At 34.7% G+C, this 279,770-nt stretch overlaps 17 protein-coding genes, 1 long non-coding RNA gene and 4 pseudogenes across 25 annotated transcripts; 11 read left to right on the forward strand and 11 right to left on the reverse strand.

Moving 5' to 3' along the window:
- Positions 1-1,388: 1,388 nt before the first annotated feature.
- Positions 1,389-3,131, reverse strand: LOC145562118 (uncharacterized). 2 transcript variants are annotated; one of them, XM_081622300.1, is made up of 2 exons: positions 2,973-3,131; positions 1,389-2,260 (listed from the first exon to the last, which is right to left on the reverse strand). In XM_081622300.1, the coding sequence occupies exons 1-2, from the start codon at positions 2,995-2,997 to the stop codon at positions 1,575-1,577; spliced, it is 711 nt and encodes a 236-aa protein (XP_081478426.1). In that variant the 5' UTR covers positions 2,998-3,131; the 3' UTR covers positions 1,389-1,574. The 2 variants fall into 2 exon arrangements, with proteins under 2 accessions (XP_081478426.1, XP_081478425.1); XM_081622299.1 differs by having other exon boundaries at positions 1,389-2,349; positions 2,973-3,130.
- A 1,885-nt stretch (positions 3,132-5,016) lies between these two features.
- LOC145563352 (protein GRIP-like) lies at positions 5,017-17,079 on the forward strand. Of its 2 annotated transcripts, none has more exons than XM_081623797.1 (22): positions 5,017-5,157; positions 6,249-6,731; positions 6,974-7,089; positions 7,955-8,124; positions 8,693-8,786; positions 9,347-9,433; positions 9,570-9,650; positions 11,315-11,440; positions 12,125-12,233; positions 12,352-12,431; positions 13,145-13,273; positions 13,472-13,572; positions 13,972-14,105; positions 14,177-14,274; positions 14,354-14,467; positions 14,583-14,610; positions 14,699-14,751; positions 15,185-15,256; positions 15,333-15,380; positions 15,920-16,025; positions 16,151-16,209; positions 16,739-17,079. In XM_081623797.1, the coding sequence occupies exons 2-22, from the start codon at positions 6,260-6,262 to the stop codon at positions 16,841-16,843; spliced, it is 2,382 nt and encodes a 793-aa protein (XP_081479923.1). In that variant the 5' UTR covers positions 5,017-5,157; positions 6,249-6,259; the 3' UTR covers positions 16,844-17,079. The 2 variants fall into 2 exon arrangements, with proteins under 2 accessions (XP_081479923.1, XP_081479924.1); XM_081623798.1 differs by having other exon boundaries at positions 5,031-5,157; positions 6,256-6,731.
- A 541-nt stretch (positions 17,080-17,620) lies between these two features.
- Positions 17,621-23,063, reverse strand: LOC145564693 (formiminotransferase cyclodeaminase-like protein pseudogene; annotated as a pseudogene). Its single transcript, XR_014094884.1, has 4 exons — positions 22,911-23,063; positions 21,914-22,464; positions 19,269-19,661; positions 17,621-18,370 (listed from the first exon to the last, which is right to left on the reverse strand). The product of XR_014094884.1 is annotated as a formiminotransferase cyclodeaminase-like protein pseudogene (transcript).
- A 1,504-nt stretch (positions 23,064-24,567) lies between these two features.
- Positions 24,568-26,249, reverse strand: LOC145562120 (phosphoserine aminotransferase, chloroplastic). The gene has a single exon (XM_081622301.1). It carries the CDS (start codon positions 26,162-26,164, stop codon positions 24,881-24,883), a length of 1,284 nt encoding a protein of 427 aa, XP_081478427.1. The 5' UTR covers positions 26,165-26,249; the 3' UTR covers positions 24,568-24,880.
- Positions 26,250-27,576: 1,327 nt separating this feature from the next.
- Positions 27,577-30,856, reverse strand: LOC145563355 (G2/mitotic-specific cyclin-2-like). The gene is made up of 9 exons (XM_081623799.1): positions 30,423-30,856; positions 30,207-30,324; positions 30,018-30,074; positions 29,726-29,897; positions 29,484-29,609; positions 28,947-29,036; positions 28,593-28,814; positions 28,220-28,497; positions 27,577-27,998 (listed from the first exon to the last, which is right to left on the reverse strand). The coding sequence occupies exons 1-9, from the start codon at positions 30,460-30,462 to the stop codon at positions 27,860-27,862; spliced, it is 1,242 nt and encodes a 413-aa protein (XP_081479925.1). The 5' UTR covers positions 30,463-30,856; the 3' UTR covers positions 27,577-27,859.
- A 2,053-nt stretch (positions 30,857-32,909) lies between these two features.
- On the reverse strand, positions 32,910-45,717 carry LOC145563356 (uncharacterized). Its single transcript, XM_081623800.1, has 15 exons — positions 45,450-45,717; positions 45,229-45,310; positions 44,294-44,404; positions 43,404-43,501; positions 43,232-43,315; positions 42,978-43,114; positions 39,956-40,028; positions 39,824-39,869; positions 39,629-39,738; positions 39,054-39,161; positions 38,924-38,974; positions 36,674-36,735; positions 35,070-35,382; positions 33,658-34,674; positions 32,910-33,395 (listed from the first exon to the last, which is right to left on the reverse strand). Exons 1-14 carry the CDS (start codon positions 45,510-45,512, stop codon positions 33,721-33,723), a joined length of 2,292 nt encoding a protein of 763 aa, XP_081479926.1. The 5' UTR covers positions 45,513-45,717; the 3' UTR covers positions 32,910-33,395; positions 33,658-33,720.
- Positions 45,718-53,716: 7,999 nt separating this feature from the next.
- On the forward strand, positions 53,717-58,166 carry LOC145563357 (protein transport protein SEC23 G-like). Its single transcript, XM_081623802.1, has 2 exons — positions 53,717-54,678; positions 56,478-58,166. The coding sequence occupies exons 1-2, from the start codon at positions 54,019-54,021 to the stop codon at positions 58,134-58,136; spliced, it is 2,319 nt and encodes a 772-aa protein (XP_081479928.1). The 5' UTR covers positions 53,717-54,018; the 3' UTR covers positions 58,137-58,166.
- Positions 58,167-60,989: 2,823 nt separating this feature from the next.
- Positions 60,990-67,947, forward strand: LOC145563358 (protein ANTHESIS PROMOTING FACTOR 1-like). 2 transcript variants are annotated; one of them, XM_081623804.1, is made up of 11 exons: positions 60,990-61,169; positions 61,295-61,368; positions 61,758-61,858; positions 62,774-62,874; positions 62,963-63,029; positions 63,110-63,209; positions 63,334-63,429; positions 63,518-63,655; positions 63,908-63,992; positions 66,274-66,323; positions 67,236-67,947. In XM_081623804.1, the coding sequence occupies exons 1-11, from the start codon at positions 61,163-61,165 to the stop codon at positions 67,377-67,379; spliced, it is 963 nt and encodes a 320-aa protein (XP_081479930.1). In that variant the 5' UTR covers positions 60,990-61,162; the 3' UTR covers positions 67,380-67,947. The 2 variants fall into 2 exon arrangements, with proteins under 2 accessions (XP_081479930.1, XP_081479929.1); XM_081623803.1 differs by having other exon boundaries at positions 60,992-61,169; positions 63,316-63,429; positions 67,236-67,946.
- Positions 67,948-75,179: 7,232 nt separating this feature from the next.
- On the reverse strand, positions 75,180-76,825 carry LOC145564694 (protein WUSCHEL-like; annotated as a pseudogene).
- Positions 76,826-120,388: 43,563 nt separating this feature from the next.
- LOC145563359 (WEB family protein At2g17940-like) lies at positions 120,389-121,938 on the reverse strand. The gene is made up of 2 exons (XM_081623805.1): positions 121,739-121,938; positions 120,389-121,035 (listed from the first exon to the last, which is right to left on the reverse strand). The coding sequence occupies exons 1-2, from the start codon at positions 121,880-121,882 to the stop codon at positions 120,487-120,489; spliced, it is 693 nt and encodes a 230-aa protein (XP_081479931.1). The 5' UTR covers positions 121,883-121,938; the 3' UTR covers positions 120,389-120,486.
- A 2,647-nt stretch (positions 121,939-124,585) lies between these two features.
- On the forward strand, positions 124,586-128,358 carry LOC145563360 (AP-2 complex subunit sigma). The gene is made up of 6 exons (XM_081623806.1): positions 124,586-124,761; positions 124,845-124,943; positions 125,041-125,091; positions 127,074-127,247; positions 127,825-127,884; positions 128,122-128,358. The coding sequence occupies exons 1-6, from the start codon at positions 124,759-124,761 to the stop codon at positions 128,161-128,163; spliced, it is 429 nt and encodes a 142-aa protein (XP_081479932.1). The 5' UTR covers positions 124,586-124,758; the 3' UTR covers positions 128,164-128,358.
- Positions 128,359-131,269: 2,911 nt separating this feature from the next.
- Positions 131,270-166,825, forward strand: LOC145562121 (uncharacterized). 2 transcript variants are annotated; one of them, XM_081622302.1, is made up of 35 exons: positions 131,270-131,667; positions 132,161-132,933; positions 135,077-135,202; positions 135,302-135,387; positions 135,575-135,683; positions 136,813-136,932; positions 137,021-137,083; positions 138,267-138,326; positions 139,664-139,732; positions 140,161-140,242; positions 140,377-140,429; positions 140,522-140,602; positions 140,687-141,916; positions 142,389-143,387; positions 143,455-143,790; positions 145,611-145,869; positions 145,963-146,185; positions 146,274-146,664; positions 147,792-147,941; positions 148,142-148,363; positions 148,485-148,706; positions 149,168-149,821; positions 150,834-151,094; positions 151,199-151,546; positions 151,698-152,107; positions 152,176-152,596; positions 154,009-155,307; positions 161,374-161,634; positions 161,717-162,007; positions 162,113-162,589; positions 163,303-163,734; positions 163,923-164,201; positions 164,412-164,963; positions 165,687-165,893; positions 166,452-166,825. In XM_081622302.1, exons 1-35 carry the CDS (start codon positions 131,610-131,612, stop codon positions 166,569-166,571), a joined length of 11,724 nt encoding a protein of 3,907 aa, XP_081478428.1. In that variant the 5' UTR covers positions 131,270-131,609; the 3' UTR covers positions 166,572-166,825. The 2 variants fall into 2 exon arrangements, with proteins under 2 accessions (XP_081478428.1, XP_081478430.1); XM_081622304.1 differs by having other exon boundaries at positions 136,813-136,908.
- A 1,122-nt stretch (positions 166,826-167,947) lies between these two features.
- On the forward strand, positions 167,948-169,708 carry LOC145563361 (pentatricopeptide repeat-containing protein At3g42630 pseudogene; annotated as a pseudogene).
- Positions 169,709-185,764: 16,056 nt separating this feature from the next.
- On the reverse strand, positions 185,765-186,259 carry LOC145564696 (uncharacterized). The gene has a single exon (XM_081624928.1). It carries the CDS (start codon positions 186,257-186,259, stop codon positions 185,765-185,767), a length of 495 nt encoding a protein of 164 aa, XP_081481054.1.
- A 544-nt stretch (positions 186,260-186,803) lies between these two features.
- Positions 186,804-189,057, reverse strand: LOC145563362 (uncharacterized). Its single transcript, XM_081623807.1, has 3 exons — positions 188,804-189,057; positions 188,163-188,617; positions 186,804-187,658 (listed from the first exon to the last, which is right to left on the reverse strand). The coding sequence occupies exons 1-3, from the start codon at positions 188,898-188,900 to the stop codon at positions 187,116-187,118; spliced, it is 1,095 nt and encodes a 364-aa protein (XP_081479933.1). The 5' UTR covers positions 188,901-189,057; the 3' UTR covers positions 186,804-187,115.
- Positions 189,058-190,552: 1,495 nt separating this feature from the next.
- LOC145564697 (cytosolic sulfotransferase 5 pseudogene) lies at positions 190,553-193,327 on the forward strand (annotated as a pseudogene).
- Positions 193,328-196,021: 2,694 nt separating this feature from the next.
- Positions 196,022-200,058, forward strand: LOC145563363 (naringenin,2-oxoglutarate 3-dioxygenase-like). Its single transcript, XM_081623808.1, has 3 exons — positions 196,022-196,529; positions 198,507-198,935; positions 199,547-200,058. The coding sequence occupies exons 1-3, from the start codon at positions 196,155-196,157 to the stop codon at positions 199,853-199,855; spliced, it is 1,113 nt and encodes a 370-aa protein (XP_081479934.1). The 5' UTR covers positions 196,022-196,154; the 3' UTR covers positions 199,856-200,058.
- Positions 200,059-219,621: 19,563 nt separating this feature from the next.
- On the forward strand, positions 219,622-225,197 carry LOC145562122 (calcium-dependent protein kinase 28-like). Of its 3 annotated transcripts, none has more exons than XM_081622305.1 (12): positions 219,622-220,444; positions 221,097-221,227; positions 221,413-221,454; positions 221,591-221,702; positions 221,789-221,867; positions 222,124-222,293; positions 222,651-222,777; positions 222,962-223,077; positions 223,168-223,275; positions 223,392-223,454; positions 223,581-223,754; positions 224,570-225,197. In XM_081622305.1, exons 1-12 carry the CDS (start codon positions 220,028-220,030, stop codon positions 224,732-224,734), a joined length of 1,704 nt encoding a protein of 567 aa, XP_081478431.1. In that variant the 5' UTR covers positions 219,622-220,027; the 3' UTR covers positions 224,735-225,197. The 3 variants fall into 3 exon arrangements, with proteins under 3 accessions (XP_081478431.1, XP_081478432.1, XP_081478433.1); XM_081622306.1 differs by having other exon boundaries at positions 220,300-220,439; XM_081622307.1 differs by lacking the exon at positions 219,622-220,444 and adding an exon at positions 220,896-221,024.
- Positions 225,198-225,896: 699 nt separating this feature from the next.
- LOC145562123 (transcription factor bHLH121-like) lies at positions 225,897-230,560 on the reverse strand. The gene is made up of 5 exons (XM_081622308.1): positions 230,201-230,560; positions 229,488-229,609; positions 226,969-227,096; positions 226,432-226,890; positions 225,897-226,351 (listed from the first exon to the last, which is right to left on the reverse strand). The coding sequence occupies exons 1-5, from the start codon at positions 230,269-230,271 to the stop codon at positions 226,205-226,207; spliced, it is 927 nt and encodes a 308-aa protein (XP_081478434.1). The 5' UTR covers positions 230,272-230,560; the 3' UTR covers positions 225,897-226,204.
- A 19,945-nt stretch (positions 230,561-250,505) lies between these two features.
- On the reverse strand, positions 250,506-258,130 carry LOC145562124 (uncharacterized). The gene is made up of 4 exons (XR_014094283.1): positions 257,919-258,130; positions 256,016-256,119; positions 253,840-253,912; positions 250,506-250,910 (listed from the first exon to the last, which is right to left on the reverse strand). It is a non-coding gene; the product is annotated as an uncharacterized LOC145562124 (long non-coding RNA).
- A 618-nt stretch (positions 258,131-258,748) lies between these two features.
- On the forward strand, positions 258,749-264,831 carry LOC145563365 (DNA-(apurinic or apyrimidinic site) endonuclease 2-like). Its single transcript, XM_081623809.1, has 10 exons — positions 258,749-259,153; positions 259,248-259,359; positions 259,810-260,031; positions 260,261-260,346; positions 261,011-261,126; positions 261,277-261,357; positions 261,470-261,670; positions 262,494-262,645; positions 263,513-264,180; positions 264,484-264,831. Exons 1-10 carry the CDS (start codon positions 259,043-259,045, stop codon positions 264,556-264,558), a joined length of 1,824 nt encoding a protein of 607 aa, XP_081479935.1. The 5' UTR covers positions 258,749-259,042; the 3' UTR covers positions 264,559-264,831.
- Positions 264,832-265,587: 756 nt separating this feature from the next.
- Positions 265,588-266,040, forward strand: LOC145564698 (chaperone protein dnaJ 11, chloroplastic-like). Its single transcript, XM_081624929.1, has one exon. It carries the CDS (start codon positions 265,588-265,590, stop codon positions 266,038-266,040), a length of 453 nt encoding a protein of 150 aa, XP_081481055.1.
- The last annotated feature ends 13,730 nt before the right edge of the window (positions 266,041-279,770 follow it).

The following is a 279,770-nucleotide window of genomic DNA, read 5'->3' on the forward strand; positions in this document are numbered from 1 at the left end:
CTAGTTGAAAAGTTAATGAAAGTCAAAACGGTAACTTGATAGTTATGAGATATTTATAAAGTTTAGCTGTGGCAATTAGCAAGTAATTAACTCCATAGATCTAGGCTAAAACTAGGTTATACTATTATGCTTACATTAAGTAATCTAAACATGTATTAAAATTAAAATTAAAATTAAAATTATTTCTATAAAGCAACAATTATTTGACGTTGGATTAAAGTGTATACTCACATTAATTAAAGTCCAAAAGGCCATATTTTAAAGAGAGGATAATCACAACCACAAGACGAACATAAAAAGCCAAAGATAAGCAAACAGTAAGGTGCTTTACAATTTAAAAATGCTGTCTTGCTTTGCCTGCCCACCCGAGAGGATTAGTCTGGATTAGACAAATATCTTTGATTCTTTGGTATATGCAATTTATGAAAACACTGTACTGTTCGGATTGGTTCGCCTCTTATAATAGTGTAATCTTTAGATTACCATATCCGATACTAGTAGCTGTGAACATGATCGCCATAAAACTCGATCGAATCCAATAGAATAAATTCGAGCCACCAGAACTCGATCTACATGGACGTGACCATTACTTAATATACATATACCGTACAACACGGAGCAAAGATAGCAGACAGGACCAATGGTTGACTGGTTGATTTTTCGCTAAATTTAATACAGTTACATGACTTCCAAAGTAATGATGAAAATGAGATATGGGGACGGGTTGATAGAATATCCACACTTACTGGTTTTATTAAATCTAAAAAACGTCACAAGGTCGTAAAAAGTCTACACAACGTCTCAAACATTTTCTACAATTCTACGCAAAACATCCAATACAAGGATCATGCTTAGAAAAAGAGAGGTTTGAAAATTGATCCACCTAAGAGCTACCATGATAACAAATACCTTTAAAAATCATATAGACAAACCCAGTTCAACAACTGATTTCAAAGTCGCTACTTTAAGATCTAAACCCAAGCTTACTTCATTGAGCTAGGAACTGTCTGGTAAATAAATATACAACTTTACAAGTCAACCCTAGCAATAACACGAGCACCATGAAGAAGTATTACACAGTAATCGTGTTCATTATTATCTCCACTTTGTAACATACAGAGTGTTTATGCAAATTATCCAATGATCCAAGCATATATTATACTCCAAATATGCATCACACAACCGATAACCATACATGTATGGCACCACCATGTTTTCATATTAAGAATACCCAATACAACAATGACAATTGATATAGCAAGAGACAGCCATCCATGTACCTGTATAGCTTGTACAGAGAGTACAAGTACGTTTGCAGCTGTAGTGAAATGCTTACAAATAAATTTCCAAGGAAAGATGCCGCCAGTAAAATTTAACGAGACAGGCCATAAACACAAATCCATAAGTTTTGAACCCTTGTATTATGATGCAGAAAACCTAGAGTAAGTGACAATTTGAAGGTCTACACTAACAAACTGGCAAAGTACAATTCTATAAGTGATGATAAAACCAAAACAGTAAACTCAATCTAGCAACTGAAAAAGCAACTGAAACTCGTAACTACAGTATACTCCTCATTGCCTTGATCTTGACTCAGCTCGCCTTGCTTCTTCAGGTGTTGCGGGAAAAAGCTCTACATATCGTGAACCAATTGTCATCTTATCCTTACACATGGCACTCTTAGCCTCATCAGAGGATGAAAACTCAACATATGCCTCCCCAGTAGCCTTCCCATCTGCTCGGCTTGCTATGTGGATTTTATTCTCTGCCACCTTAAAATCCCCAAAGAATTTCAGTATGTCTGCCTTGGTTACAGAGAAAGGAAGACCACGCATCCTAAGGATCTCAGTGTACTCCAATTGGTCCTTGTCCACAGACCTCCTGGATCGACCTGGTGGAGAGTTTGGGCGGTCATTGTCATAGATTCCTTCGTACTTCACTTCTCCAGCAACAGCATTGTAATAGTCCTGCTTCTTACATCTGAAAACTTCCACATATCTACGACCCATGTTCTGTCGATCTCTGTTCAGGGCAAGGTCAGCCTGAACTGCTGAGGCAAGCACCACAAATGCCTCCCCCGTGAATCTCCCATTCTTGTTGACCAACAAGACATCAACAATGTCCAGGGCAGCAAAGAACTTAAGGATGTCAATATCAGTGCAGTTGTAAGGAAGACCTCTGAGGCGCACCACCGGAAATCCAGAAGGCTGAAAGTTGCTTCCATAGTTGTAAGGCGGGTATCCTGCTTGACCGCTTCCCACTGCGAAGTAGGGATTTGATTCCATCATTCGTTGTCTCTTTGAGCCGACCTCGTACCCGTCCGAAACCCCCCCGCTTCCCAACATTGCCCTTTTCATACCCAACAAAGAAAAAAAAATCCCCCACTTAACCTGTTAATATAACCAAACCCAACCCAGAATTTCCTAGGAGTAATGCCTAAAGTCTGAATCCCATAAATAATTAAAAACGCAATTAAAAATAAACAATCTACCCTCTTCAAGAACACAAAAATTCAACTTAAACATGAAATCACCGAACCAAACAATGCCAATCAACAATTTAATAAATTAAAAAAAATTAAAAAAAAAAACCTAAAATATTTTTACGGAATTAGTAATCTAATTCAAATTCAAATTCTTTTTACAAATACGACTCCATATGTTCTTGGATTATGGTGTAATTCGCAATTTCGTATGAAGGGTCAATGATCCAAAAAAGAAATTAATCAACAAATATTCCAGACAAATAGCTTCATATAATTAAGTTGATAGATTTCACGTAAATTAACATAACTGCGAAGCCAAATCAATCAAATTCGACACGAATAAAACCCTAAATCATCAAATTCAACATGAACAAAACCCTAAATCATCAAACCTTAACCAATAAATCATATCATATAATAATAATAATAATAATAATAAAATTAAAAAAAAACGAAGCAGAAAAAAAGGGGGAAATTGAGAGCATACCCTCTAGAAGCGTAGCCAGAGCCATAACCCGAACCGTAGCCTGAGCCGTACATCGTTTTCGCAAACGTTTTCTGGGTCACCCAAACAAGGAAGGAGAGAGAATTGAAGAGAGAAAACCCTAACGAAGCGACTGGTTGTTTCTTTGGTTTCTAATCTTGTTGGTTTGTACGGGCCACCAGGGTTAGCCTTTGCTGTTTTATAATTAGCCCGTCAGATCTCTTCGGTTGATTTTTTTTTTTCCCCCTTTTTAACGTCAAAACTAGAGTAGTAGAGTTGGACATCGTGTCGTGTCGGACCATATTTCGCAGTGTTTAATGGTGGATCGTGTCGTGCCGTGCTGTGTCTGCATTATGATAGGTCATGTTGTGCCGGGTCACCAATTGGCACACCCCAACCTATGGCAAGTGGGCCGTGTCAGGCCGGGCACCGATCAGCCCATAATTTTTTTTTAAAAAAAAATCAATATATAATATAACAAACTTACTGTGACAATAAAACATATTAAGTAATTGTGTTAAATTTTGTACCAAATGGAGTATTACTCGTGTCGTGCCACGTCCCGAATCGTAGTGCCACACGCGGGTTGGTGTCATGCTTGTGCCGACATTTTCAAATCGTGTTCACAACACGGCCCACGACCCACTCCTTGGTCTTCGTGCCATTGGCGAGCTCGTGCCGTGCCAAACCAATCTCGTGCTGGGTCCGTATCACCCGCTGGCCAGCACGGCCCATGCCCAGCTCTTGTCAATACAATGGAGTCCAGTATTATGCGATTATCTAGAGGATACCGAAAATTCAGTTCGGGTCGGACCAGATCTTAACATTAGATTTCATCTCAAACCCAAAAAAAAATAAAAAGTATTAGGCTTTTTCGGATTGAGTTTGAGTTTAAGTTTTGAACTAAGGGTGTGTTTAATTTTCCTGAACTTATCTAAATTTAGCTTAACTTATCAGAACTTATTTTAGCTATAATTTATACTTAGATAACCCTTATCATAACTTATTTTTCATGTGCTAAAATTATTTGAATTTATTTTTCCGAAATTGAATTTATTAGATCTAAATAAGTGAAAATAAGGTAAACAGAACTGTCCCTAAGTCTTAAACCATTTAGATACAAGCATACATTAAGGTGTTGTTTGGTTGATAAGTGAAGTATATGAAGTTGAAATTTTTAAGAATAGAAGTTCTTTTGTGGTTTTTGGTTGACAAATTAAGGAAGCATAAATTCTTATAAAATTCCACTTTCTACAAATTGGAACAGCTTATTACAATTAGTAACTCAAACAATATTTAGCATTTCCTAGGAAATTCAATTACATGGGTATATAAATTTTCAAAATTCAACAAAACAAGTTTTAAAAGGTTTTTTAAGCAAAAAGAGTTGTTTGCCCCATTTTAAAAAGGTATTTGAAATGTTAAGTAAATAGCCGAGTCGAAAGAGTTTTTTGGTTGTTTAAACATTGCAAACAAGTAAACAACTACTCATAATAGCTAACATTAGTCAATTAGTTATAAAACACTTTACGTAAACAACTAATTACAACTAGTTAATATGTAATGTAAATAACTACCCGCTAATAAAATATCAAAATACTTAACAACTAATTGTCAAAATAGACCAAAATAAAAATTTACCTGAATTATACATCAAGCTAGACATTTGGGAGTAAAGGAAAGGATAAGGGAATCTCTATCCCCAACAATCCTGATTCAAACCTTAAACCCTTTAGAATTTAAAATTTAAAGTAAGAATCTTACCAAGTGAGTTACTCTCTCCGTTTTTAAATACTTATTTCATTTTTCTTTTTCGGCCGTTTTTAAATATTTGCTTCATTTTCCTTTTTCAGCCGCTTTTAAATGCTTTTAAATACTAGTTTCACTTTACTTTTTAAGCCTTTTGACCGTACTAATTCAATCATGAACAAAGTATTTTTATTTTATTTATTTTTTTTTCCTCGAAACGCGTAGACAAAAAATATTGAATGAGCATTAATGGAGTGACTTATTCTGTTATTCACACAAACTGTTACAGAGTAAAAAAATAAATAAATAAAAATAATAAATAGTTAAAAAAGTAGAATTTGTCTTCATTTTGAAGCGCGAAGAAATAATAGGAGTTCATCAGTGCGAGATCCACTCAAACTTACTGTCATCTCTTTCTCGATCTCTCTGCTTTTCCAAGGTAAGTCTTAATTTCCTTTTCTTTTAGTTGATTACTTTCTTCTTAATCAATGCTATCATTCAGCTTGCTTTAATTCGATTTGATTATGCGGTTTATTGATGATCCCTTCAATTCGGTGATTTCGATTCTTATAAAGTTGTTAGATTGATTTCGAAGGTTGATTGTTGAGTAATTATGTGCTAATTTTGCCAAAATCAAGCCAATTTTGTTGGCTAAGGTTTCAATTTGTTGCTGCATTTATGCAATTTTCAAATTAGGGTTTTTAATTACTATTTGGTGGATGATAGATTAGTTTGATGATTTGAAATTAGTTATATAGTGTGATTATATATTACAGATTAGTTTGAGGACTTTGATTTTGTCGCAATTTAACTGTGGGATAAGCTATGATCTGAGATATTAGCTCGAGGAAGATGTACTGTATAACAGTTTGAGGAGCTCATTATGCTTCAATTAAAAAGAAAAAAAAAGAGGAGAACCTTTACTCAGGTGCTGATATGATCTTAAGTATTCGAGATCAGGCGTGGAATTATCGGGTTTTCAATTAGCTTGGTTACATGACCTACATCTTCAAGTGAGCGGATTTGGTTAGGGAAGGGGAAGGGATGGGACTATGGGAGGGAGGAGAAGAGAGCATTTTTGGATTTTGTTATTTCACCGCAATAGTTCTGTCATCTGTGTAATACGTAGTTACTACGAGCATTTTCTCTTGTTTATTTTCTCTTAGTATTATCATTATCTGTTGATGTGTGGTATGTATTGGTATCTGGTGCTATTACACGTTGATTATATCATCTTTGTATGAAATTAATTACATTGTTAGAATGCTAGTTTGATTAACTCTATGAGAAAATATGTTTCCAAGTAAAGATGTACTGCATATATTTCTATCCTATAATGTTGGCAGTGGAATAAGGAAACTGTCAAATGTGTCCTGTAAGGTTGGTATTGTAATCAGTTTAGATGCTGGTGTATAGGTAGAAACTAGTAAGTGTTGTGAATTTAGCTCTATGCTTTCTTCGCTGTACCAACTCTCAAGGGGAGTCTTTTGTTAAAGTATTAGATATTGACTATGAGATTGGGTATTTCAGAAAATAGGTCAATGTTGAACCAGGAAGGTGATGTCAATGGAATGATAGAAACTACAGCAGAGGATGATTTAAAACTGGTTAAACAATTGACCGAAATGAATTCTGATGGATGTCATCCCAGGGAGAATGGGGTCTGTGATCCGGATGACTCTGGCTCTATTAGTACTCATGATCAGCTGGTCCAAATGGTTGTTGAGCTCAAGTTTCAAAATGAGTATTTTAAGTCTCAGATCAAGGGATTGCACATGCAAAATTTAGGCATAGAACTAAATGGATCTTCCCAGCAAAATCAAAAGGCTGAACAAGATAATGCAGCATCAGATAATGTAAAAGCATTACAGGAAAAGATAGAGTTGTTGGATAAGGAACTGCAGGAAGAAAAACAGACTCGGAGTGCTGCAGAAGAGGCACTGAAGCACCTGAGAGAATCATATTCAGAGGCAGATGCTAGAGCCCAAGAGTTCTCAGTTAAGCTTGTTGAAGGTCAATTATTGAGTTATTCCTTTCCTTTCCTTTTTATGAAATTTATGCATTTCTGTGTGACATAGAAGTTGGAACTGCCCTTCATGTTTTAAAAAAAGAGGTATGACTTTAGATGTGGACTTTCTTATAGAGCACAGAAGTCCAAGACAGTATGTCATAGCATGGCAACTATTTAATATTTGAAGATAAATTGTCAGATGTGGAAACTATATTAAATTGTTTTTGACTGTTTCTGTTTGTAGCTCAACAAAAGATGGAACAAGAAATCAAAGACCGAGATGATAAATATGCTGAGCTTGATTCCAAGCTTAGCAGGCTTCACAAAAGAGCAAAGCAGCGCATTCAAGATGTGCAGAAGGTTAGTTTTTTTCTTTTAAATATACTTATAATCAAGGATATGTACCGTATATTCTCAGCAGAGTACTTAACTTTCTTCTCTGAATAGTTAAGAAATAAATTTACTTTAAGGGTACTAAGAGAGTAAGAGGGTATTACTAAGATTTTAAATATTGGATGTGGTTGGCTGTTTGAAATCGTGATATTGGTTGTGAAACCACTTTTATGGGCCATGTGGATAGTCAGCAAGTTTGTTAAAACTTAATTTATTTTTTAAACTTCATAGATATCTTCTTCCACAATGTTGATTTCTTAATTTTTATATGTTTACATCCTTTTTCTGTCTATATTAAGCTGGGAAAAAGAAGTCGATTATTCCATGGTAGCTCATTATGTCGATTGTAAAGATGAGGATCAAGATTAAGATATTAGGGACAAGATTGATGATTTCACAAGCTTGTACAAACCACAAACAATCATCGAGTAAAAATCTGGAGGTTTGTGGGGATCTAGGTGTGGACAACCTTACCCCTATGCCCCTATTGCTCAGAGACCATTGAATAGATTTTAGGGAAAATGCAGATAAAGATTACTAGACCACCAATCATTTAATTTGGTCTTATTTAAAACATTCTGTCTTAGAGCTGAACTTGGAATAAAAAAAGGGACAAAGCTTAAATGGGCTTTTTTCCTTATAGCAGTAGAAGCATGGGGAGTAGGTCCTTTTAATTTGTTTTTGACGGGTGGATGCAGCTTTTTTTTTTTTTTTTTTTTTATTTTTATTTTTATTGACAATAGCAGCAATAAGTTTCTTGGCGTTTCTTTTCTTCTTCAGGAGTCTGACATTATACTTGTTTATGTTTTTTTTTTTTTTTTTTTAAATTTAGGAAAAGGATGATTTAGAAGCACAGTTCCGTGATGCAAATGAAAGAGCTGAACAAGTGTCATCTCAACTTTTAGCACTGCAGCAAGAGCTGGAGCGCACCCGACAACAAGCTAAAGAAGCATTAAAAGCAATTGATGGGGAAAGGCAGCAATTAAGAAGTGTGAACAATAAGTAAGATCTTTCTTTCAAAAAAATAAATTAATAAAACAATAAGTGAGATCTATCTCAAAAATTTTGGGCTAACTATATTATAAAATTCTAGATATATATATGATATATTCTGTGAACCTGACCTTTGAAATCCTGTGAAGAAGTATCTGCTATTAGCCTCTGTTTCTTTTTATTCAGGCATCATATTACCCATTTAGAAATTCCATATGTAAAAGTATAAAACCTAAACCTTAATTTTATAATTTCACGAATGCCTTTCATGTACAAGTTAATGAGGTGGAGGTGTAACTTATAATTAAATCTCATATGGAAGCTTTTTCTTTGAAGAATTTCCTTGGTTTTTCATCTGGTGTGGTCTGGTGAAGGGTAAGAAAACATAGAGTTGGACCTCCAAATACCTCAGTAGATTGTTGCTCTACATAGATGTTTATATCCAAGGAAACAAAATGGGTTATCTGAAATGGGATGGGCTTAATTGTCTTCCCCACTTTATTTGTTTGCTGTGAAACGATTACTATATTATCTTTGCTTGTATAAAATTATTGAATTGACAAGTTACTACATGCAGGCTTCGAGATAACATTGAAGAGCTCCGTCATTCATTGGAACCCAAGGAACATGCTCTTGAGGCACTGCAACAGTCACTTTTGGAGAAGGAACAGGTATATCCGTATATGTTTAAATTTCTCAGGTTGACCAGTTCTTAGCTTCACTTGTACAGAGATGCATGTTTGTTGAAATGCAAATCAGTGTATCTCTGTGCCCTAATAATATGCCCAATGATTTAGAGCTCAATTGCTTAGATGTTAGCTTGATCATCTGTAACTCCATTTTCTGCAGCCTTATCGTCAATGCATGATTTCTATGCACGAATCTCAACATAGTTGGGTCCATTCTCAGGTCAATTGTAGGATTAACATTTAACAGTAGGGTTCTCAATCCTGTTATGAACTTATGACTTGCTCACTGATTTGGTGTATGTTTGTAATATTTTTAGTAGTCATCTTTCTATCAATAAACTGTAGTAAATACTTGTGTACTTGAACCCCAGCAATAGCATGGAGAATAAATTGGCGTGTAACTGTTGCTAGCGGTTTTTGCTTGTAGTCTTGTATGATGGTCAAGCTGACAATTCCACATCGTTCCTCCTAGCTTTTTGGTTGATAAGGTTGAAAATCTTTGAAGCATCTGCTAATTTATTTATTGAATTGCACTCTTGTAGATGTTGGAAAACATGAAAGTATTATTACAAGCTGCTGAGGAAAAACGGCAAGCTTCCATGGCTGAGCTCTCATCCAAAAATCAAAAGGTGAATCTAGTGTGGAATTGCTTTGATATGTCACACTTACTTTAGGCCATATCGATGTTTCTTAGAATTTCCTTACTTTATAATATCTATATTTTAGTGCTACTCAGATATTTGTCGTTGATCTGATTCTATTTAGCATGTAGAAAGTTTGGAAATGCAACTTGCTGAAGCAACATCTGATCTTAAGAAGGCTGCAGAAACTGTCTCTAGTTTACAGGTAAAATTTTGTTTAAAATGAGCTCCTAATTATTACTTGTCTATGTTCTTGTGGAAAGTTCAAAGGTTGAGAATCCATTTGGCACTCCCTAGAATGATAAATATGAATATTTGCCATTACTTATTGGTTTTCCTGTTTACTAACCCAATTTTTACCGAACTGTAAAGGACTATATGTATTGGCTGATATGGAGCTGATACACCAGGGCTTTAAAATCTCAGATGCAACCGCAATAGCATTAATGATCTAACTTTTGCAGGCTTTGCTCTCAATATAACAGTTGGAGTAGGGTAAAAAACCTTAAAAAATGTGGTGAGCCTAGTGACATAAGAAGATAATTTATAGTCTGGAATTTCTGGATAAAACTAATTCAAGTCCAACACAGGTGTAAGGGAGATTGATATGGACAAAATGACCTTTTTAACTTGATCATCCCACAACTAGGGTTGAAATGTCTAAAAGGCGGGTGGTGGCCTTCCCCCTCTCTTTCCCAACCCTTCACAACGTCCTATGTTGATGATTAGTTAGTGGAACAGCAATGTCCTACGGAATATATTGATCGATCAGTCAGTCAATCAAAGCCTTAATCCATAAGTGGGGTCGGCTACATGAACCTAAAGTGATTATTCCGTATAGTCATCCACAAAAAAACTTCCTTCCTCATCCCTTATGATCAAATACCTTATTCTCATGCAAATCCATATGCTTCATATCCTTCCTAACTCCTTCCGACCAAGTCATTTTCGGTCTCTCTCTACCTCAATCAACCTCTTTATGATCCCACTCTTCCACTCTTCGTAACGGTGCACCCTTGGGTCTCTGTCTTACATGCCTGAACCAATGCAAGCGATTTTCCACCCTTGGGTCTCCGTCTTACATGCCCGAACCAATGCAGGCGATTTTCTTTTAGTTTGTCTGCAATGCCTGCGACACCCATTTTCTTGCGAATAACTTCTATGGAGTATATTGATATATATAGAAAACAATAATACATAAAGTTTGTTCCCTATTATCAGTTTATCACATCATCAAATACTCTTTGTTCCATATTTCATCCTTTCCCATATGGCTATTCGATTTCTGCCCTTCCACCCCCCCTCTAGTTGAGATCATTTAGTTCTCAGTTCCTGGCACTAGTGACCAATTTCGGGGTTTACGCTTTAATTGTACATGTCAAAATACTAAACTATAAAGGTAAAGACTTTTCCTCTCTGTTTTTGAAATTAGTAAAATACTAAAATCTTTTATGTAGGCAGAGATTTTTTAAATTGTCAATTTTGGAATACTAATACTAAGAAGTTATGGTTTGATTACAAGTCTATATTGCTGAAACATAAGTTAAACTGCAATTGATAAAACTAATATTTTATAAAAATCGTGCGATTGAATTTCATTGTAAAAACTTTTAAAGTTGTATTTTTGTCCCCCCCCCCCCCCCCTCTTCCCAAAAAAAGAAAGTAAAAAATAAAAAAAAATCCTTCAAATATTCAAGTTCCACCAATATAGATGCATAACTTGACACTTCAGTGAAATAAGCTTCTGTAATACATGACTTTTTTCCACAATTGGGATTGCATGTGTGATTTAAAAATCCTTTGAAATGAAGGAAGAGTTTTAAGCCATGTATTTGTTGTTGTTGTAATGTCTGGCAATTAACTTTCCAGGCAGTTGTTGCTGAAAAGGAATCAAGAATAGCTGAAATGGACACTACTACTTCTGGCGAAGCAGCTAGACTGAAAGCTGTCATTGAGTCTGTTAAAGGAGAACTTGTTCATCAAAAGCACGAACATGTATGTATTTCTTGTAAATTTTAAGTTGTACACCATCTATTGTATGCCTTTAGGCTCAATTACGCCAGTGAATGATTGGTATACACGCTGTAAATTAAGAAGCTGCTGTACAGGTCGAATTATCTTATGTTTAGTCTGTTGGTAGAATCTTGGTTAGTGATTGACAACTCAATGATCATGTTCAGGTACCGCATTAGGTTTCTCTTATTTGATTTGTCTTGCAATGTAATTTGTTGGCATGATCTTTTTCGTGGTAGAGTACATATACCTCTTGCTTCCTGTTATGTTTCCCTGCTTTTGTAAAAATGGTGTACCTCATGATATCTTTTGACACTCTTTTTCTGTAAAGATTTTTTGGACCCTGTAAAGTGGTTTCTCCACTCTCCTTGTTGGTTTTGCATTGTTGTGTTGCGTTTAAGCTATGCACTTAATGTTATTAGTTGTCGAAGAGTTTCACTGAAGTTTTTTTTTTTTTTTTTTTTTTTTTTTTTTTTTTTTTTTTGAGAAATAGTTTCACTGTAGTTTGTAAAGCTTTTGTGTAAGATATTGCATTCTGGGATAATAATTATCTAGAGCTGTTTCAAGAGATTTCTTAAATTTCCAATTTTTTTTCCTTTGATTCTTGCACTGTCTCTAAGACTTTTTTAATGCTGCCCTCCAATTGGATTGTCGTTATGAATTCAGGAGAAAGAGAAAGAGAGCTGGGAAGCAACCTGTGAAGCCCTCAAAGCGAAGTTAGAGACAGCTGAGAGCAGCCGCGTGCGAGCAGAAATTGTGACTGCTAAAATTAAAAGTAAAAATTAATCAATAAAAGCACACTTCTTACTGCATGACACCTCCCATTACAATCCTTTAAAGAAAAGCTTGACCGCTTGAGTTCCTGAAGCATCCCTGTTTTTCTGTTTTTCAAGGTCAGCTTGAATTGCAGTTGTCTGAACAAGCTCAGTTGCTCAATGATAAAAATGCAGAACTGGCAGCCTCCAGGGAACAGGTACCAACTACCACTATTTATCTTTTACATGCCATAGCAAGGCTGGCGTGTTTCGCTTTTTGTCTATAATTGCTGCATGCTTTGGCTCTCTTTTAACTGTTGAGTTATAAAGAACCTTATATTCACCTTTAAAAATGGAGTCATATGAATTCTATGATCATGGGCGAATCACCTTTGTATTTGTACTTTAGCTAAGATTCAATATTCTCCTGTTGTTCTGGAATCTGGATTTGTAAGGTTGGATGGTCTTTTCTAATTTTTCATTTGAAATAAGGACATTTTTTAGAATTACATGGTTTAGATGTATATAATCTCTTTTGAACTTTAGTTGTGATGTTAGATTTTGGACCGCAATAATTCATTTGTAATGTATGATTAGGCGTATGGTTACCTGTTGAAGTTTCTTGTCTTAAAGTACAAAAAAGCTGTTTTTCCCCTGTCCGCTTAGCTAATCTGCATTTGATTTTGAAGCTTGGATCATAGTTGTACATTTAATACAACATTACAATTTGTGTTGTCATTACCACCTGCTCCATTGTTCCATTTAATTTTTTTTTGAACGCTAGTTCCATTTAATTATTCATGGTTGATTGTAATATTTTTAAATTTGTAGTCTCCCTCTTTTTGACTGATGTCTTGATGCTTTTACATTATAAATTTGCATTTGCAATCTATTTAAGTGTTTTAATCGCATGTTTATCATGTCTTTGTAGATTAGTCGACTAGAAGCTGAATTTTCATCCTACAAACTCCGTGCTCACTCCCTTCTTCAGAAGAAGGATGCAGAGCTAGCAGCAGCCAATGACAATGAGCAAATCAAAGCTCTAGAGGAAGCATTGAAAGTACATAATCTTATCAGAATATCAATTTCCTTTATCGTCCTCTTCATTTGACTCCCTTGCACTCCTTCCTTTCTAGTTTATTATGAACGGTGGTACTGTTGGATCGTTGTGTACTACAAATAGGGTCGTGTACCTTGTTTCTTAATGTGAAATACTTTGAATATTTTTCAGTAACCTGTGTTGTCCTTTGTCGTACAGGAAGCTGAGAACGAAATATCACTGGTCTCTACAGAAAGGGATAACGTTGTCATTGAGCTTCAAGCTGCTTTGGCTAAATATGACAAGGAACTTTCAGCAAGGTACTAATTTTTGTTATTATTGTTGTTGTCGTCATGTTGTGACTAAGCTCTCTTTATTGATTACTTTTGTTTATGATAATATATGCCTTCTGAGTTATTTTGTTGTGAAGTTTAGTGGTCTATTTCAAATACTAAAAAGGTACTAAAGTTAATCTAAAGAGTATACACAATATAAATATCAAGAGTAGGAAACTGAAGATATCTTTTCCAATTGAATGGATCAGACTATGGTGAGCAAAGACTTAGATGGCTGTTAGCTAGATATTAAATATTAGTATTGGTTATCATGATATATCTTTTTTTGGAATCGGCAACATATGCCAGGACCATAAAGTTTTCATTTAATCAAATACTCCTTTAATGGCTATTGCTTTATGTCTTTATGTGTCTACATTTCAGGGATGCTGCTCTTAAGAATGCTGAGCAGCAGACAAAGAACTTAGAATCAAAACTTGATTCTCAGGCTTTACAGTTTCAATTAGAGAAAGATGCTTGGGAGTTGAACCTACGGAATTTGGAAGAAACATGGCGGGGTAAGTTTTTAGTGCTTGCTCCCACTGTAAATTTATCAATGTAAGATTACATTTAACTTACAAAATTACAGGAAAGTATGAAGCCATGAAAGCGGAAAACGAGGCATCCAGCGTGCCAGACATGCAAAAAGAAATCGAAGAGCTCAGACGTGAATATAGAAAATTGAAAGTATGTTTTGTTGCTGGTTGTCTTGTCATTGAATGATTTACTGCATACTTCACTGGATAATTGTACTCCCTGTTTGTAGGAAGAGCATGATTCATTTCGTGATCTTGCTGATAAAATGCTTGAGGATAAAGACAAAGAGATTTCAAGGCTTTTGAACAACAATAATAAACTGCAACAGTCTTTGGAACACAAAGTATGTACTGATTAAGTTTACTCGCTGCTGTTATTTGGGCTTGGATTATAACTGCAACCCGTTACCCATTATTTGTAGTTGATTATACTTTATTCAAATTGTTTATTCTTTTCAGGAAGGTGGTGGTGATACTCAAGGGAAAGGTACGCACATAAAGTTAATAAGTTATCACTTATTATCAAAAGATGCAATTTTTCAGCATGATTGCTTATTTTTCATATATTGTATCAGCTTCACATAAACAAGATACCTTGAGCACTTCCTCTGCAGAGCAGCAAATTCTGGTATTCTTTTATACATTCCTTCTCTTTTCCTGCTATATTATGAATTATATCTGCTTTAGAAGCAAATAATCAGTTTATAATAACTTAAACATCCTGATAAGTGTTTGTGGATAACTGAGGTTTTCAATTTTCAATAGATGATAATCACTTACATTAGCTCTGTTTTAGATGCATACACGATTTTACGTGCATACTTTTGTCAGTGTTTTAATATTAGTGTCATCTTCTGACTTTTTCGTCTTTAGCTTGGTTCCTTGTATGTTAAACATTACTAAATGGAAGTAGAAGAGCGCTTTAGTGATAATTTCAATGTATGCGTGTTGCTTTTTCTACTTTCCTACAGGCTGCAGTTATGTTGAATTGAAAATTTTGTTGCGTTTGTGTAGAGTGGTTAGGAAATTTATTTTGCTAATTCTCTGTTTTCTCTCACAAGATGTTGGCAAGGCAGCAAGCCCAAAGAGAAGAAGAGTTATCTCAGTCTCAGCGCCACATCCTAGCTCTTCAAGTGGGTAAAGTTCCATCATGAACAAATTAAATTTAAAATACCACTTGTTCTGATTCTCTTTTTTCTTCTATACTAGGAGGAAATTGAGGAGCTTGAGCGTGAAAATCGGCTTCACAACCAACAGGTAGGTGCCTTGATCAACTTGATCCCCTTAGCGGCTGGACTTGCCTCCCAGTGATTTAATGAGACTAGTGCAGCTCTCTTTGTGGGGTGAGGAGGAGGGAGTTTAATCAGTTTTATTGATGTTCAACAAACTATCGAGTACATTGCGATTAGTAATTTACATTTTTTCCCCTTATTAACGTATTTGGTTCGTATGATTTCTTATTGATGGATTAGATTCTGATCCAAAACAGTAAAACCATCTGTAGCTCTTAATTGTTCATGGATGGTTAATTCCTAGCTCATTTACATTTATCTTGTTTAAGTTTCTCAACGACCACATGGGTGGATTCATCACTCTTCTGTGTTCATTACATCTTTGATACTGTTTTTTCTTCCTAAATTGAAGTTCAGCTGTTTGTGTGTAATCTATTATCTATAATATGACACTTTTGACCCAATTACTCAGAAACTTCTTTCTAGCTGGTATTAGGCTCTGATGTAGTTTGAGACAATTGCTTTTCAGTGAAAACCTGAATCCCTAATAACTTGTGCTTGCAGGTTGACATGTTGAAGGAGGAACTACGAAGTATGAATAGAGCGCGAAAGAGGGAAGGGGTGGATATGACCTACCTTAAAAATGTTGTCTTGAAGCTTCTTGAAACTGGTAAATGCTTAAGGTGTAGTTTAGATATTGAAACATCTAGGGTTCTATTTCACGGCAGGCTTGAATTATTAATTGGTACCGATGAGGTAATTATAGCATAACCTTGTTACATTTCTCTTGCATAGGTGAGGTGGAAGCATTACTACCAGTAATTGCAATGCTTCTGCAATTCAGTCCTGATGAGGTAATTACATCTATTTACCTAGTTAAATAAATTCTATCTTGAAAAGTGTGTTTTTGCTGCCTTGACTCGTAAGAAAGGTGAAGGTGATTTTTGCTGCTTGTTTGCTTTTTAAATGTTTGAATCCATCGGTCTGTCCTAACGTCCCTATGTTTGTTTATGACTTTATGTACTATGTATATTGTAATGTATATGCATGTACATGCATATTTTATTTGGCCATGTTGAGTTATATTTAAGTTGTGATGTATATAAGGCGCAACTTGTAACAGATTATAAAATCTTAATGGTCACTTGTTTTAAGCTTGCAGCAGTCATTGTTTTTCTTCTTTTCTCTTTCTGCAGTCCGCTTCTTTTTCGTGTTAAAGTCTTTCATATTGTTGATGCTTTTGACAATTTGATCATTAGGCTATGTTCTGCCCTTTGTATATCTGCATCTTTGATATGATGCTCTGCAGAAAGAAAAATATTTGGATTGAAAACTATGTAGAAGTCTCTTTTTTTACTTTTTTCTGCTCTATACTGCTTGTAGGTCCAGAAGTGTCAACAAGTTTATCGCAGTTATGCGGAAGCATCACCTAGCTCGGAAAATGATGTACCAAGTCGCTCACTTTTCTCTAGATTCTCATTTGTCTGACTAGCTGATTTTTTAATCCAAAGAGACTTCTGGCCGTGAACTTCACTTATAGAGAATCTATTAAGCAGGACACTGAGCTGCAAATTTTTGTATTTTTTAAATTTTATTATGTACATCGTCTTTCTGTAACATCGAACTTCTTAATCATTATTGCCATTGCATATGGAAACTTGCTGTAAAAAAGAACAACTGATTTTTATACATCATATTCAAAGGGAATGGAGAATAGATCACTAGAGGATAACTTTTCTTTGCAAGATAATTTCTTCTCCTCTTATAGTTACTGTAAAAAAATTGCTTGTATTTGGGATTTATAACTTATAAGCCTTTGTTCAGTTCACTTCATTTTTTATTCAGGAACATACAAGTATTACTTAATTTTTGTGGGAATCAGGCCAAATCAAAAAGAATTGTTTTGTTTATTAATAGGAAAAAAAAAAAAATCAGATCAGATACTGGAGTAACGATTAGAACAAAAGAAAAATGCATACAACTCAGTCGATCAGAGTCCACTCTTACTGCAAGCTAGTTAAAAGAGCAATGAACCTTGACATCTTTAATTTGCATGCCTAAGAAAAAAGAGGATGTGAAAAACTCATGTTATAATGCTTTCCAAAGAGCTCGTGTTTTGCACGCCAAAGACTCACGAGGATGTAAAAAACTCAGAACACTAATTCTGCTATACAACCACTCGGAACAATCTGAAGATTAAAGACACCAAAATTGAGTCCAAACCACAAGAAAAAGTATATTTAGCAGGAGACAATCTGTCACAGCCAACATTAACTAACAAATAATTATTGATTAAGAGCACTATTCACCCAAGTTAGTTACATAGCATCGTGGCTGTAACACAATTAGCAGACTCAAATCACAACAAAAACAAAGGAAAGATTTGACTGCTATTGTAATATGTTGTATTATAATTGGAAGTTGTTTTTCTCAAGAGTATGATGCATCAAAGAAATCTGGCACCTTTACAGAGATAATCCTATTAACAAGTTAGTAATGGTCAAACAGATGTGTCTCCAGAATCCAAGAAAGCATTGATGATTTGCTCTTGTGAAAAGTCGGTAAAGTAACCCTTTCCGGCAACCATACCTTCTTCCTGTGCAAGGCGCTCAACTTCAATTTGAACTTGATCTCCTCCAACCTTGTTTGGTTCCAATAGATTGCAAGCAACCTCAATGACTTCCTCTCCATGAGAAAGTGCCATAGCTTGAACTGATGGAAGTCCACCTCCTCTTTCACTAACGAGTTTGGCAATTCTACGAACAGCTGATAGATTGGTGGAAAAGATTGGGACGTTGTAGTTATCTACCCATCTTGTACTCCCTATAACAACAACGCCCTTTGATAGGACAGCTTGATTTGGCCCTTCATCTGGAGGCAAAGGTAAAGTCTCTGAGCTCAGCCTTCCTGCCCAGATATTTCCATTAATGTTAGGCCTAAAGTAGCCAAGTTCTCTTCTTACTGAATCAAGAGTTTGTCCTTTTTCATGTGCTGCTCCATATAAAAAGGTAGGAACTGCAGCTTTCAAATAAAAATTGCATAAGAGAGATATAATAGCCCAGATAAGCTTTAACCAAATAATAGTCCTCTACTTGTGGGGAAGAAACTGCTAGCTGTATATTAAAGCTCAAAATTGCAAAATCTTGGTGAGTGCCAGTTTTGACACCAAAGGCAGCCTTAAGCATTAGTTACTGTCAGTCGCACAAATAACAGAGCAACACTAAATTCATAGGAGTCTCTTTTAATATGCAAAGAACGTGCATAAATTCAGATTTCACATATTTATAGAGCTTCCATTCAGGATGAATTATATCAAGGATGAATCGGCATGTACAAGGTTCTTGAAAATCATCACGGTTATACTAAAAGAAGAGGCTTGAGTGGCACCCATCTCTTAATTGATCACCCAAAAAATTTATGATCCATAACCATGTTCTCTAGATTCTAGAAAGAATACTCCCTCTGTCCCCTTTCCATAGCTTCAATTCCCACTTTGAGATGTCCTAAGTTGTCCGCTTTTTCCACAGCATCATCCCTACCCAAATGTTTCTTTGAGAAATTCATAGCACTTTAGTGCTGGACAATTAGACAAAAAATGAGGAGCAAGGATGATGATAGAATACACAGCTTATGAGGTATGAAAATAGAACGAAAATCTGAAACAATACCTTAGACTCCCAACTTTCTATAAACAAAAAGCATAACTAAATAATAGTGAGGCCCCACCATGAAATCTCTTTAAGCTGATTATAAATAGGACGAACAAAAACAGCTGTTATACAACATTATGACGTGAAAATTATGACAATCTTAACATCAAAACTCACAATTGGTTCTGTTTTCTACTCAAAACATTAAAGTGAATCCTCCAAATTTTAGTTCTAGGTTATAAAGCTAGATGAAGTAAACAAACCTTTAAGCTTGGTGCCAACATCTTTGGCCAAGGACCTTGCAATATTAGCTGTCTGCTCCAAAGAAGTACTGGCCAATGGGTGAAAACAGATGTGATCAACAACTCCCAGACGAGGATGGCTTCCACTGTGCATATTAAAGTCAATTGCTTTCAAAGCAGTGCTAACCATTGCAAAAGCAGCTTCTTTTAGAGGGCAAAGACCTAATGACGACTTTGGAGGTAGCTTAGAGACAAGAGTGTAGCCAACTCTGTTATAAGTTTCATCTTCAAATTTATTGACAACTTTAGTATCATGCACAAGCTTGGCTACTCGTTCAATAGACTCAAGGGCAGCTTTGTTGCGGCTTTCAGATATGTATAGTTTGCAACAAGCCAGTATCATATTTTTCATTTACTTCTTTCCCACTTCTTCCCAATCTACAGGAAAGATAGAATACCAATGTTAGCTTTGCAACTACTATATAAAGATCCTGATCAAATTCTAGAAAGGACCACAAACTCAGGATCTATCTTTATCAACATATTTCATCTCACGCAGCCTCTGGCTTAAAAATAACAGCATCAACAACCGAGTTTTTCTGCTAAATCAAAGTAAATCTTTGAATTGTTAAAAATCGATCAAATAGATGGTATCCACACAATTTTTACGCTAGCATTGAACTCTAGCATAGTAGCATGAGATGTCAAATATTCAGGACACCTCTGCTATCCCAAGCAAAAGAAAGGCAAATAGATAAGATGTGCAGTCAACAACCAAAAGTAGTCGTGAATAGATGAGCCAAGATGATGGAATGTTTTTTAACCTTTAAAGATATATCCAGTGCAACATACATATCCTGCATCAAGCTAAATGATCAAGCATAAGCAAGAAAAAAGTGACTCCACATCCTATGACTCATAGAAATGACATTGCTGATTGCCCAGGTGTAATTATCTCATTCAATTGACCACCCAGAGGTTAAATTTCAAAACACAGGAAAGATTTGAACTCATCTTCACCAAAAGCAGTTAAAATTCAATTAAAAATAAACCAACTAACATGAAAAGCTTTGATTTTACCAATCCAAATACCAATAGAGAATGGTGAATATATTTAGAGACAAAGTCTGCATACAAAAGTTCTCATGTATAGATTCATTGAATTGAACTTTCTTACACATTTATGAGTATTCTTCTCTATGTGCTTCTAAATAAGTACTTCGTATCAACCTAAGATAAGCACCTTCTACAATTTCAAAGCAATCAATCAATCAATCAATCAATCAAAGCCTTAATCCCAAAAGTGGGGTCGGCTAACATGAACCAAATTTGATTATTCCGTGTAGTCATCAACATAAATCTTTCTCCTCCATCCCTTACGATCCAAAACTTCATCCTCACGTAAATCCATGCACTTCATATCCTTCCTCACTCCTTCCAACCAAGTCATCTTTGGTCTCCCTCTTCCTCGTTTAATCCCTCCATGGTCCCACTCTTCCACTCTTCGCACCGGTGCACCCTCGGGTCTCCGTCTTACATGTCCAAACCAACGCAGCCGATTTTCCCTTAATTTATCTACAATGCCCGCCACACCTACTTTCTTGCGAATAACCTCATTTCTGATTCTATCTCTTAAAGTGTTTCCACACATCCACCTTAACATGCGCATTTCCGTAACCTCCATCTTTTTAATATGCTCTTTCTTAGAAGCCCAACATTCTGTACCATAGAGCAACACTGGTCTTATGGCAGTCCTGTAGAATTTTCCCTTCAACTTTAAGGGAATGCTGCGGTCGCATAACACTCCCGTGGCCGCTCTCCATTTAAGCCACCCTGACTTAATCCTGTGGGTCACGTCTTGATCAATGTCACCATTCTTCTGGATGATCGACCCTAGGTACTTAAAACATTCACTCATGGTCAAATCCTTTCCATCCAAACTCACCACTTCATTGCTTGTCCCCCTCTGAGTGCCAAAACGACATACCAAATATTCAGTCTTACTCCGACTTAGCTTAAACCCTCTAGATTCCAACCTTTGCCTCCATTGCTCCAACTTGACATTAACCCCATCCTTAGTCTCATCCACCAAAACGATATCATCTGCGAACAGCATACACCATGGAACCTCATCTTGAATTGGTCTAGTTAATTCATCTAGAACCGTTGCAAAAAGAAAAGGGCTTAATGCAGACCCTTGATGCAATCCGATTGTAATAGGGAAATCTTTTGTCAACCCTCCGCATGTCCTCACATTTGTTGACACATCCCGATACATATCCTTAACTAGGTCTACATACCTTCGTGGGATACCTTTCTTCAACATTGCCCACCAAAGTATCTCTCTTGGCACCTTGTCATATGCCTTCTCTAAATCAATAAAGACCATATGAAGATCTTTCTTCTTTACCCTATAAAACTCCATCATTTGTCTTATCAAATGGATTGCCTCCATAGTAGATCTCCCAGGCATTACAATTTCAAAGCAATACAAAAATATATTTAATTTTCCTAAGATAACATAGTCATGGCCCTAATGCTACAAGGGTAACAGTAAGACAGCCATCATAAACAAAAACAAAACTGATAAGAAAATCTTAACTCCATACCGCATCTACTGTAACCGTCAACCAAGAATACCTTGCTCATGCCCAAAACTCAATAATCATGAGAATCGGACATTTTAGGGTATCCCTTGTATTCCAATTTAACTCCTAAAGAAGCACAAGTAGCCCTAAACTTCAACCTAAGCTCTTTTAAAATGTCATCTTTGCTCTCATCTTCATGATCCATAAATGGGTACTTCTCAAGCAACTCCTGAATTTGATGGATACTCTTCTTTACCCGAGAAGAGAAGAAGTTGGGTTCAACTCGAATCACAGAGGTCCAAACATCAACAAGACCACGGTAAAACCCGAGCTCTTCACCAGACTCAAACCCATGCTTTAGACCCACTTCATAGCCCTCTTGCTTGCCCAAGGTAAGACCATCCCTATACCCATCTTTGTAGCCTTCTTCGATGTGAGATTCTTCCAAGTTTATAGAGGAACCAAAAATATCTTCATCATTTAGGTTGTCATTGCTCCGAATTTCAGGTTTTGGAGGTTCGGTTTGTGGGGAATCGATACAAGAATCAAATATATCCATGGGATTTATGAGAAGAATAGAAATTAGTGAGAGATAAAAGAAGGGTACCTGTTAGATCGAGGATTTAAATCTGCACAACAAAGATAATCACATAATAATTAATACACAGTTACACTCTAGACAATTTAACCAAATTAACAAGGAAATTGCAAAACTTTGAGTAATTAATTGATTAAAAATTATCTATTATGATGCAGAATACCATGAATAATGCTAACTATAAAAGCCATGAATTCATAGCTATATTCAATTGATGATGCTAATTACTTATAATAACAGGCTAACAATCAAGGGTTTTGCAACACAATAACAATCAAATTTGACTCAATTATCAAATTAAATTCTTCTCAATTAAGAATATGAATAGCAAAATTCTAGCAATTTAGTATTTAAAATAAACCAATAATGGTTTTACCAGAGAAGAGAAGAGAAAGATCAATATATTTCAAGCATAAAATAAATTATTTCCAAAAATGACATCAAAATTTCATTTTTTTAAAAAAGTTAAAATCTAACCTGGAAATCAGCGGAATTTCAGATCACAGTCTTACTTTATCGTTTAAGTGTCGTCCGATAAACCCTAGGTTGTTGAAGTGATTAAGAAAATAAGAGCGAAACTCAGAAGCTGCTTTCTATGGAGGAGGGAACGCTAAGAACTAAGAAGCCGCTTCAATTCAGTGTACAAGAGAAATAAATAAAGTGGAAAAAAAAAAAGCTGACGTGGCATTAAGGAGGGCAAAATCGTAAAATACAGTTCAATCGATGCAGTGCCAAGTTTTTATTTTTTTTTCAATGAACCAAAAAGGAAATTAATCCTCAAAGTTTCTGTAAAAACAACAATAAATACAATGAAAAGACGGAAATGACTCTCTAAGAGCGTGTTTGGTATTATTTTTTGTTTTCAATTTTCTATTTTTTTGAAAACAAAAAACCAAAAACAGGAAACAAGAAAAAAGAGTTTCCACTTTTTTGTTGTCTGTTTTTAAAATTACCATGACTTTAACAAGTTTAACTAATTTTTTATTCATTATATGACATATATCACATTAGTTTGAAAAATAAAAAACCAAAAAACAGAAAATCACAGCGATGCCAAATGAACCTAAGTTTCTTTCTAAGTTTCTTTAAAATGTTTAGACATTTGAAGAAGGGGGAAAAGCAGTGGTCTTTAGTTAACAACTTTTAAAAAGCAAATCTGATTTGTATCTCTTTAATCCTAAGCCAAACATTATGAGCATCAACTCTTGTTTAAGACACTTATGACTAATGAGCACCAAATCGGAAATTCGGAATCGATCACCAAATTAATTTTAGTAACTTACTTTGCCATCAGCTGTTGTAATGACCAAAACTCATCTAACATAATTTGATGGATCAACCTTGAATATGATACCAAGATTGTAATGACCAAAACTCATCTAACATAATTTGATGGATCAATCCTGAATATGATACCAAGAATGTACTACTGTAGTTGGTTTATAAAATGGTTTGCACTTTGCAGTTTCAACTAATTTTTGCTCCTTTGTACGGAGTACTTGTGAAGAGCTTAGGAAACACTGTAAATGAATGTTGCTGTAAATCTGTAATTCCAAAGTAGTCCGTAATTCTCCTGCTAAATTCACAGTATTATTATTCTAAACGAGGCGTTAACGACCACAGACCAGTCAGTCCATCAGCATGGCAGACAAGACAGGGTTAAAAATGAACATGATTAACAACTTTCTGATTTTCCATTTCTCTTTTATATACTTATACAAATATTCCTCTAAAAAATACAAAAAGTTCTACTACTACAGTATTTTAGGCAAGGTTTTCAATTCTTAGATGTCATTGGCACTCGATGTTAAGCTTTGCCTCCAAACCACCACCCTCCTGACAAAATAATTTCAAACACACACAAAGGTCACAAGCATTATACAAAAAGCTAAGGTGCATTGAAGCGATTAGGATACTTCTGTGCTTTTTTGTCCATCAATGATCAATATATGCCTCATCAAAGCAAGGAGCCTTAGTACACTTCGGTGCACCTCTCCTATGCCTCTAGGCAAATAAAAGAGCTTGACCCCTATCGCCTCGAGCCTTCTTATCAATGGTCAGAACTAACAACAACTGATCACAGTAAACTTAAGCATAACATAAAAATTAGGAATGAGCAGAACACTTCCCAGCATTAATAGTAATAGTAATTCTCATTAAGTTGTGCATATTTCATAGACTGCATACAATGTGATACTCCTATTATCTAATGAGCTGCATAGCAGTAAAACACTTATTCATCCACTAAAAGGCTCTTGTAATTTGGCCATACAATACTCAAAAACAAAACTTGTTTCTACCCCTACTAATATACTCCATGATTATGAAGTAACAAGCAACAAACATAACAAACCAGGTAAAAAAAATAAACTGAGAGAAACAAACACTCAGATATTCTGCTGCAAGAAAGTGCTAAAATTAGACCAAACCATTCCAAAAAAAAAAATCTAAGCATGTTTAACTTGGAATTCCTTCATAAAAGCAACCAACTTTTGAACACCAGCCAAAGGCATAGCATTATAGATTGAAGCTCTCATCCCTCCAACAGACCTATGACCCTTAAGAGCCACCATCTTCTCCTTAGCAGCCTCCTTAATAAACTCGGCTTCGAGCTCCGATTTTTCAAGAGTAAAGGGTACATTCATCAATGACCTCACTGATTTCTCAACTGGGCACTTGTAAAACCCATTGCTCTCGTCAATTGTATCATACAGCACCTGTGCCTTAGCCTTGTTCTTCTTCTCAACCTCAACTAACCCACCTTGGTTCAACAAATCCTCAAAAACCAACCCACACATATAAATTCCATAACAAGGGGGTGTATTATACAATGACTTATTATCAGCATGAATCTTATAATCCAACATAATTGGGGTAATTTTCTGGGCATTTCCAATCAAATCATTCCTAACAATAACAATTGTGACCCCAGATGGACCAACATTTTTCTGAGCACCAGCATAAATAAGCCCAAATTTGGTAACATCAACAGGTTTAGAGCAAAAATTAGAAGACATATCAGCAACCAAAAACCCATTTGGATTAGCAGGAACAGGGTAATCTTTAAACTCAACACCATAAATAGTTTCATTGGCGCAAATATGCAAATACCTTGCGTGCGAGTTTTGCTCAAACTCAGAACCATCAAAATTAGGGATTCTTGTATAATTATCAGATTTCCCAGACCAAATGGTGGATGATTTAGCATACTTGACGGCTTCTTTAGCAGCTTTATCTCCCCAAGACCCAGTAACAAGGTAATCAACAGCATCATCAGAGTTGCAGAGATTCAAAGGAATGGCGGAGAATTGGGTTGAAGCACCACCTTGAAGAAAGAGAACGGTGTAATCAGACGGAATATTCAAAAGGGTACGTAGATCTGACTCTGCTTTTTCGATAATGGAGGTGAATTCCTTCCCACGATGGCTCATCTCCATAACACTCATGCCGGAACCTCGCCAGTTAAGGAGCTCTGATTGCGCTTTTTGGAGGACATTTTCAGGGAGGACGGCGGGGCCGGCGGCGAAGTTGAAGACGCGGTCTTCGGATCGGTGGTTCGCCGGAGATTTGGTGGTGGGTGTGGTGGTTGTTGCGGCGGTGCAAGTGATCTTGGAAATGGGGGTTCGGATCTTGAAATTGAAGGGGAGGAAATGGGTTTGTTGGTGGGTTTTTTGTGGGGTGAAAGGGGTTTTGAGGAAAAGGGTTGTTTGTGTGTTGGAGGTGGCTGCCATTGTTATGGTATCGGAGGTGTTGCAGAGAGAAAGAGGAGAGAGAAAGTGAGGAAAGTTGGTGGGAGAAAGGATCTAAAGAGGGAGGCAAAAGTGTGGGAAAGTATGGGCTTTATGCGTAGGTAAAAGGGGAGGCTGCGCTTGTGTTGGTGTGAAGCTCACCTTTGCTTGGGTTAAAAGTTAAAGCTTGTAATTAGAGTAAGTAATCCCCACCTAATCACCCCACTAATGATCCAATGAGTCCATTTTTGGTATTATTTTAATACTTTTTCCGTTTTATTAATATTTTTTGGTGTTTAAAGAGCTATAAGGGTGGGTGATGAGAATGAAACCCGAGTTGTTAAGAGGGAACCCCGACCTGACTCAAATAGCCCGAAATCGACCCAATTTGACCCATGTATCATATCTTGTAATGATCGATCCGAAATCTAACCCGAACTCGACTCGCTAACCCAGATTGATAAGTCTAGAATAGGATCATATATATATGTATGTACCATATCGTATCTGAATCAATGTTAGCTCATGTGATGTGGATGGAAATAAAGAGAAATCACGTGCTTCTAAAAGATAACGTAAATAAGAAGGAAGTATTTAAAAGAACAATAAATGAACAGATGTATTAGGGTTATATTCATAATCTGCTTAAAAACAATACATCGCAAGAGTATGAAACATTTATGAGTATGATACGCAAATTTAACTTAGCATTGATTCAAATACGGAGTCACTTTTATAACAAGTCCAAATTTTACTAGGAAACGATAGAGATCATTTATGTATCAAATCGAATATTCATCTTAAATACTTTCTTTGTTTCAAAAATATGTATCACACAATTATGATTGCAATACTACTCTCACATCAAGATTGAAGTATCGTGTCGGAGTATGAACAATATATAACAATATATGCTATCTATGTATCAATTCAAATATTTATTTAAACATTCAAAACAATTAATACAACACTAATCACATCACGATTGAAGTACGTGTAGGAGTGTGAACTTGTGTTCATATTTTCAAGCCATATTTCACATACGAAGTATTTAATTTAGGTAAATGTTGTTATTAATGTTGTTGATCGAAGTAAAGCAAATTTGTTTGGTATAGTCCTCAAGATAGACAATATTCAAATCACTTCATGGTCTTCATCAATATGGTCCTTTCTATTATTATACTAACTTAATTACATGCCATGAGGTGGGACATTCTTCACCAAATATATTTATATGAACTTGTCAGAAATCTCAGAATATATAGAGTGTTAACTTTTATCAGAAAATGCATACTTTTTCCTCAATAACTTTTTTAACAGAATTGAAGAAATGCTTTGGGTTATATAAGATTTGAATTTTAAGGTAAAAGAAACTTTTTCTACTTTTTATTTAATAGTGTAACTTGAGCTAGTATTATCACAATTGAGAAAGAAAAACAATGAAGAATGATACAAAATATTTAACAGAATATAAGCAATTCAAAAAATTGAATATGAAATACAATGTGGATGTTTTGCAAGAAACATAAACAAAGGGTGGTAAATATTGTCAATATCAATATCCTAAAAGCCAATCAAGATTATTAGGTACACCCCTCAAATAGAGATTAAATGGGTAGTTTTCAAATGTCATTTTGTTGTAATTACCAAATTTCTTGTATAGTCAGTAAACTATACAGTAATCCTTTCTCATTAGACTCAATTGTTGAGGAGAAAGGTTGCTGGGTTAAATTTTGCTGCATAACCGAACTTTGAAGTTGAATATTTCCTATGTACCCCACTTAACTTTCCTGTTCCTGCCTTTTGATGGAAATTGACCATAAGCTTTGAGCATTCCCTGCAATCCCATTAAGTTAAATTAGAATCGTTGCGAAAATTACAAATTTAAATTATTAATGGTATGGTTTTTTTTATGTTACTCGAACTCAAATACTCGTGTTTCACACATGTATCTCCAAAAGTCAAGACTTGGCTCCTGAGACTTGGCTCCTGGGGTGAGATGAAGAGTCCGAGTAACATAGTAATAGGTAAACGCGGATGTGAAAAGAAAGGACTTACTGGAGCTGGGCTTCAGTGTAGTTTGTGTAAAACTCACAGGTCTTGCTCCACTGTTTAAAGCCATACAAACTGCACAGTGCTGTATACACTGCAGCAGCAGCTAACAGTGAAGGTGGAAATTTGATCATTTCATACTCCACCAAAGAAAGCTCAATCAGATAAAAGCACAACAGCTCAAGCTTCTTGTCAGATTCAGCAGCTTTCAGATATCTTCTTAGAAAAACATATGGGGTTGGCAAAGACATGTTAAATTGCAATGTGTTGAGCATTATTTTCTCCTGCAAAACAAAAATAAATAAATTTACAGTTAATCTACTTGCTTTGTTTCAGCAAATTCGATTAAAATTCGGGTTTTTGAGGGTAATTTATATACCATCTCAAGAAGATCTTCTCTAGTATAAGCTTTGTCAGAAATAAAGATCAAATCTTCAACAACAGGTACAGAAACTTCTTCATATTTGCAGGCTAACAGCATTGCAATTAAACCCACTAATTGCAGCTTCTTTCTCACCATTGTATGTTTAGCTAGGAATCTGTCTATTAGATGTACTGTGAGAAATAAGGTCTCATCCCTAAGTTCAAATTTGTAATGTACCTGTGTATGAATTCAAAATTTTGATTAGAAAACTATACAATAAGTCAATATATAATTGCAAATTCATTTAATGTGTTACTTTATATTATATACATTGTCTTAGGAAGGGTAAATTTTATGAATAATTTTTACCTCAACAAGCCAGTCAATCAGTATAGCCCTCATCTTTTCATTAATATCAAATTGTTGTGACATGTAATCTGGTGATACACAGCTGCATGCCTGCAAGGTTATGACCAAGGTTAATTAGCGTTTAGCAGTTCATTAATTTCAATATAGACCACGTAACATGGATATGTGTTCAAGTGTGAAACCCGGCTTATTTTTGAAAAGTTTCCATACGCTCAAGATCCGACACGAATACATATTAAATTACATATGTTACTTTTTAAATTCTATGACTATATGCATAAATAAGTAATCAATATAAATTTCCTCAAAAAAAAAAAAAGTAATCAATATAAAAACCTTCCATACATTATTCACCAATGTCGGATTGTTAATAATCCAACACGGGTATTTTTAAATTCTATGACAAGTAAAAATTGAATTTTCCACACACTGCCCATCCACGTCGGATTGTTGATAATCTAAGATGGGTACTTGTGAAATTCCATACATTACTATGACAATTTTATGATACAACAATCAAAATTGATGAAAATTTACCTCCATTTTCTTATAATAAAGGTAAAGATCATCAATATAGTCAGTAACAGCAAGAGGGTTTTTTGAATCACGGCCATCAATGTCCAAGATTGGATCTTCAAAGATGTCTTCCATCTCAACCTCTTCCTGTAATTTATTAAAGTTCACAGTAAACAAAATTATTTTTTTTTTTCACATAATTAACCAAAATTGTACCATAATTAACCAAATTGTACCAAAATTAATATTAAATTAATGTATACCATCTCAGTAATCTGATTTTGTGCTGCAGATTCAGGCTTTTCCAATGACATTGGCACAGGCACATCTGTAATTGTCTTACACTCCACATCTATTATTTTAACATCTTCAATAACTTCACTTGAATTTTGAACTTTGATTTCTTGTTTATTATTAATTTCAGCAGCAAATTTCCTGAAAAAACATATCTAAAATCATCAGAAAAATTCAAGATTTTTATTTTTTTTATTCATTTTTTTTTGTATCATATCACATTAAAATAAAATTTGAAATTAAAAAACAAATAAATAATACCTTGTGACTGGTCTTTGTACAGGATTGGGGATGTTTTCGTCAAAAATTACACATTTTCTGCAAATAAAACAAGATTAACAAAAATTAACACGAGATTTTAACGAATAATTCAAAACCCATAATTTTTTTAACATTTTTTTTTTTTTTTTTTTGCAAAATTTGACTGAGGAGAGAGAAAATGAGAATTACTGTGAATTGGGTCTTTTGTTAACAACGCAAGGATAAGGCTGAGATCCAACCAAATTCTGATTAATCACACTTAATGCTCTTCTTGTTCTTTTAGCTTCATGCCCAAATTTTCTGGGACCTAATACAAATTCAGCAAAAATTCAAAACCCCACTTCATTAAACAATTAATTTCATCTATTTAATCAATCAAAACGAAAAAAAATCAAACAAAATTACCTTGGAAATTGGGAATACTTTGATTTTCATCGTTAATCATCTTTGCTAATTATAATCTCAAGATCTAATTAATCTCAATCAAATAACAAAGAATAAATCAAACCCCAGAAAAATCAACAAAACCCCCAGAAAAATTAAAAAAAAAAACCCCAGAAAAAATCTTAACTACTTCTCTTGATATGAACAAAAATGAACAAAAAATCTGAGGTATAATTAGTTCATTTACTAATTATACTCTCTTTCTCTCTCTCACTCACTTTCTCTCTCCTCTCTCTTTCTCTCTTCTGTTTCTCTCTCTTACTCAGTCATTCAAGAGCTCAGGTAAATAAAGAAGAAGAAAACAGAAAAAGGAAAGAAATGAAATCGTTGCCTTAAAACGGAAACAACGGAAAAATTGTCTGGAAAATACACGAACCTAAATTTTCAAATACAACGGCTAGTGAAAATATATGGCCGTTGGATGAACTAAACCACGCCCTTCTTTTTTTCTTTGATATGAGCTAGCCTCAGCCAACGGTCACATAAATTGGCTGGCATGTGACACATACATTGCACCCACGTGACCCGACCCGGCCCGAATAAGCATACTTAATTGGAAAATATTGATATTGTATTAGTGTAATGTATACAATATGATTGGGTTTTTGATTTTTGATTTTGATTTTATTATTTTATTTTATTCCTTTTTGGTAAGATGACATACGCTTTTCCTAGTGCAAGAGTCATACGCTCCTATGCACTTTGTTAAAAAAAATAAATAAAAAAAAATTTGTTATGTTTTTGGGTTTGAGAAAAAAAAATGACAATCATAAAGATTTGGAAAGTATAAAAGGTAATATATCTCATTGATATGGATTATGTGTGAAATTATTGGAGCTTGATTTTTAGAAAGTTATTTTTAGAGAATCTGTTTTGATTTAGATTAGGATGTATGTGGTGAGTCATTAATTTTATTTGTACATTTATTTGATGGAATTGGATTAGCTTGTAATTAATTGAGTTAATGGTATTAAAGGCAATGACAACAGATTGAAAGCTTTGATGTTAAGCTAGACACGTCTAGAAAAGACATATGAATTTGATCCTAAATAGATGGTCAAAATACATATAAGAATCACGTGGTTGCCAAAAAATATTTATAGACACATATGTGTGTACAAAGTTTTACCAGTTTCGAATTGCATGCTTTAACCGACATGTGAAATACCTTAAATGTTCTATTGACGGCGCTAGTTGATTTGATTGCATTAATGAGTCATTACAACTCTTAACATTTATTAAAGTTGTCATTGGATTTCATTGCTCGTAATTAAATGTATTTACTTGTAAAAAACATTTACGGTTTGAAAACGGCTACGAAATATAAGGAATTCATAGTAATGATATTACATTGTATTAATTTCACTTAAAAATATCTAATACCATGTATCTAAGCTAACTAACAAACATTTATGGTTTCTTCAAAAAAAAAAAACAAACATTTATGGATTAATTTTTATTTCTTTCCTTTGTCTTTGTAAATTATTTTTTCAAACTTTAAAATTAAAGGGATGTATTCCATATATGTAAATACTTTTTAAATTGCATTCTTCATACGATATGTGAAACTATTGGTTACACTAAGGTTTTTTTTTTTTTTTTTTTTTTTTTTTTTTTTTTTTTGAAAAGCGATTACACTAGTTGATTTACTTGCATTAAGAAGTTATTACAATTGTGGTTATTTAATAAAGTTGGCATTTTTCCTAAAAAAGAAAATAATAATAAAGTCGGCATTAGATTTCATTATTAATAATTAAATGCAAAATTTAAAGACGGTTTCTTAATAAAAGGGAATTAATATTTGTAATAATAGGAATATTAACTAAATAAAATGTTGATCATAAGTCACTTTATTAACATGACTCCACAAGGTACGATTTTACAAAATCCAAATAAAAAATTGTAATATATGGTTTGCCAGAATGTCAGCCTACATCAAACTGCATATGATCCAAATTCCAAACTGCATCACATAAAATTATCCCAAGCTTTTAAAAATATAAAACTTTAAGACCCACTTGAAACTTTTCTGCCAATGTCCTTCATTGAAACATTTTACCAACAAAAAATAATAACATTATTACCATGACAAATTTGAGAGTTCAACTCTTTAGTACAAGTCACCAAACCATCAAATTTAACAAAATACATGATAATTAAAAAAAATTCTACATCTCAAATAGTTTTGCTGGTAAAGTTTAAAAATCAAATTTGTTTTTCACCATCACCCTTCATGAGTCACTATAGACAATATATGCACAAAAAGTTTTTCTTCAGAACAATTATGATTTAATGAAAGATCCACATTGAACCTTTATTCAACTAATTATATATATCAAATCATTATTGTAGCATATAATAGTGATAAGACAGAAAAGAGCCATTCTAAAATCACAAAAACTCAGAATTTATTATTCGTGGACAATTGAACTACTTAGTTGTATAAAATCAAATTATTTGAAAACATACAGTGACCTTGGTAGACAGTTTCCACACAATTTTAGACCTTAGTAGATAAGGTAGTATGCTTTTTAAATTAACTAGTTTGAGAAAGGGAGTTGACAATATTTGAAAATTATGTAAAAGCACTAAAGTGAAAAGCAACAATAACGTATCTTTATAATTTTCCACAAACTAATTTTCATATGTGCCTAATGGTTTATATTGCACCATAAACTTGGTACATGTTCCATCTATGTCAAGGCACCGAGATGATTTTAAGCTGATGCACTATTCACCTATTGCCGTTGCTTGATTCCGTTAACTCTAACTCATTTCCTACCAAAACTAAACTAATTTACACATTTTGTGTCTGAATAATAACTAATAGAGCAGCTTGATTTCTATTTCCCCTTCGCGTAGCAACAGGCTGAAGACACAGACTGAACTAGAAATTGGAATTGCAAGGTAGCCTTCCTCAAAGCCTGCATTGTCCTGCACCAACAGTAAACAAATTTACAGGAAATTACTAGAATGATTCCATAGAAACATTACGGAAAAAGAAGAAGGTATAAAATGGCATCTCAGTAAAAGAGAGAAACTCCTGAATCTACGAAGGGGCACCAATATTACACAACCCTGTCCCACTTTCCAGAGTAACTCTAAATTTATAACAGTAATATATAATCTCCCCTACACACACACACACAAACACACACACACACACGGGTGAGAGAATAGAAAAAGGTATACAAACCTGTGTTGTGATATAAACTCTTGAGCTCTGAAGCGTTGGTGATCGATCATAGAGCATGTCAACTCATTTAAATATGCTCGACAGTTTCGGTATTCTCTTTTTCTTGTTAGACCCATTTTGACATTGCTTTCCTGCGGCTGGCTGCTTTTTTGGTTTACGGTAAGGCTTGCTAGGATCCTCATTTCCTTCGAAAAGGTTAGAGAGATTTAATACATTCAACACGTTGACAGAAGCCTGAGTTTTGTGCTGTTTTAATATACTGGATGCATCTTCTAGCACATCCAGCATCTCTTCAGGAACCTCAGCACCCTGTTGTTTCTCTGTTGTGGGAAAAGTCTCTAGAACATGAAGTATCTCGTTTGGATCCAGTGTTTGGAGCTGTTTTGCCATCGTGGGTACTTTTTTTAGCGTGACAGGGATCTCCTTTGGAAACTCGGCTTCTTTGTGCTGTCTCATTTCCAGCTTAGAATCTTGCTGTGGCATCTCTTTCGGCAGTGAAAGAAAATTGTTGACATCTTTCACCACCTCTTTCTTATGCTGCTGCTTTCTTTTTGCTATACTTTGGCAGCTTAAAATTTCCCCCAACTGTTTATTAACAAGCTCCTGTGGAGCATCTGTGCTCATGCTCTGCTTCAGTTTCTTGGTACTTTGTTGGTGCAGTTGATCATCAGGACCATCTGTATTACGTTTTGACTTGCCCTTGCAAATTTGTGTCTCATGTTTAGGATCCTTTGAATTTGGCCTCCCAAACTCCATTTGCTCAACTTTTACTTTAGATTTACGGAAGCCATCTTTCTTCTCTGAAAGGAGCTTGGTCCTAGACTTGGTAATCCCACCCCTCATTGTATCCATAATAACTTTGCCAAGAACAAATCTGGTCTCTGCTATGTCCCCCTTCCCAAGCAATTCGTAATCAATGCCATAACAATGCTTTTTCTTCTTCAGATACTTAATGTTGCCCTCCAGCACGTCAAAAATTGCAGTAGCTGCTTTACCAGCATTCTTTGATATAAATACCTACAGACTCACAATGAACAGGAGATTTTAAAAAATGCCTCAGAAAATTTCTGAAGAACTGCAGAATGGGAGCATACTGTATTTTACTTTCTCTGTTCTTTTCTAGTTGACACGATTTGACATTTGGCATTGACTACCTTTTGTGACTTATAGTTATGATGAAACATAGTCATGTAGGATCTTGATAGAATACTTTCCTATTCATCAATGTATACTTTCATAATTTCAAATTTAAATAATTATACTTTTTCATAATTAGAGACATCAATCGTTGAACTTGTGCATTGGCAAACAGGATAAAAGAAATGTGTCAACTTAAAAGGGAACAGAGGAAGTATGTAGTGTGTAAGAGTGGCAAACGCAAGCTAGTGCAACAGAGGTTCTTAATTTCATACCGCAGCAGGACATGGAGATGATGGGTAGCGAGCCATGATTTTACGAAGAATTTTGGAATCAGTCAAAGCACCTATAGAGTCAAGCACAATTGAAGCAAATTCAGAAACTCTCTCCGCAAGTTCCTCTTCTGCCACATCATCAAAGGAATTAATGATCTCTGGCGTAAAATTAACATGCCCTTCAGAAAGTTCTCTGGCAGCTTTTACACCTTCGTCCCACGTGCCATGGTACAGAAGAGATGAGAAGGTCCAAACTACAAAAGCTTCTTGAGGATTATTGACCAATGCAAGGTGGAAAACCAGCAAGCTTACCCTGTTGCACACAAAAGAGGCTTGCATTTCAACTCACATAAAGATTTAACCCTTTCGGTCAACAATTATACTTCCAGCTTTCAGCTGTATTGATAAGAATTCACTTTATTAAATTTATGTTCATATCAGCACAAGAAAGCTAGCCGTGTCCTCTCTTCTCCTTCCCTCTTTGTAGTTTTTCACTCTTTCCTCTCTCACTCCCACAGGCCCGACGCACTCCCTCACCCCTTCTTTTTATGTCAATGTTTATACTTTGAGCTACGGTAATGCGCATGTTAAGATGGATGTACTGGAACACTTTGAGAATAGAATCGGAAATGAAGTTATTCGCAAGAAAGTGGATGTTGCAAGCATTGTAGACAAACTAAGGGAAAATCATCTTTGGTGGTTTGGGCATGTAAGACGGAGACCGCAGGGTGCAGCGATACGAAGAGTAGAAGAGTGGGATCATGGAGAGCTTAAACAAGGTAGAGGGAGACCAAAAATGCCTTGGTAGGAAAGAGTTAGGAAGGATATGAAGCAAATGGATTTGCATGAGAACGCGGTATTTGATTGTAAGGGATGGAGGAGGAAGATATTTAGGGATGACTATATGGAATAATCACTTTTGGTTCATGTAGCCGACCACACTTATGGGTTTAAGGCTTTGATTGATTGAATTATACTTCCAGCTTACTGTAGTATTAACACAGTTTACTACATTTAAGATTTAGCTTCATATCAGCAAAGGTTAGCCATGCCAGCCCTCACTTCTCCTTCCCTCTTTCCTCCTCAATCCCACAAGCTACAGGCACACTCCCTCGTCTCTCTCTCTCTCTGTGCAATTTAAAAACACCTTACTGCCTGACCCAATCACCATATCTTGTCTTATTGTCTTAATTTAGCCCATTGCGCCACAGAGGCACAGACCCTTACAAAAGCACTTCGCTAAAAAGAGATTACTGTGCAACCTAATCAACTAAATAACAAACACCAGCAAAAAGCAATTTATATTGAATAATTCCATCTAAAAACAATATCAAGATAAAACTACCAGACTAGCAGGAAGAGCCAGAGACGAGTAAGCAGTCCAGTCACTCTCCTGTGTATATTATTTAATTTCTCCAGCAGTGCCAGGTACAAAACAGTTATCGCACATGACAAAAGAACAAAGAGAAAATTTTCCTGTTTAGCACCTAGCAGCAAAGGACATGTTCCAAATTTATCCAACTACTTCATAAGAGCCAAAATTTCACAAAGATAATTAACCAGTGGTGTATAGGAGCCTAGCATAGAAAGAGATACTTTCTCACCAAAGGACAGAATCACAGGGTTGGTCACATGAAATCACGTCATCCAGATTAGAGAACAATTTCTGCACAGGAAAAAGTATGTCAAATAAGAAAGAATCGCAAAACATAAATAAAAATCTACAGAATTCAAATCACCAAAGTTTCATTTCAAAGACTAAAATAAGGTCAAATACACAACCATATGGTGAGTATAATAAATAAGAGAAGAAAATTAAGAGAGAGACAATATAAGTGTAGGTTCTCCACAAATGATTTAAAGAGGAAAGAGGAGACAAAATAAATCAATATCTGTTCAAAAAACCTCTTCTAAGATCGTAGCCGTCAGAATTTATCCTTGATTTTATACAATCTAACTCGAGTTTAAGTTTGAGTCAAGGGCATTAATTTCTTGGCACCAGGATAAACAAGCTTAACGTCCATCCTGTCAACAAGGTCAGCTGCAGTGCTGCACATTCATTGCTGAAAGAAAAGCTATGATACTGCTGGACAAATAAATCTGGTGTAGGTGAAATTTCATCCCTTTTGCACAACTTAGTTCATAAATTTCCCAATTCTCAACCGTGCTACAGAGAAACTAATTTGATCATATTGTGGATTTATTTTAGGAATCTTTTAGGTACCTATGGGTTTGTTTGCTATTATGAGTATAATCGGTTGCCTAATTCATGTACAATTAGGTTTCATGTAGAGCTTATCTTCTCAGAGCTATATCTATTGTAATGCTTCCAGAGATTAATGCAAGGTCAATTGACATATTTTCCCTACAACTTATCAGCTCAACTAGAGAATACCAAGTCCTCATCAAAGATATCAACATCTTGCTACTGATGGTGTAGTCAACAGCACTACCAATAACTCTAAGCCTCTACAAGAACAATCCTTCATCAGCAATTTTTGCACCTCAATATGTCAGCCTCGGCCTCAATATTTGACTCCATCCATAAAAGTTTGAACTTGCAGCAACCATACTATATCATCATCATATTTCATTAGCAAAGGGAAAACCTCTTCCACTGACCTCTCCAGCATTTCTCAGCCTAACAGAATCCTCAACAGCGGGTGCTTCCATATTAGAAATAAATAATCTGAGTCATGCTTCTTAATGATGATTTAACCATGTTCTTTGTCAGAGATGGGTACCTATTACAATTGCAGAAACTCAAGCTCTCTGTGTTGAATTTTTCATTTGGAGCTTCCTAAGGCCAAAGAAATTAAGTTACACGATAGGTGTAACAAGCAGTTTCTGGAATTCAAGCTAATTGTCCAGCTATTCGAACTTTTGGGAAAAAGTTGTTGTTATTGTTGTTTTTGTTACTCTCTCCGTTTCCTATTAACCGCAACACTTTCTTTTTCATCTATTATATATTAATTTCAATAATTCCTTATTTGGTAAGGATCCAATAATATATTACAAGTATTAATTTTCACTCCCACTAACCCCACCTTACACAAATATTTTATCATCTCTCCTACTAACACTTAAATATATATATCCACTAACTATAATTTATATTTTAAAATCCCCCCTTCGGTCCCCACCCTATAATTTTTCTAAAACTTTGTGCCCTCCCTACTATTGCAATTATTACAAAACAGAGGGAGCATTGCTTTCAAATTCACATATCAGGGGAAAAAAACCTTATTGTACTTATTACTTAATTTTTCAGATTACAGACTAAGCTAAATAGATTACAGGCTGCGTGTACATTTTCTTAAAAACTAACATTATGCTTTAAAATGATTGTACAACCTAGGATAACTTATTTGTTGCTTAAGATGGAGTAGTATAAAGAACAACGAGCATAAAATTACTCCCTCTGTTTTAAAATACTTGCTCCACTTTTCATTAGCGGCCGTTTTTAAATACTTGCTCCATTTCCTTATTTAGAAAGTTTTTACAATATTTAATTCATTTCTCTCACCTAGTGGACCTAACATAAATTATATTTTATTAATTTCATACTCTCTCTCCTCCAATTCTCTCAACTATTTTTTCTTTTAACAATTACCCCACTACCTCCATATTTTATTACTTTTCTCCAATTTCTTCTAAAACTCCGCACATGGAGAAATGAAGCAAGTATTTAAAAACGGAGGGAGTAGCATAGATGTATTGTATGCATGATGTAATCAAATGTACAATGATGTTGGACTATCAAGTGATGCTCATTGTACCTAGCACTAATTACAAACCAGAAAAGAAGAGCAATAAATGTAAAGCCCATATTTCTTGCTCGATTTTATACATACCATCAACATAACAGGAGTTTGTCCAGCAGATTGATCAACAAGGTAAGCAGCCTGGAAAACATGCAAATAATCAGTCATATTCACTCTGACAATATAAGCACCGCACACAAGTAAGTTTTTATCTACTTACATGAAATGGAAGGAAAATCTCAAGAAGTTTAAACTTCTGAAGAAGGAGGAAGGAAGACTGAGAAGCACCATATGACAGCATATAATTCATCTCCATCATTAACCTGGCCTATGAAATCAAAGAGTCAGTAACAGTAAATGCAGACAAGTTAAAAAATGGTCCCAAAAAAGAAATCACCGAAAGAAAGTTTAGGAGATACTTTCTATCAGATTAAAATCACCATGGATTTTAACAATGAACAATCTTCTTAATTAAAATTCTTTTTATTCAAAAAAAGTATTAACAATTCCTTTGCTATGAAAGGTGTTTTGCAGGAAGAGAAGTACATTGATGATTAGATGCCATTAAAAATTTAAACAACCCCTGTGTCGACACAAAAAAGGGCAAAAATTTGATACCGCAACTTTAATCTCACAACAATCTACTTAAGATGGAAGGTGAGAATACAAAAATCCCATATTAGAATTATTTTGGCAAAAAGTCACTTTACTAATTACTATAATGCTTTTAAAGGCAAAAATTTGAAAGAATATGCCAATGACCCAATGTACAGGGCCAAATTCCTTTATCAATACCTTATCCAGCGTTTTAACAGAAAGATAGAGGTTTTGTATAGCTTTCTCTGTCTCTTTTGTAAACGAGAAACCTAAACGAGCAGCAATTCTTAGTCCCCGCAATATTCTTGCTGCACAACAAAATGTGAACTCATATTCAATGATTGTTGTTATGTTTCAATAATACATCAGTTTACTAAGTATTGAGTAAATTACCACAATCTGCTTGGAATGATGATTGAGCAGGGGCTAGAGTCCGTAGCTGAGATGATATATTCAGGAAAAGCATTAAGAACACAGAACATGACAAATGAAGATGACAACTTCAAAAAATACAATATAAAGTACCTTCATGGACAACAAATCTGTCATTCCATTGGTATAATCATAAATTTTTTGCGCAAATGGATCATAGAACAAACTGCAAACGATCACAAGAAAGATAAGTTGAGGAGTTTAATTATATCTAAACATCCATGCAGAAGTATAGACACTTAAACAGCGTAGATTTATTCAAACAATAACAAAAAAATCAGAATCTCGCAAGTCATATACAAAACAAATTTAATAGAACCCAAAGTGAGAAGAAGAAACTATGTTACCTAGGCTTGAGTAAGGGTGCCAGCAGTGTTTGAAACGCACGTCTAGACACTGGAGCCTAAGACACTTAGAAAGGCCTGACAAGGCATTTCGATGAGGCGCAATGAGACAGACTAAGGCGCAAACAGATGTGCTAAAGTGGGCAAAAGGACACATTGAGGCAAGGCACCATGGCTGCTTTAATTTATTTTTATTTTTTTTTCCGCAACCTGATCAGAGCCTTAGATTTTTAGAATTGACCTCACTACATTGAAGTATTGAACGACATGCCTTGCGCCTTCACTTTGCACTTAGGATCTAAGACCCTACTGCCTTAGTGCACCTTGAGCCTTTTCAAACACTACATGTCATACATGGGAACATATCTTGTGTCCAACTTGCCTTAATCCAAGATTTTGGCATTGTGACCAGACTGCAAGAAAGGGGTAAAAAAAAGAGAGATCTGTACTCTACTTAAGGGGTATTTTATTGAATATATTGCGAATTTCCCGAATCTATTCTTAGGGGTATTTTGATTAGGTTACATCACTTTACACTAGCATTCCAGATTTATTGAAATACTCGACTATTTTCTTATTCTCACAGTAGTCTCTCTCTCTCTCTCTCTCTCCCCCCCCCCCCCCTCCTTTCCCCACTCTCTCTCTCTCTCTCTCTCTCTCTCTCTCTCTCTCTCTCTCTCTCTCTTCTCTCTCTCTCTCTCTCTCTCTTTCCCCACTCTCTCTCTCTCTCTCTCTCTCTCTCTTAAGCATTCAATCTATTATGAATGATGCTTAATTGTTTAGTGGCACAGCACTTAACCCTTGACTTCTTAATTCATTGCTTGGGCTGCTTGGGTTTAACATCTACAAGTGGAATAATTAGTCCATATAATGGATTCCTTTTCAGTACACCACCCACTAATTTTTTTTCACTTGGAGGATAATACCTATAATTATGTAGTAGATCTGTGATACACTTCATATATTATACTATTACAGCATTAATGGACAATATCCCTCTTCAATGTCGGAAAGAAAATACCCAACAAGGAAGTAGATTTCAGAAGCTTGTAAAGAAGAACTAGAAATGACTCCTGGTGCTGGAGGCTCACAAGGTTGATTGCTGATGACTTGACGCAACAAGAACAAAATAAAACCAGTGCACAGCCTATCAGTGGCATGTCAACGATTTTTTTATTTTTAAGGTATGCACAATTATTAAGACAAGTGTGTATTGTTTTCATATAATATTTACAAGTTAATTGGAACGTAAAAGGAAAATTTGAATCTAAAGTAAAATTTAAAAACAAAAAACTTATACTCCCTCCGTTTTAAAATACTTGCTCCACTTTCCTTTTACGGCCGTTTTTAAATACTTTCTCCATTTCCTTATTTGGAAAGCTTTTACAGTATTAAATTAATTTCTCTCACCTAGTGGCCCCACCATGATCATATTTAATTAATTTCATATTATCTCTTCTCCAATTCTCTCCACTACTTTTGCTTTTTACAAATTTTTTATTCTTTCACCTACCCCACTACCTCCATATTTTATTAATTTCTCCTAAAACTCCGCGTATGGAGAAATGGAGCAAGTATTTAAAAACAGAGGGAGTACTAAACTAGTTTTAAAATTTTTTGTTTTTTTATTTGAAATAAAAAGAAAAGTTGATGAATTGAAATACAAAAAATAAAATCGGGAGGAGAAGAACCCGTTAATAGCTAATAACAGGACAAAAGAGATAAAAAAAAATTAAAAAAGATAAAAGAAAAAGGTGGCATGAATCGAACACTAGATCAGGTGAGCTTAGATGACACTTTGCATTAAGTGCATGTGCCATCAAGCCAAATTGGTTTTTATGATATAAATCTAAGATTACACACACACAAAGCATAGGGTATGCAAATAGTGTGCATTAGATCCAACCCTACAGCCTATAATTACTGATTTCCAAAAGGGTGAAGAGCCAGAAAAAAAATTGATGTGAATAAGTCAATGATCTTAAGAAAAAACTTTTGAAGAATCTGTTACTCCACTATTGAGAATTCAGATCCTGGTGATCTCAGCAATTTGGTGCCCACAACTTTCTTCCATCTTGTTTGTCCAAATAATCTCTACCCAGGGCTTAACTCTTTCCATTCCACATAATGGTTATCTCAATTATTTTGCTTTGGATGCCTGATTGTCATCAAGCTAACATTCAATCTTCTTTTCTTAGAGTTTGTAGTCAAGTATTTTTTTTTTTTTTTTTAGAGAGGATGATGAAGGGAAAGAAAGACAAAAACATGAATTGTCATTTTTTTTGTATTGTAATCTAATTAAAATAGTTTGCACATTCACATATTCTTCAGCGACACTGAGTTATTAGATTTATGTTCAGGACATCTGACTGTAGAATTAATGAATCATAGATACCCTGAAGGAACTTTATCCCAGATTTGAGCACATATACAAGGGCAAGGTACATTCAGCAAAAATGCTCTTTCATAGCTCTTTGATACCTTTGGAGAAAAAAAGTTCAAATTGTGATAGACTTGTATATATTTTATTGGAAACTCAAAATAATACTTGTATGACATCAGTGCAGGCAGAACCTTCTTATGGTTATTAAAATGTAATTGATGCACTTATGCAGAGCCTGTGTCAAGTTAAACTATTTTAAATTACACGCTATCAACAGTTTTCAACACTTAAGCATCAGAGGAAGCTCAAAGGTAACTTGTCTTGACATGGATTTATCTGGATGTCCCAGAAAGTCAACGTAACATTGAGAAAAAGAAATGAATACTACCTATTGATGGTAAAATCTCGGTGCAAGGAATTTCTCCAACGCATGAGATCCTTTTCATCATAACCTTTCGGCATCTCAGGCAGATGAGCTTCTTCTTTCTCTCTGTCATGGTTTGTCACTGTTTCAAAACTAGATACCTGGAGACCAAAACCATGCAACGAGATATTACAGACAGCCAGACAGGACCATTAACACTCAAGTGGCTATTTTAAAACACAAACATCCTCTGGAAGGCGAGAAGTGATATTACAAACCTCAACTTCAGAACCTCTGACATGAACCTTACATATTGGAAACCTTCGGCCCACTATAAAAGCACGATGAAATTTTTTCTTGATCTGCAAGAAAAGGCAAATGGAGAAAATTACTAATAAATTCTTCATGAATGAATCGCAAGTATGAGGTTAAGACTAAACATCACATCACCTCTCGGAGACTTGCTGATGTGACCACATCAAAATCTTTGGGGATTTTGTTCAGTAGTAAATCTCTAACACATCCACCAACAAAGTAAGCATCATGACCTGCAGATTAACTAATCAGAAGATGACTTATCAATAAAGATCAACTGTAGTGGCTGGTAGGGAAAACTTTGATATTTTCAAATAAATTCAGGCCTAAATCCCATAATATAGGCATGGATTTGCAAAAAAGACAACTGCTGAAAAGTTAATAACAACTTTCCATGACATTGCTACAGCATGAATCGATGTCAACCTTAGAACAATGAAACTAATAAGCACCATAGTTACAGTAAATCAAAGAACAAAAAGTGAAATAAAATAATATAATAAAGCTTGGAAGATGCTAAGATACGCTAGAAATACAAGGTTCACATTTCCTATAAACCAAACTGCTCAATATCATTGACAAAATACTAGCTTCAAGCACCCAATCCAAGCACCTAAACACAATGCAAGACTCAGCTCAAGCAACCTAAGAGAGAGTCTATCTTGTGTAGTATGTGTACTGAAAGAAAAGGGGTAAAAAAAAAAAAAAAAAAAGAGGTGGTGATCAATGAAAAGCCAATAGCTAAAAGAAAGAATGATGAGTACAGTATAGCACAACAAACCAGCCATGAGGAAAAATCAAAATGCGGCACAGAGAGAGAAATTGAAGATTTCTAAGTGATTACCTAGGATGTCAAATTCCATTTGTTACCAATCCTTCCATATTAAATCAGTATGATAGTAAGTAACAAGTTAACAACTCATACAAGCATGAATACAAACCTTCTAACTACTAATACCGCCTTATCTAGTTTAGTCCATTTAAGACCAACAAACAGATTTTGAACAAGCAATCAAGAGAGTAACCTTCACTTTGTAGAATCTTAACAACAGTCTTTGATCCATATGGTATCATCGACAATGTTAATCCTAGTTCCCTTGCATCCATCTTTTTCCATTTTGAAGTGTCAGCAACATCTGTAACCATGGTGATCGCATAAAAAATTAATTCATTGATTAGCTTTGTTACATGTGTCAATCATATTTTACATATGGAAGTACAATCCATTACCAACGAAAGTAAAGCCACAATCCTCTCATGTCTTGTTATGACGGATTGACGGATACAAAAAGATTAGCAAAGAACAAACAAGAACACACAGGTTTACATGGTTCACTAACAATGGATTACCTACGTCCATGGGCAGGTGAAAGTAAGTTTTATTAATCTTGAGAATTGGCCAACTTGTTGATCATGGGGTCATTTGTAGGGAGCAAACAAATTCAAGGCATACTCTAACATGTTTGTTCCATTTCTTATATAAAATACGAAAGATATGAGTTCCGGCAAATGGACATCGAAGGATACCCATCCCCCAAACACACACAAGAAGAAACACCAAATCACAGGCTGCATATATATAATAAAGAAAACATGAGCTAGAGACGTTAGGAAAATGGGGGCAACAATAGATGGATATAAATCGATGTAGACGAAAAGCAATCTCACAAATCATTGTTATGGACAGATAAAATCCTCCCCACTTGAATACTATTATCATTCACCGTTGCTTCTTAGAAGATAGATACAGCACATCAAAATCTAGCTAACTCAGGGGACAATGAAAACCAAAATCATAACCAACACACCCATCAAAATAAAATCAAAGGGTCTTAATTCTAGATTACTAGGAAGTGGAATAACCTATAATTTAAGCAAAAATGATTCATCTATTAAGCTTGAGAAATAAACATATACACAATTTCAAATGCTGAAAGATAGAGCTAAACTCATAAATTACCAGAGGCAACCATTTCTTTAGGACCCAACTCTTCAAAAAACTCAGCTTCTGAACCCTTTTCAAGGACAGTGTGACAAAACCTCTGAAACAAAAAGTAAACAAAAATTACAAGCTTGAAAAATTCAACACCCTGAAAGTGTTCGACGAAATGCCTCAAAGAACATAAAAAAAAAAATAAAAAAAAAAGGTAGAAATAAAGAGGAGGAGAGAGAAAGAGTAACCAGTTGCGGAAGAAGGCATTTGAGTCTGCAAAAGGAGGGTTTTAATTTGAGAGATGTCGCCATAATAATGCAAGACTCATTTGTGCAGAAGTGCCATTTGAAGAGAGGAACAAGGAGGTGAAAAACCCGCGCTTAAGAAGAAAGAGACCGAGTATGTTGGCTACAACGTTGCTGCTAACTCTTGCCTTTTGAAGCAAGTTTAGTTTATTAGGTCTCGGTAAGAGAAAAATGTGAAGCTTAAAGCAACAATGATACACTCCCCTCTGCATAAAAAAAAAAACAATGATACACTCCCCTACGAGTATTTTCTAGATAAATAAAAATATGGAGTATGTTAAGAGTTAATTAATTTAGTCAAGGTGTGAATGTCCACACTCCAATTTCTTCATTACATTTAATGTAGTAGCCAACCCTAATTGCCACCCTCTAAGGTTATAGCCCACAATGTAATAGTGGTTTTTACTACTATAAATAGCCATGTAATTTCACTTGTATGACACACAAAAATATTACCAAGAGTAATACATAAAAGTAGTAATACTTCTCTTATTACCTTCTTCTCTTAATCCTCTAATTTCTATATATTTCATAACACGTTATCAGCACCATCTTCAATCAGGTATACTTATACCGATTATCCAATTTTTACAAAGATTCAATTTCTTTCACAAAATATATTTTGAGGAGTATGCTCTATAGTTGCCCATATGGGATCCTCTATACCAGAAACTCACAATATATTTCTCCACAAAATTACTCCACATAATTAGCCATGTTGATTAAAAATGAGGATATCAATACATACCTTATTTATGATACTTAGTTTGGTAACTCTCATGCATGGTTATAGAAAGTAATATATAATTACTTTTGCATGTGGAAATATTTGTTGTATGCATGTTAATAGAGTAAATTTCATGGTCACACAAATCATGTTTATACTTACTTACTTGTGCATAATTACTAAAATGAAAAAAAAAAAATGATGCAGCCTTTATATTTATTTAATTTTTAGATTACACACTTTTATGTTTCTTTCAGTTTTCGAACCCTTGACCTCACGAATAGATTAGGGTTCTCGGACCACTACGGCTTGCATCCCAGTGTGATACTTATTTACGTTTGTAAATATTAATAGTTTGATTACGATTATTTTACCAGTCTACTAGAACATTGTATGATATTTTTACAGTAGTGTAAAGCTGAAACGGATAATTTACCCCCCTATAAAAGGCGGATTACACCCCCTTATTTCACCATACAAACCTTATCCCCCCCTTAAACTTTACCCAAATTATCTCCTCTTCTTCTTCCTCCATCTACACCGGTCACACACCATGTTCCCCGTCGACAACCAACAACCACCACACCCCTTTACCTTTGAAGAAGATTTAAGGAAATTAAAACTATATTTAGTTTTAATTATGGCCCTAGTAGTTTTATTAATGGCAATGATGATTTTCATCATTTTACATAAGTAGCGCTCGGTTTTTCGACAAAGGGAATTCATGCATGTAATCTCCGTAGTACTTCAAGTTTTTTTGTCTTCTAGGTAGATTATAAGTGCATTTTGTTATAATAAATGTTTCTTTTGTCTTATCATTAATGTATGTCATTAATATTATTATTATTATTATTATTATTATTATTATTATTATTGTTGTTGTTGTTGTCGTTGTCGGTGATGTAGTAATAGTAGTAGTATTTATTGTTATTGTTATTATTATCATTGTTATTGTTATTATTGTTGTTGTCGTTACTAACGTAATTATCATGTTTAATTTTAGCTTAACTTTATGTACATCATAATAATAACCCAAGGGGGAGAAGCAAATATGTTTTAAATGGATTATTATTATGATTATAATTTGATTACTTTAATTATCACTTGCTTAATTGGCTTAATAATAATTACCTATTTGATTGTAGTTAAAATGGGAGACTTGATGAAAAGACAATTTGACGTATTAGACTTGTCCGGACATAATTATATTGAATGGACAGTTGATGCCCAAATGAATTTGAAGGCTCAGGGATTGGAACATACAATCAAAGAAATTACCATCCCAGGAAACGAAAAAAATGCCCCTGCTCAAGTTAAAGTTCCAACTGATCAAGAGAAAGCAAAAGTTATAGTTCTCTTAAGGCATCATTTACATAACAGTTTAAAAACTGAGTATTTAATGGTGGAAAATCCCAAAGAACTATGGGATAGCCTGAAAGGAAGATATGACCACCATAAAAGGGTACTCCTTCCTTCAGCACAGTTTGAGTGGACAAACCTGAGATTTCAGGACTTTAAATCTGTCAGTGATTATAATTCATCACTATATAAAATCGTATCAATATTGAGATATTGTGAGTGCAAATGATAGAGAAAACACTCTCTACATTCCATGCTAACAACATTGTATTGCAACAACAATACCGTGAAAGAGGCTTTGCAAAATATTCTGAGCTTATTTCTACATTATTGGTTGCTGAAAAGAATAATGATCTTCTGTTGAAGAATCACAACCTAAGACCAACTGGGTCTCAAGCATTCAATGAAACAAATGCTGTAGAAAGCTCGAATCCACCCGAGACAAATGTTGCTCATAGAGGTGGACGTGGAAAATATAATAACCGTGGCAGAGGTCGTGGAAATTTCCGCGGACGTGGCCGTGGACGTGGTTATGGCTGTGGTAGAGGCCAATTTCCCCCTAGAAACAACACTCAAAGGGGGCATCAACAAGGAAACAAAAATCAAGCCACCACAAAAGGAAAAGACACATGTTATAGATGTGGCATGACTGGACATTGGGGACGTACTTGTCGTACGGCCAAACATCTGGTAGAACTATACCAGGCTTCCATTAAAGGGAAAGAAAAACATGCCGAAACAAATTATGTTAATGAAGAAAATGTCCCTGGAATTAGCCTTGATGTGTCTGATTTCCACATAGACAATGGTGAAGCTGGTGGTGAATATATCTTTGGAGAGAATAATCATGTTTAGATAATTCATCAATTACTATGATATGTATTATGTTTTCATTATGTACTTTTCTTATATGTTTTTTTTCATGTTCAAATTATGTACTCTTAATTTTTCATCATTAATAAAGTAAGTCCAGTTTAATTATCTTAAACTAATCTTGTACTTATTATCTTATGAAGATATGGATCTGCCCGAAGTTGGTTCCAAATTTCAATGCCTTTTGGACAGTGGAACAACACACACTATTCTGAAGGATAGAAAATATTTTTTAAAGTTAAAATTATTTCAAGCAAATGTTAATACCATTTCTGGTCAGCCAAGCTAATAGAAGGTTCTGGAAAAGCTTGCATAATACTCCCAAATGGAACAAAATTAATCATTAATGACGCTTTATATTCGAGTAAATCTCGAAGAAATCTTATAAGTTTTAAAGATGTGCGTCAAAATGGTTTTCATTTAGAAACAATGATAGTGGATCAAAAGGAATATTTATGCCTCACGGCAGAAAAACATGGCAAGAAACATGTGTATGAGAAATTGCCAGCATATTCTTCAGGGTTATATCATATAGATATACGACCAGTTGAAATAAATTCGATATCTAACCAGAAGTTAGATAATAAGAATCTGCTAAATTTATGGCATGATCGTTTGGGTCATCCTGGTACAGGAATGATGCACAAGATTATAGCAAATTCAGTAGGACATTCAATTAGGAATGTTAAAATCCCTCGATCAAATGAATTAACATGCTCTGCATGTTCACTTGGCAAATTAATAATAAGGCCATCTATGAACAAAATTGCTACTGAATCTCCAACATTTTTAGAGAGGATTCAAGGAGACATTTGTGGACCAATTAATCCTGCATGTGGACCATTCCGATATTTTATGGTATTAATTGATGCCTCAACTCGATGGTCACATGTAAGTCTCTTATCCAGTAGAAATGTTGCTTTTGCAAAACTCCTTGCTCAAATTATTAAACTAAGAGCACAATTTCTAGACCATACAATAAAAAGAATAAGGCTTGACAATGCTGGGGAATTTACATCCCAAACATTTAATGATTATTGTATGTCGATTGGAATTGTTGTAGAACATCCAGTAGCTCATGTTCATACACAAAATGGACTCGCTGAGTCATTAATTAAGAGACTACAATTGATTGCAAGGCCATTATTGATGAGATCAAAATTGCCTTCATCTGCTTGGAGTCATGCCATAATACATGCGGCAACTCTAATTAGATTGAGACCAACTGCTTATCATAAGTTCTCACCACTACAATTAGTTTTTGGTCGAGAACCTAATGTCTCACATCTAAAAATTTTTGGTTGTGCGGTGTATGTTCCTATTGCTCCACCCCAACGAACAAAGATGGGTCCACAAAGAAGTCTGGGAATTTATGTTGGGTTTGAATCACCCTCCATAATTAAATATCTTGAACCAATGACCGATGATTTATTTACGGCCAGATTTGCCGACTGTCATTTCAATGAGACAATATTCCCAGCCTTAGGGGGAGAGAAAGTGGACCCACGAAAGAAAGAAATAGAAATGATTTGGAATGCAACACAATTGTCAATGTTTGATCCACGAACAAATATGTGTGAACAAGAAGTTCAGAAAATTGTTCATTTACAAAGCATTGCAAATCAGCTGCCTGATGCATTTATAGATGCAAAGAAAGTGACAAAATCACATATACCAGCTGAAAATGCCCCTGCACGAATTGAAATTCCTTCTGGTGATAAGATCATTGAAAATGAATCTCTAGCACGCCGAAAGCGTGGAAGACCACTTGGTTCAAAAGACTCTAAACCAAGAAAATTAAAAAGACCTGATGAGATCGACAATATTCCCCTTACAGAAGGTCAAGAAAGACAAAGTACAGATAAGAATAGAGAAAAAGATGATAATCCGAAAGGGGATGAACAAGATGACCATAACATCGATAACAATGAAACTTCAATAAATTTTGTTTCTACCAGGAATTATTGGAATAGAAATGATGTTATCGTAAATGAAATATTTGCATATTCCATTGCAATTGAAATGGCATCTGACGAAAATGATAGTGAACCAAGAACAGTGGAAGAATGTCGTTGCAGGCATGATTGGCCAAAATGGAAAGAGGCAATGCAGACAGAGTTAAAGTCACTCGAAAAACGAGAAGTGTTTGGAAAAATAACCCTTACACCAGAAGGTGTAAAGCCAGTTGGATACAAGTGGGTATTTGTGAGAAAACGAAATGAGAAAAATGAAATTGTAAGATACAAGGCAAGACTTGTAGCCCAAGGTTTTTCTCAAATTCCAGGGATTGATTATGAGGAGACATATTCTCCCATAGTTGATGCAACTACGTTAAGATTTCTGGTAAGCTTGACAGTCTCAGAAGGACTAAAGATGCGATTAATGGATGTAGTAACCGCATATTTATATGGGTCACTCGATACAGATATTTATATGAAAGTCCCAGATGGACTAAAATTACCAGAAAACCACAAGCCTAGATATTTACTTTCCATAAAATTAAAAAGGTCACTTTATGGATAGAAACAGTCTGGGAGGATGTGGTATAATCGTCTTAGTGAATACCTTATGAAAGAAGGGTTCAAGAATAATCAAATCAGTCCTTGTGTTTTCATTAAGAGATCACAATTAGGGTTTGCAATTGTTGCAGTTTATGTTGATGACTTGAATATCATTGGAACCCCAAATGAACTTGAAAGAACTGCAAAATACTTGGTGAAAGAATTTGAGATGAAAGACCTTGGACAAACTAAATTTTGCCTTGGATTGCAAATTGAGCACTTAAATAATGGTATTTTCGTCCATCAGTCTAACTACACCGAAAGAGTGTTAAAACGTTTTTTTCATGGACAAAGCGACCCCAACAAACACCCCAATGATTGTTCGGTCTTTGACTATGAAATATGATCCATTTAGACCTCGAGAGGAAAACGAGGATGTCCTTGGTCCTGAAGTACCATATCTAAGTGCAATTGGGGCTCTAATGTATCTAGCTAACAATACTAGACCAGACATAGCTTTTTCTGTGAATTTGTTAGCCAGGTTTAGCAACGCACCAACGAAGAGACACTGGAAAGGAGTAAGACACTTACTACGATATCTACGAGGAACAAAAGATCTTGGTTTGTTTTATCAATCAAGGCAAGATGCCACCCTCATCGGATATGCAGATGCTGGATATCTATCAGACCCACAAAACGCCAAGTCACAAACTGGATATCTGTTCACCTATGGTGGAACTGCAATTTCTTGGAAATCAACAAAGCAAACCTTAACTGCGACATCATCAAATCATGCTGAGTTGATTGCCCTTTATGAAGCAGGACGTGAGTGTGTATGGCTAAGGTCAATGATCGGCAATATCCAAGAAGAATGTGGAATGAAAGAAGTAACTGAAAGTCCAACCATCATTTACGAAGACAATACTGCATGTATCGCACAAGTAACTGAAGGATATATTAAAAGTGATAGGACTAAACATATATCCCCAAAACTGTTCGTTACACACGATTTGCAAAAGGAAGGGAAGATAAATGTCCAACAGATCCAATCATCTGATAATCTTGCAGACTTGTTTACAAAGTCCCTACCTTCAAAGAGTGTTGAGCGGTTGGTCCACAAGATTGGGATGCGTCGTCTTCATAAACTATGTTAAAATCAGGGGGAGCATTATATGCACTGCACTCTTTTTCCCTTCGATCAGGTTTTTATCCCAATGGGTTTTTCCTGACAAGGTTTTTAATGAGGCAGTACACTAAAGCATATAGTAATATATTGTTGTACTCTTTTCCCTTAGCTATGGCTTTATCCTAAAGGGTTTTACTTAGCAAGGTTTTAACGAGACAACATATACCCTATTTTGTATGGACATTCAAGGGGGAGTGTTAAGAGTTAATTAATTTAGTCAAGGTGTGAATGTCCACACTCCAATTTCTTCATTACATTTAATGTAGTAGCCAACCCTAATTGCCACCCTCTAAGGTTATAGCCCACAATGTAATAGTGGTTTTTACTACTATAAATAGCCATGTAATTTCACTTGTATGACACACAAAAATATTACCAAGAGTAATACATAAAAGTAGTAATACTTCTCTTATTACCTTCTTCTCTTAATCCTCTAATTTCTATATATTTCATAACAGAGTATTCATTTTGAATTAAAGTATTTGAACGAGCATTTTTATATTTGATAAGAATAAAGAAATATTATATCGTGAACTTCAGATAATGATGCGCATTATGTTTTCGAATTAACATATACTTATGTAATAGTTAGAGATTATAAAATAATGATTTTTCAGTAAACTTTGAACTAAATACATGTTTGATAAACCTATTTACGACACGAGAATAGCAATTTCTTATAAAACATGTTTACTTTGAAAGTTTTTAAATCGGTGCATATTCCAACAATATTGAGGGAAAATCAGAGGAAATACAAGTTGATCTTTTTTATCAATTAAGTTTGTTGATTTATGGTTGAATTGTAAAGTAAAGCAACGGTTGTCCATTGACAACTCATGAACCTGCTAAATCGTCTCATAGGATGAGTTTGATCATTCCCCTTTCTTCTCGATGAAAACATGCATACTTCTCCTTTCTTTCTAACGAAACCCAAGCGCCTCCATCAACTTCCTCCGTCTTCCCGTTAGTGAAGTAACAATTCTTACGATGTCCCCCTTCCTCTCCGAAACCCATCACAGCACCGATCAAATCAATCATCTCGTTTTTTCACTGAAACCTGTTATTGTTAATCTCTTTGCTAACTTGTCGATCGACCACAAAACACATCCTAAAAAGTGAACATGGTCACCCATATCGTTTAGGGTTACCATGCCCTGAATTTCACCATTTTCACAAGGTTTTCATTTAATTTGACGGTGAAGCCATCAAAAATGGTGGGGTTATTGGTGGAAACGTAGATTGAAGGTGGGTGAAGATCGAGAAGGATCGAGAAAGATTCAATAGCGTCAGTGGAATATCCAACTCAACACATTACTCCAGCAACGTATCAAACATGAACAACACAAATCTGATGTGTATGATTTCACCGTTCCTTATATTTTACGAACTTGTCGTTAGATAAAAAAAATTCGTTTATCAATTTGTTAGAATTAGGTATATACACCCAGCTACAGTGTACACACATAGTCATTTGCTCATTCAATCAACAAATGAGTAAAAATCAAATATACGATATACGTGAGTGTAAATAATAGGCTCTCTTGGCTCTTAAAATCAACCAAAATTAATACTCTGTACTCCATATTTGAATTTGCGGCCTTGCGGGGCACTCTAATTTCCAAAATTGCTCACCTACGCATCCGCAGATTCCGCACTGGCGCACTACTCAGCTCTCACTCAAATCCACCCATTCTCCGACGAAATTCCCATTTTCTCTCTCCTCCCTCCACCGATGCCGGCGGCATACTCAACAACGGCATATTCAAGCTGGAGGTCTTGGAAATCACTCTCACCACCATCCAAAATTGATTTCCCAATTCGCAAAACCCCAATAAAGTAAAAACAAAATTAGGGCAAAAAAAATCAATGGATTTCCTAGAATTAGAAGGAATTGAAGGTTTACGATGGTCGTGGAATTCATGGCCGACTTCGAAATCCGAAGCAACTTCTCTCGTAATCCCACTTTCAATTATGTGTACACCATTAGCTTTAATGGAGTCTTCTGAGCTTCCTGTATTAGAATATGAACCCTTGATTTGTATCAAATGTGGGGCAATTTTGAACCCTTATGCTCGGGTTGATTATCAATCGAAGATTTGGCATTGCCCTTTTTGTCATAATAGAAATGGGTTTCCTAAATCGTATGCTGGGATTGGTGAAAACAATCTTCCTGCTGAACTTTTTCCTACTTATAGTGCGGTTGAATACCAGTATCAGTTTAGTAATTTAGGGGGTGGAAATGGGTTGTCTTCTTCCTCTTCATCTAGCTCGATTCCGTCGATGTTGGCCGGGGTGGTTGATTCGAAACCCGGACCGGCTTTCGTGTTTGTGGTGGATCTTTGTACGCCGCAGGATGAGCTTAGGGCGCTTAAGAAGGAGTTGTTGCATGTGATCTCTTTATTGCCGGAGAATACATTGGTGGGATTGGTTACTTTTGATTCAATGGTTAGAGTTCATGATTTGGGTTTTGCTGATTGTAATAGGGTTGTGCTCTTTCAAGGTAGCAGGGATCTCACCTCAACTCAGGTAATTTTATTTTAATTTGTTGCTTTAAATTTCACTAAATTTTCATTCACTCTTATTTGGTGCCAAGTTAGCATTGATTGGTAAACTAATTAATTGTTCTATTTAAATTAACTATGTGAATTACTTGTTTATTGGATCATGGTGAAACCGTGAAAGTTGGTGACTTGCAATTTTGTTTTGTTTTCCTCTTATTGGTCTAGAGTGATGCCTGGACTTTTTTTTTCAATGGTACCTAAAAGATTATGACTTGGCTAGAGTTTTATTAGAATGATAATCTCCACGATGGCTTCTGAATAAGTTAAATATGGTTGTATCACTTGTATGGCATTGTCAATAGGTCTGCTGCAGTTTTCAAATTACCGTTGTTAACATAAAGAGTTGGATTTGGAAACTGTAGTTTAGAATTGGGAAAGCTTTAATAGCTGTGCACTTTACTCGTATCAGTCGTATGGCTTATTTTGTATGACCGTATGAGGTTATAAATCAAGAGAATGGTAGGTGTTTGTGTGTAATTTGGCATGGAGTATCCCATGTGAATGTCAACTGCAATGTATCTCTACCTACAAACCTGTACTTTCCTTCATACATTTCCTTGAAGTGGTAGTGAGTGTTATACACATGTTAAGAAGAAAACCACATGCTTATAAAGGAGATGAGTTACTTTGGACATATATATGTGACATTCTCTGCGAAATATTACAGAAAAACCATTATGATTAATGCAAGAGTTTGAAGAATTCATACCACATTGGTGATGACCTCTATCAAGGTTCCATCTTTTGCAAGATGGGGGTTAGGATCTAAAGGTTTCCCCTGCAGCTGCTAAGAGGTGTCATTGATTATAGTGGTACTGGCCTCATTTGATATCTTGACTTCTCCACTAGGAATAATTGCAGGACACTTCTATGAGGAAATTTGACCTATTTCACTGTAATAAAAATCTTGAAATTTTGCTCAATATGAAAACTTTTGACTTGTTAGAAAGTATCAAAGTTCTTACCTCAGAGTTTTCCTAGAGAATAGTGAGTAGAATGTAGCTCTGTAGGGTTTTGAGACAACTCTTTTGCAGTAATTTCAATTATAAACAATGATATACCTTTTCATGCGTGCCTTGGCGATTAGATTAGATCAATATGTTTAATTATCGATTAGCAAAAATTATATATATAAGAAAATTATATTTTTAAAATGTACATTAGGGAGAGAGGGAGAGGGAGAGAGAGCGAGAGCTTTCCATAATTCTAGCTATCTAGTTTTAAGATGACTAGATCGTGTCGTGCATAATTCTAGCTGTCTAGTTTAAAGATGATTAGATCGTGTCGTGCGGACGAAGTAGAGAGGCTACACTTGGAAAATTCATTTTTGTTCTTAATTGAATTGACAAGGAGGAATGCATCAAGAGGATATCATTTTTTATGATTGAGATCAATATGTGTATGAGATCCATACACCATTTTGTTGTTTCCACAATAGTTTCATCAAAACCCTACAAGCTTTTGCATTGTAGAGCTTAAGAGAATATGCTATAGCTTCCTCGTCTAGGATTGTAGCAGTGTGAAAAATGGTCTTTATGTGTATTTCTGGTCACCTGATGATAGATAATGTAGAATCTACTGCTTATGTTCTATTATTTTCAATTTAAGCTTCAGAATCTGGTAGTCCAGTGGCCTATGGGAGAACGGCGTCAAATGAAAGTTGCATTATGTTCCTCCCATCTGAATTCATGTTGGTGAAGACGGAATAAGTTATCTAATAATTTCATTTCTAAGATTATTTCTTATGTTATGTATCACCCTCAGATTCAACAACTACTTCAATTTCCAACCGTGAAACAACCTTACCTTGGGAAGACCACAGTTGTCCAAAAGCAAGGCTTTCTGTTAGCAGTGTCAGACTGTGAATTTGTTGTCACAACAGCAATTGAAGAGATATGCTCTTCAGGAATTGTTGCTCGTGGCCATCGCTCCCTGAGGGCTACTGGAACTGCAATATCTGTTGCAGTCGGACTTATAGAAGGATGTACAGTGAAAACAGGTTCCAGGGTCATGGTCTTTACATCTGGGCCTGCAACTATTGGCCCTGGCATTGTGGTGGAGTCTGATTGTAGCTATTCAATAAGAAATCACCAAGAGCTGATAAATGGTCATGCACCCTTTTTCGAAAAGTCTTGCAGTTTTTATAAGAAAATCACCCAGCGATTATGTGATGCTTCCGTAGTTCTTGATTTGTTTGCTTGTTCTTTGGATCAAGTGGGAGCAGCAGAATTAAAAGCCCCAGTTGAAAGGTCGGGTGGATTTATGATGCTCGGAGAAGTATTTGACTCAGAGCATTTTAAGAAATGTTTACGTCATCTATTTAAATGTGACAACAATGGGAACCTGAAGATGTGTTTGGATGCATCTATAGAAGTGGTGACAACTAATGATGTAAAGATTTGTGGTGCCCTAGGTCCATGTGTATCTCTTCGGAAGAGGAATAGTCTAGTGAGTGACAATGAGATTGGGGAAGCTTCTACTACTGCATGGAAGTTGTGCTCTCTGACAAACAAGACATGCATTGCGTTTTTCTTTGAAGTTAATGACAGTCAGAAAGTTGAACCTGGTTCTGCATTTTTTATTCAGTTTATTACCCGTTACCGATATGGAGCAACTGGGATCCGGAGAAGAGTGACAACTGTAGCAAGAAGGTGGGTGGGGAAGAATTCGCCGGAGATTTCTGCTGGATTTGATCAAGAAGCTGCAGCTGCTGTCATGGGCAGGCTTGCAATTGACAGAGCAGAGAGGCATTTTGTTAGAGATGTCATCAGGTGGCTGGATGATAATTTAATACGATTTGCTTCCCAGTTTGGAGACTACATTCAAGAAGACCCATCTTCATTTCACCTTTCATCGAACTTCTCTCTCTATCCTCAATTTATGTATTATCTAAGAAGATCCCAGTTTATCAATGTATTTAACAGCTCTCCAGATGAGACCACTTTCTTTACGTTGATGTTGAATCGTGAAGGAGTGGTTGGTTCTATGATCATGATTCAACCAACGCTTTTCCAATATTCATTTGAGGGCCCACCTATTCCGGTCCTCTTAGATATTTGCTCAGTGTCTCCTGATGTAATTTTGCTTTTTGATTCATACTTCTATGTGGTCATTCACTATGGCTCAAAGGTTGCACAGTGGCGGAAGCTTGGTTATCACAAGGACCCTAATCATGAGAATTTCAGAAAGTTGTTGGAAGCACCTGAACTGGATGTAGACCAACTTATTGCCGAACGAATGCCAGTTCCTAAAGTCATCAGATGTGACCAGCACAGCAGTCAGGCTAGGTTTCTTCTCGCCAAGTTGAACCCATCTGTAACCCATAATTCAAAGTATGCTGACGGCTCGGAAATCATATTCACCGATGATGTGAGTTTGCAAGTTTTCATGGATCACTTACAAGAATTGGCGGTGCGAGGATGATAACTTCATAATCATTCCAGTTTTTTTTGTTTTTCTTTTTTTTTTTTTTTTGGGGGGGGGGGGGGTATGAATCTGCCTTTTCTTAATGAAAAAAAGAAAAAAATAAAAAAATCATCAGATATAGTGTTTTTAAGAGAGGTAAATTTCCTCTTCTTTATATTTAACCATTAGGAAAGGAGAGGACATTTGCTCTTTCCTTCTTGTGTATGCAGTGAATTGATTGTTAATTTACACATTCAAATATACCATACCAACTCATTTTGTAAAAAGCCTTCAGGTATTCAGGTATTGCATTCAGAAGGCGTGAATAGAATATTATGGTTTCCAACCCTTATATTCACTAGTCTTTCTTTTTGGGTTCAGGTACAGAAACTATATCAGCTCAAAATAGGAAAAATGCTTAGGACTGACATTTTTTCCCTTTTTTGGGGGCACACCACGAGGATTGGCATCTATTTGGGTATGAGGGTATTTTCATTTTTCCCCATTTGCCATTTTCACTTCTTTTTATCCAGAGTTCTGGATGCAGCCATTGTCAGTCTATGAATTGTGGATGAACCTGATGCGGCTGCCCTGGGATTGTATAACTCATTGGGTTAAAGTAGTTCTTTTGTGCTTAGATATATTGATGTAGATTCACCCAACTCAGTTGCTAAAGGAACTTACATGCTGAAATTTAGAACATCACAGGGCCAAGCCCTCACATCTGGTTCTTCTGAGAGTATTTTCTCTATATATGCTTGTTGTATCTTCCAGGTTATGGCTTTTAGCATAATAAGCATTATAGTTTAAAATGATAAGAAGACACTTTTTTTCTCCTTTTTTTCTCCTTTTTTTTTTTTTTTTTTTTTTTTTTTGATAAAAGGGAGAATTTCTGTGGCACTGCAAATGTGTATAACTTAGTTGTTATTGAATGCTGCAACGCGTATATAGTAAATGTAGGAGGACCTGTGTGTGGGGGGTGGGAGGGTGAACTGAGAAAAAGAAAGTTGGTGGGTGGTTATGGGTTCCAATGTTATTGAAAAAGTGAAACATGGCTGTAGGATGGAGGGAGTATTAGGCACTCAGCTTTGGTATCTGATTCTTACAGTCCTACTAGATTACTAGTCGAATTATTGCACTTACTCTTGGAATCTTGGCCGTTTTATTTTGCAAGGGACAGGGAAAGTAATTGCATTGGCACCTCAGTTTCAGTTCTCATGTCTGTATCAAGTGGCTCAAAAGAAGACTATGCACCTGCTCATGTCAAAATGCAATTTAAGCTGTATATTCGTACTAATTAATGTACTAGCTCTCGTCTTGCATCATCTGGTGAAGTGGTGATACTCTGAGTTCATAAAAGCTTGTTCATCATGATTAATCTGAGATGGATCTTGTAATTACCCAACAAAATTTTTTCTCCTAATAATTAGTGTGTTTTTGCCTTTCTGGTTCACCCTTCTGATTTACTCAATTTGTTCCAGTTTTTGGAGAGAACATCAGGCTTATGTTTTTCCCCCCCTTCCTGATAAGTGGTTACGTGTTTACTTTGTTTTTAGGATGCTATTGGACATTGAATTGATTGATTTGTTGATATGGAGTATATATTTGCTAATATATTTGCCTTCTTTGTTTAATGTATGAAAGTCATCCAAAAACAAAATTTTGAAGCAGATGAAAATGTTTTTTAAAACTAAAAAAAAAAAACCATCATCTAGAGCCCCACCGTGCAACATGGTGAGCTAGAGTATTACCTGCACGCTTAGCATGCATTTATTTGCTTAGGTCCTTTCCCGCAAAATATCTTAACTTTGGCGGAAATTAACATCCTTTAATGATATTCCGCAGGTGTTTCCTAAAAAAAAAAAAAAAAAAAAAAAAAAAAAACCCTTATATTTTAACACCAAGAAAAGGTTTAAAAATTAGATTTTAGTCAACTTTATATATTTAAAAAAATATATGGATGAGGTGGTTTGAATAGTTAACCTCTTAGGGAAAATATTATTGTTTAATCATCCAGACTAATGTCAATTATGCTCTAAACTTGCGTATAAATTAATATTGGACTATAGTAGTAATAAAGACATGTAATACATACAAGCTATTATGGCCTTGTGTTGGTACATAGAATTTTGGAGAGCTTTTAGCCTTGTTTAGCGGTAGCGTTTAGCGTTTGGATCAAGTCAAAACACTAATAGGAAAAAATAAGTGTTTGCTAAGATAGCGTTTCATGTAGCGGATAGGCGTAGAGGTAGCGTTTAGGTAACTTTTGTCAAACTTTAATAATATTAGCGTTTGAAAGGTAGCAGGTAGCTTTTGACAAATTTTGTTTACTTTATAAATATTATGCATGTATTTTTACTTTATTAACATTTCAACCGTTAATTTTACTAAGCACTCCCACTATTGACTGCTACATTGACAACTAACCTCTATCCACTACTAATTGACAGCTACTCACTACTCTATCAGCTATCCCGCTACTTAACCGCTAAAAACTATCTGCTATCGCTAATTTTGCCAAACAGATTGTGCCTATTAGTGGTTTGACTATTTAAAAAAGTTAATTTATGTGTTGGGTAAATAGCTTAATAAAAGAGCATTTTGGTCACAACAAGCTATTTTACAAAAAGCTTATTACTAGAGCTTTTTGAACAATTAGCTTTTTGGCTATTTAAATACACTAAAATAGCTAAGGATTAACAAGTATTTATCAAACACTTTAACATCAAGCAGCTAAATACCAAATACTAAGAAACAAGGTTTATATCATTATATGTCTTCAAAAATTGTGAAAAATTGAGAATATCTATTGAGTCGTGTCATCATCGTATGTAATGAAGAACTAGTGTATAATTAAGAGAGAGAGCGACAAACGCAAATACAAATGGTAATCGAGTCGGATGCCGAGCTCCCGCCAAACATGCACACAAGTGACAAGTCTTATAATCCCCAAAATCAGTTGACGACTTTCATTAGGGTTTTGCTGGATTCTCAGTACTAACCCTCACCATTCATCTTCACACAATTCTCTCATTTCCCTAATTATGGCTGGTATTTCTTCTTAATCCCTAATTTTATTTTCAATTTCAATTAATGTTTGCTTCGTCCTCTTTTTTTTTTTCGAATTGAACTATCATTTTTTGCTTAAATTGCTGCAATTTTGATATTATTTGCAGAAGATAAAGTGTCGTTGGATTTGACGGAAGAAACTCTTCAGAGCATGGAAGTCGGCATGGCGTTTCGCGATTATGTAATGTTTCTCTTTCACTCCGATTAAATTTTTAAGAAATTTTGTTATGATGATTTAGTTGTATGGATTGGTGAATTTGAAGAACTTTGAATGATTTGTCGTTGCAATTGAGGAACTGTAATTTATGAGATTAATTAATGTTGTAATTAATATATATCCCCTTTAAAAAAAAAATTAATATATATACTAGTCATGCAAACACTATTGAGCAAGGATTATTGCTGATTGTCTGTGTATAAGATCGCCTTTCGTAGTTTCTGCTAATTCTAGCATATTGAGTGCTTGGCGGTTGGTAATGGCATATTTTAACTGAATTGGTAGTGCATTTGATGTTTCATGGACAACCTATGGAGAGATTTTGAAAATTGTAGCATTTGTCGCTGTTGCAGAGTGGAAGAATCAGTTCAATGGACTTCCATAGGACCTCAAGTTACTTGGTCACTGCTAGTGATGATGAATCAATCCGCTTGTATGATGTCGCCAATGCCACGTAGGTGTTTTGATTCTGAAACACGAAGTATTTTACGTACGCAATTTATGCTTGCCAAATAAGGATGTAACTTTTTTTTAGGGTTTACAATTATCATTTCCTATTTATTCTGCATTACATTGACTCTAAGTGTCTCTTTCTGTTGTTTATATATAATATTAAAAACACTGCATCTTTTAGGATATTATAGCTGGTTTATCCCAAATCCCCAAATGTAACGATTTATATGGTTTTACTTTTCCACAATGATTTCGACTTGTGAAAATCAGTTTGGACGATTAATGATTTTTTAAACTTTCATATTGTGTGATGCAGCAACTTCCATAGAGATCAACATATTCCGAACCTGCCTTTTATTATGAGAGTGACTTTGTTTCGAGAGTGAAGATTAAGCAACGTTCTGTGTTTAGTTTCCTAATCATCAGCAGTGCTTTGTAATTATCTATAACTTTGAAGTAATGTCTGCTAATAAATCACAGCAAATAACAACCTCGTTGACTTGATAGAAGGCGAAAGGATAACAAAGGATTATCTGTTGCTTCCGAACGCTTTGTATAGTTGGTTCCTTAAGGGAAAAGTATCCAGAAAGAACCTTCCAAAAATAGAAACAAATAGTGAATTCATTCCAAACATACCTCCTAACAGTGTCTACCATGATACAGTCTGGCTTCTACACCATGGTCTGTCATTACTTGTGAAATTTTTGAATTAAGCTTTATGACTTCATTGTAAGAGAGATGAGTGGTGGCTGATTGAATTAGGCAATTGTTTATGTTTATATTTAGTTTTTAAATCATCCTGCAGTTTTCTTTAATTATATGGAACTTTTTGTTTACTTTTTTCTGTTGTCATGTATAAACTCGCTATTTCATTCTGATATACAGAGATTATTAAAAACTTTGCTTTTGTTTTCAGATGTTTGAAAACCATCAATAGCAAGAAGTATGGAGTTGAACTTGTGTGCTTTACTTCTCATCCTACAACAGTGATCTACTCGTCAAAGAATGGCTGGGATGGTAATTTAGCTTGACTCTAGATCACGTAAATGGTAAATCGGTAAATGTATATATTTAAGATTTATAATCAGATATAATTTGTCTGCAGAGTCACTGCGGCTTCTCTCCTTGAACGACAACAAATATTTGCGATATTTCAAAGGTCATCATGATAGGTATTAGTTCCTTGGGTCATCCATATATGTGACTGATTTTACTTTTCATGATTCATGTTGCCTGACTATACTCCTTTCAGGGTCGTATCCCTAAGCTTGTGTGCTCGCAATGAATTCTTTATATCAGGTTCTCTGGACCGGACTGTTCTGCTATGGGACCAACGGGCTGAGAAATGTCAGGTATGATTGTTGCCTGTCTGGCCCTTGTCTACATTAGGTATTGTTTCCCGTGCTTGTCTACTGAATGATACCAAAAGGATTATTATCTTTTTTTATTTTATTTTAGGGTCTTCTACGTGTCCAGGGAAGGCCTGCAACAGCTTATGATGATCAAGGATTAGTCTTTTCGATTGCTTCTGGAGGATATATAAGATTGTTTGACACTCGCAAATATGAAAAAGTTTGTGCTTCATGTCGTCGATTTGCTTATCTAAGAAGATGTGGGTTCCTTAGAAGGTGTGTTTGATGGCTGATTTCTTGTTATTCAGGGCCCTTTTGAAATATATTCTGTTGGGGGAGACTTCTCTGATGCCAATGTAGTCAAATTCAGCAATGATGGGAGACTTATGCTTTTAACAACAACCAATGGATTTATTCATGTGCTTGATTCATTCCGTGGTACCCTTGTAAGTTCCTTACCCCCAACTATTGTTTTTTAAGTAAAATAAAAATATACATGTCTATTAATCAGCTGTAATAAAAAATTAAAACACATGTAGGACAAGTTGTCCTCTAAACAGAAACCAAGATTACATCTTAACCCAGTTTTTATTACCTTCTCAATTGAGTATGATTATAATGTAAATATAGGGTGTTACTCTGAAAATCTTTTTTTTTCCTAACTTTTTTTTTCCTGTGTTTTTTGATGTTATATCCAGTTATGCTCATTTAATGTAAAACCAGTATCCACCAATTCGACTTTGGAGGCCTCATTTAGCCCCGAGGGAATGTTTGTCATATCAGGTAATACACATAGTTTTTTCTCTATTAGTTCCTTGGATGGCTTGATTGGCTATTTTAACTAGCCACCTTTACTCTTGTGATTGGCCCTTTGATTTATTATTGGGCACCCTCTTTTTTTGTGGAATTATGTGCATGTATCTGTGTGGGGTATAAACTTCTTTGAAGTCTGTCAAGCCATCCTTATGACTGTAAGAGAGAGAATTAGCTTTTTTATTTTCTTTTTTAAGATGTAGATTGTGAGCGTGTTTTGGGTAGGGTTAGGGTGACTTTGCTGCTCCATAGTCCATATGACTAATGGACTATGCTCAATGACCCAGCCTTTCATGAGATCATCATCTTTGACCCACCAAATGTGTCCCATACTCCCATGGGCAGTGGCTATAAATTGCCTAGGCACCTAGATATTGTGTCACTGTTTCTTGATTAACTATTATGCTTCAGCTCCAAGGTGTCAATCACACACGAGGGCGAGGGCTAAGATGGATTAAGCGGCGAGGTTGAGAATGTGGGGGATGAAGGTCATTGCCATTCCTGAATTGATTTCATTCTGATTCCAAATATGAATTTTTTATCCAAATGACCTCTGAGTTTACATTTCAAGTTTGTCTGAATTTTGCTTACCTAAACCCCTTTGACACCAGAGCATCAAGGCCCTAATATTCCTTGTCTTTGCTTGTCGACCAGAGATGTCATCTGTTAAAATTATACATCATGGTCGAAAACCTTGGGCCTGAAATTGAGCTAGTAAGTTTATCCAATAATGCTGAAATAGAAATGAACACGAAGTAAACCATGACGCAACTCAGCATATATATTGGGGAATTCTTGGTATACTTTTGACCATCTGATATAGACATTTGGCACTGTTTTAGCATGTAAACTTTTCCAAAGTACTTTGGTATCCCTAATCCAGGTCAAATGTTTTCCCATTCTTGTCCTTTTTGATTGCTACTCTTAACTTCCTCCATATTAATGCCCAAACCAAAAGCGATGTTTATCTAAGAATAGAGGAGCTGACCTTTCCCAAACAAATGCGTTCTTCTTCAATCTATTGAGAGGGCTGTCAAAGTACCCTTTACAGGCTTCACCTAGCTCTGATGTTGCATAATTGGCAAGCACTTTCTCAGCAGCCTTCATTCTTTATATACTTCAGGCGGTTTAACACTGCAAGTCCTTGCTTTCCCTTCCCCCTAGTCTGAGCTAACTTAGACTTTTGTCCCATTATGGGCTTCCAGTCTTTGATAATCTTTCAAATGCTCTGGGCCTGGACTTCGCCATCAATTTACCCTAGTCTATATTTATATCCAACTTTTATTGTATTTGCTAGCTTTTTCTGCATGTTGCTTTTTTCAATTATGCTTATTCTTTGATTTACCATGCACTTTTTTCCCTTTCTTACAATTTTCCGAGCTCTACTTTATTGCATATTTATATGGGTTGGTTCACTCTTGTTAGCATAATCCCTCTATTGATACCGTCTTTGGAAATTTGCATACCTGTTATGGCTGTAAATTCCTTCCCCTAATCGTTTTACAACTGTGGCTACATATCTTTTGTCTGTCACCTTGAACACTCTTTCCATCTTGTGTTACCAACTAGTTATGTTGGATAGTCAAACAATCATTTGACCAATCTTTCATAAATTTAATTTGTTTCCCTGTTTTGCTGAGTGTATGTGTACCTCTGTTTCCTTGCATCATTTGATATTGTTTCTCAGAAAATTTAGAACACGATAGTGCAGAATTTTTGTGATCATAACATCACTTTCTTGGAATGTCCATGCCTTGGCAACTGAACTGTTTATATCGAGAATAAATCAAACTTAAATTGATTCTTAGATTGTTATACTTAAATGTTTCTCGGTTTCTCTCTCTATCTCACCACTCCCTCAAGTCCCTCCCAGACTCCCAAAGCACTCAAATGGAGGGAGCAATTTTCTTGGTAGGATATACATTGTCAATGTGATTATGTAGGAGTGAGAAAGTTGGACAAATTTTAAAGGCTCAATGAATCTACAGATCTGGATGAATTTATGTTAGAAGTGGTTGTGCACAAAGTTGTGTAACTTGTGTTTCATACCTATGATTTTAGTCCCTACTCCTTCCATTAGTGGGAATGTGGGATCCTTACTGGCCTTTTGTTTGCTTACTTGCTTTTGATGTGTTATAGTTGTAGTACATGCTGCTTTCTGTTTGGAAAGGATTCAGCCTTTGTTCAGTTTGTTTATGCTTCTCTTCTTTTAAGTAATTTCCAATTTGGTTTATTCCACTTTCTTCTGCAGGATCAGGGGATGGCAGTGTATATGCATGGAGTGTCCGCAGTGGCAAAGAGGTATGGAGTATTAAATGGTTCTTGTTTTAGTTTTCTTACCTGATTGAAGGTATTATCTTGTATTTCTGGATAATAAAATTTGAGGAAAAGATGTCACACTGGCTGTTTGGCTTCTTTGTTCTTCCTTGGCATTTTGACTTTTTAGAATCCCTTGTATTTGGATACCTAAGTTTGCATGAGCTAGAAATTAGGTGGTGGGGGGAACTGTTGATTTGGTAATCGTCATAATGGAAGGACATCTATCAAGGCTTTATCTTAAGAAGTGTATATAGTATGCAGTCTTGGAAGATCTAGGATTTTTTTCCCTTGATTTATGTTGGAAATCAAAATACCACTACCATTGGATGTAACCCACCCTTGCATTTAGCATTGTGCATTGTATATAAGCGGAAGTAATAAAACATGTTTTTCAGTGTAAAATTTCCATCATGCCCAAACTTAATGTTTCTGTTTTATTTTGTTCAGAATATGTGTTGAAGCAACTTTAGAGAAATTGAAAATCTTCAGCAGTTGTCAACAGCATTAGAATTCTGTTACACCTTGCTTAAACTGTTCAATTCTGACCTCATTTTCCCTTATTTTTAAAATCAAGGAAGGGGGTTGATTGATTGGTGCTTGGTGTGAATTGATTTGTTCTGTAACCTTTTGTGGCATCGGACAATGTTCATGTATCAATTCCATGAACTTTGCTGAAGCCTACAATGTAGTGATCAAGGTGTTAGATCCTATTGGTCACTTGTCCATAGTATTAAATTTATATGCAAGCTAAACATTAGGATCCTTCTGGTTATTTGTCCATTATATTATAGTTTTCCAAGTCATACATGCATGTCTAAACTCTTGATTTCTCATATCATCCACTGTTTATTAGAATTTGTGATTAGTAATGTTTTACGAATAATTTCTGTGTAGGTGGCAAGTTGGATGAGTACCGAAAAGGAACCTCCTGTAATAAAATGGGCTCCAGGAAATGTCATGTTTGCCACTGGATCCTCTGAGCTATCTTTTTGGGTTCCTGATTTATCTAAACTGGGAACTTATGCTGGAAGAAAATAGCAATGAGACTAATCATGGAGGAATTATTGCGGGAAGAAAATAGCCATGAGACTACCCATCAGATGGTCAAAGTTAAGGATTTATGCTTATTAGACATGCAGCTTGTCTAGTCAACTAGAAATGCAGCTTGCACCATTAATCACCATTTATGATGGAATCTTTCCTTGTCGTGAGTCTGCTTCAACAACTTATGTCCACAGCTCATGAATAAGACAAGTCAGAGTTATTATGGATTTGAACCTTCTTGAGGAGAAGTGGTGATACTTTGGCTGCATGCTGCTGAACACGTTACTGCAGGAAGAAATGGTCATTCATCCAGGTACTAACGTTGAGAACTCTGTATCATAATCTTATCTGTCGAAGAGCTCTATGTAACATTATAAATATACTCTTTTTTGATGAACTGAATATTCATGATTTAGCTCATTAATTTTCACCCCTAAATTGTAACATATTTATATGTACTTTATAATCTCCCACGCATTGGAGCTTTCTGTAACATTGTGTGTAACTTGGACCTTATATTGACTGTTTGGAGGTGTTGTAACTTGATAAATTCGCACATGCATTCCCTTGCTTAAAATCATCATCCATATTCACAAATTGGCACTTGTAGACTTTAAGTATGGAACTTTGAACTTGTATTAATAAAATGTTAGTTCTCATCTAGGAGTTCTGTTTTTGTCTTGTTTTACTCTTCAAGGATAGGTAGATAGATATTTTTATGGGTGGTCCGCCCCAAATAATATGGACATAGATTATTTGACATGTATATGGCCATCCAAGTTGCTGGCCTCCAGAAAGTGCCACCACTAATTTTTTTGGGTAGGTAGTGAAGTTGGCATGGCCGGGAACCCTGTCAGTTTAAGCCCAAGAGCCCAATTCCCTCTCCATCTTTCCAACTCCTTAGTGAATAGTGAATACTGAACTCTGCGAAGGTGGTGTACCCTCCTCCATCCCTGATTTTCAAGGAACCTCTTAAAAAAGGATTCAGATAAAGAAAGAAGAGCAAGGTGCAGCTCGGGCAAAACGAATAATATGGGAAAGCTTACGTTACATAGTCCTGATGCACATGCACATAGTCTGAAAGTACAAAAATAACTTATGTAATGCACACAACAGAGCATGTACAATGTACAACTTACACAATGATGGTTGTGTGCATTTTTAGGGGGGTTATATTAGTACATAAAACTTGAGAAGAGTGAATTCAAAAACCAACCATTCAAAAATTACAAAGTGAAACCCTAAAATAGGCAAATGTTACAAGTTGCAGTAGTAAGCTTATGGAAGCAAAGCTTTCATGAAAAAAGGCGTGATGCATGTCACGCTTCATTTTGCTAGTTTAAGGACATTACGTACTTACCCTCTGAAAAAGTAGCCAAGATTTCCTTTGGATCTACAACTAAATTCCCCTACTAAGGGGATTATTGTCTTTTTAGTTACCCTTATTCTCTCTCTTCTTTCTCTCTCCTCTCTCTCTAACAGTAAGTGCCCTAAAAGACATTAGGGGTCACTCCTTGTAACAAAAGCTGGAAATTTTGTCAAACCAAATCAAGGAAAGGCATCCATCCAAAATCTTCTTGATTGGGACCCCACCACCATCATCATCTTTTTCCTATCTATCTCCTTTCAATGTTATTACATGGTGACCCCATTTGCTTTTCACTATTGGAAGTACGTAATTGTGTTGAACAGTTTTGGGTTTGTTGAATAATCCTATTCTTTATTTATATGCGTAATTGAGCTTGAATGATTTGGCTTAGGTGTATGTATATTTGTATTTAACTTCCTAGACTCACAAACAAATACTTCGTAATTGAGTACGTGTTACGTAGTGGTTGGTGTCGTGGTCGGAATTTAATAGTGGTGACAAGTGAAGTATTATGTGAAGATAAGTTGATAGATTTCATTCACTACAGTCTAAAGTTGTGGATATTTCGCAAACAAATATCTGAGGAAGTTTAACCTTATTTAAGGTAGACCTAAGATCAAATATCGTAAAGATATTGATACTAATGTCTAAATTAAGAAAATCTTTGCTAGAGTCATTTTACAAGTTGAGTATTTCTGTAAAAGTTTTGTAATTGCTCCGTTTGAGCGTAGTCGTGTTGAGGAATGCCCGTAACATCACCCATATACTTCATTCCACTTCAATTCAACACCAATGGGTAAATTTCACTGTTAAGTAACCTTAGAAGTACAGAGAATTTTGATATGGGGCTAATAATAATAATTGTAGCTAAGAAATTCGAGGATACTTTAGTGGATAGGGGAAATCTCTAGCAGTTGGAATGGTAAAAAAATTGATGGGACAGACAGACAGACTAATAATATGCGGCAATTTCTAAGAGAAAAAAAGGTTCACAAACTTCAAAACCCACAAATTTAGTTACCTTTTTATCTAATGAATAACGGCTGAAATAATGTTTGTAGTTGTATGTGTTCTTCCCTTTCATCATTGGAGGGGAATTTCTCGAGGTTCTTTGTTTCTCTTTCTCTCTCCTTTTTTGAAAGAATTATTAGGACAAGTAGGACTGGATTTTGTAAATGTGCAGGCAAATATCATATCAAATTGTACCCACTTTGATACCCACAAAATAAAATAAAATGAGGGAGTATAAATAATTATTCCATTTACAAATAATTCACACTATGAATCTAATTGTATGAGTATCTAGGGTTCACTTCCCACCAATTCACCTTTTTGTGGGGTGCTATCTTTCATCTCTAGCCTCTATTCCACGTGCACATATCTTTATCTTATCTTGTTTTTATATTTCTGTATGTATATGAGTATATGTGAGCCAAATTTGATGTTTTTCTTTTACATTATGTGTAAGGTATAGAATCCTTAGATGTTGGGGTTGAATCTCACCAAGTGAGAATACTTGGAGGTAGGAACGGATCCCCTTATTCCATCCCATTATTTCAAAGTATCTTACTTACTCACAATTTAAAATATTGTGATGGTTGAGATCTAGTTTGGGTCATTTTCTTAATCTTAATAAAAATATAAAAAAAAAAAAAATATGTGAGGTACTTAGGTGAGGTACTTAGGTGATCTCTTAGCTCGTGTGATGGGTCTTCTAATATCCTATTTTACTTAATACTACGTAATAACTTCAAAAATTTTACAAAGCACGGAATATATTTTTATGTGCAAATGTGTACCCTAATGCATTAGAAAATATTATCATAGTTCAAAGATAAAGTTAGGCTTTGTTTTGTTTGTTCAATTAAGGAAAGGAACTGCAGATAAAATAAAGTAAAATAAATTATGAGAAGTTAAGTTTAGAGGGAAAATAAAAAAAGATTGTTCAAGTTCAATAATACTAGTTTATAAGGGAGTTTGAAAGATGTTTAATTAGTATCAAAATAATGTTTCAAGTATTAAAAACTATAATTTCAGATTATGTATTTATATTAAATTCTAATATTTTAATGAGTTTAAAGTTAGGGTTTTAAAATTATTAAAGACTTGATTTTTAGGGTTCTTATACAAATTGATTTGGGGCTTTTTTATATCTAATGATTCTATTGATTAATTGGACATGAAAGTATGTTTTAATAAAGTTTATAAGGGAGTTTTAATCAAGTAATATTGCTGGAATTTTATTTAAAGTAGTAGAATTATGATTTTAATAAAAGGCTTTAATTACCCATTGAAAGAGAGACTAATTATGGGTTTTAAAATAATTTTCAGATTATTATAAGTTGTTTAAAATGAGTTTAAGTTGCTGGAAATTGTGTATACTAGGGTAATTAATATAGGGCTATTGTCCCTTTATGTAGGAGACTTGGTTTGGGAAGTGTTGTAGTGTACTCAGCTATTTTAAGAGCTTATTTGAGGTACGTACGCGTACTCGGAAATTTATTAAGCGTGTAGAAACATGCTAGGATTTATTTAAGTGATTTCAAGTTAGTGTCATGCTAGGAATTGGTTGGAATACTTGAATTGAAATGAGATTGGTGATATGAATTGGATTGATTGAATTGAGAATGGTTTGGTGAATTATTTGTGAAGCATGATTGGTTGAAATAAATTATTTATTGGATTGGTGATTGGAAATAGTTAATTTGACATGTTGTATATGAACCACACTTTTATTATTGGCATGATAATGAGCATGTTTAATTAAACTAAATGTTTAATTTGGTTTGGAATATTGAAAAAGAATTTTATTATGGTTCATATAATCTTTATTGATGCTATAAGCATGAGGAAGGAGCTATTTAAGTGTCTTTGTACACGAGAAATAAATTATATTTTGATGCCTTAGTGCACTTAAGGTGTTTCTAACACCGAGAGATAGGAATTGTGGCGCATTATGCATTCAAGGTGTCTTTGACACCAACATTAAATATTATATGGTAACTAATTATTCAAGAATTAAATTAGTATGTTAAATTGTTTGAATAATTATAATGATTGATTGTGTTATGGTTTGAGAGTCATCACCAAGTCTAAAAATATGTAAAACAACGTAAAGTGAAAAAGGTTACGCACCAAAACTCTTGAAACGTATATACCTTGAGTATGAACATATTGGGGGGGGGGGGTATGAAATCACTTAAATAAATCCTTATTTCATATAAGTTATGTTTAATCGTTTGAACTATTATAATGATTGATTGTGTTATGGTTTGAGAGTCAACACCAAGTCTAAAACTATGTAAAACAACGTAAAGTGAAAGAGATTACGTACCAAAACTTTTGGAACGTATATACTTTGAGTATGAACATATGGGGGAAATTATGGGGTTTTATATTTAAGTGTCTTTGTACACGAGGAATAAATTATGAGAAGTTAAGTTTAAAGGGAAAATAAAAAAAGATTGTTCAAGTTCAATAATAAAAATTAAAGTAGGCTCTAAAAAGTTTAAATAAGTTCGGTATGGAAAAAAAATGTTCTTTTTAATTATATTTACTACATCCGTTACATATTATTTGCAACAATTTGACATAAAATAGAGAGGAAAAATGTCTAATTGTTGCAAATAATATGTAACGGAGGTAGTATATATAAAAGTAGAAGTTAAATGAATGATACACACCTTAAAATCTGGATATTGTGACATGTTTACATTAGTATGTATATGCATGCAAGTGTGATTAATGATGTTGATTTACATCCTTAAGGATAGATTATTTTGTTCCAAAATCATCAACAACTCCCTATCTCCCAACATAGGTGATCTGTTTTTAAAAGTTTAATTAAAAATAATGAAAGCTACCCACCTCTTATTAGATCCAAAAATTGATGGAATCTTAAGGTACTACTGTATTAAGAAATGTTAAATCTTAATTTTTGTGTAATAGGGTTAGTTGTAAGCAAGAATATGGCCCCTTTTAAATTAAGGTGTTTTTTCATGTTAATAAACTAAACTTTTTCCTCAATAAATTTAAATGGATCTTGCTAATGAGTGGCCCAGGACATTAGATAAGGTATAATTATATTGGTTGAAATAATATTAAATTAGGAATGCATGATAAAATTATGCGTCGTTCAGTGTAATTAAAGTTAATTTTACTCTAATATTTTCACTTTTTAATTTTCTTATCTAATGTCCCGAGAGCGCTCATTAGCTTTTGCCAATTTAAATATAAATATGACCCCTTTTAAATTGAAGTGTTTTCATGTTAATAAGATAAACTTTTCCCTAAACATATTTAAATAACATATACAAAAACAATTGACTGGCCATATGAATAACAACGTGGAGCTAAATCAAATACGGAGTATCATGTATTGGTAGTCTAGTCTGCTTTTGGTGATTTGATTTGAATCTATCTACATGAATTTAGTGTGTTTGCAGTTTTTTATTTTAAATTTTATATTATAAATGCTGTTTTGGCTGGTCTGATCATGTCAAGCGAGATGATATCCGAGTTCACCTTCTTACTCGTCTAGTCCCTACAAACCTGGAATTATATACACATGCATGTTGGGACTTGCTGGGAGCATTGCTTCTTCCCTAATTATTATGTTGATGAGTATCTTTTGTCACTATAATCCTGGATCTTCATGAAGAGGGAATTACGTCTTTGTGTTATGAGAAAATACAAGTTTATCTTCATGATAAACAAAAAAATATTTATCTTGTGATAAAAATGTCATGCTGATTGGAATATTTAATAGATTTATTTATAAAAATGTCATTAGATAAACGATTTTTGTTTATGTTGAGTATTAACTAGGGCTCCCTCGTGTTATATGATTTGAAAATTGATCATGTGACCATCTAATTTTCTTGCTCCGTATAGTATTTTTTTATATACGGAGTAATATTTTGTTATACATGTGACTATATGTGTCTATGTGACTACATGTTATCCTTTAGTGATACATGGAATTTTACCTCTTAGTATTGTTCTCCTTGTGCGTGGTATATGACATTTAAGTGATAAAAATTTAAATAGTACGTAACACTTTTATTGGTCGTTCAAATCCAAAGATTATGATATCTAGGGCATTAATCCATTTTTCAATACCAACTTTTTTGAGAATTTTTGAGTTGTGAGTGATTTTTTGATGAACTAGCTTAAGTAAGCAACATTATTTTATGAGTTATTTCTAAAGTTTAACTAAATTCACAATGTTTACAAAATTTGACATTTTGTGCCCCAAACATCATGTTTTGTTTTCTAACACGTTAGTATACAAATTTGGACTTCCCTTACAACATCATAAAGAAAACACGAAAAGGTTTCATACCCTTAATAGCCCTTGCATTAAATTAGGTTGAGTCATCACTTGAGTGTCTTAACATTCTATTGATTAAACACAGAATAATTTGCACCATCTATCTGAAAAAATATGCACATATTTAGTTAAACTAACTTTAGTCAGGAACATCAAGAATAAGGTTGGTATTAAAAAAAAAAAAAATTATTGTACAGCTAGATGTATATACTGATTACGCCAAAATATAATTTAAAATATCGTGAGTGGATATATTTTATCATACAGCAGCTAATGAATCTCCTTGTATTAAAATATATATTGTGTAACTTTACAAGTATTAGTTTATTATCTTGCATTTATTGTATGAAGAAGACATATAACAACAAATATTCATATATCTTGTTATTAATTAGACAGTGAGAGAGTTGTTTTTGTTTTATTTATTTGATTGTTGAGGCAGAAGGATTTGTAGGGCTAGTCCTGTTGTGTATGCTTGAGGTTCTGAAACAGACTTAACAACAGGTCATGTGTACTTCTTGTTGCACTGTTCTAGTCAGATACCAAGAGATAGAGACACTCACATACACAGACCCATCACTCACTTATTCCTAATGTCCTTTCTTCTTTGATTTAATATATTAACATACTAACTCCGTTAATTATTATGTGCGAGCTAGTAAATTAGATTACCATAAGATCATAACTCCATTAATTATTTATGTGCGAGGTAGTAAATTAGATTACCACTATGTAATATACTCACTTGGATTATGATTAGAAATTTAAGTACATCCTAATTACGCGGCAGCGTGTCGCTTAATCATTAGTTATAAGAATACTAGGGTCTTGTTTGAAAGGGCAACATTACAAGGAAACGTACACCCTCATAATTAAAGACCACTACCTAGCTAAACTACTCTTAGCTTACTAATATATGACAATGATATAGTGATTATGATAATTAGCATCAGACTAACTAATTAACTGACTAACTAAAACTTACAATAATAATAACTAATTAAGATTAGACAGTTAAAGACCTACAAGTCTACAACGAACACTCTATTTAGAGTAGTCATAATACTACTAATTAGATATTTAATACTACTAATTAGATATTTGGTGAATAATAGCCATAACCGTAGGAGTTGAGGCTAAGCTCAAGGGAGGTATTGCCACCGCTACCATTCGACCATCGGTATCCACCGGTGTAATACCCACCGTCTGATGGAGGCTTAATGGTGTAGAAGCCGTGGTTGTGGTCGTGATCGTGATCAAGCTCTTCATTGTGCATAGGGAAGAGAGGAAGGGTCTCTATCTCTGGTGTTTCTGTCCCATAATGATCTTGGTCAATGTAAGGATCTTCGTCGATGGTTGATATCTTGTCCAGTAAATTTGCGTAAGATGCTGGTGCATATGGATTGTAATTAGCTCCAACTGCAGTCCACTGGTTCACATGATTTCCTCCATTAAAAATACCTCCTGATATTGAACAGTCCTGAAAATAATATTTTCCAGTCAAAAAATTTATATATAGTGATCAGAAAAAAAAATATATAGAGCATAGTACTATTCTATTAAGCTATAGTCTAGTATCCAATTTAGGTTATTAATTTTCAGTATCAACACAAAACAAGCCAACATTACATGTCTTATACTATAATTAACATTATTGTACTAGTACCCTTTTTCAATTTTCCTCCATTTTATTCATATCTATTATGATTAAAATCCCGGTATAATTCAAAAGATTAGACTGAAAGAATATGATCATACTTGTTAGCTGATCGAAAGAACTGTTAAGATTTCGGTTTAGATTTTGCAGGATGAATATGGACCAAAGCTTAAAGTACTTTAAAATACTTGTACTTATATGCACATATAGTATAAGAAATTGAAGTAGCTAATAATTAATTAATACTTGTAGTATTAACAAGGAGGTTTAGGGCAAATTAAAAGAGGTTATAAGTGTACTTACCCTAAACTTATTCTCCATGTTAACAGCTCCATACCCAAAACCCCCCATCAATTGTCCTCCACCAGGAATCACATGTCCATTTGATGAGCTCGAACATGTAACCCCTGCAACAATATTTCACAAAACACCCAAATATATCAACTAAACTATTTTTCACACAAAAATAAATTAACTACAAAATTACAAAAACAGCAACAAAAATGCTTCAAAATGAACATTATACATCTAGTTAAAACATTTTCTTACAAATTTACACACCTTCAAAAAAAAAAAAAAAAAAAATTGTAAAAATATTTACCAGGATTATTAATGGTGCAAGGGTACTTATTAGCATGAAGAGTAATATCCTGATGATCTTGTTTCCAAGTAAGACCGCCATTTCTGACGAAATTATTATTTCTACCAACATTATTACTATTATTAGTAGTAATAGTATTATTAGTAGGGTTATTAGTAGTAGGGGAGGTAGGAGTAAGCCTCTTCTTCTGTCTCTCCCTAGCCTTATGATTCTGAAACCAATAGAAGACGTTCTTGCCTTCGATCTTGCCATACCGCCTTAGCCGAGCACAAATGCTCTGAATCTGATCAGCAGTTGGAGACCGAACTCCGTTGATGTAGTAAAGCTCCTTAAGAAGCTTAATTTGCTCTGTTGTTGGTGTCCATCTTGTGCTACTTTGCCTACAAAGGTAGTTGTTGCTTGTATTAGTAGTGTTATTATTACTCATTTTTCCACAGTTTAAGTTCATGTTCATCTCATCTTGTTGTTGTTGTGATTCCATTTTATGAATGTTTGGAAATAATTTCGGAAGAGTTTTAACAAGAATTTATTAGTTATTTTTATTGTTTGGAGTAGAGGGTTTTATTTTAGAGAGAAGTTTATGTTAGAGAGAGAGGGAGTTGTAGAAAAAAGGAAGGGACAAAAGAGGTTTGTAGAAAGACTGAGGGATCAGAGGATATATATTGCTTGGGTGAAAAGTTATGGAGAAGTTTGATTTTAAGAAAGAGAGAGAAAATGAATGAATGAATGTGTTGTATAAAGTTTATTTTTCTATTTTTAAATAGCAAGTCACCCGATAATACAAAGAGGTTTCGACTAATCCGGATTTAAGTTGAATTAGACTTACCCACTGCAGCTGACGGCGGATTGAGGCTTAAACTATGATTAAAATTAGGGAAAATCGATCTCTCCCAACAAAAGTTGTGGTATTTCTAGTTTGACCTAAGACAACCTTCGATTAAAATGAACCAACTGATTTACCAATTTACCGGATGATTCTAACAATTGTTTATTTTATTCTCTATTATATTTTAGATTTTTTTTTTTTTTTTTTTGAGTTTTTTTTTCACTAGGGTTATACTCCCATTTTTATTTTTATTTTTATTTTTTACCATGTTCAAGAAACTCAGTACCTGTTTTTTTAAAAAAAAAAAAATTAAAAAACAAAAATTAAAAGGTGGTATGAGTTACTCAGAGTTAGGGTGCATTTTTCAATAGTAATCATTGCAGTTTCAATAAAGTGAGTGCAAATAATTCTAAGTGTAATTAAATACTTATAAATATTTATATATTATTATATTCTGAGTGAAATTAAAAGTTAATGATACCGTCTACTGTTACTAATGATATTCATGTAAATGTGAGTTCATGATATGTTGATGATGATGTCTTAAAAGGTTGTTTAATTATTTGGACAAATCAGAAAAATGAAAGTAAATAGAATTTGGAATTTCTGATGTTTTGATGACATTATTAAAAGCTTTGTGAGGAGTAAAGTGAGTGCCATTTATTGCATGTTCTCAAATGTACTTTCAGGATTTTAATGAAAGATGCACTTCAACATGGAGTATTTTTATTTGAATCCCATGATGTTTGTTTTCTGGTTTGTTTGATGTAAACTTGGTCGTGGGAAGTCTCAAAGATTATTTCAAGCATTTTTTATTTTTTACAAAAAATTGGCTTAGGTTTAATGGCCTGATTTTTACTTTTAATCTCTTTCTCAAACCGTAAAGAAAGTTGGTGTTTGTTTAGTAGTTGGGAGTTTTCATTGTTAAATATTTGAAACTTCGGATGGGCTTCATTGAGAAGTGAAAAATCCGACATGTGATTGACCCATTATTCCCATATAATCTCATATTGTGTACGTATTTCAAAGTATCAAATCGAGTCATGATTGGGTATCCATGTAATTTATGTAGTTGTGCTAAATTATGTCATATATGTGCATTGTCAATTTGGTTTTGTGTGGCATAAATATACAAGTACTCAACAGTCAGTACTCCTTGATACAATGCAACCTGTAATAAAAATCGACCCTCAACCAATTCATATTTAATTAGTTATGCTTTATTCGTTGTACAATTTCCGTATGACTTATAGTTGTGATTCTATAGTATAATTTATACTTTTGTAAGTAGTCTGTCTGTACTTCATTCAATAATTACCTCTTTATCATTGTCACATACATTCTTACAATTATTTATTACACAATTAAGGTAAAAGTCAGGACTAATATATAAGCTTTAATTATGAAGTTTAGAAATTTAAAGGTACAGAGAACACATCTTTTATGTGATTCATTAGACCTTTTAACGTATTCCTCTCTTTAATTTTTATGAGAAAGATTAATTATATGCCTGCTGAGAAAATAACTCACGTAAACTTGTGTTACATTTTTTTGAAATGAGCATAAAATAAGTACATGGAGTACATGAAAAGGTATGGGTCCTGCTAATCTCCGTAAAGGTTTCTATTCTCCACTCCTTTTAGAGAGGGCTTTTCGACCAATTAAAAATGGATATAACAAATACTATAGATATGCAATTATGCATGATTTTATTTTTATTTTCCTTTTTTGTTGGTAGGGTTGAGAAGAGTTCACAAATGTTCAATACTTGTATGTAATGTTTATGGTTGCAAGAGATCGATCAAATTCATCATTCATTCATGATTGTTGTGATTAATTTTGACAAGAGTTCAAAGTTGTGTATCATTATAGTTGAACAAATAAATATATTAAGAGGTATACTGGACTACTCAAGTGTTGAATGAAGAGCACAACCTATATTACCCCTTTTAATCCCCTCTCCTATCACACATGTCTCTCATGAAAATTGAGCTCGAGCTTCTAAAGGAACCTATCATCCTTTCACCGTCTGTTATCGTATGACTTATTTAGGGCATGTTCACATTTACTTAATTTCAGTTCAGTTCAGGTCCAATCAGTTCAGTTCAGTTCAGCTCCTAATTTCCCTCTCTCATAAAATATTCATTTCAGCTCAGTTCAGTTTAGTTAAGCTCCAATCAATTCAGTTTAGTTCAGCTTCAATCAGTTCAATTCAGTTCAATTTAGTAAATATGAACAGGCTCTTGATCTTATCAGATTTATTCGCTTGATGGAACTTTTGTGTGTTTGAATTTAATTTTACAAACTTAAAATTATTTGGACTAGTGTAATACCCTATATATATTTCTTTGCTTTAAAATCTATTTGATTTCTTGAATAAAACATAGATAATTATAAAACATTATTACCACTCGTGATAACATTTAGGAATAAAATTGAAACTCTACGGAAAAACCAAATTTAAGATTTACATATTAATTAAGATTTACATATTGGAAACAATTTTATAATAAGACCCATAAAAACACATTCAACCTTAATTTCTATCAAAATATAATTAACTAAATTAAGTAATTTTAAAAGTATGTACGTTGAATAAAAATCTTGTGAATGCCATTTATTATAATTGGTTATATATAGGGATGATACACAATATAATTGATCAAATTCCTTTCACATATTACTGCCTTTTGTGGCTCTCTTTACACACACACAAAAAAAAAAAAAAAAAAAGTTAAATAAATAAATAAAAAAAAATTAATCCTTCCAAATTCACACAACCCTATGATACTCCAGCCATGTACTTCAACTAAACTCGGCCTTAGAGGATTGCCCATACATCAATAAAGCAAGAGCGATGCTAGATCATAAAAGGGTTGTTAGTAAGGACGATGATGAATCTTCAAAGGGTTATTAAGGAGTATAGTAGGTTTATAGGTTATAACCATGTAACCAACATATAACAAACAACACACTAATACATACTCGGTTTATCAACAAAGCTGAGTACATACATATTGTTAGCACTGTCAAAACGGTTTGACAGTTCGGTTTCGGTTCGGTTTGAAATCGGTTCGGTATTTAATCGGGTCGGTTTGGAATCGGTTTAATTGTCTCACGGGTCGGTTTTGGTTCGGTTTAAATAGTTATCGGTTCGATTCGGTTTCGGTTTATTCTTAAGCGGTTTTAATTCGGTTCGGGTTGTAAACAGTCCGGGTGGTAAACGGTTCGGTTCAGACGGGGTTGCGGTTTGTTAACGGTGCGGTGTAAACGGTTTTTATCCCGGTTCAAACAGTTTCGAGTTGGAAACGGTTTCGGGTCAGAAACAGTTCGGTTCTTTTTTGGTTCAGTTTATAACTGGTTCGGTTCTTCGATGGTTTAACCACGTTTACGTTATTTATATCGGTTCCATTTCAAGTTTATTACATTACGGTTTGGGTTGGTTTTCGGTTTCAAAAAATAAATTGTGTTATCGAGTTGTTTGGATTCGGGCAGTTAAATGGTTTTGGTTTGAAATTTGATAGTACTTGCTAACCTTTTGCGTTCACAAGTTTTATACAAAGTCGCGAATCATTTCATATTTAGGCATCATATTATAAACAAATTCTCATTGATTTTATAAATACATATTATGTTCTGTTTCAAGTTTAGTCATACTGATCTTACTAGTTATATTCCCGTAAAAAAAAAAGTTTGTAAACGGTTTGATTTAATTATATTCCCGTCAAAAAAAAATCCATTTAATTATATAAAAAAGTTTGTAAATGGTTCGATTTAGAAGCGATTTAGTTCATAAACGGTTCGGTTTATAACCAGTTCAGTTTACAATCAATTCGGTTTTTAAATGGTTCGGTGTAAACGGATGGCAGTTTGCTAACAGTTCGGTGTAAGCGGTTTCTTTGACAATTTAAACGGTTTCGGGTTGGAACTGGTTTCGGGTTAGATACGGTTCGGTTCTTTTTCGGTTCGGTTTTCTTTCAATTCGGTTTATATTTGGTTCGGTTTGTTAACGGATTCGGTTTTTATACGGTTTAACACTATTCGGGTCGATTCGGTTTCAGATTTACTAAAATACGGTTCGGATCGGTTTTCGGTTTCAAAAAAATCGGTTTTTAATCGGTTCGGTTCTCATTTGGGTCGATCGGTTTCGGACAGTTAAACGTTTTCGGTTTGAAATTTGACAGCACTACATATTGTAGAGTAATTAAACATTGACATACGTGCAGCATTTTGAAGATAAAAAAGAAAGACACATAAAAAAGTTACTTTGTGTAGGTAATGTATGAATCAACTTTAAAGTATATAAATCGCTTAGTTTAAATTGAATTCTCATTTAGATTGAACAAAACAAATTATTTTAATTTAATTTTTGAAGCTTCTCTCCTTAAATGTTTGGCTATAATAAATCAAGTAGATCTGAATCATAAAGTTAAAATGAAGAAAAGAGATAAGAGGATCTGAAGATGAATAATTGTAGAACAAAAATGCCTATTTTCAGGATATCAGAGCTACCCACCATTCAGTCTATACAGTAGACTCATATTAGTAATTTGCCTATTTTTGTTACCATTTTTTTTATTTATAGCTTCCATTATTCAAGTCGGCTACTAGAGGGTGGTCCAGCCACTCAAGTTATTAACTTGCATGACTAAACCCTGCCCAAGTTCCAATATTAATTCATCATATATTATGCATTTACAATTTGCATTATGTACATACGAAAAATTGACAATGACTCTACTCAGATCACACTTTTTGTCAATACATAAAATTTTAATTACACTGAAGTAATCCGTAAGGGTAGGTTTATATATACACCCTTCGTGTTTTTTTAAGTGTTATACTTATCAAATTCGGCTGTATTTTAATAAGTGTTACACTTTTTTTTTTGGCAAAAAACTACATTTAAATATTATATCTCTCTCCTCTCATGGTCCCCACCCAAATCCACTACTACTTTTTTTATTATATCTCTCTTCTCACATTCATTACTTTTCAATAAACTGTTAATTCCATTATCTTTCTTTTATAATTTTTTAATACTCTAACTACCCCATTTACCTCTTATTTTATTTAAGTCAATTAAATTGCATAAAACTATGTGCCAGTCAAAGTGTAACACTTAAAAAAACACGGAGGGAGTATGGTAAATGAGTCATTTAGACCGAATCTGGTTCACATTTTTAAATTTGTATTTTAATCGGGTAATAGTCATACTCGAAAGTCCATTGTTCATTAATTTTTCTTGAAGATTGACGTACTTTATATTAGATCATTTTCTTATGATGTGGTCAATTTCTGTATGATTATGAGTAAAATTCATTGTCAAATAATTTTGGTTTACTTCAATATTATTTGATCACCTTATTGAATTGCATGTTGCATTGAGTCTTGGATTTCATATACCTATGTACTTATATGAAATAAGGGTTTGTTCACATTTACTGAATTGAGTTGAGCTGAACTAAATTGAGTTGAGCTGAACTGAACTGTGAACTAATTGGAGCTGAAATGACCTGAATAGAGCTAAAATGAATATTTTATGAGAGAAAAAAACTAAGAGTTAAAGTGAAGTAAAATGATTAGAGTTTAAATGAATTGAACTAAAATCAAACTAAAGTGAACAAGCCATAAGTTTATCACCATGAACCTTGAGTTCCATATTTCACCGTTATAGTAGTATAAATTTTGGTTTGTATGTTGTCGTTTATAAGGTTTTTTTTTATTTTTATTTTTTTTTTATGTGAAGAATATAAAATAGATTTATAGGGTTATATGTGTTGGGCCTACCATAGGCCCACACTAGAGATTGATTCTAGTGAATTTATATCTAGAGCGCAAACTGCAATGTACTGTATCAGAGAAGATTAGCCCAATTCTTGTATAGTTGTATGGTATCACAAATTCACAATCACCTTCTAACTTGTCTCTTGAATTTGTTGTCTAGTCGAATATTCAACTTATATACCAATTTTGGAATTTGGATCTATACTAAACCACATCAAGGTAAGAGACATACACAACACAATTTAAGTCATGATATTCTATCTTCAAATCAATTGTAATTAATCTATTAGTTTAGTCACTTTATACACTTCAGATAAAAAGTACGAAGTAATACTTTTACTTACTCATACGACTACACACATAACACATGTAAAATTCTCATCATAATTATACTAGAATTAAAATATTTGAAAAATTAGTAAAAATTAAAACAAAAAACCTTAATTGAAGGTCGGTCCAACCAACCATTAAAAAGTGGTAAATTGAGAGATATTGTTATTTGATGAGAATAAAAAGAAGATGAATCAAAGTAGTCCTAATAATAATTACTAGTGAGAAAAAAAGGGAAGTGTAACAGAGGGAAAGCGGCTGGCTCAGCCACCCTCTTGATGATTTATGACTAATGAGGTAAGCACAAAATTAAAGCAATTCATCTCATTATTTGGTATTTAGAAATTTATGCACTTTCCAAATCCAAAATCCTTTGCTAGCAAATCAAAATCTTTTAACTTGATCATGTGACAATCAGTGTGATAGATCGATTTGAGAGGTGCTAACACAATTATTTTCTATCTTACTCCCTTCCTTATCGTTTTAGGACAGGTGGATTTTTATCTTGGAAAATGAACTTATCATGAATCCATCTACTTGTGAACCAAGACTTGCTTCATATGGGGCATCTAGCAAAGTAATTTTTTAAGGCAAAGAGAATACACAAAGTCTTATATACTACCTCTGTTTTATATTATTTGTAATGATTTAACATAAATTAGAGAGGAAAAATCTCTAATCGTTGCAAATAATATGTAACGGAGGTAGTAGTTATATGTGGCTAGCCCCACGGTGTGGTAACTTCACATAATCACATATCAGGCAATTGATTAAGTAATTGGGAGTTATGGTGATGAGCAAATGAGGTTACCTAAACTTATGTAAGTTACTTAAATGAGAAAAAGGGCGTTACTTTCTTTATAAGTGAAATTATTCTTTTATTTTTACAACAAAAAAATAGGGGTTACTCGAATGAATAAATGAGGATACTTATTTTTAAATTACTTGATTTCACTCGTATAACAAATTGGGATTACTTTTATGGACAAAATGGGGTTACTCTTATGAAAAAATAAAGTTACTCATACATGTAAATGAAGATTACTCTTATAAACCAATGTGGCCACACCAAATTGCTAACCGCTAGCCACATACAAGACTTACCCAAGATAATAACCCAACTTTGGTTTAGTTGGCCTTGTGATTTTTTTGAATTAGACGGTTTGAAGTAAGGGTAATTGAAATAAGAAGAACGCACCCATAAAAACACACTTTAAGACGTAGGTTATAATACAAGCCTTATCAATGAGGTCAAGTCTTATTTGATAGGTGTTCCATATTTGATAGGATTCATAGGAAGCTAGCTAATATGTACATGCTCCCATATTAAATTTATACTCAACACATCAATATCAATTAAGCAAAATTTAGTTTAGTGGTATATAAGAGATTCAAAGAGTATTCTATTCACCTGATTTTCACTTATTTGAACTTATCTTACCTTATCTCAACTTACCTAAACTTATCTAAACTAATTATACCTTTTCAAAACTTATTTTAGTTGTAATTTGTACTTGGATAACCCTTATTAATATTTGTATTTCTTGAACTGAAATTATTACACCTGAAATTAAGTGAAAACAAGGTGAATAGAACAGGCCCTTAATTTGAGTCATGCAGTGAATATTGACTTACTATTCGCTCACTTAGTAAGTATCTTACCTCATATTCTAGAGGTTTAAAATTCGAATCCTACAAGTTGGAGCCATGAAGGTGCTTGTGAGTAAGAAATTTATTACCCTCTTCTCTCAAGTGCTTTTATTTTATTTTATTTTATTTTATTTTTTTTATTTTTTACTGGCTCCTCTCAAATGCTTGACCAGCAAATATTGAACCAGAACATAAGGATTCATATAATTTTTGTTATTAGTAAAGTCATTAAATTGGGATTTGAATTATCGAGATTTTTTTAATTTTTTAATTTTTTTTACAGATAAGATACACGGGAAGCCCCCTCCTATCATAGGTGGGGGGATGAGGTTCCAACCAGGGGGGGCATCTGCTAGATCTATATTTAATCTAGTTTGTACTAATTTTTTTGCATCTCATTATAATATTCTTTAATTCACAAAAAATAACATTAAATTCGGTAAATATGATTTGTAAAGTACTAGTAGAGTTACAAAGTTTATAAAATAATCGTGTGATAATTTTCCAAAAATTATCTTGATAGAATCATACTTCAAGAGTTCAAGGTAATACGTAGTTTATGTAAAACTTGTAGTACAAAGTAGATAAAAATATATTCCCTTTATTTTTAAATACTTGCTTCACTTTTCATTTTCGGCCGTTTTTAAATACATGCTCTATTTCCTTATTTGAAAAGCTTTTATAATATTTAAGTAATTTCTCTCGCCTAGTGGACTCAACATAAATGATATTTTATTAATATCATATTCTTTCTCCTCTAATTCTCTCCACTACTTTCGCTTTATACAATTTTTTATTCTTCCATCCATCTCACTGCCTCTATATTTTATTATTTTCTCCAATTTCTCTTAAAACTATGCGCATGGTGAAATGGAGCAAATATTTAAAAAACAGAGGGAATAAATAATACAATAAGATAAATAAACAAAGTTAAAACAGACAGAATGGAGATAAAAAAGGAGTACGTACTGGTAATGTAAATGCAATGAAAGTGAAAGCAAAGGAAAAGAGTGATGATGGTAGTGTCATAATCAAAGAAATTACACAAATCTCTGAAAAGTTGGAGAAGTGCAAAGCTAGGGTATGTAGGGTGATATATGAGAGAGAAACACCGTCAGAATTTTTAGGGCTTAAAGGAAGTATCATATAGTCCTCAGGTTGAATTCAACACAACCTTCCAATTTACCCCCCTCTAATTTACTACGTACACTACTCCTATTTTAATTTTCTACTCTTTAGTAGTACAACTATATTTGTACAACAAACTAATTCATCAATAACCCCGACCCAACACGCCCCTACTTGAAAAAGTGCGTCTTTAAACATCTTAAAAACGTACTTGTTGTATGTTTTGTGTCAAAGTTTGAACCTAGCTAACTCGAAAAACTTAGTTTGACTAGAAAAATATGACTCAATTTAGCAAATTTGGACATATATGTTTGAACTATAATTTTTAATTAGGTCTTTGTAAATCGGTCTTGTGGAGATACATCATATACGAAAAATATTTAATATTTTAAGTTATGATACCTTTACTACCTATCCATTTACTGTAATATTATTACTCCATATAACATGTGTTTAATTTATTATTCTTCAAGTGTCGTGATTTTAGTTGTTACGGTACGGTTGTGTTCCATGTCTTTATGATATAAATTACCATTAATATTTATAGTTCATGAATTTGCTAGATACTCCATGTAAAAATATCACATTTTATTAGAAAATATACATTGAAATATATCTAATATAGTATCCCAATGATTTCAATTACATTGAAATTATAATGAACCCATGGAGTATCAACTGTTACAGATTATAACCTTATGATCATGATTCAATATACACTAATCTAAATCCCAATCTCAAGTTTAATCTATGTTATATATATTACATGATTTTATTTCAAAACAAATTAAAAAATAATAATAATAATTTTATTTTATGGGTTTTGGGGTATTGCCCGGGCCAAAATTTAGTGTATGATTAGACCGTTATAAAACAACTTAATTACTTCGTATTATTTATTATTTGAGAAATGTGCATGCATACAATGGAGATTAGAGGGTGCATTATTATTTAGGTTAAATGATATGCATGCATACAATTGATTCAGATTACTAGCCACTAATGCGTTAAGGGGATACTCAGTATTTGAATCATTTTTAAGTTGTTCTTTCCATTAAATCAATTTAGAGATCTATTCATGCATGAATACAACAACAATAACAAAGTCTTAGTCCCAATATAATTTGAGGTCGGCTAATGGCCATAAGAAATCGTCCAATGTAGAAAAAAAGGACATAATAAGATAATCAAACCAGCACAACAAATCAAACCTACAATTCTTCAGCGAGCTTCACTTTATCTTGGTTGTTTTTGTTAATGAACACAAAATTAACTTCTAATTAAATAATTTCTTGCCATTAATTAGTGTATATTTAAAAGATATATACGTTCTACTAAGTTCCTAGATTTACTAATTATATATGGAGTATAGAGTCAGATACTCATATTAAATAGCTAGACATCTGATCTAACAGGTTTGAGGAGCTGAGTTTAGGGTTTGTCATTAGATACGTATGTCTCCAACAACGTAGTCAAATGAAGATATATGCTTAAATAAATGAAGGTTGAGGTTTGATCAAGATCCTCCTTATCATATAAAAAAAAAAAAAAAAAAAAAAAAAAAAGGGATATGTGCTTAAACATTATTCTTTATTGTTGATTTTAAATTAATACTCTTGTTTCTTTTTGTTTATTCCATTTTGATTTTTATGGTCAACTTTTTAAAAACTTTGACTATAAAAAACTAACTATTATAACCACATTATGTCAAATCTTGTTAGATTAGATTTGAAATGTATTCTTAATTATAATATCAACTTTTTATATTATATCTACTCACACATAATAAATAGTACAAATTAATTTGTGGTAAAAAATGTGTATTGGAGCTAAACCATGAAAATCAAAATGTTCTCCGTAACAAATAAAAGAAACAGAGGGAGTAGTTTAGGAAGTATATAAATATTGAATTAGGAGGATTGGATGAAATAATAATCCTTGTTAATCAATTTACAAGTTCATTATTAGGGACTAAGCTAAGGGTATATGTACACTATATATATATATATATATATATATATATATATATATATATATATATATATGTTCCATATATTCTTGTTTAACGTTGATGACTTTGAGGCACTGGCATTGTTAAAATAGAAATATATGTATCTTTGAATTTTTTCCATTTACATATCTTGTTCTTAGATATGGTCTTGTGTGTGATGATGGGATTCCTTTTATCTGGATAACTGGTACATTTACTTAGATCCCCTCCCTCAAATTTGAACGTATCAACGTAAGTAAACAACAAAATTTTACTTCATGCAAAATCCTGCAAAAATTTGGACGTTCAATTGTACAAGAAGTACATTTACAACTCATCAATCACCATAATAATATATAAGGCTCACTTTATATATTCCACTTATTTCACAAAAATACTACTGTAGTAAGTTTAGATAAGAGTTAATAAGAGATACCTAAGTATAATTTAAGGTCTACTCGGAATAAACTAAGCTATGTGCATTTAGGTAAATTCCGCTAAGATCAAATAAGTAAATAAGTTATGTGAATAAAAATCTCAGCCTAGAGTATGTAATTTTAATAATTTTTCATTTCAAGTTAAGCCGGCGTTGTTCGTTTATGCTATGTAGTATTATATTTCCGAGAGAGGGAACAGACAATCACTCGTTGTATTTGTTGAAACCCATTGTAGCCCACTTATGAGTGTCCCATATTGGAGAAAGAGGAAAGATGGTTTCACTTTATAAAGTAGAGGAGTACCTCCTACTATTGCCAATTGGTTTTAGTATGGAAGCTCCAAAACCTTGTTTGTGGACCAAACTCTCCTTCTCCTTGTTCGGGTTGCCCAGGCCCATTTCACATTGTTTTGAAATTTAACAGTATTTATCTTCCATGTATCAAGAAAAGATTATATAATAAATTAGCGTAAAAATTAAAGTTTTACACAATATCAGAGTAGCTAGTCTAATATTAAGATTTCTACCTTTCAAAAATGTAGCATGTATGTATAAGCTAAGACTTGGAAATCCTCAGCTCGTTCATTAAGCATTATTGCGTGGGATCAAACATTCAAACACTACTTATACTAACAAAAAGACCTGAAATTTGATATTGTACGTACAATTCAAAATTACTCCCTCCGTTCCTTACTGTTTGTTACGTTTGAAATCTTTTCGTGAGGTCAGAGAGCGTAACACTCAATAGGGGAACTGGGGAAGTAATAATCTAATGCTCGTGATTGTTGCATTCAATGTAGGATAATACGAGTATTGAATAAACTTTTTTATTGAAGCAAAATCATATGAAAGAATCAGGGATATCTGGAAGAGAATACTGATAGTAGGCAACTAGGCACCGGGAAAGCCCAGGTTCTGTTTTCATGGGCTGAACTCTTTCATCAAGAGAAAGGTCCATATGTGTAAGTTTAAAGATGTATCAGCCCAATGAAAAAGGATACACTTACGATGAGCTGAAGCCTGTTGTTGTTTTTACTTCCGTTTCATATTTTTTGCAACTTTGGAATATTGTATATCTCACAAATAATACCCTAAAGTTGTTAAAAATATGAAACAGAGGTAGTATTTCGATTCTTTTTAGGCTTCGTTTGTGGAAAATCAATTTCCCTTCATCTTTCTATTTTCTTTTGTTTGTTTTGATAAGTGATGGAAATCAATTTTTCTAAAGGTGAAAAATTGCACTTTAGAAAAGAAAAACCGGTTTCCTTTGGAAAATAAGGTAAGTCACATTTTCCTCTTCACTCATTACTTTTCCTTTTACTCTCCTTCAATCTTTCCTTTCCTTTTACTTCATTTTTCCTTTTCTCCTTAAGTTTTCCTCTAATTAAACAAAGGTAATTTTTTTTTTTTTTTAAAAAAAAAAAATTATATCTTCCACTGAATATTGTTTTCCTTCAAAGAAAATGGAGTCTAAGGCTTTAACACATTTTGACTCTAGCACGATATCACTAACAATATACTTCCTCCATTCCAAATTAGATGATACGCTCTAACTTTTCACACTACTTATAAACTTTGCTTTGACTACCATTTGTGATTTAAAAATATAATAAAACCTTGTTATTTGGAATCTTGTTAAATTCGTTTCAATGCATTCTTAATTAAAATTCATGTTTTAGCAAATTTTACAAGAGTATAATTAAGGAAACTTTCGATTGAAATTTTGCATTTGACAACATAATAAAAGAAATGTGTCATCTACTTTGGAACATGATGAAGTAAGTTAGTGTGACTTCCTTTTGTTAATTATCCTTAAGGAAAAAAAAAAAAAAAAAAAAAAGGTAGTCACTTGGGGCCATTAGATCTGTTTCAATGTAATCTTTATAATTTTTACTAATTGATAATAGAAGATAATGATGTATGAAATTATGTATGGGCGATTGTGTCTAAAAAGGCATCTCAATTAAAAAGAAATAGATAAACTATGACATAAAAATTAAAAAAAATAAAAAATAAAAAATAAATAAAAATAAAAACTTCGATCATTATTTCACAAATATTTTTCATTTCTATTACTTCATTCGTCACATTTTATCACTAATACATACTTCGTATATAAGATTGAAGCAAAGCTCTCAACCTTTTAATCGAAGATTCGACCTTTATCTTAATTTTTACTTCTAAAAAACTGAAACAATATATATAATATAATATAATATGATATTACACCAATAGACTTTCTCAATGATAATAATTCCACATCATCCCTAATGCCAAGAATTAATATTTTTACATATAAAGCATTTAGAGATGGAGAATTGTAGATCAAAGGAGTCCAAAAACATAAAAGTAAAAAATAAAAATAAAATAATACCCCATTAATGTTGTAAATAAATTTACATAACTGGTAGGGGAATAACCACATCCACGTCACTAACGGTAGATCCATGTGTATTCACATGATCATCATCTCCACCGTCGATTTCATCATGTAATCTTTTACGATCGGACGGTGAGGATGAAGCTGATTTCTTCTTGATAAACTCTATACAATCCGCTAATGCTTCATTATGGTACGGATCATATAAGTAACATGATCTACGTACACTTTCATGACCATGATTATTATTACTACTACTACTATTATTACGACGATAATCATGATTATTAGTAGATAATCTAGATGATGATGATAATGTTGCTGAAGAAGAAGAATTATTGTTGTTAGCTTTGGAGAGGGCGGTAGCCATGATTAACCTAAACACGGCCTCTCGGAATCTATCTAGCAATGAGGGTGACCCCGGTGGTGAAACCCGGCCATTCGTGGCGGTTGATGATGTAGGAGAGGTGGAGGAAGTGGTGGTAGGTTTTGTGTTTAAGGGAAAACATAGATATTGAGTCTTCATAGTATAGTTTAGTATATGTTGAATAATATGTGTAATAATGTGTACTTTGGGTTGTAAGTATATGCTAATATGTAAAGGAAATAAGGAATCAAAAGGTATTATTTTGGTTTGTTATATAATGAAACTTATAATATGATATATTATCATATGGGAAGGGAATATAAGAGACAGCTCTTCTTTTGTATAGGTAGAGTTGTTTAATTTGTGACTTATAATGAGGAGGTTTGACTTAACTGTAGAGTATATTTATTGAAATCTGATTATTTGTGTGATTGGCTTCATGTCATTACGAAATTAAGTGTATTTAAATTATACATTCATGTCATCACATGTGATAATTAACAATTTGTAAGCTTTTACTTATTAAGAATTAATCACAATTTATTGTTGATGAGACTTTGACAGAAAACTGTCGTAAGAAATGATTGCGTTATATATTGAGTGCTTGGATTTTTTAAGATGCAAAACATTTTATGTTTAGATTGCGATAATTGTTTAGATTTATTGTACTATGGAAAGGGAAACGTTAATTTTTTATGTACCTCAAATTACAACAGTATCGTTACAAAGTTTAGGGGACCGGAGTGGGCTGCACAAATTAAAAGATCTATGATGGAGAAATTGACTTTCTAAAGTTATTGATATGTTTAGGTATTAAAATATTATGTTAAAATTATCATCACTTTAATTCCCATGTACAGAATCGTGAAAATTGATTATCTAATTAATCATTCCATTTAGATGTTCTAGTACTATAATCATTAATCAAATAATAAATTTTCATCTAACACACTAACTAGTAATAAACTCTATTGAAACAAAGATTCCTGAAAAACAATACTCCGTATTTTCTATGTTCAAACAAATAACGACTTTCTATATCCAATATAATCAATTATAATTAAAAAAAATAAATGAAGTATATGCATGCATGAGATTCAACCAACTCTACCTTCTTTCAATTTTTACCCCGTATAATTATGGCCACCACCTTGAATATGAAATAACCGTATCGTCGGCAAGAAAAGCTGGAACTTTTAATCTGGTCACAAGAAATTCAAATGAAAGACACCGCCCTATTTGATTGTCTTCTACCCAAGTGTGAGTTTGTGACCACATTGATACGTAATAAAGCCCGCAAATTAAAAAGTTCGATCTTGAGGGTTAGGTTGCACTAAAACAGGTACGAGATCCGACACGCACACAAAACGGATACGCAATATTAGGTGACCATTGCATATCGCATAAAGAAACACCTAAATACCTAATGCATATCAAAGGCTATTCAAAGGTGATTAAATTAAGCTAAGCCGAGGTTAGTTAGCTGAAAGAAAAGGTCATTCACATGAGTGAAGATAGTAAACAAGTTGACTGATTATGTAAATCACGTGTTTACATGTGCAACTCCCCTCCATTTATGTATTTTCATGCCTACGCATTCATTGTTATTCAATTAAATTCAACCGAACCTTTATTTTCGACCGTTTAATATTTTTAATTAATTACTTGATAATATTGTGCCTCCAAGAGACAAGATGGACAGGAGAAGGAGCTCGAGGCTTGGTTTTGGGGTATAAGGTATGGTATGTTGGGCAAGAAACGAGCCACAGAACAAGGAATGGTGGAGCTAGGAACGGAGTTGGTGTGGTTCTCGATGAGAGGTTGGCAAAAGAGGTGATCGAGGTCTATCGGAAGAACGATAGGTTGATAAGGCTGAAGTTGCTATGTGGCAAGGAGATTGTGAATGTTATCAGTGCTTATGCTCCCCAAGTGGGTTTAGATGCAGAAGAGAAACGACAATTTTGGGAGGACCTAGACGAGGTGGTGCAGGGTGTCCACCACTCAGAGAAGTTATATATTGGAGGGGATCTAAATGGGCACGTTGGGGCGAGCCGAGATGGCTATGAGAGTGTCCATGGAGGCTTTGGGTATGGGCAGAGGGACGCCGGTGGTGAAGCTATTATGGATTTTGCCCAATCATATGATTTAATTTTGGCTAATACTTGGTTTAAGAAGAGGGATTCACACTTGATAACTTTTCGGAATGGAGCAAATGCAACTCAAATAGACTTCCTGCTCACAAGGAGCATAGATAGACAAAGTTGCATAAACTGTAAGGTTATCCCAGGGGAGAGTGTGGTCACCCAACACCGGCTATTGGTAATGACTATTCGTCTGAAAGAGAAGGCGAAGAAAAAAGTTAGACAAGAAGAACCAAGGATAAGATGGTGGACCCTAAGGGATGCAAAAGCTAAGGTTTTTACAGAAAAGGTAATTGAAGAAGCGGATTGGGATGGAGAGGTGGATCCGGACATGACTTGGTTACGAATGAAGAACTGTTTCCTAAGAGTGGCCAAAGAGGTCTTAGGGGAAGTAAGGGGAAGAACTTCGGTACAGAGAGATACTTCGTGGTGGAATGAAGAGGTGAAAGCAGTAATTAAGCAAAAAAGGGAATGCTATCAAGCCTTAGGAAAATGTAGGAGTGATGAAACCTTTGCAGCGTATAAGGAGGCTAAGAGCAAGGCAAAGGCAGCTGTTCGCCAAGCAAAAGAAAAGGCATATCAGGAGGTTTATGAAAAGCTTGATTCCAAGGAGGGAGAAAGGATCATTTATAAGATGGCAAAGAGAAGACAAGAGGCAAGGAAGGATATTGGCATGGTGAAGTGTGTCAAAGATAAGAACCAAATGGTCCTAGTGCAAGAGGAGGGCATCAAGGACAGGTGGAAGGGGTACTTCGATGAATTATTTAATGGAAGTAATGGAGTTGTGATAGGAGATACCTCTATGAGTGATGAAGAAATCAACATGGAGTATGTGCGAAGGATTAGGAGAGTAGAGGTGGAGATTGCACTGAGGAAGATGAAACCTAAGAAGGCGGTTGGCCCTGATGGGGTACCGATAGAGGTGTGGAGGTGTTTGGGTAAGATTGGTATTGATTGGTTAACAAACCTTTTCAACAAGATATGGACGGCTACAAGGATCCCACAAGATTGGAGGAAGAGCACCTTGGTCCCGGTTTATAAAAACAAAGGAGACGCTCAAGATTGTTCTAACTATCGAGGAATTAAGCTTATGAGCCATACTATGAAGTTGTGGGAAAGGGTGATTGAACAAAGGTTGAGGGCATGCACAAGCATTTCAGATAACCAATTTGGTTTTATGCCTGGGAGATCTACTATGGAGGCAATCCATTTGATAAGACAAATGATGGAGTTTTATAGGGTAAAGAAGAAAGATCTTCATATGGTCTTTATTGATTTAGAGAAGGCATATGACAAGGTGCCAAGAGAGATACTTTGGTGGGCAATGTTGAAGAAAGGTATCCCACGAAGGTATGTAGACCTAGTTAAGGATATGTATCGGGATGTGTCAACAAATGTGAGGACATGCGGAGGGTTGACAAAAGATTTCCCTATTACAATCGGATTGCATCAAGGGTCTGCATTAAGCCCTTTTCTTTTTGCAACGGTTCTAGATGAATTAACTAGACCAATTCAAGATGAGGTTCCATGGTGTATGCTGTTCGCAGATGATATCGTTTTGGTGGATGAGACTAAGGATGGGGTTAATGTCAAGTTGGAGCAATGGAGGCAAAGGTTGGAATCTAGAGGGTTTAAGCTAAGTCGGAGTAAGACTGAATATTTGGTATGTCGTTTTGGCACTCAGAGGGGGACAAGCAATGAAGTGGTGAGTTTGGATGGAAAGGATTTGACCATGAGTGAATGTTTTAAGTACCTAGGGTCGATCATCCAGAAGAATGGTGACATTGATCAAGACGTGACCCACAGGATTAAGTCAGGGTGGCTTAAATGGAGAGCGGCCACGGGAGTGTTATGCGACCGCAGCATTCCCTTAAAGTTGAAGGGAAAATTCTACAGGACTGCCATAAGACCAGTGTTGCTCTATGGTACAGAATGTTGGGCTTCTAAGAAAGAGCATATTAAAAAGATGGAGGTTACGGAAATGCGCATGTTAAGGTGGATGTGTGGAAACACTTTAAGAGATAGAATCAGAAATGAGGTTATTCGCAAGAAAGTAGGTGTGGCGGACATTGTAGATAAATTAAGGGAAAATCGTCTGCGTTGGTTTGGACATGTAAGACGGAGACCCGAGGGTGCACCGGTGCGAAGAGTGGAAGAGTGGGACCATGGAGGGATTAAACGAGGAAGAGGGAGACCAAAGATGACTTGGTTGGAAGGAGTGAGGAAGGATATGAAGTGCATGGATTTACGTGAGGATGAAGTTTTGGATCGTAAGGGATGGAGGAGAAAGATTTATGTTGATGACTACACGGAATAATCAAATTTGGTTCATGTTAGCCGACCCCACTTTTGGGATTAAGGCTTTGATTGATTGATTGATTGACTTGATAATTGATCGGAGAGAAGAGACAATATGATTTATTAAATTAATTCCTAAGCTTTAATTTAGCTAGTTATCATATGTCAGAGGACAAACAAATTAAATCATTTACTTGATCGTCAATTATTGGTTAAAGTATTAATAATAATATGAATTTAAGCATGTCAGCATATTATTGGTAATTATAATAATAATAATATAAAAAAAAAAAAAAAAAAAAAACCAGACCCCACCCCAATGTATGGTTCGTGCAGGCGAATGCACGATCCACATGGTGCATCCCTTCAAAAAAAAAAAAAAAAAGCGGAAAGAACATTGTATAGAAATGTAAAGAACATTTAGTTTAAGTGAAAAGAACATATTATAGAATTGTAAAGAACATTGTAGAACATTCAGTTAAAGTGAAAAATTGTAAAGAACATAACATGTTGTTAAATCATGTTATTTATCTTCATGTTCTTTGATAGTCAGTATAATGTACTTTATTAGTGACATAATGTTAATTGTTTATTTTGAAATATTCTTTAAATTTTATCTTTAAATTATGGTGATTGAATAAAAATAACGTTCATTACATTATATTATCATTAGAGGTGTGCAAAATTTCGGGTCGGGTCAGGCCGGGCCTTAACATGATATCACGTGCCCAAACCCGAAAAATGTAGCGGGCTTTTTTCGGGCCGGATTTGGATTTTTAACTAAAAATGCATTTTTAGGCTTGTCCAAACCCGCCCTATTTTTGGGTCGGGCTGAAGTTGATCACCTCTAATTATCATGTTCTTTATTAATATTACGGATGTTCTTTACATATATATAAATTAAAGAACATAAAGTTGATGTTTTTTTTTACAAGATAGTTATATGTTATTTACAAAACAACTATATAGTCATTACAATATAGCTATATGTGATGTTCTTTATGAAATAACTATATGTTCTTTACAAAACAACTGTATGTTCTTTACTGAATAACGAGATGTTCATTCCGCCTTTTATTAAAAGAAAACAGATGCACGGAGCATCATGCATCCGCCTCCATGGAAAAAATTTCAACCCCACCCCCCTTCCCTAGCAAGCACCCCACCCCCAACGGAACCCCCCTTCGGGAACCCCCTTCCCAGACCCCCATGCCGCCGACGAACGTCGATCAGGTGGCCCCCACCTTCAAAACCCTCCCCCTCCCCTCCATTGCCCCTCGAAATGGCCCCACTCTACTCCCAAAATTGCCACCCTCGAAACGTCCCCCCTCCCTTCCCCCACCTCTAAAATCGACCCACGTTTTTAGCCTTACTTGTATTTTCAGAATTTAATATACCAACAACAATAGGCACATCTTTATAGCTTAAACCTAATTTCTTTATCACTTGGCTATTCTCATACTATTCTTGAGCTTTGTTGTTAGTAACAACCTCTCTAACCAGCGCCGAAAGCTTGCCCAAGTTGTGTATCAATTTTTTGTCTTTCATTTAACACATTCTCCACATTTTCTTCAAAGGTAGAAAATATAAAATCTTCTACTTCCTTATTAAATCGAACCCCTTCCATATTGTGGATAATGACCACAAAAAAAAAAAATTAAAAAAAATTAAAAAAATTAAAAAAAAATTAAAAAAATAAAAAAAAAACTTGTGAAACTGATCCAAATCCAAATTTTTCTTCTGATCATTTTTCTTCTTATCCAAATTTTTCTTTTCTACCTGTAAAAAGTAATGTAACTGGATTAGTGCATTTCAGGTCCTACCTTAACAGGCTGTGAAAAATCATAGCTGATTTTTGGGGTGGGAAACCAATTTTTATCCTCTCTTATCTTGCATGAGCTATAATACAAATCATCCATTTTGATTTCCCACATAACTTCAATTGTTTCCCTTATAAAGTAACATAGAATTATTTATCCTGATTTTGGTTTGACAAAGACGGTATGCCTTGAACCGATTCTACCCCCAATTTTGTTCTAATATCACGAACAAAATCACGAAATCTCTTACCTAGCCCTTTGGCTGAGCAATTGACATTGAAATTAACTTCGAGTATGCTCCTTCAATAAATAATACCGATTTTTCACCATATACCCCTGTGTTTTTTATTTACACCATATACTCATGAAAATTTTTGAATTCACTATATATCCCTGAGTTATAACAATAATTCACAATATACCTCTTACAAAAACAAGATGAGTGGAATAATTTGATTAATTATATATGGAAATCACCTTAGATCTCTTCAATTCCCCCATCCTCGAAACCACTTTTCTCCTTTATCTAATCCCTGAAACTACTCCAAATCTCCGTAGCCATATCCGTATGAATGATTTTGGGATAAGAAAAGGAAATTTGGGGTGGTTTTGGGGGGTGTGGAAAAGAAATTTAGGTGATTTCGGAGGTAGGGAAATGTATTTAAGGTGATTTTGGGTTATAATTAACCCTAATGATTTGAAAAGTTACAAATCATTAGTCATTAAGGGTACATGGTATATTTTTGTGAAAACTCGAGGGTATATAATAATGAATTTTAAAAAGTTCATGAGTATATGGTGAATAAAAAAAACTCAGGGGTATATGGTGAAAAACCCGTAAATAATAATTGATAGTTTGGATTATTAAAAACAAATTAGTGAAAGTTGGGATTATTAATATGAGTATTCTAATATTTACTCCGTATCAACATAAGTAATTATATATATGTAAAAAATGTAAAATTTAATACTTTTTGTAATATATAATTTATTAAGTATTAAAATTTATCGACTTTTTCGTATATATATTCACGTTGTTTCCGAAATATGAATTATAATTCATTACAAATATATAGGGCTGGCAAAAACCGACCCAACCCGACACGAACCCGACCTGAAAATAGTGGGTTAGGGTTGAGGTTTTCGACCCGAAAACTTAAATGGGTCGACACAAACCCGACACGAAATTTAAATGGGTTAGGTTAAGGTTGAAAATCTAAACCCGAAAATGACCCACATAACCCGAAAACAAAATCGGGTCATTATCAGGTCGGGTCAACTCGAACCCGACCTGATAACCCGAACACATTTAATTTTTTTTTTTGGGATGAAGGTACAAATCCAATCTAAAAGAGAAAGAACCTGCCCTAATAATAGGCCTCTACTTCATTCTACTCGTATTTATGTGCGCTTTCTGACTAACATGCAATCAATAGGTTTACATAAACCTGTACCCTTAAAGAAACTTTCAGCCCAACCTAAATTTGAATATAGCCCCCTTATAAAACCAAAAACCCTAAAATCAACACTTCCTCACAGCCATTTTTCTACCCTTTTATTTCTCTCTCTTAAATTTTCTCTCTCTTCAATCCCTAAAATCCTCTCCATTGTTGTTCAAACCCTAAAATCCTCCCAAATCCTTGATTTATTTTCATCATTCTACACCTCCTGCTATTGTACGCCACACTACGCCTCTTTTCAACCTCTTCTCGTCAACCTAAGGTATTTTTCATGCTAATTTTTCATTTTAAGTTATGTTGTATTGTAGTTATACGGTTGTTGCCTTATTTTTGCTAATTTTTGTTGTTAATATTTGTGGTAAAATGATTTTTATACGAATTTATCATGCTAATTTCTAGTATATCATACGAATTTATCATGCTAGCTAATTTCTGTTAATTTTTGTTATACATGTTTGTAATACCCTGTATTTTTATGTACTTTTTATAAAGTATTTAAGTATTAATAAAATGTATTGTTAAGGGCTCAAGTATTTTTATTAAATATTTTAAAGGGTTAAAGTATTTTAAGTATAAGGTTTTATAAAAGTAAAATATATTTTGGACCAAACGTTTATTAATTATTGGGCAATGTAAATTATTCCTACATACTCTTATTGGAATAACCCATTCCAAAACCCATAACTTAAGCCCTATACCATAACTTAAGCCCACATTTTTATAAGCCCAAATTTAACCCTACACTCCCTAATCTATAAATAAACCATGAATCCCCAAAAATTTCCCACACAAAAAGGTTAGTCTTATTTTCTTTCTCCTTTATTTTATTAATTTGTGGTTTTGATTTTATTGTTTGAAATTAATTTAATTAGTATCAAATTGTATTTTGATGATTAAACTTTATAATTTCAGATTTTATAAATGTCATAATTTTCAGATTTTGTAAATTTTATAACCTAGGGTTTTTAATTATTGAAAATCATGATTTTAGGGTTTTTATGAACAATTGATTTAGTGCTTTTATAGTAATGATGTTTTGAAATTTTGGTGATTATAACTAATGATTAGATTAACTTAATTCCAGATTATTTTGAACACGTAAATTCGTGTTTTAATTTTTAGATTTCCGTTCCTTAATATTAATCCCGTTTTAATCCCGATCAGGTTCTGAACTCATCCGATTTTGATAAAAAAAAGTAGTGTTTTCCATGTGGAAACAACGTTTTAAGAAAGACTCACTACCTTTGGTAGTGAGCACCACCCTCTCGTAGCCAAATTCAGCCTCTAAATATGATTTTCGGGCAGTTTTTTATTTTTAACGAAGTTTTTTTTATGCTTCTAAACCTATAAAATAATTATGGTGAGTATTTTGTGATTGAAAAAGCTTTGAACTTTATATTCTAACTTTAAAAATAATTTTCAGATTTCATACCTTTTATTTTGAAGCCTCTAATTGCATTGAATTGATATATTTTTGGGTTTTTAACACACTAACTTGCTATATAATGACTATTTCAAGTAATTATGCTTATGGGGTTATTTTATATACTTAAAACAAATTTCTAGATTTATTTACCCACTTTAAAGTTGCTGTAATTTGATATAAAACACTATATTTTCATAAATCTAACATATAAACTTGAAGTTGGGATGTTATATTACTAACCTTGATTTTGGGGACAATTTAAAGGCTTTATTTTGATGATTTAAGAGGTTTTAAAGTAGTTTAGTATTGCTATAATTTTAATTGCTTTGGTATTGATTTATTTCTAATTGTTTGGTTTAGGAGAGGACTTTGTAGAAGGCGACTTCTAGTTTTAAAGTGGCCAATCGAATTGTTTACTCAAGGTACGTACAAGTTGTTTTGGGGTTTTTTGTACGTACCCGAATGGAGGGCGTGTACGTCCCTCGGGAGACAGATCCGCAATGCAACACTCGAACGGCCCGGACACCTGCAAAACAATGGGCCCCGGGGGGGCCGGAGGTCCGCCTCCGACGATCAAGTCAGTGATCGAAATAATGTATTTTAGAGAGAGAAAGTAGAGAGAAGGGAGATTAATTGTGGGGGGCATTGCCCTTGGAGAGAGAATTGGATCCCTTGAAACTGATGTAAAGATCAGTATTTATAGAGCATTGGGATATGTGCCTCTTAGGTTATTTAACCTAAGTAGATTGGCTTCCCATCATTTTACGGTTTCTAGGGTTGTGGGCTTAGAGCCCATTTTCACCCTTCTATCATTGAGTGACACGTGTCATGCTCTAATTGGCTCATTGAGCGCTGAGCTTGCGGACAGGTGTCGAGGTGGCATTGGTCCACATATAGGGGGTATTTTTACCCCAAACATTAGCCCCTCGAAAGGGGTAATTTCTCTTTTAAGAGGAGTTACTCCTTTCGAAATCAAGGCTTTATTATCCGCTTGTTCAAAAGCTCTATGGGCGGCATATGTCTAGTTCAACAAAAGAGAGATTTGATTAACTTGGAAAATTTGATACCTTAAAGGGTATGATATTTTCTAAGTTAATCAATCATAATAATGATTGCCGCCTGAACTAGACAGATGACGACTTTTATTTCTTTTAGCCCCACTATGGTGGTGATATGACCTTTGGGTGACTTAGAATATTTTTGAGACGTTTGACATCCCATAAGGCAGGAGGCGAATGGCCGCCTGGGGGCAGGAGGCAAATGGCCGCCTGACTCTTCATAGGGTAGGAAGCGAATGCCGCTTGGGGGCAGGAGGCAAATGGCCGCCTGACTCTTCATAGGGCAGGAGGCGAATGGCCGCCTGGGGGCAGGAGGCAAATGGCCGCCTGACTCTTCATAGGGTAGGAAGCGAATGCCGCCTGGGGGCAGGAGGCAAATGGCCGCCTGACTTTTCATAGGGTAGGAAGCGAATGCCGCCTGGGGGCAGGAGGCAAATGGCCACCTGACTTTTCATAGGGCAGGAGGCAAATGCCGCCTGGGGTGTTTGTAATCCAATTATACTTTCAATATCCTTTTACCCCATTAGGAGGACTTGTATAATTTCAGAAGGTAATCTAAGTTAGAACTTCAGTCGGTCACCGGCTGATGTCTTTTGGACATCCGGTTCTCGAAGACTTGGTCGTTCTTTAGATTACCCAGGTCAGGCGGCTATGAGTTAACCAATGAGGTCTTTCAATTTTTGCCGCCTGCATGCGTACGTAAAGCAAACGATAGAGTGCTTTCTGCGACGATTGCACCCGGAGGGGTGTCGCCAGACGTCATATTTCACATTGGAGCAGGCGAATTTACAAAAATGTATAACCATCCGGCCATTGGCCTCATGTCTTTTTCAAGACGGTTATATAGCCATTGTACAACTCTTTTTGCCCCAATCGGGAGAGTCCGTGCAATTTGGAATGAAAAGCCTAAGTAAGAACTTCGGTCGGTCACCGACTGATGTCTTAGGACATCTGGTGTTCCGAAAACTTGGTCGTTCTTTTAGACTGTTCTGGTCAGACAGCTATGAGTTGACCAATTTGGTCGTTCAATTGTGGCCGTCTGCATAGGTACGTAGAGCAAGCAAGTTGGCTTCTCTCTGCGACGATTGCACCCGGAGGGGTGTCGCCGGACGCCTTTGTCCGTGTTGGGACAGGCGAATTTGTGAAAAAGCAGCCATCCGGCCATTGGCCTCTGGTCTAGGTTGAGACCGGCTGTATAGCCACTAAGCGGTTTTGTGCTTAGCTTAATTATCTGGCCATTGGCCGCATGTCACTTGGACGTTGAATTTGCTACTAAGTTTCAAACTTAGTTTATTATCCGGCCATTGGCCTCACGTCACTTGGACGTTAATTTAGCTACTAAGTTTCAAACTTAGTTTATTATCCGGCCATTGGCCTCACGCCACTTGGACGTTAATTTAGCTACTAAGTTTCAAACTTAGTTCATTATCCGGCCATTGGCCTCACGTCACTTGGACGTTAATTTAGCTACTAAGTTTCAAACTTAGTTTATTATTGGAGTTTGGACGGTCCGTCAGATTATATTAAAATTCAATCAATGAATCAATAAAAATTATAACAATAATAATGAAGACTATCATTACTATCTTAATGCATTAATATTATTGGAGGGAATAAAATCATATTATATGGTTACCTCCAATATTCAAATGCTTGGTGCTGCTTTGAATTGCTTTGAAAGCTTAAGAATCGGATTCGGAGATATCGCAAGCTCCTTATTGTAGTACCATGCGGCATTTGTCATTTCATGCCGCTTGCCTTGAACTTAATTTGCCGCCTGTGCTAGCTTATACACGCTTGAACTCAAGTTCTCGAAGGTTGGTCGGCTTTGAGATGTCAAGCGACTGAGCTTGAAGAATGATTTTGATCACTGATTACACAGGCGGTTATTTTGCATAATAATGATGAACATAGTAGCCCCTGCTCACATAAGAGAACGCATCCAAATTGGCTTTAGAGCCGTTTGAGTGCAGCCGGGCTTAATTGAGACAAGAAGCAGCCCACGGCCGAGATGGATAGATGAGCAGAGCAGCCCCTACATTCGGTAGGTGCGGCTGCTCTCTCAAGGTGAGCTTCTTTGCATCAGATTGGAGGTCGAGCGGCTCCATGATTACCGACTGAGTGAGCTCAACCAATGAGATATGGAGTTGAAGTTCGCTGCTAGAACAATCTTGAAAGCCAAGCTCTTGAACTCAAGTAAATAATTAGAGATCGCTTGCTCACTACTTAAACGGCATACATATAGCCACAGCCGCATACATCGAGTAATTTGTAATGCCAACAACTTAAACAAAGCAGCCCCTACAGCACATACAGCCGGCCTTGATTGAGGAACAAAGCAGCCATGGCAGCCGGCTTTGAGCTTGAACAAAGTAGCCATGGCAGCCGGCTTTGTTGAGGCAAGAAACAACCCCACAACCGGGCTTAATCAAGGCAGGCAGCAGCCCCTATGGCTGGGTTAGTTCATAAGCGAAGGTGCCCTGCCGCCGGACTGAATTAATGAGAAAAGATGCCCTGCAGCTGGGTTTAATTGGAGAGCTAAGCTGCTCCTATAGCCGGGATTAGTCGATGAACATGGGTGCCCATACAACCGGTCTTGAGGATGCACAAAGTAGCTCATCATCAATGCCGTCTAGGCACAGCCGGCTTTGAAGCCGTTTGTCTGCCTCAAGAAAACTCCAAGCATGCTATTGAGTGAGTTGTATTTATTCTCATCATGTAACAGCAAGTTTTTTTTTTTTTTTTTTTTTGAAATCATAATAATGATTTGCAATTTTGCATGGTAGCTCAACTGACTTCACACAAATGATCTGCAGTGATACGGTATTAAATACCACAATAAGCAACTCACATTAGTGAGGTTCTTCGATGCTGATACAATCGGTATTGAGGACCGTCTCACTACCTTGCTCACCCTCAAATTCTTGAGAAAACATGAACATAGACAGCCCCTACATCCAGCTTTATTGACGAGGAAAGTTGCCCATACAGCCGCACTTAATTGATGAGCAAGGATGCCCTTACAGCCGGCTTATGTGACGAGCAAAGCTGCCACTACAGTCGGGGCAAATTGGCGAGGGAAGCTGCCCCTTGCTTGATTCATGAGTTGATGAGAAAGAGCTCTTCAAATGGTGACAAGTGGGCATGAGATGTCAAAAAAATTTTGAGCTCGAGAAATGGGTTTGCTCTGATCACACATGCGGCTTTCTATGCCGTCTGACCCTTGCTTAGGTGGGCTTATGCTTGAACAAGTTTACAATCGAGCTCTTGCTAGCTCACCTCACAGCCGGCTTTGAGGATGAGCAAAGCATCTCCTACAGCCGGAGTTGAGGTTTGAACAAAAAACTATGCCGCCTGTCAAGTATATGATGGCAGCCGGCTGGACATAATCAAGCTCATCATCAACTCATCATCATACTCAGTGTTGCTGCCTATATAAATTTGTTGTTTAAGAATTCCCGCAAGCTTTTTGCCGAATGTATATCAGTGTCACTTATGAGTAACAAAGGACAAACTCACTATAATAATAGTGGAGTACATACGGCTGCTATGTAAGTTGCTTGGTATTATTATTTTTTTTTTTTTGAAATCATAATAATGATCTGCAATTTATCTACCATTGCAAGCTTACATGACAGCCGTTTGAGGCCAAGTAAACACCAAACGCTTCTTGCCACTTGAACAAAGCAACTCCGGCAGCCGACTTTTGATTAAAGAACAGAGCAACCATCACAGCCGGGTTTAATTGAGTACTACCCAGGCGGTATGGAGTGCAAAATTTACAAATGGGTTGAGTACGACCCAGACGGCTTGGAGTAAATGCGAGCTCAAAGAGCCAATGCTGCAGCCGGAATAGATTGGTTACAATCCAATGTTACAACCGCCACGCATCCGAAGAACAAAGCACCCATACGGCTGGGCTTGAGTATGAACCAAGCAGCCGCGCACCCGGCTTAATTTCCAAGCAATGATGCTCCATGCCGCCTTTATTAGGCTTGGTTGCCGTATGGGTGTCAACATGCGTGTACATGCCGGCTGACTCGTTAAGGCAAGAAAAAGAAATGGGGCAGCTCTATCATAATAATGATGAATAGTATAGCAGCAGCCGGCTTTGAGGTTTGAAGAAATCAACCATGGCAGCCGGCTTTCAATTAAAGAACAGAGCAGCCATGGCAGCCGCTCAATTGAGGCAAGCAACAGACCCTACGGCTGGGCTTGATTGAAGCACGAAACAGCCCTTACGGCTGGGCTTGGGAATGAACAAAGCAGTCGTTAGTTTGTTATGACATGGTCATCCGGCAATCAATGGCCGGCTGACCTGATTGACGATCATTTTTGCTGCGTTGATCAAGTGTCATCCGCCGCATTAATAATCATTTATACATACGGTAAGGCTTTATCCCATATACAAGCGGGTCTCGTGAATTATTGAAAATGCCGCTTGTATATGTCATCACAAGAAAGAAGCTTGGCCGCTTGGGTATGATAACACAAGAATTAAGCTAGGCCGCCTAGGTAGCTCAACGGCTGATCCTAGAAGCTGTATGTCAACCATACACTTGATATCTTGATGCTCAACCTGGTTGCCGGCTTGCCATATGTATCGATAGCATGTAGCATTGGGTGTACTGAACAATGTTGAATGAATATGTCGCATGACACTCATAGGCAGCTTTGAATGATACACGACCAGGGAGCTTACTTTCAACACATGGTGAATATTCAAGCTCTCATGAAAATATGTATCATAACTTTGCCGCCTATGCTATTCTCTTGAGTCAATGCAAGAGTGGAAAATGGAGTTTAATAAATCAAACTTGCTAGCTGTCAAAAGCTTTGGAATATGGAAATGAATTTTACTTGCCGCATGTAAATGCCGCATGTAGCCCACTAATTACAAGAGTTTTCTCTTGAAAAGCAATTGTATAATATTATAAAAATAATATTACAATTGGTGATGTTGATAGTATCAAACTATCAATCAAAGATATCATGTGGCCACCTGTCTGAGCATCAATGCCGGCTGGGTGGCCTGAGCCTGCGGCCGACTTATTAAATGAGTCGGATTGAAAGTGGAGTTGGCCAATTTAGCCGTCTCTCCCCTAATAAAGTTTAGATTAAACGACATTGCCCTTTAACCTTCAAATATGCATAACTTAGTCTGACAGGCCTTTTTAGCCGCCTGACTCTCGACATTCAGCCTCATGATGCCTGCTGCCTCCCAAAGGAGGCTCCCCTCTTGAGTTGGTGATCCACAACCGTTGTGCCATTACAGATGTGTCTCCCCACAGACGGCGCCAAATGTTTTGGGGTTTTTTGTACGTACCCGAATGGAGGGCGTGTACGTCCCTCGGGAGACAGATCCGCAATGCAACACTCGAACGGCCCGGACACCTGCAAAACAACGGACCCCGGGGGGGCCGGAGGTCCGCCTCCGACGATCAAGTCAGTGATCGAAATAATGTATTTTAGAGAGAGAAAGTAGAGAGAAGGGAGAGTAATTGTGGGGGGCATTGCCCTTGGAGAGAGAATTGGATCCCTTGAAACTGATGTAAAGATCAATATTTATAGAGCATTGGGATATGTGCCTCTTAGGTTATTTAACCTAAGTAGATTGGCTTCCCATCATTTTACGGTTTCTAGGGTTGTGGGCTTAGAGCCCATTTTCACCCTTCTATCATTGAGTGACACGTGTCATGCTCTAATTGGCTCATTGAGCGCTGAGCTTGCGGACAGGTGTCGAGGTGGCATTGGTCCACATATAGGGGGTATTTTTGCAAACGTTGCTCTCTCTGTTTTTACTCTGGCACCTACAGTCTCAACGAGGGTGTCAAGGATGGAAGCTCAGCTACAGGCGCTGGAAAAGCGATTGGATGCTCAGGCTCTAGCTTCTAACCAGAGGATGGAGGACCTGTCTGCAGCTTCGAATCGAAAGTTTGAAGATCTATTGCATATGTTGCAATCCATGAAAGAACAGCTGACAAACTCTCGTTCACCTCGTTCAGAAGAGCGATTCACTCAGCCTAAATTGGGGTATATTCCTAAACTCGAGTTTCCTAAGTTTGATGGTTCTAATCCTCGTGTTTGGATTAAGAAATGTTGCAAGTATTTTACTCTCTATAAGATTCCAGATGATCAAAAGGTTGATCTAGCATCTCTTAACATGGTTGATAAGGCTGAAAATTGGATTTCCAGTTATTTAGCTACTCGTTCTGCTGTAGATTGGAATGACTTTGTTATTGATGTGAATAGTCGTTTTAAGGATGATGTTGGTGTTAATGTGGTAGAGGAGTTTAATAAACTTCAACAAACTGGTAGTATTGAAGCATATATTGATGAATTTGAGAATTTAAAAGCTATTATGATGCAGAATAGCTTTGTGTTACCTGAGAAATATCTGCTTGAAAGTTTTGTTGGTGGTTTAAACCCTGGGGTTAGGCCATTTGTTCGAGCTTTTAAGGACGAAACCTTGCTTGTAGGTGCATGTTTAAGGACGGATCGAGAACTTAGTATTATGTATAAGATTGATTGGGTTAAATTGTCTGGTTATACATTGTGAATTTCAAATGATGTGCACTAGTTTATAATGCAAGTATTATGTGTGCTTTAATTATGCAAGGTGCGCTTAAAGGCAAAGGTATGTGATTGGTGTAAAGATCAAATTATTACTCATTCATGATTATGTAAACAGGATGAGTAAAGGAGAGATTCAAGTCTTGTAAGATGAGGTTAAGGTTTTGGGGTGCCTTATGCACTCAAGGTGTTTATACACCGAGGTAGTAATGGAATAATTAATAAATGTTGTTTATCACTAATAAATCAAGAATCTTTGAGAATTTGCCATGTTTGATTGAATTGTTTGGGATGTTTGTATTGAAATGTATATGAGTCATCACCAAGTCTAAACCTGTAAATCACGTAAAGTGTAAGATGGATGAGCAATAAAACTCTGGAATGGTGCACATCTGGAGTAATGACAATCAGGGGTTGGGGTACATGGGGTATTAGCCGTGTACTTTTATCGAGGCCGTCTGATCTACGAGTCTCCTCTTTCAAATATTATTTTTCTAAAACTAGGAGTTAGGTGAGATCTCATACTAAATACGGTCACGGAGTCGCGTCCGTGGTCGTTGGATGTTTATTGATGTTTCCGAAAGGAGGCATGGGGTTTTTCTCTGATGTTCCAAATGGGACATGGGTTGGACAACCTTGTCTATTGCTAAATCCAATGAACTAATTAAATGAGTCAGTCAGTATCCATTAGTGAGGTCTTAATAAATTTAATTGCCGAGTCATGAATTGAGTCTATATTTAATGATGCTTGTGCTTGATTATTAGTAGCATGTTAGGTATTTTCTTAATTTGATTTCGCAGCTTGTATGTACTCAGCTTTGCTGACTGCGTGCTTTTGTGTGTGTCTTTCTTTGGTCATGGCCTTCGCCTTTCAATGACCCTGTGACGATCCACTTTTTACACTTGTAATATTGGGGAGCAGAATAACCACAGGTTCTTACACATGCAGCATTCATCAGGGTTGTGGGATCTTGAGTAGAGAATTGGTTGTTTGCATTTTATTTCTTTGGCAAGTTTGAATTTATTTTAATTCGATTTTATTTGACACTAATTCCTTTGGGTTTGAATTTATTTGAACACTGAATTTAATCACTTACTACTTTTATTGGGTTTTAAATAAGGGCCTTAATGGTTCCAACTTGTAATACTTATTTTGATTTAATTCCTTTGTTTTGAGGTTTATTTAAAACTGTTTTGGTTTTCCGCTGCTAATTTCTGAGATAGCCTTAACGTTTGAACACGTGGCGGTAGCACGCCAGTAATTCTCTTGAAATTGTTTAGGTTATATACGGTTTCTCACAGGTTTTTAAAAGAGAATTATTGGGGTGTTACAATGTTTTTATACGGCTTTACATGTTTTTATGTGGTTTTATTTTCTGATAATGTTGTTTTTATGAGAAGCTGTTTACTTGTTTGATATTTAGTGATATGCATGTTTGTGAACAAATCACTCATGTTTTGGTTTTAATTAGTTGTGTTATTTTGTAATTGCAGCAAGTAGCGGCCACTCAAATCCATTTCATTCAAAGAGGAGAAGATTAATTTCACTATGAAGGATATGGGCAAAACAAAGAGTATTATAGATTGTATTTAAAAATCAGTGTAGATTTTGAATCCAATTTGTAATTCGTTAATTAGACTTAGTTTGTAATCTGTTAAGTAGATTTATAGACTATTTTGTTTGAGATTGAAATTGTTGTTTTGTTTAAGAAATTTAAAATGCAATTGAATGAACAAAATCAGGTTGGACAGGTTGACCCAACCCGAATTTAGCAACCTGATTTATACCCAAAAAAAGTTTTGGGTCAAATCAGGTCATTTTTAGGTTGACCCGAACCCGAGAATATCAGGTTTCAGGTTGAGTTTTTCAACCCGAAAACGTAAATGGATCAGGTTCGGGTTGGGGGTCAGCTGACCCGAACACGAACTCGACCCGACCTGATATATATATATATATATATATATATATATATATATATATATATATATATATATATATATATATATATATATATATATATATATATATATATATATATATATATATATATATATACTAAAGTAATCACCAAAGGGGACACTTGGCATAATTTTGTGAAAAATTTTCCCTCCAAAATGCTATTTATTTATTTTTTTAAAAAAAAAACAAAGAAATCTATTAATAATTAAAATTCTTTTATTAAATTTTATTTATGCAACACATAATTAAGAATTTAAAAGATAGACATTGATAAATTCAAATTTGAAAAAAAAAGGTAAAATTGTTACATAAGTCATTTAATTTCAATTAAATCTATATAGTTTCAATCGAGTATAATTATTAATAAATCTTATTTTATAAATCTGTGCATTGCACGAGGCCAAAAACTAGTAAGGGAAAAAAGTGAGCCCAAAATACAAACCAATTAAATGCTGCCAACAATGGTTGTATGTGGGTGGCCCACATACAACCATTGTATGCGTAGCATTTTCCCTTTTTTCCCCCTTAACATGGAGCATTGTTATCTTCAACTTAAAACAATAGTATTTCAGTGCACTAGCTAAATATTTAACATGTGGCAATTTTAACTGGTTTACCCATTGAAAATAAGCTAGGGACTGTTAAGAAGCCCCTCTCCTCTAAAGTTAAGACCACCATGAATTAATCGAGAGTTAGAACCTATTATAGAAAAATGTTCATTGTTACAATTGGTGGCGTCAATTTTACCTTTGCTTTTTAGGTGGTAAAATAATATATATATATATATATATATATATATATATATATATATATATATATATATATATATATATATATATATATATATATATATATGAGAAGTTCCTTAAAATGCGAAGGATGAGAAGGATTTTATGTGCATAATAATTTCATTGAATGTGCATATTTTTTGAATAAAATGTGCAAAAAAAATCTGACCAAAATTGAATGTGCATTTTTTTTGCGCATAATGTGCATAAATTCTCGTTTTACCAACAATTGCAAAAAAAGTATCAAGTCCAAGATCAAATATGCACATTTAGTTCAAAATTAATGCACATTTCATCTTTCTCATTCTTCTCATTATAAGATCCTTCTCATTGGATCTCAACCCTATATATATTATATATATTATTATAAATATCAATAACTATATACTAAAAGACACACCAGCAATGACACGTGTCATTTTCTGGTGTGTCCTTAGTATGTTATTTTTTCTAAAAAATAAATTAGAATAATTTATTTAAGGAAGTTATTCAAAAAAGGTTCGTATTTGTCAACCATATAAATTATTAATGATATTTACCTTTAATTTCCTATACTGACACACAATTAGCAATGGAATAATAAGGAAATAAGTAATATTTTATAAGAGGATGTAATTTTGGTAGAATATTTTGTATGAATATAATCTAAATTAAATATCAATAAACATTTTACAAATTTTCCATGTATACATTTTTATTTTTTCTAAAAAATAAATTAGAATAATTTATTTAAGGAAGTTGTTCAAAAAAAGGTTCGTATTTGTCAACCATATAAATTATCAATGATATTTACCTTTAATTTCCTATACTGATACACAATTAGCAATAGAATAATAAGAAAATAAATAATATTTTTTAAGAGGATGTAATTTTGATAGAATATTTTGTATGAATATAATCTAAATTAAATATCAATAAACATTTTACAAATTTTCCATGTATACATTTTTATTTTTATTTTTTAGAAATCACTATACTATATGAATGGAGATATATATCAAAAATATAATCCAGTTATGTAAATGGACTACTCTCTTATTGTTCAAATTGTTTATTTTTTTAAAAGTTTGGGATAGTACTATTTTTTCTCTCTTCATTTTAGTAACCGAATAGTAATGTATGTAATGAATCAATCCGTCTACATCAACTAATTTCTTATGGACTATTTCTATAAAGTAGAAATTAATTAAGATTATATATTTTTTTCTCTTTTTCATAAAACATAATTTAGAGGGATAATTAACCTTATATTTATCTTATTATTTGAACAAGATTATTATTTGCCTCTTTAATTGAGCGTTTCCAATAGCAATTATAAGCAAATTTTAATTTTTATTATATAAATTAAAATTTATTTAAAGAAAATATGGAGTAATTAAAATAACCGTGCATGGCACGGGACCTAACCTAGTATATATATATATATATATATATATATATATATATATATATATATATATATATATATATATATACACGAAATTAAGTATAAATGCATAATAGCCTTTATCTACTTTTCCGCATATATGTTCACGTAACTTGTTAATTTATAAATAATTTTCAAATAGTTTGTTTATGTTATTTGAAATCACTTATAAAAAATGATACATTCGACATTGTCCCTGCTCTTGCATTTTGGGCCTTTTTTGCTCTTGCTTTTTGGGCCTTTTTTGTGTTTTCACAATTTAAAATACCAATGACAGCCCACACATCTTTATACCTTATACCTAATTTCTTTATCACATCGTTATTCTCAAATTGTTCTTCAGTTTTGATGTTAGTAACAACATCTCTGACCAGTGCTAATATCTGGCCCCACTTGTGTATCAATTCTTTTTGTCTTTCATTTAAGACAACCTCCACATTCTCTTCAAAGGTAGAAGATATAAAATCTTGGGAAATTCTCTTTGGTAAACTCCAACTTTTCCATTTTCTAAGTGGTAAACATTCTTAAATTTTATTATCAATGGTAAACCTAAATTGTTGATTACCATTGATAAGTGTTATTTCCTTAACTATAGTTAGTTTTTTATATTTTTTAATTATATTGAAATTAAAAAAAATAAAAAATAAAAAACAATCCCTCCCCCAACCCACTGCCCAGCCCCTCCCCCAACCCAGCCCCCACCCGGCGGCCGGAAAACGCCGACCTCCCCTAGTGCCGACGACCACTACCTCCTCCACCTACGACACCTCCACTCTCACTGTCGGAATTGGCCCCCCTCCCGCAAAACTCCACTCCTAACGCCAAAAAGCACCCCATACTGGGCCACTCCAACCCCAAAAACCGCCCACTCTCCCTCGAAAATAAACAACCACCACCGCAAGACCCAAACCCGATTCCCCTACACCACGACCCTCTCCCTGTCGGAATCGGCCTTCCTCCCCTGACCCCCACCCCGATTCGACCCCTATCCCCTTCGCCTCCCCGAAACTAGCCCCCTAAACCACCTAAAAACTCAAACCCGATTTATGGGTTTGGTTTAAAAACCCTAAACGGGTTGGGTTTTTTTTGGTGTTTTTGGGTTGGGTTTATTGTTTCTTGGGTGGAGAACAGATGTTGAGGGAGGTCAGCGTTTCCAGGCGCACCGATGAAGGTTGGGCGGCCGGTACGCCGGCGTGAGTGGGTGCAGGGGAGGGAGAAGTGCGCCGTTGCGTGGGTGGGTGGGTGGGTGGGTGATTTTTTTTTAAAAAAAAATATTTCTAAGATAAATGTAAAAAAAAAAAAAAAAAAAAAAAAAAAAAAAAAAAAAAAAACTAGCTTACTATAGTTAAATGTTTAGTTAAATTAACCATTAATGTTATAATTGATTTTAATAAAAAGGTTAAGTTTACCATTGATAATAAAATTTAAGAATGTTTACCACTTAGAAAATGGAAAAGTTGGAGTTCACTAAAGAGAATTTCCCTAAAATCTTCTAATTCCTTAAACCGAACCCCTTCTATAATGTGGATAATCACCGCTTGAAAAAACTTACGAAAGTGGTTCAAAATTTTCTTCTCTCTTTAAAATATAATACAACTGGATTATCAAATTCTCCAATGTTTCAGGCCCTACAACAACAGGCCATGAGAAATCATAATTGATGAATGGAGTAGAAAACCAATTTTTATCATCCTTTAGCTTGCATGAGGTACAATACAAATTATCCATTCGAATTTTCCACATAACTTCAATGGTTTCCCCATCATTTTCTGTAATCAAAGTAGCACAGATGTATTCATCTTGATTTTCATTTGACAAAGCTGGTACGCCTTGAAACAATTCCACCCCTAATTTTATTCTAAAATCCCGAACAAAATCACGATCTATATTCTCTATTCCTTTGACCGAGGAACTAATAACATTGAAATTAACTATGCTCCTGCAAAACTGATTAGATTATAATAATTAACCATTATAATATAAAGAGTAATCTATATATATCTTAGGTTTAATACGTTTATACTCGCTCTCCCAACGTGATTCCTTAAAAAAGTTACAATATGGATCAGTATATAGAAGATTAGAAGTATTAACTAATGAAGAAATATGTTAATATAAAACAATACGAGTACTCCGTACCATCTAAACGTAACTTAGTACCAATGGAGTTTATAAAATCATATATGACTAGCTATTATAGGTTTAGAATTTTATGTTGTACTTTTTCTGTTCCTTAATATTTGACATAATTGATATATCTCATTAATTATAAAAATAAGGTACTATAAGTAGATCAAGATTAGATAATAATCTATTTCAAATCATGATTATCTATTTCAAAAAAAGATTAGACAATAATCTTGTAGTTGCTTTAGAATTTCTTGTCATGCGCCTAGCTTTCTTGTGGAGTTCCACGTTCACCCAAAAAAATTCAAATACCAATTAAATATAGTAAGTAAGAACATTATGTACTTTTAACCAACTTCAAACTAACAAATAAATAAGGGTAGAGTGCTTGCCAATCCAAAAATTTTAAAATTACGTAATATTATTACTTTAAAATTCATATTTAGTCATTAAAGCCTACATAATCCTTCGTTCCTTTAATTTTGATTTAAAAAATAAAAGAAACACATAAAAAATAATTTTTAAAACCTTAAAATTAAAAAAAAAAAAAAAAGAAAAAAAACCCCAACCCAACCCACCCCCTCCATTGCCCAGCCCTCTACTTCACCGAAAAACACCAGCCTCCCCTTCCCTTCCCCATTTCCGACACCCAATTACCTTTCTCCTTCCCTAAAACCACCTTCTCAACACCCTAACCAACTGGAATTGCCTTTATGTAGTGGGGAAGGGCACAAATTCATAGAAGATAAAGAGAGAGGGGTCGAAATTTGCTAAGGGAAAGGGAGAGGGCTGATATCGGGAAAAAAGAAGGGAGGGGCTGAAATCTAGAAAGGGGAATGGAGGGGACGTTGGAAAGGGGTCGGGAAGGGGAGGAGGGGTGCTGGAAACGGGGTTAGGAAGGGGAGGAGGATGCCACAAGGGGTCGGGAAGGGGAGGAGGATGCCAGAAAGGGGTCGGGATGGGGAGGTGGGTGTCGGAAAAGGGGTCGAGAAAGGAAGGGGGTGCCGAAAATAGGGCCGGGAAGGAAGGGGGTGCCGGAAAAGAGGTCGGGAAAGGAAGGGGGTACCGAAAATGGGGTCAGGAAGGAAGGGGTGCCTAAAAAAGGGTCAAGAAGGGGAGGGGTGCCGGAAACTAAGAAAGGGGCCGGGGAGATGGTGGTTTCGGGTGGGGGGTGGTGGATGCCGGTGCAAGAGGGTGGGCAGAAGGGATGTGAATGTGGGAAGAGGGGTTTATTTATTTATTTATTAGTTTTTTTTTTAATTTTTAGGTTTTTTTTTAGTTTTTTTTTTTTAAAATCAAAAATGAAAAAAAATAAACTAACAAATCATATTAGGACACGTGTCCTAGGGTTACCTATAAAACAGGTGACCAGTTTTTTGTTTCATTTTTGGCAAATGCATATGAAAGGTGGTGTTATTTTGGAATAATCAAAAGGTTGTGCTATAATTGGAAGACCGCCCAAAGGTGGTATTATTTTGGGCAAATTTTCCAAACTAAAGTTAAAGTTAACTAAACTTGTATAAACCAATGTGTATGTCAAACTATGTCAACAAATTAAGGATAGGATAGGGTATATATCATGGGTTCTAAATAATTAATAGATCCTATATTTTTTTTTTTTAATAATTATAATGTCTAACACATCAATAGCCTTTACATACATCATTATCAAAAAAAAAAAAAAAAAAACCCCTTGATGTCTATGCAGCTATTTTTTGTAAGTTTATAAATATAATTATTTGCCTATATATATTTGTTAAATTAATGTTATAGTTCGTTAAATAATTTTATAAAATCCGTGCATTGCACGGGACTTTAACTAGTTTATAGTATTTTATTTTCGTTTTTAAACATTTAGCAATGATATTCATGTATAGTATTTGCTAATTGTTATTTATAGTATTTTATTTTCACTTTTATCTGACTTAAGGAGTATATAGAATTATGAAATGATATGAGTATTATACAATGGTTTTATTTTTATTTTTAATTTGAAATAATATTCTATAGCTACAAAATTAATAACGTTTAATTATTTTATATTAGTGTGTACCATGATTAAAGTTTAGAAATTTAACTTCAATTCGGCCCTCCAAAAAAAAATTGTCGAGATCCGCCACTAGTTACAAAGTAGTTATTATTATTTTAAAAAAATAAATATAAAAGGTGGTAACACCCAAGCTAATGTCGGCTATAATGTGTATAGGTATACGTGAATCCAGTAAAGTCAGAAACCCACAAAATCAAAAGAAATATCACTAGAAAAACAACCAATCTGGTGTAAAGAAAATCCTTCGAGGTCATCACTGTAATGGCGAATCAATTTGTTTGCGTTAACATTAATGATGGTATATTTCCTTTCTTCAATTTTTAATTGATCTTCTCTCTCTGTTTTTTTTTTTTTTTTTTTTGACAACAATTGATCTTCTCTCTAATAATACATTTCTTCAATTTAAAATTCTTTTGAAACCCAGTAAAGTCATAAACCACATATCAAAAGCAAATCATCACTAGAAAAAAAAAAAAAAAAAAAGCAAGCTAGTATAAAGAAAATCCTTCGAGCTTACTGTAATGGAGATTCAATCGGTTAGCATTAAATTGATGGTATACTTCATTTCTTCAAATACTCAATTTCTCTTTAATAATGTATATCATCCTACATTTCTTCGATTTAATTTTCTTCTAATCATCTATTTTCTGTTTAATGCTTTATTTCTTTAATTTTTCTTATGCATAAATTGTTTATTCATTTTCTTCAAAAAATGGTTTAGAAAATGCTGGAAGAATGTGGGTGAAGGTGGCCTGGAGTCATGGGCGGATTTAGGGGGGGTTCAAGGGGGTTCATTGAACCCACAGATTTTTTGTAAAAAAATTATAAGTTTTAATTTTTTTTTCTAAAAAAAAAAACAAAAAAAAAAAAACAGGGTTAAAACAGTTTTTGTGAGGTAAATAATCTCTTGAGTAAGTTTGGCGCATTGGTTAGAGCTGAAAGTTAGAGCAGTGAGATGCTTATAAGTCCTAGGTTCGATTCTTACTATCCCCATTTTTAGTTTTTTTTTATTTTTTTTTTATTTTTTTTTCCAGATTTCACACAAAATAACATTAAAAAAAATGTTTATTGGGGACTTGGGATTTTTGTTTCATGTGAAGTATAATTTTTTGTAATAGAATTATACTTTAAAAGTAGTAGATTTATAAAAGTAGTAATGTTGTAACTAGTATAGACTTTAAAATTGAAAATAACAATTATTATATTGTTTATTTTGTGTATTATTATAGATTGTAGAGCTTTTGTTACCAACTTACCATGAGTTTAGAGTCTTTTTGGTTGTTTTCAAAAAAAAAAAAAAAAAAGTCTTTTTGGAAACGTGCCGAGAATTTGCAAAAGTCCACTACTAGTTCTTCACCTAGTTCAAGGAATCCTCCGATAGAAGAAGAAATTTTGTCTCCTATTGATGATGCGGATATTGAGTCGCAAAATTTGAACTTATGTATTGAATATTTAACTAATATATTATCATCGGTTTTTTTTTAGATTTCGAACCCACGGTTCAAAATTCCTGGATACGCCACTGCCTGGAGTAGAAAGGCTCAGGAGTATTATGAAGAATCTCAGAATTAGAGAGAGAAATCGGTAGAGAAATGAGTAGAGAGTAGAGAAATTTGTGCTAGTTATGGGTATTACACCCTTTATATACAACAAGTCCTTGCGCTGTGATTGCTGTTGCTTCGTGTAAACTGTCTGATACATGAGGAATATTGTAATTAACAAATAGTTAATTTCGTTTTAATTTTACAAATTCTTGCTTTGGTTTTGGCGGGAAAAGTTGTTAGGAGTTTTTTGTCCTTTTGTAGTTTGTTACAGTTTTGTTAAGGGAGTATTTGGGAAGCTGTAATGAGCCTAGCTGGCTACTTAAGCCGTTGTAATTGCTGCCTCACACATTAATGATGATTACAACAATTTCCCTCTCTTCTTTCTCTCTCTAAACTTCTTCTTCTTCCTCCCTCTATTCTCTCTATTCTGTTCTGTTCTCTTCACCATTCTCACAAATTGGAAGCTAAATTCCAGCATATCACTGTCCTTACGATGTGATTGCTGCTGCTGAATTGGAGGGAAATTAATGTTTGTTTATGAAAAAAATTATATTGAAAGACTTTTGTCAGTTAATTTATGTATTTTTAATTAATTTGTGTCTCGACAATAACTTTAATTCATACTAGTGATACCACTAAATTATAAAACGAAACTGTTTCAAAAAAAATAATCCTATATATAGAGTGAAAGGGGGTTTTGGATGATAAATTTCACTTTCCCAAAATACCCTTCTCAATTTTTTATTTTTTTTTTAAAAAAAAGCTACAATTCTTTTTTTTTTTTTTAAAAAAAAAAAAAAAAAAAAACTATCTAAACAAAAAAAACTACCACCTAAAAAAAACTACCATCTGAAGGGAAAAAAAAAACAAATCCTTCCATCTGAAAAGAAAAAACAGAGAATCGAGCCTGATATATTCACACACACGAATTTTTGTGTGTCGCTTAGCTTGTAATAATAAAACGAACTTGAATATGAACAACATAGTTAAACTGGCACTACCATCCACTCTTTTCCGAGCTACGACATACATGATCCATGCAGTTTTCTTTTATTTATTTATTAATAATGTACCTATATGCTATCTATTGAACATATTCGAGCATGCATAGTATATCACATAAGAAAGAGTAAGCATGTATAACCTCTTTGAGTTGCTTGGCATAAATCTCCCCGATTAGCACCCTCTCCCCAAACAACGCGATTGCTTCTTTAGCTGATCGGAAAGGCGGCCGTGTATCAATGATTGCTCTTCCCTTGACCAACGCGCCCCTGTGCTCGCTCTCCATCCTGACCTCTATGTCAATTGATGTATAAGTGTACAACTTATGTTATTTAACAATTATAGTAGTCAACTACAACTTTAATTTGGAAATTAATGAAGATGAAAACAAATGAAGTCTTTTTTATACCAATGATATTAATTGGTAAAAAGACAAATGAGAAGTTAAGTTGATAATGCTATATTAACTAAACTTTGTTAATAGAAATGATTAATATTTTATCATTCAAATGAAATAAGAGTTAGTTATTGGTATAATTAAGAGAATATTTTATCATCAAATCAAATAAGAGTTGTCCAAAAAATCATATGAAATAAGAATGTGAAAAGTGGATTAAATAAAAACAAGTTAATTTTACGGATTTAAATAAAGCATTCAAATAAATCAAGGCGGATATTATTTACAACGTGATGCCTTTGGTCTCAAAATTTACCTGAACCAACTAACCAAACCTAAATGTAAATACTTCATTTTTGGGTTCAAGATTATTTTACTTAATTATCAATTAATCTTTTACTTCGTATTTATTACAATTGACTGGTTCTTTAAAAAGTAAATTTTTTTTTTATTATTATTATCCTTTTGAATTATTTCTTGAAATTTATAGACCGTGTACAACATACGTCAGCTTACATACTTTTCATATCGTGTTGTGCTCGTATTAGATCAACTTATTTTCGTACCTTATCTTAATGACCCTCGTGCCTGCCTAGTCATGCCCACCTTTAGTCCGTCCCATGGTTACAAACTTACCATTGCAACTTTCTCCATTTTTCTATTTTCATGCCTATGCTTTTTACAAAAAAATTTAAAAAATTTAAAAAAAAAAAAAAAATCAACTCATTTAGACCATTTAGCTTTTCTGCTTTGATACTTCAATACTCCATAATTGATTGAAGAAGAGAGAATATAATTTATCGATATCAAAAAGAAATACTCTTTAGAAATTGGAACATAGAATAATGAAGTAATGTCCAATCATATTGGTATATGGTGTATAGCACGATTGGTTTAAAAAAAAAAAAAAAAAAAAAAATTAAAGTAGCACGAAGTAATAAACAAAATTTGGAAAACCAAAATGGATATAGCAATCAAAGATATATATGGAGCTAGTACGTATGCGTTACACTGTACTATTTTTCTTCATCCTTCAATCTTGATTGAATTTACAATTATTCATTCCATTGCGTGCCTAAATCAACTATTACGTTGATAGTGTAATTTTAACTAATAATGCAAAATCTAAACATAGACTGAGATAGCTCGGTAATACAAATTCATTACTAGCTAGCTCTTCAAACTTTAGGAGAACGTTCGAGATCACCTTCATCACTCGTTTTCTTCCTAGAAAACAGCCATCCCATAATTGCAACACCCGGCTTTTTCTTTCCATCCTTCCTAAAAGAAGAAGATCTTCCCAACTTGCTTGTTCTTTCATCATTTTGCTTGATTTCTCTAGTTAAAGAAGGTGGACTTGCAAACGTTACAAACTTTTTCTTTTGAAATAATTCTTGTTGATGATCATAACTAATACCGCGACTATTATTATCAAAATGATTATTTTTAGCATTAATCTCAACAAATTTAAGCTCTTCAATCTCCGGATTGATTGCTTTTGTATGATGATGATGATGATGATCTTTCACGACTTCTTTTGCAGCTTTCAAAGTATGGAGCTCTCTCTTTGTTTCTTCAAGTTGTTGTTTAAGTGATTTTAGGCAATTTGCCATGTAATTGCCTTCTTCTCTTGCTTTTTGTAGACTTTGCTTTGTTTCTTCTAATTCAGCCGATACAATCTCTACCTTTTCTTTCTCCAAATCTTCCTTCTTGGGCACTTGTTGTATCTACATTTAAGCATGTATCAAGTTGGAATTGAAACATATTAGCATGTAATGTTATACATACTAATTCTATACATCCTAATAAACATTTAACATTATTGATTGTCACGTATATAATATGTACTATATACTATGATTTAAGATATTTGGAAAAAATTGTTACATTTTCTAAAATAGTATAGAGTTTTGATTTTCTAATAATGTCATAATTCAATATAAATGACGGAAGCAAAAAAAAAAAAAAAAAAAAAAAAAAAAAAAAAAAAGTGCACAACTATTATATATACTCCTAATTTTTAGGTTTTCGTATAAATTCGTTACAATTTATTCTTAATTATACCATACAAGGGCGGAAGAACGTGACCAATAATTCCAATTGGAGGGAGTTGAATGTTTGTTTATGTATGTAATATATAAATTATTTTGAAAGATTGTTGAATTACTTTTGTCAATTAATTTATGTATTTTTAATCAATTATGTCTTGAACAACTTTAACTCATACCAGTAATACCTCTAAATAATAAAACGAAAGAGAATATGAACAACATAGTTAAACTGGCATTACCACCCATTCTTCCCTGGCTACATAGATTAACTATGCAAATTTTTTATAATTAATCTACCTATACATATGCTAAGCTTGCACAAATTCGAGCATATATGCATGCATATTATATCTCACAGGAAAGAGTAAGGATGTATAACCTCTTTGAGTTGCTTGGCATAAATCTCCCCAACTAGCACCCTCTCCCCAAACAATGCGACTGCTTCTTTAACTGATCGAAAAGGCGGCCGTGTATCAATGATCGCTCTTCCCTTGACCACCACGCTCCCATGCTCGCTCTCCATCTTGACCTCTATGTCAATTGATATTAGTGTACAACTTGTGTTATGTATGTATCAGTTGGTAGTCAACTAAAACTTTCATTTGGAAATTAATGAAGATGAAAACAAATGGAGTCTTTTTTATACCAATGATATTAATTGGTAAAAAGACAAAAGAGAAGTTAAGTTGATAATGCCATATTAACTATGCTTTGTTAATAGAAATGATTAATATAGTAGTGGTTCATAAAATGGGGTGAGAGTAGATTTAGTAGTAGTGGCTTCTGCTTCATTTCTTGGCTTCCACTTCACTAGACTCTTGTTATTTGGGTTGTGGTTGTAGAGTAGTATCGTAATTAGTTAGAGAAGGATTCCTCTTATTGCTCTTAAACCTTAGCAATTGGGGTGAAAAGTGGACATGGTTTACCTAATTAATAAGATTTAGATAGCTTTTGGGCCCGCCTTTGATTTGGACTTTGCTCCTTTCACAACTGATTTGTTAGTATTTTGTCTCATGTAGAGTTTGTGTACAATTTTGACATTACTATGGAAGTGTAAATACTGAATATTTATACTAGTCCAAGTCTTTTCACCAAATTTATAGATGGAAAGCATGCAACTATACACGGCACTGGGCTAGTGGGCTGACCTAGCTCTAAGCACAGCACGGTAAAGCCACGAAACGTTACTGTGTGGCTAGACGAGTTCTGGGCTGCTTTATTTGAGAGAGCATGGCATAACCCGGCACAACATGGTAAAGCATGCTAGGATTAGAAAATTTTGGATCAGGCACGCTAGCCTAGCATGACCTTTTGAAAATTTCGACATTGCGATGTTTTCATGGGCTAAGTTTAACTAACTCCAAAGTTCATAAGCTCAATACGAGGCACAACCTACTACTAATTTTACATGCAACCTACAACTCTACCAATAAAATCATACATAGGTAGATATTGAAGACAACTATTGACTCTTTTGCTACCCATCATTTCTTTGGCTCTTTGGAGAAAGAATTAATTTGAAATTTACGTCAAATACTTATTGTGGATTGTGGAATTAGGGATACTTTAATAAACAAATTACCTGTTATATTATATACTAATTTTGTGCCCCGTGCGATGCCCGGATTGTTTATTGAATTTTAAGATAAATTTTTAATCTATATATCAAATTTTAAAATATATCATTGATACAAAATTAGTTAGGAATTGATGTGCTTTTGTGACGATTAGTAGACATGTAATGACTAATAATAATGTTGGTGGAAATGTTCGATTTACTACATTAAAAAAATTAAAAATTAGCAAAAAATAAATTAAATAAAACAAATGTTCAAAGCCCGTTGGGTTGACCCAAACCCAAAACTTTGGGTAAGGGTTGAACATTTCTTGACTCGTAATGTGAAGTGACCCAATCCGAGATGACTCATGCCCGACCCTAATTGTTAGGTCAACGTAGTAAAAAAATTCTATTAGATTGTGAAATATATTATTTTAAACGATTAGTATATATTATAAATGTATGTTTTACGCTTTGAACTACTTCCTTAGCTCCAAAAAATATTATGATATAAAAAATAAATTTATATGATAATTTTTTAGAATTATAATCTAATAATTTTTTTGAATAAAATTATAATTCTATTTGTACATCTGAAATATTGGTATTTTATCAAAAATAAAACTCTAAACTAACAATTTTATCCTAAAATTCTATCCAAATAGAATTCTAAACTAACTTTTTTTATCTAATGAAGTCTATTTAAATCTATCCAACGTGGCGCAACACTTGGCAAAAAGTTGGAATGCCAAGTGTCGCTACCTCGTGACCTGTCTAAAAGTTTAGCCTTTTTTGCCCCGTGCGATGCCCGGGTTGTTTATTAAATTTTAAGATAAATTTTTAATCTATATATCAAATTATAAAATATATCATTGATACAAAATTAGTTAGGAATTGAGGTGGTTTTGTGACAATTTGTTATCTAATAGACATGTAATGACTAATAATAATATTGGTGGAAATGTTCGATTTAATACATTAAATAAAATTAAAAATTAGAAATAAATAAAACAAATGTTCAAAGCCCGTTGGATTGACCCAAACCCAAAACTTTGGGCAAGGGTTGAACATTTCTTGACTCGTAACCTAAAGTGACCCAATCCGACATGACTTATGACCCGACCCTAATTGACAGGTCTACATAGTAATAAAATTTTATTAGGTTGTGAAGTATATCATTTTAACCGATTAGCATATATTATAAATGGATGTTTTACGCTTTGAACTAATTCCTTTGCTCTAAAATATATTATTATATAAAAAATAAAGGTATATGATAACTTTTTAGAATTATAATCTAATAATTTTTTTGAATAAAATTATAATAAATATTGGTATTTTATCGAAAATAAAACTCTAAACTAACAATTTTATCCAAAAAGAATTCTAAACTAACTTTTTTATTTTACGAAGTTTATTTAAATTTATCCAACGTGGCGCGACACTTGACGAAAAGTTGAAACGCCAAGTGTCGCTACCTCCTCACTTGGCTAAAAGTTTAGCTTCATATATTAGTTATATGATATAATATGATATACCAAACATGCTTGATGAACTTCATGAAAAGTTGGAGGTCACAAGCTAGAACCCCACCAATTTCAAAATTTATCGACTAATTATGACAGGGTCATAACACATTTGAGTTGACGGTAATAATAATTGCACCCCGCACCTCAATTACCCGTTTACCCCCATCACTAATTCTCGTCGCCGGCGCCTATTTCTTCCTTAATTTCCCGGCATTACACAATTCAAAGTTGAACAAAACTTAGAAAGTCCACCTCTTCTCTCTCACCTACCGTTTTCTTCCGATCTCCCAACAACAAACAAGAAAAAAAAAAATGGTAATGAAATTTTTGCTTATTAATCAGCTCGATCTTAATTTTCTGTATTTCTTTGCCCTAATTTTTCTGGAAAAAAATGGCAGATCCGATTCATTTTGTTACAGAACAGACAAGGAAAGACGCGTTTAGCAAAGTACTATGTTCCTCTCGAAGATTCCGAGAAGCATAAAGTTGAATACGAGGTTTGCTTCACTTGTCATCTCTACTTGTTTGATTTTTTATTTGATTTGGGGTTGAATTTGATTTAAATTGGGTTATTTTTGTATGATTTATGTTCAGGTTCATCGATTGGTTGTAAATAGAGACCCAAAATTCACCAATTTTGTTGAGGTTTGTCTCCTTTGTGTTTTCCCCCTTTTCAAGGTTTATTTTTGGAGGATTGTTATTTGTGAATTTGTGATTGTAATGCCGTGATTTTAACTTGTATGAGCATTCTATTGTGATATGATTTGTTTAGTATAGTTTGTGAAATGCGAAATTGGGTATGAATTTTCTTGATGTTTTGAGTGAATAATCAATTATGGATGTAAAATTAGCGAAAATTGTTATGCTTTGAAAAGTATAATTTGCCATTGTCCAAATTTTGGTGTTTTTTAGGTTAGTTGTGGGAGTTTCATGATTTATTGAGTTGAACCTTAGTATAGTTGTGAAAATGTGCCAAATAAAGAAAGAGTGGAAGAGCGAAAAATACTTACAGCTCATTTGGATACAAATTTAGGAAGGAAGGGGTAGGGAAGTGAGGGAGGAAGAAATTTAACTCCCTTGTTTGGATAAAGGAGAAAGTTCAGAAGGGAATATAGTCTCCACCACCATAAACATATGAATTGAAATTGTTCTTTGGTAGCAGAAAATTCAATCTGCAAAATTGAGATGGATCGGAGATAGATTTGGGAGTGTGATATCATAAATAGATGAATAAATAACGATGAAGAATCAGAAATAAAAAATTCCAGAAATCAAATCTCCAGAAAGCCTATTGTTTCAGAAATCAAAAGTTTGCTGTTGCGGGGCGGGGTGGAGGAGAGGGTATGGTTGTGTATTGAGGTCGTATCTTTGACTCGAATATGATAAGACTTTGTAGCCTACTGTTTACTCCTAAGTTATGGATGGCAAGCTAAATTATGGTTTTTTGGTGCTGAATTGTTTAGGAAAGTAAACTTGGTCGAATCTCTAGTTCTTGTGAGTTTTGACTACATCCTATATTTCTTCTGCAACGGAAGTGAGGCTAGTTCTGAAATGCTTTAATCTGTCTTTGTGGGGAGGGAGCAAGATGTTAAGAGTTGATTTTATTTAAAAATGATGGTTGGAGAATTAGGTAGTGTTAGTTAAACCCATTTTTTCAGTGTATTCACACTACTGGAGTCCTTATAAAAGGCAATCCCTTAACTTTCTAGCTTATTGCTTCATAGCAAGAAAAGTGACATACCACAATTAATCTCGCAAATATTGCTTGATGTTAGGTGAGTTGGATCATCATTGCATAGCCTTGGCAATGTGCCGTTATGTCTTGCAAAGTTTTGTAGGGTAAGTGTTTCTAGAGATTATGTATTTTTGACTGATCCAGATAGTATCCACATGACATGGTCCACCTAGGCTGTACACAAAGATTGGGACTTTGGCACTACCTTGACAGTTGACAGCACATGAGAAGTGACATTTGTATTGCAATGCAGAACATCAAAGCAATGCGAAATTTGTATTTAGTGTGTTTGGAAGCCAATTAAAAGCATATCAGCCAAGGGGGTGTTTCTCAGATGTTCTATCCTTCATTCATGATGTAAAGACACCCCAAAAGCATTTTTTTTCCTCTCCATCATCTTACGTGAAACACAACCCTTCTTTACATCTAGAGAGAGGTTGGAGTGTAGGGATCACCATCAAAGTGTTAAGTATGGGGAATTTTTCAAAGCAGGGCCAATCACTTCATCAAGAATATCAGTTGTAATTCCTTGGTTTTGTAGATAAAGTCATGCATGAGCTTTGTTAATGACAGAATTACTAGAGTTTTGGCCTTTGGGCATGAAACTTGTCTGACCCTTTTTTTAGTTGTTAATTGGCACTCCTTTGGTGTCCTTGCTATTCTTTGTTATACAAAATGAAATTGTCTTCCCCTCTACACTCTTGCTAGTTATGGGCTAGAAATAATTGGATTGTGGTATCCCTGCTAATTTTCTAAATATTACTCACCTTAGTCTACACATTTGGTTGCCTCATTCTTCATTTCATTTAAGCTTTCAGGTTAATTCACGAGATTGTTATACTAGTCATAACATGCACATTGGCATTTTGACTTATTGTTACTATATTCTCAGTTTCGCACGCACAAGGTTATCTACAGGCGTTATGCTGGGTTATTTTTCTCCATGTGTGTTGACATCACTGATAATGAGTTAGCATACCTGGAGTGCATTCATCTCTTTGTGGAGATACTGGACCACTTTTTCAGCAATGTTTGTGAGCTGGATTTAGTCTTCAATTTTCACAAGGTCTGTGTTATATTTGTCAATATCTTTTTCTGTCATGTTTCATCTTAATTAAAAAGTTTTATTTATTCCATCTTTATCACTAAAGTTTATGGGAAGCAAATTTTCTGCTTTTGCGATTGTTCATGCCTTGAATGATTAGGTATCATACCAAAATTGTATGTTTGTGTTCTCCAATAAGGTGATGGTACATGATTTTATATGCTCTGATATCCAATTGACTTGAGAATTTATCTATGTGAAGATTGTGAACCTTATTGTTGCTTACAACTTGTTGAGTTGTTGGCACTAATCAATTTTAGGGGCTTCTGCTTCTTGGCAAGCCTCTGGTCTGTCTCTTCTTAGTTCAGAAAATTCGTATTACTACTATCATTTATCTGATCAAGTATTCAACCTCTGGTGTTTATTTGAGCACATGGCCAGTGCACATTAGTAAAGTACCTTCCATCCATAGTCCCATGTAAATTGAGTATATCTTAAATTACACAGCTCTATAATCTGATATAGTTCTCTAGGTTTTGTACTTGTGTTTGTTCAGTGATGTGTGATTTTTTAATTACCTCTTTTAATTTATGTATAGGTTTACCTGATTCTTGATGAGTTTATCCTTGCTGGAGAGCTTCAGGAAACGAGTAAGAAGGTGAGTGTCTTACCCTTACTGCTTCATTTTCTTGTTCATTTTTTTTTGGCTTCTTAGCTGAGGCCTCTATCTGACTATCTGTTTCCCTTCCGTCTAACACCTTACAATACATTTTATCACTTCATGTATCGAGTCTTTTAACTCACGATTTTGCTTTGCCCAAAGCTTGCTGAATGAATAATGGTAGCTTGAATCTCCTCTTCTGAAAGTTTAAAAATTCAAACTGTTATATTGCAGGCTATCATTGAGAGGATGGGTGAATTGGAGAAACTCGAGTGATTTGATTTTGTTGTAGACGAATAGCCTGCAAGCTGCTCGTTATGGATTGATGATTGAATTAAACTGAGCTTTCACATGTCCTTGTTTGGGGAACAGATATATTCGGCCTGTGTATAATACATCTTGTGATCACAATCCATTTTTTTACAGTTAACTTGATGCTTGGCAATTTTCTGTATTAATTGTGTGTTAGTATCTTTTGCCTCCATATGAATATACAGTATATGGCTTACTCCTCTCTCTCTCTCTCTCTCTCTCTCTCTCTCTCTCTCTCTCTCTCTCTCTCTCTCTCTGTGGCAAGTCGATTCTCATCTCTTACCCAGGAGGCAGGGAGTTTAGGATGTGGTAACAACTACCAAGAGGACTTGTGTGAGGTTACTAGCTCTCAAATTAAGCAAGGCCATGTGTGCATGTAAAAATTAGATACAACAATTGGAGACTTGGAGTACATCAGTTGAAGGGAAGTTATTACTCACTTTGTTTTTTGAGTGTTACTTCTATTTTGGCAACTTACTCTTGTAATTTCAATCATGTTTTGGTTGAAGTGTTACACTTAAAAAAAGCGGAAGGAGTATCTTTTTCTTTACCTTGTAATTTCAATGATTTTTAGGGAAAAATGAACTAGCTAGTCAAATCAACTAATACAACCAATTAGTCAAATTTTTTTTACAACCCACTATTTCAATCAACTACAAGCTATTACCAAGCATGTCCATTGTGAAAGTACCAAGCATGACCTATTACTCACCTGTGGAGGCCATTAATGGAAGAAAAAATTGGAGGGAGAAATACTTAACAAATCTTTTGGTTCATTTCCAATGAATGTGATGGTTTTAAAAATAAAAAATAAATAAAGTTGCTTCAAAGTTGCTTCTTAATTTAAGAAAACGAATCTAAGGAATACTAACGAATTAATAATTGCATTATAATTGATCAGGGATGAATAACATTTAGATGCTCTTGCATTGGAATTAATCTATGCTTTATTTTACTACAAATAAATATTAATAATCATGTTTATGGTAGTTAAGAAAAAATGAGTAGCTATATACTTTGTGAAAAAGTATGTCTTTTACCTAAGGTACAATATTTAATCTAGATGAAGCAAAAACCGAGTTAGGTCCTTTCACATCACAAATTTTCAACTACATGTTCGTTTATTTGAAAGAGACCCATTTTAGAACTTTTTTTAAAAAAATATAATTTTCCTTAGGCTAACCTTGTATTTTTTGAGTAAAGGGTGAACTATGGCTCCACGATCCACATAATTGTAATATTTGTTTTAATAATTTACTCTTTAAGATAATTTTCAATTATTTGCTATGATCATGTATATAAATTGTAGACACATAATTTTAAAAAATTAAGTTCAACAAAAATAATTTCAATTCAATAAGTTTTTAAATCACTAAAAGTTAATAATTATAAAGAACAAATATAATAAACCTTATTTCTCTTTTCTCTTCTAAACTCTTGCATCCTTTGTTAATTTTAAAGGGACTTCCATCGGATTTCACTGGTAGAAAGCCCTAATCTTTCTTTTAAGCTTTTTATTTCTTAGGTTATAATAATGTCTCCCTCGAAAGACAAGATTTTTTCGATCTCTTTTGAAAGGCAAGGTTTTTCGATCTTTTTCGAAAGACAAGGTTTTATTTTTGTTTAATTTGGTTTTGAAGTTGTATGGGGCTACTAATCTACTATTGATTATTGCTCGGATTCGAGTTACGAAACAAGCACAATAATTTTTTTTTTCTCACAAAATTACGAAGCGGCGATGGATCTAGGGGTGTTCATAAATCGGTCCGGACCACCTCGGACCGAACCCGGACCGGATCGAATTAATCGGTCCGATATTCGGGTCTTGAAATTCATTTTTCCGATCTCCGGTCCGGTCCAAAACCCTATAAAAATTGGTCTTGGACCGGACCGATTTTTTTATTAAAAATATGCGTGAAACCTTAAATAATGGTTAAAATTATCCTTAATAAACTTAGAAAACTTTAACTTTATAAGTTTTTTTGTAATAAACATACAAAAAAAGACGTAAAAATGACATTAAAATATTATTTTTCCTTTACTTTTTTCGTGTTTTCCATAACTTTTATTAAAAATTTAGTATTGTTTTTAAAAAAATTCTTAAATCGGTCCAAAGCGGCCCGGTCCGAGTTTTGGACCGATTCTTTCGGTCCGGTCCGGGTTTGGTCCTAGCTTAATCGGTCCGGTCTTCGGTTCTTAAAATTATATTTTTTGGTCTTTAGTTCAATCCGGGTCGGTCCGTTCTTGGACCGATGGACAGCCCTAGATGGATCTAGTCAATCTACTTAAAAAGTTGTATGAAATAACGAATCGAATAGGTGCCGAATTGTTATATATATTTATTTAGATTCTTAGCTCTTCCCCGTTCAATTCTTGTTTGATTTTGTTAAATTCGTTTCCATTATCGTTATTTGTTGCTGTATGGCTTTATTTAATGAAATTTGATGTATGACAACCTCTCCATTGTTTTTAAGCTATTGAAAACTTCTATCTTCTTGACTGAGCTTGATTCTATAATAGAGGATATTTTCTCCGTTACTTCTTGCTTTGATCTTGTTATTTGGTCTTATGTAAAAAGGGTCGGCAACCATGTTGCGCATCACCTAGCTAAGTTAATTCCGTTTGGAGTAGAACAAGTATGGGTTAACCATTGTCCGTGTGAGGTTAGTCCTTATGTTTTGTCGGATTCTCTTTTTATTAATTAATTGAATGCTCCGTTTGTTTTCAAAAAATAAAAAATAAAAATAGAGAATTAAAAAATAAGTTTTGATAGATAAAATAATCTAAATTCAAACCAATCTAATTTAATTTCCTCTTTTTTTTTTCTTTTTTTTTTAATACGAAAATCTAATATAATTTCTTCAACAAAAATCAAATGAATAAAATAAGCCTTTATTCGTTTTATTGTTGGTTTTAACATTTAAATAATTACTCACTCATAATAAAATCCAATAATCCTGTTAAAAAAAAAAAAAAAAAACCAATAAAAATGAAGGACTATAAAAGAAATCGAACTGTCAGTCCCTGAAAACTCTTCTCCAACTCAACTCCCGAGTTTGGGACATCAAAACCTCGTTTCAGAAAAACAAACAAATTATACGAGGAGAGAGAAACTGAGTGTGATTTCTACAACCAAAAACTCCTTAAATTAAACTAATTATCAGTTTTTCAATCTTCTTGACCTAATTTTCCCCTCAAATTCAACAAAAAAAATCATCTTGAAAGCAGAGAAATTTGTCTCAGAAATCAAAATTCACAAATTCGGCGTTTCAAACGCAGTCTTATTTGTGCTGGGTTTATCCTAGGGTCACTCTGAAGTCAAATTGATTCAGAGTGTTAAACCCTAGAAATATTTCATCAGATTTTTCTGAGAATTTTTTTAGGGTTTTTCCCTAAATTATTTTCCCGCCATGAGTCCAATTCAGAATTTCGAGCAGCATTCTAATCTTCTCATCGACCATGACCTTCGTAATTTCTCTAATCTTCTCATTTTGTTTTTAATTGCTTTTGATTGTGGTATAATTTGCTTGCTTAGTTGATTTTGTTTTCGTGTTTTGATGTGCATTTTTTTTTTAATTTTATTTTTTTTATCATAATAATGTCAGTTGAAGCTATGGGAGTATTTGATTGAATTATGTACTCGTTTTTCTTATGTGCCATTTCTGTTTGGGATGTTTCGTGTGCCGGGGTAGCGGTATGAGATCGAACTGATTAAAGAGCTGTATATCACTGTAATTCTAGAGCTCATTTTTGCTATGATATTGATTTGGTTATAATTTGTTCCAAGCATTACTTTGTGCCTCGTCCCCGCCCCTCGAATGTAGGGCTGTGGTATTGAATTGATAGGAGTCTATATTTTTATTGTACATTTACATTTTGTTTGTGTTATGATACATTTTTTATGTTATTCGAAAGAGACCAACTTGATTTGTTCTCCTTTTGTTTTTTGGGATCATGATAGCAATACAAACAAGACTACAGATGGCGATGGAGGTACGGGATAGTCTAGAGATAGCACACACGGCTGAGTACTTGAATTTCTTAAAATATTACTTTCGGGCGTTCTCGGTGATTCTTCTTCAGATAACAAAGCCACAGTTCACTGATAACCCTGAACATAAGCTCCGTAACATTGTGGTTGAGATTTTAAACCGTTTGCCGCATAGTGAAGTTCTTCGACCCTTTGTTCAGGACCTGTTAAAGGTTGCAATGCAAGTGCTCACTACTGACAATGAAGAAAATGGATTGATCTGTATTCGAATTATTTTTGACTTGCTTAGGAATTTCCGGCCTACACTTGAGGCTGAAGTACAGCCGTTTCTCGACTTTGTGTGTAAAATATACCATAATTTTAGTTTGACAGTGAGCCATTTCTTTGATAATGGGGGTGCAATGGTAGCCGTTCCCCCTATTGGCACGCCTGGAGGTGGAGATGATATTAAGCCAATGGATACGTCTGATCAGTTGACTCCTTCCAGCAGCAGCGGGCTTAGTGGTGCTGCTACTGGTTATCATGGATCTGGCCAGCTAAATCCCAGTACAAGGTCATTTAAAATTGTTACTGAGAGTCCGTTGGTGGTCATGTTTTTGTTCCAATTATATAGTCGGCTTGTTCAGACTAATATCCCTAATTTGTTGCCACTTATGGTGGGGGCTATCTCTGTTCCTGGTCCCGAGAAGGTGCCTCCCCATTTAAAGACTCAGTTTATCGAATTAAAGGGCGCACAAGTTAAGGTAAGCTTTCCATATTTGTTGCCCTTGAAAAGCTTGATGGTAGAGTTTTCCTTGCCACTCTCAGCTGTTTGACATTTGATGATTGTTGATCCCCTTTTTAACTCGGGGTGAAGTTGATTTTTAAGATGCAGTAAATGGAATATTATTGATGGTGATAGATGGTTTATTTTCACGCAATTGCTTGTTTTTTTTTGGAACTAGGTTATGGTACTTTGGAGCCATGATATTTCTGTGCGAATAGTCACATTTTGAAAGCAGTTTAACTGAATTAATAGTTCGTGTAACTTACTCGTTAGAGTAGTATTTCGTAACATTAATTATTAGTTAGTGGTAATTACACTAGATGAGGCACTAACAACTGCACGTATCATCAAATTGGGCTGTATTTCTGCTAAAATTTACTCCTCATTAAATATCATATTAATTTTCACTTTTGTTCTGTGTAAAATTTTGTGATGTAAGCGATAGAATCAGAAAGAGAACAATTTGCTTAGGACGTTCCTTTCAGGGTTATGAAATGTCTGCTTAGAAAAGCATGAAATGCATGTAGTGCAAAAGGCTACTAGGTAGTGTTGATGACTAATAAGGAATACTATGAAAAAGATATCCCTTACGACAAAAGGCAGAGTAAAATGATCAAGCCCACAGGATGACAGAACACCTTATCAATGCGATCTATAAATCAAAACAAAAACCTTAAGCTAACACTATGACGTGACAGAACACCTTATCAATAAGCATTTATGTTATTATTTACATCATCCAGAAAAAGGAGAACTTAACACTATGACATGACAAAGCTGTTTCCTCAAGAAACAGTCAAGTCCCTTACAGTCTTACATCCTCATTGACCATTTTTTAAATTCATAAATTCCTTTACAGTCTTACAGTCAAAGCTGACTTGTAAATCTGCGTTTCATTTCTTAAATTCTTTAAAGCCTAGATCATTTTTTAGCAAGAGATGTTTAGAAATTGAAACCTCTCATTTCACCATGATTAAAAAGATATGCTAGAAGTAATGTCTCTCCTACAACTCAAGAAGTACTTAATTAAACAAGAATAGGAATAAAACTTTGAACTTTACATTTCATGCAAATCAATGTAATGAGTTTTCCCTTGATATGACACTTTTGACAAATCCCTAAAACATTATCAAGACAGCAATTGTGATTGCAATCTGTATCCCTAAATGGATCCTAGACTGGAACTATTTTCTATCAAGGGCCATCTCTTCAATATTAGCTAGAACAATGCGTACTAATCAACATCTTTCTTGAATATGTCTTCATTTCCTGTAATCTATTGTAGAGATCTTCTCTCATTGCCTTACCAGAGCATGGATGCTGCAATGTACATAGAAATATTCCTGTCTATGCATATCTTTTCATTACAGCCTTCAACTATCACTGGTAGATTATCAGCTAAATTTTGAAAATAATGTAAAACTATTTTTTGCTATCGAAATAAGCATTTTTTTTCATAAAAAAATGTTTAATACTGTTAGTATTGGGATTGTTTTGAGAAGATACCTCCAATGTTGGAATGTTATTTGCTAATTTAAAGTTGGGATTATGTTTCTAAGACTAGCAAAAGTTAGGTTAATTCCTTTGTACTCCCTCTGTTCTTTTTTGTTCTACTCACTAGTCACTTTCCATTTTAGTCCCTATTTTTTTTATTTTTATTTTATGTTCTTCTCATTTTGCTTTATTCTATTTATGTCATTTTTCTTTTATCATCCTACTCCTTCAACCCCACAATAATTACACCTTTTTGTACTCTCTCCCTCTCTCTCTCTCTCTCTCACTTTATTCACTTTTTTCTTACACAAACCCACCTTTTTACATTTTCTCTCTTACTTTATCATACACCCACTCACATTCTTAACAATTTCTTAGATTGTTTATCTACAAAGTGAGTGGACATAAAAAAACTGAGGTATATCTTTTCAAAAAATGATGGAACATAAGGAAATTTCTAGTAGTAATCTCTATCTGTTAGCAAGAAATGAATTCATGAAGCATTGTGTGAGACTGAGTGGATAGTTTGTAAATGTTGCCCCTATTTAATTCTTGGCAAATATTTAATTGCATTATATGGTATGGATTATTCAGATAGATGGTAATGTCTTTTTCCATGGCCGCAGACTGTTTCTTTTTTGACATACCTCCTGAAGAGTTTTGCTGACTATATCAGGCAGTATGAGGAGAGCATTTGTAAAAGTATTGTTAACTTGCTCGTTACCTGTTCTGACTCTGTCTCCATTCGGAAGGTGTGTGCTCTTAACTTTATATTGTCATTTGTAATTCGATGCTTTGTTTCCCTTATTTAATCTTTTCAAGTTGAATGTAATTGTGCATTGCTAACGCAGGAATTGCTGGTAGCCCTGAAACATGTTCTTGGAACAGATTTTAAGAGGGGTCTATTTCCTTTGATTGACACATTGTTGGAAGAGAGGTATTATTTGAACCAAGTATTTTACGGCTTTACTTTCTAATACAGTTGGTTATTTCATTGACATCATTTTATGTAATTTTTGTACTTAAAACATACAGAAGGTGTTGTGCACCCACATAAGACCATTGCTTAGCTATTTTTTTTCCTATTTATATAATTAGTCTGTCTTCTGTTTGTGCTTTCTTAGGGTTCTTGTTGGGACTGGACGGGCCTGCTATGAAACATTGAGGCCACTGGCTTATAGCTTACTAGCAGAGATAGTACATCACGTTCGAGGAGATCTCTCCCTGCCACAGGTCTCTGTTTTCGAGCTGAATTGATGCCATATTTGTCTTTTTGTTGAGTTGAGTTGATATATGTTTATTGTTTGTGCGTTTGACTATTATTGAAGTTGCTGCTCTTTCCTGCTGGAAGGGAAGTATCTTACTGCAGTATTTAGTTTGATTCTTTGCATGTTTTGCAGTCCTGCGCTTGTAGTTTCTGTCGTTATGGCCGTGGGCGGTTTGTGGGCAGTTTTATGGTTGATGCAACTTTGGTTGCTATAAGTGATACTTTTCCATGTCATCAATGTCCTTTTTATAACTGAATTGATAGTAAAGCCAGGGGAATACACACTGTGCCCTAGCTAATAGAGGGGGATTAAAAAGTAACTGGTTAACAGTGTTAAATCTGCTATTTGTTCATTTCTTCTCTGTGAGGTTTTCTTAAATTAGACATTTTAGATGTTTTAAAACCAGTAATAGACGGGTTTTCTAAAAAAGTCATATGCAATTTCTCCTAATGGAGCTGACCACAGAAGGAAAAACTTTGCAACAGCAGGATCTACTTCACAAAGCCATGGACACTACCTTTGCAAGAGTGCTGCCCTTGATTGCTCACCTTTCCTTTTAATCCTTTAGGCTATTTCCAAGAGGATTGCGAGTGAGGCTTATAAAATTTTAGTGTATGAAGTTACTACAACATAATATAAAATGACTAAATTTCAAGAGTTGTCCTCACCAGTTGACACCAAGAGTGAGAAATTGCTAGTGATTTGGAGAGAATAGAAGCATGGGACTTTGGGGCCTTCATTGATGGAGGTTTATGGTGAATTGTGATACTTGTTTATGCTCCTCGCCTCATCCACATTAACATCTCCCAATGCCTCTAAAGAGCCACTCTCCATATCAGGTTAATCTAAGTAATCTATGCTCAGTATGCTGCAATGTCTAAGTTAGAGGTGACTAGATAGTGTTTACTTTTGTTAGCTTTGTTTTGTTCATATTTCTGTATGTTTATTAAATTTCATGAAGTCAGCATGTACACACTTTCCTCCCTCACGCACACGCATGCACACAAAATGAAGAGAAAATTAAGGTGAAGGTAGTATGATATTTATATCTTTCGCAAATTTTGGTTGTTGACATTAGTGTGGTTTCCATGCAGCTTTCACGTATCATATACTTATTCTCGAGCAACATGCATGATGCCTCGCTAACATTGAGTATTCACACCACATGTGCTCGCCTGATGCTGAATCTGGTGTGTGTGATATCTCATGTTAAGGTTACTCGAGCTAGGTGTTAAATGATTTGTGTATTTTCTTTGTCAAGACATGTGGTTTATCTCATATTTTCGTTCTTGTGGATTTTAGGTTGAACCAATTTACGAAAAGGGGGTCGATCAAACGTCAATGGATGAAGCACGGATTTTGCTGGTTTGTATTTGTAATTTTGGATTAATTTATTGGTTTGCTTTACATAATTTAATTTGAACTCTTTATTTGATTCTTTGCCATGTTGTTGCCTCTTCCTCCTTTTGTTCGTTAGATTGGTATCAACCGGTGGCATATCCAAGAATTCAGAAGTGTGGGTTCGAAATCATTAAGAAATAAGATATAGGTCCTCCGTTTGTTTTAATTGCAACATTGGTGATTTCATAAGTTATATTAATTTTGTAAGAATTATAAATAGTTGATATCATAAGAGTATTTTTCGAGACGAATCTAACAAGATCCCACTTGAGTATATATATATCTTTTCCAACGTATGAATCACAAAAAGCGATCAGCGGAGTGTATATATGTGTAAATATTGTAAAATTACATACGTTGCAATTAAAAATGAACATAGGAAGTATAAATTGAATTTTGATAGATACTTTTGAATTCCGGACTATTATGGATCTACAAAAGCATTTGGATTTTCATATGCTTTGGAGAGGAAAGTTGGGAGAAAAAAATAATTAGGGTAAAGGGGTTTGGTGTTTTGAGTCTTAGAATGAGTTTTTGTGGGATATTGGGAATTTAGAGAAGTAATTAAAGCAAAAGGGAAAAAAAAACAATTGGAGTTTTATATACTTTGGAGAAGAAAGTTAGAGAGAAAATAGTTAGGGTTAAGGGGTCTGATATTTTGAGTCTTTGAATGAGTTTGTTGGGGGGAGTTTTGAGAAGAAATTGAAGCTAAAGGAAAAAAAATTTAAAAGGCTAAAATATAAAAAGAATGTTCCTGGGAATCGAACCCACAAACTTGAAGCCCAAGCGTACAATTATTAACTCCATCCTACCACTGGGCTATGCTATTTTCCCTATTCTACTTATGCAGACAAATTTTTTTTATCCGTTTTTTTTTTGTTTTTTTTTTTTTTTAAATTTATTTTTTCATAAAATCAGTGGGTTCAACGAACCCATTGAAACCCACCGTGGATCCACCACTAGAATCTATCAGCAACTAGTGAATTCCTTGTGTCTTGGTGGTTCAATTTCGTAGCTTTATTACTTATGAGGGTCATCTTGTTGCTGTATATGCTGTGAATTAATGTTGGAATTTTAAGTTAAATTTGCTTATACATTTCACAAGTTCACACCAGCTTTCGGGGAATATGTTATATGGTCTTTTCAGGTCCGGATATTGGATTCTTTTGTTGGGAAGTTTAGTACTTTCAAGCACACAATTCCCCAGGTAAATAATGCTGTTAACCTTCTGTATTCTTATAATTTGTGAATACAATTGTGGTTTATTGTTTGTCTTGGTACCTGTATGTGCCTGCCTGCTGTAACACATTGTACTTTAGATGATCTACATAAAATAGAAATTGTTAAATATTGTACATAGCTAGTGGACTTTAAAGGCTTCCCTTTCCTTTTCTTCTGTCTCGTTGGCTAATAACAGAGGTGCTGAAATGAAATAATACTTCCTAGATTTTTTTTTTTTTAAAATAATTTTTAAAGAGGTGTGGTGTTGGACGAGGGTGTTTATGGATTAGTGAATGCTTGTTTACTCTAATATCTTTTCTCTGGAGTGTGCAGGTGGATGAAATTAATTCTGTTTTTCCTCATTTTATGCTTAGTTGAGTTGCCATTTTTGGGGAGTTGGGAAATATGAGTTAAATTGGTTGGTAACGTGTTTGCTATTATTGACACCATATCTTCCCTTCTAGGACACATTATCTCATGCCACATTGTGCAATGGACTAAATAAATTTGCACTTGTACTCTGGTAGTGGTTTATGTTGCTAAACTTTCGCTTAAGATTTTTTGCTCAAAGCTATATTCTAAGTTCCTTTGCATTGAGTATTGAGGCAATACACTAGGTTTAAGTTTCTTTGTTGGCCTTTGTATCCTATATTATTTTTTCTCTTTTTTTGCGGGGAAAGGGTGGTGCGGTAATATATTGTGATGATGTACTTGATTATTTGAAGAATTTTGTTAACTATTAAACCTTGGAAGTATTGAGAGATGTTATACATTGTCCATGCCTCCTTAATTTGGTACTCTTATCAGATGTTGCTGGGGTCTGGTGATGTATGCATGCTTGTAATTAGCAAAGGTTACTAGAGAAAGTGTACTGAAGGGTGTTATTATAATTTCTCTGTTGGCTAAGTTCTGGTGGTAAGGTTGGGCCAGAGTAAAAGTATGTAGATTATGTATACGATTTATTTATAGGTCTATTATGGATAGTTTGATTCACAACAAAAGTATAATGTTTGTCAAACTTGTGGTGTCAGAAATCCGTTTTCTCAGATTTCAACAGACTCTATGATTATTGAGATGAGCAGAATTTCTAAACTAAATCTTTTGAAGTTATTGCTATAAGTGTGACATCTGTTGTAAGATCTAGAAATCAACTGATTGCCAGCTGGGAAGTGGAGACTATATTTGTAATGAATTCGTGATCAACCTCCTCTTAGCTTATAGTTCTTCTGCCCTTGTTAAATTTTTATTTGCATATTTGGTAAATCTAAATATTTTTAATGCCCTTTTTAACTTTATTGGTTCTTTGATATTCATGGGTTATAGCTGCTCGAGGAGGGTGAGGAAGGAAAAGATCGAGCTTCATTGAGGTCAAGGTTGGAGCTTCCAGTTCAGGTTATTTCTGACATAAATAACTTTTAGTTTGATTAAGGTTTATTGACTTATCTATTGGAATGAAATGATTTTTGTACTCTTCACTCTTACATAAATCATTTGGTACTCACTGGAACCTGTGTTATCTATTACACCTAAAAAACTATGGTAATTCAGGAAATTAAATTGTGTTAGGTTGGTCAGTTGTACTCCATTCACAAAATCATCTTTGCTGATGAGATAAAAGTCTGAGCTAACCTCCTTTAGGTTGTTGATCACTGCACAATGCTGCTAGTCCTGCTCTTACATCAGCTCATGGGGTTTAAAATTTTGTCTCAACTCAAAACATTTTTAGGATTGATTTATTAGCTGAGTTGTTATCTTTACCAAGTTGTTGAAAGGGGGTTGGCTCTTCTTCTGACCAGTCCTAGCATTTAATCTGGCTGCAGGCTGTATTAAACTTGCAAGTGCCGACTGAACATGCCAAGGAAGTCAATGATTGTCGACATCTGGTCAAGACCTTAATTATGGGTAATCTGTCATTTCAATATCAATCAATCAATCAAAACCTTAATCCCATAAGCCGTAATCTGTCATTTTTATGTTGTCTGTTTTATTGTCGATTCCCTAGTTGTTCTAAGAAGAGCTCATTTCTGTGTGTGCAGGAATGAAGACTATTTTTTGGACAATAACTCATGTTCATACTCCTCATATGCAGGTTTTTTGATTTCTCGAAAACAATGTAAAGTCGTGTAATGTCTCCACCTGCATCTGATGGATTGTTACTTGTTTTCTGATATTAATTTTCAGGCTTCAGCTGTTCATGGGGCGCATCAGCAAATGTTGCCAACAAATGGTTTGCCTGCATTCAAAGGCTTGAGGGAAGATGAGGTATTAATATGAAGTTTTGAGTTAGTGTATTGATTGAGATCAATTTGTTTTGATGATTTGTTTTTTCTTCTTTTCTTTTGGTAGGTGTGGAAAGCCTGTGGTGTTCTAAAAAGTGGTGTGCATTGCCTGGTAATTTTTAAGGATACTGATGATGAAAAGGAAATGCTTGGGCACTTTTCCCAAACTTTAGCTATTTTGGAACCTCGAGATCTGATGGATATGTTCTCACTTTGCTTGCCTGAGCTTTTTGAATGCATGACCTCGAACAATCAGCTAGTTCATATATTTTCTACGTTGCTGCAAACACCCAAGGTTTTCCGTCCATTTTCAGATGTTCTGATCAATTTTCTTGTTAGCAGTAAGCTTGATGTTCTGAAACAACCAGATTCCCCCGCTGCAAAATTAGTTTTGCACCTCTTTCATTTATTGTTTGCAGCTGTTGCAAAATATCCTTCAGAGTCAGAACGTATACTATTGCCTCATGTTCCTGTTATTATTGAAGTGTGCATGAAAAACACCACTGAAGTTGAGAGGCCTATTGGCTATCTACAGCTGCTTCGAACAATGTTTCGTGCACTTGCTGGTGGAAAATTTGAACTTATATTGCGAGACTTGATTCCCTTACTACAACCTTGTCTGAATATGTTACTTGCCATGCTCGAGGGACCTGCTGGAGAGGACATGAGGGAACTCCTTTTGGAATTGTGCTTAACTTTGCCTGCACGTTTAAGTTCTTTGTTGCCGTTCCTTCCCCGTCTTATGAAGCCATTGGTTTTATGCTTAAAAGCAAGCGATGAACTTGTTAGTTTGGGGTTGAGGACTCTAGAATTCTGGATAGACAGCTTAAATCCTGACTTTCTTGAGCCCAGTATGGCAAATGTTATGTCGGAAGTAATCTTGGCGTTGTGGTCTCATTTAAGACCTGCGCCATACCCTTGGGGTGGAAAGTGTTTGCAACTTCTTGGGAAGTTAGGTGGACGTAATAGACGTTTCCTGAAAGAGCCACTGGCACTGGAATGCAAGGAAAATCCAGAGCATGGAATTCGTGTGATTCTTACCTTTGAGCCAGGAACTCCATTCTTGGTGCCTTTAGATCGCTGCATAAACCTTGCTATAGCTACTGTCATGCAAAAAAATGGACAAGTAGAATCGTTCTATAGAAAGCAGGCCTTAAAGTTTCTTCATGTGTGCCTATCTGCTCAGCTGAATTTGCCTGGAAACATTTCTGATGAGGGTTTTACCCTGGACAAGCTGTCAAAAATGTTATCGTCCGGAGATTTGTCCTGGCGAAGATGTGAAACTTCAGATGTCAAGGTTAGTTTTCTTTGTTAAGCTCATATTGCTTACAATCATCATTTATTTGCAAAACCAGCTCAGTGTCAGAAATTAGGATTTTATCTTCTTATTCCACTTTTTATTTTTATTTCACAATTGATGTTCACTTGTCTCTGCATTCCCCTTGCCATTTTGAGATATTTTTGTTTAAACATACCCCCCCCCCTCCCTCTTTCTCAAAGACCTTATCTAAATACTGTTATCCGTTTTTTTTAAGGCATAAAGAACTTTTGCAAGTGTTGAATGTGCAAATTTTGTGTACCTCAACCTCATTGACTGTATGAAGTCCTAGGAACAGTTTTATTTCATTATGTTGTATATTTAGGGGGATGGGAATGGGGGTGAGAAAGTTGGTAGTTGCTACCCTTAGTCTATCTTCTTTGGATAGGATATCAGTTTTTTTCTTTTTAAAATTATTATTATTATATTTTTAAATGAATTTTCATTTCAGGCAGAGTACGGTGTAAAGACAAAGACTCAGCTTATGGCTGAGAAATCTGTTTTCAAGAGTCTTTTAATGACTGTCATCTCATCCAGTGCTGAACCAGATCTTCTTGACTCAGAGGATGATTTTGTAGTTAATATCTGTCGTCATTTTGCTCTGATGTTTCACGTTGATTATTCCTCTACCAACACTTCTACAACCTCTACAGTTGGGGGTCCTATGCTTTCCTCAAATACAAATATAGGTTCTAGGCCTAGAGGAAGTACAGGATCGAACCTTAGAGAGCTGGATCCCTTAATATTTTTAGATGCTTTGGTTGATGTGTTAGCGGATGAAAACAGGCTGCAAGCGAAGGCTGCTCTGAATGCATTAAACACATTTTCTGAATCCCTTCTGTTCCTGGCTCGTTCAAGGCACAATGATGTGCTAATGTCAAGAGGAGGTCCTGCAACACCTATGATTGTCTCTAGCCCATCAATGAATCCTGTGTATTCTCCACCACCTAGTGTTCGTGTCCCTATTTTTGAGCAACTTTTGCCCCGTCTATTGCATTTATGTTATGGAGTTACATGGCAAGCTCAAATGGGAGGTGTTGCAGGACTGGGGGCCTTGGTGGGGAAGGTCACTGTTGAGACTCTTTGTCACTTTCAAGTTAAAATCGTCCGAGGTTTGATATATGTCTTGAAAAGGCTTCCAATATATGCAAATAAGGAGCAGGAAGAAACAAGTCAGGTTTTAATGCAGGTGCTGCGTGTGGTGAACAATGTTGATGAAGCAAACAGTGAATCCCGGAGGCAGAGTTTTCATGGTGTTGTTGAATATCTTGCGTCAGAGCTTTTTAATGCAAATGCATCAATAAATGTGAGGAAAACTGTGCAGTCATGTTTAGCCTTGCTTGCTAGTCGGACGGGTAGTGAGGTGTCTGAATTGCTTGAGCCTTTGTATCAACCTTTACTTCAGCCCCTTATCATGCGTCCTCTTCGTTCAAAGACGGTTGATCAACAGGTAAACTTGGCCTGTCTATTTTATCCTTGAAGTGGTTTTATTTATAATCCCTTCTTGTTGCATGCAGGTGGGAACAGTTACTGCATTAAATTTCTGTTTGGCCTTAAGGCCGCCTCTCCTGAAGTTGACCCCAGAATTGGTTAGTTTCCTGCAAGAAGCTTTGCATATTGCAGAGGCTGATGAGACTGTGTGGGTTGTGAAGTTTATGAATCCCAAAGTTGCTACATCTTTGAATAAGCTTCGCACAGCTTGCATTGAGTTACTTTGCACTGCAATGGCCTGGGCAGATTTCAAGACAGCAAATCATGCTGAATTGCGTTCAAAGATCATATCCATGTTCTTCAAGTCCCTGACATGTCGTACGCCAGAAATTGTTGCTGTTGCCAAGGAAGGCCTGAGACAGGTACTTGTGCTCTTTAGTAGTCCGATCATGATTCTGTGATGTCTGGTTTGATACTGTGAATGAGTGATCGAGTTACATTGGATTAGGTGGACTTGTTTCTAACATTGATGTAGATTACTAGAATATAGTTTTTTTTTTCTTTTCTATATTCTGTGTATGACATTGTGACTGCCACATGGTGATATTTCCGTCTCTGACCTTTTTTTTGATAGAGATATAAGATATCGGAAAATCTATGTGATATATTTTCCAATAATATTGTTTATCTCATATCTCTAATAGAGTCATGAAACATGTGTGGATTTGTGTTTTTGTTATACATGACCCATATTTGTTCTATATTGAATTTGTTAATTTGGTTGTGCGCTGTTAAAAATTTTGTGAAGCTTTCTCTCTGTAACCATTGAAAATACTGATTTGGTCAATGTGAATATTAAATGTTACTCTTCTGCTAATTTCATTGCCAAGATGTTGTGTTTGTTTGCATAACCTGACTGTCAAGAAAACACGCCTCTAATAGAACCAGTCAAAAGTAAAGACACTTTTGCCCACATATATAGGAGCGTGCAAGGAATCAGCCCAAGCCTGATATCTGTTTCACTTATGCTAGAGGGCTCAAGAGTTAATCAGAGAATGTTGAGTTGGAAGGCTTTTAGAAATCAGTTTTGGGGAAGAGGGTAAAATAGTAATCTATGGATAAGTTGTTACTAGTTTGTTATTTTGATTCTCTGTATTAGCTGTGCTCAACTTTGTTAGCTTGCTTAATTTTGGGTATTAATAGGAGTTTGGGTTAAGGGGAACACATCAAGAAATTAATTGAGAAGTTGTTTTGGAGAGCTCCTTCCTCTCAATTGAAGGCTCTGTATTATCGAATACTCTGTTTGATATTACAACTGTCCCCTTTCTCTCTGTACTTAGCTTACTAACTTGCTGTCCTCATACTAAGTCCCAGCAGAGCGCTGGAAATGTAATAACAAGTTGTATATTGATTTATTGTTAGAAACGGTTAATATTCTGTATAATTAATTAATTCTACTGTAGAAAGCATGAAAACATTTTGGGACTTCTTAGAAGAAATAATGGAAAACATTACACCTCTATTTTTACGAATAAGAAGGAATTATTTCATTTTTGTTTATTAATATAGGCGAATACCAAATTTTGTATGAAAGAATGGCCTTTAATTCAATGATTTATTTAAATTAATCTACATTAATATAACATCATTGTATACAATTGTATAGTCTACTCTATTTTTATTTGCAAGGTTACTGTAAAGAGAGTTTTTGATTCTTCTTCGTTTTATTCTCCAATTTAAATGGTAGCACCCGAGAGTAATCATAGAATTATATCTGTAGTCTATACTATTTGCCTTATAAGGGTCAATTGTAGGATGACATCAATATATCTAAAATAGCCAAAACTAAAATTTGAGTTCATTCATCTTCAGTTAGCTATTTATAGTTAGGTTTTCCTCTTAAGTGATATAATTTGTGTGAATCAGTGTTTAAATTTAGATTCACCTGAATCAAGTCAGCATTTTCTTTTGTTTATATGATGACAAAATAACTGAGTTGAATTCTGTGTCTTGATTTTTTTATTTTTTCAGAGCAATGTTTTTATTAGTAAATGTGTTCATAGTATGTATGGTCAAAAGTAGAATAAGATTAAAGTCTCCGTTGAAAGGGGTTAGGCTACCCTACGTTATCGGATGCTAGCCATGGTGGGGGTCTGTTTATATGCTTAGGTGTAATATCACATTGTTTGTTAATTTTGCCTCTTCCTCATTTCCTTTTTCTTTTTTTATTTTCATTATTTAGGTTATTCAGCAACAGAGGATGCCCAAAGAACTTCTCCAGACTAGCCTCAGACCCATCTTAGTTAACTTGGCATATACCAAAAATCTCAGTATGCCTTTGTTGCAAGGTCTTGCCCGCCTGCTTGAACTTTTATCTACCTGGTTTAATGTTACCCTTGGTGGTAAACTGTTGGAGCATCTTAAGAAATGGCTAGAGCCTGAAAAACTTGCTCAGAGCCAGAAATCATGGAAGGCTGGTGAAGAACCAAAGATTGCTGCAGGTAATTGAAAGATTGTCTACTTCAGAGTATAATTTTCCTGATTGTTCACCTTTTTTATTTTAAATTATGATTTAATATCTCTGTTTATTGCAGCTATTATCGAGCTGTTTCACCTTCTCCCCAGCGCTGCAGGAAAGTTCCTTGATGAACTTGTAACTCTAATTATTGACTTGGAAGGGGCTCTCCCACCTGGACAATTCTACAGCGAGATTAATAGTCCGTACCGTCTTCCACTTACAAAGTTTTTAAATCGCTATCCAACAGCTTCTGTTGAATACTTCCTTGCTCGATTGAGTCAGCCACAATATTTTAGACGGTAAATTTATTACACGCTCACTTTGCATGCTGATCTGTTGCTGGCTTTTTATCTTGAATGATAAATCATTGCTGGTTTTTGTATTTAGGTTTATGTATATAATAAGGTCTGATGCTGGACAGCCCCTAAGAGAGGAACTTGCAAAGTCACCTCAGAAAATAATAGCAAGTGCATTTCCCGAGTTTCTGCCCAAATCCGAGCAACCAACTGTTTCAGGATCTACTGCTACACCTTCCACTCAGCCGGGTGATGAAGCCCATGCTGCTCCTCTTTCTGAAAGCTCTAGTGTACCTTCAGCTTGCACTGGTGGTTCACCAGATGCATTCTTTCAAGGACTTGCTTTGATCAAAACTCTGGTCAAATTGATGCCCACTTGGCTGCAGAACAACCGTAATTTGTTTGATGCTCTTGTATTAGTTTGGAAGTCACCTGCAAGAGTTGCGCGTTTGAATAAAGAGCAGGAGTTGAATCTTGTTCAAGTAAGTTTTTTTTCTCTTTTTTTTTGGGTGGGGGTGGGGCGGGGGGGGGGGGGGGGGGTGGTGGTGGTGGTAATGTGTAGGACTGTAGATGAGGGGTTTTGTGTATTTATCAATTTGTGGTGTTATTATGTTGAAGTCTTTTTAATTTTCATGTGCTATGGACTCGGCACCTCAACTGCTCAATGAAACAGTAACTTACAAGGAACAACACACAATAAAGAGGAAAGCTTGGGATTTCTTTGATTGATGAAAATAAGAATTGATTACAAGATACTAAGGCTAAGATAAAGGTGGAGTCTTGGAGTAAACTACGGCTACTACTAGCTACTACTACTCTACTGTTAACATCCAAATTCTCATGCCACATTCTATTTGCTGCCCTTTTATACCCAACTTTCCCCCAAAATACAAGGACCCTAATATCAATAAAGATTTGTCATTCCTGGCTGCGGTTTGTCCTGCTCTCATTGTGCTGCTTTCTTGGCTTGTTGTTTGCGCCTCCATTCGTACACTTGCACAGGTTGCTTAGGTGGGTCGACCTGATTCATAGCATCATGCCTCTATCTTTAATCATGTGTGGATGAAAGAAGAATAGGCTTAAAATTTTTGTGGCAGCTGCATTCTTCATGGAGCTGCTTACACCAATGCTACTCCATTCATCTTATCTATGCAAGTTTTGTGGGGTGTGCTAGCATTTTATACTCTTTATGTTTGGCTGAACTTCTCGTCTTCTCAATTTGCATGGTTAGGAGTTTAGGCCATGGGAGCATCTGTCTCATTTTGTCATTATTCTGATAACTTGATGTTGCTAGCATAAGTTTTATAAGTTTACGGGATCGTTATTCTCAGAGCTGGATACAGCTAGTGTGCTTAGCAGAGTTACTGGTTTACTAGTTTGTGGTTTCTACTTTCTAGGATACATTATGCTAGTTGATGATTGTTTTCTCTGAGTGTATGTGCCTGGAGTTTGATGATTGTTTGCTTCAGTATTCTTTCTTTAGTTGTTGTAGTCCTTTAGGTATCTGTACGGAAAGTATTTTGGGACAAGAACAGCTGTTTATATTCTTTTGGCCGCTGAATTGCTTTAGAATTATTTTGTAACAAGGCGTTCTGGAATGCATGTGCAGGTCAAAGAAAGCAAATGGCTTGTGAAATGCTTTTTGAATTATTTGCGGCATGACAAGACTGAAGTGAATGTGCTATTTGATATTCTTTCCATATTTTTATATCACTCACGGATTGATTATACTTTCTTGAAGGAATTTTATATCATTGAGGTAAGTTTACTCTGTTAAAGGGTGTCTTATTTTTATGAAGTGTTGCGTCCTTGTCTTTTTATCCTGGAACGTGAACAAAATTTTAGTCTATTAGATGCTCCTACTTCTCTTTTCATCTGTTTTGTACTGTCTAAAGAAATTGATTTATCTTATTCCCTATTTTCTTTTCATCCTTTGCTAATTTTTAAGCTGTTGTCCAGGTTGCAGAGGGATATTCACCTGACTTGAAGAAAACACTTCTGTTACACTTTTTGGACATTTTCCAGTCAAAACAACTGAGTCATGAACACGTAGTGGTGATAATGCAAATGCTTATTTTGCCGATGTTAGCTCATGCCTTCCAGAATGGTCAAAGTTGGGAGGTTGTTGATCCAAGCATTATTAAAACAATCGTTGATAAACTTCTTGATCCTCCTGAAGAGGTGATAGTCTGTTCCTGGCTGGTTCCTAATGATGACTGTTGCATTGTTATGTAAGCAGTATTGTGTAACAGTTAAGAAGTTAATTTCTTTAATGAATAGTCTATATTGGGATCTTGTACAGGTTTCTGCTGAATATGATGAACCATTACGCATAGAGCTTTTGCAGCTTGCCACACTGCTTCTGAAATATCTTCAAGGCGACCTTGTTCAGCATAGAAAAGAGCTTATTAAGTTCGGTTGGAATCATCTTAAACGTGAAGACAGTGCTAGTAAACAGTGGGCATTTGTCAATGTTTGTCACTTCTTAGAAGCTTATCAGGCCCCAGAGAAAATCATACTCCAGGTACACTAAAGTGATAATACTTTTGTTAGAGTTTTTAATACTTCCTCCGTTTTTTTTAGTTGCTACACTTTCCTATTTTGGAAATTTTTAATTAGTTGCAACACTTTCTATATTTGACATTCTTGTATCTCTATCTCTCTCCTACCCACATGGGTCCATCTTATTTTTCTCTCTAGCTCTCCTCTTTAAAAAATGTCTAGGAGACCATGAAATTAAAAGTGTAGAAACTAAAAAAAAACGGAGGAAGTAGTAGTGCAGTATTATTTTATTCTTTGCCAGAATTCTGTCTTATTACAAGTTCATGCATGAGGGGGATTTCTTTGTAGGATCTTTTATTGTAATTATTTATTTATTTTGTGGATACCCGAGTACAGTAGGTCTTTGCTGAAAATCTAGACCCGAATTTTTCTATCTTTTTGTAGGTCTTTAAATGCCTTTTTTTTGCCTGTGCTTTAAATCAGGTGTTTGTTGCTCTTCTGAGAACTTGCCAACCAGAGCATAAGATGTTGGTGAAGCAAGCATTGGATATATTGATGCCAGCATTACCACGAAGATTACCTCCTGGAGATAATCGTATGCCAATTTGGATACGATATACTAAGAAAATCCTCGTTGAAGAAGGCCACTCAATTCCTAATTTGATTCACATTTTCCAGCTCATTGTCCGTCATTCAGATCTTTTTTATGCCTGCAGAGCACAGTTTGTACCTCAAATGGTAAATTCTCTTAGTCGACTAGGTTTGCCTTACACAACGACTGCAGAGAATCGACGTCTTGCTATTGAATTGGCTGGGTTAGTTGTGAATTGGGAGAGACAAAGGCAAAGTGAAATGAAGGCTGTGGCTGGGACTGATACTTCAACCCAAAATTCTGATGTTTTAAGTTCTGCTATGGCTGGTGTCGACTCCAAACGTTCCACAGAGGGATCAGCAGTTCCTGAGGATCCGAGTAAGCGTGTAAAGATTGAACCTGGAATCCAATCCTTTTCTGTTACATCTCCGCCAGGAGCTGCTTCCATTCCTAACATTGGAACCCCGGGGTCTGCTACTCAGGCAGATGAGGAGTTCAAGCCAAATGCTGCAATGGAAGAAATGATAATTAATTTTTTGATTAGGGTAAACCTTCTGTGACATGGCCTTACTGATGATTCCATGCATTATCTAATTCTTGTCACTCTCTATCTATGATTTGACTTCTTTGGGTACCTCATCGTGCTTGCTTCTCCAGTCCTATTTTATTTGTCATGATTACTCTTTTATACCATGCTTTGACACTTTTATTGGTTCTTATAATACTAATGTTAGCGATAATTGCTGATAGGTTACACTTTCAATCGGTTATAATTTATAATGATTTAGTAAAAACTTATATGTTATTCTTGTACGAAATTATTTGAACGGAGGCAAAAGTAAATATTAGAAAAAGATGGAAGTGTGCTCACATTTGGATTGCCATTCAATTTCCCCACTTTGACAAGGAAGGACCAATGAGGACGGAAGGATTTTTTGTTTTCTTAATTGGATGCTAGGATTAGCAAATTTAATATGGAATTCAGTAGTGTTTTTCATTTTTTTCTTTTTCTTTTTTTTTTTGGTGATCTAGGAAACTTGAATGCAGATAATATGAAGTGTATGGTAAGTTCATGTCTGATCTTCTCCTATAAATTTATCATTGTTGGTGCCTTTTGGTGGGATGTTCTTCATACTACTCTCTTTCTTTTTGGAATTTGCATTATATGTAAAGTATGTTGTGGAATCTTTTTCCTAATGTGAATTTGGTTGGAGCTTTCATATTGATTCTTGACTGTGTTTGCTGACCTTGAATCTAGTGATGTGGTGTTAAGGTATCATATTTGAGAAAAGTACCAATGCAATGGATAATTGGATATGTATTTGTGTCTTAGTTAATTTTCTCGAACTACCTTCTCCAAGAAGCACCTTACTCAAAAGGAAAACTGTGAATTTTCTATTTAGTTTATTACTCTAGTTCTATTGCCTATTGTAATACACTACATTCGTGAATCTCATGATTATACAATGTTTTGGATCACAAAAGTTAGGGAATTATTCTTCTCACATGTTATCCTCAGTTGTCATACCATTGTCTTCTTGTTATTTTATGAACCAGGTGGCCCTGGTGATAGAGCCCAAAGACAGGGAAGCAAGTTTAATGTACAAACAGGCTCTAGATCTACTCTCACAAGCTTTGGAAGTTTGGCCACATGCTAATGTGAAATTTAATTATCTTGAGAAGTTGCTCAGCAGTATTCAGCCATCTCAATCAAAAGATCCTTCCACTGCTCTTGCTCAGGGCTTGGATGTTATGAACAAAGTTTTGGAAAAGCAGGCACAATTATTCATAAAAAACAACATTAGCCAAATATCTCAAGTAATATAGTTGTTACACCCTTTTTCTCTTTATTATAGGTTCGTTGTAATTATCACTTCGTAACTTTATTCTTTTTGTTGATATATTGCTTCAATTTGCTGCAGATTCTTGAACCATGTTTTAAATACAAGATGTTAGATGCCGGGAGGTCATTGTGCTCGTTGCTGAAGATTGTTTTTCTCACATTTCCCATGGATTCAACCAGCACTCCGTCTGAAGTGAAGATATTGTACCAGAAAGTTCAAGAATTGATAGAGAAACAAATTGCAGCTGTCACTGCTCCTCAGACATCTGGAGATGATACAGTGGCCAGTTCTATCAGCTTTGTGCTTTTGGTCATTAAGACTTTGATGGAGGTGCAAAAGAACCTAGTTGATCCTTCCTTGTTGGTCCGAATACTTCAGCGCCTGGCACGTGATTTGGGATCACTTGCAGGTACTCAAGCTAGACAGGTATCTATTTTATCCTATAACCTCCTCCCCTCTGAACATATCTTTTCTCTCTCACTCATTTTTGCAGTACTTTTGATGTCCTATTGACTATTGATTACTTGGCCATACTCCATATAAGCATTCATGCTGGTTATATGTTTTTTCAATATAGGGTCAAAGACTGGATCCAGATTCAGTTACCTCATCTCGTCATGGTGCTGATGTAGGAGCTGTCATCTCTAATATAAAATTGGTCTTGAAACTTATTGGTGAACGAGTCATGCTTGTGCCAGATTTTAAAAGATCTATTACACAAATTCTGAATGCTCTTCTCTCAGAGAAGGTTACTGATGCAAGTGTTCTACTTTGTATATTGGATGTGATAAAAGGGTGGATCGAGGATGACTTCAGTAAACCAACTGTGTCTGGCACAATGACTAGTTTTCTTAACCCAAAAGATACGGTATCTTTTCTTCAGAAGCTTTCCCAAGTTGACAAACAGAATTTTTCCCCAAGTCAACTTGAAGAATGGGACCAGAAGTACCTGGAGCTTCTTTATGGAATCTGTGCCGATTCAAATAGGTAAGTATTTACCATCAGTTTTCGCCTGGTAATTGCAATATATCTATTAACGATGTCATCCTTTGCAGATATCCTCTTCCCTTGCGGCAAGAAGTATTTCAGAAAGTAGAAAGGCAGTACATGCTTGGTTTGAGGGCAAAGGATCCTGAAACTAGAAAGAAGTATTTTTTGCTTTATCATGAATCTCTTGGAAAAACATTATTTGCTAGGTTGCATTACATCATTCAAATTCAGGACTGGGATGCTTTAAGTGATGTCTTTTGGCTTAAACAAGGCCTTGATCTTCTTCTTGCCCTGTTGGTAGAGGATCAGTCCATTACACTTGCTCCTAACACTGCGAGATTGCAGCCTCTTGTTACTTCAAATAATAGTCCTGAAGGTTCTGCAATGCAGCACCAGGTTTCTGAAGTTCCAGATCCTGTTCCACTGACGTTTGAAGGGCTTGTTAACAAGCATGCTCATTTTCTGAATAAGACTAGCAGACTTCAGGTCGGTCGCCCCCTCTCCTACCAACTCTGTAGTATGTTTGCTGGAAGCTTATTTTTCTATTAAACTCGACATCCTTTAGCTTATATACTTACAGGTGGAACCTTGATATTGGAACTTGGGTTATTGTTTCGCCATTTCCTGTTTAGCTTTATGCCTACAAATTAGTTCTGTTTTTACACTTTATTGTGGCTATTAATCTTGATGCTTATCTGATGGGTTTCTGTGACACTGTGCCTGTGTGGCTATTAATTTTTACTAGGTTACTCATTGGCCTATATTCATTCACCTCTTTTGTCCTTTTTGACGTTTAAGCCTTGAACTGGCTATAGAGGAAGCCTTAGCCCCTTTTTCTGTCACCACTGAAGTCACTCAAGTCATGCTTTGCCTCTTCATTGCAATATCTTCTCCCACCTTATTAGCCTTCCACTGAAGGATTGAGGCCTTACCTGTTACCTGGGCTGGAAAGCCCTCCGATCACTAAACAATTTAAGTGCTGGCCTACCAGCTGACATCCCTTTTTTCATTTCTTGTTCTCTCTCCAGCTTTCTTGGTGTTTTTGTCTCTTTGATTCTGATTCTTCTGCCTCAAGCAGCACTTCATGTGATTGGCATACTAAACAATTACTCTTGTTTCCTTTGGTACGTCTATTGATATTATATGAAAATATAAGACAAAAGCTAAGCTTGATTTCCACCTTATTTGGCCTAGTGAGGTCTTGAGAGGCGTACTATTATTCCTAATTAGTCAAAGACTGTTAGGAAATAGGTCTCTGACAGATTCTACATTTTTTATTTCCAAAAATTTGAAAATTAATCAATAGAGGAAACATCAAAGTGGAAAATTAATGGCCAAGAAAAAATAGCAAATACTACCTCTGTTCCCCTAATATTGCAACAATAACAATTTTAGGAAGTTTCACAAATATTGCAACATTCCATATTTGCACATGCTCTCTTTCTCTCTCTCTCTTCACATGGGCCCCTATCTTTATTTTTTTACTATATCTCTCATCTTTTATTCCGTGTCCCCCCCCCCCCCCCCCCCTTCTCTCTCTCTTGTTGCAATGTTAGGGGAACGCAGGAAGTATAACAATAGCCAAAGTAACAGTAAAAACAATAATAGTTAGCAGTAGAAGCAATAGTATCAGCAGAATCATTATAGGGGGTGGGGGGGAAATTGCTGAGATACAGCCATTTAGGATAATAATGAAAAGGTAGCAATGTAAATTTACAAGAGCAAAATCCATGTGGATCTGTGCATGCACCCTGCTGGTCTTTTTCTGTGTACCTTTACTCAAGATTTACAAGAAAATCTGTCTATGAAACTGAGTTTGCTACTGCTTCGTAAACCAGAATATGGTAGTTATTTATGCTATTAGGGCAAAGTTAATTCAAATCTATGTTCTCTTGCAGGTGGCTGATCTTCTTGTGCCACTGAAAGAACTTGCTCACACAGATGCAAATGTTGCATATCATTTGTGGGTGTTGGTATTTCCTATAGTCTGGGTGAGCTTAAACAAAGACGAACAGGTTGCTCTGGCTAAGCCTATGATTGCTCTCTTATCAAAGGATTGTCACAAGAAACAACAAACACATAGGCCAAATGTTGTGCAAGCTCTCTTGGAAGGACTTCAGCTTAGCCATCCACAACCTCGGATGCCTAGTGAACTTATTAAATATATTGGAAAGACGTACAATGCTTGGCATATTGCATTGGCCCTGCTAGAAAGTCATGTCATGTTGTTCATGAATGATACCAAGTGTTCTGAATGTCTTGCTGAGCTATATCGTCTGCTTAACGAAGAGGACATGAGGTGTGGGTTGTGGAAGAAGCGGTCTGTTACAGCTGAAACTAGAGCTGGGCTCTCACTTGTGCAACATGGCTACTGGCAGCGTGCTCAAAGCCTGTTTTATCAGGCCATGGTCAAGGCAACTCAAGGGACCTATAATAACACTGTTCCCAAGGCTGAGATGTGCCTATGGGAGGAGCAATGGCTTTATTGTGCTGGCCAACTTAGTCAATGGGAGGCCCTGGCAGATTTTGGGAAGTCCATTGAAAATTATGACATCTTACTCGATAGTCTATGGAAAGTTCCTGATTGGGCTTATATGAAAGATCATGTTATCCCTAATGCTCAAGTAGAAGAAACACCGAAGCTCAGAGTGATTCAGGCCTACTTTGCACTCCATGACAAAAATGTTAACGGTGTCGGAGATGCGGAAAATATTGTTGGGAAAGGTGTTGACCTTGCTTTAGAACAGTGGTGGCAATTGCCGGAAATGTCTGTCCATGCTAGGATAACCCTTCTGCAGCAATTTCAGCAGCTAGTTGAGGTTCAGGAATCTGCTAGAATTCTTGTAGACATTGCAAATGGAAACAAACATGCTGGGAACTCTTCTGGTGGTGGACATGGGGGAATTTATGCAGATCTAAAAGATATTCTTGAGACTTGGAGATTGAGGACACCGAATGAATGGGATAACATGACAGTTTGGTATGATTTGTTGCAATGGAGAAATGAAATATACAATGCTGTCATAGATGCTTTTAAAGATTTTGGTTCAACCAATCCTCAACTTCATCACCTTGGCTATCGTGACAAAGCATGGAATGTCAATAAGCTTGCTCATATTTCTCGTAAACAAGGGCTTTATGATGTGTGTGTCACCATACTTGAAAAAATGTATGGCCACTCTACTATGGAGGTGCAGGTATGTGAAGTCATAATTGCTTTTGATGGCTTTATGACTATTATTGATGGTGACCTTAATCTTTGAAGTCACCCCCCCCCCCCCCTCTCTTCTTGCTTTCTCTTTTCGCCACTTTATTTTGCTCAAATATTCTGTCCACGTTATCTTTTTGCCTATTATTGATTATGCAACGGTAAGCGTGTTTAAATAGAGGTTGGGGAAGGATTTGTGTTGTATTAAAGCTAAAAGCTTGCAAACGATAACATGGCTTTAGGCCATTACTCTCCAAGGGTTTTTCTTACAAATTTCTGAATGAATCTCCTCTCTCTCTGAGCTATTCTATTTATACTACTTGAGGTACAAGGGATTAGCCTATTGCCTTGATTGTTAACAACTACTACAATTTGTCTTATAGCTAATAATAATTACTAGAATAATCTGCCAAATCCTTCAAGCCGTTACTGCTGTGCTCCTTGCATTGTGCCCTGCTGTTGCCCAATCTGTCCTTTCTGTCCTTTTCTCCTGCTGTAAGTTAGGATGTGTGGTGGCGTAGGTGAGTGTGTTGCAATACTCCCCCCCAAAAGCGCCACTTTGTCCTCAAGGTGGAAAGCAGGGAACTGAGCTTTCATGGCCTCGGCATCCTCCCAAGTGGCCTCAAATTCAGGCAAACCTTGCCACTTAATCAACACATCCAAACCATCCCTTCTCCCTAGCTTTGGTCTGCTGTCCAACACAGCTTCAGGTTCCACCACTAACTCCAATTCTGGAGTAATTTGCTCTGGAATTGTTGGCGAACTCACATCATTTCCCAAGGCTTGCTCTAATTGTGACACATGAAATACGGGGTGCAGCTTACATGTCTCAGGCAAAAGGAGTTTGTAGGCTACCTTCCCGACCTTTTGCGTGATCTCAAAGGGCCCATAAAAACGCGCAGCCAACTTCTCGAATGGCCTCCTTGCCAAAGAACGCTGTCGGTATGGCTGGAGTTTAAGAAACACCATATCACCCACCTTGAATTCCACATCCCTCCTGTGAACATCGGCATTTGCCTTCATAATTTGCTGAGCTCGAGTCAAGTGTAACTTCAACTCATCTAACATCACATCTCTCTCTTGGAGAGCCTCCTCAACTGACTGCACAGTTGTTTGCCCCATCCCCACGCGAATTAGCTTAGGAGGGTCTCTCCCATACACGACCTTGAAGGGGGTCATATGAGTAGATGAGTGAGGAGAGGTGTTATACGAATATTCGGCCCATCCTAACCATTTGGCCCACGCCTTTGGTTGATCCCCGGCGAAACAGCGGAGATAAGTCTCAAGCCGCTTGTTCACCACCTCGGATTGACCATCCGTTTGAGGATGATACGAGGTGCTCCGCTTTAACCCCGTCCCTTGCAGCCGAAACAATTCCTTCCAAAAGGTACTGACAAAAATCCTATCTCGATCTGTCACTATACTCTCCGGCACTCCGTGCAACCGAACAACCTCCCTCATAAATACCTCCGCCACACCTACCGCCGTGAACGGATGTTTCAACCCCAAGAAGTGAGCATACTTCGATAGGCGGTCAACCACCACTAAGATGGTGTCTATCCCCTTAGATTTTGGGAGACCCTCAATGAAATCCATTGTTATGTCACTCCACACCATCTCCGACACCGGTAATGGTTGTAGCAACCCCGCCGGAGACCGCTGAGAGAGCTTGTTCCTTTGACATACCCCACACCGCCGCACATACTCAGCCACCTCCTTGCGCATCCCAGCCCAACACCCAATCAGCCGCCATGCGAATGTAGGTCTTCGTCTCACCCTCATGTCCTCCCTCCGGCGAGTCGTGGTACGCCTTCAAAAGAACCTCCTTTAAGGCAGAGTGTGTGGGTAGTACTACTCTGCCCTTATAGAGGAGGCGATTGTCTTCCACCGAATATCCCTTAACTTGCTCCCTTGCTGCCAATTCCCCTTTTAATTTCTGTATAAACCCGTCACGAGCACTCTCCTCCTCCAAAACTGCCCAATCCACCCCTTGCGTGGCCACCAATGCCCCTAATTTCACCGCCTTCTCCTCTTCTCCCCTCCTCGAAAGCGCGTCAGCCACGCGGTTCGCAACCCCTGGTTTGTATTGGAGTTCAAAATCAAATCCAATCAGTTTTCTAACCCATTTCTGGTATTCCGATCCCACTTCCCGCTGTTGCATTATAAACCTGAGGCTTTGCTGATCGCTTCGCACCACAAACTTCCGGCCGAGCAGGTAGTGTCGCCATTTTTGTACGGCCAAACACACAGCCATTAACTCCTTTTCATACACCGATTTACTCCTTCCAAGTGGGCCTAATACCTTGCTGAAAAAAGCGACAGGCCTCATCTCCTGCATTAAAACCGCACCTAGGCCGAATCCCGAGGCATCGGACTCCACCACGAACACCTTGTGGAAGTCGGGCATCACTAACACTGGTGCCGTCGTCATTGCCAACTTAAGTTGAGTGAAGGCGTGATCTGCTTGAGAGGACCACCCAAAGTTATCCTTTCTTAATTGGTCTGTAAGAGGATGGGCCATATTTGCATAATTTCTTATGAACTTTCTATAATAGCCCGTTAGGCCCAGAAATCCCCTTAAATCCCTTAAACATCTTGGAGTGGGCCAATTCACCATGGCTTGAATCTTCTCTTGGTACATAGCAACCCCATCATGAGAGATCATATGGCCTAAATAAGCCACTTCATACTTCCCAAACTCACACTTTTTCAAATTGGCAAACAATTCATGGGCCTTGAGTGTAGCTAGGACCTCACGTAAATGCTCAATATGTTCCTCTTTGCTTGCACTATAGATGAGAATGTCATCGAAAAATACAAGTACGAATTTCCTCAAGAAGGGCCGGAAAACATCATTCATCAAGGCTTGAAAGGTGGCCGGAGCGTTGGTTAAGCCGAATGGCATAACCAAAAACTCGTAGTGACCCTCATGGGTACGAAAAGCCGTTTTATGGGTGTCCTCCGGCCTCACCAAAATTTGGTGATATCCGGCTTTCAAATCGAGCTTGCTAAAAATTTTAGCACCATGAAGCTCGTCTAGTAGCTCATCAATCACGGGAATGGGGTATTTATCGGGCACCGTCTCTTTGTTTAAGGCTCGATAATCAACACAAAATCGCCACGATCCATCCTTTTTCTTTACTAAAAGAACGGGGCTAGAAAATGGGCTTGAGGATGGTCGGATGATCCCGGCCTCTAGCATCTCCTTTATGAGTCTCTCTATCTCATCTTTTTGGAATTGAGGATACCGGTAGGGGCGCACACTCACCGGATTGCTCCCATCCTTGAGTAAGATAGAATGTTCGTGCCCTCTAAATGGTGGCAGCCCTTGGGGCTCCTCAAAGACCCCACTAAACTCTCTTAGGACCCCACGAATGAAATCAGGGACCTTACTGCTCATATTCTCCTCACTTCCCTTGCTCATATTCACCTCACTTCCCTCAATTTGGTTCAACTCCACCAAGAGTCCACCCCCATGCTTTCGGATCGTTTTCATCATGGCCTTAAGGGTCACCCCTGTGCGAGCTAGCGTCGGATCCCCTTTGATAGTCACCGTTTTCCCTTCCTCCTTGAATCTCATCACTTGAAGCTTCCAATTTGTAATCACCTCACCTAATTTCTCTAGCCATTGCACCCCCAATATGATATCGGTGTTGCCCAATTAAAGAGGTAAAAATTCTTCTACTATTTCTAACTCCTCGTTCACCCTCAACCGAACTCCCTTACATAGTCCACGACCCTTCACCGCCTCCCCATTTCCTAATGTGACCCCAAACGAGTGATTTCCCTCCACCGATAAGGCCAACGCCTCCACTAAGGTAGTTGATATAAAGTTATGCGTAGCTCCCGGATCAATCATCACCACTACCTCCTTTCCGCGGATTTTCCCGATTAGTTTCATGGTTCTTGGGTTAGTCAACCCGACAATGGAGCACATGGATACATTAACGGGCATCACCTCCTCTTCCTCTACCGGAGTTTCTAGCGCTTGGAACTCCCCCTCCTCGTCACACTCATCCTCCTCTTCCACCAACAAAACACTTAGCCCCTTGGCGGAGCAAACATGTGTGGGCCCTGTCCATCTTCCGTCACACCTAAAACAGAGCCCCTTCTCTCTCTTCTCTTGTATTTCTTTCTCAGTTAGCTTCCTCACCATGCCATTGAATCTCGTGGTGCTTGGGTTGTTTCTAGATGGGTAAGTTTGGGAGGGTTGGTTAACTGAAGCAACAGAAGTTTGTGAAGTTTGGGTTGGGGTTGGTTGGTAGTTTGGGTTTGTGTTTGGGCTGATGGGTGGGTTATTCCGGATTGGGCTGGAGTTAACAGATCTGGAATATGAAGATTGGGCTGGACCGCTTCCTAGTATTGTAGAAGCGGGGCTCCGATTGAAATACGAGTAGGGTCCGGGTTTGGTGAATGCCCCACCCGTTTTCTTGAGGCTACTGACCCGATTCCTCTCTTCGACCCGTATTGCGAGATCCATGGCATCTTCTAAGGTGAGTGGGTTTAGCATTCGGATCTCCGCCCTAATCTCCTCCTTCAACCCGTTAATAAACTGCCCTTTCATTATACTTTTTGGAACATCAACTAAAGGCGATGCTTTTTCGATGAAAACTCTTCGATACTCCACCACCGTCGTGGTTTGCACCACGGCGAGCCATTGTTCGTGCAAACTCCCCGAATTAACCGGCCGAAATTGACTCAAGATTCGATTTTTCAATTCCTCCCAGCCCACCAATGGACGGCGGCGGCTTTCCCACTGGTACCAACTCAAAGCGTCACCCTCCATGGCTACAACGGCGGCCTGCAACTTCTCCGTCTCCGAGAGCTTGTAAAACTGGAAGTATTGTTCGCTCCTTAAAATCCACCCATCTGGATCAGACCCCTCGAATAACGGCATATCCAACTTCCGAAACCTCCGGCTGCCGTTTCCTCCTTGCTGCTCGTTGTTGAAGTGTCGGAATCCACCCCTGGAACCAGGGTCCCAGTTGCCGATTCGAATGCCGCCCTCACCTGGCTGATTCACTTCTCCCTCGACGTTCGTTTGATTTTGCAATCCCAACATCATCACTCTCATTTCCTCAAAGAACTTATCTTGGTCCTGCTTTAGCGTCTTCTGTATGGAGTTTTCCCCATCACCGATCTTCTCGAGAATCTCCTCAACTCGCTCCTCCAGCGCGGCGACCCTCTCTGGAGTCACTGAAAGCGGCGTCGGAGGCATGCTGCTCTGATACCAATTGCAACGGTAAGCGTGTTTAAATAGAGGTTGGGGAAGGATTTGTGTTGTATTAAAGCTAAAAGCTTGCAAACGATAACATGGCTTTAGGCCATTACTCTCCAAGGGTTTTTCTTACAAATTTCTGAATGAATCTCCTCTCTCTCTGAGCTATTCTATTTATACTACTTGAGGTACAAGGGATTAGCCTATTGCCTTGATTGTTAACAACTACTACAATTTGTCTTATAGCTAATAATAATTACTAGAATAATCTGCCAAATCCTTCAAGCCGTTACTGCTGTGCTCCTTGCATTGTGCCCTGCTGTTGCCCAATCTGTCCTTTCTGTCCTTTTCTCCTGCTGTAAGTTAGGATGTGTGGTGGCGTAGGTGAGTGTGTTGCAGATTACTGGTAAACCTAATGAAGGATCTTTACTGTACAAAATATGTTGGACACTATATTTAAATTTAGTAAAAAAACTCTCGACTCGACTCATTGAAGCATTGCCCAGGGATGATATTTGCCATATATATATTTAAACTCATGACTCATGATTTTGAGTCAGGAAGCATTGCCCAGGGATGATACTTGGCCTAAATATATCCAAACTCATTTAATGACCTTCTTAAGTAGTCTTTCATTTGGGTTTTTGGGGATCATGGGAGGAGAGAGCCCCCATGACTCCTCCACATATAATCAATGTAGATAATCTTGAAGGCATTGTGACTCTTATAATTCCTGTGTATTTAAGTTTATCCTTGATATGGATCTGTACATCGCAATATTAGATAGGAGAGATGCTGTCATCTTACCGACTTGCCTTTTTTTATGTATGCCTACAGGAGGCCTTTGTTAAAATCAGAGAACAAGCAAAAGCTTATCTTGAAATGAAGGGAGAAGTAACCAGTGGGTTGAATCTGATCAATAGCACCAATCTTGAATATTTTCCAGTCAAGCACAAAGCAGAAATTTTTCGTCTGAAGGGAGACTTCTTATTAAAGCTAAATGACTGTGAAACTGCTAATCGAGAGTATTCGAATGCCATCAGTCTTTTCAAAAACCTGCCAAAAGGATGGATTAGTTGGGGAAATTATTGTGACATGGTATGATATTTATTTTTGGCTTCTAATATCTATATTTTATACATTGTTGCTTATTGTGTACAATTTTCTGCTCTTTATTTAGGCATATAAAGAAACACATGATGAAATTTGGCTGGAGTATGCTGTTAGTTGTTTTCTTCAAGGTATCAAATTTGGTATTCCCAACTCAAGAAGCTATCTAGCTCGTGTTCTTTACCTTCTCAGTTTTGATACTCCTAATGAACCTGCTGGAAGAGCATTTGACAAATATCTGGATCAAATACCTCATTGGGTATGGCTTTCCTGGATTCCTCAATTGCTGCTTTCATTGCAGCGAACAGAAGCCCCCCACTGCAAGCTTGTCCTCCTGAAAATTGCCACAGTATATCCACAGGCAAGTTTCTGCGCCCCTTTTAGATATAAAAGAAACATAAATAATAAAGATGGAAAGGTCAAGAAGTTCTCCATGGTTGTGTAACTATTTTTCTATAAATTTCAGGCTTTGTACTATTGGCTGCGCACATATTTACTTGAGCGCCGTGATGCTGCTAATAAATCCGAAATGGGGAGATTGGCTATGGCTCAGAACAGAATGCAGCAGAACCCTTCTGCTGGTGGTCCTAATTCACTTGGTTTGAGTGATGGGGCTACAAGAATGCAAAACCACGGTGTTATATCATCAGAGAATCAGGTTCATCAGGTGTCTCAATCTGGTAGTGGTATCAACTCTCATGATGGTGGAATTATAAGCGGTCAGGAGTCAGAGAGATCTGCTGCTGGGGAAGGAGGCACTGTATCCGGTAGTGAATCACATCTGCCACACAATTCGTCAAACATCAATGATGGTGGTCAGAATGCACTAAGACGTAGTGGTGCTATGAGTTTGATGGCTTCTGCTGCCAGTGCTTTTGATGCTGCAAAGGATATAATGGAGGCTCTTAGGAGCAAGCATACTAATCTTGCCAGCGAACTTGAGGTGCATAATTTTATGCTTTTATTATGTTTCTGTACACTAATCACTAATCTGACATAACATGTGCTGCACTCAAATTACCTCTCTATTAAGGTTGTTAGCTTGCAACTGTTTTCTGATTACTTTTCATTGTTTTCAGTACTCGTACTGTAATATTCTCTATTATTACTTTGAGTTATATGTATTACTCATCTCCTTTATTTTTATTCATCAACACTCATAGATGAACTTTATGTCATTGTGTGGTATTTTGCCCATAATTCATGTTTTCGGGCTCTACCTATGATATAAAATTATCTCATGTAATGCTGTACACCATCCCATTGTATATTCCATGACTTAATTCATGTGCTGTGATGAAGTTTGGAACAAAAAAGTCGTGTATATAAATGGTGTGGATGAGTGTGAAATTAGTAGAGAGAGGGATGAGATATTTTCATTTCATGAGTGATGATGTTCATAGGGTGCATATGAGTGAGGACAAAATTTGCTGATCTTGTGTTGGTCTATGAACACAGCTGTTGGTCCTAGATGCATATTTTGTGACAATCGGCTCTACCCCAATCCTTACACTGTCCCTGCCTGCATCATGGTTTAATATAATGATGTGTTTTTCTTGCTTCCAAGCTCCTTTTTAATGTGTACCTGGCGTTTGACGTATAAGTTTTTCAAGGTTTCTAATTTTGTTTTTGTTTCGTATACGATACATTTGGCAGATTTTGCTCACGGAGATTGGATCAAGGTTTGTCACTTTGCCAGAGGAGAGACTTCTAGCAGTAGTTAATGCTCTGCTTCATCGGTGTTATAAATATCCTACTGCAACTACTGCAGAGGTTCCTCAGTCTCTTAGGAAGGAGCTTTCTGGTGTCTGTAGGGCTTGCTTCTCAGCTGATGCTGTGAACAAGCATGTGGAATTTGTGCGAGAGTACAAGCAAGATTTTGAACGTGATCTTGATCCAGATAACGCTACTACCTTCCCAGGAACACTTTCTGAACTCACTGAGAGATTGAAGCATTGGAAAAATGTTTTGCAAAGCAACGTTGAAGACAGATTTCCTGCTGTGCTGAAGCTTGAAGAGGAAAGCAGGGTTTTACGTGATTTCCATGTTGTTGATGTTGAGGTTCCTGGGCAGTATTTTACTGATCAGGTATGAACAATACTCATAAGAATTACACGGCATGACCAAGCCAAGAATCAACTTTTTTCTATATCGATTTCACTGTGCCAGTAATTTTTTTTGTCATAGTTTCCTCCACTGCTTTTTTTCTTCCTTAATTTGTGCGTTGCTGTTTTTTTTTTCTTAATTTGTCAACTGATTCCTTTCCATAATCGTAGGAAATTGCACCTGATCATACAGTAAAGTTAGATCGGGTTGGCCCCGATATTCCAATAGTACGAAGGCATGGTAGTAGTTTTCGTCGCTTGACGCTAATTGGATCAGATGGTTCACAGCGTCATTTTATTGTCCAAACATCCCTTACTCCAAATGCTAGGAGTGATGAACGCATGCTTCAACTGTTCCGTGTGATGAATCGCATGTTCGATAAGCACAAGGAGTCTAGAAGGCGGCATATCTGCATCCATACCCCAATCATAATACCTGTTTGGTCCCAGGTGATTTATCCTCACCAGTTTATTTTTTCTTATCTTATAGGAGTAGAGGTACTAATAAGTTGCTTTTGATTAAATCCTTAAGATACATTCTCTTGAAAGCTGCAAATGGCTGGCCCCTTAATTTATAGCATTGGCTTGTTAGGGATTTGTTCCTGAAATTTGTTGCTTCCATCATCCACCCTTACTTTAGTATTGATTGCTTTGGATCAGGTTCGCATGGTAGAAGATGATTTGATGTACAGTACATTACTTGAGGTTTATGAGAACCATTGTGCAAGGAATGACCGTGAAGCTGATCTTCCCATTACCATTTTTAAGGAGCAGCTTAACCCGGCTATGGCTGGTCAAATATCACCAGAAGCTATTGTTGATCTCCGCCTCCATGCTTATAATGAAGTTACAAGGAGTCGTGTGCCTGATAACATATTGTCACAATTTATATACAAGACTTTGCTAAATGGAAACCATATGTGGGCTTTTAAAAAACAATTCGCGACCCAGTTGGCTCTCTCGTGTTTCATTTCATACATGCTGCAAATTGGGGGGCGTTCCCCTAATAAAATTCTATTTGCTAAGAACACGGGCAAGATTTTTCAGACAGATTTCCACCCAGCATATGATGCTAATGGGATGGTTGAATTTAATGAGCCTGTGCCATTCCGTCTCACTAGAAATATGCAGGCTTTCTTTTCTCATTTTGGTGTGGAGGGACTCATCATCTCTGCTATGTGTGCTGCATCTCAAGCTGTTACAACGCCAAAGGTAAGAAACCTACTCATCTGTTTATATTATCACCAGGGAACTATGAATATGCATTACATTTGTTTCACTGTCTTGTTTGTGTTTATTGTAATAATGAAGTGATGTACCTTTTTTTTTTTTTTTGAAAGAACTTAAGTGATGTACTTTGATACAAAGGCGTATAAATCTTTTTTAAGTTTTGGGTGTTTAAAAAAATGATTCTGGGTTTGTGGTTGGGCGTGCGGGGGTTGGGGGTGGGGGGGTTCAGCAGGATGAGTGTGCCAAAACATTCAGCAAGAGGTAAGACATCCTTCCCAAATGTGCAATGGAAATTCAACCCAGATGGGTGGAAAACCTACCTAGGACCTTATCTCTAGAGGGAAGATAGTGGCTTTTTATGCGTTCATTAAAGGCATTATATCTTACACTTTAATTGTTTTTTTTTTTTTTTTTTTTTTTTTTGACGCACACTTCAATTGTTATTAAAGGCTAAGGGTCCAGCTATTTCTTAACATATTGATGACATGTTTACTTATATTTAGTTATGGGGGTCTGTCCATTAATTGAATAGATAAATGCCGCAACAATTATGGAATAATAAAGAATTCAATAGTATAGCTAATGTTCAAAATAGCTCCATCTTTGAAGTTTAGAAATTAGCAGGATTACATGGGAGATATTGTGTGCTATTATTATGCTATGGTAGATTTGATGCCTTTACTCAAAATTATGTGTAATATGCAGCAAAACCAGCATATGTGGCATCACTTGGCTATGTTTTTCCGTGATGAGCTGCTGTCATGGTCTTGGAGAAGACCACTTGGAATGCCTTTGGCTCCCGTTCCTGGTGGTGGTCTAAGTCCAGCAGATTTCAAGCACAAGGTGACAACAAATGTCGAGCATGTTATTGGTCGTATCAATGTAATAGCTCCCCAGAGTTTGACTGATGAGGTAATGGGACAGGTTTTCATCCCTTTTTTAGAAGTTTTTTCAACATATACAAGAAGATACTGGACTGATATAGACATATAGTTGAATGATAGATTATTTGCATGAGCATTTAATCTTTGTTGATATGATGGATCGGTAGTGATTATAAAGATGAGTTTGAAGCTAGGTAACATTCCTAGGAGAGTAGGTGTGTAACATGCCATACTTTCAGACATATGTTTTGCATATATATGCTCCATCCATCCCATAAGGTATGCTAGTGTTTTCCCATGTAGAAAGAAAAAAAGGAGGCGAAAGAGCTCATTGCATATGCAAAAGCTTTCAGATTGAGGATATTAAGATATGAAGATAGAATGTATTCCCTTTTCTTTTGTACTAGTATATTCTTGGATGTAAGCTTGTTCTCCCTACAACTTCCCTTACTGTACTGGTGGTCATGGCTGAATCTTTTGACCTGGAGTCTCCATGATGTGGATCTCCTTAATTCCTTATGCTTGTTGGGAAATCCCTCATTCCTTTGGTTAAGTTACTAAAGTGTTCTTTTGTGTTGGATTGCAGGACGAGAATGCCATGGACCCCCCGCAGTCTGTTCAAAGGGGTGTGGCAGAGCTCGTTGAAGCTGCATTGAGCCCTCGAAATTTGTGCATGATGGACCCAACTTGGCATCCATGGTTTTAATCTTTGCACAATGTACAGTTTTGCTAAAATCTTGATCATGTTTGATATAGGCTTCTGCCAATTGTATATATAATGTACATATGTAGTTCTATAGTTGAAATAGGTGATGGGGAAGGCGAGTACTTGCAGAATTGCATGTTTAAATTATTCATCCGTCTGTAGTTGTCCCCTTATGTTTTATTTTGATTTATGAACAATGGAATTTATACACTCATTTTGAGCTTAATTATATCTACCTTGTAGTGCTCGTTTAAGTCCGTACAAATATGGTAAAGCTGGAACTCTCTTCAAATCTCTCTCTTTTTTTTTTTTTTTTTTTTGTTTTTTTGACAAAGAGAACTTCATAAATAAATTACAAATTACAACCTAAGATAACTAAACAAAGAAACTAAAACCAACCAAACACACCTAGCTAAACACACAAACACTAAGAAAAACCTTGTGTATTGTGTGGTAGATCTGATACACCCAAACCAACCCACATACGGGGTATTGCCACTTACCAGTAGAAGAAACCCGAAGTCAATGAGAAGGACCAGAAAAGCCTTGCAACATACCAAATACCATGAAGCCTGGACAACCAAAAGATTTTTACCAAAAGAGGAAGGATGATTCTCCCGCTGGGGCTTACTCTCAGTCTCAAGGAAAAGCTTTTATGACTGGGCGGACATATCGAATAGTCGGAGAGAAGGAATAGACCTAGGTATCTGGACCAAGAGTTGCCATTAGCCCATTACTGAAGAACTCTCTTCAAATCTCGTTCATTTTGTTGATTTATTGCTCACTTCATATGTTAAAATAAAAATTAGGCCATTATTTGAAGTATGCCAATCATGCTTTTTTTTTTTTTTTTTTTTTTTTTTAAAGTAAATCCAACTCATAAAAACATGCATACATCTACGAAAGAAATTGAATTTACAAGTTTTTCGGGAAAAAAAAATAAAAATTGAATTTACAAATTTATAACCATTTCTTTGTTGCCCTACTATGCCGAAACCTCTCACAGGTTCTCCCGGTTCAAGTTAGAGGACTAGGTATTTTGGGTGAGGTGAAAGGTAAGGGAATACCCACCCCAAAATGCCTCTAGTGGGATTTGATTCCGCAAGCTCAAGGTTGTGACCAAGCTATACTTGGTAAAAACGGAAGATCAAAAATACAGTTCATCAATTTGTTGTTGGCTTGTTGCTATAAGGACGATTTTTGTTTAATTCATCTGAATATCTAATTGAAATTGAACAATTGATAACCTTTGCCATTCTTTGCCAATGAACAAACAATACTCCCATCCATACTAAACCCAAAATACTTTACTAATCCCATATTCCCATCATCTAATGGGGGAAATCACTACAAAAATATAATGCTATTAACGAAAATAAATAAAATTGAAAATTTTCGAATAAATTTGACAATTATCCCTCTTTTCCTTTAACATGAACCACATATCACTCACCACTATTCCCTCTTCACCACCTTCTTTCTTGCATACCACCATAGTTAGTGGTTTATAAATTACTCATTTCTTGTATACATTTTTTTTTTTATATCAATCAGAAAAATGGGAGTTTGCCATTTATCCCCTGATTCTATCTTACCATGGAAATTGCTTCAAAATTCTACCAAACAAACTCATTCATATAACAAACTAATACCCACTTCACCATTAACAAAGATGATTAATCAACACAATCAAACTAAAATCTTGAGCATCAATCATTCTTCATCTTCTTGTTCCCAGATAACTACAACTAATTCTGGGTATTATTCAAATTCTACTGATTTTGATTCTATTTTGTTATTTTGTGCTGAAAATGGTTATGTTGAAGAAGCTCAGATATTATGGGATGAAACCCTAAACAGTTCTTTTACTCCTAGTTTTCATTTAGTTTCATCTATTATTACTGCTTATGCAAAAACTGGCCATTTTGATCTTATTTCTGAGATTTTGACTCAAATTAGGAATAGAAGCTTTAGCTGGTTGCCACAGGTTTATGCTCTTGCAATCAAATGTTTTGGGGCCGGGGGGCGGCTTGATTGTATGGAACAGACATTGAATGATATGGTTTCAATGGGTTTTCGAGTCGATTCTGTAACTGGAAATGCTTATGTAGTTTATTACAGTATGTTTGGTTCGTTGGCAGAAATGGAATTTGCATATGGTAGGTGTAAGAAGTCTAGAATTCTCCTAGAAGAAGAAGGAATTCGCGGTGTTTCAATGGCGTATATTAAGGGGAATAAGTATTATGCACTAGGGGAGTTCTTAAGGGATGTGGGTTTAGGCAGGAAGAATGTAGGAAATCTTTTGTGGAACCTTTTGTTGCTTTCTTATGCTGCTAGATTTAAGATGAAGAGTTTGCAAAGGGAATTTTTGGCAATGTTAGAAGCAGGATTTCGGCCTGATCTTACAACGTTTAACATCAGGGCATTGGCCTTTTCGAAGATGAATTTGTTTTGGGATCTTCATTTAAGCCTTGATCATATGAGGCATGAAAATGTTGTTCCTGATCTTGTGACTTATGGTTGTTTGGTTGATGCTTATATGGATAAACGGATGGGAAGGAACTTGGATTTCGCTTTGAAGAAGATGATCAACTTGGATGACTTTCCATCTGTTGCAACTGAATCCTTTGTGTTCGAGGCGATGGGAAAGGGTGAATTTCATATGAACTCAGAAGCCTTTATGGAGTTCAATAGGGATAAAAGATGGACTTACAGGAAGCTTATTGGAGTACATCTGAAGAAACAACATCGGAGTAACCAAATCTTCTGGAGTTACTGATTGCACATGTAATCTCTGTTGCCAAAAATTAACTAGTATTATCATCGTTTGTTTGGTAACTATAGCTTGCATAGTTGTATGTATACTGTTTGTGTATAAAACTTAACTTACCAAATGAACAACTATGATCTTCTTATAACATTTATACTGATTTACACCAAATCTTCTGGAATTACTGATTGTATATAACTAATGTTGCCAAATCGACTAGTATTATCATCTTTCGATCAGTAAGTTCAGCTGATATATAGTTGTTGTAAGAACCAGACTAAACCAGTATTATCATATTTTATTCAGAAACTTCAGCTTGTATAGTTGTATGTAATGAACTAGTATTATCATCATCTTTTGTTCGGTAAATTCAGCTTGTATAGCTTGTATGTAATGAACCAGTATTTCTGTAAGGCTCGATAGTCAATACTAAACTACTGTTTTTTTTGCCATTTATGGTATAAGCACAGGGGGAACCAACTAGGTGGAATGATACACTGCTTGCATTAGCAGGGACAAAAAATTCAAGAGAGCAGAGGTTAGTTGCTGCTGCCGCATCCTCCTCAGCACAATCAGGAATGACAAAATGCATCTTGAGACCCATTGGCCACAGCCATATCAATTGCATATTTTGCTAGTTTATGAGCCACCATATTGCTTTCTCATTTCGATGGAACAGTGACTAGCAGAGCAATTGTGCAGGTCATGTTACAGTCACAAAAGAGATGAGTGATGCAAAGTTGTGTGCTTTGAGTGCATGGCTTATAGATTCAGGTGCTAGTGATCACTTTACAGAGAGCAAAGAAATTATGAGCAATGTTAGAACTCAAAGAAGTTAGGTTTACTTGATGGAAGTGTTAAAACTGTTAATGGAGTGGGAAATGTCAATGATTTTAAGCATAACTTACCAATCAGTAAGTCAACTTATTGAGAGTAGAAATTTGAGGCTGTTGTTTGATAATTGGTAAATTTTTTGTTAAACTCAGTAATTAATTTTCCAAAAGACAACACAACCATCATATTACATTAATATTACTCAATTTTTCTTGAGAATTAAACCCCCGGCTTCTTGAAGAGAATACAAAATACAAACTTCCAATACAATCACTCATAATTAAAAATTAGGATTATTGAAACAAAACTAAGCGAGGAAATATGATCATATCTCAATAAGCCGAGGAACTACGATTTTATGTGGCGATCTATTCTCCCAATTCAACATCAGCTGTTGGGGACTCTTTACAGAATCTTCTTGGGGACCACAGGTACACCACAACTATAGCAGCCAACGCGAGAACAACCAGCGAGACCAAAATGGTGTTTCGTGTTTTAATACTAACTCGAAATTTAGTGCTGTTTGAAGAACTCACATCCACATCCAACCCATTAGGAGCCTGTGATTCCTCCGTTTTTGCGATGCAGGTTGGGGGCCTTCCAGCAATCCAAGCTTTCTCTCCTTCAAATCAAAGCGAATACTGTATTAATTTGGAATCAATCAAGAAAAAAGTTGTATAGTGCAGATTGCAGAACAAATGAAAAAAATAAACCCCCAAATTCTCAAAATTCCAAATCAACTCAAAATCTAATATATATATATATATATATATATATATATATATATAATAATAATAATAATAAATTTTAGTGGTAGCCAATTAAATACGAGATTATTAATTTCTTTTTGAATTAAATAATTTAAATGATACGTAAGCAAAATTGGCGAATGAGATTTTCTAGTTTAAATTAATTAGGTATAAAATATTATCTTTTGAAATCAGTAATTTTATCTAAATATATAACAAATTTAGCATATATATATATATATATGTATTCTAAAAAAAAATTATAACAAACCGTGCATCGCACGGGTTTCATCTAGCTATTAGAAAATACAAGTTAATATCCTATATAAACAAAAGTTGTTAATATAGGGGTATAATAGTCATTTTCATTAGTTATTTATGGACAAGACAGTAAATTCAGCAACATTATTAGAGCTTCAAGCCTTTAACCATGGAGGTCTGCTTCAACAATGGAGTTCAATGTCCGCTTCTTCACCAGCACTACAATCGCCGCTTATCACAATGAACCACTGAAAGAATCATGATATGAGCAATTTAATAGTTAAATGGTCTTTACCTTCTTCAATTTTTTTCAAACCCCACCGAATTGAAGCTTTCTTCAACCTCTAATATATGCTCCATTGTTAAAGCCCAGGTACCCTTGAGAATACCTACCATTCCCTTAATTTGTGTATTTTTTCTTAGGGTTTTCTTTAAATTTGATGGCGAAGTCACCGTCGGGCATCGTGTCGGCGTTCATGGAAGAAGGGGTTGTTGGTGGTGTTGATAGAGGAAAAAGAAGTAAGGGTATTGTGCCATTTTTTAAAAGAAATTTGTCTAAATTAACTAATTTTTAAAACATATATGAAAACTAAAGTTTGGTATCACTTGATGTTTTTTTATTTCATAAAATAAATAATTCCAGATCGAAATTGAAAAGTCAGAAAGTGGAGGTGATATTGGCAGGCTGAGTCGAAATTTTTGTGACCAAACCTGCTCAAAATAGTCGAATCGTGCGGGTTTTTAGAGCTTGGCCTAAAAAATCAACTAAATATGCATAAAAACTCATTTTCAAATCTGTCCAAAAAAATAAATTTTCAGGCTGGGCTGGGCTAACTTTGATCACCCCTATCAGAAAGTATAAATATTAAAAAAAAAAAAAGTTGATTTTATTTACCAACTAGGTTTGGTGTCGGTTATTTTCATTATTATTATCGATTTAATGTTATAATTAATTGATATAATATAATATATAAACTATCTAAATTTGTCATGGACAAAAATAAAGTATTTGACATAATAAGAATGCAATATCATGCTTAATTGACATTATTATGTTTCAACCATATAAGAAAATCTATATTAGGCTATTTGCAGAATATAGAAAGATAAAGATTAAAATTTATTATAGGAATAAAAATGTATAAAATAAAATAAATTCCTAAAAAACCATAGAAAGAAGAATTAACAAAAGGGAGACGATTTGATAAGTTTTGACAAAATATCATATGCTTATATACTTATCAGTGATTATATTGTAATGTCTTGTTTTTAGTCATTAACTTTTGTCTATGTCAATTGTATCCTTGAAATAGATATTATGTTTGCCACACAAAAACTTATAGTAGAAAATTGCATTTTTAAAAAATATTTTACAAAGATTATATTTTGTGATTATATTTTCCATATTAGTTAATTGAATATCAATATTCTCTCAAAAAAAAAAAAAAATTGAATATCAATATTTAAAAAAAAAAAGGTAAATATCATTTCTATTTATATAGTAATTAAATTTTACAAATAATTTCGTTTACTGAACTTTCTATTAAATTATTTTTTAAAACAAAATACTAAGGACACACCAGAAATTGACATACGTCATTAGTGGTGTGTCTTTTAGTATATAGTTATGAAGTTATGATGATTGATGATTTGACATTTTTAGATAAAATTATAATTTTACCCTCCCTAATTGCTTTTCGCCAAATTATCATAACAAATGCTACGCTACGTATTAACTTTATCACGTAAATCAGATTACATCAAACACACAAATTCAAGCACAATTTGTGCAAAAATAAAAAATAACAATTACAAATATATGTATTGAAGTTGTTCTGCAAGTGATTATTAGCCAGTTTCACATTGTTATCCATATTATTTTCAAAATAGTTTTACCAACATTTTTCATTCTAACTCCCGCAAGTTCGTTTCAACCAAAACTCTAATTTACTTGTGATTATCCAGATATTATTCACAAGAGTGCTCCCAAAATGGATAGCCATACTTGTGCCATACCTTTGTTGCATTGAGCAGAGCTTTGAGGGATAGCCGACGTAGGGCTTTGAGTGAACATCAAGAACCTCGGTTCAACAGAATCAATACCAGGCTCTGGTTCAGTCCAAGTAGTTAAAGCAGCAGTTGGCTGCATTGCGATGAATGCTAGTGCAGCAAATCCAGCAATAGCACATAACAAAAGTTTGTTAACCTTTTTCTTGGAGATTGATGACAAGGCTACGAAAATAATGTTAATTTTACGGGTCAAGAATTTGGCTTTAAAGCAGAGGTTTTTGGTTCTTTGAGTTTATTTATTTATTTAATTTAATTTTTTTTTTTTGGTTCTTTGAGTTGAGAAAATGATGATTTGGTACGCTGAAGAAGTATAAATAGGAGCCACCACTTGATTGGACACGCTTTCATTAGGAATGCTCCAATACATTTTACATTTTATGAAAGCAAAGTCGAAAATCGAATGAGGTTCTGTTTAATGTTGTTACTCTCAAAATGCTTTTGGCACATTGAAGATCCACCTTAGCAACTAGAGACTCTTATGCTTCAAACTTTCAAGGAACTTTCAAATATTGTTTACTTTTTCTAGTTCATAGTCGATCTACACCGTACCATATGCTTTTTGACACATACCGTACCATATGCTTCTCGCAAGTGGAATCTGAAAGCTCGCCTTATCAAATCGTTTAACATTTAAAATACGAGATATGGTCGAAAAATATGGAAAATAGTTTTAATTGACGCTATGGTAAACCATTATTTAATTTCTCTCTACTTTTTGTGTCAATTCATACTTTTTTTTTTGTAAAGCAGTTTCAATCACCAATAATTTTTTTTTAAGGGCAACAATCACCAATATCTAACTCTTTTTTAAGTTTTTGTTTTTCAATCACCACGTTATTTTTTGGGACAAGATGGTGAAAACACTCTTGAATATGATAAACTTGTAAGAAATAATACCAGAGTATGGAATATTGGAGTGGAATTCTTAATAGTTGGCTTATTAATTATTACTTATTAGCAATATATAACTTGCCTATAACTTGCCTTTTTTTTCCAATAGAAGATTGATGAAGTTTTCAAATTTTAAAAGAAAAATAATAATTGTAGCACAATTTAAATTTGTAAGTAGTTACAAATAATCAATCATGAAAATTTAATTTTCTTTTTTAACTGTTGATAAAAAGAATATGCAATCGATTTCTTCTATAAAAAAAAGTTATAATTATTATTAACCAAATATAATTATTATTAACCAATGAATAATATTCCGAGATAACAAACAAAACTCAACTATCAATACATAAATTAACCAGATTACAACTTTCGCTACTTATTATAATTTTAATCTAGCAGTATTAAATTACATCTCTGAAATCTTGAATTAACCATTTATAAATTAATTCCACCTATTGAAACTAACCTTAATATTAATTCTCATCTGTCGTATCTCAAATCAATATTGTGTAACTCATACAATTTAACATGCGCAAATCTAATTGAATAGCATTATAGCAATCAATAGGAAATTACCTAAAACATTAACAAGCAAAAATAATAAATCATCCCTTCATATTATTCATGAATCCCCAAATCCCTAGATATAAAAACTACTCTTGTATAGTTAAAACTAAACAAAACGAAAATTAAACATAACAATAATAATAAAACTAAAGTAAAACAATAAAAGAAACAAATTAAAAATTTAGAGCTTGTTTGGCAATAGTTTTTGTTTTCAGTTTTTTGTTTTTTTTTAAAACAAAAAACCAAAAACAAGAAACAAAAAAAAGGAGTTTTCACTTTTTTGTTGTCAGTTTTCAAAATTATCAGTTTAACTAATTTTGATTCATTACATGACATATATCATACTATTTTGAAAAACAAAAAACCAAAAACAGAATACCACAACGATGTCCAACGAACCCTTAACTATTAACTAATGAAAACTAAATTAAAGATAATAAAAGAAAACTAAAACTAAGTTACTAAGCTAACTACCCTCGCAGCTGTAACGTACTTCCCCTTCTATATTGGAAAAGTCAATTGCTTTTCAATACAAAACCCAATTACAACAGAACTAATACTTAGTATAAACTATAGTACCGTTCAAAACAATCTTTAAAAAAAAAAAGAAAAAAAAAAAAAAAAAAAAAAAAAAGCAAATAAAACTAAACTAGATAAAAGAATTTGGATGCAACATTAAACCAACACAACCCTAGTGCAAATTTTACCCTACACCACTAGGTACTGCTTCCTACACCCCCTTATATACGTTGTCGTATTATAAACCATCCAACATCTCCAGATTATCTCCTTTCCTTGTATTCATCTTTCTCTCTCCTCTCTCCTCTCCCCTTTTCGTTCGCCGTTGGTAACTGATTATTCTCATAAATACTTCCGCCGCAAGCTTCGTCAATGTTAATAGCAGTCTCTTAATTAGCAACAACAATTATAAGTGTGTAAGCATAATCTACAACAAAGATTATTATGAGCAAATTCAATCAATTATTTATACTTTATATAAAATTAGTTTTATATTGAGAACTGAGAGAATTTTACAGGTTATAAAGTATTTATCCTTTTTTCCCAATATTTGATTTTGTATTTTTGCTATTATGTATATTAATTTATTGATTGATGATTGCGCTGAAATTTGGTGAAAGTATTGGATAAATTTTGAGTAATGGATTGACTAGAAGTCTAGAAGTATCGTGCATTTAATATTATTCAAATTGAAGAGATATACAGAAGTTTTGATCCTTTTATGTTATTCAGCTTTGAATATTAATGTTCGTTTTTATATGTGTAAATATTCGTGTTTGTATCAATAGATATTCATTTTTGTTTATAAAAAGTATTTTATTCAAATTTATGTTTTTAACTTTTTATAGGTTTTTTTCTAGATGTTTTTTGTTTCATTAATTTTAAATGAATATGTATGTTATGAAATAGAGTTATGTATGTCCATTATGTTTTTGTAACTCCCTAATTTTATTAGTTTCCTTTATAACCCCCTTAGACCTTTACTTAATTCCTTTGTAACCCCCTTTTGTCTTTACTTCTTTAATCCTTCATATAATGGTGACTTTACATTCTCTTTAAGAAGTTACTACTTACTACTCACATGTATATATATATGTATGGGCATGACCTAATAAAGAATAGATACGACAATGAAGATTACTCTTTATATCCTTCTTTTATTCTTCCTTTAATTTCATGTATTTTATAACAATGTATTATTTTTAATACTTTTTTGTGTGTGTAAGTGTTCACTATTACATAATGGAATAAACTTCATTAAAAATAACTACTTCATGATATAATGGTGATTAATATGAAAATGAACTTTTAAGTATATGTAAGTATATGTTCATTTTAAAATTAATGCATTTACTTGTTAAAAATGAAATGATCATGAATAAGAATTGAAAATGGACATTTATTAATATTTTAATGAACATTTATATATAATAAAAATTAATTTATCTTTTGAAATTAATAAGCATACAACATGTATACTATGTAAAGAGGGGGTTTAATATATGTTCGTAACTTGTGACCATGGAAATGAACATATTTACCTTTAAAAATGTACATATTTGCGTTTTAAAATGAACATAAGGCGTATATCACATACCAATAGAGAAAACCCGAAGTGAATGAGAAGGCTAGAAAGCCTTGCAACATACCAAATACCATGAAGCTTGGAAAACCGAAAAATTCTTACCAAAACCTTTATCTAGACTAAGAGTTGCCATTACTGAAGAACTCTCTTCAAATCTAGTTCATTTTGTTGATTTATTGGCTTATTGCTCACTTCATATGTTAAAATAACAATTAGGCCATTATCTGAAGGATGCCAATCATGTTTATTTTTTTTTAAAAAAATAATTCAATTCATTAAAAACATGCATATATATATGAAAGAAAATGAATTTACAAGTTTTTTTTTTAAAAAAAATAAAAAATAAACAAATAAATTGAATTTATATATATATATATATATATATATATATATATATATATATATATATATATATCATTTTTTCTTTTTTTGGTTGTCCTACCATGTTGGAACCTCTCATTGGTCCTCTCAGCCCGAGTTAGAGGGCTAGGTACTTTAGGTGGGGGAAGAAAGGTAAGGGAATACCCACCCCCAAAGTGCCACTAGTGGAATTTGATCCCACAATCTTAAGTTTGGATTGTGACCAAGCTATGCTTGATCAAAACGAAAGATCAATTTGAAAATACAATATATCAAATATTGTAGGAATCTTACACACATTACAGGAATTTACATCTTTTTGAAAATACGGTATATCAATTTGTTGTTGCTATAAGGACGATTTTCGTTTAATTCATTTGAATATCTAATTGAAATTGAACAATTGATAACCTTTGCCATTCTTTGCCAATGAACAAACAATACTCCACCCATACTAAACCCAAAATACTTGACTAATCCCGTCATCTAATCACGGGGGAAATCACTACAAAAAATAGATGGAATAGTGAAATTTTTTCTGTGGAGGCGGATGCACCATGCTTGGTGCATCCGGTTTTCTTTAAAAAAAAGGCGGAATGAACATTTAGTTGTTCAATAAAGAACATATAGTTGTTTTGTAAAGAACATATAGCTATTTTATAAAGAACATCAAGTTTTATATGTTTTTTTTGTAAATCTAAAGAACATTTGTAATATTAGTAAAGAACCTTATTCATATAGTAAATGTACATTTGGTATAAATGATCATGTATGTATATAAAAAAAGTACATTTTACTGTATTATAATGTACATTGTATTATATTCTAATGAACATATATGTTATAATGTTGGTTACATGTTTAATGTACATTGTATTATTTGCATCATGTAAGTATATGAAAAAAGAACATTTTACTGTATTTTAATGTACATTGTATTATTTGAATCTATAACTTTTTCTAAAATTGTCTATTTGCTTGCTTTCTTCTTTCAAAATGTATTAATCGGTCGATCTTCTTCAAGAACTTCATTTTATTTCTCATTGCAACAACAAAATAACATCAAAATCGCAATTAATTCCCAATAAAATCAAATATTACAATTTTCAATCAAATTTATAAAAAACAAACACTCAAACTCAAAATAAACAAGTATGAATGTCAAATAAACAAGTATGAATGTCGAATTTGGTCTTACCTTTCTTTTTATTTGTCACCTTGAACAATTTTGGACTCAAAATTTCGAATTTCTTAAAATTTTGCTTGAGGTTTGAGGAATTTAAATGGGTTAAAGTTTTGTTTGGAGAGTGAAAGTGAACTTTTGGTAAAAAAAAAATTAAAATACAAAATACCAAATACAAATAACAAACTTCCAATACAAATACACAATCACTCATAACTAAAAATTCAACTTAAAATTATTGAAGCAAAACTAAGCGAGGAAATATGATAATATCTCAATGAGCCGAGGAAGTAGTATTTTATGTGGCGATCTATCCTCCGATTGAAAGGCTAATACTTTGAAGCATTCTTCAGGCATCCTCCCAATTCAATATCACCTGGGGAGTCTTCACAGGATCTTCTAGGGGAGCACAGGTACACCACAACTATAGCAGCCAACGCGAGTACAATCAGGGCGCCCGAGTCCATGAAACTGGTCTCAATTAAAACCTTTCTTTCTCGATTTTCTTGTTTGCAATTTTTCATAAAATCACAACCAAACTACGTAAAGGTACTACATTAAACACAAATTCAAGCTCAATGTTTGCAAAAATAAAAAATATAACATTTATAAATATATGTATTGAAGTTGTTCAACAAGTGATTATTAGCAAGTTTGACATTGTTTATCCATATTTTTCAAAATAGTTATACACTTATACCAAAAATTTTAATTCAACTCCCACAAGTTTCAACCAAAATTCTAATTTATTTGTGATTATCCATGTTTTTCCCAAAATACTTAAATTAGCGACCAACTGACCTTCCAACAGCTACATCAACAGTTCTTAAAAACAAAAAAAAAAAAAAAAAAAAAAAAAGGAAAATGTCCATACCTTCAATATTTGTAATAAAACATTTGGATTCAGGGACGGTTTGAGAGATAGCCGAAGTAGGATTTTGAGTGAACATCAAGAACCTCGGTTCAACAGAATCAACACCAGGCTCTGGTTCAGACGAAGTAGTCAAAGCAGCTGTTTGTTGCATTGAGATCATTGCTAGTACAATGGTACATAAGAAAAGTTTATTAAGCATTTCTTTGGAGATTGACAAAAGTAGGAAAGTCATTGAACTTATGCAAGAAAATGGACTGAGAAATATGATTATACAAGTATGGCTTCAAGCAGAGGATGTTGGTTTCTTATGTGAGTTAAGAAGAGGAGATTTATAAGATTTGATGCTAGGAAAAAGATGGTAAGGAATAGTTAAAAAAGGAATCGTCCAAGTGATATCATCTTTCTTTCTTTCTTTCTTTCTTTCATGCTTACAAAGCGTGTATCATCAAGGAAAAGTTCATTCTTTTTTTGTTTGGAAAAATATGAGGGTCTGTTCACATTTACTGAACTGAACTGAACTGAACTGATTGGAGTTGAACTGAATCGAACTGATTAGAGCTGAACTGAACTGAGCTGAAATGAATATTTTATGAGAGAGAGAAATTTAGGAGCTGAATTAAACTAAACTGATTGGAGCTGAAGTGAACTAAACTGAACTAAAATTAAGTAAATGTGAATAGGCCCTGAGTATGGCTTTAAAGCAAAGGTTTTTTTGTTTTGTTTTGTGATTTGGTTGATTAATTTTTTAAGACTTAAAAAGTTTTTTTACTAGGAAAAGTATTGGCGCATAGTGCCAATGAAACAAATAAGATGGCAGTTTTGTAAATAATGGGAACATGAGAAAAATCAGTAAAATTTGATGGAAAAAAGTATCACTACATGCATAATGGTACATTAAATGTACCACTGTACAATTATAAGAGAGTTCAATGGCAAAAGCGAAAAGACTAGCAAAGGCGATTCGTTGCAATGTTGCATCTAGGGTTCTGGCTTTAAATCAAGAAAGTTCGAGTTTCAATGAGAATGCTAGTTCTTACTGTTCATATGTTATGATATGAATATACCACACCAATTCCTTATATATGGATGATGAGATTCTATTGATACAGAGCCAATTCCAATAGACTTATTGGAGGGTCCCATTGGCATGCATCTAATAGGAATTGAACTTACGAATTCGCCAATTATGAGTTGGGCGCTTTAACCATTCAGCCGTGGATGCTTAGCGGCCCGGATCCTCGTACATGGTGAATAACCAAATTCTAACTGAAATGAAATCTTTAGGATTAAAGCAACTTACCGATCCAAAAACTTCGTAGTTTGGTAGAACTTTTTTTTTCTTTGCACTTTAGGATCCTCGTATATGCAATGTCAGTCACAAATTCAGAAAATATAATCTAATTAAACCATATTACAAATCAATAATATAAATTAACTTCAACAGTTTCTTCTAGAACATCAATTAAATCCATAACGAATCAATGAAAATACAAAAAATTAAGGAGGTAGAAAATGTCAAAAGATGAAGACATTCACTTTGCTTAAAATGTTTGAACTTATACATAAAACCTTAAATAATGATTAAGGCCGGGCGTGTGTTCTACCACTACAAGAAAAATGTCTTTTCGTAGCGATTATTTCGTAGCGATTTTATATTCGCTACAATATGCAAACATGTTTGTGAAATAATTAAGGAACTCGTATCATTTTACAATCGCCATGGTTTTCCCATATAAAATCGATACGAAAAACATAATAATACATATCCACACTATTTTTACACATTTATATAATTTTGAGAAATCGTATCATTTACAATCGCCACTAAATCCCAAAAATCGATACGAAAAGCCTTTTCAACACTAGATATATAAATATTGTTTGAAATAGAATACATAAAATATGTCATAGCTTATTGGTGAAACATTTACTATAAGAGTTTGAGGTTGCATGTTCGATTCTTATAAAGATCATATGCATGCTTTTTCTTTTTTTTTTTGAAGAAAATGAGTTCAACATTTATAGCGATTGTAATCGCTACAATAATCACCACGATTGGACGTAGTTTTCCGTATCGATTATTGAGGCCAACCCCAGCGATATTGAAAACCACTACTAAAGGCTAAGGCAACGGGGGATATTGTATCGAATGACTATTCGTTGGGAAAGCTTTTTGTTGCAATTACAATCGATACTAAAGGTTAAAATAATCGCTACGAAAAGGTTATTTTCTTGTAGTGTATACTCACCTGATTTTTACTTATAAGAACCTATTCTTCCTCCGTTTTCTTGTACTTACAACACAACCTTTAGACACGCGGTTTTAGGAGGTGATTGGTGATGATAAACGATTTTTTTTAAAAATATAAAATATAATTTTAAGACTAGATTAGAGAAGGGTTATGTATCATGTGTAAAATTATGTTAATTAATTTAGTCGTTTACATTATGTAACCTCGACCTTTAAGTGTGTACCACAAGGCGGTGTTGCAAGTATGTAGAATTGGGTGAATGAGGGATAGCTGGTTAGAGCTCCCCTCCTTGTTCCAGGAGATCTTGGTATTTCTCATCACCTAAAATTTAGAAACAGAGAGTACTTTTTTTTTTTTTTAACATTAAACAGGAAAATGGAAATTTGCCATTTATCCCCTGATTTTATCTTACCATGGAATTTGATTCAAAATTCTACCAAACAAACTCGTTCATATAACAAACTAATATGCACTTCACGTCATTACCATTAACAAAGATGATTAATAAACACAATCAAACTAAACTCTTGGGCATCAATCATTCTTCTTATTCTTCTTCTTGGATAACTACAACTAATTCTGAGTATTACTTTAATTCTACTGCTTTGGATTCTATTTTGTCATTTTGTGCTAAAAATGGTTATGTTAAAGAAGCTCAGATGTTATGAGATGGAACCCTAAATAGTTCTTTTACTCCTTATTGAAATATGCCTTGAATCTGGGCATAGGAGCAGCGATTTAGAGCTCGTGAGGTAGCTCAATCACTTCTTAGAAAACAACCAACAACAATAAATTAATACTTAACCAAATTTCCAGCAATATATAATTAGATTAAAACTCCTTAAAACTTCCTTTAAAACATGTTTTTATGCATAATTAATCAATAGAAATTGAATAGGAACAAAAGCCCCAAATTAATTGATTATTAGAACCCTAAAATCCCAATTTAAATAAATTAAAACCCTAGGTTTATAATTTATAAAATCTGAAAATTATAACAACAATTATAATCTGAAATTATTAGTTTAAAACATCAAAACATGATTTTGATACTAAAAATATAATCTTTATACTACAAAAATCAAAACCCAAAACAATTAAACAATTTTAGACAAAATAAAAAGAAGACAAAGGAGAGAGAGAGTGGAGGAGCAGCCACGGTGGGCCGCTGCTGCTGGAGGGTCGCCGGCGACTGGGCGGCGGCGGTAAGGTGGCGCCGGTGGTGGCAGCGGGCAGCCACAAGGAGGAGGAAAAAGAAAGAAAGAAAAAGGAAAAAGAAAAGAAAAATAAAGGAAAAAAATGAAGAAATAAAATAAAGAGAGAAAGAAAATAAGACTAACCTTTTATGTGGGGAAAATTTTGGGGATGTATGGGGTATTTATACGAGATAGAGTAGTAGGGTAAGTAGGAATATTGGGTTTCATAAAAACAATGGGCCAAAAGAATGAAAGGGACTAGGCTTTATTTGTATTGACATAAGCTAATGATGGTTCATAAAAACCATAATGTAATAAAATAATTTTCCACCCAAAATAATTTGAAACTTTTTAAAATAAAATCCGGAAAAATACAAATAAATATTATTAATAAAATAAATTTTCATTTATAAAATATTTAAAAATACGTGGGATTACAGAGACAATTTGGTTTAACTGGGTCGAGCGAGAGCTCGGTTGCGCGCAAGTCTTGAAGTCGCGTGCGATAGGCGCACGCAAGTGATGCAGTTATTAGTTGCGCGCAGAGAGAGGTAATGAGCATGTCTAATTCGTTTCTTGCCTATTTTCGGGATACATCTATATATACCCGTCAGGGTTACTCCTAGCCGAATAAGTTGAGTGGTTATTCAGAAATCTGAGAGTCTTTTGTGTATTTCTCATCTATGAGATCTGAGAGAGATAACATTAGAAATCTAAGAGACAATCAATCTGTTTCTGTGATTGGTTTCAAATCTGTTCTGAATCTGTAATCTGTATTCCCCAAGATCAATAAAACTATTACTCTCGCCTGCCCGTGGACGTAGCCAACACATTGTTGGTGAACCACGTAAATCTGTGTATGTTTTTCTTGTTAATTTTACATTCAATATCTATTTTTTCTCACATCCGTTATAACACTCCTAGTTTTCATTTAGTTTCATCTATTATTATTTCTTATGCAAAAACTGGTCATTTTAATCTTACCCCTAAGATTTTAACTCAAATTAGGAATAGAAGCTTTAGCCGGTTGCCACAGGTTGATGCAACAGACGTTGAATGATATGATTTCAATGGGTTTTCGAGTCGATTCTGTAACTGGAAATGCTTAAGTAGTTTATTACAGTATGTTTGGTTCTTTGGCAGAAATGGATTTTGCATATGGTAGGTTTAAGAAGTCTAGAAGTCTCCTAGAAGAAGAAGGAATTTGTGGTGCTTTTGGGGAGTTCTTAAGGGATGTGGGTTTAGGTAGGAAGAATGTTGGAATCATTGTGGAACCTTTTGTTGCTTTCTTATGCTGCAAGATTTTCAGCCTGGCCTTATGAAGTTTAACATTAAGGCTTTGGCCAACAGATGTAGTATGGGCCCTTTGCATACCCTGCGTGAAATATTCCACTTGAAAGTAGCGGTGATGAGATTTGAACCCAAGGAACCTGTAATTGCGGGTTAGAAAACATACGCCATGCTTGCTTGAATACAAGGGCTTTGTTGAGGCTATTTATGTTCCTAAGCCCAACACCTCCATCGTACTTGTGTTTTTCCAGAGTAGTAGTTTTCCTCTAGTAAATCGGTCTTCTTCCCATAGATGATGCCCACAAGAATTTGAGCATCAGTGAGGAGATTTTCTTTAAGATTGATTTTGGCATGAGGTAAGCACTTAGAAGGTGGTTGGTCATGGCTACGAGAATGCCATTTATAAGGACTAGTTTCCCAACTTGAGAGAAGTTGAGAAATTTCCAGGAGGAGAGCTTACTTGTGATTTTTTCCACAAGGCCATTGAACGTAGCTGCTGACCTCCCATCTACATCCATGGGGCAACCTAGATATAAGTGCCCATTTGATCCTTATCCTTCACATGACCAAGGGTCTTCCTGAGTATCTTCTTGAATTTATTTGGCATATTTTCTAGAAGATTCGTCAGATCCCCCTGAGATTGCACAAAATTGGTCAAGGCTTTCTTTCATTACCCTGAAATTCTCAATGTTTGCCTTAAGGAAGAACAGTGCATAATCTGCGAAGAAAAGATGTGACAAATAGGGCCTCGACCTTGATACTTTGTTACCGCTTAAAATAGAAGATCGTTGCTGATGATTGAGTTTCCTTGACAAAACATCCATACATAGTATGAAAAGATAGGGTGAGAGAGGGTCGCCTTGTCTGAGACCTGCTTTTGGAATAATCTTCTTTGAGGGTTGTCCATTGATAAGAATACTATAAGTAACCGTGGTAATGCACTGCATTATTCAGTTTATCCAAACTTCCGGGAACTTCATTTTGATGAGGACGTTTTTGACAAGAGCCCAACTTATATTTTTCATATGCTTTATTAAGATCGACCTTAGAAATGCTCTCGAACTTCCCAGACTTTTTTCTAATCTTGTGTAGGCATCTCGTGACCTAGCAGACAACTGTCATTTATTGATCTCCCCGGCACAAACGCATTTTGGTTATCACCAACCAGGTCACCTATGATGCCCCTGAGTCTCTTCACAAGACACTTCGATATGATTTTATATGAAGTGTTGCATAGGCTGATTGGTCTGAATTTCGAGACCAGTTCTGAATTATTCACCTTGGGAATGAGGGCTAGGAATGTTTCATTCATCTCCTTGAGTAAGAATCCCTCTCTGAAAAAAGCAGAACAAGAGTTGAAGACATCGTTGCCAACTGTTTTCCAGTTTTGATGGAAAAAAAGAGGGAGGGACTCCATCAAGTCCCAGCGATTTGTGCCCTTTCATGCTAAAGGCCGCTTGCTTGACTTCAGTTTTTGAGAATTGTTTCATGAGCCAAGCATTGTGTTCATCTGTCGGACTTGGAAAGGTGATCTTCCATTCCTCCCAAACATTATTATTCCACTACCTGCATTAAAAAGCTCATAAAAAAAAGTCAGTAAATAATGAGTGTATATTGCTGTCCTCAGTGATCCAATTTCCCTCTCCATCCTTAATCCTTTATTACTTTTATCTCATTTCTCGATTATCTGGTGGTCGCACATTTATAAAAAAAAGTAGTATTAAGTTCGGAGAGGCTGTCCCATTTGGTCCTTGCCCTTTGCTTCCAATAATTCTGCTTGATTACGGTTTCAGCAAGGATATCCATGAGTTGCTTCAGCCATGGAGGAGATATTCTGATTTTCAGCAATTTCATCGTTTATAGCCCTCCAATCAATATGGTTTTTCTGCTTAAAGTTGAGGCACCAGTGTTTGCAGAGATGAAGGGAGGCTTGGAGTTTTCGTTGGAGAGAAAACATAGCAGAACCATTCTGGGGTTTCTTCCATTTTATATCAATCTCATCTTTGATTTCTTTAAAATTGAGGCACCAAGCTTCTATTTTATAGGGTCTTTTTCTCTTGGTGGCTATTTGAGAAGTGGATATGATGATGGGGCTGTGATTAGAGATTAGGATAGGGAGATTGAGCGTGAAAGCATTCGGAAATAGGGTTCTCCAACTATCATTACCATAGGACCTGTCCAAGGTTTCAAGAATAGTAGCATTGTTATCCCTATTGTTTGTCCAAGTATATCTCATCCCTTGGGAAGGGAGATCTGAGAGTCCACAATCAAGTTTCCAATTCATAAAAGGAATAGCTCCAGGGATTGTTTTATTGCCTCCCAGTTTCTGGCTCGAGTTTTCGGTTTGATTGAAATCCCCTGCTACCAGGATATTTCCCGGGTGAGCCCAGATAATAGCTCTCAAGTGAAGCCAAACAGATTTCCTTTAATATTCTTATAATATATGTTTACTGTTTGTGTATATAAAACTTAACTTACCAAATCAACAACTATAATCTTTTTATAATCTTTTACACCAAATCTTCTGATATTACTGATTGTATTATCATCTTTTGATCAGTAACTTCTGCTACATAGTTATATGTGAACCAGTATAATCAATCATCTTTCGTTCAATAACTTCAGCTTGTATATTAGTATATATCAACATATGAACTACCGGTTGTGTATAAACTCTCTTACCAAATCAACATGTACATTGTTCTATAAACAATATACATACTGTAATGGGTCTTGAAATAGCATGTATACTATTTTACAAACAATAACATGTATACTGTTTTATGCAGAATATCAGTTTCATTAAACAAATCTGCTGTGCAAAATAACAATTCAGAAAGTTTCCCACAATCAATCATAATATAATACAGAATGATTAATTCATATCAATCCACATTATTTTTTGTTTTCCAACTCCTAGAAAATGTTTCATAGCCAAACCCAAAATCAGAGCATTCATCCAGAAAGTTAGCCACTTTCTCAGAAACATGTAAAAAACTAAACAATCCACTTCTCAAATAGCCACCAAGAGAAAAAGACCCTATAAAATAGAAGCTTGGTGCCTCAATTTTAAAGAAATCAAAGATGAGATTGATATAAAATGGAAGAAACCCCAGAATGGTTCTGCTATGTTTTCTCAATCATTCTTCATCCAGAAAACGGACATGCTTCCCTTTTGGAGTTGGCAATCCCTTCAAACGAGGCGCTTCAGTCGAATCAAACTCTTCAAATTCCTCAACCAATTCATCATCACTGTTATAAACAAATCTTTTGTGTTTTCCCATGAATTTTGGCCCCTTTTTCTCTCCTTCCATATTCATATTGTTTATCCCATCACACAATTCATCAAGAAAAGGCACATCATTCTCTGCTTCTCCTTCTTCCTCATCATAATACTCATCATTCGCAGCAACTTCATCAACATCTTGATTCACTTCATCCTCGTCTTCATCGTCACCTTGAGTACTTGCATTCACTTGGATAGACCAAACTGAAGCAGCATCATCATCAAATGAATCCAGTTTGTCTTGGCTTGCTTCACTCTTTACTTGGTAAGTGACCACAGATGAACAGTCTGATTTATCAGAAAATTCCAGAAACAATGCCCTTGATATCATCACATCTTTCTCACAGTCTGTTACATTCTCTTCTTGCTTCTTCTCATCAATTTTCCCACTCACCACCTAAAATCATATAAAATTCAGATTAAAGACCAGAATTTTAAGCAAACCCATTAAAACAAACCAATCTAAATGAACTAATCAAAATATAAATAAATAAATAAACAAATCAAGTAATTTCCATCAGAAATTGACAAGAACCCATATACAACGAAAAAAATTACAAATTACAAACCCCAATACAAGAAATAACAATAGAATCTGATATACATTGAAATTGACAAGAAAACATATTCAAATCCACATTAAACCCCCAGAAAAGTTCAATTTTTTAATTTTATTTTATTTTATTTGCAAACCCAAACAAACCTATTTAATTAATTAATCAATATCAGAACAAAATGAGCATGTAAACCCCATCAAAATTTGGCAAGAACCCAATGAAAAATAATCAATGTCACATTTAAACAGATTTTTTTTTTCCTTCAATATTAAAATCTCCAAAACAAGAATAAACAATAAAATCATTACAACAAATTGACAATAAGAACAAGAAAATGAACATACCAGAGACAATTTGAGTTGATCTTCAATTGGGGGTTCAGAAACAGAGCTCAACAAATCAATTTCCTCAAAAGCAGAGAAATTCAGAACTTGTGGAGTATTCACCGGAGTCGGAGCAACAAGTCCTGCCGGAGAATTAAAGATAGATTTAAACCCGGCATTGCGAACCGGACCGCAGTTTTCGAGACAAAACTTAGATATCTCAGCTTCTTCTTCAACCTTTTGCAACAGATTCTTGACTTGACCTCTGAGCAGAGCTTCCCCTGAACCAGGAGTTTTCTTGCAAGCATTGCTCCTCCTCTGTTTTGAGAAAGATGAAACTGGGGTCCCATTTAAGCCTCCACTTGCTAATCCAACTATTGGGGAATCATTTGTTATATCAATCAAAACAGATCGATCTTGTTTCTTAGTTCTTTGCCTTGATTTTGAGATACTCTTTTCAGATTCTTCAATTTTCTCTGAAAATGCTCGAGATTTCACAAAATTAGTCAAATCGAAATGAATTTACCAAAATTAGAGAAACCCAGAAGATGAATAAATAAAATTAATTGAATTTGTAAAATTGATCAATTGAAAAGGGTTTAATCGCGAAAAAACAAGAACCCAGAAATTAATCGAACCCAGAAAAATTAAACAGAAATTACTTGATGTTTTGTTGTTGTTGTTGCTGGTTGCACTATTTGCTAAAGCAATAGCTTGAGACCTTGTGATTCTCCTGTTTGATGATGAAGGGGTCTCCATTGAATTGGGGGAATAAGAGAATTAAGGTTTTGCAGAAAGTTGAGATTATTGATCGAATTTCAATCGGATTAAAGAGAGAGAAAAGAGAAGAGCGTTGAAGATTGAGAGAAGATGAAGACAAATGAAGAAGAGCCGAAATGAGGAGGTTTTAAAGTGGGGAATTTGACCGTTGGTGTGATAATCTGGATTCAGGATAGAACTAGCCGTTAGGGTTTATGATGATATCATACCTTAATTATTTTGTTATTGTAATATTGGAGTTCATTGGTTGTTGTTGGGCTCCTCTTAAAAAAACCTATGCTTAGTGGCCCAGTTGGAAAGTGGGCCTTTTTATTGATCATTTTTTTTTTCTTTTGCTAATAAATTTTGTTTAATTACTCAATGTGCCTTACTTACACAAATGATCCATTGAAAAATGTTGCAAAATTAAAGCTCATACTTTGTTAGTGAACCAAGTAGTGAATGACCACCCGAGATGTTATAGGGGTTTATGGAAAACATCTCTACCTCTTTTTTTTTTCGAGTCTGAAAAGGTTCGAAATTGTTCAAAAATGAAGGCCATTTCATGCTTTTGGACTCAATTTCGGGGGTTTTGAGACTTTGTGTCGAAAAATCTCGAGTTTATAAGGGATGCATCTCAAGGTGATACAATGTTGTTTGAAATCATATATGACCACATGTCAGGCATATAAAGGCACATTAATTAAGGGAAGTGTGTACGAAAACAACCAAATTGGCTGGTTAGAGGCAAAGTGGATGATTCCAACCACCCAAATGGTCTCACAAGGTGTCATGGAGTCCATGGGAAGAATCTAAATCACTTTTATTTACAAGTCTAAAATTTCAAAAAAAAAAAAAAAAACATCCGAAATTGAAGGCATTAATACATGAAATCGAACCAATTTTTGAGGTTTCAGGACTCAATGTCGAAAAATCTCACAATAGTATGGGGTGCATATCTGGGTCATGTAATATTATTTGGAACTATAAATGACCACTAGTCTGTGATATAAAATCTAATAGTGGCCTTGGGTAAATGAAGAGGAGGCGAGGCATAAGTTGTAAACGAGTAAATTAAGTGTTTAAAGGCAAAATTGACAGTTTCATCCATCCAAATGAACTCGAGTGTTGAAGGTTTATGAGAAGTGCCCGGCTTTTCTCATTCTCTTTCAAATTCAATGTTTTGTTTTGACGGAGATTCGTCAAATCAAAACTTTGTCCGACCAATAAGATCTTTATTTATCAACATATATAAATGATAATAAAAAAAAATAATGATTTTCAGAATCCATAAATTGAAACGATTTCAATAGATACTCGTATGATAATATTCAATGTTATGACTTCGCATATAAAATATAAGTACTGGCCAAAATACTGCAAAAGTCAATTAGAGGTATTTATTTTATAACGCAAGGACTATAAAGTTAAAAATAGCTATTCGGATTTGGATTTGGCCAAAGTCCATTTTATTATACTATTACCTAAATGGATCTTGCTAACGAGCGTTCCAGGACGTTAGATAAAAATGCATGACAAAATTACGCGTCGTTTGGTGTAATTAATGTTAGTTTAATACCTCGGGGGCGCTCATTAGCTTTAGCCTTCATAAATTATGATATTTCAAAGAGGCATGACCTCAGGAGCATACAATGCCACAAACGGTACTAGGTATAATATTAGTTTTGTAGCATTTCTATTATTTTTATTTTTTCCTCATTAGAATTTATAGGTCAAGATGATTTTCTTTTTTTATTAATATAATTATTAGTGAATTGATGTATTTATTGACGATCCTTGGTATCACAACAGATCAACTATTATAGTAAATTAAACCGCAAGATCGCATCTCTCAATTAGAAATCTTGTCAATTTGACATCAAGAGGATAGATATGGCCAAACAATCTTCAATGAATAATGAAAACACAACACCTAACCAAACAAATCAAAGTGAAGAAACAATTTTAGTCGATAAAGAAGAAGTTGAACAACTTAAACAATGCCTTCCTAAGGCAAATTGTATGGGTAGTAACAAGGATCTTTTACCAAAATAGCTAATTTGACAAAATTATTTACCAAAATGGCTAATTATAAAATTTAATTCCCAAACTAGCTAATTTATTAATTTGGAAGGAATTAATTTATCTATTTATTATTTTTCTTTGAACCGGTTTGGTTCAATTCCCTTTATTGATTTTTTTTCATTTGTTTTTTTTTTTTTAATTTTCTTAAAGAATTTTTTTTAAATAAAAGGAAATGTTGACTTTTACCACAAAAAAAAATCAAAAAATTGTTTTTTACCACCAAAACTTCTAAAACTTTTATTTTACCACCAAAAAAAATTCTAAAAATTGTTTTTTACCATCTAACGTCAAGAAAACTGTTAAATCTAACGGTTTTTAAAAAATTTCTTCGAATTTTGTGCGCAAAACATGTTCTTCATAGATTTAGGGGGGCATTTTGGCCCTTCGGATACAATTTGAGGTCAGAATTGACAAAAAAATGATCGAAAATGCCTCATTTTGCGTGTTCACGCAAATCGAGATATTTTTAAACATGCAAAACGAGGTATTTTCAATTATTTTTTGTCACTTCTCACCTCAAATTGGATCCAAATGGCCAAAATGCCCCCAAAACCCCTTAAGAGCATGTGTTTGACACGAAAATTGAAGATTTTAAAAAATTTCGTTAGGTTTTTGACGACAGGTGGTAAAAAACAGTTTTATAAGTTTTGGTGGTAAAAAAAACTTTTTTGATTTTTTTTTGGTGGTAAAAGTCAAAATTTCCTTAATAAAATAAATAAATAAAAAATTTATTAGCCATATATTTAGCTTATTAAAAAAAAAATTTGATTTTTAAAGCGGATTAGTATTAAAGGTCGGATTATTAAAAAATAATCGAAAGGTGGGATTATTTTGGGCGGATGAAGCAAAGGTCGGATTATTCTGGGCAATTTTTCCTATATCTTATTCTAATGCACCTTTTTCTTCCTTTAAGTGCATTAGAAACTTTGGGCCTTTAGACCTTAATTTATTTCTATCTTTATGTGTTAAAAAAAGTTTTTTTTTTTTTTTTTTTTTTTTTTTTTTTTTTTTTTACTTGAAGTTTGGATCAATTTTTGAGTGATTGTTTATTTTGTGTAACTTTTTTAAAAATTGAGGATTGTTGCAAATATACTATGTTGAATGTTATTGTTCAAATTAATGGGATATTTTAAACTAATTAGAAATTCCCAAAGAAAAACAAAGAACCAATTTTTTTTTTAAAAAAAAAAAAACTAATTTTTTTAAAAATAAAACCAGAAAAAGAAAATAAAAAAAAATCCATGAAGTGAACCAAACCAGTTCAAAGGAATATAAGAAATGGATAAATTCCTTCCAACTTAATAAATTAGCTGATTTGAGAATTAAAATTTATAATTAGCCGTTTTGGTAAATACTTTTGTAAAATTACCATTTTGGTAAAAGATCCTAGTAACAAGGTCCAACTAACTCATACAAATTCAAGGTTTTTGGTATCATCTTTCTATATTCTCGAATATTCTCACTTGCCAAAGACACTTCCTAGCTCAAGAAGTCAAGATACCGATCTTGTAGTGGCTAGCTTTCCTAAAACCGGCACCACTTGGTTAAAATCTCTACTCTATTCGATTGTCAATCGAAATGTTCACCCTCTTAGCCAAAGTCCTTTGCTTTCTCACAATCCACATGAACTTGTATATGATTTAGAAACCGGTGTTTATGGTAGTATTAGTACAAAGCTTCCACGCCCTCATCAACTTAACCAACTCCCTTCACCGCGACTTCTCCATTCTCACATGCCTTACGCGTCCCTTCCTAGATCTTTGAAGGCTTCTACTCGTAAGATCTTGTATATAAGCCGAAACCCCTTAGACACCCTTGTGTCACATTGGCATTTTTATCCAAATATATTAAAGAGAGTAACCAAAGATGAAAATTTCCAACCCCCTAGCATTGAAGATTACTTTGAGGACTTTTGCCAAGGTAATGTTTTATATGGACCATTTTTTGAGCACGTACTTGGATACTGGAAGCAGAGTTTAGAACAACCTAATAGGGTGTTGTTTTTGAAATACGAGGATTTGAAGGAGAATCTTAATTTTTATTTGAAGAAGTTGGCTGAATTTGTTGGTATGCCATTTTCTCACCAAGAGGAAAGCGAAGGTGTAATTAAAGATATAATAGAGATGTGTAGTATTCACAATCTTAAAAAACTCGAGGTTAACAAGAGTGGTTCACTTGATAAATTTATGGAAAACAAGATGTTGTTTAGGGACGGGGTAGTTGGAGGGTGGACTCGTTATCTCACCGATTCCATGGCGGGAAGAATGAAGAAATTGATAGAACAAAAACTTGAAGGTTTTGGATTGTCCTTTAAATTGCATCCTTGATAAATCAATACTATGTACATATTATACGTGTAATGTACACTATGAAGTTTAATTTGGTGTAATTTATTTTATTTTGAATTATGTTGGTTTTGAACCTTTTTATCCACCGTATGTATTTCATTATTATATGTAACATTTGCTTTAATTATACCACTATTAGTCTACTACATTGTATTAACTAAGCATGTTTGGTGGAAATGATGAGAAAGTTGATCGATCACCTTGTGACTTTACTGATTTAAGGTCATATATTCGAGCCCTATCATCTACATATGCTTGAGGGCAGTATCATTCCCTTACAAATCATCAACTTTTCATAATATTAACATAACATAGTTAAAGAATTCAAGGAGACGTAGAGACCACAAACTCTAGTCAAATTTGATTACGTGTCGGGGGACCTATCCAATTATTCCTACTTGCTAGCTAGGGCCTAGGTAGTCCTCTAATCCTAGGCAAGATAAATCTAGTAGCTCTGGCGTGTTGTTTGAGCATCATACAGACGAACCAAGGTATGTTGATCAGATCAATTTGTGTGAAATTTTAATTTTAAAGGTATATAATACCATTGAAGTCTTAATGGTACTATCAGATATCATATTAGTATAATTGAAATGTACTTGGTCCATAAAAATGTTATAATACCATTATACTATCTAATAATACTATTTTTTTCATCGTGAGAGGAGATCTAACCACTCGAACTACCTCCCACTCTCATTAAAGGCGCATACGGAGTATTATTAGCTACCTCCCAAAATCTTTATTATCTCATTAAAAGTTCATACGGAATACTCGTATTATTTACAAAAATTGTCATAATATTTGTTTCTTGGTACAACACAAGTATGTACCAAATCCAATACTTGGCGAGATAAATCTTCCACTACTCTTATTTCCAGTAATTAAGGGTCTGTTCTCATTGACTAAACTCAGTTGAACTGAACTGAACTGAACTTATTAGAGCTGAACTGAACTGAACTGAATATTTTATAAGAGAAAGAAATTAGGAACTGAACTAAACTGAAGTTATTAGACCTGAACTAAAGTAAACTGAACTGAAAATAATCGTATGAGAACAGCCCCTAAGTGTCCTTTACTACTTCCCCAAGGATATCTCTTTCGAGATTCCATTTTCAATCATTAACTAGATAATCTCAAACATGCAATGAAAAAAGGCAAATGGCATGAAAAATGATATGAAAAGTAGAACTTCCTAAAATTAAGAAATTTTAGTATGTTTTGTTTACAAAAACACAAGAAGAAAAGTTCGATTACCATACAATGAATTGAAGTTGCCTATCCACCCTATTAAACACTACTCTGTAATCTGTACTCCATTCTAATTCTCATGTTTAACCAAACCAAATAACATTATTCTATTTTAGAACATGTATATGTGCAAAATACCTTCTTTGTAAGATATTTTATTTTTTATGCTCGACAAACTATCTATTTATTAACCTATACTAAAAACAAATTCTTCCATAACACTTGTCATTACCTTGTAAATTTAATTTAATTTTTTATTTTTATATTTTTTTTTTTGCAAAATCTTTTAGTAAATTATTTATACCTTATGTATTTTCTTTCTCGTTTGACAATTATCAAATAAAATATTTCTGATATCTTTTACTATACTTTATATTTTGTGATATTATTGTTAAATATATTTAACAACCGTGCATTGCACTGGATTTTAACCTAGTCATTGAAATAAGATGATTAATTGTACTTCCTCTATCTTCATTTTTTTACCTTATTTGACTTTTTACGGTTTTTAAAACACGTATTAAAACGTTTATATCTCTATATCTATACACGTAATAATAATAAAAAGTTGATATTAATAAATATACAATGAGACGAATCAAACAAAACTTCACATGACTATATTATATCGTGTAGAATAACAAAAATTCAAGATCAAAGTTTTCAAAATTTAACCTAATTTTTGGCATTAAAGCAAAAAAAAAAAGGGATGAAAGGAGTAATTGCTACTACGAGTACAATTAAATGAAGTTCTGGAGTGTTATTGGGAAGGGGGGGACAATCAATGATACGATGGTAGTAGGTAAGTGTAACGGAAGGAGCAAAAACGGCCAAGTAGGCTTTAGTAGGTACACATTTGACGCTGAGATTCTCACATGAATATCATCGATTGAAAGATAGGCAGCCAGCACTGTACAGTAGAATTTATGTACACTTTGACAAAGATAAAACAATTCTTGTTTAAAGGTCAACAAATTTATACCGTCAACGTTCCATATAATTGTATTCTTCAAAAAAAAAAAGTTCAATATAATTGTAAATTTTTACTCGTAAGATATAGATAGTGGTGTATTTTTAAAACAAATATTGTAATTGCATAAATTATTATGGAATATTTTTAAAATCATGTACAGCAGTACAAGTCAAAGTGTTACATTTAACAATTTTTTTTTTTTTTTTTTTTTTGACGACAGACATTTAACAATCTCGTTTACTCTATCTATCTCTCTAGTCAATAATCGTGTGCACCCATATACTTAATTATTTTAAATAATTATAAAATTAGATTTGTAACATTTTTTTTTTAAGTCAAGAGAGTTACAAACAAAAAAAAATAAGCGGGTAGTTGGAGTTGAAGCACGAGGCCTAGGTGGTACCGTCAACTTGGGATAGGTAGTTACGTTTCTCCCCTAATATATAGTAGCACAACTATACTACTTATATATGTATTATATAAACTCACACACCAAAAAAACAAAGAGCTCATAATTCAATTTCAATTCAATAATTCTAGTACAAAAATTCTGTTCAATACAATCTTAGTGTATTAAATCATTTAATCACTACAAAAATGGGAGAAAGGCCTAAAACTTTGACAGCATTAGAAGGAGAGAAAACTCTAAACCCAAGCTTCGTACGAGACGAAGATGAGCGTCCTAAGGTGGCGTACAACGTTTTTAGCCACGATATTCCCGTCATTTCTCTCGCCGGCATCGATTCCGATAGCGGAGACGAATACAAGAGAGCCTCTATCTGTCGCAAAATTGTCGAAGCGTTCGAAGAATGGGGTATATTTCAAATTGTGGATCATGGTATTCAAGGTGATCTTATTGCGGATATGACTCGTTTGGCTAGAGAATTCTTTGCCCTTCCTCCTGAAGAGAAGCTTCGGTTTGATATGTCCGGTGGTAAAAAAGGTGGATTTATTGTTTCTAGTCATCTTCAGGTAATTCACTTACTTTTCCTAATTTTTTTTTTTAATCTTAAGATTATGACACCTAAGCGAGTATCGGAGTCTTTTGACTAATGTTAAAAATATAGTCTCGTGGGTACTTATTGGAATCATAATAGATTAGTAGTTTACGATTGTTATGATTTATACTTACTGATCCTCTGTAACTTAAAATTTGTATCGACATATGTGATCAAGAAAAATAAATTACTTACGGAGGGAGTAAGAAAACTGAAGTTGTAAAATTATTTTTTTTGATAGTCAACTAAGTTATGCGTATGTATATTAATTTTATTTTCAAGTCATCTAACAACTGGAGTACTATTTTGCATTTGATTATTTTGTAAGAGTAACAAGACCAATTGCGTAAAGACTTTAATTAATTAAATAACACATCTATTTTTTTATTTTTTTTTTTGGACGAACACATCTATTGATAACTAACAAGATTAAATCCAAATAATGATTTATAATAATCCTCCAATTAGTAAGCATTGATTAGTTGTGCTAAAAGCCAATACTTTCCTGTCACATTACTTTAAAAAGTACATATTTGTGACGAAATTATGATTGTGTGCCAACTTGAGGTTGTGTGGTTACTGGTTAAGGCCTTAGGGGTGATTCTCATAAATCACGCCCAAAAAATCAAATCTTGTCTACATTATTACTTTTAGCGACTAATATGCTAATTATTGTTTAATAAAAAATACTTAAGCTGGTTGAATCTTAGATTGAAATGGTCAATAAATTTTCTCAAAATTTGAAGTTTCAACAAGTGCTAGCTAATACCAGGACTTTGACAGATGAATTAAAATTTCTTTGTCAATTTTGGATGTCCTTTTCAAAGAAATATGATGATCTCTATGATTTTCCACAAGGTAAAAAACCCAAATTCTTTTTTTTTTTTGGGAAAGCCATGTGTTTCAGGATCCAATGTACTACTAGTGCAGTGATTTTTACTAGTAGTGAGCTCTATGAAATTTCTTTGTCAAATTTGGGAATCCGTTATGATTTTTTTTAATGTCAATCATTATATTTTACTCCCTCCGTCCCTAAATTACATTCCTCCTTTCTATTTTTGGTATTCCAAAATTACATTCCTCCTTTCTATCGTTGGTAAGTTTTTTTTAGTAAATTAACTCTCTTATTCTGTTTTATATTTAATGCTTTCTCACTCATTCTTACCTAATCTCACTAATAATCCTTGTGTCAAATTACAATGAATATGATTGGTTAAAAATTTTCAATTAGGAGCATGTGATTGGTCCTTTTTTTTTGCAAAGGATTGATGACATGTAATGAGTAATAACTATTCTATCTTTGTACTTCCCATAGCATTATCTAATCATTGTTATTTGTCTTACTCCTTCCTCCTTAATTCCCGTGTAAATTACCAAAGAGGAATGTAATTTAGGGACGGAGGGAGTACCAAGTTTGAATTGAGGTATGTGATTGATACTTGATAATTTTGAGAGGTTTAGGCTTTGGGTGTCAGTTGGTTAGGTTTGGCTTTGATTTTGAGTCTAATCAAATTGAATTCGGGTTTGTTTTGGTTTCTCTCAGTAACTTCATGTTAGGTTATTGGGTCAAGTCCTAGATTACTAGCACTGATTTAGGCTGTGGTGTTGGTTAAATAAAAAGAGGGAGAAGGTGAGGGTTGGCAATGGAAGGAAAATTCATGGTTGTGGGCGCGTTAAGTGGAAGTTAATGTGGACTAGTGGTGCTAATGATAAGAGTTATAGTGTAGAGTGTTGTTGTGAGTCTTATGACCAAAGGTAGGCATTGTGCCATGGTGTCGAATTTGGTAAGTTTAGTACTAAATATATACTTAACTTGCTTGTATAGAGGTCAACACTAAAAAATGATGATAAGCAAACTAGTAAATGAAAAATTGATTTCCAATTTCAATTATCAATGTAGCAAAGCTAGATACCCATACTCAAAACTCATACATGATTGTTTAAACTGCAGGGAGAGGCAGTACAAGACTGGAGGGAAATGGTAGCTTACTTCTCATACCCTATCAAGAGTAGAGACTACTCGAGATGGCCTGACAAGCCCGAAGGGTGGAGGAATGTGACAGAACAGTACAGTGAGAAGTTGATGGGTTTAGCCTGCAAGCTCCTTGGGGTGTTATCGGAGGCCATGGGTCTTGAGGCTGAGGCCCTCACTAAGGCCTGCGTCGATATGGACCAGAAAATTGTGGTGAATTACTACCCCAAGTGCCCTCAGCCTGACCTTACTCTTGGGCTCAAACGCCACACTGATCCTGGTACCATCACCCTCCTCCTCCAAGATGATGTAGGTGGTCTGCAGGCTACTCGTGATGGTGGTAAGACTTGGATCACTGTTGAGCCGATTCCTGGTGCCTTTGTGGTCAACCTTGGTGACCATGGTCATGTAAGTAATATCAACTCTGCCTATTTTTATGTTAGTGTTTTCCATTCACCTTTTCATTAGTTGCTTTCTATTATTACCGGTAGTAGGGGGATCATTTTTTCGACTGTTAGATGTGTAGGATTCATGAGGTAAGACACAATTGAATTTTGAAAGGCAGATGAAGTCTACAACATACTTCTTATAGATTGACAAGTTGGAATGTTAGACCCCTGTTAGGTTGGCATGTAATTTCTAGGTTATCAGTAGTGATCATCAATTCATCATGTGTTTCCACCATTTTCCTTCTCGTCTCAAGGTAGCTACAATCAATAAATTATTACTCTCTTCATCCTAAATTTTGCGTGTACTAGTTAAGGATGTGCAGAAAAAGTTATCACTTCCTCTGGATTTTATAGTGATTTATGATTGAATTACCTATATGCTACCCCTTAAATCAAGTGAGAGATTTAAAATGTTGAATCATGGTTATATTATGTGTTGTTCGATCTTGATTCTTGAGCAGGTAAGTTGTTACAATATTGCTGCAAGCTAAGTACAGGAAACATGAGTATTCTTAGTCTTACTATGATTACACCTTATATTGTGTTTTTTTTTTGTTTTGGATTATGAAGTATTTGAGCAATGGGAGATTCAAGAATGCAGACCACCAGGCTGTGGTGAACTCAGACCGTAGCAGGTTGTCAATAGCAACTTTCCAAAATCCAGCCCCAGAGGCGATAGTCTACCCATTGGCTATAAGAGAAGGAGAAAAGCCGATTCTAGAAGAGCCCATCACTTTTGCAGAGATGTACAGGAAGAAGATGGGCAAGGATCTTGAGCTTGCACGCCTTAAGAAGCTTGCTAAGGAGCAGCAGTCAAAGGTAGAAGAGCTAGAGAAAACCAAGTTCGAGTCCAAACCAATTGAAGAGATCCTTGCTTAATAAACTCAGCCTGAGGTTGTGGTAGTGAAAATTATATATCTGCAAATTTGTGTTTCTTGATTTAGTATAAATGTTATGTGTATCCTAGTTTTGGTTATTAGTCATTAGTCGGGTGATTAATGGTGAGAATAAAATTGTAACGTACTCAACAACTTTTAATCATATTTATATGTAGACACTGGATCTTTCTTTTGTCTTGATTATGTTACCTTGGCAGCCAATTTACACGATCATTATACCTCTTAGTTCATAATTCAGATGTTATCGAGCTCACAAGATCACTTTACTTGCGAAAATGTCATTCATTTGTGTCATGTTGACTCTTGATACCATGTTAGGGAACCATCTCAACCAAAAGCTTAAAGTACTGATTGAGCCGTTGAGGCCCAGGAATATGTTTACAAGTTCTTAACAATTTGATACAATTACAAGTTCTTAACAATTTGATACAAATACAAGAAATTTAGTATGATTTCATCTTACATAGTGCACGCTAATTACTTTTCCTGAATTTAGGAAAGTCTTTGAGCAATGGAAGATTCAAGACTGCAGACCACCAAGTTATAGTAAACTTGGATAGCAGCAGGCATTCTATAGAAACATTATAGAATCCTGCTCTAGAGATGACGATTATATACTCATTGGCTATACGAGAAGGAGAAAAGACTATTTTATAACGCTAAAGACTTAACCATTGAGTCATGTTATCGTTTACCAAAATATATTTCATTACAGATATTATAGCAAAGAAAAATTAAAAGTGAGATTCAATTATGAATTTATACAAAGTGCGGAGTACTTGTATACAAGTATAAGAACATATTTTTTTTAAATTTTTTTTTTCTTTTTCATATAATAATCTGGTGCAGTGTTTGGGCCCAAAATCTAGCTTTTAATCAGGTCTATATTTTTTGGATTTCTTGAGGGTTTTGATCATCTTTGAATGGCAGCCCAATTAACATGTTATCAGCCCAACGATTCCATTCACTATCAAGCTCGCAGTATCAATTTTTTTAAAAACAATTGTTAGGCCTTATAGCTCAAACATATATAAATACAACAATTCTGTCGAAATTTATTCATTTAAGAGATTGTTCAATTCATTCCTTTACTACCAAGAAATTATACTTATTAACTAGTTTTTGGCCCGGGCGATACCCCGGGTTATATATATATATATAAACTATAATAAAATAAAGTGAAATGGATTGATGGTTTCATTAAAAAATAAACATTTGTTAATTTTTGCAAATATTATTGAACATCAAAATTTATTTAATTATATGCGATAACCTAAATGTTTTATCGTAAGAGCAACTTCAATGGTAAGCTAATTGTTAAATTAGCTTGTCATGTCACATGTGATTTCAAGCTAACTTTCTTTATAGCTATTTTGTGCCTCAATGGTTAGATACTAGCTTGCTAATTAAATAAGCTTGATTTTCTCAATTAGCCATAGAAATTTAATTATTTTTATATATTAATCTCCAATAATTTTGGAAACTTTTTTGTCAAGCAAATTAGCTTAGACAAGCTAATTTGCTTGGCCAAACTAATTGTATTTTTTAGCTCCAATGGTCAAGCTAGTAGTTAGAGACTTTTGAAAATTGCAAGCAAGTCTCTAGCTACAACCATTGGAGTTGCTCTAAGGACCTGTTCTTTTCAGCTTAATTTCAGTTCACTTCAGTTCCTAATTTCTTTCTCTCATAAACAATTCAATTCAGGCCCTTCCTCCATTTCTATTTACTTGACCCATGGCCTTAGGCACAATATTTAAGGAGAGGAGAGAGAAATTGTAATTTTGTGTCCCTTGTTGCACATGATTTACCTTATTACCTTCAAAAGTTGCCCCCATATGCACTTTTTGAGCATAATTTAGATAAAATAGAAACAGATGAAGTATATTAGTTTTTTTTTTAATTTGTTAACGGATTTTTATTCTTCAGTTGTCATAAACAAAAATTCCTTAATTAAACATACATTGTGATTAAAAGAAAAAACCAAAATTTTGTTATACTTTTTTGGGTTACATATTTTAAATGAGTAACTGAAAGAAATACATATTTTAAATGAGTATTGCTGTTAAAAAATACACATATAAGACAATTAAAATTTTAGAATTAATGAATATGAATAACTCATTTTTAAATAACTTTATTACCATAAGATGTGTTAATATTAATGTTAACAAATTAGAATTTTTTTGAGAGGAAACATTAATATCAATAATAACATGACATGGCACCACATGACGAAATTAACGACACGTGGCAAGATTTCAATTCTTGCCATTGAGTTTTAATAATATATATATTGATTGATATTGATATATTGATATTGATATGACATATAGATTAATAAGTCTTGGTAGTTTTACTTTTGAAATCTGTTTTCATAAAATTATGTTTCCTCTCGAGCTCTTGGATGTAATTTTAGTACTTTAAACCCTATGTTTTCTAATAATTAGGGGGCGTGATAGAGTATATAAACTATTCCATAATCATAAGTTACAGGCATCAGCTTAGATTGATTTATATACTCTATCAATTTTATTGCATTTGTGTGGGATTAGTTTGAGAGCGAAAACATAAAAGAAAAAGAGTTGGTTCACCTTATTACCTAGCTAACCTCTAAAGTACATGTTGTAAGCTATATACAAACGAGTGAATGGTAGAAGAAGTTCATTATTAAGGAATTATCAAACATAAGGAGTTGTACCTGTATGTTAACATACGAAAAGGATAATCACACGTTGTCATCTATTACCACAAACGAAAAGAACCAAAAAAAATTCATAACAAGTTGTACATCAACATATACTTTTTCAAAATCAAATACGAAGTAATGATCAATCTCATATGTTTGAGCTAAAAGTATTTCTATTTTCTTGCACAAGTTGCATAGAAATGCGTCATCTGATCTTGTAGTTACAAGTGAATTACTTCCTAGAGTTCTACTCGTTAACAGCAAAAAGACAAGATATTAGTGCTGGAAACACCATACACGAAGAATAATATATTTGTGGGAGAGGGATATTTCTATATTCCTGACATCAAACTTGTAAATAATTCCTACTCATAAATATAAAATCTGGACCACCTATAAATGTAGCTTAGCCTCTAAAATAATAAGACAAGCTCATAAAATAACAAGAATATATAAATATATAATGTGGCAAATTAAAAAGCTAGTAATATGGAATATATGATTTATAAATACTTGTAATTCCCGCGCAATCTTGAAGCATAAGAGATAAAAGAGTAGTTTTACGTTAGTGGTGTTTGGGTGCAACATAAACTATTCCACGCTACCCATAATGCACACCCAATAAGCAATACTTGGCATCAATTTTATTTAAGCATGCGATCGAATCGCTATAACCAAAAGTTAAGAAAGAGACAGTGGAGGATGGGGAGGGGGATGTTGCTTATCTTGTACGAGTAGGTCGAGTACGTCTACTTTAGCCGTAAACAATTATAATTATTATCGGTACATTAAATATGTCCTTAAATAATTGTCCTGTTATTATGTCATATTATCCTGCGTAAATCAAACATTATACGAAGTATATATTACTCATTTACTACGTATATAACTGTGTTATTAATTTATAACTTACAATAATTTAAAAAAAAAAAATTTTAATTGTCATATTAATTTTGAAATTGAGTTCAATGGACGCGAGTTTGACCTAGTATATTATTGAAGTCAGATCAAAATTTAATGAGATTGAGACTGAACTTCCTAATTAGACTTAATTAATTAGAAAGTTTTCATCACAAAAATGCATATCTTTTTTCTTTTTTTTTTTTTTTTGACGAGAAGAAATTGGATTTCATTAATGAAAGATAGTCAAACGGCACTTACAAACAATTCCTAAGAAATCTTAAATTCCAATACAAGTACAAATCACCTTAGAACTAGTTACATCGTAGATTCGATTAACAATCACCTTAATAAAAAACTCCATCCGAAGCAATACAATCTGTGAGTTAGCACTAATTCGGCTTGAGATCCACGGATGAATAGTTGTTTGGGTGAAAAAACTCATATGACCTTCTAGATAATTTCGGAGACAATGAAACCTTAAATCTTCAATCTTTAGCACACGGACAAACAAAAGGAATAAGCCTAATTGAATAAACATCATCATAAAGATGAGATTCATTTATTGAAAGCAATTAAAAAGTTTTTTTGGGGCTTATCACCGGTAAAAATAAAACACCGGTGGAAGCCGGCCCCTACAAAAATTTACAATGGAGATCAGAAGAATTGAAAAGAGATGAAAGAGAAAGAGAAAAAAGGAGAAGAGTAAAGGAAAACCTTCAGAAAAGCAGAAAAAGTCTAGCAATGGAGGTTAGAAAAACTCTCTCAAAGAGAAACCCAGAGGGAACAATTTCTTTTATTTTACCCTTTTTTTCTCTTCACAAAAATGCATATCAAATACAGGATTATTTCTTTCAAAATACCATGGACTACATGTATTGGTGTATGTAGGGAAATTTCCTTGCAAGTAGGGGGGGGGGGGGGGGATTGAGAATCCTACTTATTGGGAACGAGAATCAAATCCCTCTCAAGAGGTGAAAGCTAGAGCCTTCAACCAACTCAGCTAACCTTGATTCTCGTCATGGACTATATGTCCTTCAATAAGAGGTGCTACAATAACAAATTAAAGTATGTGTAAAATTGTAAATATATAATTAAACAAGTCGGTCAGCTTAAATTAGTGGAAAACTACGTTAACAATAAGAATTAATTTAAGTCTAAGTTGATTCAAATTATCAATAGACCAAGTATAGCAATAGAGAATATACATTTAGGATATATTTGTAAGATAACACCTCTGATTTGCTCTTTATCAAAGTGAGAACCCATGATATGTAATAGATTATTATTGAACTAATATGTTACGAAGCTTACCATACTTTGTAGTATCATTTTAAAGGAAGAATAAATATATACTCCATGTGTTTTATTCAAAGAATTAGCTTTTGCTTTCCTAATAATGCAACAACCAACTAAACTTTTTTCTTGCTTAAAATAACAAAAAACAAAAGCAAAAACTAACTTTCACCTATAATTTTTTTAAGTCACTACTAAACGTTTTCCTTATTTGCAGTTCAACTATCATATCTCCCCCTATAATATAATATAATGCGTCCTCGATCTTTGAGGCTCTTTGCTCTCCACTTTGGTCATCACCACCACTTTATTACTCAGGATCGGATCGGATCGGATCGGATATCACTACACTACTATAAAAAAACGACTAAATAAATATCAAGTACACTTAATTAAACACATGCAATAATACTTTTTATATTCAAAACATACCTAATGTAATTTAAACTAGTAATTTAAGTGTGCAATAATAATCGAATGAATGGATTTGTGCAAAAGTCATAATCTGTTTGGTTAAATCCAACGCGTGACAATTGTTGCTAGCTTGTGTGAAGTGTGAACAAGAAGAAGCAATGCGGCGAATGAAAGAGAAGTGACATGTTTATTATATGATTCGGAGTAACGGAAAAATATCTTGCCTGTTGGCAAAACAATGACAACAACTTAACAATCTGTAAATTATAAAAATAAAAAAAAATAAAAAAAAAATAAAAAGAAAAGAAAACAACTTAACAGGAAAAAAATGGGAAATTCATCGACATCAGCATACAGGTCATTTCCATCTCAGCTTTATTTTTCTTCTTTACTCGTTTCCTTCTTCCACTTTTAATAATATAATAAGCTAATAGAGTCAAATCTGATTTGCCCATGTAAGTATTTTAAAGGGAAATTTCCATTGGTACCATCTTGGTTTTGACTTTTCCCATTAATACACTCTTAAATTTTTGTCTTTTCATCGGTACACTCGTAGTTTAGTCTTTTTCTAACCGTGATTGACACCGTTAAAAACTGATTTATTAAGTTAAAATAATTAAGGAAAAGACTATAATACCCCTTTTAAACATCTTCGGTTAAAGTTTTGGGAGTCATGTTAGTTCAAAGGATCCAAATTAACCTCAAATATTAGCAAAAAAATAATGCAAATGTCTCATACACGTGTCAAGAAATGTCTCGGTTTGCGTGCTGTTACTTTTTTTTGTGATAATAATTGTTCGGTTAAGATTTTAGGGGTCATTTTGATCCTTTATGGGACTAAAACTCTAAATCGAACTCAAAATTGTCAAAAAATTAACGAAAATGTGTCGTTTTGCACGTCATGATATTTCTTAATTTTCTTGTCAAGATGCGCAAAACGAGACATGTTTGTTAATTTTTTGACAATTTCGAGTTCGGTTTAGGTCAAAATGACACCTAAAACCTTAAACGAACAATTATTATCCCAAAAAAAGTAACTACACGCAATCTGAGACATTTCTTGACATGCATATGAGACATTTGCGTTATTTTTTTTGCTAATTTTAAGGTTAATTTGGATCCTTAAGAACTAACATGACTCCCTAAACTTTAAACAAATAATTTTCGACACGTAAATCGAGACATTAGATGTTTAAAAGGGGTATTATAGTCTTTTCCTTAATTTATTTTAATTTTTTAACGTTGTTAGTCACTGTTGGGAAAAGACCAAATTACGGGTGTACCAATGAAAAGGCAAAAATTTAAGAGTGTATCGATGGGAGAAGTCAAAATTAGGGTGGTACCAATGGGAATTTCCCTATTTTAAATAATACTACATATGAATTTTGCTAACGAGCATCAATTGAGTAATTTATCTATTTTATCTTATTCATTTTATCTAATATCCCTAGTATCTTCGTTAGCATTTGTCTTGTAATATTTTTATGGAAATGTAATTGTTAATTTGTTATTGGGTATCATGAGACATTGAGACCAATTCAATCAAAAGATAAAGTTTATTACTATTATTGTTGAAGTTCATCATGATTAGTTACAGTTTACATTCTATCACTACTCTTCATTCATATTAAAGCCCTTTAGACATGAAGTACAGATACAATATTTGTATATATATTCAATACTAATTGTTCATGGATGAGGGGTACGGTGAATGAAATGTAAACTTGTGACCTTGTTACAATGGTCTGATACCATGCTAGTTTTTGGTTGAGGTTCATAATAGATCTTACATTTAATCCTTAGGTGGTCACCAATTAAAATAATTAGCCAATGGGAAAATAAATAAATTAAAATCAAATATGAATATTTTCTTGGTGATTAAATAATTTACAAAATATATACTCAATTAGTAAGTGACCCATTATCACGTGTTGACCACACATTCTATATTCCTATGTTCATAATACTACGTACTTATTATAGTTAGTTGGTCGTCTAAAAAATTGTACTAGTGTACGTGATTTATTAATTACAAAAAAATAATCCAAGTTACTTTTATATAATAATGCCGTTTACCAAATCTTTGGACTTTGGTAGTCTACTAAATTGCTTGTATATATTTCTGGACCACTTACAAATGTAACAACAATTGTTCATTGTAAATACTCTGATCTACTTGTTATGTACTCGTACTACGTAGTTTTCCATATATACAAAGAAGTATCACAAAGACACGTACAAAGTGAATTTATCATGATTTATAAGTATTTGTGAAATTTTCATAACAACTTCGTGGTGTTTTGATTGTTAATTTGTTTTTACTTTTACATAATATTATTTTTAATTTTGAATGAGGTTTCCTGAAAATTTAGCTAAGCAATTGAGTATGCATATTACTATCATTTTTAAAAACAAATATATATTACGTATTTGATAGCGTGATGAATAATTTAATAATAACTCTTTTCTTTTTTTTTTTTTCTCTCATGAATAACTACTTCGTATAATATATTTATTAAATTGATTGCCTATACTTTTCTAACTTGAGCAAACCAAGGATTTGTGTTGATAATCTATCCATTCTATAGAAAGTCGTAAAGGTGTCTTTTTTTATAAGATGAAAGCTAATTAAGAATGACTTTTAACCTCTACCCTCAAGATTTTATATTCCAAATTTTATTTGTCAAGACAATTAAGAATGAGTGAGTAGTAATGGAGTATTGTTGTGTATTTGTACAACATTGATTAGAATATTCTAAAAACACATGGTAGAGAGAGAAAAGAGGATAGAGATAGGAAGATAGAGGTTTGTAAGTGAACCTCACCTAATTTTTGGTCAGGTTGTCTCATGTAATGGGGGATCACATGCTAATTGTTCCACTGAAAGCTTATATAGTACTCCGTACTATTGAATTTTCAGTGGTACAATTCATGCATAAATTAATTTTAAAACAACTGAATGCATATATAATACTAGTATATGCATAGATAGTATGGAGTATCACCTTATGTTCAGTGGTATTATTTTATCATCTAATGATACTACTCTAAATTTAGAATTTGCATTTGTTCATATATATGTATAATTACATGAATGCCCCTTGTTATGTATTTCTACATGCATAACATTACCCCCTTTAAAATGCCTCCTTCAGAATGAAGAAAAAGTAAGAGTAAGACACGTGTAGAGTTGTAGTTGGGCTTTTGATTACAAGGTGAGTCCCTAACAAGCAAATTTCACTAATTTAATTAAGTTTAATTGTTATCAACTATCTATTTATATCATAACCATCATTTTAATTTTAAAGAATCAAATAAAATTTATTTTTTACTGATAAGAAGAAAAATCCTACTAATTGTACTGAATCAGCATTTTTCACAAGTTAATTATTCTAGCTATATGTAAATCAACGTTTGAAAGCAGAGGAGAAAGACAAGAAAATCCGATACTCGCAAATGACGACAATAATGGGGCTCAAGTAAATAGATCGTGACCTTAAAATCACAAAGTGAATTACTTTCATCAAACATGATTGGTTAGATACCCGATTCAATAATTGTATGGATAGATAATACACGCATTTCTAGACCCTAGGTATATATGTACTCGGTATAACATCGTTGAAAAGTCCGTATAACCCTACTGAAAAGAGAAGAAGGTACTCGTATTCAACTATTCCTTAATCAGTAACTGTCGATTAGTATCAACGTAGTAGTGATAGAGTACTTAATGTTCTTGACCATTTCAGCATTTGTGGATGGTTTGTCTTATTCGGAGTACAAACTATTTATCGTAGACCAAGACTTTTAGTCAACTCACTCAACTAAAGTGAACTACTTTCCTTTCTCTTTCTTTTTACTTTTTTTTTTTTTTTTTTTGGTTCTTATTCTTTGAGAGCTAAAGTAGCCTTTTTTTTTTTTACCCATTCAAATCAGTTAATTATGAAATAACTACTGTAATTAGCTAAACTGGTCTCCACAAGACCACAATATTCAAAGTACTAATTTAACTAGAAAATGACATATGGTGTAGACGTGTAGTACCACCTTGAAGAAATACTTTGCATTAGTCAACATATTTTACCTCTTTTCCTCTAGAAATTATATAAAAAAAACATATATATTGAAAAAAAAAACAAAAAACATATATGGCTTTAATTCAATAAGGCCCCGTTCTTTAGAGCTGCTCTGCTCTGCTTTGCTCTGCTCTGCTGAAATCTGCTCTGCTCTGCTTCAATCTGCTCTGCTCTGCTCTGCTCTGCCCTGCTCTGCTCTGCTTAAAATTAATACTTAATATTGAATTATTATAATAATAATGTATATTTAATAATAATAATAATAAATAATTAATACTTAATGATAATAATAATTAATATTTAATAATAATAATAATATTAATAATAACATAATTAATATTTGATAATAATAATATTAATAATAATAATATAATTAATATTTAATAATATAAATATTATTAATTATAATTAATATTTAATAATAAAATTTAATGATTATAATAGTAGTAGTAGTAGTAGTAGTAGTAGTAGTAGTAGTAGTAGCAGCAGCAGTAGTAATAATAATAATAATTGTAGTAATAATAATAATAATAATAATAGTAATAATAATAATAATAGTAAAAATAATAATAATAATAGTAATAATAATAATAATAATAGTAATAATAATATTAGTAATTATAATAATATTAGTAATAATAATAATATTAATATTAATGAAATCTGCTCTGCTCTGCTCGGCTCTGCTTTGCTCTGCTCTGCTCTGCTTCAATCTGCTCTGCTCTGCTGAAATCTGCTCTGCTCTGCTCTGCTCTGCTCTGCTCTGCTGAAATCTGCTCTGCTCTGCCCAGAAGCTCAAAAGAACAGGGCCTAAGTCGTACTAATTTTTTTGCAAGAGAGTTGTATACTTGTATATACATTTTTATTGAAAATTTTATAGTAGTCATTTGAAATATGACTAACATAATGTTTTAATTATTTTATAGTTCATAATTGACATATTTTTTTCAAGTAATTAATTAAATTACTTTATTAATAGTATTAAATATTATTATCAACATTTTTTTTATTTATCAAATTTTTAGTTTCATTTATGCAATTTTTATTCTTATTTTATGGTTTCTCAAAAAATATTTTATGTTAGATTAAAATTTCCAAAATTTATATTTACATTGTAGATATGATAAGACTAATTATGACCAATTGTAACGTGAAAAAATGAACCGATCATATTATATACTCCATCATTAAAATAGTATGGTAGTCATTTTTCAAATAGTATGGTATTCATATTTCTAACACATATATCTAATACATTAATGTACCATGATGCCATATGATGAATACTATGCCAAGACTTGCTTATTAAAATGTTTAAAAACCTCCATTTAATTTGTATAAATTTTTCATTGATTAGTTATATTATCAAGTCATAATCTCATAATTAAAGATAATACATAAATTCACAAAAGGAGTATAATTGATTCTTACTTTTATATAGAGAAATATATACTAAGTCAATTGTTAAATCAATCATGTACCGACCTGAATTAAATATTAATAATACGAATTATTTCATTTTCTTATCAATATCCAAATATACTAAAAATTAAAAGATTTTTGTAATTTTGCGTTGCTTGTGAAGTGTGAACACACAACTAATCATTTAATCTTTAGTCCATTGTTTTCTTTAATGACTTGTAGTAAGTAGCCAAAAAACAATGCAAGATTTGATATTTCATAAAGTAAAGCCAACTTCAAATGGAGCAAATCAATTATTCAAACAAGACTTGTTGGAGACAAATTTCCAATCATTTTGGAATTTGGACTACCAAATAGGCAAAACAATGATAACGTAGAAATCTTACCTTAAATGTAGATTTATCTTCACATTTGATTCGTGACAAAACTTCACGCGTATACATTAAGTGTAAATTAACGTATTAAGCAAGGTAAAGCTAAAGATAATGCGTTAAAAGTCACAATAAGCATGCTGCGTAAGAGCCTAGAGGGATGTATAAGAGATTGAATTCTTGAATAGTGAGAACGATAAGATTTACTGTTAATTATACTCTATAATCTCTACCTACATATCTCTCCTACTCCTTTTTTTTTTATAAGTTAAAGTCAAACTTACACATTTATTGAGACATAAATTTAACCATCAATATTTTTAATGAAAAATTGGTGACATATGAATAATGAAAAATCTCAACTCTAACTTATTAAAAAAATGGAGGGAGTAGTAGTTAAACTTAAATTATTTTTATCAATAAATCTTTATATGTTCACATTAATTGGTGACATATGAAGTAGAACAATAAGAACATAGAAAAAAATACTTCCTCCGTTACGAATTATTCGCAACAAAGGGATATTACTTGTGAGATATAAAATATTTCTTTGTTGTGAGTAATATGTAGCAGAGGAGTATCCTCCGTAAAAGATAATTTTGTTTTATATTGTTATGCAATGATTCATATGTACGGAAGAAATCTTGGCATGCATGTATAGCTGTTAGTGGGCAATATTCCTGCTGTCATCAAACAAAATAATTAGTTGCAGTAACTCGTGACACTCACTTGATTTCTTAGAAGTTGGGCGAATAGTAGGTTAGACAATTTTTATTTCTTAGAAGTTGGGCGAGTAATGGGTGATTTCCATAGAAATAGTTAGAAAAATTATAAATTCCAAGAGCTTGTTTGGTTGCAATGGGAAGTTATTTCCCAAAGGAATTTGTAACACATGGGAATTTAATTACTACATGAAATTTCTAGGAATTGGCTTAAAGTTGTTTGGTTGATACTTGGGAATTTTAACTTCCTAGGATTTTACTTCCCTTATCTTGTTTGGTTCACTTGCTACATTTCCCATGTATTTTAACAAACTTAACTACCTTTTATCAAAATTATAATACATTCTTTTTTTTTGAAACTTGCCACAAACAATCAACTCTTAATTTTTTCTTTAATAAGAGCTAAATTACGTTTTTTTTTTTACATTCATTCATGGCAGTTTCATGCTTTACTAATCTAATCCACTGTATAAAAGCTCAATCATATGGAAACTACATGCTCCACTAGTCCACATAAGCGTAAAAATAAACATCACTTTTCAACTTGCATGCATCAGTATCAAATTAAAAAGATGAGCTATGAAGTATTGTTTCTTCCTTCCTTCCCTTACAAAAGATACATTATACTTTACAAAAGAGTTAACCTGATGAAATCCATAAAATGTCAGGTTACGAGCATTACAAAAAATTTACATTTAATCTTGCTATTTTAAATCACAAAAAGCTGCACAAAATATTATAATCGACATAGCAGCAATAGTAAATTAGCCGACACATATATATTGGTGTCGTATTGTAGTGTATCATCACAAAAAGTAACAATAATAGTCCTGCTAATTAAGAGACTTGAAGAGCAGCTCATATGATCCTTTTAGGTACTAGTCTCTTCTTCATAGTATACTTGCAAAAATACCTTTTAATCGGGAATCAACAAACCTTGGACATAAGCATATTTGTAATCGTCTGGAAGGCTGAAAAAGAAATCGACTTCAAGAGGATTAAGAGCAATCTTCTTTGAGATCGTAAGAACATCATTTGGAGATAATCCCTCCATTTTCATGATTTCACTTGTCACTTTCATTCTTCTCTCTGCAGAATTAGACTCATGTTGAAAACAACTAGCAAGACGACCAATATGTTCACTTGCACCTTCCATCACGTCACTAATTTTTGCAAGCTTGGTCGAAAAGTCTTTTAAGGCTTCAATGGTTTCTGTCCTTGCTCTCTTTGTCTTGGTAGTAGATCGTGTTGCTGATGGTGGAGGTCCAGTAGGACTACATTCAGAAGTTGGACTAGATTCCTCTTCATTACAATGGACTTCTTGTTCTTCTCCACCTCTCTGTTCTTGCTCCATCTCCTCAAGCACATCAAACACACTTTCAGCTTCATTTCCCACTGCTCTGTCTTTGCCAAAAATCTTTCCTAGGTCATCATAAAATGGAAAAGGTTTGTTGCGTAACCCTGCAGCATTCTTATGGCTCTGCCAAGTAGAATGATAAAACAAAGTTCAGTCATCAAGTTTTTTTCAAGGATATTAGACAAACAATATAGGACATTAGTTCTAATAATTACCTTAATCCATTCATCCCAAACAGTTTGCGGGCATGTGACAAACTTTCCCTCATCATTCCACCCAAATCCACTTGCACTAGGGCTAAGCATTTCAGTAATAGCATCGTATTGCTTTCTCAAAAGCTTAACTCGAGACTCAATATGAGGCTTAGCTTTTTTGTCACAACCGGGGAGTTTTCCTTTCATAAGAGCTTCAAGCTTAGCATAAGCACCATTTTTAAATTGGCCGTTGTCAGTTTTCCATCCACCAAGATCGACTAGATCATTCAGGGCATTAACAAGTGCACGATCCTCATGTAATGACCATCTCGACAAGTTTCTAGTAGAGTTGCTTCCAGCACTTTGCTTGAAGCTCCCTTGACCAGTACACTGACTCATTTGAAAGCATGTACTCTGTCCAGCACACATATTACAGGAGACATACAAAATTTTTGTGATCTTTAAGTATATAATAATTAATGACATATACAACTTCATAGTTAGCAAGTACGCAAAACTCATTCAAAATAATAAATATCATAAAAATAAAAACAGTAGATATAGATATATATCTGTATAATACATAAAATTGTACACAAAATTGACCATGCTCTGGTATGATCATGTCATGGTACAATTAATAGTAATAGTATTCTTACAAAAAAAAATTCGTAATACAAGTTGTACGAGGGTAGATTATTAAAATCAAGACAACTACTTAATCAGCCCTGGATTGCAACCAAGAGACATACATCTCAGTTGCTAGGTCATGTCTAAAAGAATTCCATGCTATGCTAGTCTCCATAACCTCAATACTTTCACCAACATCTTCTTGCATATAATTTTCAATCAAATGCTCCATAGGATCGACATTCATATAGGTTCGAATGAAGTTATGTACCAAAGCACAACCCAAAATAATCCTACATACGACCTTACGACGATACCAAGTTGTGTTTCGTAGAATACCCCACCTCATTTTCAGCAATCCAAAACATCTTTCTATGACATTTCTTGCTTGAGAATGCTTCATGTTAAAATACTCTTCAGCACATAGTGGTTGAGCACCATTTTTCCAAACACTCAAATGATATCTTTGACCCCTAAATGGTGTTAAAAATCCTTCACAATTCATATATCCAGCATCGCATAAGTAGTAGTTACCTTAAAAAAAAAGGTCTTTAATCCATTTAGACTTAAACAGATCTTTATATTTAATTTACTAATTAATGAAAAATTAGATGTTCTCATTACCTTGAGGGACTCTTAATGGATTTCTTCGAGAAAGTGCATCACGAAGAACTCTATTGTCATGTGCTGAGCCCTCCCACCCAGGTAACACATACACAAATTTCATATCTCGTGTACACACACCTAGGACATTAGTAGAAATCTCTCCTTTTCTATTTCTGAATCTAACTTTATCTTTGTCTCCAACACGAACATAGATATGTGTTCCATCCAAAGCACCTAAACAATTCTACAATAATTTTTCACTTATTAATTGATTTTATATGTGTATGCACTTGTTAAAAAAAAATTACTATAAGCTGCAACTTACCTTGAACCATTTCCACCTGTCATCTTGGCAATTTTCAGTCACTGGCTCTGGTTTTTTAAATAGAATATGGTGACATCTAAGAAGAGCTTGTAAAACCAAGTTGAAGTGCCTTGAAATTGTCTCCCCACTTCTTCTAAAGTATAATTGAGTTCTTCGATTTTTGGTATCATGAGAAAGTGTAAAAAGGAATAAAGCAACTATTTCTTCCAAACTTGAATTCCTATTTCCTTGCAATTTCCCAACATCCTTAAGCATCTCACAGAACTTATAAAAGCAAGCTCTATCCATTCTAAGGTTATCCAAACATGCTACATCACTCCCTTGGATCATTGGTCTTATATTTAAAATCCTAGCATAAACCCTTTCCTCCATAGAATTATCAAATATGTAGGTTATGGGCGTTGGAATTTTGACGTTCAAAATAGTAAGAAGATACACGAGATCAACCATTATTTTCATTAACATGATCATCAATTGCCTATATATGACAATACATGTTGTTGCAATCTTCTTCTGTTTACTTAAAAGGCATACGAGCCATAGCTGAGTAACAAATAAAAATTAGTCTTAGTTGCATAAGAGTAATTTTAAAAAAAAAAAATCAAAGGAAGGTTGTATTAAATATCTAAACTTAATCGTACCTAGAAAATATATATATGAAAGACAAAGATATAATGGCATATTGTACATCTTATCTATAGCAAAAATCTAAAAAAATGAGAGGAGTTGCTGATTGTTGACAAATATTTATAAACAATGCTCTTCATAAGCTTATATCACCAAATGTATACTACTTCTACTTCACAATTTACAATGAAATAAAATAGAAAGTTGAAAACTATATTCATTCACATAAAGAGCTCCTTAAAATGAACAATAATCCAGATGCATTTAATTGAAAATATGTAAAATTATTAACAAAAATGAAATAAGCACAAACGAAATACACTATAGGATTCAATCATCAAGTTTAGCCGTGTAGTTTGAAGTAACAATTGTAAAATCAAGCAATAACCTCACAAATCACAATATACCAATATCTTCAAATTATACTCTTAAGTTATGCTCTAGTACTTGTCAAAAAAAGATATGCTCTAGTAGTCAAATTTATACTCCTAAATCCATGCCTTAATATATATCCTTACATTTTTTTACGCAAACAAAGAATGTATATACTCCTTGGAGGGGCCCAAGTTCAAGCATACACCAAATTCATATATATCTAAATCTGACTATTTAAAATTCTTAGCAATAAAGAATCATGGTGAAATTGTGATTAATCATAGCAAAATACAAATAATTTGAGCCAAAGTATCTCTAGAATCATGGACTCATGATTAATACTCCCAAAACAAATTTAAGCCCTTTGTTCATCAATTATACTACAAGCTAATCAAAACGTTAAACCCCAACCATCCAACTATTTATGAAATTTAACAAAATTGAACCCATAAATAATTAAAGAAGAAGATTCCAGAAACCAAAATTTGAACCCAGAAAACGTTTTTAATTTTTTTTTTTTACTAGAAACAGCATTATCTTAGTGATTATGCAAAATCATACAAAAAATTGCAAAAAAATAATTCCTTCTACCCTATCCATGCTATGCTCTCCATTCCAATTCAGAAATATTTGGGTAATTTAAAAACCTAGGTTATCAAATTGGAATAATTTTTCTGTCAATTCAAGAACCTCATAATTTATATCACCCATTTTACTTACATGCACCAAGATTTCCGGAGAAATAATGAAAGCAAAAATTCAACCCTTGCTAAACCAATTTAGACAAGCCTCCATATCAAATCCTTTACACAAGTTTAGAAAAATGAAAATGTAGATGTACTAGTTCTTACAAATCAAATTGATAAACCAAGGAAGAAGAGGATAAAATTACATACCTATAATTTGGTTCCCTGGTTGATTATGGAAGAAAGAGATGGAGAGATATGAGACACAATAGCCACAACACCTAAATGCCCACTACTAGAAAAGCAAAGGAGTTTGGAGAGAGAAACAAAAGTGACGGGAAAAAGGAGGGAAATGAAAAAAAAGCAGCGCCAATTTATTATTTCAGGGCTAAAATCGTAAATTCACTCTAAAAATTCATGTGGGAAGTGTAATTGACCAAGGGGGTACAAGGTGAGAAACTTCCTGTACCGTACATCAATTATGATTTCCCAAGGAAATATCATTGCCTGCATTTTACAAATTACAAGGCAACCAAACAACCCATGAAAATTGAAATTCATGGGAATTTTCATTGCCCATAGGAATTTGTGGTAACCAAACAAGCTCATATGTCAATTTTTGCTAATATTCCCTACATACTTTCTATGTCAATAAAATTTTATTTATTTATTTATTTTTTTTTTTTATTATTTTTTTTTACAACAAAACTGCTAATTTAGGGCTTGTTTGGCATCATGGTTTTCAGTTTTCTGTTTTTTTGAAAACTAAAAACCAAAAACAGTAAACAAGAAAAAGGTGTTTCCACTTTTTAGTTGTCAGTTTTCAAAATTATCATGATTTTAATAAGTCTAAATAATTTTTTATTCATTATGTGACATATGTAATATACTTTTAAAAAACAAAAAAACAGAAAACCACAGTGATGCCAAACGAACCCTTAATTAGCGGTTTTATCAAAGGGAAACCGCTAATTGAATTAGCGGTTTCTATTATTTTGTTTTGTGTACATCAATTTTAAGTAAGTAAACCGCTAATTCAATTAGCGGTTTTACTTTTAAAAAAAATTAAATTCAATTTTTATGGTGACATGAACGGTATGTAGGGAATATCTACAAAAGTTAGCATAATCTTGAAATTTATAACTTTTCTAACAATATTGATGGAAATCACCCAATATAAATAGATGTTAATGGTTATCATTATTGCATGCTAATTACTAGATTAGTAGACTAATTACTAGCTAGATAACACTGTTATGGAGTTAGGTTATAACTTTTGAGGACTATATTTGACAGTGTGTTAGTGGAGTAGTAGGTTAATTGGGTTGGACAATAGTACAATACATTGTTTGTTTTTGGAGTCGAGGCTCGAGAAGTAGATGCATGCATCATTGCATCAATAATCCATTATAATATTATCCTCAATCTTTTGTTGTTCCAGGAGATTTTTATTTTACTATATTTGATTAAAATATAGTACTTGTAATTATATTAATATGAAGTTAATTTATACAACTAGGATACAGTATATGTCATCGATTGTTGTATATTTGTATTGTTGTTCTTGGGACTTCCATATTTTGGAGTTTAAAATCAAGTATAATAAGGTCGAATAAGTAGTGATCACATATATTTGATTGAAAATAATGAAAAATCACAGTCGACAACCAAATTAAGATAAAATACAAAAAGATTGCAATATATATAAACAATGCTAACTAAGTAATGACGTGGATATATCATGAATTGCTTGTTTGGTTGCAAGCCATTAGAGGGGGATGATTGACTTCCTACAAATTTTATTTGTCATATTGTTTGGCTTACATGAAATAAATAAATTGGGGGAAGTGATGCTTATCTTGTAAAGTTAATTAAAATTTACATGAGACATGAATTGAAGTGTCTTACTTCATTAATTCCTATCAAGTGTGAATGCATGGTTTACCAACTTAAGGCCAATCAAGCAAGAGTATGTATGTCAATTCTTAAGAAGTTCATAAGGGAAAATTCCCATAGCAAATAAACTTTTCATAAGATTTAATTGTTTTATATGTGAAAGAAACAATCACTTTTTGAATTAGAAAAATGATAAATGCAGCCTTAAGTTCGGGTTTTATATTAAAAAAAAATAAAAAAATAAAAAAATAAATTGTAAGATTTATAATAAGCAAATGCAGCACTAACCGATGTAGAATTTTATCATACATTCCAACTTTAAATAACTTTTTTTATTTATTATTTTATTTAAATAATAATACTTATTATATTATTTTATTGTTTTGCTATAAAACTACACAATGAATATATTTGTATTTTTAAGTATTATAAGCAAAAATATATTAACCTAGGATGCAATCTATTCATCTAAATTGACTTGAAATTAACTTATTAAGTTTGATTAAACATAATTGCCCCTAATTTTACCTTAGATATACATGATTGAATTTGATTAACCCTGAAAAGACCTAAACTAGTTTTAAAAATGAAAATAGAAAATACCTTTAATTGTAAAGTTTTATTATTTTGAAGCCCCCAATTCAATTTCTTTTATCATGATACATTCCTTTCTTAAATTTTTACTTTGTATAATTTTATGTAATTTTAATCCATTCTTTTTTAAAAAAAAAATTAAATATGAAGTAAATAAATAACCACTTTTCATCTTGCACTCATGTACTTATATATTTTTTTTTATTGGGTAGAGAATAAGGATCTTTGTAGACACTTAAGTACACTTTGATCATATTTTAGGCCGTAAGTTAAATTATTACGAGTACTAATCGAAGTACTCCGTATGAAGTATCTAATACGGAGTACAAATGTACCATTCCTTTACACAACATTTTTTTTTTTTTTTGTACAAGACTTTACACAATTCTATACTTGTCTTTCCAACAAGCAAAAATAAAAATTGAGTATTATTTTCCTTTGAAAAAGAATATTATTGCAAAAATACCACCTGTCCATCACACATATTCACATTAATGCTGAAATTGTACATCTTCCAAAAGATTATAAAGTTGATTAAACCAAAAAAAACTCAAACATCATTTTTCATCCCAAATCCATTATTTCCTCGTCTTCCTTGTTAAGGAAAACAAAAAAATTTCCAAAATCCAAAATAAAAATAATTTAATTTTTTTTTTTTATATATAAAAAAATTAATTTTATAAATATAGTTTATTCCTTTGAAGTCTCTCCTCCTTCAAAGTCTCCGATTTGACCACTATTTGTCCATTTCCAATCAGCACCACCACCATCATCTCCCCCAATACCCTCTTTCTCACCTTCTTCCTTCTTCTTTCCTACCCTTTTTCTCTCTCTTCCCCAATTTTTTCCCCCCTTATTATATAAATCAATTTAATCCCTCATTTTCCCCCAATTTTAATTTTAGTGGGTATTCATTGATTCCCCAATTAATCAAACAAATCAAATTTAATTTCCCAGAAAAATCGAAATAAAAAGATGGGTTCTTGTTTATCATCTTCAAAAGTAAATGGATCAAACAGCAATACAACCTCGAATATCACGACTACCGCCGGCACCGCCACAACCTCCGGCACCGCCACATTGACGGTGAACAATCATAAGAAAGAACCCACGAAAATGGTGGCGAAAACAGAGCAAAAACAGAGCAAAACAGAGGGCCCACAAAAACAGAGGAATACTGTTCCAATGGTTAAACTTAGAGATAGAACGAATTCACGCCGTCAAAGTTCAATTCCTTGTGGTAAACGGACAGATTTTGGGTATGAAAAAGATTTTGATTCCAAATATACAATTGGAAAATTATTAGGGCATGGACAATTTGGGTATACTTATGTTGCTACTGATAAATCTAATGCTGATCGTGTTGCTGTTAAAAAGATTGATAAGAGTAAGGTACTATTTTCTTTTTAATTTTTCTGGGTTTTTTTTTTTAATTATTATTATTATTATTATTATTATTATTATTATTATTATTATTATTATTATTTAATTTTAAAGTTTGTAATTAATTTGATTGTTTTTTCCGGTTTTGGAATGATGGGTTGTTGAAATATAATTTGTTTGTAACAAGGGTATTTTTGTTTTGTTTTTATTTAATGTTTTTGGTTATTGGGTTGATTGTGAAATTGGGATTGGTTGGTTAGTTGGTTCATCTTCTCGTTGTGGATTAAATGATGATGAATCATCAAAGGTTCTTGTCTTGTTGCTTGTTAAGTACTCGTTAGTTCGTAATAAAGATTTTGGAAAGTGAAGAAGGTCAAATTTGGAATTCCTTAAGCAATAAATAGTTGCTAATTATGTCTGTTTTTTTTTTTTTTTTTTTTTTTTTTTTTTTTTGTAGGTTTAGAAGAATAGATAGCTAGGTTCTAATTAATCTTTTGATTTTTGGCTAATCTATAGTAGTCGAAATTGATTAGATAAGGCGATATCATGCAATACACTGTGAAAATGCTAATGGAAGCTTGTAATACTGGTGGGTTGCTGAATTTTGCTCTATAATAACTTTATTGTGATGATTATAACAAATTCATGCCTTTTGTTGCAGATGATACTTCCAATCGCAGTGGAGGATGTTAAGCGCGAAGTTAAGATATTGAAGGCCCTTACAGGCCATGAGAATGTAGTTCAGTTCCATAACGCATTTGAGGATGAAAATTATGTGTACATAGTGATGGAGTAAGTTTTACCATCCAAGCTATATGAGAGTACTTTATAGCTTACTTAATTTGATCGAACCAAATTGTATTCGGTTTTAGCCACTAATGAAGAGCCCGGGGCTTGGCTGAAATGGAATTATTGACAATGCTTTGAATTGCAATACTTCTCCTTTATTCTGTGAACTAATTATCACTTATCACCAGGTTATGTGAAGGTGGAGAGTTGTTGGATCGAATACTATCCAAGTAAGCAATGTTCTATTTTCTGTCTTTTTCATCAATTAATTTCCAGCAGCCACCTTGATGTGTGTGTGTATTTCATCTTTTTTTTTTTTTAGCTACTTAAATGTTCTAATGTTGATGACTTTTGTATTAAATTCAGAAAGGATAGCCGATATTCAGAGAAAGACGCAGCAGTGGTGGTACGTCAGATGTTGAGAGTTGCTGCTCAGTGTCATTTACATGGTTTGGTTCACCGTGATATGAAGCCTGAGGTAGACTTTTATCTGTGCGCATATGAACCTTAAAATCCAATTTAATGGAATGGTATGTTTAATTCCAACATGTTTCTTGCTTGTAGAATTTTCTTTTCAAGTCAGCTAAAGATGATTCACCGTTAAAGGCGACAGATTTTGGTCTATCGGATTTCATCAAACCTGGTGAGTAGGAACTTTATCATCAAATTTGGATACTTAAGTTTTTTTTTTTTTTTGCATAGTTCTGGACTTCCGGTGGATCCTTTGCTTTTTCCTTTAATGAACTTTGAGTGGAATAACCAGTGAAATACTGAACTTAGTAATGACTACTTTTTCTACCGTTTTCTGTTCATGGACACTGTTATAGTTTTGCTTAGTGTCATATCATATGAGTTGCTTCCAAATCTTGACGCTGCTAGGAAAATTTTTCTACTTGCAGGGAGAAAATTCACAGATATTGTTGGTAGTGCTTACTATGTTGCTCCAGAAGTACTGAAACGAAAATCAGGCCCTGAGTCTGATGTTTGGAGCATTGGTGTCATCACCTATATATTGCTCTGTGGGAGACGACCATTTTGGGATAAAACTGAAGGTGGTGTATTCAAAGAGGTATGTAAAATGTGTATTTTCTTAAAATACTGACATCTTTTTTTCTTTCCATTTTCTATATGTATATACTTGCAAGTTTGAAATTTTTGGAGGAATTAATTTATTTTACTTCAACGTGTCCTTACAATTTGTGTTTTATTACTTTGGATTGTACTTGTTTGTTATCTATTACTATGCGATGGTTTGATAGAGGACACTCTGATGCAGTGCTTTAGAAGCTCATGTAGTATTTCAGTATCTGTTTCATGTATAAGCTGCGGCCTGCAGGACTGGCATTTAATACATCTCTGATTCTTCCCAACTTATCATATATGGAGCCTGTTTTCTGTCATGCTCAATAGAATACTTGTATTTCAGGTTTTGCGGAACAAGCCTGATTTCCGGCGTAAACCATGGCCTACTATAAGCAATGGTGCCAAGGACTTTGTGAAGAAATTATTGGTGAAGGATCCTCGGACTCGCCTTACTGCTGCCCAGGCACTCTGTATGTATCTGGTCTTTTCTTGTATTTACATCATGCTCAATGGAACTCATCTGCTAATTTAATAGTACAGGAAATTTGCAATTACTTTGTCTATAGCTTAAGTTGTTCAACTTGTATAATATAATATATTTTTCCATTTTTAATTGAAATTTACTGGTGCTTTTGCTTTCCTTTATTTTTTTAGCACACCCCTGGGTCAGAGAAGGTGGAAATGCTTCTGATATTCCCATTGACATATCAGTCCTACGTAACATGCGACAATTTGTCAAGTACAGTCGAATGAAGCAGTTTGCCTTGAGGGTATGATAATTCTCAGTGAAGCTTGGAATATGTTTTTATTTTTTACATTATCTTCCCATCATAACCTCTTTCAATTGTGTCCCCCCTTAGGCATTGGCAAGTACACTTAATGAGGATGAGCTGGCTGATCTGCGAGATCAGTTTGATGCTATTGACATTGATAAAAATGGAACCATCAGTCTTGAAGAAATGAGGCAGGTGTGTTCTGGTTTACTCTAAATTTGGGATTTAGAGTTGATTATGTTATATTACCTGAAGGTTCAGTTTGTTTTGCCTTTGACTGAACACCATTTTGACACAATGAGCTTTTACAGGCACTTGCTAAGGACCTTCCTTGGAAGCTTAAAGATTCCCGTGTTACAGAGATTGTTGAAGCGGTAATTATAAGCTTTCTGTTTCCAGTGCCAGTGGCAAATTCTTGTTCTGATATATTTGATGTCATACTTTAAAATAAACCACTGCTTTTAAAGTCCTGATTGTGTTATGTGTCTGTTTTGTGGCAGATTGACAGCAACACAGATGGCCTTGTGGATTTCACTGAGTTTGTTGCAGCAACTCTACATATACATCAATTGCACGAGCTTGACAATGATAAATGGCAAGAACTTTCACAGGCAGCCTTTGAAAAGTTTGATGTGGATAAAGATGGATTTATAACCCCTGAAGAACTCAGAATGGTAAGTTTAGCTGGCATTGAGAATTTAAGCACCTAGATCTCAGATCTAGATCTGTCATTAGCAGTGTGTTATTATTATTGGGATGTGTTCTCTCTAGTGACCACTGGAATTATGACATTGCACTATTGTACTCTTCTGTAACTGTCACTGGCCTGCTTCCTAGTATATTTCTGGTGTGGGGGCTGTGCGGGGGTCTCAAGTTGGATGTCGTACAGCCTTTACATTTTCCATCTTGTAAGGTCTCCAGGTGACAGTGAATGTGCAAATTGGTTCTGGATGTTTTGACATACAAAGAGTGTTAAATCACTCTCCAAGATGGGGAAACAAACTCAATCTTGATGGTTTTTTTTTTAAAACAAAATTCGGGCTATATTAAGGAATTTTCTAGTTTAATAGAGGGTCAATTTGGAAATAAATTACCCGGTGCATGGAATTTTTTATTTATTTATTTTTTTTTTTAAATTCGGGCTATATTAAGGAATTTTCTAGTTTAATAGAGGGTCAATTTGGAAATAACTTACCCGGGATTGGATTAAATGATCTATTTTGGAGTATGGGCAAGTTTATCCCTTATGCTGGATGTACATTTTGATTGATGTCGTATGTACTTTTTTGAACCATGATATTTCAGAGAAATATGCTTTTTAATAAATTTCAAAACTGATCGAGAAAATGAGGAACAGGAAAACAACTCTTTCCCAACTTATCAGTGTATTGTACTGATGTAGTGAAGTGTTACTTCTCGCCGATATTGTTTCTATTATTTGCTCTTACTACATTTATGCTTTTCTCACATTTGTTTTTTTTCTTTCCAGCAAACTGGATTGAAGGGGTCAGTGGATCCACTTTTAGAGGAGGCTGACATTGATAAAGATGGAAAAATAAGCCTTGCAGAATTCAGAAGGCTTCTGAGATCAGCAAGCGTCAGTTCACGGAATGTTGCCAGCCCAACCTGCCGAAAGAATTCAAGGAAGCTTTGAAAAAATACAGCTCTGATGCATGCATGGTTCATGCTTGTTGGTTATGAGCTTGGCATCTCCTTGTTCACGTCAGAAAGGAGGTGTACAGGGAACTAGCAGGATGAAGTTGCAGAAACTTCAAATTACACTGATTGTGTGAACTTGTTCGGGGGAAGTGGGGATTAAGGAGTAAGAGAAAAGGAAAGTGTGGAAAGGATTATGGTGATGTTAGCTTAGGGGGTGTTTGATATTGATCATGGCGATCGATTCAAAGGGTGGTATCACAAGGGAAGGGCCAGATTTGGTGTGTATCCTCTTTATTCTGGTCAGAATCCAGAGTCTTTGTTTTTGAGTTTAATCCGAGGAAGGGATTGAACGAAATCTGTTGGATATGCTAATTTGGGGATGTAAACTTTACCTTCTTGTATATATGTCAACAGTTATATATAGAGAAAAAGTGAAGGCGTGAATTTTGTTTTTTTCATTTCAACAATTTTGTGGATAAATCTAAAACAAATTTTGCTTCAGAAACTGCTACATTGATTATTACATTGTTGTGTAACCAGACTTATTAACTGTCATTCGCTTTTGTAACCCCATGATCAAATCCAAACTACTAACTACTACTAACTTTAAACAAAAACTAACCATCCCATGACAAAAGCTCACTATTAAACTATACCACCAGCATCAAATTGCTGTTACTGACTCACTGCTTATGTGATCAAAACCACTTCCCCAAAGTTGACAGTGGATAGAAGAGAAATCAAGAAGAGTAGAGCAAGAATTGCCCAGGAGGGGCCGAGGGGAGTGCAGCGAGACTTTTTCCAGTAATATTTTATGTTCTTCCTTCTGGGTACCGATTCTTCTCTGCAAATGCAAATGAAGCCCTTTTTAGAGTCCGGCGGTTGAGCAAGGAATGTATGTTTTTGACATAGGACAAGGTCAGTCCAAGAAAGCAGCTTGGACTTCCTCTTCAACCTGCATAAACTATGGAGTAAAGTCCCATTTTATTGATGCAGTCTATGTTCCAATGTAACACTCTGATCCAGATTTTCTGCAACATTGTTATCAACACTGCAAGTCTGCAATAACTCCCATGCAGAAGTTCAGGTCACCAGATGGTCATCAAGGAGGGCGAACCAGAGTATCAGGTAAACTATGAAATGCACATGGCGTTCCATAAGGAATCATGAAAACTACAAATACACGAAGTATCAAATTTGAAATTTACAGGCAATATTGCAAAGAAGCTAGTTTAGGTCCCTATGATTAATTTTTACAGACGAAGTAACAATGAATCGTCAAAACAAGCCTTGCCACAGCCACCAGATTGATCTAAGTCAGGTTCTAACTATGGTAACGCATGTAAGGGAGTATATGTTTCCCACAACCAAGCTTGCCCAATGTTCTATCCTTGTTTGGTAATAGATGAATTTTTCCGGAATGTTGTTAGCAGCTAATCAAGAGAAAAGGACAAGGGAAACTGCTTCATCTGTCAGACTTTGGAATGTGACTTACACTATTGGAAGAACTCTCTTGAGGTCCTTGACTGGAGGGAAATCTGCTTGGAGAGCCTCCATCTGTGGCACTTTTTTCCTTCTTTTGTGAATGCTTGCCCTTCCTATCTTCAGATTCCTGCATAAACGTGAAAATCCTAGTCATGCATTTTTCCATACAGCTTAAACAGTGAAGCAAACTACACTGGTCAAACTAACCTGCTGCTGCCCGCAACCGGGCGTCTTCAGTTCCAGCTCTGTTGCTACATCACTGGAACCATCAGTTCTTTCAAGGTGTCTGGCTTTTCCACTGTCTGAACCTTTGCTTGGTTTGCTCAATACATGAGAAGTGGATTCAGGCTGAATGGGTTGTTGCTCAACATGTGGATTTGGAGGTGTTGGGTATGGCATAAAAGCTGGGTGGGGGCTAGGAATTGTACTAGCATTTTGGCTTCCAAAGAAAGGGTAAGGCTGAAGAGATGGGTGCATTGGAATTGAACCTGGGGGCACTGCCATAGGTAGCGAATATGAGTAAGGTGGCCCCATAACAACGGAAGATTCAACAGCACCCCAAGGGTAAACTACCCTGAGTCTCTGCTGATACTGAGCATTGAGGTTCTCAATGTCTGATTTCAGGGATGCCTTCTCTTCTCTAAGCTCATTTTTCTCCTGGGTCAACTGTTGCAATCAACTCATGAGAAATGCACTAGGATGATCTCAAAGGCTTTTAAGTACAAAGAATAGCACAAATATCACCTCATGTGATTCCTCTGAGAGGGTAGCGCATTCAGCTTTTAGTTTGTTGACCTCAGCAGTCAAATCTCTTAAAATTTGGATGGCATCTGTCAAGATGGTCGCTTTATCATTCTTAGGCCGCTCTGGATCTGGATAAGGGTGAAAATCTTTGTCAGCAAAAAAAACAGCTAATAATCTTTCTCAACCAACTACCAATTATAGGAATAAATAGTTGAGGTTAGTTGTTCTACTAGAAAAATTGGCAGTGTGAAGGTAGTTCTTTAAATTTGTGTTCAGGAATCAGGACAACTAGCTTTTGGTATAGATTTTTGGGGGCTGGGGTGGTAGTGGAATGTGATTTTAGCAAGAAATGGAACTAGCCTCAACCTCAAACATCTACTTGAAACCGGTACTTTAATTGAACACTACATTCCACCTTTTACATGGTTTTTACTCGCTAATTGCTACTAGAAAAACTGTCATTGCCTTCATTACTATCACTCATCTAGCTCCAAACTACCCACTAATCTATATTATTTTTGCAATAATCAATCCATTAATAAAAAGCTATATGGCATTACAAATGAAATCTAAATTTAACAAATACATAAAATTATTAAATCAGACAAAGGAATTCATCATTGAAGCTACAATCGTTGATTAGATCTTACACTATTATACATCATTCACACACATCGCTGGAATATATAGGCTTTTTAGAGAGACGGTCAAACGAATTATTGTAGCCAAGAGGATGATTTCACTTGATTCATCATTTGAACGTATCTGAAAATTTTGACAACCTTTGCAATCCCGTGCGAATCTTTACCAACAAATCGATTGCAGGATTGAACATAATTGATTTTTTTTATAACCCTACCGTACAACGGGGGCGAAAAACTACACCAACTACCAACAACTCCACCATAGGGAGACTAGAACATCTACATTACTTGTGTAAATTTACTGAAATTAACAACGAAAATCTAGAGAAAAACAAAGAAAAAAGGGTCAGAGGAAATAGTCTAATTTCACAGCCAAAAATACTACCTCCGTTGTATATTTTTTGCAACGATTTGACATCAGGTGTGAGTAACGAATTGACATCAAGTGTGAGAAGAAAATGTTTAATCGTTGCAAATAATATGAAACAGAAGTAATATATGATAGCCTGAGGAGGGGAGCGAAACCATTTTTTTCTTTTTCTTTTTTAATCACCATGGTGATGCATAACCACTAATTTATATCACTATATCATTTCAACTTCTATAACAATGATAGTTTTATATTAAATCAAAATCCCCTTTTTTGAATATTCTTTCCCAAGAAATACGAAGTATGTTATCTACACATTGCAATTTGCAACTCAAAACACCTAATAAACATTTATGTTTTTACTACCATATTAACATGTGGTCCATTATTTGAAACGGGAGTAGTTTTTGAAGTCCTTTCTCACAAGAACAAGTGTTATATAAGCTATGGAGATCAGATGTATCACAGATTTGATGTACATACTCAGGAACTAATAGCATTAAAAGTCACCAATCATATCTCTGGTTAAACTCCCATCAAAAAAATTTCAATAATCTTCTTTATGTTCATACTCTCACTCAGACAGTCATGCACTTTAACTACATTAAGTCTTGTTTGGATTACAAAATGAAATAAATAAACCCCCATGAAAGAATAAAAAATTGCAAGGGCAATTATGTTTTAGAATGCAGGTTGCAATGTATGGCAGACGAAAACACTGGATTTGATGTTTGACAAACTAATCATTCACTTAAAGTTGTCCTTCGTTGATGACAATCCCTTGCCTCTGGACCAGTAAAACTAGCGGAGAGCAACTTATGAAAGACCTACATTGGAAAGGTCTAGGTAAGAGAGGAAGGTCAAATGACTACAAAACAGCTAAAATCCAGAAGAGCAAGGTCAGAAATATTCCTCTAAGTTGTGTATCAGATAAGCAAATTGCTCAAGCAGACCTTTTTGGGGATATATGTAGCATACCTGCGTACGTTCTGTATGAAAATATGAAATATTAGCCTAAGAGGTTCCTAGGATTCCTTGTTTATCCATCTAGCAATTGGGATCATAAGGCCTTATAAAGGTCTGAGTGCTTCTAATTGTCAAGAAATTCAAGCAATGGAGCAGTCAGGAAGATTGGTTGATTTCTAACAGTAGCAGTATCTCTAAAGGTTTGTGTGCTTTCATAGTTTGGAGAGTCACTCATTGTCTCATCTTAACCCAGGCCCAACTCCCATGTTATGAAAGGTGGCTAATTGTAAATAGTAGTAGTGCTAGTGTGGTGTCATGGCATTGAGAGTTGTCATATTTTATTTTTTAGAAGCAATGATATGCATAGTGTATACTACCCCTCTGGAGCCTCGGGCACTTCTTACTCCAACAGTATTATAGTATAACATGAACTTATCAATTACGTTTTTCCACTAACACCAATACCACAAAGATGATATATGAAGGCAACAAATCAGCAAGGGAGAAGTATGTACAAAAGAAAATACTGTATAGATTACCTAAAGCACTACCAAGCTCTTGAAATTGATCATTTAATCGATCCCTCCTCAACTTTTCCCGGTCTGCCTTCTGAACCTTTCGTACAGCGACAGGATCCTTAACTTCTGCCTCAGGCCTTTGTCTATGAAACAAAAGTGTAAAACAAAAAAATACAAATCATTCCTTTTCTCTGCTAATCAAAGGCACACCTTGGTTGATTAATTTGATGGAAATACTTTCCTCCATACAATATAGGGCTATCAATTTCCTCTCATTTTCCACCCACAACCACCTCTCATTAATGTGGCTATATAATTAACCAAAAGAATGATAAAATTTGTTCAATTATAAAAGTATAGATTAACTAGTACACTTATATATATATATATATATATATATATATATATATATATATATATATATATATATATATATATATATATGATAATGTCACATTACTTCACTTAAATAGATACTTCATTTACTTGTTCTACAATTTGCAACTTTCTCCAGTATTTCCCATTAGTTCTTCCAACTTACTGAACCACAATTTTTCCATAGTTCATGAATTTGATTACTTACCAACTATTAATTAAAAAAAAACAAAATCCCAATTTTCAAATTCATCAAAATCAAGAAAACAATAGGAAAAACACAAATAAACTGAAACCCAATTCTCAAATTTGCAGATAATACCCAGAAAATAATAATACTAAGAGAGATAGTAAAAAACCTGGAATCAAGCTGGGAACTTTGGGATGGATAAAGAGGTTGACAAACTTTATCAGTTTGCCACTGATCCATACTTTAGTAGTAGTATTAATTTCCCAATTAATTCTACTTCAAAATAAACTAAATTAAACTAGGTTTTTTTTTTTTTTTTTTTTGGAAATGGGTAAAATTTTTGATTTCTGATTACACTTTTTGTACAGAAAAATTATACAAAATGAGTAAGAAATCACAAAAATTTTGTGTTTGTTTGTTGTTGTCTCCTCCTCCTCTTTCACGATCACATGGAAGATGAACCGAACCCAGAAAATTATGAAACATAAAATAAAAATGTAATTGTGGCGTGCACACGCCTTTTTTTTTTTTTTTTTTTTTTTTTTGGGGATATGTACAGTGTACTGACTACTGAGGTGAGAATTTAAGCTTAATTTTACAAATCATAATCATAGTTGACTTTATTATTGGATGTAAATAAAATTATTGAATATAAATAATATACAAAGCAATATACTTTAGGTTTAGGCATTACCATAGAATTATAGATTTCCATAATTAAACCTTTGTAGTTAACCATTTTGTCTATGCATATGTTTAGGGTAACCACCCTAATTAACAGGAATTAGACAAAGTGTAATTGGATCTTGGATATAGAGGACAATCGTTATTTGTAAAATCATGGATCATATATCAATGATTATTGGTGTATAATGAATGGTATATCTCGCAATACAAATGTAATTTTTTTTTTTTAGATTGTTAAAAATACTTATCATTCGTAGATTGTTGTGAGAAATTACAATAAAAAAATAAAATGAAATAAAATAAAAATTAAAAAAAAAAAAAAACCAAAATGTTCCCTATTGATGAAGCACTGGTGTTTAGGGTAAAAATACCCCATGTACGTGGACCAATCCCCCTAGCGACACGTGGCTCAATCAAAGGGCGACACGTGTCACTATGGGAAGATGACGCATGTCCAAGGCATAAAAAGCCCTTGAAATCAGCATTAAAAAGGCCTTATTACATTATGACCCAAATTCCGAGAGATATTCATGAAAGTCGCAAAACGACGCCCCCATACTACACCGTGGCATCGCCTGATTGCGCAGCCAATCACGTCACGGAATTTTAGGGTACAAACCCTAAAGGGGCACAAACTCCCACCCCTATAAATACTCCAATCATTTATGATGGGAGGGGTGGATTACGACATTACAAGAAAGAGCATTAAATAGCTCCAACATCTCTCTACTTTCTCTTTCTAGCCTTTTCCGTTTCAGATCTCTAACTTGATCGTCGGAGGCGAATATTCCGGTAAAGGAAGATTCGTTCATTTTGCAGGTGTCCGAATCTCGTTGCCTGAAGAGCGTGACCAGTATCTGAGGAAATCCAAAAAATACCCGAAACATTTGGCGCCGTCTGTGGGGATACTCGTCCGTTATGGCAATAGATGGTCAGACACCTAATCCCGGTCCTCGTCCAGGCTAGGACGACCATGTAGAGGACATAGTCCCTTCAATTCTCACCAGCGATCCATTGACCACCTCATTTCATGAGGCCGATGACCCTCCTGTTACCGTTGCTTCTTTGCAGGCCGCGCTCAACAAACTTTGGAAGGAGTTTGAGAGCAACCAAGCTTCCACCTCTAGGCAGTCGCCCAGGAAGGAGGGAGAAAGAGCTCCAAAGAAAGCTCAAAACAAAGCAACCAATGCAACAGATGCCGGAAAGCCGGCCGAATGGAAGGTCTTCGAGGGTGCCACGGACGAATTTGTCTGGTCTGTTGGCGAAAACCCAGTTGGCTGGGGGGAGGGGTAGACAACCTCGAAGAGAGGAGACAGAGCCGTCTCGGCGATGGAAGGACGCAAGAGACTACCTCTGGCATAAGCAGCGGGAACGGGCCGCTTACTCGGACACGGCTTCAACTCCCACAATGCCGGATGAATTCTCCAACCACTCTCTTTCCCAGCATAGCAACTCGGCCATCTCCGGCATGAGTCAAGCTGTGCGTACTCAAACCCCTATTCCAGTGCAATCGCTTAGGCCCCCCTAGGGTTTCAACGACATTTTGCAGCCGAGCCCCCAGGTCTTCGGACAATATGGGCCGTTCGGTCAGACGTTCGGCCAGCCTCCCTATTTGGCCGGAAAGCCTGTGCAACCTCAGCCAATTGATTGGAAGATGCCCTTACTGACTCTTGGAGATAAGCCGCCTCCGTTTTCGCAAGAAATTTTAACTACTCCTCAGCTGCCGAAGGTAAAAAGTGTACTCGTGGGAGCCTATGATGGTACGGGCAACCTAGAAGAACATATCACTTCGTGCAAAAACCTGATGTACTTACAAAGCGTAGATGACGCTACCTGGTGCAAATGCTTCCCAGCCACTTTGAAGGGTGTGGCGCAAGATTGGTTCAATAGCCTTCCGGCCGGGTGTATCAATTGCTTTACCACTTTCAGTTTGTCGTTCGTGGGAAATTTCTCTTACAACATACCACCTCGAAAGACAAGTCTTAATTTGGCAATAATTGTGCAGGGAAAAAATGAGGGCCTACGGTCGTATGTCTAGAGATTTAACCAAGAAAAAGCCTAAATTCATAATATGCCGGATGAAATGGCTGATTTTGAATTTCTCCGGGGATTAAGGCATAATGGTTTTAAGTTTGACCTGGTAAGAAAAAAGATTCAGACATACACATGTGTTCTGTGGGAAGCCGAAGCCTATATTGAGGCAGCCGACTTTTGTTCTCTTACAAAAGCAGAGGCACCGGCCAAGGGAGGTGAGAAGAAACAATCTACTCAGCAAGATTTAGCTGGAAAAAAGAAAGATGGAAACAAAAGGAAAGAAGTCTGGGTGGCCGACGGCCAGCAGCAGAAATTAAAGAAAGTCAAGACATACGAGCCCCAGTATGAGTTCAACAAGGACTGTTACTCCATCCTGATGGAGACCAAAGATAAGTTTGAATTTGAAAAGCCCCAACCGTTAAGAGTCTTGGCTTAGTACAGGAACAAAAACAAGTATTGTCATTACCACAAGGACATGGGGCATGACACAAACAATTGCATCAATTTGAAGAGATTGTTGGACAAGCTAGCCGAGAAGGGCATGCTGAATTCTTATATAACGAAGTCCAAGTTCACATATACACGGACAGACAACACGTCCAAGAAGAAGAAGAAAAATGATAAAGAAGATGATGGGAACAGTACCGATTCGGGCTTTGTGGCCGTGATATCGGGGGGATTTGCCTCAGGCGGCCCCACCATGAAGGGAATTAAGCAGAACACCTGGAACTTGGGAAAGGTGATGCAGGCGGACGCTGTGAAGGCTGAACCTTTCCCCGAAGTAACCGTGTCTGAAGCTGACCGGGGGGAGGTCAAAGCCCTGCAAAATGATCCTATGGTGTTTATTATGAAGATAGCCAATTTAAAGGTGGGCCGAATACTGATAGATACGGGCAGCTCATCCAATATCATCAGCCTGGCCGCCCTGAAGAATTTGAAGTTCCCAGAAGATGCTTTGAAGGACATCACTCACCCTTGGTAGGATTTGGGGGAAATATCATTCACCAAGTCGGACAGATTGATCTGCCAGTTCGATTCGGGCAAAAAGGAGAAGGGAGGGATATGGTCGTTCGATTCTTAGTAGTGAAAGAATTGACTGGCTACAATGTCATACTTGGCCGTCCCACCCTAAATGCTGCAAAGGCTGTGATCGTCCCCCATTTAATGTTGTTGAAGTTTGAACGTTCGAACAAAAAGATTGGTTCGATTCAGGAGAGCCAGAAAATGGCAAAAGAGTGCAACCAGTTAGCTGTTAAGCCAACGATTCGCGGACATGGAAAGACGTCCGAGTTGAAGGGGGAAGAACCCCCACTCCAAGCATACCAGGTCGGCCAGAAGCGAAAGCAGGTCATGACCGACCAAGCATAGCAACTAATGACTGTCGGCCGGCCTAAAGAGTTGAGATCCCAGCCGGCCGGCAATCATCAAGCTGTAGTGCTTGACCCCGATTAACTAGGTCGGACAGTCAGTGTCGGCACTAAGGCTATGGGTCTGCTTGGAGACGAGTTAGTTCAGTTGTTGAGAGAATTCAAGGATGTTTTTGCGTTCGAAGTCAGTGAAATGCCAAGCATAAGCCCTAACCTGGCCGTGCATAGGTTGGCTGTGAACCCAGCCGTTAAACCTGTCCGCCAGAAGAAAAGAAATCATGGGGAAGAGAGGAATCATGCGGCCGCAGCTGAGGTGAAAAAGCTGCTGGACGCTAGTTTCATTCGGCAATGCTGTTACCCTGATTGGGTGGCTAATGTAGTACCCGTAAAGAAGCCGAATGGAACTTGGAGAATGTGCATGGACTATACGGATTTAAATAAGGCATGTCTTAAGGATAGCTTTCCCTTGCCTAAAATTGACCGTTTGGTTGATTCTACGGCCGGGCATGCCCTAATGAGCTTTATGGACGCATACTCCGGTTTCCATCAAATTCCTCTATGGGAAGAAGATCAAGAAAAGACCGCATTTGTGACTGAGCAGGGGTTGTATTGTTACAAGGTTATGCCGTTCGGTCTCAAGAATGCCCCTGCAACATTTCAGCAACTTGTCAACACGGTCTTTAGGGATCAGCTCGGCCAGAATATGGAGGTGTACATTGATGACATGACTGTCAAGTCAAAAGAGCCGGCCGACCATCTGAAGGATCTACGAGAAACATTTACCGAACTCAGGCGGGATAAGATGATGTTAAACCCGAAGAAATGTGTCTTTGGTGTTGAGTCCGGTAAATTTCTCGGATTTTTGATTGATCAACGTGGAATTGAGGCTAACTCTGAAAAAATTCAAGCGGTTTTGGACATGAAGTCTCCAAGAACAATTAAAGAAGTGCAAAGACTGACCGGCTATTTGTCAGCACTCGGTCGGTTTCTGTCAAGATCAGGGGACAAATGCCGATACTTTTTTCAGACCATCAAAAAGAAATCTATGTTTGAGTGGATGGAGGAAGCAGAGGAAGCACTCGCACAGTTAAAAAGTCATCTACATACATTGCCTCGGCTCGTCAGTCCACTCAAAGATGAGAAGTTGTATATCTATCTCGCTATCTCAGAGCATTCCTTAAGTGCCGTTCTGCTTGTTGAACGGGATGGCCATCAGATCCCAGTCTACTTTTATCAGCCATGTGCTACACAATGCCGAGCTTAGGTATCCCCATGTTGAAAAGTTTGGTTTAGCGTTATACATGGCATCTAAAAAGCTGCGGCCGTATTTCCTGGCACATTCAATAGTGGTGTATACTGATCAACCACTCAAGAAGCCATTTGCAACTTTAGAAGCAAGTGGCCGCATGCTTAAACGGGCTTTAGAACTGAGAGGCTCCGACATCACGTTCGAGCCCAGAAAAGCCATAAAGGGGCAGGCCTTTGCTGATTTTTTGGCTGAGATGACACGGCCGGACTTACAGCCGACTGGAGACCAGATCTGGAAGGTGTATGTAGATGGTAGTGCAACAGCGACCGGATGTGGCGCTGGAAACATTTGTCAATCTCCTGAGGGAGATAAGTTTGAGTATGCGCTGAGATTTCAGTTTCAAGCCTCTAACAACGAGGCCGAGTACGAAGCCCTCCTGGCCGGCCTTAGAATGTGTAAGGCGACAGGGGCAGAAAAAGTGGATGTGAGCTCGGACTCCCTGCTGGTAGTCGGCCAGGTGAATGGTGACTTTGAGGCGAGGGAGCCGGCCATGATGAAATATTTGAAGATAGTCAAAGAGGAGGCCAAGGGCCTAGAGCACTTTTCTCTGCAACAAGTTCCTCGTTCGTCTAATCATCAGGCGGACGCCCTCTCCAAATTATCATCCTCGGCATCATGTGATACTCCCAGATCAGTGTTTTGGGAAGTAAAAGAAAAGAGGAGTATTGATGTCGAGCCAGTACAGATCATTGATAGAAGCTCTACTTGGATGGACGGAATCATCTCTAACCTAAGGGATGGATTGCTCCCGACCGATCCCAAGGAGAGCTGGCTGATGAAAAAGAGCGCAGCTTGGTTTGAAATGAAGCGTGGGGAGTTTTTTAACAAAGATTTTGTGAAGCCGTACCTGAAGTGTATTACCCCTGAGAGGGGACATGATGTGCTGGACGACCTTCACCAGGGGCATTGCGGCTCCCACATTGGAGGACGAGCCCTGGCTGAAAAGGTCACCCATCTGGGGTACTACTGGCCGAGCTTGAAGTCGGACGCCATGAAAATGGTGAAGAAATGTGACAAGTGTGAGAGATTTGCAACCTTAATCCATCGCCCATCTAATAGTTTGTCGGCCATAAGTAGTCCGCTCCCTTTTGCCAAATGGGGGATGTACATCTTGGGTCCGTATACGCCAGCGTCTGGCCAAAGGCGATATGTGTTTGTAGCAGTAGACTACTTCACAAAATGGGTCGAGGCCGAGGCCGTCCGGGGCATTAAGTGGACGGATGTGTCAGCTTTCATATGGAAGAGCATAATTACTCGCTTTGGTGTACCTCAGTCAATGGTGTTCGACAATGGACCTCAGTTTGAAACACCACAGCTCAAGGAATGGTTGGGGGACCAGGGCATAGCTCATTGCTTTGCCTCAATCGACCGACCACAAGCCAACGGCCAGGTTGAGGCCTACAACAAGTTGATCTCCAACGGTATCAAGCGCAAGCTTGAAAGAGCAGACGACCTATGGGCTTATGAGTTGGTTAATGTACTATGGTCCATACGAACAACAACAAAGAGTTCCACGGGAGAAACCCCATTCTTCTTGGTCTATGGTGCTGAGGCAGTTCTCCCAATTGAGATGTACGAGCCTACCCTCAGGGTGATGCTATATGATGAAGCGGCCAATTGGGAGGCCATGAAGACCGCCCTGGACTTCCTTCCAGAAGCCAGGGGCAATGCGGCGCTTAGGCACGAAATTTATCGCTTGAGGATGACTAGGGCATATAATCGTCGAGTGTCAAAGCGTCCGCTAAAAATGGGAGATCTAGTACTGAGAAAAATGGAGGATGTAGGCCGAGCAAATGAAGATGGCAAGTTGACCCCAAACTGGGAAGGGCCGTATCGAGTCAGTGAAGAGGTTCGAGATGGTATATACCGTCTCGAAACCTTAAATGGCCGTCCAATTCCGCATACATGGAACACGGACAATCTCAAAAAATATTATGTTTAGAAGTCTTTGTACTTAGCCAAAAAGCTGTATATACAGCTAGGTCTTGCTGATCGATCCCTGTAATTAAAGCCGTACGGCCCAACAATGTAATCTTGACAAAATTAATGAAAGTCAGGCATTGTTATCTTATTTAGTTATTTGTTTTTGCATGCGTATGTCTCTGTTTTTTGAATAAAAGGACAAGTAGAAGCCATAACCATGCTGCTTGCAACATAGCAACACGACTTATCAAAGCCAAACGAAATTATTTAAGACATGGCAAAACGGTCACAAAGGACTGCAAAAAAAAATAATAATAATAAATAATATATACTTTCATAAGTACATGCAAACGTTTGCCTCCCATTGGGGCGGACGGAGAAAGGCACAAGGTACCCTAAATCCGTCAAGGACATTTACCTCCTTAAATGGGGGCAAGGGCATACCTAGGCAAAGTATCCCAGCCAAACTTAGAAATTTTAAAGTTGAGATATTACTTGAAATTTCTTGAGTATGTCCGAGCGATAGATTCAACGGACGGCTCACATGAGGCCCGTAATACGGCCGCAATAGCTGTTGATTCGGCGTTGCACCTAGTCCAAGGGCAATCATTACTATGATTTGATTAACTTGCTAGTAGTCATACCCTTTGAGGTATAAAAATTACCAAGCCAATCAAACCATTCAGAGTATGGACTAGGCGAACGCCGAATAAAGGGGCATATCCCCCCATTGTACGAAAGCATAAGAGCATAAAAGCCTAAAAACGTAAAAGTGCTCAAAGTTTGCTAAGTTCAAAATAGATAAAATGGAAAACCGCTCAGAAGGCGGCAAAATTTGCATTAATCAAAGCCGCTCAAAACAAGCGGCACTGAATAAAAAGAAAAATTGTTCCACAAAAGAAGACCGAAAAGCTAGAAATCAGGGGACGGCTGGAGGAGGACCTGGGCTCTATTTAGCCAGATCAATGTCTTGGACAGCCTCCTCGGAAACAAGGGCGGACGCACCATCAGCAGGCTTTTCGTTGTTTTCCTCTTCGCCCTCGGCTTCGTCTGCCTCCTCTTCATCTTCCTCATCCTCCGAAGTGGCTGGTGTAATGACCAGTTCGGGAGAAGGCTGACCGGCCTTCTTAGCCTCTTCCCTGAGGCAGACGAAGTTTAGACGCTTGGTAAAGCGCTCCTGATAATAAACGGCCTCTCCTTCATCCACATTGAGCTCAAATGCCTCGAAGAAGTGGCTCTTCAACCTGTCCTCGGCATTTTGCTCGATGCGGACGACCTCGTCTGCGCTAGGTGGCCGAGGTGCCTTAAGCTGTTTAGTTAAGTTCTCAACGAACTTCTTCAAAGTCTCCACCTCGGCTCGGAGAGCGTCCGCCTCATCCAAGGCCTCCTTGAGATTCTTTTGGGCTAGGGCCACGTCGCTCTTCAACTTTTCGGAGGCCTCGAACCCTTCCTTCCAGCGCTGGCCGCCAGGACAGCTATATCTCTTTCCTGCCTAATGGTCTCCCTGGCCAAGATCTCTTGCTCGAGAGCCTTGCCCAGCTTGACCAGGTCCTCATCTTGCCGCGCCGCTGTAATCCCCCGTATTTTTAAATATATTAGTAATGAAATTATATTTTATTCATAATATTTATTTGTATTTTTTTCGGATTTAATTTCAAAAGTTTCAAATTATTTTTGGGTTTGATGAACGATTTTATTACAAAGAACTTTTTATGAACCTTTCTTCACTAATTTATATCCAGCAAACAAACCAAACCCACTTTCTTTTCTTAATTGGCCCATTAATTTTATGAGGCCCAATCTTAAAACTAACCCTACACCACTCTCTCTCCTATAAATACCCCATACATCCCCAAAATTTCCCACACAAAAAGGTTAGTCTTATTTTCATCCTCCTTTGTTTCATTATTTTGCTTAATGTTATTTTAATTGTTTTGGGTTTTGATTTTAGTATAAAGATTATATTTTTAGTATTAAATTATATTTTAATGGTATAAAGATTATAAATTTCAGATTATATTTATGTTATAAATTTCATATTTTATGAATTATAAACCTAGGGTTTCAATTTATTGAAAATCATGATTTTAGGGTTTTTATGAACAATTGATTTAGGGCTTTTATAGTAATGATGTTTTGAAATTTTGGTGATTATATTACTAATTAGTTTCCAGATTATTTTGAACACGTAAATTCGTATTTTAATGTTTAGATTTCGGTTCGTTAATATTAATCCCGTTTTAATCCCGATCAGGTTCTGAACTCATCCGATTTTGACAAAAAAGTAGTGTTTTCCATGTGGAAACGATGTTTTAAGAAAGACTCACTACCTTTGGTAGTGAGTACCACCCTCTCGTGGCCAAATTCTGCCTCTAAATATGATTTTCGGGCAGTTTTTCATTTTTAACGAAGTTTTTTTATTTTTAAAATTTTATCCTTGAGTTTGATTAATAAAATTAATTATTTTTAAAGTTAATTAAGCATATAAGTATATGTTTTATTTATTTTAATAAGTTTTTCATCATATTATATTGTTGGAAATTACTTGGGATAGTAATATTAATTGTTGGTTGTTTTCTAGGAAGTGATTATTCCCTAGGAGAATTTTAAGTGATTAAAAGTGGCTCAAAAGGATTGTTTGTATGAGGTACGTACATGTCTACTTCGTTATAAGTAGTATCATGTTTAGGTACCAAAAGGAAAGAACTTAGTTTCATGATTAGGGAATACTTGGATGGAAATTGTTTGGTTACACATTGATTTAATTCATGTGCTTATGTTTATGAAACATGTTTTGGTGAATTGATTATGTTTGTATGGAATTATGGATGCAAACATGTTGAATTATATTGGATAAAATGTTTGTATGGAATGTTGATACAAGCATAATTTTATTGGATTGGTTTGTTAACCACATTTGGTTTATTAAAGGATTGGAATTGAATGGTTTAAGTGGAATGAATTTATTAATTATTCCACAAGGTTATTATTATTTATTTATTACTCAATCATAACTTGTTAGTATGTTGAGTAAAGGTGGATTAAGCCGAAATGGCTAGGTGAGTTGACTATGTTCAACAATTTTGGATAATTTGGAAGTTTAATGGAATTAAAGGTTAATTTGTGATGTGATCACCATTGTCTTAAATAAGATTAAAAACGAATTGATGTATGATTGTTATGTATGGTCTTCTTGATTGAGTCGGCTATTAATTAAAATTGTAATCACGTAAAGTGAAACATGGATGAGCAATAAAACTCTGGAAAGCGTGCACTTCTAGAGTATTGACAATTATGGGTTGGGGTACACGGTGGTAGCCCGTGGCTTTTCGAGGCTTGTTTGATCAACATGTCCTCTTCTCTTTTGGTATTTACATTTTATTTTATAATGAAAGTTAGATGGGATCCTAGACTAACTTTGTGAGAATGGAGTCGCGCCCATTCTTGCATCGCGCTAAACTTTTATTTCAAATGGTCATTTGAGACCTGGATTGGACAACCTGGTCTATTGCTTACTCCAAACTAAATTAAATTTATTAAATTGAATATGATGAGTCAAGTGTTTGGAATTGGTTAGTAAGTATGTTGAGTCAATTGAATTGTCTAAGTGTGGAGACTTGATTAATGAATTCGTGTTGTATATTTAATTACTTTAATTAATTGAGCATGCTAGGTTTGGTACGTTGTAGCTTGTATGTACTCAGCTTTGCTGATTGCGTGCTTTTGTGTGTGTTTTCTTTTGGTCATGGCCTTCGCCTTTCAATGACCCTGTGATGATCCAATTATTACACTTGTATTATTGGGGAGCAGTATTGCACAGGTTAGCTTGATGATGTGCAGTTCGGGATTTGACAATCGCATTGTCAAGGGATGGTGTGATTGAGTGTATTCGTTCTTTGTGTTGAAATTATTTATGCTTTGCAATTTCATTTATGTTTTGGATTTTTAATATTGGTTTGGTTTTAAATAAGGGCCTTATATGGTTCCAATTTGTTAGCTTTGACTTATTCGTTTTCTAAACTGTGTTATTTTAAAGACTTAAGTTTGTTTTTCCGCTGCAATACTTTGATAAAGCCTTAACGTTTTAACACGTGGCGGTAACATGTCAATGGTTCTCCACTATTTTATTTAAAGTAAGTGGTTTGGAAAAGGGAGAATTATTGGGGTGTTACAAAGTGGTATCAGAGCTTAGGTTCGATTTAATTACCACTAAAATTAATTTAAAGTTTTTAGGCGCCTAACGTTTTAAATCTAATGAGTTTATTCGACTACCTTATTTAAAGTTAACTTAGATTTTCAAAAATTATTCTATTCTAATATATTTATTTCGGCATTTAATAAAAAAAGTTTATTTATTTGTTTTATATATTTTCAAAGTATTTTTGTTATTTTGAAATAAAATGAATTTAATTATTTATTTTTATTCCTAACTTGTGTGCTTATTTTGCTTATCGGTGAGATTTGGGTAGCATTAGAAAGGGCGTATAGAATAGATTATTTATTTCTTTATGCATTGTAATTAATTACTTTATGCTTTTATTATTGTATGAAGTGATCATGCAAGTTATTTAATTGTGTATGTTCATGTAATGGTGCAAACTTGAGTGATCACTTAGTATCATGTTTAAGGATTAAAGCATGTCATATGGAATGGAATGGAATGAGATTCTTTGTGTAATGTGAAATGTTTAAATGATTTAATTTATTTGTGTGAAGCATGTAATTATGTGTCTACTAATGTGTGTTAATTTAATGATGTTATGCACTTGATGCATGAATTTTGGTGGAATTGAATCAAGGGAATTATTTTATTTAATTTTCGTGTGCGTAGGAATGATTAAAAATAAATAATCATTTCCTTTGAAAGTGACTTATTAGGGGCGATTGTGTGGCCGTGTCCACCTTTCTACCTTAATATATATATTTGATGATTATGAATGTGATTTATTAAGCAAGAAGAGTTTTTTTCGCGCTGATGTCAGCCTAAGAGTGTGTTACATTTCTAGGTAGAGAAGGAGGATGGCTAACAATGATGCTTTAGCTGCTGCTATTAGGACTAGTTGAACCAAATTCGATTGACTTGCTTATTAGTTTGCCTACTAGTGAGGTTGTGAGGTGCACCAAGATACATAAGGGTTTACCTTTGAGGATTGGAGAGACTGATTTTCCATCTGATCTTATAGAATTTGAGTTGGATGACCTTGATGTCATTTTGGGAATAGATTGGTTAGCCACTTATAAGCTAATATAAGATTGATTGTGAGATAAAGAATGTTTACTTAAGGAGTTCTTTGGGGGAGATTGTGTATTACAGACGTTTTGGGAAACCAAATGGTATTGGGATTATTTCTGCGTTAAAGTTGTCAAAACTTGTACGTAAGGGGCATCCTTTGTTCTTTTGTTGTGTGCAAGACTTGGAAATGAGTAGTAAGTGAATGTGGAAGATGTGCCAATTGTGAATGAGTTTTGGATGTATTTTGTGAAGAAGAAATATGGGAGCATGAGATTGTGGATCGATTATAGAGAGTTGAAATAATGTCACAATAAAGAATAAGTACCCACTACCCAAGATCGATGATTTGTTTGATCAATTGAAGGGAGCTAGTGTGTTTTTCAAGATTGATTTACGTTCGGGGTATCATCAATTAAGAGTGGCTGATAAGGATATACCTAAGACTGCTTTTAGGATTAGATATGGGCACTACGAGTTTACAGTTTTGTCTTTTGAGTTGACCAATGCACTTGCAATTTTTATAGACTTGATGAATCGAGTATTCCATGAACAAGTTTGTAGTTGTTTTTATTGATGATATTTTGGTATACTCGAAAAGTGAGGAAAACATGAGCCATTGGGAGGCCGAGGATGATATGAGAAAGAGATAACCTAAGTTGTTTAATGAGGTGAGTTACGAGGGCGTAACTCTTGTTCTTTAAGGGGGGTAGAATGCGTATAATTTCGCGTTTTTTTTTTTACCCTATTTTATGCTATTTTATGGTGTTTTCATGCTTTTCATAGCGATTTTATTTGTTTACGCATCTAGTGAAGTGCGTAAATTGGAATGGTGATAAAGTATTAGTGTCGATATTATGACACAATTGGGATATAATTTTGAAATTTTTGAAATGGCTTTATGCAAAAGTTTTGCAATTTAAGGGATTTTGTGCTAAGTTTCGGGACGAAACTTCTTTTAAGAGGGGTAGATTGTAATCCCCCGTATTTTTAAATATATTAGTAATGAAATTATATTTTATTCATAATATTTATTTGTATTTTTTTCGGATTTAATTTCAAAAGTTTCAAATTATTTTTGGGTTTGATGAACGATTTTATTACAAAGAACTTTTTATGAACCTTTCTTCACTAATTTATATCCAGCAAACAAACCAAACCCACTTTCTTTTCTTAATTGGCCCATTAATTTTATGAGGCCCAATCTTAAAACTAACCCTACACCACTCTCTCTCCTATAAATACCCCATACATCCCCAAAATTTTCCACACAAAAAGGTTAGTCTTATTTTCATCCTCCTTTGTTTCATTATTTTGCTTAATGTTATTTTAATTGTTTTGGGTTTTGATTTTAGTATAAAGATTATATTTTTAGTATTAAATTATATTTTAATGGTATAAAGATTATAAATTTCAGATTATATTTATGTTATAAATTTCATATTTTATGAATTATAAACCTAGGGTTTCAATTTATTGAAAATCATGATTTTAGGGTTTTTATGAACAATTGATTTAGGGCTTTTATAGTAATGATGTTTTGAAATTTTGGTGATTATATTACTAATTAGTTTCCAGATTATTTTGAACACGTAAATTCGTATTTTAATGTTTAGATTTCGGTTCGTTAATATTAATCCCGTTTTAATCCCGATCAGGTTCTGAACTCATCCGATTTTGACAAAAAAGTAGTGTTTTCCATGTGGAAACGATGTTTTAAGAAAGACTCACTACCTTTGGTAGTGAGTACCACCCTCTCGTGGCCAAATTCTGCCTCTAAATATGATTTTCGGGCAGTTTTTCATTTTTAACGAAGTTTTTTTATTTTTAAAATTTTATCCTTGAGTTTGATTAATAAAATTAATTATTTTTAAAGTTAATTAAGCATATAAGTATATGTTTTATTTATTTTAATAAGTTTTTCATCATATTATATTGTTGGAAATTACTTGGGATAGTAATATTAATTGTTGGTTGTTTTCTAGGAAGTGATTATTCCCTAGGAGAATTTTAAGTGATTAAAAGTGGCTCAAAAGGATTGTTTGTATGAGGTACGTACATGTCTACTTCGTTATAAGTAGTATCATGTTTAGGTACCAAAAGGAAAGAACTTAGTTTCATGATTAGGGAATACTTGGATGGAAATTGTTTGGTTACACATTGATTTAATTCATGTGCTTATGTTTATGAAACATGTTTTGGTGAATTGATTATGTTTGTATGGAATTATGGATGCAAACATGTTGAATTATATTGGATAAAATGTTTGTATGGAATGTTGATACAAGCATAATTTTATTGGATTGGTTTGTTAACCACATTTGGTTTATTAAAGGATTGGAATTGAATGGTTTAAGTGGAATGAATTTATTAATTATTCCACAAGGTTATTATTATTTATTTATTACTCAATCATAACTTGTTAGTATGTTGAGTAAAGGTGGATTAAGCCGAAATGGCTAGGTGAGTTGACTATGTTCAACAATTTTGGATAATTTGGAAGTTTAATGGAATTAAAGGTTAATTTGTGATGTGATCACCATTGTCTTAAATAAGATTAAAAACGAATTGATGTATGATTGTTATGTATGGTCTTCTTGATTGAGTCGGCTATTAATTAAAATTGTAATCACGTAAAGTGAAACATGGATGAGCAATAAAACTCTGGAAAGCGTGCACTTCTAGAGTATTGACAATTATGGGTTGGGGTACACGGTGGTAGCCCGTGGCTTTTCGAGGCTTGTTTGATCAACATGTCCTCTTCTCTTTTGGTATTTACATTTTATTTTATAATGAAAGTTAGATGGGATCCTAGACTAACTTTGTGAGAATGGAGTCGCGCCCATTCTTGCATCGCGCTAAACTTTTATTTCAAATGGTCATTTGAGACCTGGATTGGACAACCTGGTCTATTGCTTACTCCAAACTAAATTAAATTTATTAAATTGAATATGATGAGTCAAGTGTTTGGAATTGGTTAGTAAGTATGTTGAGTCAATTGAATTGTCTAAGTGTGGAGACTTGATTAATGAATTCGTGTTGTATATTTAATTACTTTAATTAATTGAGCATGCTAGGTTTGGTACGTTGTAGCTTGTATGTACTCAGCTTTGCTGATTGCGTGCTTTTGTGTGTGTTTTCTTTTGGTCATGGCCTTCGCCTTTCAATGACCCTGTGATGATCCAATTATTACACTTGTATTATTGGGGAGCAGTATTGCACAGGTTAGCTTGATGATGTGCAGTTCGGGATTTGACAATCGCATTGTCAAGGGATGGTGTGATTGAGTGTATTCGTTCTTTGTGTTGAAATTATTTATGCTTTGCAATTTCATTTATGTTTTGGATTTTTAATATTGGTTTGGTTTTAAATAAGGGCCTTATATGGTTCCAATTTGTTAGCTTTGACTTATTCGTTTTCTAAACTGTGTTATTTTAAAGACTTAAGTTTGTTTTTCCGCTGCAATACTTTGATAAAGCCTTAACGTTTTAACACGTGGCGGTAACATGTCAATGGTTCTCCACTATTTTATTTAAAGTAAGTGGTTTGGAAAAGGGAGAATTATTGGGGTGTTACAGCCGCCTTGTCGGACAACGCGTTGATCTGAGTTTTGAAGTAGGTGCGCTGGACAGCGGCCGTCCCGATAACGGCGTCTTGGGCTTTCTGGACCTTTTCCCAAGCTCTTCTCAGCTTCTCGTTCTCTTTATCCTTCCATTCAAGGAAGGCGGTCAGCCGCAGGAAGATCTGCGTACAAGACAAAGTAAGTTAGCAAAATAAAAATGAAAGTATTCTTAGTATGAATAAGTTGCGGAATGCTACCTCAGCGTTGCAATTAATCATAGGGCTGATGAATCCCTCATGAATTCCCCGCAGCTTGTCTCGTTGCTCAGCAGGGACGACCCTGGCCATGGCTTCCCTCATGACCTTTCTGTCCTCCCCAATAAGAGACTGGCCGGGCAGCTTCATATTTAACTCCTCCGTAATATCTTCACACGGGCGCAAAGGAGTTTAGTTTGAGTAATAAGACTTAAAAAGACAAAATTGTGCAAGGTTATCTAAACTAACCGTCCGAGAAGATCGGAGGAGAAAGAGGGTTGAAGGTAAATGGAGGAGGCAGTGCAGGTTCGTCGCCCTCCTCACCTGTGCGGCCGGGTTGGTCACCGGCAGACTGATAGGCCTCGAGCCAATCAAATTTTTGGACTCTCTGGACGGGCGGAGTCAAGATGGGTCCGGTCGGTTTTGCCGGGGTCGACTTACCCCTATCGTCCGTTCTCACGGACTCATCATGGACCGGCTTGGTGGCCGGATCCACGGACTTGGAGACCCCGCTATCACCAAGCCGGGGTTGCTCTCCTTTAGACTGCTTAGAAGCAGTCCGCGACTTAGTCTTCGCCGCCGTGGTGGAAGGGGTCTTGGATGCGACCGTCTTCCTTTGCTTGGACGTTTTTCCGTCCTTATCATCCTTAGCAGCCGAGGACGACTGCTTTCATTTAGCTCTGGGGGTAGGAGTGGCCAGCTGAAAAAAGCAAGCAAAAGTTATATATATATATATATATATATATATATATATATATATATATATATATATTTGGAACAACGTCCGTGTAGACTCAGGTAGAAGTCTTCTTCCAACCTAGCAACACGAACGATAGACCTCGAAAAGCTTTATACCTCCTTGGTTTGCTTGTACATCTTCTGACGAGCCTTGTATCTGGCCAAGTCGATCTCAGCCATGTCAATCTCCCCTTTTTGCTCAGGATCCAGCATGACGTACGCCTCCGCTGCAGAATAAAAGAAGAAAAAGAGTTAGAAAATTTTCAAAGGAAGAAATAATGTGTGTACAAGAAAAACCTAGGCATCCCACCTTGGGGCAAATTCTTGTACAGGCTGTAGGCTGACATGAATGTTGGGTCCCTAAGCCAACTTGATAAAGGAACCTAGTTCTTAGGCACGACCACCATCTTGCCGTCCTTCTCCACCCTATTGACTCCAAAATACTCAAGCTGGTGCATCTGGCTAGGGTGAACGGGTGGCTTGTACGGCTTGTGGACCCCGCGTCCAAGCTGGATTGGCTTGGCATTAAATCGGTTCATCCTTAGGTTGAACTCCACATCCTTAGTCTTGATGCGGTAGAAACGATTCTTCCAATCTCGCCATTTGGAGACACGGTCAACCACCACCATATAATCCCTGGGGGTGCTGAGAATGAACCGGCCGTCCGTGTGCTTCTCCAGCTTGGTCATGGAGTGCATCTCACAGAAAACCAAAAAGTCCGGCTTAAAGCCCTTGCGGATGCACGTCACCAGGTACTCGAACACATTCAACCAGCTATTGGGCATCATCTGGAAAAGAGCTATATTGTATTCGTCCAGAACAGTGCGGACGAAAGGGTGAAGGGGGAAGCGGAGTCCAACGTCAAAGGCGGCCTTATAGACGCAGAAGGCTTTGCGTCGTGGCCGCTCATCCTCCCATGCGGCCACGGAGTGAGATTTTCGCAGCGCCACCAGTTCGAAGCCCTCTCCCAGATGGAGGAACTCGTATTCCTCAAATCCATCATTGAGGTAGCCCAAGGCGTGTTACCCACCGTACAGGAGTACGGATCTTTGAAGTTGTCGATATTGGCGACCTCACCTTCGGTCGCCGCCTCTCCTTCGGCCGTCTCACCTTCGGCCTTGGCTTCATCTTCAGCCTCCTCATCCTCTTGGTGAGGGGCAGTACCAAACTCAGAGGACAACACTCTGTCCAAGTCAGCTGCCTCGGCCGAGCTACGGCTCCTGGAGACATGGCCGCCCCCAGCTGAAGGAGGTTTTTCAGTAACTAAGGGACCTTTACCCTTATCTTTAGCAGTGGTTGCCCTGGTTTCCGAAGAAGGGCCACTGCGAGGGGGCAGGTCGGACGGTTCGTTGATAGAGATTCTAACTCTTGATCTGTCCGACCTGCTATGTTGGAGATGGGATGGTGAAGGAACTGAAGCGGACGGACCAGCAGTGGCCGCCCGAGAAAGGGAAGGATGCCTCTCACAAGATCCAGCAACCCGGCTGATTGTCTGGCCGAGTTGGCTTATCGTGAGGACCTAGGTTCTGGGGTTGGCCCGGACACCCCAGCAGCAGAAGAGACGCCTTGTGCACGTTGGCGCTCCTCAAAGGATGAAGTCACTTCCACGGCCGAGCAATGAGTACCCGTGGAAGCGGTCGTAGGAGTAGTAGAGGGAGTTTCTAAGTCAGTGTTGTTGGGGTCATAAGGAGTCCTAGGATTCACCAGACTACCTTCTGGATTTCTGGCCGCATGACGATCATGTGTTTGCATCGTTCTTGCCATGTCCGATTGCATGGACAGAGAAGAATAGGTGGAGGTGAGTTGGTACGCACTAGAAATGGACCCACTCTATGAAGGAGACAACTCGTCTCCGTCCACTCTAGACTCCTCAGTCCCAGGCGAACGGCTGGCCTCATGAGGAGAAACGGACGAAATCGAGTGTTAAGCCAGATTTTAAAAAAAAAAAGAAAAAAAAAGAGAAAAGCAAGGAAAATAATACAAGTAAAGAAGGGAAAGAAAGCAGGCGGCCTACCTCTATACGTGTAGAAAACTCGAAAAGTCTTGAGAGTTGACCAGAAAACTAAAAAATACGCCCGGAAAACTCAACAACACGGCGGAGCTCTTGAAGATTCAAAGAAAAAACACTTTCTCTCTCTAAAAATCTCAAAGTTCCAAAGTGTGAGAATGAGGTCAAAACCCCTGTATATATAGGCAAAATTTATGGGGGCATATCGGTAAATTCATCTTTCCCGCTTATGGAAGCTGAACGGTTATAATTTGAAAATTTGACCTAGAATTTAAGGGGGCAAAAGGACAATGCTGTTAGAATGAACGGAAAAAGAGACGGCCAAATAACGGCGCGTCCGAAATGACGGACAAAATAGACGGAACTAAAGCTTCCATCTCAATAGATAGACGTCCGCTTTCCCCCGAAAATTTAGGCGGCGTACCTTGTCCGCTTCTTTCTCAGAGCTAGGCTTCCTCTAGATCCTTAGGCGGACGAAAGCAGCATGCCAGCCTAAGACGGCCAACTTCGAATGGGGCGGACAGATCTATGCACCTCAGCCGTCCGCCCAATCTCTGTATACCCGTACGCTTCAAGACAAGTGAAAAATCAAAGGAGGCGGCCATTATCGTACGAGCCACCCCCTCTGAGGGGCAAATGTTTAGGGTAAAAATACCCCATGTACGTGGACCAATCCCGTAGTGACACGTGGCCCAATCAAAGGGCGACACGTGTCACTATGGGAAGATGATGCGTGTCCAAGGCATAAAAAGCCCTTGAAATCAGCATTAAAAAGGCCTTATTACATCATGGCCCAAATCCCGAGAGATCTTCATGAAAGTCGCAAAACGGCGGCCCCATACTACACGTGGCATCGCCTGATTGCGCAGCCAATCACGTCATGGAATTTTAGGGTACAAACCCTAAAGGGACACAAACTCCCACCCCTATAAATACTCCAATCAATTATGATGGGAGGGGTGAATTACGACATTACAAGAAAGAGCATTAAATAGCTCCAACTTCTCCCTACTTTCTCTCTAGCCTTTTCCGTTTCAGATCTCTAACTTGATCATCGGAGGCGAATATTCCGATAAAGGAAGATTCGTTCATTTTGCAGGTGTCCGAGTCTCGTTGCCTGAAGAGCGTGACCAGTATCCGAGGAAATCCAAAAAATACCCGAAACAACTGGTGTGTACTCAAAATAGATAATTAGATATACAAATTTCCCATCTAATTATTAAAGATAAACAATAAGCTTCTTAGAACAAATAGAATTAGGGCTACACTCAACCAGATAATGCGCAGTAAAAGTTCTCTCTGTGAGAAAAAAGTTACAAGAGAAAAAACTGAAGGCATTGAAAATTATTGTAATTGAGCCACTCTTCTAATTTCTAATTCATAAGCAATGCATTAAATTTTTAAACATCCAAATTACAGTCATAAAAAAAACTTGCAATGTATTGCTCTCTTTCGTCTAAATAATTGAAGACGGTACATAGTAATTTGTACACAATGACCCTATTCATAGAGATCCACTCTCAAAATACAATATTAACATATAATTAACTTAAAGGATCAATATATAACTGGGGAGCAAAACCCAGATCAACGATCCTTCGTTCAGATTGAGAAACTAATTTGTAAAAGAAACAAAAAAAAATTTGATAAAGGTACAATGAATAGGATCTATGAATAATTAGCAATACATCAGAAGTTATGTCCAATTTCAACTTTTGTTAATTTCATCCATTTGTAAGAGAAATCTACGCACCTCCCCCTAGATACCTGAACAACATTGGCAAACAAAAGCATATCAAATCACCATTAGTGTTTGTAAATAAAATGTTGACAATTAAATCATTGTAACCCAGCAAAATGTTAGATTGTTCGATACACTGTCATAAAGATAAAGTTCAGGCAGGAAAACAAGGAGAGAAATAGAAGGCAAATAACTGCACAGTAAGCTTGACATCAAGCCAGGGAGCAAATGGGAATGGGAATGGGAATGGGAATGGGAAGGTTAATAAGTTTAAAGTAGCAAAAACGGAACTATTCACGTGAAACAACAGTATGGCTGTGCATTCGACTCAGCTCCACCCTCCAACTCTCCCTTCCCCAAGTCCATGTCCTACTGCTATGAAAGACTACATGTCACTTTTGAACAGGGAGTTGGAACTCTTTGGCAAATAATAAATATTTTTGAGTTTTACTTGATGAACAAGTGGCCGATTGCTAAAACTATGCTTATTCCCAGCGAGTAAAAAATTTCAGACATAGACATACTCCGGACTCAATTAAAGGAAATAAAAATCACATTCAAGCACACTTTTCACAGCCCAAATGGCCAATATCTAGAGACCCAAAGAAAATCCCTGAACATGTCTCTCATCTTTGTCCCCCAGTCAAGAGAATGAGAAAGTTCTGCTAGAAACTTATAAAGTATTACGAGTATAAAACAAAAGAGAACAATTCCTTTTATACCTAATAGTGACACAGAATAGGGAATTCATAACAATGCAGTGGAAAGAGGGTAATTGTTCCCTCTTAAAGATGGGTAAAGTACAACTGAAGAAAGAAGCTTTGGGATAATTGGATCACTAGCAGTCTATCAATGATCTCAAAGCAATAAGAGTCCATGATTGTCAGTGACCGACAGACCATAAATCAGTCACTAAACAGAACAAAGCCTAATTAAACTTTCTCAAAGAAAATTAAGAGAAAGGGACCGATGATTGGCAGTAAAGATGGGCACGGGCACGGGCACGGGCCTGGGCCGGTGGCCCACTTGTGGGCCATGGGCCGTGCCGTGAACACAAAGTTGGATTTTGGCACGGGCACGGCACGGGGCACGACGGTGGCCGGCACGTGGGTCTGCACGCGGCCCGCTAGGCAAGGCACGGCACGACTACCGGCATATAATAAAATACATTATTCATCAATTTTTTGTGTTTTCGGCTTAACGCACTCGTAATTTTTTTTAATTTTATGTATTGTTGGTCTTTGCTAAATTAATAAAATTATTTATATAAACTTAAACATAAATAATTCATATAAACTTAATTAAAATAAAGTTGTACAAAAAAAAATATATTAACATTAACATAAACATAAATTAATAACATTATTTATATAAAATTAAGTTGTACTAAATATATATATATATATATATATATATATATATATATATATATATATATATATATCGTTTATAAAAAAATAAATTAAAAAAAAAGGGTCGGGCCGTGCCGTGGGCTGGGGTGTGCCAAATTTTGGCACGGCACGGCACGGCACATTGCCCATCTTTAATTGGCAGGCTTACAGATGGCCAAGAGAAAGCAGATACATTTTAAAGCCTATCAACTAGTATATAATTCTCGTCAAAAAAAAACTAGTATATAATTAGAACTAGCTTAGCATATGTGAGAATTAAGACAATTCCAAAGAATCAGCAATACAGTCAGAACTCCCTGTCAAAAAAAAAAAAAAAAAGACGATTCCAAAGAATCAGCAATAGAGTCAGAACTCATAAGATGTCTTATTTTCGTTTGACTTACTCTATGTTCATTGGACTACCATAAATCATATTAAAGGTTTACGGATATATATCAAGTTATCCATTAGACCTATTTCAGCTTCCTCCTATAATTTATGTTGGATAGATAAAAGATCAAGAATATAACATTAACAAGTGGGAAAAAAAATTTAGCCCACATCAAGCAATACTTGTTGATGCCAGATATTTTATGGTGTGCAGATGCAGTATATATAAGCAAAGTCATTAAGTCAGACATCAATCTTAGTGCCAAAAAACTAACTTTCTTCCAGAGCTACTTCCAAGCTAAGGATTCTTTCCAGCAACCGGAACTAGAATCATAAGCACTAAAGTGCCAACAATGACGCTCATAATCAGATCCAACAAAAGCAGCATAGTGCTTTTTCAAACAACTTTATATGAGGCTGGGGAGAGAAAACTATTGTCCATGCAATGGCTCCAGAAAGACAGGCGTATAAATTATGGGCGTGATATGACTTTCACAGCATAAAAGAGGGCCAAATTGGTGACCTATACCAGTAAAATAGAAGAAAAGGAAGGCCAAATTCTACTCTGATGTTACCACTTAACAGTACAACAGCATAACATCCAGTGTATTCAATTATTTCAAATAAAAATTGGAATAAAAATATAATAAAAAATTACAAGCCAAACCAAGACCCTTTTTAAATAGATGCATACCCTGTCATTGTTGATTGAGAACGAGCATAAGCCAAAAAAAATTTAAGAAATACAAATGGATACATCAACTTTTCGTGTGGTATATTAAAAGCAATTGGACAGAGAAACTCAAAATCACATCTTTTGACAATTAACAATACTAAACATGTCTTTTCTCTGATTTAGTCAATATTTGATAGTGACAAATTTCCAACTCTCAAAGACTATATAATGTCTAATAGTCAAAATGATGTCTTAATATCCATAGTTTACTTTCCATCATCTGCTATATACATGCTAACCAAGGCCTAAGCAAACAGTGAACCAAAAGATAAGTACACAACTACAAATACACTGCGAAAATTCAACCAAGTTTGGAGAATTATACCAAGCCCTTCATCACTAAACCATATACAGCTAATCCAAGCACTTCATCACTAAACCATAAAAGACTAACTGATATAGTGATAGATGTATCAAAAATGTGATGATTCAAGTTACCTGTTCCAGAATTCAGATATTTGTCGTAGCCCATTGTAGAAAATAAACCACATTAAGACAATGATTAGTGCATCTGTTCAGGATAAGGAGCTCAATAATAAACTGAAATGTACAAAGTGGTTAGTATGAATTATGAAACTAAGAATGAAATCAACAGATGCAAAACTTGCAAGCCTAACAAAATCCTAGCCCCGCATGAAGAATGGCAAACTTGACATTATTTATGAATTTTGTAAAAGCAAGTAATATTTCCCAGATCCCCCTCAATCAACAGTAGAGATTGCAAAACCATCTTCGCATCTCTTAAATCATATCACTTAATATGAACATAGTCATCACTAACTTAACTACAGTCATCTGACTCATCTCAAATCTATTATCAGCATCATATACAGACACCAAAGAGACATAGGAATGACTGCAACAATATCACAATAAGACTCATTTTGGATAACAAGAACATCTAACCAATATTCAATAAAAAGATTCATAAACCTTGAACAGACTGATAGCATAAGCAACCGAACAGGCCAAATAAGGATTAAGGATGTGAACCATCGGGCAAATTTTGTCACCTTGAATCCTTGACGAGAATGTGGAAAGGCACAGAGTATGATAACAACAACAACAACAAAGCCTTAGTCCTAAAATGATAACATGTGAATAAATTCATTTGTGAAAACTTTTCTATATAATGTCAAAATTCATAAAGATTGCAGTTTTTAGGCAGTTGCATTCCCATGAGTAATTGTGTAACAGTGATAGTTATTCATGCTTCGTAGTATATGTTAGGCTATAAGCTTGTATATATGAAAACTGTCATTGCTTATTCTCAATACTTTTTTACACTCACTTCCTTGTTTCCATATCACCAGTTTCTAACTACATAACCCCTCAAGGCCAGAACATCTTATTCTCAAGCCCTCAAATTACAATAGGTTTATAATGAAACTTACACGCACAAATATGGCATATACCTAATAAATCATATACCATCATAGAACTTCAAAACCTTTCTAATTCAAAACATGAAGGTTTTTGGGTAAATATTCAGAGTTGTCTTCCATGTTTAAAAAATTGTGAGCTCAACAAGTTCATTGAGGCTGCCTTTCCATCACTTTAGGAGCATAACTTAACACTCAAAATTCCCAGGAATGAGTTGAATTTTTTCAATCAGCTGCCTAAACTTCTGTTCACAACCCCTATGATCTCTTGCTGCAACATCGGTATCACCCCTTTTCAAACATCAAAAGAATGGAACCATATTGCTTTATGGAATATTTTTGTCAATTTTCTTATCATTGAGAATTTTTTTCTTTGTTCTCCACCAACAATGGCAGTTTCCCTCCATCAAAGACCAGTGCAAATGGCATACCCGAGTAACCCGACCTCATAACAAACCCATACCCTCTTTCTCTTCCAACAAATGAGCTTCTCTTCTCATTCACAACAGCCCCATCCTCCTCTTGGTCTTCATCATCATGGGTTCTATGACATTTTATAAGATTCATCACTCTTGCACATACCTACAGGCTAGCAGTATAGACATATATATGAACACAAGCCAATTACCCCAGCGACACCTAAAAAAACAGCAATAATTCTGAATTTTAACATCACTTGAAAGGGTTTTGCTCAAATTATTATGCTCCACATGTTAACTCATACTCCTAACCTCTATAAAATTACACCCAATATCATTTAAGAAGACAAAACTTTCCCATTGGTTCTTATCCAATAATCCACAAAGCAAACTTTGTCGGGTTCAATTGTAAATCAGTATATGTTTGTTCACCTATTCCACTATCACTTTATTGTATATAATATTTTAGCTGTTGATATTTAACGCGGCATAGTTTTTGAGGTTTCCATGAACTAAACAGATGTAGCAGTGGAAGCAGTACTCATCCTCAAATAATGCTATGCGCCTGTACTTTATCGTAGATTTATAGTAGTTTGTGAATAACTGAATACTGACACCTAGTCTAGGGGTGGAAACACATCAAGGCGAAAAGGATACTTCACAAATCCACTACAACAGTCCCCGGCGACATGTTAAATAGCATAAACATATGGAGGCCGCAAATAATACAAAAGTAACGCTCCCACCAATCTAACATATCAAGGCAAATTGAAATGCATGACAAAGAAGAGAAAAAAAAAATGTAAAGGATACTGAAAAGGTAACGCTCCCACCAATCTAACATATAGAGTCCAAAGTAACATTGTATAAGTAGATCTTGCGTTGCACCCAATTCATGATTTCTCAAGGACCTTCACCTGTGAAAACCTAGAGCAATGTCATATTCATGATTTTTCTATACATGAATTGAAAGTTTGTATCAAAAATAATCTACAACTAGTTATAATGATTCACTAAGCACAATCAATCACCTTTCACAAATACAGAGCAGCAAATAATGTTTATTTGTACGTCACTTGTAGTAAAACCAAAAAAGTCAGGAATCACTTACACTATGTTTGGATAGAGAGAAATGGAGGAAAAAGAGATGAGAAAATGAGAGATACATTATCCTTTGTTTGGATATCTAATGCAAGGAGGGAAGGGGAGGAAATTAAAAGGATCCGTTTTCCTTCCCCTTTTAATAAATCAAATCTCTCCATTGTTGGAGAGATTTGGAAGAAAATGGAAGGTCACCTTCTCCCTTTCCCTTCACTCTTTTTCTTTCCCCTTCCTTTCTCTTCACTATTGTTATCCAAACATATTGTTAGTATTATAGTCATTGTAACTCCAATTGTCTAATGCCAAGTTAACATACTATGCATATTAGAAAAGTACAGCTATTATTCTAATTTGTTTCCCATCATATGCCTCTTGCATATTTCAACACTTTTAGGCTTTTTCATATTAAGAAAGTGAGATTCATATTAACTTAAAAGCTTAGATAGGGAGAATAGCGGCAAGAGAGACATCACCTGAACTACATTCAATTTTCCAATTCTTACCCATTTGATAATCCCTATTTTGGTGCAAAGGAAGACCACTCCAATGAGTTCAATCTCTTTTATGTAACTAATTGTTTAGAAATATGAGCTATAAAATCAGTATATACCATGTCTTAATCCCTACATAATTTTATTCAAGGAAGGAAAAAGGTTCATTGGTTTTTGTTTTTTTTTTTTTTTTTTTTTTTTTTAATCCAATGATCCACAAAAGCATCCTCAGTTGGGGGACGACAAAATAAAAAGCTAAATCAATGAGAAAATAATGCTATCTAAGAAGATGTCATCTCCCCGGTTCATGGTGATGAAATGTTCAAATCAAGTTTCCACTTGAGTGCGGGCAACAATTTTTCTACCTCTCCCAATCCCCGCATAGCTGAAAACATTAATCCCTCCCCAACCAAGATCAATGCTGTAACTACGACCAAGTTATCAAATAATTTCAATCGCAACAATAAAATTGGCAACTCAGGGTGCAATTCATTCACCGATTTGATTTCAAACTTTTCTACTAGCTAAATCACCCATCTCATGCGGCAAACGATCACAGTCAATACCAACAATCGTTCCATTTACCTTATACTCCATATGTGTTATTAACAATGTTGCATCTAACTTTAGATTTGGATAATACATAACATAATGCACTTAGATATAGACAATATAGTATCATAACAGCCACCCTACGCATCAAACTCCATAAACTACATGTATTGCTGAAATCAAACAAGTTCTCAATCATTATCAAATCCTACCAAATTTGAGGTTTTGCTTATCAACCTTAAAACAAACAAACGTAATTAATTCTCGGTCAAATTAAATGGGAAATTGAGATCTAAATTCACTCATAAAGTCAGAAATAATAAAAGAGTAACAACTTAAATTAAATTGAACAATAAAGCTAATCAATTTTGCAAATCATGGTATGAATTTTTCGGGGAGAAAAAAAAAGGGAATTTTGAAACGTAATCCTGAATAATTCATTAACAAAGTTTCAAAATTGATGAAGAACAATTTGGTACTTTGTATAATTTAGAGCACAAAATAAAAAAATAAAAAAATAAAAAAATAAAAAAAAAAAAGAAAAAAGAAAGAGCGAAAATTGGTGGAATTACCTGGTGAAGATGATGAGAGGGGAGGAGTAGAGCGAATTCGAATTGAGTGGTTTGATGAATTGAAGTTACTGGGTCTACCAGCCCAACGTGGTAGAGGTTAGTTTTTCTTAATCAAATTTCATGGGAATAAGCTAACCCATGTGCAACTTTTTGCTCGACATTTTTTTTTTATAAAGGACATTTTTTGCTCGACTTAATAAAGCGAACTTTGCTCTATGAAACAAATTAGAGTATGGCCTAAAAACAAACAAGGGGTATAGGCATATGGCCTCGAAATAATATAATGGAGTATAAGGGTTAACGAGAAACTCTACTACGAAATACGGAGTATAATATATGGAACTATAAGGGTGAAATTCAATCATCTTCAATCTTGCAATTTGAATGCCTTGTTTATTTTGTTTGCTAAACAATCTGCATCTTTATTATGTGTGCAACTATTTTTTGTCGAGAAAACAAAGCACTTACGTTAAATTTTTTTGTCAATTTCGAGCTCAATTTGGATTTTAAGGACTAAAATGACCTCTAAAATCTTGATAAAACCTTTTGACACGCAAATCGATAACAAATTGGATTGGATGGCAATATACAATTTTTATTAGTACTTTTATGTTGTAATTTACACTTATTTTTTTAAATAACTGCAATTTATAAAATACAAACTTTAAATAAAATGCAATTGACAAATTTTCCAACTTATAATTACCGATAAAAATCATTCGCGTCTAGTTGACATTCAAAGTGGACACAACACAAGCCACTATTAAGTGTTTAAGTTGTACTTAGATTCAAACACCACCCCATAACTCCATAAGGCCATAAGTGGATGTTCATGGGTTATTTAGAAGGGTTGGCTTCCTCTCTCCCGCTTCATACTGCAGTACACTGAAAATCAATTAGCGACTTCTTCATATTTAGGGCTAAAAAATCCCATGTCACAGAATACTAAAATTATGATCAATTATATTCCACAGTTTCTTTTCAGGCGATGATTCTGCTACATTACAAGAATGGACACTTCCTGTTCGATGAAATGTCTCAACGAAAATACCCACCTGAGAAAACTGTTTGAGATGTTAACAACAACAATAAAAAACACTTTTTGTTGATTTGAATTGCCAAAAATGTTGAAGATTGTAACTTACAACGTTAATGGCATCCGACAAAGGATAACCCAGTTTGGTTCTCTCCTTAAATTACTCGATTCTCTCGATGCTGATATCATCTGCTTTCAGGTTTTTCTTTCTTATACTCTATTTTCTGGGGAATTAAAGTGAAATTAATTGAATTTATTATTTGGTGTGATTGATTTAAAGTTTTGAAATTTAGGAGATTAAAGCAACAAAACAAGAGCTTACTGCAGATTTGATAATGGCTCAAGGGTATGAATCCTTCTTTTCTTGTACTCGTACCTGCGGAAAAGGTCGCACTGGTTATTCAGGTATCATTTCTTTGCCCAATTTCCCTCCGTTTTCCTTGGCGGGGTTTTTATATTAGCTCGATATAACTAGTTAATACCCGAGTCATGCTCGATTATTTTTGTTAACCGATATTTGAAACAAAAAATGTTGGCATTAATGGGCTGTAACATCTAATTTCCAATGCAAGCATTTATAAATTAGTACCCGATAAGACCCATTTTGATATGCGTTTCTTACTAGAGAATTTAGTAGGGAAAAGTGATTTAGTGATTTTCGCTTTTGTATGGTGTATAGATGTTCATTTTTCCTTAAAGTGGAATTTGGAACTGAGTATGCTAATGTTCACCTATATGAATGATTCCTTCTGAGTTGCTTATACATTTTAAGCATGTTTCTTTATATCAAGTGAAGTGAGTATCATATCTATCATTCTTCCTTTGAAATGTGCTAACATGAGATAGTATTTGTAGGTGTTGCAACGTTTTGCCGTGTAAAATCAGCCTTTTCTAGTACAGAAGTGGCATTACCTGTGGCTGCAGAAGAAGGCTTTACTGGTCTTTTAGATACTTGTGGAAATGAATCTAGTGGCGAGCTTTTTTCGGACTTGGAATTCCTTAAGGAGTTTCGAAAAGATGAGCTTTTGAAGATCGACAGTGAGGGTCGCTGTGTCATCACAGATCACTGTCATTTTGGTACCTAGACAAGGCTGTCATACTAGTGATCATTTCATATATTAGCATACAAGCTGTGTTGTAGTGATTTAAAATTTGAAACTATGCAATTCATCCTAGGGTTTCAATCCATTTTCCATGATCCTGCACGCTGATTTTATATTATGTTTCAAGTTCTTTTCTGATTATTTTGATATCTTATTGAAAGTTTTTCAACAGTATTTGTAAAGATGCTATGTTGGAATTGCAGTTCTATTTAATGTATATGGACCTAGAGCAGCTCCCGAAGATGAGGAGAGGATTCAATTCAAAGCCAACTTCTTCAAGATTATGCAGGTATATGTGGTCTGATATCTGATATATATACTTCCCATTGCTCTCTTGTGTTGCCAAGAACTTTGGAGTACATTTTTTATGCATATATGTTTTGATCAATTACATGCATCAATATTTTTCGCTGTTTAATACTCTGTCCATAAGTTGGCTACACTTTGAAAATTCGCAGAAATGGATTGTGCATTTATCTCTTGTGTTTTACAATAACTAGTGACAGAAACAATATCTATGCCTGATAACAGTGTAAGGTAAACCATAATTCAGGGCAACTAAAAAAAATAAAATTACAAGTTTTATGGGATGAAATGAGTTGTAACTAGAGTTTCAGTATGTAGTCTTACTTGATGTGAATGATTTCTTGTTGAGTTGCTAATATATTCCTCTCAAGGACCCATGCTATTCCAATGCTCAAGATATATCTGGAAATTGGACATAGGATCCTCTGATATAACCAAAATATTGACTACTTTACAGGCAGTTTTATATTGTTACAGAAATGATAAAGGAAAATTTAGTAACTTTCAAGAATAGGCTCAAAGTTTCTCTTTTCTTAAGATAAATTACAATTTTCATTTAGCATTATAGACAGGCTATCTGACTGTCTGTCTGTTTGTCTCTTTGTGTTTGTGTTTATTGGACTTTTGAAATATGAAGTTTTTTGTAGAAAAGATGGGAATTGCTTCAACAAGAAAAGAGGCGGATAATTGTAGTAGGGGATTTGAACATTGCTCCTTCTGCTGTAGATCGCTGTGAACCTGGGCCAGACTTTGAGCAAAATGAGTAACTATCAATCTTCTGATTTTCAACTTATGTGGTTGGCTTTTGAAGCATTCACCAATCTCCTTTTCTTTTCTCCTTCTGTTTCTCTTGTTAGGAGAACAAAATTAGACTTTCAGCTTTTCTAAGATAACGTTTATTCCTTTTTTATAGGTTCCGTAGATGGTTTAGATCTCTGTTGGTGAAAAATGGAGGTTCCTTTCTTGACCTTTATAGAGAAAAACATCCAGAAAGGTTTATAGCCTCTTTATGTTAGGTTTTATTCTTTGCTATACAAATCATAAGTCAAAGGAGCTTACATACTTTTGCAATGATCTAATTTTTTAATCATCTTCTTCTCACGCAGGGCTGATGCATATACATGCTGGCCAATACATACAGGTGCTGAAGAGTTTAATTTTGGGAGCAGGATTGACCACATCCTTGCTTCTGGTGTATGCTTACACCACATGCAGGGCATTGATGATCATAACCTTGCTGTTTGTCATGTTGAAGAGTGTGATATAATGACACAATTTAGAAGATGGAAGCCTGGAATCTCATTGAGGTATATGATTGATTATCTAATTCTTGGCAGAAAGTGGGGCATGCTACATGATCTTGAATGTCAAAAGATAGTGCTAGAATTTGGTAAATGTATGTTAATTGGAGGCAGGATTTGTTATGAGCAAGAAAAGGGAATGAGAGTCTTTTCTAACAATTGCCACCAAATAAAACTATTTTATTACTATAATTGATACTTTTTATTGATTTTCTTTTGATCCTTCTATTTCATTGAAATTGTATATAAAAAAATCTTTATATTCTGTTTATATTGAGAAAAATATAGACATAAAGCATGGTTTGAGGTACTCTGGATGAAAATAATATGTCCTCTTGAGTCTTGATATCAACTCTTTGTATAACAAATAGTTATAGTTTACTGTAGATCTGATATAATGTTTACTAAATTGTTACTCCCTTCGTCCCAGTTTATAGTTCTTGTTTGTGTTTTCTCATGATATTTAAGAAATGGGAGGAGAAAGTGGATGAAGTACATGAAAAAAAAGTGAAAAGTACATTTATAGACAAAAGTTAGAGAGAGAAAATGGAAAAAAGTACAAGACAAGTGGAAAATTCAAGATAGTTTAGGAAGTACGATGAATAAAGTTAAAAAATGAGGTATAATGGTCTTTACATACTATCCAAAAATAGAAACAAGAACAACATTTTGGGTCTCCAATATAGAAAAACAGGAACTATAACGTGGGACAGAGGGAGTAATTGTTTTGAGATAGCATATTCTTGGCTAGTACGTCATAGATTAGCTTATTAAATTTGGGATCATCATTCCCTGCAATCTCACTATTATGTTTTGCCCTGTTCTATAGCTGGAAAGGAGGTAGAGCTACTAAACTGGAAGGTTCTGATCATGTTCCTGTGTTTGTTACACTTAAGGATATTCCTGATATTCAAATCCACAGTACACCACCTCTATCCGCCAGATATATGCCAGAGATTCGTGGGTCACAACAAACTATTGGTATGTGACTTTTCCTCTGTCATTTGATGATGCTGTGAACATATTTATATCAGTCAACCATGGTGTTCATATACTGATGTTTGCACATCTTATCTATTGCACAAGTGCACAACTTCCAAGCATCAAAAGTAGAACTATATATAGCGGTTAGAGATCTCTATCTTAAGATAGCAAAACATGAACAATCGTGTAGAACTGAGATATTACCGATGACATGAAAACCAATATGTGCTTTTAAGGTGGAACTCCTAGCATCCTGGAGCTTCTCTTTCTTTTTTGCTGATATGCTGTTTGGTTTTGCTAGTTGCCTAGTTGGTTGCATAGTTTTAGCTGCATTTTCTTATTTCAGAGGAAACTTTTTGTGATTGCCTAATTCTTACTGAGTAGATGTTTATGGTTGTAGTATCAAGTTGTATCAAACTGTATCTCCTCTCTTAACAGTTTTCCATGTAAGGAATGTTTTAAATCTTCTGTCTCTCTAATCTTACCTTTACACTGGTCCTTCATTCTCTTTCAATTTCTTAGCTTGCTCAAAGATTAGAGAAAGGGGCAGGGGTCTACTCTTGCATGTGACCTGCTAGCTCAATTAGGTTGCCACTAATAGCAATATGGCTGCTGGAGTGTCTGGTTTGTGGAGATAACTGATGTACAGGCAGGTCATGCTGCAAGTGTTGTTTAAGACTTTAAAATGGAAGCTTAAATTGGCAATATGAAAGATATTGCTCAGTGCCATAGACTCTTTAGTGTTCTCTTCTACTCCCTAGTGTTGGACCGTTGTCTCTTATAGATCCCACAATTTTTGCTTCATTATTTACAGGATCTATTCATCTGTCCTAAATTTGTAATTCAGCTCTACATTTTATGCAGTGTCAATTTTGATGAAAAGACAGATGACTGAAAGAGTTGGTGCTGGTACGCTGACAAGTCCAGCCACACGAGATGATGATGACATCGATTTAATCGGAAGGGTTGAAGAAGCATCTTATTCTTGTAGTGTATCAAGCACTGGTTTAAATACACTATCATCTTCAGTGGTGAATTCCAGTGAAAATGAGCCCAGTACTTCCAAAGTAAGCCAAGATGTGGCCACAGCGGGAAATCGGCTGACTCAATCAGTACCAGGTGTTCCAAAGAAGAAGAAAGTGAAACAAAATCAACATTCTCAACTCTCATTGACATCCTTTTTTCAAAAAATTCCTAATACTTGTGAAAATGTGGAAAAGTCTACCAAGGATGCATCAGATGACCTAGAAAGTACTGTCATTTCTCCTGATTATGTGAAAGAAACAACAGAAACTATCTACAAGGAAGGCAATTTTGATGAAAGTGCTTCTTCTCAAGAGCATTACCCTCCAACTGATTGCTGTCCTGAAAATGAAAGAAAGACTGCTGTTATGGAATGGCAAAGGATTCAACAACGTATGCAGGATAGCATACCTCTTTGTGAAGGGCATCATGAACCCTGCGTTGCTCGGGTTGTAAAAAAATCAGGTCCTAATTTTGGGCGAAGATTTTATGCTTGTGCACGCGCTGAGGTAAATTCTTTATTTTTAGTCACATAATAATCTATTACCTAAATAAGATGCTTATAAAGTTATGCTAAGGTGATGAGGTTACAAAGATCATTTTCGCTGTTACCAATTCATTTATCTGAGTTGAGATTTTCTTACATCTAGTCCGCCTAAGTTTGTTCTCTAAATCACTTTGTTCAGTATATTTTTTTCTTCAACGATTCCTGTAGCATTACTTGTTTTAAAGATGAAAGATTATAATGCAGTTTATGAATGTGGTTGAGGGTATTGGTTTATTGGTACTTAAAATGGACATTATTCATGCAGGGCCCTGCATCAAATCCTGAAACTAGATGTGATTTCTTTCGATGGGCTGGCTCAAAATCAAGACAGAAAAAATAGTCTGACACTATCTGCAAGGAATCCGAGTTCAGATGTAAATGAGCCGTCCTAAGTTTGGTTCTTGCTATCTATTTAGGATACTGTTATTTCTTCATTTTGTGTTTCCCACTTCTGATAATTATATTTGCACTTGTTGACATCTCTTGCGATCCTGCCCTTGTAATTTTAGTCCCTTAGGTTAAGCTTCATTGCTCTGTTGTACCATGTAAATCCTGTAAACGTTATATCCCAGTTAACCTTCAATTGTTCAATGCATCTTTGCCATTCACTGCATCAATATCATGAAAGTTTTTCACATTTCATTGGTGCGGTTTGTGAAGTTCTGACTGTTGATGCAGCTTGCTCAGCTATATTCGATATCTACGCACTGATGGAAATAATCTGATGTGCACTTAATTATTGTATGGTTTTATCTAAGTTTCAATTCATTAAAAAAAAATAACAGTGATGTAAACATATTTAACTTAACCAACTAAACTAGTTGGCATCCATATAAAATTGTTGTACTTTTTGTCGGCCAACATTCTAATTCAAAATTAGCTCCAAAATTTCTTAAAATAGAAAGATAATCTATACTCCCTATGTAAACAAAACAATGAGAATCCACATTAAATGAGTACATGTTTCAAAAACAAATAGAGTATACAATAAACAAATACTGTATTACTTTCGAGAAAATCGAGAATCCATAATAAATGAATACAGCTCTGTTTTTTTTTTTTTTTAACTTCTAAGTAAAACATAGCAGATTTCAGCAGAACGGAACGAGCAAAAAAATAGGGCATACATCTTTCTCAACGCAATAAGAGTCCACACTAATTCCTGATCGTCAAATGGATAACCAATAGGAAACTTATATAATCAAAGAATGAGTCACGACCAAAACAAATCAATCCTTTTAAACAAAACAAACAAATACCATCATCATTTCATCCTCTTGTTTTTCTTCGTACCCCTTAAAATCCGCCCCCACCTAAATCCGTTACACCACTTCTCACCAAAACTACCTTCATTTCAAATCTTCCTCCAATGCTCTCATTTTCTCTCTCCTCCGTTTTTTTCAAATCTCCCAAAAACTTCCCCGGAAACTTCTCTACTTCTCCAGAATCTTCCAGATTCCGACGCTCTTCCGCCGTCGCTGCCACCGCCTCACCGGAAACCTCCGCCAATTCCTTTTACGAAGTCCTCGAGATTCCGATCGGCGCAACCAACGAGGAGATCAAAGCAGCTTATCGAAGACTCGCCAGGTCTTGCCACCCTGACGCCGCCGCACGCGGTGAGGTTAAATCCGCCGACGAGTTCATGAGAGTTCACGCCGCGTATTCCGTCTTGTCGGACCCCGACAAACGCGCTGACTATGATCGGAAGTTGTCGCGGTATTCCCGACCGCCGGGGAGACCGTTTCCGGGATTGTCGAATTCTCCGACGTCGTCGTTTTGTAGGGTTCCGAGGCGGAATTGGGAGACGGATCAATGCTGGTGATGATGAAATTGATGACGATATTTTTGAAAAAAGTCAAGCCTCCTCACATTTTAGGTTGTTTTTTTTGGTGGTTGTAAATGATTTGAATTGAGCTTATTGACCTTAATCAAATACAGTAATTAGATTAGATAAAATATGATTGTGTGAGTGAGATTGATCAAAATTACTCTCCTAACTCCCAAGTATAATTTTGGAGAATGTAAATTATGTAATGATACATGTTTTTACCAAGTGATATTGTACATATAATTGTTATGTTCTCTTTGTCGAGTAATACAGTGGGTGTATTCTAAAATGTTACATTTGTTTTTCATAGTTTTTGCTTTTACTGTTCAGGTCAATTATTTACTATCATACTTTTTTATTGCCTATGAAAAGTGAGAAATGAGCATTGTTATGACTTTATGAGATAGAGGGAGTATTATGTTCTTAATTTCAACTTTTTTTTTTTTTTGATAAAGCCGCACAACGGTAGTTATTATTCATATTTGGGCAATAATCAAACACAACAACCTCCTCCACCACGCTTGGACAACCCCCTATCCACAATTCCACACTCTAGTTGAGTACTCGATTGAGTGGGCTACGGTGAGCCATAGCATGAGCTACACAATTAACTTCCCTAAAAACATGAACAAACTCAATACTCTTAATTCCAACTCTTTGCTTGGGTGTCTTCGATTTTTGTATACTTTTTAGTAATGAACTAGTTATTGGCTCGGGCGATGCCTCGGTATATCGTAAATTTATACGTACTAAATTTTTATCAAAATTAATAAAAAAAAAAGGGTTAATGTTGAGCAATTATTATTGAGTAAGTGAAAAATATAATAATTTATACTATTATCTTTCATTAATATATATAAAAAAAAATGTCAAATGTATATAAATATATGAATAGTTGTTGAAGTAAATAAATCATAGAGTTTTAAAATTAATTACACGTTATTGCAATTCAATGTGGTGAGAGAAGGGTGTTACACATAGGATGACACACATGTGGCACCAAATAATAATAAGGGTACACATGACGTTAGCATGTTATTCCCACGAGTTTTAATAATAATATAGATTGTATTTACTATTAATAAAAATAAATAAATAAATAAAAAATACTAGGGTTTATATTATATTAAATGACTATATAAATTATGGATTAAATATCGACAATATTAGGTACTATTGTACATTAGTATTTAGTACTATCTTCCCTGTATGATTGCTATCTCATTTTTTTATTTTTTTATTTTTTTATTTTTCCTTTGGTCTTGTTCATCTTCATGTCAAGTTGCCAAAAAATTAATATCACGAGGCTTCAACTTATGATATACTTGCCATAACAATAGACTTGACTCATTGGGACCATAAAGCATTAATTCAATCTAATAGACGGAGTAGTGATATATATGAAATGTAAGAGATATTTTGAATTCTTGAGGATATAGTATAAAGTTAGTGGATAGGGAAGTATGAATGAAATTAGAGAAAATGAGGTGGAGAAAGAAGGAAATGAGAGAATTGTTGAGCAATCGATCTAAGAGTCGAAATGATTTAAAACTTTCAATTGACGATAATGTAAGAAAATGCTAACAAATAGGTTTTCCTAGTTAAGTAAAACTTTTTAACGGATGTAACAAGTTTTCAGTTTATATTTATTCAAAATAATTTAATGTACTTCTAAGAAACAATTACGTATAATTATTAAATCTCTATAGATGTGCGATATGAATCACATACCAATACACCATATAGTATGTAACTTAATAAAATGACAGCATCAGTAGATAGATTATTTAGCGATAAGATTTAAAAGGTTTGATGATAAGATTCAGTTATTGCCCTCCTAATCAACTTGCAAAGTTGTAATAAATTTGTAATCTCTTACACGAAAGTTACTTGTTTAACTTTAACTTGTAGTATGAAAAATTAAACGATATAGTTTTTGACAGTTACATAAAAACTAAAATAACCCAAAATAACAATATTTGTAATATCTTCCCGTCCAAAAAAAAAAATAAAAACAAAAAAACAATATTTGTAATATCTTCTAGTGATTCCTCAAAACATTTTCTCATCATTATGTTTTTTGAAAGCTACCCTAAGAAAGTCGTTTTGCTAGAAATGACATGTATAAGATTAGGAAAACGACACCATGTCACCAAAGAAGATTAACCAATCAAAAACAAGATTAGTTAAGGATAAAGGAAGTTGTATTAAGAATAATTAAGATACTGTTAGTTGACCAATAATAGGAATTAAACAATTTGATGTACTATATACTTTATCAAATCACATATAAATAAATAGCAATTGGAGATATTCTTTTCTTTTTATTATATTACGAAGTATATATATACTTTTCTTGGGTGAATTAAATAAATTTTTTGTTCGCTTCCGAAGCTACATAATAACATATTATAAATTTAAAAAGCTAATAATATACATATAATTACTTTGCTTTTTTGAATATTCCGTTATCTACATTTAAATATATCTATATGCTTGATTATTATTTATATTTTCATTGACTTCTTAGTTCCTAATACCTTTCTCTTATTTATTTTTTTTAACACCCCTCTTGAATGTCTTTGTCTTTTTCTATATTGGTCACTCTTATCATCTTATGTATGTAGACCGTTTTAGTTCTAGAAGCAAATAATTGTAGAATAATGCTATTGAAATAATATACCTAGTATAACTAATAACTATATAAATACTATAAGAAGTCCTATCAAAAAAAAATAATAATAATAATAACTATATAAATATAAGAATGTTATGAAATATTGTGTGGATACTCATTATATTCATGTACCCTCTGCAATATTCTAGGTTTAGGGTTTAATGTTCTCTAAGAAAACCCTAGCTATTATATATATATATATATATATATATATATATATATATATATATATATATATATATATATATATATATATATATATATATATATATATATATATATATATATATATATATATATATATATATATATATATATATATCCCTTACTCAATGGAATGATAGACTGATTTATTCTCTCCTCAATTCCTCTCATATTCCCTTTATTTCACAACAAAGAAGTCTTTATTTGCAATACTCTCCATTTAATTAAGTTGAGCATAATTTCTTTCACCAATATAGTCATGCTAAAAGAACGTCGGGAATATCGTTGCTCATTTAGCTAAAAATAAGGAGAAATAAACAGTTTTTGTGAACTTTTTTTCACAGAGTATGATGACTTTAGTTATTCAATAACCCTTAGCTTAAATTAATTGGATTTTTACTTTTATCATTTGACAAGTGTTTAGGTTTTTTTTTAACATCAAAAAAATAGATATTATGACAAGTGTCTAGTTAGAAACTTGTAATGATGAAGATTAGAATCAGAAAAGTTTGATGCACGCTATCGTACAACTTGGAGTAAATGATATACAGTACCACTTGCAATGCTAAAATACTACTCCTATGTGTGGTTAGACTTTAGATTTAGGTGAGGTTTAATACCTGAATTGGTTTTCACTGTATACTTAAAGTCATAATACTACCTTTGTTTCACATTGAGTGCAATTATTAAGTATTTTTTTTGAAAAATATCAAATATTTTTATATTGTTGTACATAATGTGAAACGAAAATGGTATTAACTTTTTACATGCTTTTTACTACTGATATAGTCGTATATAATAAAAAATGTTAATGAGTAAATAAAAATATCCCCATATTAAAAATCACTTAAACTATAAAAGGGAAAAATTGCAAGGAGCAAAGAGAGTACTTCATTAGTGCATGGGTTCTGCACCAAAATAAATAAATAAATAAATAAATAAATAAATAAATAATAATAATTAAAAAAAATGAATTTTGTTTATGATACTTCTCTTAACTAAACAAATGTGTGAACCAAGTTAAGCTTGGTCTAGTGGTAAAATTGTCACCTTTCAATCATGAGGTTGGGGGTTCAATCCCTACTAGAGACACTTTGAGGGTAGGGATCCCTTTACTCTTCCCCCTCACTCTCAAAGTGTCCGACCTACAAAAATAAAAAGAGTCGAGTATAAAATCATTTCCACGAACAAGTTTTAACACTATTCAAGAAATAGTTAAACTTTACTCGCTTTGTTTGTGTTTGAGAAGGATAAGGGTATTTGTTACACTAAGCCACTAAGGGGCCAGCGGGCGTTTGGTTCGGAAAAGGAAATGGAGTAGAAAGGAATCATTTAACTATTACCTTTTCATTTGTTTGGTTTAACTATGGAAAGGATATTTGTTAAAAGGAGGGTAATGGTATTTGCTACCTTAAATTTTTGAGAGGTACTCGCTTTGTTTGTGTTTGAGAAGGACAAGGGTATTTGTTACACTAAGCCACTAAGGGGCCAGCGGGCGTTTGGTTCGGAAAAGGAAATGGAGTAGAAAGGAATCATTTAACTATTACCTTTTCATTTGTTTGGTTTAACTATGGAAAGGATATTTGTTAAAAGGAGGGTAATGGTATTTGCTACCTTAAATTTTTGAGAGGTAACAAATGAGGGGTAACAATTACCATTATCATTACTCTTATGTAATGGTAATTGTTACCATGCCTTCAATTTAAATACACGGTAACGGTATCGGTTTAATCAAATTCGTTTTCAATGCAAAAAATACACTAACCAATGCCACCCTAAGTTTTTTAGATGTAAAAAATGAGAGGTAGCCATTACCTTTAAATAATGATAATTATTACCCAACCTTCTAACCAAACACTCAATAACAATATCAATTTAATTGAATTCGTCTCCGATCAAAAAATTACACTAACAAAACATGCCCATAATGTACTACTCCCTCCGTCCCAAAATTATATTCGTACTTCTCTCTATTATGTGAGTAATAAATGCTAGAACTAGGAATGTAATTTAGGGACGGAGGAAGTAGTGTATTTGAAAAATCTCAAAATAAAAAATGAACTCTTAGTCTCTTACCATTGACTTGGCGCTCTGAGCTGAGCCCTTCCCAAAAGACATCAATAACGGAGCACTTGATTTGGACTACAGCTCTGTACCAAACACAAATTTGGGCCTAGGTTATAATCACTTTTTCTAATCCTTAGCCCATTGAATAATAAAACAGGCCATCTTATTCACTTTTTATCATTTTCTTTTGTTTTAGGCCTTCTTCAATTCCTCATTCAACAATAAAAGCTTAATTACATTTTTTTTTTCTAAGCCAATCAATCAATTGTCAATAGGGTTAAATTTCTTTACATAAACTAGCCTCCTGGCCCGTGCATTCGTGCAATGCACGGAATGTTTATAGGTGTACAGTACAATATAAAATTTTATTTTATTTTATAGTATGTTTTAAATGGAAAATGAATAGTTTATAATGGACAAGAAGGGATGGAAATTAAATGTAATTGTAGAAAATATGAAGTTGGGGGAAAGTGAATCAAATAACATTCATACATGTACTGAATGAACAAAGGCTAGTACTTTTTTTTAAAAAAAAATATGAGAAAGGGGATTTATTAATAAAAATGTGAGGTGACATGTGGTTTTGGTGAAAAATAATATTTACATGTGGCATGATGGGGATGATGGTTTGTGTTTTTAAATACTAATAAAGTATAGATAATTGCCAAAACTGTTGTAATTTTTTTTAAAATAAAATAAAAGTGAAAAAGGGATGTTTTGGATAGACCATAATTTGGATACTAACTTTTAGCTTTTTCCTTTCACTTTATTAATAGCTAGAGATAACTATATTTCTTTCAAAAAAAATAAATAAAATAAAAATAAAAATAAAATAAAACAAAATTTAATAAGTAGAGAGAACTACATAATACATTCACTATATCAACATCAATAATCTTTATTTCCTTTTAAAAAAAACATCAATAATCTTTTCTCTATATTGATTGCATCTTCTTCCTCGCTTAATCTCCTTGCTCATATTTTTCTACCCGAAAAAAAAAATAAAAAATAAAAAAAATAAAAATAAAAAAAAAAGATAAAAAACTTGCTTGGGGATCGGAGAGAATTAAACCCCTTCTCAGTTTTCACGGGGTCTCACACTAGACCAACCTTGATTCTTATAATAGAGTACAAGCCATCAAGTTTAATGATATATTATGACTTATTAGAGACGGCAATTCAATTAAAGTATTTGAACAACTTTATTATTTGTATTTGATTTCGTGTTGATTTCATATGATATTATTCAAACTATATAGCAAAACTTATAATCCTTATTCTTCTTCCAATATTGCAGGTAAGGTCTTAATACAAACTCCTAAGTAAAATTTGTTTGTGAGCCTTTGTGGTTAAATGTAAAGAGAAGGATAAATATGCATGTGATGAAGAAAGAGATAAAGAGAAATGATAACTTAAAAATAAAAGAAAACATTTGTTGTACATAATGTGTAACATCCATTTTTAGTAAATGTTGTACATAATATGAAACGGAGATAGTATATGTTGATGAATGGATAAAAATTGATACACTAAAATTAGGTATAATTTCTTAATTCTGTGTTTACCAATACAGTTCAATTTTTGCATTGTTTTTTCAATAACTTCGTGACAACTTTAAGTCATCATATTTTCATATCGCATTAGAATTTGAATACTCTAGACGAAACCCCAATTCCCTTTTTAGTTGTCGCCACACATCACTTGAAAGCTAAGCTCACGCTCTTTCACGTTTTTATATAATAATTCATCAATGTATCGTCAAATCTTATGTACGTCAATGTCTTTTATAATAACCTTGCACTAAAAATTAAAAATTGCAAAACTTGAGCAAGAGAGTTCATTAAGACAAACCATGCATGTATTAGTCTTGACAAAAGTTGTACATGCTGACTCATCATGTGCCACATTTTAATTGTATTATTAACATAATGATAATAACCTAAATAACATTATTGATCGAGAAAGACCTCACTACTTTTACATTATTTTAACAATAAAATCACAAATTAAAGCAAATTATATATTACTCAATTTTATTCATAATTATAAGATCACTTTATGAATTTTTGAGGCATATGACATTATTTTGTAATTTGTTTGTAAGGTCTATTTTACAATGATCAATTATTGTTTTCTAGCTTCTAAGAAAATTTCGAGTATATGTAGGAGCAAAAACAAATATTCTTTCAGTTATGATTTCATTTAATAAAAGTGTCAGACGGACCAAACTCCTAAATTTATGACCATGAAAATAATACTGGAGTAGTATGTGCATATTTAGCAAAATCTTACAAAGATTAAAGGGCCCCTTTTTATAAGAAGGTGAGCTTCTGTGAAAGACGTTTTTTTGAAGACACATCGATAATTCGAAATACATCAGAGAATAATTGGTACATAAATTATTTTTGAGCAATGAGTGTACTATTTAGTATGAAATCTAAAGAGAAAAACAAAATTAAATATTACTCTAAGCTATTATATGAGAATTTTTGGTGTAAAACGAAAAACAAAAGTTAAATAGTTAATTATGTACACGAAATTTAATCCTAATGCTACTTATTACTATAAAGCACGACCTCATCATGACATTAACCAAGTGAGGTAGTAAGCATCCACTTATTTATGAGTTTATAATAGTTCATTCATTTAGATCAATCATATAAATATTTACATACAATATATACCGGCCATACCATATAAAATTTCTATAACACCATGTGTTCGTTGCTTGTTAATTTTAATATATACATACAGATCGACCAAAGAGCTTAGCTCAATCGGTATATACACACTCCACCTTCCTTAGTGGAGGACGTCTTGGGTTTGAACCCAAGCAAGAGTGGTTGGTACGTGCTGTTTGAAGGAGGGGTGCGTGGGGAGGGGTGAAGGCAAGCCGACGGGCTGCCCTGATAGTAGGATATTTTAATATAATACCTACATTTTATATTATTTACAACTTTAAGGTATTATTTGAAAGATATATAATATTTTAAAGTTGCAAATAATATGAAACTTAGGTAGTAATATTTTCATTACCTAGAAAAAGGGATTAATTGTCACCAAATATTTTTAAAATTATAACGAATATATAAATATAGAACGAGTTTTGAAAAGGGCAACTACCTATCAAAAATTAGGGGTGGGGAAGGGCCGAAGGGGGGAAGAAGAGGGAATATGCTATGCCAAATTAAAGAACCCTAATAATGTGCACTAATTAATTGTCCTGATTAATAGTGACTAGTGAGTATATATCAAGTTTTCTTTCTAGTAGTATATCACTGATCAAGATGCCTCAGCTAGTCACCTCCACTAATCTAGAAGAACCGATCAATAATTCTCTGTTGTATTAGCTGAAATTATATCCTTGTATAATGCATGCCTTAGTCCAAAATATTTATATCAGATGATTTGGTAGGGATCATTATTAAGTTAAAAAAAAAAAAGTTTAGTTAGTTAACCTTTTGGTGATCTGTATATATTTTCTACTTAGATATTTAGCACACTATCAACAATTTCACGACCAAATTAGAAATAATATTTAATCAACTATCAATTAGAGACTTGTTGAAAATTAATTCAATTAATCGGCTACCTAATGTAGAATATTGGAGTGGATGGAGCAAGTATACATATAACTATATAAGTAATCCAATCCAATCCTAATAAAATAAAATCGCGATTACTAACCAAGAGGATGTACATGTTAGCCTGACTAGAATAGCGAAATTTATATTGCACATTTTTGTACTAAAAAAAAAAAAAGAAAAAGAAAAAAGCTTAGTTGAAAATGCTGAAAGATAGTAAGATTTTTTTTTTGGAAAAATAATAAAATTGAAAGAATTATTGGGGTTTGGAGATTAAAGATAGTAGTAAGATTTTGAAGGATTGTAAATCTATAATAATTGTTATTATTGTCTTTTAGTTATTATTATTGAGGAGAGTTGATGTGCATTTTCCAAACATAAGCCAAAAAATGTGTGCCGCAAATATAGGTAAACGGTTCGGAAGTAATTGAAGAATAACACTCTGATCTGTGTAAAATCTAAAAGTTGCCACTATTTTTGGCCAAAACATACGATTTTATTCTTTGTGAAGTGGGGTAAATTCAATGATGATGATGAGAAAGAATGAATGAGAGGGTAATGTAGTACAATTAAGTAGTCTAATTAATCATTATATTCTTTCATTTACATGTATAGGTCATGCTTGAATCATTATTAAATCATCTTAAGTTTATTGTTACCGTGATACGGAGTAATTATTTGTTATGAGATGGTACACATATAGTATATCTCATTCAATGCGTTCCTCGGTATATATGTAAATCGTGAAGCAACTAACAAATAACAATGGTCGCTTTGCATCAAATGAAAAACAATGGTTGCTCAAGAAAAAATATGTACGTACACTAATGACTAATCATGAGTGTTATACAGGTAAATAATACGTAGTATTAATTATTGACACACGTATCTACCCGTACTAAATTTATTGTCACATTGTTATTAAGAGATCTAATAGCTAGCTTCACTGGACATGCTTGCATGCAGCCAAAACTTATCAATGAATAAAGTTCAGCTCAAGTAATATTGTGATGACTCACATGAATATACTTAATTGATTGGACATTTTGTGAAAAACTACCTTATAAAGCACTTTTTTTTGCAAGAAACTACCTAATAAAAAAAATGTTGTAAGAAACTACCTTATAACAGGTTAAATGTTGAAAGAGACTACTCTTGGTCGAAAAGTCATCGTTGACTTTTATTTTCCGGCGTTGACCATGTCACGTGCCAATTAAGAAAAAAGGTGGGAAAGGGTGAATTAAAAGTCACGTGATTGGCAGGTGATGTGGTCAATGTCGGAAAATGAAAGTCAACGGTGACTTTCCAACCAATGGTAGTCTCTTACAATATTTACCCTTTTATAAGGTAGTTTCTTACAACATTTTTTTGATTAGGTAGGTTCTCGCAACAAATGTGTTTTATAAGGTAGTTTTTCACAAAATGTCCTATTTGCTTATCCAAATTGGGTTAGTTAACCTATAAATTTACAACGTGTGAGGTTCTAATATGATAGGACGCATTTTTCTTACCTATATACTACCTCTGTTAAATATTAGTTGCAACTTTGGAATATTTTATGTCTCTCAAATAATACCCCAAAGTTACAACTAATATTTAACGAAGGTAGTATAAAAAAAAACTATATACTTCAGCTAAATTTCAGTTCAGTTCAACTCAATTTAGTTCAGTTCAATTCAGTTTAGTTTAGCTCCTAATTTCCTTCTCTCACAAACAATTCATTTCAGCTCTATTCAATTCATTTCAGCTCCAATCAGTTCAGTTCAGCTCCAATTAGTTCAGTTCAGCTCCAATCAGTTCAGTTCAATTCAATTCAGCTTAGTTCAGTAAATCGAAACAAATTAAACCCTTAATTTATTAGCTTAATCAAGCTTGCGTAATTACATGTATATCCTAGCTATATACTATTTCTATAAGGCCCTGTTCATTTCATCTTAAAATAAAATATTCAGTAAAAATAATTTCAGTTCAGTAAAAATCAGTAACTATAAAGGAAAAAAAAATAATTTCACTTCAGCAAAAATAATTTCAGTATTTCAGTTCAGTAAAAATAATTTCAATAAGCAAAAATAAGGTGAAGTGAACGGGACAGATTATTAGATTAATACGTAGATCTTAAGTTATGACCTTTAACTTAGGCAATATCCTAAACCGAACCGACGATGTATAGTATCGCTCATAGCAAATTATTGAGAACTTTTTTTAAAGATACAAAAGCAAGATAATAATTAACAATAAAGCAAACGACTATTTCAATAACCTAAACCTTTATATTATATACATACCCTACTTTATTATTATTGCTTTTGCTTTTGTTCAATTCACATATAAATGATATAATGCTTACATTTTTTTTACTATGATTTAACATCAATTGCAAAACCTCTTTTTTAATGAGGTCCACTCAAGTACATGTAACGAAGTTGGTTAAAATACTAGAACTACTAATTAATGATACTTGTAAAACGAGAGAAACAATTTTCATTATTGAGAAACACTAGATAATAATATCATAAAGAGAGACAAATAATAATTGAAATAATTTGTAGATTACAGGTTGGGAGTAGCCAAAAGTTAGCCACTACCAGCCTAATAGGGGACTTTTTTGGAGCTAAATTCACTTAGAGAGAAGAACAAAAAAGTAGTAAAAATGCAAAATAAATTTGGATAACTAAGTTCAATAGAGTTTAAGAAGAGAGAAAATCATACATTTAATATAATACATGTATCTAATTGAGTTGAAATAATAGACTATATAATTAGAGATGCATAAGTTTTAGTTTTAATGGATGCTTCATAGAGAAGATATTGACTTCACGGATTTTTGACGACTAATAGCAATATATTGTTGGTATGGAAGGGGGCATATATATATGCAATATGCATACTTGTATTAACAACATATTTTTTGGCAATTAATTATTGATAATTATGACTGTTAACTTGCCATTTTCTTAAAACATAACAAAAATGTGCATATTTTTGTTGTACAGCTGATTACTATAAAGTAACAACAAATTAAATTATGCATGCACTTTCTATTTTTTAGGTGAGGATCGAGAAAGTCCTATCGGGCTGGAACCACAGTACACCCGAGTTATTAGCACATTATGCATGCATGTTAGTGCATGAAAAAATCATTACCCATTCAATTATTGATGATAAAATCATTATTATCCATCAATCTCATCCGTTCAAACTATTGATGATAAAACCACTATCCATCCAATCCATTTAAATTATTATTGATTGTTTGATAGGTTCTAAAGTATTGTTAGGATGGTAAATAAGACACATAGTGGTTCATTATGGTAATTATTGAATAAAACTGAAGATGAAACTCAGTTCAGAACTTAATTCATTGAAGTGATGACGACATATACTGTTTTGAATATTTATCTTATATATATATATATATATATATATATATATATATATATATATATTAAAAGAGCTTCATAGGATGATCTAAGCTACATTCGTAAGTGTGATTGAATATGTGACGTGGTGAAATTACATATAAAACATATATAATAATTATTCCATAATCTTCTCTTTGTCATTGCAATTCCACATCCTAGTTTTTCCAATATACTAATTGATTGCACTTAGGAATATAGAAAAGATATTCTAGTTACTCAAGAATGTTTGGTGGTTGAGTCAAACAAAGATGTGAAATTTAGCAGCCACCCTCCCCCTAGTCTCTCTCCTCTTGGCCGTTTAGGCAAAAAATAGTCTAATTATTTAAAAATTATATTAGACTAATTTTAAGTTCCAACTTGATCTTTTTCTTACCAAAGTTTACTCTAGTTTAATTTTTGTTTATTAGAATATTCTACAAATGCACTCAATATCAATAGATTTTTCTGTTCGTTTGTCTTCATAATAAGATGGAGTTGTCATTCTTCTCTTCAGTTCATGCATTAGTTCACATTGCAATTGATAGATGAAAATGATTTTAACTTGTTGATAAAGAGTAGAGTTATTAGGTTTTTTCGTAACAAATCAAAATCATCACCTCATAAAAGATTTTGCCAACTTACATTTGTAACCTGGCGCATAAGGTAATATCTGATGTGTTCCAATTATTGGTGTTACTTAAATTATGACATGCAACTAGTACAAATCTTGTACAAGACAATTTTATAAGAATTTCAAAATTCTAAAACATAGAATTAATATCTTACCAATATGAGTTATTCTATAACAGATCAAAATCATCGCCTTATAAAAGATTTTGCCGACTTACATATATTTGTCACCAGGCATAAGCTAAGATGCCAGATTTGTTCCAATTATTGACGAACTGGCAAGTAGAACATAACTTCTATATAAAAATACTCAGTTATTCATAACGAATGAAGTACTCAAAGATAGAGTGAAGCAAATGACAAGATAGAGAATAGAGTGTGTTCATCAAGGAACTTTCATGGAGACAAACAATTTAACGTATTAGGACCATTTTCGATATATTGGCAACTATGGCAAGGCACTTTAATTTATCTTATTCAGAATTACAATGTTTTTATTTTTGTCTGCTTTTTGTAAAAATTATTTAGCTACTCATCTCATCATATCCACACATACATGGGCCTCCAACAAGCTCACAATATTGAGCAAAGGCGGCCCTTCTGCTTTTCACCATATGTGTCTTAATTTTGTTGTCAATACATGGTTTTTCGTTTAACATTGTCGTCGTTGTCAATAATAGCCCATGCATGCAATAATGAAAATTTTATAGTGGTCGTTTAAAATATACTAGTATAAGGTTTTAATGATTATGTAGTTTATGATTGATATATAATTCTTCAATTAATAAACTATATTACTTATTTTTAAGTATAAAAATAGTATTATCAATATTTTTTATTTATCAAATTTTTAATTTCACTTATGTAATTTTTATTTTAAAGTTTTTGAAAAAGTATTTTTTTAAAAATTGGGTTAAAATCTTTGAAAATTATATTGGATTTTAGATATTAGAAGACTAATTGTGTCCATATTATAATATTTGTCAAGTTAGGTTACTAACATGTACTTAAATGAATGCATGAGATATATCAATTAGGAAATCATTGCAGTATTCCGTACAAAGTTATTTAGATTTGGTTAAGTTGGATACTTGATGTAATACTACGTACAATTTTTTTAAGTAGACCAAAGCTAAGTATACCATGCCATGCAATTATATA

This window comes from Chenopodium album, chromosome 10 (assembly GCF_948465745.1).
Source record: "Chenopodium album chromosome 10, dcCheAlbu1.1, whole genome shotgun sequence".
Lineage (NCBI taxonomy): Eukaryota > Viridiplantae > Streptophyta > Magnoliopsida > Caryophyllales > Amaranthaceae > Chenopodium > Chenopodium album.

What these genes read in the sequence shown, in the direction of transcription:
- LOC145562118 (XM_081622299.1), bottom strand. Translation starts at nt 3,025, where the DNA reads ATGTACGGCTCAGGCTACGGTTCGGGTTATGGCTCTGGCTACGCTTCT. An exon ending in TCTGGCTACGCTTCTAGAGG is followed by an intron (nt 2,350 to 2,972) that starts GTATGCTCTCAA and finishes GGGTATGAAAAG; the next exon opens with GGCAATGTTGGGAAGCGGGG.
- LOC145563352 (XM_081623797.1), top strand. Translation starts at nt 6,260, where the DNA reads ATGTTGAACCAGGAAGGTGATGTCAATGGAATGATAGAAACTACAGCA. An exon ending in TGTGACTGCTAAAATTAAAA is followed by an intron (nt 12,234 to 12,351) that starts GTAAAAATTAAT and finishes CTGTTTTTCAAG; the next exon opens with GTCAGCTTGAATTGCAGTTG. An exon ending in GACAAGGAACTTTCAGCAAG is followed by an intron (nt 13,573 to 13,971) that starts GTACTAATTTTT and finishes TCTACATTTCAG; the next exon opens with GGATGCTGCTCTTAAGAATG.
- LOC145562120 (XM_081622301.1), bottom strand. Translation starts at nt 26,164, where the DNA reads ATGGCAGCCACCTCCAACACACAAACAACCCTTTTCCTCAAAACCCCT.
- LOC145563355 (XM_081623799.1), bottom strand. Translation starts at nt 30,462, where the DNA reads ATGATTAACGATGAAAATCAAAGTATTCCCAATTTCCAAG. An exon ending in AACAAAAGACCCAATTCACA is followed by an intron (nt 30,075 to 30,206) that starts GTAATTCTCATT and finishes TTTTATTTGCAG; the next exon opens with AAAATGTGTAATTTTTGACG. An exon ending in TTTATTATAAGAAAATGGAG is followed by an intron (nt 29,037 to 29,483) that starts GTAAATTTTCAT and finishes ATAACCTTGCAG; the next exon opens with GCATGCAGCTGTGTATCACC.
- LOC145563356 (XM_081623800.1), bottom strand. Translation starts at nt 45,512, where the DNA reads ATGGCGACATCTCTCAAATTAAAACCCTCCTTTTGCAGACTCAAATGC. An exon ending in ATCATTCCAAGCAGATTGTG is followed by an intron (nt 39,739 to 39,823) that starts GTAATTTACTCA and finishes TTTGTTGTGCAG; the next exon opens with CAAGAATATTGCGGGGACTA. An exon ending in CTGTTAAAACGCTGGATAAG is followed by an intron (nt 39,162 to 39,628) that starts GTATTGATAAAG and finishes TTGATTTCATAG; the next exon opens with GCCAGGTTAATGATGGAGAT.
- LOC145563357 (XM_081623802.1), top strand. Translation starts at nt 54,019, where the DNA reads ATGGATTTCCTAGAATTAGAAGGAATTGAAGGTTTACGATGGTCGTGG. An exon ending in GGGATCTCACCTCAACTCAG is followed by an intron (nt 54,679 to 56,477) that starts GTAATTTTATTT and finishes TATCACCCTCAG; the next exon opens with ATTCAACAACTACTTCAATT.
- LOC145563358 (XM_081623803.1), top strand. An exon ending in TTCAAAGGTCATCATGATAG is followed by an intron (nt 63,030 to 63,109) that starts GTATTAGTTCCT and finishes TACTCCTTTCAG; the next exon opens with GGTCGTATCCCTAAGCTTGT. An exon ending in GTGTCCGCAGTGGCAAAGAG is followed by an intron (nt 66,324 to 67,235) that starts GTATGGAGTATT and finishes ATTTCTGTGTAG; the next exon opens with GTGGCAAGTTGGATGAGTAC.
- LOC145563359 (XM_081623805.1), bottom strand. Translation starts at nt 121,882, where the DNA reads ATGGAGAGCGAGCATGGGAGCGTGGTGGTCAAGGGAAGAGCGATCATT. An exon ending in ATGCCAAGCAACTCAAAGAG is followed by an intron (nt 121,036 to 121,738) that starts GTTATACATCCT and finishes GCTTAAATGTAG; the next exon opens with ATACAACAAGTGCCCAAGAA.
- LOC145563360 (XM_081623806.1), top strand. An exon ending in AATTCACCAATTTTGTTGAG is followed by an intron (nt 125,092 to 127,073) that starts GTTTGTCTCCTT and finishes CTATATTCTCAG; the next exon opens with TTTCGCACGCACAAGGTTAT. An exon ending in TTCAGGAAACGAGTAAGAAG is followed by an intron (nt 127,885 to 128,121) that starts GTGAGTGTCTTA and finishes GTTATATTGCAG; the next exon opens with GCTATCATTGAGAGGATGGG.
- LOC145562121 (XM_081622302.1), top strand. Translation starts at nt 131,610, where the DNA reads ATGAGTCCAATTCAGAATTTCGAGCAGCATTCTAATCTTCTCATCGAC. An exon ending in ATCTGTGCCGATTCAAATAG is followed by an intron (nt 152,108 to 152,175) that starts GTAAGTATTTAC and finishes CATCCTTTGCAG; the next exon opens with ATATCCTCTTCCCTTGCGGC. An exon ending in GGCAGTATTTTACTGATCAG is followed by an intron (nt 163,735 to 163,922) that starts GTATGAACAATA and finishes CCATAATCGTAG; the next exon opens with GAAATTGCACCTGATCATAC.
- LOC145564696 (XM_081624928.1), bottom strand. Translation starts at nt 186,259, where the DNA reads ATGAATTGGAAACTTGATTGTGGACTCTCAGATCTCCCTTCCCAAGGG.
- LOC145563362 (XM_081623807.1), bottom strand. Translation starts at nt 188,900, where the DNA reads ATGGAGACCCCTTCATCATCAAACAGGAGAATCACAAGGTCTCAAGCT. An exon ending in CAACAACAACAAAACATCAA is followed by an intron (nt 188,618 to 188,803) that starts GTAATTTCTGTT and finishes GAGCATTTTCAG; the next exon opens with AGAAAATTGAAGAATCTGAA. An exon ending in ATCAACTCAAATTGTCTCTG is followed by an intron (nt 187,659 to 188,162) that starts GTATGTTCATTT and finishes ATATGATTTTAG; the next exon opens with GTGGTGAGTGGGAAAATTGA.
- LOC145563363 (XM_081623808.1), top strand. Translation starts at nt 196,155, where the DNA reads ATGGGAGAAAGGCCTAAAACTTTGACAGCATTAGAAGGAGAGAAAACT. An exon ending in TTGTTTCTAGTCATCTTCAG is followed by an intron (nt 196,530 to 198,506) that starts GTAATTCACTTA and finishes TTTAAACTGCAG; the next exon opens with GGAGAGGCAGTACAAGACTG. An exon ending in ACCTTGGTGACCATGGTCAT is followed by an intron (nt 198,936 to 199,546) that starts GTAAGTAATATC and finishes TGGATTATGAAG; the next exon opens with TATTTGAGCAATGGGAGATT.
- LOC145562122 (XM_081622305.1), top strand. Translation starts at nt 220,028, where the DNA reads ATGGGTTCTTGTTTATCATCTTCAAAAGTAAATGGATCAAACAGCAAT. An exon ending in TACTGCTGCCCAGGCACTCT is followed by an intron (nt 222,778 to 222,961) that starts GTATGTATCTGG and finishes TTATTTTTTTAG; the next exon opens with CACACCCCTGGGTCAGAGAA. An exon ending in TTACAGAGATTGTTGAAGCG is followed by an intron (nt 223,455 to 223,580) that starts GTAATTATAAGC and finishes GTTTTGTGGCAG; the next exon opens with ATTGACAGCAACACAGATGG.
- LOC145562123 (XM_081622308.1), bottom strand. Translation starts at nt 230,271, where the DNA reads ATGGATCAGTGGCAAACTGATAAAGTTTGTCAACCTCTTTATCCATCC. An exon ending in AGTTCCCAGCTTGATTCCAG is followed by an intron (nt 229,610 to 230,200) that starts GTTTTTTACTAT and finishes TTTGTTTCATAG; the next exon opens with ACAAAGGCCTGAGGCAGAAG. An exon ending in CCGGTTGCGGGCAGCAGCAG is followed by an intron (nt 226,352 to 226,431) that starts GTTAGTTTGACC and finishes ACGTTTATGCAG; the next exon opens with GAATCTGAAGATAGGAAGGG.
- LOC145563365 (XM_081623809.1), top strand. Translation starts at nt 259,043, where the DNA reads ATGTTGAAGATTGTAACTTACAACGTTAATGGCATCCGACAAAGGATA. An exon ending in AGGTCGCACTGGTTATTCAG is followed by an intron (nt 259,360 to 259,809) that starts GTATCATTTCTT and finishes TAGTATTTGTAG; the next exon opens with GTGTTGCAACGTTTTGCCGT. An exon ending in AAGCCTGGAATCTCATTGAG is followed by an intron (nt 261,671 to 262,493) that starts GTATATGATTGA and finishes CCTGTTCTATAG; the next exon opens with CTGGAAAGGAGGTAGAGCTA.
- LOC145564698 (XM_081624929.1), top strand. Translation starts at nt 265,588, where the DNA reads ATGCTCTCATTTTCTCTCTCCTCCGTTTTTTTCAAATCTCCCAAAAAC.